This window comes from Emydura macquarii, unplaced genomic scaffold (assembly GCF_026122565.2).
Source record: "Emydura macquarii macquarii isolate MOO-44397 ecotype Brisbane River unplaced genomic scaffold, CSIRO-AGI_Emac_v2 contig_1390, whole genome shotgun sequence".
In the NCBI taxonomy this organism is placed as follows: Eukaryota; Metazoa; Chordata; order Testudines; family Chelidae; genus Emydura; species Emydura macquarii.
The window spans coordinates 13,249,667-13,538,024 of NW_027131527.1; the positions used below are offsets into that span (position 1 = coordinate 13,249,667).

At 44.2% G+C, this 288,358-nt stretch overlaps 2 protein-coding genes and 2 long non-coding RNA genes across 4 annotated transcripts; 1 reads left to right on the top strand and 3 right to left on the bottom strand.

Annotated features, from left to right (window-relative positions):
- Nucleotides 1-471: 471 nt before the first annotated feature.
- SLC29A3 (solute carrier family 29 member 3) lies at nt 472-29,434 on the bottom strand. The gene is made up of 6 exons (XM_067552670.1): nt 29,261-29,434; nt 26,941-27,239; nt 13,510-13,592; nt 9,700-9,926; nt 7,735-7,897; nt 472-6,292 (listed from the first exon to the last, which is right to left on the bottom strand). Coding segments are annotated over exons 1-6 (1,452 nt in total). The 5' UTR covers nt 29,262-29,434; the 3' UTR covers nt 472-5,613.
- Nucleotides 29,435-41,018: 11,584 nt separating this feature from the next.
- UNC5B (unc-5 netrin receptor B) lies at nt 41,019-186,249 on the bottom strand. The gene is made up of 17 exons (XM_067552672.1): nt 185,820-186,249; nt 84,793-85,014; nt 75,559-75,702; nt 72,010-72,113; nt 68,148-68,328; nt 66,928-67,095; nt 66,093-66,257; nt 61,811-61,843; nt 58,884-59,078; nt 56,791-57,180; nt 56,015-56,102; nt 54,710-54,878; nt 54,124-54,357; nt 51,469-51,618; nt 50,300-50,464; nt 48,246-48,424; nt 41,019-46,920 (listed from the first exon to the last, which is right to left on the bottom strand). The coding sequence occupies exons 1-17, from the start codon at nt 185,908-185,910 to the stop codon at nt 46,755-46,757; spliced, it is 2,844 nt and encodes a 947-aa protein (XP_067408773.1). The 5' UTR covers nt 185,911-186,249; the 3' UTR covers nt 41,019-46,754.
- A 737-nt stretch (nt 186,250-186,986) lies between these two features.
- LOC137156075 (uncharacterized) lies at nt 186,987-189,329 on the top strand. Its single transcript, XR_010920661.1, has 3 exons — nt 186,987-187,248; nt 187,760-187,867; nt 189,106-189,329. It is a non-coding gene; the product is annotated as an uncharacterized lncRNA (long non-coding RNA).
- Nucleotides 187,951-189,497, bottom strand: LOC137156076 (uncharacterized). Its single transcript, XR_010920662.1, has 3 exons — nt 189,385-189,497; nt 188,680-188,847; nt 187,951-188,071 (listed from the first exon to the last, which is right to left on the bottom strand). It is a non-coding gene; the product is annotated as an uncharacterized lncRNA (long non-coding RNA).
- Between the last annotated feature and the right edge of the window lie 98,861 nt (nt 189,498-288,358).

Here is a 288,358-nt window from a genome sequence, read left to right on the forward strand (position 1 = left end):
AACAACCAGGCAAATGATGTCAATTGCACTACCCATTAATTGCTGGCATAAAACCAGAGGCCAGATTTAAGCTTTTTATTTTTTTCCTCCATCTTTCTGTAATATATTGTTGGCTTAATACTGAACATGCTCATAAAGCTTACTGAATAATTGTAGAGCCTCTCATTCTTAAGAGATCCTTATATAAAAAGGTGCCATGGAAGTGGGAGGTATAAAGTCATTAACAATAAAACACAGGGAAGGATAAATTGTGAGTGGATACAGGAGAGAATCATGCTAACTGTAAGAGATTGCCAAGACTTTACTGAGATCAAGTCACATTTCAAAAGCTCTCTCAGGACAAAACAATTACAATACTAGGGTTCAAATCATAGTTCAGTATACATTTGGGCTGCCTATGTATATAAGCCCTAGTTCTTGGCTTCTCATCCTCTGGTTCAGTAAAGACATCACCAAAAGCTTAACCAGTAATGGGGGAAACCAATCACAAGATGTGGCTGAAAATGCATTGCTGTCGATCAGCCTTGGAAGTGGAAAGCTTGCTTGGACTCTGAATACGTCCAAGTAAAATTCAGGCACTCTTGACACCAACATTTATCCAGTACCAAATTAATTTTATTAGTAACGCAATGAGACAATTGGGGTTCTGTTTCAAGAGGTAATAACTTATTTCCCTTTGTAACTGTGAACAAAAGTCAGAGTAAGTGCAAAATAGTCAGTTCATCAACAATCCCTGTCAAGGATCATGTTGTCTCTTAATACTACGTACCCTACACACAATGAGGGAAATTTAAAAGGAAGAACAGAGCAGGGGGCTTCATATTTTAAAAATTCATTGAGAACACTTTTAGACACCCATAGCAAGTATAATAGGAAACTGCAGAGCAACCCATGAGCTGAAATCCTTCCAGTCTTAAGCATCTGAAATGGTATTTGTGAATATATTTACAAATAATATACCCAGAGCTATCAACAGGCCATATTTTAATAATGGTTCTAAATTTGCAGACAAGTGATTGTATTTAGGCATCTACCTGATTTGCAGTTGCAATCAGCTAATTAGAAGTGCTAATGCCACTGTGTGTGTCTGTACCACTGAGTGCAAGTATAAAATTGGGGGCTTGGTGTAAGCCTCTTTTTAAAAAATCTAGCCCCAAATGGAGATTGTGTACACATATATCCCAACATAATTCTATTCCAGGCTCAGGGTTTTCATGCAAAGAGACTGAAAATTATCCAATACTGCATGATACTTATGTGACAGACAAAAATTTTAGTGGGAACCGGTTAAGACCACAAATGTCACTTTTAATGTCTTTATCTGTGAAAGTGAATTTGAGCTCAGCTCTCTAGAGACAAGTGCAATACCCTGCTACACCACCCAAAGGCTCTTAAATCTTCATAACGTTGCAGAGCAGACCAAACCAAGTCATATTCTGGATTAAAACAGTATTATTACACTCCCACCCCTCCTTGGGTTGCTGCAGAATGGCTGGTAGTGGCAAAAGGTGTATATAAAACTGTACCACCTAGTCATTTAGCTACCCTTTACAATCTACACATAAATAGAATTTAACACATATCAACCTTAGCCAGGTTGCACTATATTTCCATGCAATGAAGGCCAATGGATTAGTTCCTAGTGAAAGGACAGCATTCATTTCAGTTTTTTAAAGTCTATGCCATGCAAAGTCACATACTGTAAAGCTTCTGCTTCTGCATCACATGCCCTGTAAATTTTCCATTCATGTCTGGACTTTATATTTTAAAATGACCTAGAAAGCCGAACTGTGTGTGTGTGTTATCAATGATCCCAGACTAAATACTGAAAAAACACTTAGTGTAGTCTCAATAACTGCTGTCAATCATGTTAGGTTATATGCTAGCCATGTATTATTCTCTTTAAAAAGTAATGAAAGCCAGCAGTGGGCAGAACTTTGTGAAACTCACAGCTATCAAAACTGAACTCCAATTTTTAAAACCTGACCATCTTCTGTTATTGTCCCTACAGACCACAGAAAGGAAGAGACTCCAAAACACACAGCACTGGCTTCAGCAACTAGGCCATCTGACTTTCCAATTAATATTCTTTGAAGTGTTAAACAGTACAAAATTAAATATATTATTCCAGTTTTAATTCCTAATGGTCCACACCAAAGCCTTTAAATAACCATGACAGAAATGGCACTGCATTGGCAGCAGCATGGCATCTGGTCACACCGCCCTGACAACATCCTTTGACTTGCTGGCACTAACTCTAGGTAAATTCTGATTCCCAAGACTATTCATCCCTTAACATCTCTGCCATGAATACTAGTTGTGGTGGTCTTTTTTTTTGGCACATGACTACCAGCACATTAGGAACTCAATGGAGATACTCAAACTATGGAAGTTACCAGTCGAGGGTGAATTTGAAACCATGACCTAGAAGCAAAAGGTTTGATATTCCTCTTTCAATTCTTTGAGACATTAAATCCCAAAGGAAACATCTTTCATGGTTATTTTCCACAGAGGCATTCAATTGTAATGACAAATTATAAAATTAGGCCCTTACCTGCTAGTTCATCTCCTTTTACAACATAAATCCATCCAATTTTACAGTAAAAATATAATCAGAAATATATTTAGTTTAGTTTGTGCTTCATTAAATTTCATATATAAATTAAAAAGGCCACCTCATTTGGAGACAATCTTTATATTTTATAACATCTTATTCAGATAACAATATAGGCCACATTTATCTGATGCCAGATTACAAGTGTAAGCTTTCCCTTCCCTCACAGTTGATCTACTTGAATTAACCAGGGTCTCAATGTTTTTCATACAGTGAATTTAGTCAACATAAAAAGTGCTCTCTCTAATAAATCTATTTTTAATAGAATTTCTCTCAACACACAATGTAGCACTTTTTAAAAGATCAGCAAAATGTATTATCGCTGGCTCCTTGTCAGTTTAAAATTTAAGTGGGTCACCATTTGGTAGGTTTAAAAAAAATTGTTAGTGTCCTTTCACTCACATGAATTTGTGAAAGTTACCATTACATGAACCAGTCTAGAGTTCAAAAATGCAGGTAAGAACAGCAGCACAGGATGTTTAACAAACTAACCAACCAACAGTGAAGCCATTCATCATTCTACTGTGCTAGTCACAGTAAAGGGATGTTGTCAAGTCTAGTAAAGCACAGAGCATGACCCACTCTCTAGCAGTTAGAGTGATGAGACCTATGACATGCCCCCTGCTAATGCTTTGTCCAGTCTAATTTGGAATGACACAGGCAGTGGTGCTCCCACTCCATCCCTAACAAAACTATTGCAGTCTGATCTCATTGTTAGGAAGTTTTGCCCAGTATTCAGGGTTTTCCCTGGTCTTAGAATAAGTGTATAACATCCTAGTATTGTACTTTTCTGTGGTTTTCCCCCAAGGAGTAACACTTCAGTGCTCCATTCCATATCATACATATACAAACAATATTAAAAGCTATACATATGCCCAATGTCAACTCTTATAAGCAATCCTGAACCAACAAATCAGTGTATATATATATCATCTGAGGGAAGTATTTCACAGGAAAACAGATCTCAGTTTCAAAGTAACACAGCATTAATTCAGTAATAAAACAATTATAAATCCTCCAAGAGTGTCCTTTTAAATTGCTCAGCAGAAAATAGTGGGGCTTACTGAAGCATCTGAAAATGTTCGATCCCGCAACTCTGTGGATTACTGACCAAAGGCAAAAGAACCAACTCCTAGTTCAGCAGATATAAGAAAAAAGGCGCAATTGTCTGTGGATGGAAAATATCAACATTTGGTGCACATTCACCTGACCTAACAAGTCATTCCTCAAGATGAAGCTTTCACTCCATCAAAATTGGAATTTTGGACTAGTCCCATTTTGCAGGCCCTGCATCCACTCTAGGAACTTCCCCACAAAGCACTGCTGGTGGTTGTTGTGTTTTTTTAATGTAAATAAAACTCATTATTAGTTCACCTCAAGCATTATCAGTAACTTGAACCAGTTTAGTCGGCTTCCATGCTTGGGAGACCAGCAAATAAGTTAATATAAGAGCAAAACGATAACAAACATGGTTACAGCAATGAATAGGGTACATATTAAGCTCATTTTTAACCCAGAGAATCTCTGCAGATGCTTTGTTTCTCTCCATTCTAGAAAGACACCCCTCTTATAAGCTTCTTAATGAGGGACATGTCACCTGCCTTTCAGGTTCAGCAAGTAACTCTGCTGCTTTCACTCAGCTTTCCTGTCCGCCTGCTTTTCAGGAGCTCGACTTCAGAGCCCCACCAGACCTGATGGACTAGATGACCTCCTGAGTCCCTTCCACCCCTAATATTCTATTACCAGGATCAGCGGTTCAGGAATTTAACTTCATAGATTCCCCAGGGAAAGGACCTGGTTTTTAAATCAACTGCTGATGGCCTGAACCTGGTGCTTCCCAAAACGATGGTAATACCTGAATCCTAAAAGGAAAACCGGTTAGAGTCCCAAGGGACCTGTACAGCCCTTCACTCATTCCTTTACTCTGCCATCAGCTACAATTTAAAAGGTACATTAGAGGAGCACTGAAACATACAATGGAAGTCTAAAACACTGACATTCACATTCCACAATACTGTGTAGCATGGACCTTCCAGCAATGAAGAGTCCATGCCCTGATGTGGTAGATACTGGCTGCGTGGTGCTATTGTACGGCCCTTGGCAGCTGACAAAAGGAACATATTTTAACATACCCCCGAGTTAATTCCTTAGATCCCGACAAGAAAAGCTAATATTAAATGGCTCCAGGACACTAGACACTGACTGAATACGACTAGACCCCTAGAAATACACCAGCATGGCTATTCCCTTCCTCCCTCCCAACCCCAGTATTCTAATTCATAACATATGACACACAACTAGCTTTTTACTTTTTGGTATCTGAGGTCCCTTGGGTCTTCAGCCTTATAATTTACCTAAGGCAATCCCGAAAAATGTATCCCACATTGAGATTTATTGCTTAAAAGGACACTCAATATTTAATTACTTTTTGCGCTGCAAACTTTTTAGAAGCTTGAAAATAATTCCTTGCCCACTGATAATAAGCAAACATTAATTTTCACCCTCTTTTTAGGGAGTTTGGATTTGAACACGAGTTATTTTTTTACTTCCTTGTTTGTATACCCTCAGTTATGGCAGCACAGCTCTAGAAATGCAATTAGTAACTGTTCCTTCAGAGTGTCCATCTAAAACAATGACTATTTCTTACATTCCAGCAATGGACGGATGAACTAAAGAAACATTTGGAATCTAGGACTTCCCTCTCCAAGTGACGAAGCAAAATTGGGTGTCTACTCTGCCATTATCCCGGGGGTGGGTGTGTGTTGGGGGTGGGGCTTTTAGCATGTACCCAGACACAGAGCAGCCAGACAGCACCAGGACACTACAAATGAAAGCAAGACATTCCCCTGCACCTAAACAATGCATCAAACAAGTGTCAAATCCTTGGGCAGTGGCCACAGAAGCATTTCCTCAGGTGCTGGATAGGGCTCACCTGCCCTTTGAAGGAACGTCGGTGCTAGTCACACAACTGTGCTCTGCCCTTTGGAAACTCCCCTTTTCTATATGAGATGGACAACAAAAATTGTGCAGACAGATCCCAGCGCCAACCCTAATGTCAGGTAAAATGTCATCACCACCCCTGTTGCCTCTGCCAACTCTTTTGGCATGATCTTGGGGCCATAGATGATAGCTAAGGTACCTAGGTAACCATTGCTGAGTCCTAAGAGTACAATGAAGAGAGCTGGGTAGACATCTTTGTTGAAGACCACCATTTTGATATGGGTCCGAGGCTGATAGTTACATAACATGAATAGGGGTAGTGACAAAGTCCTCAGGAGGACCAGCCCAGGGAGCAGTTTGCTCTTTGGGCCAGGGGCCTGGATCCAGGCAGTGATTTGCCGTCCACACCAGTCAGCAAAATTGTACAAAAGGAAACTGGTGAGGGGAATGAAGTATTTATTGGTCCACATGCTCCCCGAGTCCTTGTTGACAGATTCTATGCTGGAGGAAATGGAAGGAAATATGATGATGGAGATGAAAAAGACATAGAAGACACAGAAGCCCAGGACAGCAGTCTTCTTCAGGATGGGACGTAGGGGCGGGATGTTTTGGTCACTGGTCCCTTTTGCTGGAAATGAGCTGTTGATGATGCCTTGTGACTCATACACGTCCTCTAAATAACTGCTAGGCAATACGCCTTCTGGGTGCGTGCTGCCCTTATGGCTTCTCATGTAGTATCTGAAAGAAGAGGGGAAGGAAAACTATCATAAACCAAAAGAAATCAAGATGGACAGGTGCAATGAGAACAGAATTTGCTGGCACTCAACAAATAAGGAATTCAGGATTTAGATTGTACAGCTTGTACTGCCCATCTTGTCAGAAACTGATCCCCTCCCAACCCAGAATCCAGAGAGAAGATTGATGTCCACACACTCCCCGAACCCTTGTCGACAGACTGGAAGGGAAAAGGAGAACAGAAATTCAGCACAAGCTGTGGCAATCCCCACAGTTTCTGTCTGTGGCTTCTATTTTAATAAAGGGTTATACACACGGATTACTTCAAGGACCTCAGGATTTAATAGATACATAACGTTACATTCCTCTTCTGTGCCAAGATCCCACTCCCTACAAAATATGGGCCCATGTTAATCATATCATGGGGCAGTGTACAAAATACTTCAGTTTTCTGCATTCTCCATTGCACAAGAAAAGAGGGCTGTGAGAGTTAACCAAATAAATATCTCCTGCTTCCATATGAACCTACCTAGATCACCACAAACACACTCTACCTACTGCTCTCATTTAGGATTTACTCATATCCCATGGACTTGCAAACTCCCTTCTCCCAACATGAATGCGTTATAATTAAACAAGAAATGCCACTGCTGTGCAGAGATGCCCAGCTATTCACAGGAGGGCCCGAAAGACATTGCAAAACCAATCAGGCTTACAGAATCCAGATGTTTGGAGGTCCAAAATACTGGTATGTCTCATTGGTTACTGCATGAGCCAGTGGGACCTATTTGGTTGTTATCTGCATGCTTTAGGGGTTAATGTGAATAAAAGTTAGTTTTACCACTTCTGATTAAGCAGTTCTAGAGCTGCTTATGTGGTTTCTGTCACCCTCTCCTCCCCCACAAAGGTAGCTTTTCAGAAACTCAACACAAGATGCAAATCCCACAGTTTCTGTCTGTGGTTTCTGTCAAATTGGGAAGTTCAGATGAAAGAGACCCAGCAAAAGAGCTGAACACAAGCAGCAGGACAGCAAAGCAAAGGGTATGCTGTAGCACACAGCAAAGCATGGCCCTCTGAGCATGGTAGGAAGGGCGGGAGACTTTTGCAACAGACAAGCATGTGAGCAAATAACATAAAAGGAACGATTGCCAAATAGCAGGAGACAGGAGAAATGGGCATCACATACAGACTCTGATTTTCCTGACCCTTCCCCTGCACAATAAAAGAAAAAGAAGGTCACCAGCTACCCATTTGCCCTGCTGTTCTTAATGCTGGCTTTTCACACCTCAGCATATTACTATCATGTGCTTTGTAGCTCTTATTATGCAGAAAACTACCTCTCTGCCTGCACCTGAGGCATAGTCACCACAGCCAAGATCTGTATCAGACGAACCCTGCTTATGCTATCTGCATAATCCATGACCTGGTGGCTTGATGGGCTTTACCTGGAATATTCCAGTCTGAGAAGGATCAGGTACACCATGATGCAGACAATGATGAAGACATCTGCTGTCAGGAAGTAGGCCAGAGCACTATCTGTAATATCAGCCGCTGCTGCCAGGTCCACCACTGACGCCACAGCAGTGACTGTGCCCCCCATGGCCTGACCTACAAGGGGGGAGAAAAAGCAAGAATTCAGAATCAAAGCAGCATGTAATAATGCCCAGCTTATGCTGGGTCAGCCGGACCCGGACACTTGGGTAGGCAGCAGCACCAAAGCTGTAACAGAGGGGAGGAATGAGAGGGGGAGGGTAAAAGGCTTGCACCTAGGAATTTCAGAAACCATTTTTAAGTGAAATGTGTGGACAAGTTTCAGTGCTCTTGGGACAGAGCCATTGATAGCTTTGGCCAGAACCAGACACAGGTCAGGGCAGGCAGATGCTGCGCAAGTGCTCACACACAGCTTGGCCAATCACTTCAATCCTACCCTATGAATACTGCTGAATTCCAGTTCCAGCTCTCCCAACACAAGGGAAGCCAGTTGCTGCAAGCGGTATAATAGTTTTGGGATTGGGGGTGTGGGGGGAATCGAATATTTTGCTAGGTGGAAATCTGTAAACTTACCTCTTGTCTGACCCCAGCCTCATTGTAGTCTAGGCCTCCAAAAATGCCAGTGCATTAACATGTTGGATCACCTCGTTACCCCAGACGCAAGGCTTCAAAGCCAGCAGACTCAAAAAAGAAAAAGCCCATCTGCATGTTCAGTATTGCCTACGCTTCCATGTTGTTCTACAGATCAGTTATTTATTGGATCACGACCCCTGTTGTGCACGAGTTGTGCAGTGAACTAGGAACCCTGATTTCCATCTAGCCTTCTCCCTGCTCCAGCAAGGGTTAACAAATACATTACACTGCAGGGAACCAGGTGGGTCTGACATGCTGGGCTTTAACGAGGATTTCCTATGCCTAGTTTCAGAGGACAGAGGGTTAAGTTACCAGATCAGAAACCCAAGCTTGGTTTTCTAAAATTGGGACTCGATGGTCTCTCTCTCTTTTACCATCCCAAATGTGAATCACATTGCCAATACCACGTACACACTTTTTTTTTTTTTTTACAAAAGAAACAGTCACCTCTGAGACAAGCTGATTTCCCTCACTGGATTAAAATCACTAAAACCAGTTTAGTCAGCCTTGGCCCAAGGAAGTATTTCTGAAGTCACTGTCTTGATTTTTCCCCCCATCTCTCTCTTACCTACCCTGAAGTACATTCAGAATGTTATTAACAATATCAAAACCTCCAGGGACCTCATCACTTATGACTCTCAATGTGTCCCTCATCAGTTATGGAAATGAGTGTAAATGTGGAATATAAAGAGAGAGACAATGCATAGTTTAATGTTTCTTGAGATAGAAACAAATGTGGAATTAAGGGATGTTCTTCCCCTTATAGAAAAAATCAACTCTGTGGTCCTTTCTCTCCAATTGCTTTAGGGGAAATTCATCCACAGGTGAATTTGAACAACAAAAAAGTCTAGGATTTTCCTTGTCTCTTTTGAGACAATGCTGTATTATACAGTGAAGTATGACAGTCTACAAAACATTTACAGAAACTAGAGAGACAGCTCACATGACTGGTTGCGTTTCTTACTTGGCAACTTCCCTTTATCTCAGTCTACATCAGCTTTTTTTTTTTTTTTTTTTTTTTAAATAAAAGAAAAATCGTGTTACTTCAGCTAATAGGCAGAACTCATCATCACATGTCTAAAGGCAAGATGCAGCAAAACCTCCACCGAGATGGAGGATGTGCTGCAGAACCCAAAGCATGGGTCACAAAACTAAAACTCATGAGTCTAAGCAGTTTCTAAGCTCTCATCAGCCTGATGCTCAGCGGGTGAGTAGTTTTCCATTGCCAAAGCTAATCATTTACTTGCTCCCACCAATTCCATTTTGGATAGCAGAAGGAGATTAACCTGAAATCAATGCTTGTGAATTCTTCATGGGGAAACAGCCTGTCAGGCCAAAGATGCTGCTGGTTAAGATGGTCGAGGCGCTGCTGACTATAACCACACAAATTATGGTTACGACAAAAAAATGCTGTGTCCATGTGGATGTGTCCATTTTCACTAGCACGGTGATCACCACGAAGACAGCCAGCATGACAGCCAAGGAGGACAGAATGCGGATGCTGGCAGACACCCTACAGAAGAAATGCAATGGTTTGGTTTTTTTTTAAATGAGACCCTGCTATCTATTTTAGCCACAAAACCTATTATTATTCAGTACTTCTAGGACATTGGTGCCTAGATGCCTAGCTGAGATCAGGATCCCATTTGCTAGGTGCTATATACACACATTGTAAGAGATAGTCCTTGAGCTCACAATCTAAACAGACAAACGGAAAGTGGGAGTGGAAACAGAGACAGTGGAAGATTCAGTGATTTGCTCCAGTTGGCAAATTGGCAGTAGAACCCAGGTCTCCTGGCTCCCAATATAGTGCTCTATCCACTACTAGACCATACCGTCTCTCCTTACACATGACTCATGTTCAAATGCCTACAGGCTGGCAATGATCTACCCTATTCTACATATTTCATTTTTAAAGACCCTATAGCCACTGAAAAATTTCCAGACAAATTCAATAACGGCGATTATTTTGTAACTTTGCATTTCTGTGCCCTTTTCCATTCAAGAGTTCCAAAGTACTTTACAAACTAAGTAATATTCACAAGCTGAGCTAAGGACCTTTGCTTTAAGGCAGCAAGAAGTGCCATGTGCTAGTAATACTGACTGCTGCCAAAATGCAGTGTGCAAGTGGGTAGCTGCCATCCTACCCCACTTTTTAGAGCACACACTCAAGATACCACATCACAACATGGGAACTTGGGGACTGACAATGCAGTTGCTTTGGAAGCAAGGGCAACAACCTAGCAATGTGTACTCTGGCTAAGGCAGGCTGCTGATGTGCCAGTCAACTGGGAAATAACACACGAGTGCAAAGAAAGCCAGGTGGCTAGAGAAATGGAGCCAGTGTAGAAGTAGCTATGAACTAATTTCTCAGAGGTGGGAAGAACAAAGGAAAAGAGGGGAAATAAAAAGTCATTATTTTAAAGTGTTTTGATATCAAGTTTGTGACTTCCACATCTTCCATCAGTGCTTATTCAACTCAGTGAGTCTATAAACCCAACCAAGCTGTAAATATCTATTTCTAGCAGAAACAGGAAATATTCCCATCAGAAGAGCAACACGTAGCAGCAACAGCAGCAATAAAGTCTGCTTGGGGAATACTGCAGGCTGGGGGAAAGCAATCACATGCTTGTCACTACAAGATAATTAGTTGCCTGAACAGGAAGGTTACTTATTATAGACACACAAGACTTTATCAGCTCACCTTCAGGGCAGAAAAGGGATGAAGGAAAAAGGAGAAAAAAAAAGAAAAGAAAAGAAAAGCTAAGCTAGCAACCAAGATCTAGAGATGAAGTGTTGAAATATATTCCCTTCATCCTCAGATACAAGGTCTCCTGTACGAAACGTTATTCTCCTGGGCACATATAGCAAGGATCACAATATGGTGCATCATGCAACACAGTTACTCAAACTAGAAATACTGTAGTCTGACTGGCCCAATTCTAGCAGGAGAATGGACTCCTGACAAATACACCTTTTGTGCACAGAGCCCCTTTTTAAAAAGTAATTAACACACAAAAATGATCTCTGCTCAAACAGGGGCACCAATATGAACAAGTGTTTTCATGCACCCCGAAGGAGTCAGCACTACCTGGTTTTGTTGTTCTCTCACAAACAATGTAGAAGACAAACTTTCATGATCTCATTCATATTGCTATCCACAGATAGTGCCACTACTTTAAAACAGTCATAATGGCTAGCTCTCAAAGATGCTGTTATACTGAGGATGGAGCATGTGCTAGCCAGATATCCGGCATAATAGTTGAACCCCAGGGAACCGATTTGCTCAGAATTCTTCATAATGTTAATCTGCCTCATGAGTATTTATGATGTTGAAAATTTAACATAATAAAACACTTATTGGTTATAGATGCACCAGTCAGAAGAATCTGTGATATGTAGGAGATAGATGCTACATTTAAATGTAATGCATTAAATACATAATAGTTTAGTGAAATGGATATATTAGCAGTCTGGAGAATATGCAAGAAAAACAGGAGCTATTTTCTGAAGCTCTCCTTCACTTTCTTTCCCTTTCCTGTTTGCATGCCATATGCAAAGATAGGGAACTACTGAGCACTTATTTTAGGAATTTATCACTCGGTTAATAATTACTATGGTATTAATGGTGAACATTAAAGTACCTACTCAATATGCATGAAGTATATACGGTACACATATACACTCACTTCCTGCCATTGTGCATGGATATGGCTCTTCAAACTAATTTCCATTCTTACTTCAGTGATTAGAACTTACAGAACAAGGCAGATAAAAGGGACTGGCACATAAGCAAACACTGCAGGTACAGAAAATAGAACTACAGTTGACAGTCAGCAGGAAGTCAAGACGAGTACAGTGCTATAGCTCCCTCTAAAAGACTTTCTCCTAGTAAATGGGGAAACCTTCCCAGTGTATCTCAGATTCTCCTGGCAGGGGGTAAACTGGTCAATGGCTACACGAGGAGTATTCCTCCCTACTCCCTGCCCTCAGTTTACCTGACAAACAAAATATAGCCATGTACAGGGTGATCTTACTATTCAGGCAGATGCCTAGGAAAGCACAATCTTAGTGGCTGTGAGTTCAAGTAGCTCCAGGTTGTGAGAAAGGTCATTTTCAAGACTGCCTAGAGTGGCAAAAATCCTTGACTCCACTATTTGTATATATGCCAATTTATGTCACGGCCCCATTGTAATATGTATTGCATATCTGTCCTCTCATTACTACTGTGATGGGGAGTTTCTAAAGCACAAAGATAGACAGGTTATTCATACATGGTAAGCATAATAGGAATGCACTATGTATCTAACAATCACTGATTCCAGGTTTTTACGTTTTTTAACCACAGTAGCTAATACGTTTTTAACCACAGTAGCATTCAGAACATAGATTTAGTAAAAACAGAGTACGAAGGAACAGGGTTTCCGACTCAGGCCATGCGGCGGTAAGATGGAATGGAAAGGGATTGACTTGAATGGCCTATTATACCCTCGGCTGCGAGCATGAGGGGACCAACGATGCACAAATGGGTCAACGGACACTGCTAAGAAAACCATCCAGCTCCAGTGCACAGCACATATGTTCACCCCATGTTTGGAAAACATGTAGGGACCATCACTTGAAGAAAAATCACTGATTTAGGGGATCTCTACTACATTACAAACTACAGTAACATTCAGAACACAGATTTAACAGGGAAACGTAACAAGGAACTTAATATTGTATTTGACCTTTCACGACACTAGGCTGTTATTTCTCTGAAAAACTATCACCACCACACAACAGAATATATAAAAGAGTTTGTGCACAGAAGTGTATTTGTGCCTGGTCTAATCTCTAAGAGGTGTCTTGAGTGGGCTTCACTGTGAAGACAGAAGAGCAGAGTAAATTTCTTCCTTAAGCAGTTTAAGCTAACATTTTTTTTTCTGGTTAAATGTAGTTCCCCATTAGATGTTCCAGCTTGACTTCAAGTCCACTGCTGTGCTAACACTAAAGACTAGGGAAAAGGGTGGAGTGATTGGACTGCAGAGGCAGCAGGCAAGCCTGGAAATAGTGGTTCTTAATGCATCCTGGACTGGAGATTTAACTGCACTTACCTGTTGACTACCATGAAGTTTCCAATCAGGCAGAGCACTGAAGGCACAGATGAGGCAATGGAAATGTAACTTTCAACGAAGTCCTGCAAAAAGCATCCAGAGTTTAAAACCAAAATTAGAAACAAATCTAGATAGGCACTACCTCAGAAATCTCCTATATAAGTAGTAGTAAGCAAATCAAGAACACCAAGACAAAGCTCTGACATACCAACATAAGCAGGGCCCTACCAATTTCAAAGCCGTGAAAAATACATCATGGACCGTGAAATTGGCCCTTCCCCGTGAAATCTGATCTCTCTGTGCTGCTGGGAGTTCCCCAGTTGAGAGCCCCTGCTGCCCCTCCTGGCTGAGCTGGGGCACTCCTAACAGCACAGGGGAGATCAGAAGCCTCTTCTGCAGGAACCTCTGGGGCTACTACTCAGCTCCGGAGCTTCCTGCAACAGGGGGAGGTACAGGAGGTAGGTCTCATCTCTCCTGTGCTGATGAGAACACCCCAACTGGGGGCCCCTAGCTACTTGTCCCAGGCAGGCTGGGGCACTCCCAGCAGCACAGAGGAGATCAGTCTCACCAAACCTCCCCCACCCCGCACAACCCTATTTTGGGATGAGACCTCCACTGTGAAATTTCATATGAAAACATCTGAAATCGTGAAACTGACCAATTTTCAAATCCTATGCCCGTGAAATTGGATATGAATTCGGTGGGACCCTAATCATAAGGTTTTAACGTCTGTGGGTCTACAGACTTTGAGAAGTAATTTACCAAACTTATTTCTAGTACACTTGTCTTAATCTTCTAGCTAGTTACTATGTTATCTACAGTAAATTAGCTATGGGCTACTAAAACATTAACTGCATTAGTATCCCTCTTGAATGTGTATCGCATGGTGATTTGTTCAACCCTGTCAGGGTAGAGTAAACATGTGATCTGGGGAAGTAAAACAACAGGTCAAGTCCACCAAATCTAACATGACTTTAATCAATTTCTGAAAGAGAGCACAAGCAACTAAAACTATTCATATTCTTTAAGACAGAGTGGCAGAATGGATCAACAGTGTTTAAGGCCAGCCTTGTCTAGTCTAGTCTAGTCTATTTCCACATCCATGAGAATTAGCAACTATTAATCTGGGATTGTATTATTTGCCAGAGAGAGAGAGAGAGACACACACACACACACACACACACACACACGCACGGGCAAGGGGGCTAGAAAAGAAAATGAAGCTTTTAACTGGAGACCTTCGAACTTCCACTGCAAGAATTCTCAAGGAAGAATGAAGAGTATTTGGAAATAGACACCAAACCCCAATTAATTTTCCTTTTCCCTTCCTTCTCCTCCCTCTCCTAATGTAAGTGGAAGCCTTTTGTTAGGATTCCTTCATTTTTTAAAACCTTGGCTGTTTAAGAAGTGTCTTCACCCAAAACTAAGGCATATCACAGTCTCATATATATATATCCCTTTGGTTCCATCCTCAAAAGAATTTTGGTTGCCATCTTATCAAAAGATTGTCTCTTTCAACAGCACCGCACCTATTCCATGGAGAGCACACATGCCAAGCTCAGAACTAATCTGGCATCTAAGATACCTATGTGGCCCCCATTACTCTAGTATCCGAACACCTCTCCATCTTTAATGTATTTATCCTCACGATATCCCTGTGAGTTAGGGAATTGCTATTATCCATATTTTATAGATGGGGAACTGAGGCACAGAGAGACTTAGTGATTTCCCCAAGATGACAAAAGAAGTCTGTGGAGGCATAAGGAACTGAATCTGAGTATCTTTAGTCTTAGACTAACCCTTGGACTTCTCTTCATGGACACTGATGCAAATGAGGAAATATATGGTCTTCTGTCAGGAGCATAAGACTGGTAGTCACAATTTGCAGTTTCTAATCCTCTGATGTTTATTTTCTCTTTGGCCTTGGGCAAATCCTTTAACCACTATGCCTCAGTTTCCCTACCTATCAAATGGGAATAATGAAGCTTACTTGGCTTATAGGTATGTTGGAGGATCAGTTTATATGGAAGTGCCATACAAAATCATCATCATTAAATAACTAAGCTGAAAGTTTGCAATGATTAATCAAATCTGTTTCTTCCTTCTCTACCCACATATTTGGGCCCTGTAGAGGACACACACCAAGTGTATGTAATACAAAGTATTTGCAGCTAGAAAGAAGGCATGTAGAACACCCAACACACACATGCACTTTATGTGAAAGGGACAAAGATTCAGATTCAAAGGTATATTTACTGTATATGCTCATGTCTCATCTGAGAAACTTGACTGATGTGTTTCGGTCAATATTTGCAAGTCTGACATACAGAGGTCAGACCAGGCAATAATATCAATGAGAAGAGAGACAGAAAGCAAGGACTACAATGAAAGCAATGATTATTGTGCCATGATTACAGATCAGCATTTATATTTTGAATTCATTTTATGTGTTATGCCATTAAAACACTCAGACCTTTACTTTTCCCTTTTTAGGGTGCAGAATGATTGGTTGTTTTTTGTTTTTTTTTGATAGCTTTGCTATCTCAGCTAATGTTAGGCTTACATGTAGGTCATCATATGGAGAAGTATATACAGGAAATGGAAATAGTTATACAATTCTTTGTTACTTATGTACAGAGATGTGCCATACTGTGGCCAAGAATTTGAAGGTACTTGGCATATTTTCTCTTTACCTGAAAAATTCCTTACATCTGTGATTTTGAATCACAGTCTTTTACTCAATTTATGTGCATGCTAATTTACTTTTTCCCCATAAAGAGTTTTACTGTAAGCAGCCAAGAATCTAATAATCACTACTTACGATTTCACAGAGCGAGAGAAACACAAATACATGCATCTACTATTGCTGTAATGTGAATGAACAGACTCAAAACACAAAGCTGTGGGAAATGGGGTGTAGTACAGGACAGTACAATTACAAGAAAAATGTAAACTTAATTGTTAAAACTTAGCTTTGTGTATGGATTTATTTTTAAAGGCATGCTCTCACCATAAATATCACTCTCATACTCAATTTTGTGAAAACAAGCCTTTATTACACTTTAGACCAATAGAAATGTTTCCACAGTTTAGAAAATCCAATTAAAGTAGTTGGGTTTCAACATTGCAGGGAAGTGCTCTTTTGTTTTACACACACACTAACATTTTTTAAGTCCCTAAGTGACTTGGGATCTTAAGTGCCATTGACTTAGATGTTTTTGAAAATTTTATTCCACAGCACTAAGGGACAGATCCTGCTGTTTAAAGCCCTAAGAACGTGAACATTAGAGAGACTTGACTGCTATTGTCCATGCCAACTTACATTATTCAAAGTGAAAGGATTTAAAGAATCCAATTCACAGTACTTGGAATAAAGCAAACAGAGGATAAGCACCCAGTATTGTGAATTAGATTCTTCAAATTCTTTCACTTTGAATAATCTAAGACGTTATTAACATAATTATGATAGTTAAGTTGACTATGTTATATTAAAACATAATATACTATAGTAAACTGTAGCATATACACACTATATACATATATATACACACTATAGTAAACTGTAGCAGAAGTTAGACATAGAAAAGATCTACAGCATTGTGTCATCAAGTCCATGCTCCAAGGACAAGGATGGCACCTCACAGAACATGTGCCAGCACCCTGACCAACCTAGTGTTAAATATCTTTTAGGGATGGATATTCCATGACTTTCCATAGAAGACTATTTCTCAGACTATTAAATTTTGCTATTGGGAAATTACCATCCTCTATGCCCCAAAATTCAACCTAATATTTTCCTTTTCTGAATGTCATCATGGCTTCTTGTCATAAACCCTTATTCCATCTTAAATAATAAACCTGCCCCATCCTTGGTGTTTATACCTTTTACGTATCTCTATACTTTTATTCTGTCCCTCCATCCCTCCCTAGCTTGGTAGTAGTTTAGTTACACTGTACACATTTAGTTCTTACTGTTTCTCCCTTAGCTCCATATATATATATATATTATATATATATATATATAGCTTCCCTCAGTTTGTCCACATCAGAGATGAATACAATATTCCAGCCATGGTGTCACCAGAATGAGAGGGGAGGGGTGCCTGTCACCTCTCCACTCTGTGATGCAATGACTACGTATGCAGCACAAAACAAGCTTTTTCCTCTTCAAAGCAAAATGAGAACGCCAAGCAGCCAGCTGGGCTGATTTCAATCATATTTACAAAAGGAAAAAACTTTTCTCCAATCTCCTATATAGGTACACATCAATCCAGAAGGAATTCAATCACCAGCATTCTAAAATCTGTGAGAACTGAGGTTTATAACGGAGATGACAACCCAATATTAACTACAGCATCTTCAAACACAATACTGTGATCTCTGCATATACGTGCTGTTACTCAAGCAGCATATCTGGGTACTTTAAAACAAAACAAAACAAAACACCACAATAGCAAATTAGTCACTAGCTTCAGCAGGACTCTGCTCTGTGCTGCCAAAACGCTTCTGCAAACTAGTTTTTATTCAGCTGCAGCCTAAACTCGGCAGCAGAGGCAGCTGGCTCCTGCTGGGCTAGAAAAGCAATTCAGGCTGAGGGTGGCGGCTCAAGGCACTAGAGCGTTACCTGGATCACAGGGCATGAAATTAGCAGCAGCAAGCAGGTTGGAGCCAAAAATAGTTTGCAGTTGTAAACTCATTTTTTGATAGCAGAATTCTGCTTCTGATGACTGTGCAGGGGTGGCACACTACCTCTACACCCAAAAGCCTGGTGGGTATCAACGCCAAAGCTGGCAACACTGAAACACGCTGCAGCATGGGAGTCAACACCATGCCCCTTGCCTCACAGGATTGATGCCCCTAGTGACCAGAACCAGACTCCTTTCAAATATGACACACAGAAATGAGCATCCTAATAAAAAGCAATAATGGTCCTCAGGCTAACGGACAGGACTGGGAGTCAAGGAAACTTGGGTTCTCCTCCCAGCTTTGCCAGTCAGTTCCTGAGCAAGTTAGTTAACTTCTCTTGTGCCGCAGTCTCTCCCTCTCTCTCAGGCATGTTGTAAGGCTTATTTTAGGCTTCTACGCTGCTTTGAAATTCTCAGATGGAAGTCACTGTAATTACTGAAATTTTACAGTAAATACCATACAGAGCCTTATCTCTCTGGATTAAAGGTTTGTCTCCAACCCATAATCCTGTGCCTTAAAATTCAATGGCCAAGGTTTTCTTACCTGTGCCCGAATGACAACTACAGGAATTGTTGGGTTATCAGTGCTTTTGAAAATCAACCCATTTGTTTACGTGTCTACATACAAATTTAGCAACCTAACTTTAGATACACAAGTTTTGAAAATTTTGGCCCACATGTGCAGAAGGGTGATTCCTCCCTGACAGTTGTAAAAAGGCACATCCTTCCTGCAAGAGAGATGGGATTTTAAGGCTCCAGGGCTGTAGATTGGTAGTAAACAAAGGTTAGTACCATCTGAAGATGGTTGGTGGTTTAGGTGGGGCAGATTTTGTGGTCTCAATCTATTTCCATAGTCAACAAGGGCTGGCAACCACATTTTGCACCATTTAGTCTCAGCAGACACACAAGAACAGAATGGGCACAGAGACTGGGCTACCTCTTCAATCCCGAGAGATATCTTCTCCATATCATGAGGACAGCACAAGGTGGGACACTGGGGGAAGGTACTGCTGCCAACTATGTTGTATCTATTCTGTAGATAGAGGATTCATCCTTCAGGTCTGGCAAACCACCACCTTTCAGTCAACAAAACGCACTCAGAATGGGATTTTCAAAAGTGACTAAGGAGCACAAATCCAGCTGCTTCTCAATGGGGCCAATGATATAGGTGCATGAGTAAATGGGACCTATTCACTTAGGAGGTTTTAAAAATCCCCCTGTTCAAAAAGAAAATCCATTTCCTTGTTCGAATTAAACCCTCCTGCAATCTGGTGTGGTTGCGTGCAGTGGAGAGGAAGGCTTTCCATGTAAATATCAGCCCATCAGCAACTATATTGCAACCGCCTGACTAATTATTTCTGTTTGCTTAAACATCCATAGAAACCTCACTCACATGAATGAGTTAGTCACCCATGAGCTTCTAATAAACCATGAAGTAGGCCTTCACTGTGATCCCCAGGGTTTGTTGTTTCAGTACCTAAAGCTCCTTTAATATTTACCACCCAAGGAGTCTATTAAAATCAAAATTAAATTTGTCAAACTGATTTCCATGAGACCTGGCTGGAATCTTTTCTGCTATTTTCAAAGCCATTTCTCAGCACATAGACTGTAACACCCAAGAGGTTGCTAGCCATCACTGGGGAGTGGCAAACCTGCTTCCATTCCTTTTGCATAGGCATATGCTGAGATGGATTTGCTCAGCCTCTTTGTAGCTGGTCCTCCTCAGAAGCCGAAAGAACTCCCCATAAATTGCTGCACTACTTCCTGAAGTACTGCAAGGACTAGTGCAAAGTATTCTGGGATGAATCTGAGGCAAGCCAGCTGCAAATGACCGAACATTAATTTATTTACTTATAGGCATATCTATAGCACTAATCCTGTAGTGTCCAAGCACCTACAGGTTCACAGTATGAAAAGGAGGAAAACGTTGCTATTCTGGTGTGAATATGTTACGTCATTTCATCATAATGGCTGAATGGAACTAAAAGAAGGTGTTTGCTTTTCTGGAAATCAAATGCAGATTATATACTTAAATACTCAAATTAATTTGGAGGATGAAGACATAAGAGCTGACTCTCATCAAAATTTTCAAAGTCAGTTTCATGCTCCACAAGGGGGAGAATGAGGAATGAGTACAAAATTCATTTTTAATGGATTCAATTTCTATCCCATGAAGAAGCAGCAGCACAACTTTATGATGTGAAGTCTTGGAAGCCCATCTCTCCACTGCAAAGAAGTTACACAAATTTACTTTTTTTTGTGTGTGTTCTTGTGAATCCCACTGGCATTAAGCATCCCACTGCTTCTGCAGCATGTTAAACCTCTGTCTCTCACAATGTATGATATAAGTTCTGATACTGATGCATCACCAAGGAAGTAAACAAAATCAAAGTCAAGTTCATTTCCGTGCCAGTGAACACACAGGAATGAGGAAGGAATCCAGTATTTCTAATATGGAGAAAAACAAAAAACCACCACCAAGCTAAGTAACGGACTGTACCCCTTCAATTAAGAATACTCTGGAATTAAGAATTAAAAATGCTGGGTATCAGTTTTCAGGAAGAAGAAAACATAAGGCCATTTCCTCATTCTGACTGATTACTTTCTTTACATTTCCAATGAATCAGCACCTACAAGGTAGCCAAAGGTGATTATACTTCCTCTCTCAGCTTTTCCTTCCATGCCCTGCCTGCTCTCCATGAGAATGCCTTGCCATAAGAGGTCATTACATCAGCATCTTCTGATGGCAAGAAGACATCAGCAGAGAACTCTATTAGAGAAGCTGAGAGTTGCACTGAGATAACTACTGGATAAACAAGTAGATTGGATCTGAAAAGCACTAATTCAATTTCCCTTTCCCCAAGCCACCTAGGGAAGAATGACCAGACTCCACTTACGGATTTTTAGAGGCCTGGGTGATAAGTTGATGATTTCAGTGCATTTCCTAGCAGACACAGATCCACTTCAGAAAAAACACAACTGCCCTTTCATTGGCAGAGAGATCAAAGATCAGATGGACATGGTAACTGCATTACCCTCTCATCCCTAGAAGAGTGGCCCTCCAAATCAGGGGTAAAGATATGATATTATGGGTGGGGCACAGACTAGGGAAACTTCCACTGCTCCTGCCTTTGCTATACTTGTGTGGATAAGTAGAGGTTTCAGGCTTGGCCAGATAGCATTTTCATGAGTACTAAAGTATTTATAAGAGAGAGAGAGATAATTCCAATTAAGACGAAAAGACACTAGTTAATTAATGGTGCTCTAGGGATGAGCCTGGCCTTAAAAGTAGTGAAGAAGATCAAATTGTTTGAGAGAAATCCTAGCCCACCCAGAATGAGAAGATAGGCAGTAAAGAGGGATGTGTACCCCAAAATGAACTCACAATGTTCAGCTGAAAAGTACTGGACCATGCTACAAATACAGAGTGCATTTTTTCTCCTTTGGAGAAGTCCTGACATCTACTTTCTGAAATGCCTCACCTACTCAATCCATTTCCTCTCTCTCACAATGATCAGTGTGTGCTAGGGCCTAATGTGGCAGCACAATATTAAACTCTGGAGCAAAGAAGGGAAGGTAGAAGCTACATGTAGCTAAATGTTTTTACTTGAAAAAATTAATTAAAATCAGCTTGGATAGGAACTCTCATGTGGAATGAAAATTGGCTAACTGACCATAATTAAAGATTAATAATAAATGGCAATGTGACAAGCTGGGGGGAGGCATATAGTGTGACACCTGAATGATCATATTAGATCAGATCTTTTTTTAACATCTTGATTAATGCACTGAAAGATAGTAAACAGTTGTTAATGAAATTCAAAGATAACAGCAAGTTGGGAGATGTTGCAAAAACTACAGAGGACAGACATTAGAAAGCAGGCTTTAGATTAGAAACATGGGCAGAAGATAAAGGATATTTATTTGGGCTAATGCAGGCTAATATATCTGCCAGTTGTTGCCCCGTTGTGCTAGATGCTGTGCAACCACACAGGAAGGCCCAGCCCCTGCCCGTGCCTCAGCGAGTTTACAATCCAAGCCCCTGATTCTGCAATCTGATTCACAGGCATCCCCTGATCTTCCTATGTATTTGGATACTTCTATGGCCCTCACAAACACTGTAACCAAATGCCTCTCATTACTTAAATATCAGAGTTCTCTCTCTCTCCCTGCACTTCTCTGCCACTAAGAAGCAAGTTTAGGGTATTTTAAAATGAAAAGATGGGGATATTACTGTGGGAAAATCATGACAAAGAGGTAGATTCTTTTTTTTTTTTTTTTCGTATCTGAATGCAGTAAACTTATGCCTACACAGAATCACAGTCAAGTCAATGGGGCTGTGGCCAGACAGACCAGATTGCAGAATCAGGACATAACTGGAAACAAGTGCAACAAGCAATAAGAGGAGGGGAGGAATGATTTGGGTAATAGCAATTACACCCTGCACATTTACACAGATCAGTTACATGTACAATGGCATGGCTACAAATCATCTGAATACGTTTGCTTGTTCTGTTCCCTATAAACAAATCAGCTATCACCAACTGTCCCGCAGCCAACCCAGGGTTAGTCCTCATGGGAGAAGTGAGTTTTCAGGAGAGTAGGGAGCTCATTAGCAACTCAATGAGAACTGTCCCCACATGGCAGATGGCATATAAGAAGCCCCAGAAACAGAGGAAGAAATGGACAAATGGGTGTCAAGACATTGGAGGAGCAAAAGGCAACGGGATACTAGAACAGATTAGTAGGGAGAAGCAGCTTTGTGAAGGGCCTCCAAAGGTGAAAATAAGAAGCTTGAATTTGAGATGGTGGAAAACAGGAAGCCAGTGGAGGGATTAGAAGAAAAAAGTGATACATTCAGAGTGATGAATAAGGAAGAGGATCTCAGCAGCTGTGTTTTGTAAGAATTAGAATGGAGTCATGTGGGTGCCACAAAGGGCAAAGAGGAGGAGTTTGCAGTATTCAAGATGGGACATGAGCAAGGCCGGGATGAAAATTTTAGTTTCTAGGACAGACTGAAAGAGGCTGGCTGAAGTGGAATATGCTTATTTAAAATGTAATCTGAAATAACATACATCATATCTGTGTCAAAATTTATACATTCAAATTTTCCCTAAGGATACTGGAGAGGGAATGTTGCCCAGTGGTTATAGCATGGTTGGGAGTCATGTCTGTAATCCTGTCTGACCTTGGGCAAGTCACTTAATTTCTGTGATGATAGGGAGCTGTGAGGATCACAGGTAAAATGCTTTGAAAATCACACTCAAAAGAGTTTCACAATTGAAACAGTAGAAGTCTAAGCACTTTGAGAAACAGCAAAAGCCTGGTCAGACAGTATAGAGAACCATAAGGAACAATCTTGCACTGGTGGGGAAGTGGACTGGAAAACCTAATAGCAGGGCCCCAGGTACTATTTGGAACGGTGGACCCAATTGCTCTCTAGAATTTGTGATATTCTGGTGTAGTTGCTTGAAATTCTGTGTCAGATTCAGTTAAAGAAGGGTTTTAAATGAGTTCAATATAAAAATGAGTAATACAATCAATACAACAGATCTCTATGCTATTTAAATTGATATTAGATTCAATTTCAAATGTACTTTGTCCCCAGTTTTAGTTTTTGATATGCCACAGGCTTTTTTATTGACAACCCATACTACAGACAGTTAAAAGCCATGCAGATGTTAACCTCAACCATTAAATTAACTTCAAATTTCAGGCTCAAGCTACATTCTACCCAGTTAAATTCCTTAGGAAGGTAATATACACTTCCTGCTCTGAACCCTTTCAGAGAGTTCCTGTGCACTGCTAAATAATTATGTTTCAAACTAGAGGTTGCTCCTTTGAGCAATTAGTGAGGTGATCCACATATATAATTTTTACATCAGTTTGCTACATTTAGGCAGTGGTTTGTGACCCTTCAGGATAGAAAACATCAATCTTTATGATTAAAAGACATTTAGTGATTGTTGGAAATGCTAAAGAAAGTTGACAGAAATGTGTTTTCTACTTGAAGAAACCAAGGAGTAGAGTACATCCAACCTAAGAGATCCCAAACCATTACAAACAGTACTACTTAGATGGGTTACAAAGACCTTCAGATTGTGTCAGGATTGCTCTGTCTCAGGGAAGCTTCTCTTGCCAATATTAACTTTAGAAAGCAACACTCAAAAACAGAATTGGCATGCATTCTTTTTAGTGTAAAGAAATGATCTGACTGCAGGTGCTCGTGTTCACCCAAAGGAGCCTTCAGATAGGGCATCAGAGTAGCACTTCTCAAAGGGAACTCAAGAATCCAGCAGCAATGAGAAGTGAAGAAACAAGGAATTAAGAAGAAAAATACAATGAACAACACAAAACCACTGAGCATTCTTCCTCCAATGGCAAGTTTGCTTCTGAAGGTTTGGAAAATGAATTGAGAGGTGACAAGTTTCTCATCTTGCATGCCAAAAGCCAGGGGCTCAATGCTGTAGCAGGTACTACAGTCACACCTGCCAGCACTTGGAAAAAAGCTATACTGCCTCATAAGGTGGCCTGCAGAATTGTAAACAACAGGACCTGGAACAGGCTTAGCTTCATAGAAGTTCAGCTATAATTGGCATTTGCAAAGTCCTGCTGTCATGATTCCCTTTGCCTCTAATGCACATGCTTCATCACTAGATGCAAAGGGAGAAGATGCCAAAAACAGCACAATGCTTCTTTAGAGGGCCATGCTAGTACTTTTCTTGTCTCCGGCAATGCAGACAGACACTGTGCGCCTCCTGTTTTCCCTGTGCATGGTGAAACATCTGATATAGCCAAACTGACTATAAAATGTCTATTCCAAATACAGCCAGAAGCTATATAATGCCCCAGCAATCCACCTGTTAATTTTATCTGAGGAAGACCAGCTGGCCTTGGATTTCTCAAGGTATGGAAACCCTGAACAACAAGATTTTGCTACACTGAACAGAAACTGTGCAGCACAAAGGAATCCCTCCTCCACCATCAGTGAATCTGAGAGGTATACTCCCAACCTGAAGTGCCATTATTTTGTGGTGACATCTTAATCAGGAATGAGATTGTCACCAGGATTCCTAACTCTGGAATTTCAGAAGAGCAGGAAGTTTAATCCATATTCCATCATGTCACTTTTCACAGAATTATTTTTACTTTTTTTGTTACAGTCCTCCAACTGCAAGTTATCTTTCCACGCCCTCCCATTCTGAATCATATTTTACTTCTACCTATAGTATTTGGTAACCTAACAGACTGGCCAGCAAACTTCTATTTTAGATTTTGATACCATTTATGAAAATTGGTTTCTTGGACAGAAAAAGTGTATATATCTGTCTGTCTGTCTCCATAAGGCAACTGTCTACAGCCACAACCACCATTCACTAGGGCCCAGGTATAGCAACAAATACTGGTAGCTGAACATTGCATTATTAGGTCTATCTGACCTATGCACTAACTTTGAACGTAGCTATTGCTGATGTAGTCTCCTCCAGTTCTATATTTAATGGTTTCTGTGCTGAACTGTCTTTTGGAAAGCAAGACACAGTGAAATTACAGAAGTGAAATGAAAGTTCACTTTTAGGAGGAAATGGAGCAATGTAGTAAATAACTCCAGATCCAACAACAATCACTGGCTCTCAGAATTTATGATTTGAGCTTTTGCACTGAAGCTGAAGCACTCAATTAAATAGAGTTGATTAAGACGTATTTGTGAATGAAAGACATAACTATCCAAGATTAAAATACAGTTTCAGCCTTATTTGAATCCAGCTAAAATCCCAGAATAATATTAGACTGTCTACACTGTACCACTGCAGCTGTGCCACTGTAAGGTCTCCCATGTAGCCACTCTGTGCTGACGGGAGAGAACTCTCCTGTCAGAATAATTAAACCACCTCCAATGAGTGGCAGTAGCTATGTCTACAGAAGAGCATCTCTCACTGATGTAGCACTGTACACACAGGCGCTTTTGTCAGTGAAACTTATATCGGTCAAGAGTGTGACAGACAAAGGTGCTAATGTAGATACAGCCTAAGCCTCACTTTATAAAAAAAATCCTACACCTTAAAAAAAAAAAAAAAGGAATACTTATGAGACTTTTTCAATGTCATATAATCTCTCTCATTAACTCTTTTCCTCATCAGAATTACACCACACCCCAATCTTAACTTCACTTTAACATTTGCAAAAATATATGCAAAAGTCAAAACATATTAAATTCACAGACTTGTATTGGAGATGGATTCTTTGCATAAAAAAAGATTTTACTTTTAAAATAGGAAAAAAAATCATAAGTGAACTTCAGGTAGAAGTTCAAAACATAACTTTTAAAATGTCTTTTTATGTTTTGAGCAAACTTTTCAAAACAAAACAATCCTCTATCCCAAGAGTTGCAGCATGCAAAACTCCAGGGGAATTTATTTGTTGGTTTTTTTGTTTTTTTTTAAGCAGTGTTTAGAGGATACAAGGGAAGAAATCAAGTTTATATTCTTAACAGCTAGTCTCAACCTTTAAATTATAGAGCAGCTATTGCCACTCCCTAGTTCTGAGTGACTGACAGGCCCATTTTAGAGAACCCCACTGCAGTTTAAACAATATGAAAGCAGAAGTCAGCTACCTCGACCCCAGTATCTAGTATTTCTGTTAATCATTACTATGATTAAAATATAATCAGAGAACCCAGTCAAGTTGGGCTTAGTGGCTGAAGCAAGCGCTAGGACACTGACATTAAGTGGGAACCCATCATACTCACACGGAGATCAGAGGCTCCTTGTCCCTCTGGATTCTGCTGATTGGAGCAGTTCTGAAGTTTATATAGCCAGTACTGTTTTGCTGTAATGAAAAAGTTCCAAGGCAATAGTGAGCCAATACCCAGGATGAAGAAAATAACATAGACGCCATTTAAGTAATCCTTAGGCTTGTGAAGATTGTATCTGTTCCCCACTGCCTCAATCAGAGGCTCTTCTTCTTGGAAGGAAATATTCACTGGTTTATATGTGGAGTTAGCACTGTGCTGAAATCTGTCATCTCCATCTTCCAAATCAACAGCCACTTGCAGAGGAAAGCAAAAAAGAGAGAGAGATTATTGTGTATGATAAAAGCAATAATAAATTATATACCAGCTGGATGAAATATCTCAGGAAGCCAAGAAAAACAAGGCACATGTTTATTGTCCTCTTGAAGAGGAAGATATCCCACTGTTCTCCCCCAGCCCAAAGAAAAAGCATGATGAGACTGGGAATTGGGAACACCTGAGTACTAATCCCAGGTGAGCCAACAATTAATTCACTGGGTGGTCTTGGGCAGGACACTTGGTTTCTGTGCTCACTTCCCCCCGCCCCCCCTCCAGTACAATGGGGAAACATACCTCACAGGGATGTTGAGGGTTAATGAGTTAGTTTGCACACTGCTTACAAAGAACTGAGATGTTATCCCAGCATCAAGTAGCACAAGAGATGTGATCACCAACCACACACAGTGACCAGGGGATTCAACGAAAGATGGAGGCACCACATCTGAGAAGGGTTTAACTTAAGGAGGGATTATGATGGAAACAATGGAACAAAGAACCAGATGAGATGCTGAGGTATATGATAAAATGCATCAGGGACTCCAGGCAGGATGCTGTGCTCACTGGCACAATAGCAGGTGGATCCCTTCTAGGGCAAAAGGACATCACAAGAAGCATTAGGCCAACTACACTAACCTCAAACAGAAGTATCTAAAGAAATATCATCCAGTTAGACAGGTCTATCCACTGAAGTATGTGGGATGTGGATAATTGTACAATATCACTGTGCTTGGTCTAACAGCGGGTGGGAACAGCTCTGTTTCTGGGCCACAGTAAATAAGGCTATGTCTACATGACAGCCTATGGGGGGTAATTTATGTCATTCAGGAGTGTAAATATTCCACCCTCTGAGTGACGTAAGTTATACTGACATTAGAGCTCGTGTGCACAGTGCTATGTCAGCAGGACAGCTTCTCCCCCAGACATAGCTTCTGCTGCTTGCAGAGGTGATTTTTTTATGCCAACAGGAGAGCTCTCTCTTGTTGGCACAGAGGGTCTTCACCAGACACACTGCAGCAGCGCAGCTGTATTGGTACAACTATGCTGCTCCTGCGCTGTAGGTATAGACATGGCTTAAGGCACATCATGTTAATGTGAATATAAACCTTCATCTTACAAAATAGTAACTCCAACATCTTCCATGTTCGATCCAAGGCTGTGTCAGTCTTTCTACTCTTAAATCAAGTTAAAAATGAAATCTGATGGGCCATTTTATGTTATAAGACAGCAAAGAAAGTAGCTTAGGGCAGGTCTACACTTAAAACACTGCACTAGTAACGCTGTACTGATGCAGCAGCATCGCTGTAGTGCTTTAATGAAGCTGCTCCTATGCCAATGGGGTGGTTAATCCATTTTCCCCAGAGGTGGTAGCTATGTCAATGGCAGACGCCCTCCCGCCAACCCTAGCGCTGTCTACACGGGGGAAGTTAGGCTGGTACAACTGCATCACTTAGGATTTTTCGCACCCCAGTGAGGTAGTTGTACCAATGTAAACATGCAGTGTAGACCAGACATTAGAGTTTCCCTTGTCTTTGTGTGGCAGAGCGCTTAAATCCCAACCCTGGGCAAACCCTCAACACATCTAGGCCTCGCTCAGCGCTGCTCATTTGCCACCATGAGCTCCACACCGGGCAAATGGCCCCTTGAGGTGTCCCCCCACCAGCTCCTTCAGCCTTGCGTGGGGCAGGAGCCGGCTCAGCGACAGCTCGGCCCCTGGGGCTCGCTCCCAAGGCAGCTGGACGAACTTTGCTTTCGGCCCGGACGCTGTTAGCCAAACTTGTGCCCGCTCCCCGAGCTCAGCCCCGCCACCGCCCAGGCTAGCGGCGGCCAGGGCCAGGGGAAGCGGGGGGAGAGGCAGCCTCCGGCCCGGCACCGGCACCGGCACCGGCAGCCCGGGGGCCGTTCGCGGGAAGGGAGCCGGGGCTGGGGGAGGAGAGCGGGGCGGGGAGGCGCGGTAGAGTCCCCGGCGGCCCCAGGGAAACCACCGGCAGTAGCCACTCACTGTTGCCGCTGTGAGGCTCCGGCCCCGCGCGGGGCAGCAACGACTCCGAGCCCGGGGATCGCAGCGGGGCCTGGCCGGGCAGGGATCCGCCGTGCCGGGTAGACGCCACGCACGGGCTCGCCTCGCTCGGTCGCACAGCCCCGCCGACCCCAGCCTCTCCAGGCCCGGGCTCCAGCCCCGCCCCGGCCGGACGGGGGTGGGGGTGGGGATGTGGCGCTAGGCCCCGCCCGGGGGCGGGTTCAGGCTAGAACCGGGCTGGCTCGGCACGAGTCGGCCACCGGCCTCCCTCCTCATGTTCTGAGCCGTGCCCGGTTGTGGCATCCCCGGCCCCGCAGGTCACCGCAGCCAGTGTCTGGCCCGCCGGCCGGCCGCAGGAGGGGAGGCGGGGTCAGTGTCGGTCTGTCCCTGAAAGGCCATTCGGATTAAGGCAGATTGTGACTCTAGAAGACAGTGGTTAATCCTGAATAAACTCCCTGTGTGGACGGGCTCGTGGCAGCCCGAGCACTTTGTGCAGTTCAGCACAATCGACTGGATTAAAGCCCATGGAACACGGCCTTCTCAGGCTGCAATAAGAGCCTCCACCTGGAGTTATTCTGGGATAGTTATTCCAGAAAAGCAATAACTGGCCATGTAATGAGCCCCACATGACACGTCCCTCAGCGCCCACCTTGGATTTTAATGTTTGGATCTGGGGCCGGACATCCCACTCTCCACTGAAAAGCCATTCACAAGCATGTGATCAGATTCCTTGTTTGCAGAGATTCTACCGTAGGGCACACATGCTTATGTGCCACGAATAAAACATGCTGTGGTGCTGGCCTTGAAAACTAAGCATGATCTCATGTTTTTCATAGTGGTCCTCCATACCCATGAAAAGTAGATAAGTACCTTGGTACTGAACCAGTGTTAGGGGCCACCCAAAGCATCATTTTACAGGTGAAATGGGAAATCAGAATTTTGATTGCTTGTGGTCATCAAAAAGCCTGGGATACCTTGTGCAAAAAGAGTGGTGTTCACCTTCCTGGACAAATTCCAGTGCATGTAATTACATTCTGCCTTTCTGAATACTGTGCAATTTCAGTTAGATAGGGTATTAGTCACTTCCTATCCAAACCAACTGTGCAGTCTTGCTTATTCACAACTGTTGAAATGCTAGATTCCAGCCCTGGGCCGTGGACAAAGTGATCCCTTTCTATAGTTTATAATCACTGCAATGCTCTTTAGAATCCTTTAAGAGAAAAGGCACAAGAGACATGTAAAAACATTATTTGTCAAACAAATTCCCATTTTCTTCTATTACTTTCTTCCCTATTTCCACTTGTTTACTTCTGCTACTCTTTTTTTTTTTATATACTTCCTCTTTCAGTGTAAGTATCTAATTTCTTTCAAATTTCACTTGCTGTCCACCCAGCTGGGAACTGCAGAAAGATAATTGTCCACTGAAGAATTCTCCCCTTGCTTGTGCAATGGAGCATTATTATTTATTTACTTTACAGTATACTCAGAGGCCCCGTATATGCTAAGCACAATACAGGCAGAGCATCAGAAAATCCTTCCCAAAGAGCTTACACTCTAAAGAGCTGAGATTGCAAAGATTTACACACATGCTTGTTTTACTCGTTGTGATTACTCATGCACAAGACCGACAAAAGATAGGAAAGGAAACAGAAGCATAGAGGTGTGAAGCAAAGCTGATCTTAATTTCTTTACAGGTTGTGACCAATATAGGGTGAAATACTGGCTCCAATGAAGACAGTGGAAATTTTGCCACTAGGGACAGGATTTCACCTATAATGTTAGAGGTCAGAATTTAAATTCTAAAGCCCTGAATCTCTAAACTGCATGTGTTTAACTTTGCACATGTAGGTATTTGCACTGAAGTCACATTTAAGCATGTGCCTCAGTATTTGTAGGATTGAAGTCTAAAGTTTTAAGTCACAGTTTCTCTTTAAAATAATCCCTTACTAAAACTCAAATAATTTAACAAACCTCACACACTTTTCACTATTGTTTTATTTTGATTGACGTAGGCAGGCAATTGGTAGGATTAACATGAAAGAGGAAGTTACTTACCTGTAACCAGAAGTTCAGATGTGTTGTCCCTATCTGTATTCCGACTCCAGGCACCTGGCACGCATGTGTAACCCACAGTAGAATACAATAGGGACTATTACTCAAAGAAAAATCTTTATTTAATATAACTCATTCATGTGAAACTCTCCCATTTTGCTCCCCCTTTTCTGAAATTTTTGTTTTTAAACTCTTTTGGCAGTTTCAGCTAGTCTCTACTCACTCCTGGTCTGTTAAGCTAGAGCGGGACATAATGAATATTTGTTAACAAGGGAACTTGTGTATATGCAAGAGTAGTCTCTAGTCATTAACTACTTTTTGCCATTTGTTGTTGCTCTTCTATTTAAAGTTTCAGCAATCCAACCAGGAATCAGTACAGAAAAAAATATCATGAGATTAAGTGACCCTGTACTATGAAGAGTCAAAATGAAGTTTGCAAACAACACATGGACAAAAATAAATAAATAAATAAAAATAAATATCAGCCTAACCTTTTGGTGAATATTTATGGACACATTTGCAGAAAGGAACATTGGCTCTCAAACAAATCAAGAACAGGGGAAAAAAGAAGAAAAAAAAAGCCTCAGTTTGTCAGCTGTTTTATTTGCAATTAATAAGCTCTAGGAGAAGAATAGCCACAAAAATCAGTGTTGTAGTTTCCAAAAAAGCCATGTTCAGAGTCATTGTCAGTCTATGGGACCAAACACTTGTGAGCTGAAAAGATATTCTGTTCTGTATTAGGAGGTTGCCCATTTCAGGATGCCCATTATTCAGTTCACTTCCTTGAACACATAATGGAGTTGAATTTCTTTGTAAAGATATTGATTTACTAAGTTAAATTTAAGGCAGTCACCTTTAAGGCGATCTGAAATTATTATAAAAGCATAATTTATCTTTCTTATTCCTCATCTCTCTTCTCTTTTTATATGGAGCTTTTCATCTTCATCTTTGGAATGCATATTTACCTGAAAAATCAATAAATACATCTAAGTCATAACTTTGTAACTTGGTAGCCGTGACATACTGGGGGCACAATCCAGACTAGCAGGGAGCTGGTTCACCCCTGCACTGTAACCTGGAATGCTGTTTACAATGCCTTGCTGCTGAGGCTCCAACCTGGACTGCTCACAAACAGCATCCAAGTTACTCCCAGCTATGTATGTGTGCGCTGCAGCCAGCCAGCCAGCCACACCTTTCCTCTTATCAGCCTTAGTTATGCTGTAGGGTGACCCCAACACCACCCTGTCCCAGATCTTCCCACAGAAATGTATGTTCTGTACTGCCCATCCCTGGCCTGGACAGTACAAATATATTAAGTCCATTGGTCCTTTAAGGGAATAATATGCTATTTCATTATTTCAAATAGCTATCCAGACATTTCAATTTAAACACACTCGATTAGATAAAATGGTAAAACTAGTTTATTAAACTACAAAGAGATAGATTTTAAGCGAGTACAAGTGAAGCGTAAATGTCAAAGGGTTACAAGAAAAATAAAGATAAAACGGTTACTGGTGCCTAACTTAACAAACTATATTAGATTCAAAGCGAAGTTCTCACCACATGCTTTCAGCAGTCTTATTGACCAAACTCTTTAGGTCAGGACTCCTTCCCTAGAGTCCAACAACTGCTTCCTTTGTCTTTTCAGGTGCAGATAATGTCATGGGCCAGGAGACGGAGAGGGGAGTCCTGGGGTGTCTCCCCCTTCTTTTTGTAGTCTTGTTCCCCTTTTGAGAAGCATTCCCAGCTGGGAGCAAGGCAACAGGCAGTGTGTGTGGAAGGAAACTCCATGCTGTTTCTTGACTAAGATGGAGATTTTTGCCCTTGCCCCCTTTTCATGCCAAAGAATGGCCACTTAGCTGGTAATGGTCCATCAGCCTTGATTATACCTGTCTGAGGCATTAGCTTGCCCTTTGTGAGAAACTGGCTTAGCCACACCCCAGACTTGTCTGGAAAACCTACGTTTAGTCATGAGCTCAGTTTATGTTTATAACTTCACACATAGCACTGCTATGTGCATTTTTGCCATGATATTATTGATCAGCAAATTATGAGTTTTTCAATGATACCTCACAAGGCATACCTTATACAAACATCATTACAGTAGTGTATAGGGTGTGAACACAGGTAGATTCTGTCACAGTGTCATTATCACATTGGTTTTTCATGCTTCACCAGAAAAATGAGTTGTGATTTTTATGAGATCGCCCACTGCTGTAAAAAAAAAAAAAAAAGGTTGAAGACTTTATTTATTTATTATTAGTTTTTGTTGTGATAGTGTTCAAAAGCCCCAATAGGACTGAGGTCACATTGTGCAAGATGCTGAAAAAAACACATAAGAAAAGGTTCCTGCTTCAAAAAGCTTATAGTCTAGAGGGGCAATTTTGCAAAAATTTAAGCACATGAATGACTTTGCCCACATGACATCAGTGGAACTGCTCAGATCCCTGATTCTTCAGAGCTCTTACATATATACTTAATTTTAAGCATGAGTATCCCTACTGAAGTTAATGGGACTACAGAGGTGAGTAACTTTACTAATGGTTGTAAATGTTTGCAATATTGGGCCCAAAGTGATCAGGCACACATCTTATTTGTTCCCTTTTTTCTGTTTAGGTATTAATATTTATCATTTCCTATAGTTTAATCTTTAAAATAACTTTAACCTTTGATATTTACTGAATATTGTGTGTTAATTTTAGTCCTTCTATTTTTGTTTATAGGTAACATTACCTTTTTCAGGTTTGGCTTAACCTTTGCCTTTTATATATAAATGCATAGTTTAAAATATATGTTTTAAACACTGGCCTCTTTCTATTTTTTATATCCTAGCCTTTTAAAAATATTTGAGATTAAAAGCTTGCCATCCTTTAAAAAACAAAACAAAAAAGACCTATGCTCAAATGCTTCTCTACCTCATTGTTGTTAGCTTCATTTTTTAAAAATTGGATTAATTTAAATACAGACCACGCCCAACTATCATTCCAGCTGTTCATGCTAATCTATGTTAATTCGCTGTCCCTTCATCCTGTGCATTCCTTCTCTCCCACTGCTCCCTTTCTTACCAGAGACCTAGCCTGAAAATAAAAATGGCAGCCAATCACCTGTAACCTTTACGGTTCTAAAGTGCTTGGTTTTCAGAGGAACCTACAGTTCTTACTGACTTCACTGAGTGACTTGTGGGTGCTCAGCAGCACGTCTGAACATCCTCAGAGCCAGATCCTCACTGACTTCAATAAAGCTACATCAGTTTATGCCAGCTGAGGATCTGGCTCTATGTCCTCTGGTTCAGGCTTGGGCAGAACGAGTGTCTCTGGTTCAGGTTTGGGGGGAAGGGAGGATGCAGGGAAAGACTTTGCTTCCTTTCCCTGGTGGCAGGGAGTATCTCTGTATGGAAACAGGTAAAGATGGAGGGGAACACAGGAGTTATTCTATTGGATCAGGCCTATTGTCCATCGTGTTAAGTATCCTGTCTCTGGAGGAGCACAGGCACCAGCACGACTGCCTTGTCTCTAGGTCCAAGTGGCTCTTGCCATTGCCTACCTGTCTACAGAGTTTGAAAGTCACCATCCACATCAAAACTGGCAAAGAACCAGCAGAGCTCTCCACTGGGACTGCATACATGCAGAAAGATTTGAGAACTTTTTTTTTTTTTTTTTTTTACAGAGATAAAACAATTGCTGTAAAATACTTACTATGCAAACACCTCAGCTACCCACAGCAGCACTGCATGCATACATAAAACCACCAACAGCCATCTGGAAACAAAAGTGTTGTCCTTAACACATCTGCACCACCTTCGTCTTAGCCTTTTAGCCAAACAAATCTGACTGGCTTGGTTATCCAGATGTAAAATTAACCCTGGACTCTTATGTTTTTCAGCAAACAAAAAGGAAACATGGCCATCCCTGAAGTACAATACCAAATGGGAAAGTACCTAAGACTGAATGACTCTGTATGACTGTTCTTTCACTCCCGAGGTTGCCTTGGGATTTTCATCTGCATTGACAAATCAGACCATGAAAGCACCCGAGGAGATTTTATAGCCTATCCGGGTCTGTAATCCATCAGCTCAGAAGGATTTGCCTGATATTTCTGAGCTGCTATGGTCTGTCATGTCAAAAAATCCACAATTTAAAAAGTGCCTCTGATCAGATTAGCACAAGAGACCGTGACAGCCTACCAGGGTAAACAATACAATTAGTATTGGTAACAAAATCTGTATTTAGCTGAAGCCGTCATGGTCTATCAAGTGAACAGCACCCATTAAAAATGTTTAAAAAGCCAAAAGCTGGCTGTAATAATACAGTTACATGTTGGACCAGAGCAGATTCTCATTCTCCTGTGACATGTTTATTCTAGTGATATTTTCTCCTCTAACCTCCCAGCTAAGTACAGCCCCATTCCAAAACTTAATGGAGAAGGTTGCCTTTCCATTTCCTTCAGTGGACTTTGGATCAGGACCTATATGAGAAGGTTCTGTTGGATTTTCTACCAGACCTGCCCAAGTCTATTTTCTTCTTCTCCTCATTTCTTTTGCCATCTCCAATAAGGAAGATACTGAAGGGAATGGCGGAATAAACTTTGCTCAGCTCTAAGCAAAGAAAAAAAGGGAAGGACAGTTAAAAGTTTCTTGGGGGCATAAGTACATTTTTTGGTTCTCTGTTTGTACAGCACCTGGTGCAATAGGGTCCTGATCCATGACTAGGTGCTACCCCAAAACCAATAAAAAGTAAAATAATAATAATAATGAATAGAAACTACACTGCTCTGTGAGGTGGTATAAAGGTTTCCTTGGGATTTCTGAAGGATAACCTCCATAACTGACTTACCATTTGTAATGCAGCCATCCCAAACTCATGCTGGTAAAACCTTTTTATTACACTGTTGGCTAATCTGTATATGCTATACATGTCGCAGAAAAATATAAATAATTTTTAAGCAATTGAAATAAGTTTACTGGGACTTTTTTTTTTTTTAAATCCCTGCTCTTACACAGACAGTGCCTTAGTACCGTGAGTCTAATTGTCCAGGCTTCTGAGGGAGAAGAAAACAATAACCCATCCATTTAAAACATCTAGAACTGTCCTAAAACACTTTTTCTAAACCTAAGAATGGCTTGCTCAAAGGTGTAGTGTCCTGGGGTCTTCCAGGGCTAGTACAGTTATCCCATTGGAAGTCTAGGAATCTCCTCTTTCCAGCAGGGTAAAACTCTTGCTTTTAGCACTTAAGGCTCATAAAATGGGCAACTTAACCTGATGATGTTTGAATTCTGTGTATTGCCTGTCTGGAGTCTTGAGTCAGTGCAATTTTGAGGCTGAAGAAGGAAACATTTATTTAGTAGGTTCATTTCATTTTATTTGGTACTAAAGTAACAGTCAGCCATTGGAAGCCGCTTAGAATTTGGGAATTTAGGCTGAGCTCTGAAGAAGATGGATTAGTGTGGCAGAAGGCAGGTGAAGTGGTCAAAGGTGCATGATAAAAGAATTTAGCATGTGGATCTCACCACCATACGTATGGTATACTCAGATTACATGCTCAACTCCGGCAACTGTTGCTCTAGCACAGGGTTAAAGTGATTTGGGAATTGGGAAGGAATATTGGAAGGGGCAGCAACCATTGGGCGTGTGCATATGGCCCCCAGTGGTAGGTCTCATCTTGTGCTCCAGAAGCTATGCTTTCATACACCTCTTCTCCAATCCTGTTCTTTGTTGTTGTGAAGAAAACCTTGAAAACATGCATCAACTTATATGTGGTTCAGTGATTTCTACCTGAGTTTGTAGATATCTTGAAATAATACCACTGAGAAGAATGAACAGCCTTGTTCATCTCAATGGGGTGTAAACTCAGCTGTCCAATTATGATAATATCAACACTAAATATTTCAGTGCTGAACAAAGCATGTAAGGAAGAAAGGAGGAGGATCATATTATGGAGATCTGCATGAGATACTGAATGATTCATCTTGATGCCAGGAGTGGGTGGCATTTGGAAGAGTACCACCAATTTCCCCTCATTTCCTCATTCCCCAATCTGATCCATGGAGCCAAGAAAACAGGAGGAGAGGAGTGGACCCCAGGGAGGCTTCTAGATTCCACCAAGAGAAAGCCAAACCCAAGTTACCCATGGGTGTGTCTGACCCCACTGAAAAGGAGCCAGGTATGAGAAGGCCAGCAGAGCAGCTGGAGCCATAGTTTGTAACCTGCACATCTGCTATGATTGGTGTCTCATTTTGGCATCTCCAGTAGGTGGAGCTTGGTTTGTGGGTGGAGCTCAGAAGAGTCCCACTCTTTTGGTTTTTCATTTGGAGCCCTGGCACCAGACTCAGAAATGTCATTTGGGCAGCTAAGGAGCCAATGTTGAGCAGACTGCCTGTGTCATGGGCAGGTTGTTCCGTGGCAGGAGGACCCAGCTGAGCAGGTGCTCAGGTTAGCACTTGGGGCCGAGGGAGACTTGCTGGTTGCCACTGTCATTCTCCACCTGTGGTCAGGGAAGGAGGGGGGCCAGGAGCTACCACTTATCTGGCAGCTGGGGAGGAGGTCATCAACCCAACTCCTGGAACAACAGTTCCCAAGGGATGCACCTTGATTCCCTGGAGTAGGGATCCACACAGGACTCTCTATGGTGGGAGCCAGGAGAATCCTCAGCTGGTGTGCTGGGAGGCACCCAATCACAATCCTCTGCTCAGGAGTGTGGGAGTGGAAGCAAGTACCCATCTCCCCCGAGAGACCCTCCCAGCCCATCTAAAGGCAGGGAATAGTGGGCTGGGGAGAAAGGAAGGCACCACGTGTGCGTCTGTTAATCCTTCAACATAGTTAGCATAACTTTAGGTCATGTTGGTGACACTCAGTCACCTCTCCCAGGTCAGGTGTCTATCAAAAAACAAAACAAAACAAAACACTGTCTCAAAGCCTTGCACAGGCAACACACAGAACTCAAACAGCATCAAGTTTCAGTTGGACTTTTTATGAGCCTTACGGGCTAAAAGCAAGAGCTTTACACTGCTGAAAAAAAAGGCGATTACCAGACTTCCACTGGGCTAAATGTACTAGCCCTGGAAGACCCCAGGACATTAGACCTTTGAGCAAAGCACTCAAGTTTAGAAAATGTGTTTTAGGTCACTTCTAGAGGTTTTTAAATGTATGAGTTATTGTTTTCCTCTCCGTCAGAAGCCCGGACAATTAGACTCATGGAACTAAGGCACCTGCCTGTATATGAGCAAATCTCTCACTCAGTCCCAGGCCATCTGGGGTTGTTTGGGTTGATGTAAAAGAAGAAAAAAAGATCACCATTCTCAGTGTCTGCCTTTGCAACGACAACGTGCAGCAGCTGCCCGCTCAGGTGCTAACAGTGATCAATTCATCACGTTACTGACTATATTAGGCGGCAGTTTTGTCCTATTTAATACATTTTTCATAGACATGTTTTAATTATTACAGTGGCATTTCATCAAACATAAGAGTGATGGAAAATAGATGCATCCCTCTAACCAAACAATCAGACTTGCTGTTTCAGACGCTTGCTGCAGGGTGGAGGAGCAATGTTGCCATCTAATGGCACACTTGCGTCACTGCAAGCAGGGCACCTGTGCCTTTCCAGATAACCGATGCCCTTTAGAACATTCTGTTCATTCACATGCAGGCTTTTCGATGAAGCATCACAAGATGCTGCAAAGAAAACAATAGAGGTGAAGTTTAGAAGAAGCAGGTATGCACTTAAATTGTCTTGAAGGCTAGTGACAGTGAGGAGCTAGGGAAAGGAGGAAGCTCTGGAGAGAGAAAAGGGGGAGTGGATTTTTAACTGTCACAGGCTAAAGTGAACAGGAAGACTTTGAGGCCAGGAGCAGAATTGGCCTCATTATCATAGTATGAAAAGAATAAAATGATGCATGTTGAAAACAGGTTTGAACAGTGCATTGTATTTCTTCACTCTGAAAGGTTTTGTGATCCAGCCTTTTTTCTTGTAAATAGTAATAAAAAAGTTAGCATAAGCACTCCAGGCACCAGCAGCCACCACTCTGAACCTTTCGCAGTTCTATTAGCAAAAGGGATCCTTGCAGGATAGACATGATAAAGATAACGGGGGTGGGGCGGGTCACCTGTCCCCAGTTCTCTCTTTCTTTGGCAGTTGGGATCTTTCAAACTGAAAAGTACACTTTACATATTTGCTTATGGCCAGTGCACCCAGCACAATCAATGGGCTCCCTGCACACTACCACCCAGACTGGTTTAATAAGAGCATGGATGACACGCACACAATTCTTACCTCAGGTGGAGAGGAAAGCAAAAGATCCAGTCTCTGATGTACCTACCTAGACAAAGCCCGGGATGCAACATGCTTTTTTAGCCAACTGAGGAATTCTCCTCTTCCCAACAGCATCCTGGAGAAAACAAGGCTACTTATCAGTAACTGATGTTCTTCGAGATGTGTTGCTCATGTCTATTCCACTATAGGTGTGTGCACACCACCATGCATGGTTCCCGGAACTTTTTTCCCTTAGCAGATCCCATAGGGCCGGCTCTGATGTCCCCCTGGAGTCCCGCGTGCACGCCACAGTATATGAGGCACTGCCGGCCCTATGCCCCTAGTTCCTTCTTTCCGCCCGTGACAGTTGCTGAAACTAGCCTTGCTCTCTGCAAGTACTATTCCCCTTCTTTGGGCTCTTTGTTATTCCAAGTACTTTAGTTAGTTTTAAGTAGTTGTTAAGTAGTGTTAAGTGTTAGATAGGAAGTCCCTGAGGGACTTAGAGTGGCCAAGGCCATGCCCCGGTCGCCTGGGTTTAAGCCGTGTGCCTTCTGCGGGAAGGCTTTCCCGCTCAGCGACCCCACGATCAATGCCTCAAGTACTTGGGGGAAGAGCACAGGAAAGACAAGTGTAAGATCTGCAGGGCTTTTAAACCGCGGACTCAGAAGGACCGAGAGATCTGATTAAAACCCCTGCTCATGGAGGCAGCGCTCTGCCCGGCGTCCAAGCCGTCCCGCTCCACTCGGTGTGGAGTGCACCGTCGGCACTGGGATTGACTCGGCACCAAGCAGCAGCCCCGCTGCCAAAGAAGAAGAAACAGCGCGTGGAGCACGGACACTCCCCTGCGCCGTCGGTACGGGCAGGGTCGAGTGCGGAGATGCACCAGCCACGCATGGCCTGTCGAGTCTTCTCTGGACCTTTCACTGCCTCAGTAAAAGGTGAGCAGGGATGCACCTGGGTGTCAGATGGTTGGTAAGGTGGCCAGGATCTGGTTATGGTGCATGATGGCAAGGGGGATCGATAGAACCAGAGTTGAGAGAAGTCAGTTTGCCCATCTGTGAGAGCAAGGAGATTGATGAAGCCAACCCCGCAGAGCTTCAGCCACAAGGGTAAGGTGAGTGAGGGAGTTGGACTGATATTGGAGTGGTAAGCTCTCAGCAGCCCACAATGGCACCCACAGTTAAGCTCCAGTCCAACTCTCCCTTCCATGTAATGGCTGGAACAGCGCTGAGGAGGTCTTCCCCCAGCAATGACCGACAAGTGCTGATGGGGATCGGTGGGAGCACTGGAAAAGCCATTGCCAAATAGCGGGCTGGAAATGGCGTATAGAGATGGCAGACAGTGAGTGCCAAGCAGTGAAATCAAGATTAAAGTTTCCTAGAAATAAAACCTGCTGGAGCCAAATCCACCTGGAACTGCAACCTGAATAAAGAAGCAGATCACATTTCATTTTATTTTTTTTTATTAGACTAGGAAATATAATTTATTGCATAAAAATTACTTTGTTACAATAGGAATGCTAAACTTTATTTACAGTTCTTAGTTTACAGAATAAACAGATGTGTGTTTAGAGGATGCTGCCAGACTCATCCCCTGGACATATAAATATGGAAACAGAATGCAGAGCAAGAGAATGGATGCGCTCAACAAGAGAAACAACAACTGATTTTTTCAATGAAACTATGAAATGCCTGCCCAGTACCACAAAGCTGCTACCCTGCTTTGTGTGACCATAGCATAGTGCATCTCCAAGAGACAGAGGATACACACACAAGATCAAAGAAGGTGGCAGCATGTACAGTACTTGGACACTCTGACCCAGTAATCTGAGTGTCATGTACACTTTAATCCCATGATCCGAGAGAGAGAATCAGAGCGGGGAAGCACAACACACACACACACACACGCACACTCACACACAGATCAGAAAGAAGCAAATACCTTCCTTCTGAAAGATTCTCACACACACACAGTGATCTGAGAGAGAGAAGCACATACGCAGACATTCTGGTCCTGTACTCAGAGGAAAGGGGACACAAACACGCATTGATCTCCTGATCTCACCTACACGCTGATCTGAGAGTGAGACAGACTGACAGTGGTCCTTTAACCAGGCATAGTGAGAGAGAGAGAGGGAGAAGTTCATACACACGGACAATCTACACCTGTGTCCCAGAGTAAAGCATTTAAGATAAATTTAATGGATATCACTGAATTTGTAAGAAAACAAATGGCAGGTTATTTACTGTACCTTTGAAAATGTTAAAATGTCTGTTTATTAGTTTAGTGCTTTATCTCTTCCTACATTCCTTCCCATATTTGCTTATTTTGTTCAAATTACAAGCAAGATTTCAACAAATCAGATTGTAAAATGGAGTCACACAGACTAGTAAAACTCTCCCTATAGTACAGCCATATTCGCTCCCACCAAAATCAACGGAAGTCTGTCTATTGACTTCAAGGGGAACTGGATCAGGCTCTTCGTTTCTAGCCAAGTATACACAGCACCACACTGAAAACCTAGTTGATGTAATAACACAATGAAATGTCAGAGATGCTTGGCGCTCTCTTCCCAACACAGTCCCCAGCATTATGAAATGGGACTGTGATGGAGAAAGGTCATATTTGTCAAACTTCCTGTATACCGTGCAGTCATAATGTTTGCTTTAAAAGAGTCTTTTTTTTTTTTTTTTAAACATCCATACAAAAATATTAGCTATATTGAAGTATTTGATCTACCCAAGTAGTTAATTTTGAGTCTTAGATGATTTAAAAGTTTGATTAAGATATACATCTCAAACTTCAAATATTTATCAAGATCTGTATATTACCTACAGATATATAGGAATATTCCAGGCTTTAATAGCTTTTTGCTATTAAAGAAAGAGGGGAAAGTGAAATTTAATATATAGGTACATAGGAATTTATGCACATTTTGGGTGTGAAACAAAAGATGTGAGTTTCTGTGTTTGTGAATAACACTGACACTGAAATTCACAACACAAGTGCACAGAAAATGGCTGAAGCATTGGCAAAGAAACTCTTTATATAATGACAAAGACTTTGAAGAAAACAGATGATGTTTTTCACCATAAAAATGGTCCCAGTATTTGAAAAAAAAATCAAAACCAAGACCAACCAGAATTGCTTCCATCTGACTAATCAGGCAAGAAGGTACAGCCTCTCCCACACGTAGACCAGACTCCAAGCTCTGAGACTGTCCTTTTCAATTAAGTTTCAAGACTGGGGCTGATTTGTTCTGCCACTGTATGGTACCTCTGTCAACCATCCTTTCCCAGTGTTGTTGTTTAAGTAGATGAACAAGCGCTGCCAGTATTCTCCCCTATGGGTCCCTTTTCCTACTCTCTGCTGTCAATTTAGGAGCATTTGAGATGGAAACAGGCTTTCAGGTACTTGTGTGCCAAAGAATTAAGCAACTGGAGGTTTTAGATCCTGAGGAAATACCAAACTACCCTGTAAAGGCAATGTCTTCTTGCATCATGTGCTGGCTCCCTGAGTTTGTGTGTACTTTTTCTTTAGCTATATAACCATTACCACAGATGGTGGACTGGAGGAAGGAGAATGGGGTAATGCACAATGGGAAGCTCAATGTATTCTGTAATGTTTAAAATTATTGGCCACAAAGGTCTTGTGGTAAGCACACTGGGTGTTTAAGAGCAGATGTAATATCATCATATGATGCCGTGTTGCTGTTTGTGTCATGAGATGTTTATCCTGGAAGACAAACTTTTAAGAGGTAGCAACTGTAGTAAAATATTTCCATTTGTGGCTATTCAAAGTACTCTTCAGAATATTTTTCCTTCATTAAAATACCACATCCTGGAGATGAAATGTATGTTGTGTTCATGGATACCCCTTAATTAAAATCAGCTTTGTTATGTAAGCAACCTTCACTTCAACAAAGCACTATTAATGTAGAAAAGAAGGAAAAAAAGGAACTGCTAAGATGGAAAAGGGAGAACCACTAAGCTCCATGCCATCCTTCACTGACAAATTAGGTCACCCAGACAGATCAGTGCAGGACTATTCTCAACTATATATATATTGTAATATTTGTCCAGTCTAATTTTAAATGGTCCACAAATTCCCCAACCTAATATATCTCACTGTCAGGAATTCTCACCCACTCCAATTTTCTCAATTTCTCCATTACTCTTATTTATATCCACTTGTGCCACCCTCAATAGTTCATCTTCCTCTCGTTAGTGTTTATACCTTTCAAATATGTGTAGACTTATATACCACTTCAGTCAAGTTTTACGTATTATGGGCCAGATCCTCAATTGGTGTAGCTCCACTGAAGTCAATGGAGTTATGTTAATTTACATCAGCTTGTCTACACATGGAGTTATTCAGGAATAGTTACTGCACTTTAAATTCACACCCTAGTTTAATCCAAATTAATTTTTAAAGTATAGACAAGCCCTGAGGAGTTGGCCCTTAGTTCTCAATCTTTTCTCATTAGTTAGTCCCTCCATCAAACACCTAATCATTTTTATTGCCCTTCTCTTATCTCCTTACAGTTGGTTCATGTATTTCTGGTGCTGTTGTGCTTAGGACTGCATGCAATATGCCACAGTGCTTTCTATGGCTACTACTATGACCTCCATTCTCATGACTGAATGCTGGCTGCATATGCAGTTGTGTTGCATTGATCCTTTTTGCTGCTGCATGGTGCTGCAAATGTCTCATTTGCAGTGTTCTCTCATCACCCACAATTCCATTCTGCATTAGTGCCTGCCAGGTCTCTCTTTCCCAATGAGTTTGTGTTTGGGATTATTTTTTTCTCCAGATATAACAGTTGCATTTTCCAATTTTAATCTCATTTAGCTATCTTCTGACAGTGTTCTATTAGTTCTCTTTCTTCACTAGTATTTGCAACAGCTTCCAGTTGGGTATCACCTGTGAATTTCATTAATGTGCTGTTGACTCTCTCTAACAGATCATTGACCACTGCACTGCCATGCCAAACAACTCTCCCACTTGATGCACCTCTGTTTATGGTCTCTTGGCCAGTACAAGAATATTTCAATTTATCAAGGAAAGATTTTGTGCAACACTGTATCAAAAGTTGGGTTTGATTATCTGGACTTTAAAATGATGTGGTCTTCAAACTAACCTTTTATATCCCAGGCCATAGGATCTTTCTTTGTAAAACTAACCCCTTCTTATTCAATAGATCTCCAAGTGGGAACCATTATGTGCTCAGCATTTCTGAAATCTGTCCACTTGTTTAAAATACCAAAATATAGATTTAGGAGTTTAACTTGAGGCTCCCATTTTTTACAGTCTTGGTTTATGTGTGGTAATATGTCGCTGTGTGTTAGGGTTATCTCAGTGTGTGTATTTACATTGTTGATATGAAGGTGCATTTATTCTAACAAGTTTCTTTTCTTTCTTTCTTTTTTTCCCAAATGCCCTAAAAGAATTTCCCCTAAAAATACCAATCTTAAATACTTTGGGCTCCAGAATCTGACCCTCCCCAAATTGTAATAATCTGGTGGAGGCTGTCGCATAGATCTTAAATAGTTTTCACTTAATTCATCACTGTGTTAAAGAATTAACCTTCCCTCCTAAACAACCCATATAAACCATAGGTTGGTTTAATTCAGGGAAAAAAACAAAAAACCCCAAGCCACTACTGTAACCTCTTGTCCTCCCCTTGCTGCTTGTACCATCAGTTTTCTAACAAAGGAAACTCCCAGACTGCATAGGAGCTAGTTCTGGAAAAGACCAATTAACAGTGGCGCTCATCTTGTCCAGTTTCCTGCAAGTGCAGAAATATTCCCTTGAGTCTAGTTTTAAACATCTTACATTTGAGGATGGCTATTGCTTCTGCTGTGAGAGATTTCCACACTCCAACAATGAATGCGTTTTTCCCTGATATGCAGCCTAGTTTCCTTTCTTCGGTATCATTCCATTGAAACGACAACACTGGTGCACACAAAAACAAGCGAACGCTATGAAGCTACATTCTTCTCTCTGATGCAGACATGGGATGGGAGTGGGAGGGAATGATCACTGAAAAGCAGGTGGAGAAGGCCGGGTGAGGTTTAAGCTTCTGTAACAGTCCTGGAAACAATGCTGAGGACTTCTGTTGCAATTTGAAGAAAACCATAAAAAGAGCCACAATGTCCCTTTAACCTTGTTTCCAGAAATGGGTTTGTTCTTCTGTGAACTGGTTGCGTAAGTGGCCCCCTGTGCATTGTGCTGCAGCCATAAGAGAGAATTTGCAAACAAGATGTTACAGATGGAACTCAGCTTGCCCTTTCTGTGCCATGTGGGTCTCTAGGCACTTAACCAATCTGACTTCAGCAAGGGTCCAAAAACATGGAAACAAGTTGTTGACTTTGTGTGTGTGTGTGTGTGTGTGTGTGTGTGTGGTGTTTTCATTATTAATTCTCACTACAAAAGTATTTTAACTTTAAAGCTCTCTCTCTCTCTCTCTCTCTCATTCTCATGCAAAGCGGATTGATGCTCTTGCTCACACAAAAAAGACAATTTTTATGTTTGTTTTTTTAAAAAGGACTCATCCAAAGATCTGGATAATAAATTATTTGCGTTTCCTAAGAAACTGGTTTTTTTTCCTTTTTTTTCCCCTTAATAAGCTGTCTGAAGCTTTTGACAGAAGTAAGCAGTTTGTCTAGATTGTACTTGAGTCTTCTAAGCATAAATGCCATTAAAGAAGAAGAACAAAGGGGGGAGAAAACCCAAATAAGCAAAACGAAAGTAAAACCCAACCCAGACTCTAGAAGCCCTAACTCCTGCATGCTGTGGCGGGAGCAGCTGCCCACTTCCACCAATGGCTGTCATCACGGTCATCAAAGTTGCATTGCTCTTGCGCCTCACTCCCGAGGATGGCCAGGAGGAGGAGGGAGCCTGTTTAACACTTGAATTGCTTGTAAACGGTGCGGTTGGATCTCTAAGGCTGATAGTGACTTGGTGAGGGAGGAGTAGGAGAAGGAATCTGCCTTTACCCCTCATTGTTAGCTACAGATCAGCAGCCCATCAGACACAAAGTAGAAGCTGGCCCCATCCCCACAATCCTTCCCCACCAGTTCAGGAAAGGCTGTGCCCTATTTTCTTCCTCCTCCTCCCCCACTTCCACTTTGTCCTCCTCATCCATTGCCTGAAGACTACCAGTTACTTGCAAGTAACATCAGCAGTCCCCCTCTGTTGCCATGACAACCAGCATCTCGCTCTTGCCCATCTCTTCCAAGGCACTAGCCAGGGTATTGAGATCACCATCATCTTGATGCTGGGCTTCCCATAAGTCCAGGATCACCCCTGTTGGGCTGGCTTTGGTGGCAAAGTAGTTCAGATACCTGTGAAGGAGGAGAGAGAAAGTGAGAGTTGTTGTCTAACTTTACACATTTACCTGCTAGGAGGGTCTCCTTATTGGTACGGTCTGAGGGCAGCAGAATAGGAGGCCAGGGTATTAGACTCTGGAGCAAATCTGGGTAATTCTGTCCGATGTGAACTGGGATGGAAATGCCATAATTGAAATGCAGGGCCCCTCAGGGCACCATCTGTATTTATTATACAGCACTGATGCAGAAAACCTTCATGGAAAAGCAAGACACATTTTATTTTATTAAAATTACAAATGCTCTCTGTGCCCCTGCCCCCGAAGCAAGATCCTAAAACAGAATAGCTCAAGCGCTGAACCTCAGCAGTATAAGAGCCGTCGAGGTCCCTGGCCTGAGGCACTTGCTAGGCACAATCATGGCGGACGGTTAGGAATGCTCAGCCAGTCCAGGGATCTAACTGGATGCACATCTCTCAGAGCTCTATAATATGAATCAAAGGGAACCCCACAGGGAATAGCAACTTCCCCACCCTCCAGGTCTTAAGGCATTGTGGCTTAGAGGAATGAGCACAGGGCTGTGAATCAGAAACTCCCGAGCATTAATGCTCTCTCAAGCACTGAATCACTGCATGTGACATTATAGAAATCATTTCACCCTCTCTGTGCCTCAGCTCCTGTCTGTAAAACGGGGATAACAGCACAGCCCTACCTCACAATGGGGTTGCGAGGATAAAGTAGTCCATGACTGTACATCTAGTGCTACACAGTGTTATTTCTGAGTCACCAGTGCTTCATTTTTGCATCTTCTTTCACACTCTGTTCCCTCCCTCTCCCTCCCCTTCCCTTCTAAGCCCACTATCATTCTCAACGCTTGCTGGTTTTGTGTCATCAGCGAAACAGAGCTGGATTCCCAAAGTGCTGCACTTGGGGGTTGCAAAGTCCTGAGAGGTTTCTGCATTGGTGATCAGATACTCTCCTCATGGCTTTGCAAAGCAAACCTTTGCAGTATGTGCAAGCTGATAACTTTCCAAGGCTGGCACTGAGAGTCAGTAAGCGCCCCTTATGGCTTAGCAATGCTGCAAGAGCACCTTCTGGTGGCTAGGGCAAATCCGCTCTCAAGCTGTGTCTGTTAAATTTAAGACAATGGACACTAAATGGCCAGCACATAAGCATGTCGCACCTGGGTCACACTAGCCCCCCACCCCCACTCTGTCTCAGAGGCGAATGTGAGGAGAGTGCAGGGTGACAAGGAAACACAAAATTCAGTTATCCCAAATGACATGTTTGAGGCAGGGAGATGAGAACAGAGCATCTAGTGCCATACAGTGAACTGTAACCCACCGATCCATGCAAAGTTTCTGAGCAAGAAGTCTCCAGTCATTTCCTCTTGAATTGGGAGCATCAAGGCTGTTGCAGATTTTCTGCCGGATGGATAGCGGGATCTTGAAGGCATAGGGTCCCAGCTGGGTAGTCACAGCACTGCCATGGTGCAAGGAGAAGGCATCAAAGGAGCTGGCATTCTGGGAGAAAAAACATTCCAGAATGCCTTAAGAAGAAAGATTTCAATGGAGAACTCCTCCCTCATGAGCCTGTATTGGTGTCTCCCCCTATCACCTTACCCTGCCCACAATTCAGGGTCTGTGCTTTTCTGCCCAGGAGCAGGGATGCATGTGTTTCTTTATGTAGAATTTCATCAGTGTTTTCACAAACTAACCAGACCAACCCCCCCCCCCCCCAAAAAAAAAAACAAAAACAAAAAAAAAAAAAAAAAAAAAACAGAGATCAAGACGGGGGAGAGAGATATAAGATGGTAGAATTCACTAAAATGCACTAGGCATGGATGTCTAAGAACAGAAACAAAAAGAGAGAGGTGGATAACATGCCAAAAAGAATAACAGTGAAGCAGCTAGTTCTTAGTGACACCAAGCACTTCCCCCAAGGGTCCCTTTAGTGAATCCAGTCGGAAGCAACCTCCAAATATCAGTGCGTGTGGTTAAACAATTTGGAGTAGAGCCAGTAGCATCAGAGCACATTTTCAAGGCTGCACAAATATTAAAGCCCTGAAATTCTCAGTGACTCTTCCAAGTGGACTGGTTACCAAAGCCCAGCCCTCAGCCTCTTCATTCACTCCCAGCTCATTGTTTAGTGCACATTTTCACCTGGCTGGGAGAGGGGAAAGTGCTGACTGGCATTTTATAGTGCCATCCCCAAAATAGGCTCTGGGAAACAGAACTCTTACACAGCAGAGGTTATGTGCTACTATTTAGTGACTCGCAGGTGGAGTGTCTCAGGGACTGTTCATGTACCAAAAAATCAATGTCTCATCAATATTTTCGAAAGCAGGGCTCTGAATCTCTCTGGTAACAAATTCTTATCACAACTTAACCCCTTTGCTGCGCCTGCCAGAGTCTGCTGGTGTCTCAGCAACAGCTGTAACTGGATGGTCATTCAATTCAATAGGCTTTTCTCTGTACATCTCTCGGTCTTTAAGTAATGCAGTGCTGGTGACAGGTCGACAGAGCGAGACACTGCAGATTCACTCTTTATTATCTAGTCATGGCAGGGAGAGCAACACTGCTTTGCCATTCCACAAACTGGATCTAGAGGGGCCACCGCTGAGGGTAGTTCAGTTTACAGGTGTTGGTCATTGTCCTGAGAATCATAGGGGGAGCTAGTTACTGCCAACTGAGAGACTATTTCTTCAAATCTCTGACTGAACCACAGGCTTAAGAAAGATGAGGCCATGGCCAACACAGGTGTTAATGTAGCTTGACACCCAAAGTGGTAAACACTGGGGGGTACTGAGAGGGGCTCAGATACCACAGTGACGGGCAACCTCTACACTAGATAAAAATAGGGATCATAATTAGACACATTAGATAGAGAAAAGCTCCCTTCTCTAAACACATCTGAGGACCATTTCTAGTCTTCTCTGTTACTAGAGCGGATGGGGGACTTCCTCCTTTGTAACTAGCCTAGTGGACACATTCACAGATGGCTATAGCTGAGTCTCAGTGATTCCCCAAGCTAGTATCTATGACAACAGCTGCGACATGGCAATGGACATTTAAAGAAGTAGGGGGCTGTTATGCTATTATTCTTCTATTTAACAAGAGTTGCAAGAGGAATTGTACCTGAGACAACAGCACCAGCTTTCTTTGAGCTAGCTGAGAGCCTGATTCCAGTCCCACTTACGCCACACATATCATGACTCACTCTATTGATGTCAACAGAATTACAGTGGAGTAAAACTGAGATCAGAATCAGGCCCTGGGAGTTCAGGTCAATACCCTCAGAAGAGAGGTCATCAGAAAGATAACCTGCTCCTTCTTCCCTCCCAGCTATAAGTATGAGTGGCACGTCCTCTCTGCTCTCTTCCCCTTCTCTTTGCTCACCTCTCCGAGTGTAGTGTGCAGCTGGAATATCTGCCCTTCTCCTTCCACCTGCCGGACGCAGATCTTGCAGGTGAGCTCTGTGGAAGCCAGGCTGTATCTCTCCAGGGTAAAGGTGCAGTGCAGAGCTCTCTGGCTGCCACTCCAGATGTGATAAAAGGGGATTTCCTGTAGCAGCGGGTTAGTGCAGTACAACGTTACACAAATCTCAGCAGCCCTTGGTAAATGCAGAAAGGGCTTCCTGACTAAAACCTTTTTTTTTCATATTTGAAATTATTTATTTGTATTATTTCTTTAGATTTACTTGGTATTTTTTTAAAATGGTTCCCAGAATGACTCTAGTTGCCTGCCAATTAATTGTACGATAACCATAACAACGACCACACAGCCCAGTAAATACATCACAGATTTGCTTTTCAGTCATTTTCTAGGTTTCCCAGCTTCTGCTTCTACTGGCAGGAGAAGGGGATCATTTTATGCTGACCGCTGGCAGAGTGGGACAGAGAAAGCTGACAGACAGTGACTCAGCAGCCATGTTGGGACACTGAATCAAATATGGTAAGTGAAAATTCCCCTGCTGCCTTCTCCTTCCCTTAGAACACAGCCTTTGAGAGCAAAGAGCTATATCACTCTCTTAGCAGATAATTGCAGGTCGGTGGGTCAGTGAGCCCTAAATCTTGAGTAGGTGAGTAAGTAGGTAGGCAAGGTGCTGGATTACTGGATCTCAATAGCACGAACATTGCTTACTTATCACCGTCAAAGGCATGATCACAGATCAATATCAGAACACTTAAAGCATAAGCCAGACATATTGTAGCCCCTAGATTGCTGCTGGCATTCACATGTTGATATGATATTATAAACCAGAAATACATGGTCATTCATGTGTTATTGCTTAATTATGTATGAGTGAGCATGCCACATGTGCCTCTATGCAAATGTGCGCACACGTGCATGTTTTGGGGAACAGGAATGAATGGGTGTTCTTTTCTATGAACGGATGAATAATTATTTCTTAGTGGTTGTTTCTATAGGGACCATTTTAGTCCCCCCTTTTGGGGGTGCCTCTGGATCTCTCCCCCTCCTCCAATCTTTATGCCAGTAGGTAAAGTTCCAGTGCACTGCTACAAATGAAAATCCCATCTGACTCATATTACCACTGGGCCACTCACCTGGTATTTAGCCAGCAGCTTGCTTCTCCAAAGTGAGTGGGGGATATCATGGATGGAGAGGCGTAGGTTGTGATAACTGTCCTTAAAGAGTAGTGGCTTGGGTTCCTCTATCAGGTAGCCACCCAGAGTCTTTTCCAGTTCGAGCACTTCCTATGGGGCAGACAGAGGAGGAGGAGCCATGACATCAAAGGTCACTGCTATCGAGTGGAGAATATGGGTTTTTAAAGCAGCACTATATCAATGCAGGGTCCACACTTTTCAATGAACTCTGCCAAAACACTTTACAAAATACAAAAAACAACAACCAAAACTACATTCAAGTTTAGTATGTTCTGCAGATATTTCCATAATGGCTGGTGGCTGGTGTGGCAATGCAAGCCGACCAATCGGAGATAAAATGACATCAAGTCAATGACATGGGGAAATTCAAATCCACAGTGCAAGCATGTCTCCAAAGAATTACAACAGTTACACAGATGCAGTGATAAAGCAAGAGGACAGCATCCTGCATTAAAGTGATACTTTAACATGCATCACACTAGGCAATGCTTCCAGCTCTTGCAGTGCTTCCACAGGGCCTTCTTCAAGGTCAGTTACTTGCCTAGTAAAGGGCTCATCACTGGAAGGTTACTCTGATTCTACAGAATGCACTCTCTCTAAGCTAGACCCTAATGAATGTGTATTTTTTAAAAATGAATTCTTTGCTCGTGAAATGTGCCATATTGACAGCCATGGAGAACAAATTCTTCCCCTTTTCCAAAGAAGAGATACAACAGTGCAAGCTTCCCGATACCGCCTGGGCAACGAAACTAAAACCTGACTCAAGGGATCACCTCTAGGGGGGAGATGGGAATTCCATTCTTGGCATCCCTGCTAAGGACCTATGATAGTGGATTGTGTGATGTGGACACCTGTTCATGAGTTCACCAATTTCACAGAGGCCATCAAACAGTCATCAGAGGGGAACGACTTTCAGTCACTACCATGATGTGAAAGTCTGCGTATCCTCATAAGTCATCACACGCATATTTTAGAATCTGAGAACAGAATGATGCTGATTGTAAGATAAGAATTAAAGAGACAGCACACAACACAGTGAGGCCAGAAACACTGTTTTGGCTTTGGACATTAGAACCTGCCATATTTTGCAGGTCATCTGAAGTCTGTATTTTCTTAATATGTACAGATGGGGCACTTTCACAAGTGTGGGTGCCCTTCAGTGTTAATACCACTGCTGTGCTTCAGTAACAACCCAAATCACAATAGTTCTTTATGGTTCAAGAGGCACCTGCTGGTTCCGAGCATGTTCTTTTTTCATCACCACTTTAAACTTTATTTTACCAGTGTAAGACAATGTTGTTTTATAAAAAAATATATATATATATATAAGACCCAGCAAGCATAGCATTGCAAAGCATGGAACTCCATCTAGAGGTTCTAAAGAGATCATAACACGGGCAAGAAAGTTACAAAGGAAATAAATGGAACAGGCACAAAGGTCCCAAGGCATTTGCAATGAGAGGTGGTTTATAAGAACAAAGTTTAATATTATTATTATTATACCACAGAGAGACAGACAAGGAATCCTCAAGTAGGAATAGGGAAATGTATCCAAGGCAGGGACAACGGGAGCTGTGCTGAACTGAGTATTATCATGGTATATCAATTTAGGATTGATTAGCACAAGAAGGAGAGAAAAATCTTCCAGCAGTGACAACAACAAAAGCCCTTGTGTAATCTCTGCAGAAAGAAGGTACACAATGCAGGCTATGAGACTCCCTCCCTTCCCCTTGATATTTCCTCCAAGGACCATGGAAAATGTAATGGCTGATCTCTGGGGAACACAGTAAACATCCTTATTATTTAACTTTGGTCATTTTTCACAGGGTTGCATCAGGTTGTTTGCTCCCTGGAGACAGACCTTTCCAAGAGACATCAAACAGCACCTTGCATGCCAGCGTGAGCACATTTGGAAGCAAAGGCAGGAACAGGCTGAAGCGATTTGTAGCCCAAACACAGAGACTGAGGCAGCTGGAAGAGCAGTATTCATAAGCCACCTTATATGCACTGTGAGCACTGGCTACTGTGAGCCAGATTCACAACTGGTGTAAATGACCAGAGTCAATTGAGCTGTGTTGATTTATACCAACTGGTGATCAGACCCTATGTATTTAGAAATGCACAAGGACAAACAAACCTGGGGGCTGGTGACCTACTCAAAACATAGTTCAGGTTACAAATCACGTCATGAAAAGGTTCCAAAGCCCTCAGGATTATACCAGATCAGGATCAAGGGCAGTAGAAAAACTTCCCTGAAAATCTCTGCTAACAGTGCTGGGCTAACAAAAACTGATTTATGTCTGTAGCCCATTGAGACTGCCAGGCTCAAAGCTATCTGCTTTCCTCCGTCACGGAGCAGAACACTCTTACAGTTAATCAGTGTTTTTTCCTGCAGTTTTAGGATGAGAGAGAACTGGAGAGTGACAAGATGTTCAACGTTCAAAAAGAAAAATTTCTGTAGCTTAGTGATTATTCATTATTTGATCTTTGGTGAAAGGTTTTGTGAATCCACAGGTACTAAAAGGGGGCAGGAGATAGGAAAATGTGACAGTGGGAGTGGCTTACTCATGATCCCAAATTTTTAGGCAGTGTTACCTTCAGTGCATCTGGTGTGTCCTCCACGCAGTAGACTTTGAGGCTGTATTCTAGTGAGGTGCAGATGGCAGGTGCAAAGATAGCCAGCTGGAGTCTCTTGATGGCTGACCTGGAGTAGGACTCTCCCACAAAAGCATAGGTGCCAAGCTGGTCTAGTAAAACATGGCAAGACTTAGACTCAAGCTGGCAGTAACAGGGAGTGTTCAGGGTCTCTTCATCCAGGGTCACAACTTCCTAAAAGGAGGAATTCAAAATGAAGGCTCCTTGTTCCAAAGTAATTTGTTCAGGCATATGCACTGAAAAGTTTCTGCTCATCATTCACACTGACACATGTGAGCTTTCCACCCAAGTATCAGTGCTCCTACACCACTCCATCCCTGCAGTAAACCTGCTGAGAGCTGCCCACCCCCCACCTGAACTCCTATCCTTTCCCTGACAGAGAAGGTACCTCAAAGAGACTATAACTGGAATTGCTGTGACCTACTCCGTAGCCTGCATTCCCACATATCCTACAGCGTCTCCTGCTGACTGAGCTGAGCTCCGTGGTGGTGGTTTGTTTACATTCCATTATTGAAGTGCATATTACCTCCCAGTTTCCTTGGTGGGATTGCGTTTTCAGCTGGAAAATCCAGTCTGAGAAGCTGATGTCCGCACAATGAGGGATGGTGAGAATGACTGGGCGACACAAGAGCAACCCAGTGGGTCCGCAAGTCACCATGGGACTCAATACTGTCTGTGTGCCTTCTGAAGGTAAGCTGGAGGGGATGAATAAACACATATAGAAAATAATTAGCCTCTGTCAGCCAAGTGGTGTACCTGAAGAAAGAAGGAAAACCTGCACAGGGGTGACGTGCTGCCCATAATTTAGGAGAGGGGCAGCCTGGCATCCTCTAAAAAACTTAAGGGGCCCATGAAATCAGTGGTGTTACAACCACATATTATGGTGTGGAGAATCAGCTCTACCATGTTTAAAAGCAGTGGGCTTCCTCTGCAGAGTATAATGAGCACTTACTGGCGATCAGAACTACTATATTTATTATCACTGTAGACAAGCTAGCCAAGGAGTTGTTTGGCAGAGGAATAGACATATTGAACGGTGTACACACAAGTGGTCAAAAGAATCCAAGTTTTAGTGTAACTGCTCCTTCTGGAATCTTTACTGCCTTCACGAGAGACCTGGTTCTGCACAGAAATCCCTTGACAATGAGTCACAAAACAAATACAAGTGGCAAAAGATCTCATTCTGCACCATATTAGCAAGCTGCGCAGCAAGACACATTGCTTTCTCTCCTCTTCCTTATGTCGTCAGCATTAATCTCTGTATCTTTGGGTGCAGGAGGCAAAGCCCCCTATATTATTTGTCATTTACGGAGCACCAGAGAAAAAGCTCGATGATGGATAAAGCAAAGAGGAAGATATAGCAACTGACTGAAAGTGCTCACAATCACATACACAAAGCAATTCAATTCAGACACAGGATGCACCAGGTGAAATTTACCACAAGAAAGCACAGTTTTTTTATTTTTAATGATGGATAACATAAATGCTTCTGTGCTCGGCAGGCTGGAATTGAGAAGCTTTAGAGGAAGAAACGTTTTAAGGATAGATTTGAATAAAGCAAAGACAGCTGCTTCTCCCAGAAAGGAGGGAAGAGCTTTCCAGGTGTAAATGGCATAGCTGAAGGAGCCATGAAGAGAGAAGACAGGAAAAGATACAGATGGAGTGTGGTTAGGCATGAGGCCTGGTTCAAGTAAAGAAGCAAGGGAGAGAGTAGCAGGAAATGAGAGCTGAGATGCAGGATGGTGCAGAGGAAATTAAGATATACTATCTCCTTCAGGTGATAGTTAAGGTGATGGCAGATCGGAGTAGGCTGTACAGTACATCTACTTACAGAGTGTTTTCTGCCTTGTTGATCATCAGGTACATTTCGTAGAACTTCCCCTGAGGGATTGCTCCGTGAGGCACCAGCAGACTCACTCCTAGTGGAAAGAAAATAAAAGGGGGAGGGATTCTTCACAGAAAAGAAATGATGAATGAAACCCCCCCCAGGACAGCCAGTTTCCTCCTGAGTTAATTTCAAATGGTGGGAACACTGTGCAAACTGAACTGCGGGCCTCACTTGGGTGCAGACAATGGTGTGAGAGCTTGAGACCGCCTGCTGTTTTAACCCAAAGCTTCCCAGAATCTGGGATTGCTGCTGCAAGTCAGATATCACGGTGTTGAACATTTATCAGAAGCGGGTACCTTCTTAGGGACCAGCAGTTGGGTAAGACCCGTGAGCTGTAAACTGGCACTTGTGGTAAAATGATCACATGTTGGGTTTATTTCAGCTACTGGCACAGAAGTGCAGGGGGGAACGGACTCTCTTTCTCCATTGCTCTCCAACAGTTTACAGGTGGAGTAACAAAAATTCAAATGATGGTCACCTCACAGTGGAGACCAGTTCCCATCCATTCTATCTTAGGCAGACACTCAGGTCGGCAGCGTAATGGAATTCTCAGTAGACAGGGATATTCGGATGCATCTTTCATTCCTAATCAGCACCACACTGTCATTAAAACCAGAGGCAAACATCACAAGGCCTCATCATTCAGCTATAAGTAGCTGACGTTAGAGAGCATTTGGGACAGCAGCAATGACAGCTGCTCCGCCCAACCTGGCGCTTACCTGTGTCCGGGATAGTGAGCTTTCCTCCCAAACAGCCAAACGTCCCAGTGGTACTGTTCCCAGGCTCCTGGGGCAAGGTAAGGAGATGCTGAGAGCCCACCGTCTTGTTCCTTATGTTCATAAAATGATTGTCCCTGGCACTGTCCCCTGGGTAGGTGCCCACGGGCACTGCCCCAAGCAGGTCTGCTCCATCATTCAGCCTGGGGGAGGAGGACGCTGTGGAGGAGTTGTACACTTTGATCTTTAGGTTTGGCAGTGGGTCAAGTAATGGGGAGTTGGTCATTGGGATCTTGTCAGAGGAATCCTGCAAGGCGTACATCGGGCCCCGGTACACACCGGCATTGGCTGTTAGGTCAGGCTGCACTGAAGGGTGCAACAACTGGGGATTATCTGCGAGACAAAGAAAGATGAAAAAGGCAAAAACTTCAGTAACGTGAATTTGAACATAACTCAATTTAATCAAAAGAGATCTATAGAGAAACCCCCAGTGAAACAATGGTCTCAGGATTATAAAGCAGGAGGCCGGAGCACGGACTTTGAACACATCTGTCTCCCGTTTATCAATTACTTGAAAGAAATCTGCTTGTACTGAGAACCAGGATCAACAGAATGAAGGAGAAACTGCATTATAGTGGATGTACAGAACGTTTAACAAGAAGAATCTGAACGTAATCTGCTCTCCTGTAACTCATGCAAAGGAGTTGGTACTGTGCTGAACAGTTGAAATACATTGTGTTCTCTATACTTTCTATCTGTTCTCTTTCCTTATTATGTATTATTTGTATTCCTGTTGTGCCTACAAGCTCCAATCAAGATCGAGGCCCCACTGTACGAGGTACTGTATAAACATGAGTTCATATTATCTTACTTGATTTCTTTCCTTATTTACAAACTCAGTTTAAAAATAAAATGACGTGAGTAGAGCTGGGCAAAGAATGGTAATTCCATTTTGTAAGGATTTCCATATTTTGAATCCCCCCCGATTTAGAATTAAACCCCAAACTTTCAAAGTTCTTCATAAAAGGGCACGCGTTGGGGTCCCAGAGCCAGGACTGGTGGGGCTACCCTGGAAGCCCTGGGGTCACCAACTCGGGGGCAGTCTACCTGGCTGGCTGCCCTGAGGCTGCAGGTGGGGCTGGGGAGCTGGTAAGAAATCAGGCAGATTTCAAAGACTGCCTGGTTTCTGGAGGAACTTCATTGAAATGAAACGTTTCATCAAGATGGTTCTGATTTTGACAAATCAGCACATTCCAACAAAGAACTGTTTTGTCAGAATTTTTTCCAACCAGCTCTACCTGCGAACTTGTCTATTCCTTCAGTTCACGGCCTACGGGATCCTGAAGACTTGATGCACCCTCTGTCTCCCTTGAGATTTAGTGGGCAGGAATCAAATGGAATCTCATTTTTCAGGTCAGTGTGCAGGGCAGACAGAAATCTCTCTCTCATGGGTACTGTTGTATTTATAGATAAAGAATTGAATGGACGAAGAAAATGCTTCCAACAGCTCAGAGTTAGTGGGACCTATTGCCTATTTCAGATAGTTTTGGGGGCAATTTCATGCCAATGAAAGGTGCCAGATTGATAGGCATGAAGACTGAAGTTCTCTGTTTGCCCACAAAGCTGGTACAGTGCAGGAAGTGGAAATGCAAGTTTCCCCACACTGCCCTGGGGGATAATCTGGTCTCTGGAAATTTCTGCAGAGACTTCCAATAAAGGTGCAGTGGTGGCTTTGGTGAAGTGGGCAATGGAACCCCTTACACACGGCTTCGCTCTCTTTTGTTTTATGAAGAACACACACAAAACAAACTTCTATATACAAAGGTTTTTGGCATCATGGATTCTTTAGTACTGGGAGCACTGACTGTGGCTCTCACACAGGAAGGCAATGGGAAGATGAGAAGTTTAACTCACCTCTCCAAGCTGGGTAATAACTGAACTCCCCTCACACTAGATGATAGAAGTGGCCTATTCTTCCCCTAACTCTGAGTCCCTTTACTTTGGTTTCCCCTTCCTCCCTCACACTCCTTCCTCAGGGGAATCAAAGATACTGCTGGATGTGCAATAAAGGAGCAGGCCAGCTGCTTTCTTCTTACCGTGCCTGGATGTCTTGAAGTTCACTGGGTGAAAGCCCCCAGTCAGGGCAGCTGAGGAGTCTGTGATGTCAGTGTCGAAATCCCGGCAGCTGCGTCGGTACACAACTATCCCGATGGCCATCAGGATGACGATGAAAACAAAGATGGCCACAACTAGGCCAGCATACAGGGCCACATCTCCCGTGGTTTCCAGCACTAGGGGAGAGAAATGAGAAAAGGAAACCTGAAGAAATGGGGGCTTTGTATGAATCTGCAGTCAGAACTGTACCACCCACAGTTGGATCCCTGCATGATCAACCTGCTGTCTTTGCACAAAAGACACCACTAATTCTAGGATTAACCCAAGCTTTAAGGAAATGCTGATTGGGAGGCAGAGGTGGCACAACAAGGTAACAGATGGGTTCAAAGTGTAGTCCAAAAGTGAGAGCAACGTGTTGGATATACATATACGTATGTCAAAAATCAAGAGAGTCACAGTTTGTGTGTATATATAGACACAAACACACACTCACATGCAGTGTGACTCGATCTTTGGGTTCCCCTGGTCCCTGGTCCAGGGAGAAGGAAGAAATCTGCCTTGAAAGAAGATACATATGTACATGGAAGATGATGGTGAGTTAATAGGTTAGTGCATGGAGAGATGCCATAAAGTGATTACTGGGCATTCTTCCATCTGTTCCCATCTCAAACCAGTAGATGTGTCAGCTCAGAGAAGGAAAGTACAAACTGCTCCAGAATGGTTTCTCTGGTGATTTGACACCTAAGCCAATCCGTGTCAGGTGAGCCTGGGAATGTAGGTTGTTAGGATTGGGGAAACTTGAATCAGGCCTCTGTCACTGCCTGCTGTTAAACTTCCTTCCTTTCATTCTTCAATAGCAAATTAAACCCTATTTTATCCAGGGTATTTGCTCCCTTGATTTCAAATGAGTGGGGACCCTTTACATAGCTCCGATTCCACCCCCTGCCAAGGGAAGGAATTCAAACTCCCCAAGGATTCTGCTGCATCAGTGTCTTGCCTCCAGCATATTTTAGTGTCAAAGCCAGGATCTGCACCCACCACTGACTGGTGTCATGTGCTTGGCATCAGGCCATATTACAGAATCAGATGCTGCTGTCTCTGAAACATACACACGTGTCTTATTTGAACATTGCCTCCAGGAAAATTACTCCAGAAACATCAAACATCTTGGCCTGAACACTCATGCTCTCTAGCTTACCCCCCTTTTCTTTTGTTTTCTTTCCTGATGTCCAGGGTGCTCTTAGATTATGTTTAGTTTAACTTTGTGGTTTCTAACCTGTACAGGGCCTGGGCCAGCTAGATGGATCAGAACCAACATCAGTTTGTTAGGATTATTTTTATTTTTGGGGCCGATTTGTCTGTGTGTATGGGGATGAGGGTGCTCTCAGGAGAATTCCTTCTGCCGGGGGTTTACAGGAACATTCCAGTTTGATGGCAGGGGAATAGCTGGGAACTTACAGTCACAAAAAACCAGAAAGACCCAAAGTGTTTGCAACTCCACCTTTTGTAGAAGGATGTTTGCACAGAGATTGCCAAGAGAGATAGGACACCCTCCATCCTAGGCTCCCACCCAGCACTAGCTACAGTTGAAATGAACTGCATCTGTCTCCCAGCTGAAAAATGTTAATATACCACAAGGATTTCAGAACTGCAGTGTATTCCAAAATCCTTCCAATCTGTGGGAAGAATCTATTTACATGTGTTAAATTAATTATCTTCATGGAATGCTAATCAATGTTTTATGTTCTGCACCTTTTGAAGGATCACACACTATCAAACCTCACAATGCTGACATGACTGGGGGAGGTAGTGGCATAAGAGGGAAGTAAACAAAACAGCCACATTAGAGTCTGTTTTACTGAAATCCTGGGAGAGAAAACAAATCATTGGTCAAATGGAAAAGGACAAAACTGGCAAGGAAAGAAGTTTGCAGTGTGGTTGTTGTTGTGTTGGCCCCAGGATATGAGACAGACAAGACAGGTGAGGTAATATCTTTTATTGGACCAACTTCTGCTGGTGGAGGGTAAAGTTTTTGAGCTACAGAGTTCTTCTTCAGGAAAGAAGTTATTTCCTAAGCTGCTATGGCTACATTACTCACAACAGGGCTAGGAAATCAAACTGTTGGAACAGGTTTTAATTGGGGGGGTAGGGAAGCAGGGGGGGGGGGGAGGAGAAGAGAAATCTAGACACTTATTCTGAAACAAAAAACAAACAAAAAAATCCAACATTTTTAATATGTATACATGTGCATGCACACGTATCCATACATACATATACATACTACGGGCAGGCCTACTTTAGAAGCGCTGCATCAGTGCAGCTGCTCCGCTGTAGCACATCTGATGGAGGTGCGCTATGCTGACAGGAAAGCGTGCTCCTGTCGGCATAATTACTGGAAGCTATGTCGACAGGAGACAGCCGACATAGCGCTGATCTGGACAGCACTTAGGTCACTGTAACTTACGTCACTCAAGGGAGTGTCTTTTTCACACCCCTGCGCAATGTATGTTAAATTGACTTAAGCGGTAGTGTAGATCTGCCCGAGGACATGCAGCCAAATTCTGTTCTCATTCATTTTGGAGTAACTTCATTGACTTCAGTTACTTTGGAGTTATTCTGTTGTAACTGAGAATAAAGTTTAGCCCATGTAAATAGAGAAATGGGTGGGTGGAATATAAGTTAAATTTCAGTCTCTCCAGCTTGATGGACTATCTGTCCCTTTAACATCTGCCGGCCCTTTGTGGCGAATTTCAATTTCTCCATCCTCCCTTGCTCATTGGAGCAACTCCACAGAGAAGCCCTTGGAGCATTCTAGTTCTAGCCTGACACCAGAGTGCTCATGGTGCACGAAAGAAAAACAAATTAATGCATCACAATGAAATAAAATGGCCATGAAATGAGGACTTACAGTGACTTTTGGGTTCGCTTAGAACTCTTTTATCTGTTAGGAAAAACAAAGTTAAAAAACAAAAGGTGAAAATGATGATGGTGATGAGGCTAATGGAAGGAAACAAAGGACAGTCATCAGCCCCAGCACACCAAGGGAAAGGGCTCCATGAAATGCAAAAACCAGGGAGTGGTTTAGAGAGAAGGGGGCGCCTTGGGCTCTTTGGAGCACCGTTAAGCCATGCAGAAGACTTGCCCATGTGGTAGCTTTAGGGAAGCAGGCTTGTAACCCCTGTAACTCCCCACCCCTGCCAGCCTGGCTGGGCTTGTTGCCCGTCCAAAGAGGCCTAAGCTGCACAACTAGAATGGCAAATTTTGATCTACATTTCCAATTGCTTCAAAGGGATGAGGGGGAGTTAGCTTCCCAAGCCCCTCCCCTCACTGCTCACCAGGGGCTTTAGGGGAGTAGAATATGCTTCTCTTGTGCCTAGCTTCCTGGTCTGACAATGGAATTCACTCCCCTCACAAGGGGTTCAACCTACAGAAGGCTCAGGCAGATTAGGCCCATGACAAAGCAGCGCCCAGTTCTCAGGTCCAGCCTCTGTCTCTTCTAGGTTGTGGTGGAGAGAGTGAGGGGTTCCCTTAGGCTCAGCCCAGCCCTGAGAAAGTCCCACTGAATTTCACTGCTGTTTTAATGAGTCCAGTTCCCCAGGGAGAACCATTAATTTGGTTAAAACCAGTGATTCCCTCCCTTTGGTTGTTCTTTTAGTTGGCACTCCCTTGTGATGATCTGAGAGAAGAGTACTCCGGTTCTTTACCCATCTCCCCACTTGCCATGCCCTAGCACAGTTATGCCACCTTCTCCTCCTCTCTCCATTCTTCTTCTTTCCCATCTCTCATCCCATTTTTTCCCCCTTTGCTTGTTTTCCACTCTAATTCTTCTGCTTATTCCCTTGGGTTTCTTTCCCCCCCCGTCTATCCCCTTCTCCTGCTCATCAGATGGCTACATGCTCCTGCAGTGCGGAGGAGCCTCCGTGTGAACTTTCAGGGCTGAGTTGAGTATTGTGTGTGCAGAAGAGAGAAGCTTGGTTGTCAGGCTACTGTCTGAGCCTGTACACGTGAGCTTGTCTCGTGGAATCTGTATTAGGGACCACCAAAGGAGTGTGTGGGAGGGGGAAGCAACTTGCAGGACATTCATAATGGGGAGGATCTGGGTTCTTGAAACCTCTCTCCTTCCTACCCCCGCTTTGTTTCTCTCCCTTCCCTCCTCGCCCACACTGGGCTTGTGCCCACCTCCTGAGGCTGGAAATCAGTGGTTGAAACATAAAATCATTGGCCTTTCACATGTTAGGCTTTGTCAAAATTATCCTTTGTCTGGTTTGCTGATTATCAAAGCTATTAGCCTTATGTAACAATAGCTTTTTCTCTCAGGGCTCATCCTCATTTAACTCCAGCTTGGACTGAAGCTTTAAGACATGAGATGAGACAGCACGATAGTTTCAGCAGCTGCAGTTGGCAATGGCCGCAATCAAACTGGCTTCTGTCAGGACGAAGGGCTCTTACTCAGACACTAGGCTGGCAAATAATGGGACAGATTCACATGGGAACCTCCCAGAGACTTTTCCTTCACACTTTTACTTCACGTTTGGACTGTCCAAGTCTGATCCAGGACGGAAGCCCCTTTTTAAGGTCACTCCTTTGATTCTGGTCTAAAGCTTGAAATTCCCAGAATAGGAACAAGTATTTGTAGCTGTTGATACATAAAAACCCTCCCCACACCTGGCAAATCCGCTATTGCAAGCTGGAGGAGTGCCCTGTCTCAATATTCCACGAATTTCTTTTCCTCTTTGAGGTGCTTTTTGCCTGTTAAGTGTTAACAGCCAGCACCAGGTTGGCACCACGCATAGCCTGATTCTGCCTGAGAGCTGGACCCGACCTCTACTGTCATGATGCCTTAATTTTCCCAGCAATGAGCTTCTACCAGGCCCAGAGGGCACCGGCTTGCAAGATGCTTCTTTGAAACCACTTCTGTGGTTCAGCCCATCCCCCTTGCTCACGGCCAACATGGATCAACACGGTGAGTTTATTTAAGATGACATGAAGACAGTCATACAGGAGGGTAGGGGTTATCATGCGCTCCTAACTCCTTCTTTAAAGCAGATTACAGCATAGGGGGCATTCAGGGTTATGCTAAGCAAACGAGCTGCAAGGCACCAAGGCAGATATTGCCATAGAACAAGCAGGTGGCAGCACTGGCACTATTCCTGGCTGTTAAGCAGACAAAAGAGGAAACATTAATACTCTCTAAAGCGGGTTTTTCTTGTAGTACTTTCCCCAGGTTTCTAACTGGGACCATTCCATGGCTGCTGGTTAGGAGTGAGGTGAGTCCAAGGAATTCCACCTGGATTGTCCCATGAAATGGATCAGACTCATTTCCACACAGACACCTAGAATAGGCTTGTATTTCAGATTATTCAATTTAGATCCCAAATGGGGATTTAGATGCCAAATGGGGTAAATGTCCAAGCCCTTTTCCACTCTATCTGAATTCTAGAGGTTTAAAGCAGAGGCGTTTTAAAGACGTCAGGTTTTCTGCTTCATGCCAGGCCCTGGGACATAGACTTTTTAATAACAATTGATTTAAAGAAAAAACTAAACAATAATTTAAAAAAACCCAATCTTTCCTCGCTGGGGATTTAGGTCATAAATGAAATGAGTTTGCTGAGTCTTGCTCATCACCACGACACAAACATTGCATGAAGCCTGATCCCGCTAGGTCCTGAGCACTTTCAACTCTCACTGAAATCCGAAGAGAGATGCGGGCGCTCAGCACTCCGCACCTTGCGGAACTGCATCAGCTTTGGGAGTGGGTGACAATTTCTGTTAGAGCAAGAGCCAGGTTCAGGATGGGAACACCCAAGAGTTCTGCCACCACCTGTCACGTCAGTGAAGTACAATGATCAGAGGTGAAACCTGCACTGTTGAATAAATGAGCCTCTCGTCACTGCCAAATGGTCCCCTTTTCTGTGGCGCTAAATGGAACTTTCCTCCCATGGAAAGTCAAGCTGCATATTCAACCCTTCCCGGGCCTGTGGGTGACAGGCAGCACCTGGTCTGCTCAGGAGAGGCCTGTGTTTCAATACTTATGACTCAAGAAGCTCGTGTGTGGACATGCAGAGTGGAAAAATTATACAGAGGAGCCACAAAGAAAATCTAGGATTGTAACTACCCCTTCATCTCTTCTACCACAGGCAACATTCACTGATTTTTTTTTCATGAGAGCCCTCGTGCTTTTTTTAAGGTGAATGGACCCAGTAGTGATGGAAACTGATGTCTTGCGTTTATACGCACGGGCCTGGAAGCTGCAGTGTACACTCCCCTGCCAGGGAGAGGTTACCTGGGCCAGGGATGACAGGCATTTTGCTTTCTTTTAGCAGCTCATTCCTAGGTCCTTCCATAGCAGGGAGCACACTGCCAAATGTTCTTAATGAGAATGTCTCCAGTGAGGTTTAGGATGCCTGAGCTAAGACCCACTGCACTCGTGTCAACTAGATTTGAAGCCAGGTGCCACAGGTAAAAGGCTGGTGCTTCATCTAGTGACCCTTGCAGTCCACTTGCCATCAGTGTTTTGGAGCTGTATTGACTGGCCCATTCTAACAGTATCGAACCTTCAGGTTTGCAAGTAGCCTAGCGAGGCTCCCGCTGGGCTGTGGGGGGAGAAGGGGACTGGTCAACAGGTGGGGAGTCCAGTAATGGGTCTTAAGAACATAACCCACATCCACCTAAATGAGCATGTCTAACGCCGTGAATAACCTTCATTTCCTTTGAGTTAAAGGGCATTGTGCATCTTGCTGTCACTGCCTCTCTCTGTCAGCTGTGTGCTGTGCAGCACTGCAATCAGAATCCATTCCAGATGGGCTTGGACAGCCAGTCTGGAATTTCCTAGTGGTTGTCAGATGTAAAAAGCGTATGAGGTCGGCTATACCGTCAGACAGGCAGAGAGCAACCCTGATCTATTATTTCACTTGCAGTAAGAGGGCCTATAATGAGTTTGGGTTTCTGGGGCCACCGGGAATGAACTCTAGGGGCATCCCCTGGGAAGAGATGAACTTGCGCTGGAGTTCTGTGTCCACCCGTAATGGGAGACCTGGTATAACGCCTGCTGCCTAGACAAAGCAGAACAAACCCTTCAGTTTGCAATGTCTTCCCTTCTAATCAACCCTTTTAGCATTTTTTCTTGTGGTTGTCCCTTTCCTCCCTCTCCCTCCCTACTATGTCATCCCCCAACTGGCTCACTCACTCACTTTGCATGCACAGGCCATCGGTGCAGTTTTTGGAATCCAGCAATACCCCACTGCAGTCCTTGCCTCCATTTTTCGGGGAGGGGGCAGTGCATTCCCGGCTCCTCCAGTGCGTGCACTCTGTGCTGCAGGCTGACCACTTGCTCCACTCTGTCCAGGCTCCATCTACTGCGTTCCAGGAAAGAAAGAGAGAGAGAGAGACAATTAATTAGAGGACTTGGAGGAAGGAGCAGTGAGATTTGAAGGAGTATATACAGGAGCCACTTGGCTTTTCTAACCCTAACAGATAACAACCCAAAGGAACCCTAGGATGAGGCAGCTGCTGCTCAACCTCAGAACTGGGAGGTTAAGCCATTACAGAAATGCAGGTCTGAATTGGCTTTAACTGCTTGAACAGCTGAGAACTGGAAGTTCATCTCACTGGTGACTTGTTCTCTAGATAGCAGGGCAGGCAAAAAAAGGCTTTGGTAGGTCATTTGGGAGAAGGGCAATCTAGAAACAGAGTGGGTGCACCAGCCTAGGTACTCCAGGGAGTCCCATGGCAAGCCCAGTCCTGCAGTGGCCTCGGCAATGTACGATGCATGGCTGCTCTCACTTCTTGGACCTTCCGTTTTCACAGCCCATAACAAGCATTTTCACCAGGGCCAAAGTCACTTTGGAAGGAGGCTGCTCTGAGACACATGCCCCTTGACCCCTTGCAGATGCCCCTCCACAACACACCCCGCCTTCCCTAGCCCTTGGGCAGCACTAGAGACGTTGCTGAACTGTACAATCCAAAGAGGGGAGCACACACCCATGTTTCTAGCTGGCCTCAGGCTCTTGCATGAATTGCCCTTACCTGGGCACATCGTGGTACAGGCGATTTTCTGGAAGGGCTGCCCCTCACAGAAGGCGCCGCCATTGAGAGGTGCTGGGTTGGTGCAGCTCCGAGTGCGCTTCTGCCAGCCCCGGCCACAGCGGTTGTTGCATGGAGACCATTCTGACCAGGTGGACCAGCCGCCATTCACTGAGCACAGAGAAGGAAATAGGAACGAACATGCTGCTTAAAACCCAGAGCCCAGGAGTAACACTCATACTTGTGCCACAGAACCAGTCCAGCCACTTTCATCCTCTCCCTCCCTGGCAGTCACTACAGCCAACAGGGAAGGCTGCAGGTGGCACTAACACTACAGTTCCATGGACCTGCCAGGAGGGGTCACTAAACAAGATTAGAGTGGTACCTACTCTTTTCCAGCGCTCTAGACTGATCGACACCAGCCAATCACCAAGCTCCTTTAATCTTGCACACACCATTCATAATGCTCTCCAGCGAATAAGCATGCGCCTTCTATCTGAGGGCCTCCCAACACCACATGGTTGAAAAAGCAGAACATTTTTTAAATGATCATGGTTTCTCATCTGGCTGGAGCTGCTCTGATCTAACTCAGCTGAGCTGGCCCAGGAGTTTTAACTTCACAAATATTTTTGACTTGGAGAGCTTTTCAGTGGGATAGAGCAGAAAATGGCAAGTACTTCACTCCAGAAATTGAATGGTGACAGATTTATGGGTTTTGCTTGGACTTTTACCCTTTCGTTGTGGTTCACCATGGTTTACACCCTCCGAGTTTTGCTTTTGGTTTCTGATATCTGAAACTCAAAGCAAAACTCAGCCGAATCCAGCATTTCATCTGGTTCCCTGAAAAACTTGTTCAGGTTTGCTTATAGGATGCAGCCCAGCTCCACTTGAAACTGACAGGTTTGTACCAAAACTAGCAACTAAGCAACTAAGCAACCAAGCAAGTTTTTCTCCCCACCCCCTCGTAATTTCAGATTTGCTTTCAAAAGCCTAATAAACTTTAGTACTAGTGTATTCCAATTCAAGAGCCTCCTTCAGTTCAAGAGGTCTGTGTTTCTGGTGCAGAATGGCATGAGTTTTACACTTTATGTCATGCGTGTGCTTTAGCTGACGACTCTGGTACTTTTACAAATGCAGCCACAGATAATCACATTAGGTTCCCCTTGGCTTGTGGACCCCCACTATCGCTAATGCCTGCATTCACAAGAACAAATGATCAGTACCATAGACGATGACAGTGGCTGTGGTGCTCCGGCGTTTAGCCACAATGTTCTTGGCCACGCAGGTATAGTTGGCGGTGTCTGAAAGCCTGGCCTGCTTGATTATTAGATTATAATCTATGGTTATCAGGAAGTTGGTGTCTTGGGTGGTGTCAATTATATCCTCGTTCCTCAGCCACTCCACCTAGAAAGGCAGACAAAAAGGGAGAAAGAAGGAGAGGAAAGAAAAGATAGAGAAGAAAAAGGGAGATGGAAGGGTTGGGAAAGTTAGAAAAAGAAAACAAAGGAGAAAAAAGAGAGAGGCAATTAGTTATCATCATGAGAAAGCAAGATTACAGTGTTGAATATCCAGAAATCACATGGCAAAATCTCTGAGAACACCACTCAAAATCCATCCTTGCGCCTGCAGGAAAAGAATTGTAAATAGCTGGGTGAGTGAGTGAGGGAGTGAGTGAAAAGGTGGCCTCAACAGTCCCACTCATTGCACAGGATGAGAGACGGGGCAGGTGTACTAACAGGTGGCCAAAGAGATGTGAAGCACACTGGCTCTTTCCCCTAGCACATAATGAATTCTGGCCAGTGGGTGCAGGGATGAACAGACAATGAACATGGGATGTGGCTAACAGGAGTGGGGGCAAAGGCTAGGAAAGAAAACATAACACCATATTCCCTCTACAGTGCTTGCTTACAAATGGTGTAAGCAGGGTGTAAACCAAATCAGGGCGCAGCTACTTTAATTACACAAGAAGAACCTTGCACGGGTGTGATAAGGAAAACTACAGAGAAGGCAATTTGATTGACACACAGAAGGAGATGAGCAGGAATAGGATTCAAAGGGGGTAGGGGCGGGATGGCCTTTGAAGTTGAAGCTAGACAAATTCAGACTGGAAATATGGTCTACATTTTTAACAGTGAGGGTGATTAACCACAGGAACCATTTACCAAGGGTCGTGGTGGATTCTCCATCACTGGCAACTTTTAAATCAAGACTGGATGTGTCTCTAAAAGCTCTGCTCTAGGAATCATTTATGGCCTGTGTTCTACAGGAGGTCAGAGTGGATGATCACAATGGTCCCTTCTGGCTTTAGAATCTATGAATCAGAACTAGGAGTGAGCAAGGTATAGCCCCATGCAGCGTGATGTCATCATGCAGCGCCTCAGTGTGTCCATTGCAGGGACTGGTTTCCCCTGGTGGTCACACTGAGTATGAGCTGGCACATCTCCTTGCAAAGCACTCAGAAGTCCTGCCAATCAGGGGAGGGGAAGTTGCTCCATGAGATGCAGCAATCAGGCCCTGCTAACCACGGATGCCTTTGCTCACTTTGCCCAGTTGTTGCCTTTACCTTTGTCTGCTTTAGCATTTGCAGCATCACGTCTAGGCAGTCTGCACTCTAGCTCTTCCCCACACTGGTGGAGTTGGGGTAATATATCCACCTTCAGAGGAGACAACTGAGTGCACACTGCATATCCCACTTGGCTTGTAGTGTTGTTGATTTGTTTCTGCTGTAAACTAGTGGAGGCTACTTGGGAGGGCTGTGTGTAAACTGTGTGTGACTAAGAGCATGTGTGCTTTTTTCTGAGAGAATTCTATATGTAGGAGTGTGAGATCCCAGTGTTGTTGTTGCCACAGTCAACAAATTCCATGCAAGAATGAGGCTTGAGTTGCCTGGAGAGATGCTGACAGTATGAGGCATATCAGTTTTGTTTTCCCACTCAAGAACAGGGACAGAATCCCACCGCACCCACTACCTCCTCTACAAGATGGACTGGTTGGACCACTTTATTGCTGTTTCTACCAGAGATGACAGGTCATAGCTTATCACACACAAAGAGCGCTGATGGCGATGCTAATGGTACTGCACTGAGATACTGGGACAAGGAGGGAAAGGTGACTGGCCTTGTGCAAGGCCCTGCCATGCTAGGAGACTCCATGAACTTTGCAGGCCCCACTCACTCATTTTTACCCACAGTGTTTAAACAAGTCATTCTGTGCTTTCCTTTCTTCCAGATCAGTCCTGCAAGTGGTTAATGGCAGATGAGGTATACAGGAGGGAGGCATGGGCTGAACAGGTGTTGAGGTTAAGTGTGTTATTAGATGTCAGAATAACAGATCCACTGCCCAAAATAAACAATTTTGCTGAATAATGGAAGCTGACGGCCTATGTGAGGCCATCCATCATGGCCCCAATCCATCTGCAAAGATCTGTCTAGTCTGTCTCATATGCCCTCTCCCTTGCTCCGCACTGGAACTTAATTGGCAAATGACTGAGGTGTGAGCAATCCCAGCTGGAACGGTAAAGGTGTTGCAAGGAACAACAGGGAAGTTGTGAGTGCTGGGGGTTGAACAGAGTTTGGGGGAGGCCACATCTCCAAAAGTGCTTAGAAGATGCTTGTGCTGTTTTATTAATGGATCACGATGGTAAATGTAGCAAGCTAGCTAGCTAGCAATTTTTCACCTTCGTGATCAGACCTCATTGAAACCACAGCTGCATCCAACTGAGGGAAACAGGGAAGGCAGCTGGGATGGGCTGGTTACAAATTGCCAGTAAATTCCTCGACTCTTTGATTAAAGATAAACAAAAACCACAGCAGGAAAAGGGGCTGGACAGTAAAATCCATAACAGAAAGCTGTGTGCCTGCTAAAACTGGCAAGATACAAGCTATGCCAGGAGCTTTATAAAAGCTATTCCACCATCTGCCTCCAGAAAGTGGAAAGATGTTTCCAGCACCTACAGGTGCTCTCAGAAACAAACCAGCAGCTCTCACAAATCTAAGAGGGTGGAGTTTCTCCATATTAGCACCCACCAGGACCGCCATAAACAGGGACTGCAGGTAGGAAAGGAAATGTGCTGGGGACTGCAGGAGTGCTTTCATGACTCAGCCTGTATTTTGTGTGTGTGTTTTGTGCTGGGGGGGCTGGGAACTGGGCACTGAAACGGTGTCACTCTTGCTGGGGCAGGGAAGTCTGCCTTACTGGGCCAGTCTAGCCCATTACGTCCCGGGGTAACAGCCAAGTGAGGGCAGGCATTCCCCAGGGTTTTCTGCCAAGGGAGGGCAGCTCTAGTAAACTGCCGAGGCGTGTCTCAGAGCCAGATGGCCACAGGCTCCTCAGAGGATGCGGTAAATCAGCACATCCCTTTGCTGATCGAACCATGCTCCATCCCCTGCCAGTGCTGCCCATTTTGGCCCATTTGCTGCTGATTGACTGAAGGGCCCCAGTGGAGAGGAGATGGTACCGCTTTTCCTGTAGTAATTCCCCGCTAGGAAGAGGGCTGTGTGCTGCTGAGGGTCATCCGCCAGGATCAGCGTCAATGGAAAATCTGGTCTATTTAGGCACAGACACCAGGGGAAATAGCTGTTCTAAAAGGTATGAGCATCAGTGGTGTTCTGAGAGGAGTTGGAGGGGACCATGCCCCTGGGCGCTGGCCTGGGGAGGGGCGCCAGCCAGGCCCTTCTCAGAGGAGCCGCCCCCTGTCGCAGGCAGCCAGGGTGTCCTTCCAGCCCCTCCATCCCGCACTGGGTGCAAGGAGAGAGCCGCGGGGACCAGAACCCATCACAGCCACCCTCCCCCCGCTACCAGGCAGCTCCCACCATCCTCACAATGGGGGGAGAGCAGGACACAGGCCCGCAGACAACCACTCCCCCACATGGGGTGTTGTTGCCGCTGCCGACGGAGGGTGTGGGAGCACTGCTGACTGGAGGGGGAAGGGGGTGCCAATGTAAGTATGGCCCGGTGCTGGAGACCCACAGTACGCCACTGATGAGCACTCAGGTGAGTAGAGTTTTTCTTGTGGGAGTAAAGCACATCCTGGCACCTCGGGCCAGCTCTGCTGTTGGGTGGTGTGAGAGAGAGTGTGCAGCCTACCTCTGCCGTTGGCACCCCCTCCGGCGGGCGGCACTGCAGTAACACCTCATGTTCCAGTGGAACCTCTTTCCCTAGAGGCTCCTGGTCAAAGTTCTTCCTCAGGTCTGGGAAAGAAAAATGAGCCCAAGTGTTATCAGCCAGTGACAGGAATGGAGCAACCTACAAACTTTGGGGTACCAGGGAAATAAATCTATCAAGAGTTCATTGTAACTTAGCCTGCTGACCAGCCCACTCAGAATTCCCAGGGATTTCCTGTCTACCACCTCCACCCCCACTCTTCTTTCCGGTTATCACTACTATCTGCCCCACCCCAACTAGCTGGGCTCTTTCTATCCCAGATGATCCTTGGCAATGTCAGAACTGTTGTTTCCCAGGTGCTTACTTGTCTTCTGGATGGAATCATATTCCAGCAAAAAGAGGCCAAGTCTGCCAAAGGATGTCTCAGAACAAGGGCTGCCATCCCCTTGCTCACAGACAAAACATGTTTTTGAGTGCTTTCCCATCCCTGAAATGCAATTCACTCTCCTTCCCTGAATGAACTGTTCAGAGTATGCAGCACGGGGAACATACTGGTCCGCTATTGCTGGAGCGACATGTTCCTGCCTGGAAACTTCACATTCTTTAATCAAAATCATCCAAAATAAAGAAGTCTGTGTTTCAGAAGGGGAACCATTGAAATATGGGCTTGCTGCTTTGCTGCACTAGTGAAAAGAGGGACCGAGCATATGGCAGTGCATGCCGGAGCAGCTTGATCCTGGGGAGTGAGGTACAATTAGGAACTGGAACTCAGGGTGACTCTCTCTTAGCCGTGCGGTTCCAGGCTGCGTCTCAGCACGATGCATTTTGAGGAAACCCATGGGCCAGATTCTCGAAAGAGCTCAGCCCCAAAAGGCTCCAGCTGAAGCACCGAAATGGGACACAACATTTTCAAAAGGGCTCCCAGTTAAGCCCCTAAGTGAAGTGGTCAGATTTTCTAAAGGGCCCATCTCCCAGGAACTCCCAGAAAATCTGGCCCTGTGGCTTTTCCATTCATCACATGTAAGATGCATTTTTTTCCTAAGTGAATTATACATAAATATTGTACGTGTTAACATTTGGAGTGATAGAATATGCAATCACACAGAAGGACGTATGGGACCTAATATGAAAGAGGTCATATATTACAGAGCTCATACATATGTACTATAAGTAACATGCTATCCGTGGGCCTAATTCTGCCATCCTTACATTAAGTAGCACCTTACTTCAGGAATAACCCCACTGACATGACTGGCACCACTTGCATAGCAAAGAACTACTCATCGTGAGGGAGGACAGCAGAACTGGGCCTTATGTATATGGAACGCATATGTACTTACTCATGATCATATGGGATGTTAAAAGAGAGAGGACAAGCAGCCCAATATAGCACCATGTGAAGGCATACTGTACACTCCTGGGCCAAGCTCAGCACAGCAGTGAAAAAGGAGCAACAGATACTAGTCCTTCCCTTCCTCACTAGATGGCACTGCAATCCATGGGAATTGCTTCCCACAAACATTGCTCCAACTAGAGCTAAATGAGGTTGGGCACCAATTTTTTTTGTCGCTCTCCTCCTTCCCTCCCCCCAACGTTTTTATGGGGTGTAGGACGAGCACAGGCTGACCGCCACAGGGCTACTTCATGAAAAGCAGAGGTACATTAGCAGATGTCACTGAGCTGGGATCCAATCTGGAAAGGAGATAAGAGAAGGCTTTTCATGCAGCCTCAAAGCAGGCAAGTTAAAGAAAATGTACTGCATGTTCCTAAGGAAGAGCCAGCTTCTTTGTCTTCTCTCTTTTTTTTTTTTTTTTGCAGCTGTGGCCTTGCTCTGTCAACTGAGAGCAGGAACCATCACTTTGTATCAAAACTGACTTGAAGGCTGAGAACATTTTAGTTACTGTAGCAGGAGAGGAAGCAACTGCTACAGTAAAAGCAGCAGAACAGTTTTCATCCTAAATAGCCCTGTTTTCCATCCCTCCCAGTCTTCTGGAAGAAAGGCAGCACTGCACATGTGCGCACAGCTCATGCAGCTGCCTCATGGAAAGGTACAAAGGGGCTACAGTATCCTCTGTAAAGTCTGCAGGAGGGAAGCCCACTAAGGCCTGGTCTGCACTTAAAACTTTGGCTGATCTATGGCACTCAGGAGTGTGAGACAGCCACACCACCAAGCAACGTAGCTATGCCTACCTAACCCACAGTGTAGATGCAGCTAGGTCCATGGAAGAATTCTTCCACCATTGGTCGGGGAGGTGATGTACCTACAGCGACAGAAAAACCTCTTCCGTCAGCGTAGGCTGCGTCTACATGATGGTGTGGGTGCTGGCAGTTCTACAGCACTATAGCTATGGCATTATAGTTCTCATAGTGTAGATATGGTCTAAGATGCACCTAGGAGCTCTGCAGATGGGGAAAGGTGCATATTGCCTTCCTCAGCTGCGTAGCTCCTAGGGCATGCAGGGAAGGAGCTCCCTCACACAAGCTGTACAGAGTGCAACTGTAAAACATTCTTTAAGTAGGTTTCCATATGGACTTTCAATATTCAGCACAACACATCTATAGTGAAGCATCTTTAATCACAGAACAACTTCCCCGTTGGCAGAACAGAAATTTCCACATTGCAATGCATTGTTTCCTTGTCAAGAGAATCACCTCTTACAGCCTTTGGGTGGCAGAACAGGCCAATTGTAGAGTTCTCCCACCCTAAGAATGCATGAGCTATTCACTTGGTAAAGGAACCAACACAGGAGGACAACAAGGGATGTAGGATTTAAAGTTGCTGAATCAGGCAAATCACCTCTGTGGCTGAAGTGCTAACTTGTCAGGCTGCTAAAAATAATGAAGCACCATGTAAGTACTGAGCATGTTGAAAGTGCTAAACAAACATTAACTCGTTAATTACCACAACTTTCCTGTGACACAGGTGAGTTTATTCCAATGTACGGGTGAGAACACAGGCACAGAGAGAAGGTGTCACACAGTGAGTCGATGGTAGAGCTGGGAACAATGCTCAGGAGTTCCTGGCCTTAATGCTGTACTGTAACCACTAGACAACACTGACCCCTCTCCACTAAATCCAACAGGTGTGGCTGGGGTGGAGTGATGGGGGAATATGGCTCTGCCACGCTGAGTGCATCCCACTAACTAGCTCATAAAATGGGAGTGAAGTTAGCATCAACCTCAGTGGTCATCATAGATAAACTTGATCATGCTGGCAGCCACTGGGAAAGGAGGAGACATGGGACTATACAGGGAGGAAACCATCCGGCTCCAGAATGAGTGAGGAGAGATTCTGTCCCTGCTTTGATGCCTGGAATGGGGGAGGGAACCTCTAGAAGTTTAAGCAATAATAAAAAAACCCTACAGACTGTCAAATGCATAAACCTGTTAGCCCTTCTGCCAAGAAATCCCCACAAGGGTAGATGAGAAGGATTTCCCATGCAGGGTGTGGGGACAGGCTGGCAAGAAAGGAACAAGTGTCAGAGACAGGGGCAGGGGCGGTGATGAATGAGAAGTGTGTGTTACACTTACACGCTATCCGGACGTAGGCCCTTCGGCTTTTCGTGGTCCCAGCAGAGCTCCAGGCCACACACTGACACCAGTAATCTTCTAAACCAAAGAGCTCCTCAACCTGCTGCCGGGAGACCTCGATCTGGACCTCCCGCACCAGCATCCCTGGAAGGAGAGAAAAAACCCGAGGGTTAATGTGGCCAGAGTGCTGAACTTTATGAAATAAACTGTATGTGGAAGTGTAATGTGTGTGCACATGTATTCACACACACATACACTGATTGAAGAGGGAGGAAAATTATGGTCCTGCAGCTCAAAAAAGGAGCTTGATGGTGGGATGTAAAGCTTCAGAATAAAAGCCTTATCACCCTCTGGAGGTCACTTTTTTGCTATTTTTCACTACCAAATATAAACGCAGACAATATACATTTTATGGTACCCTTAATAACAATGATGCATTTGACAGGGCAGAAACAACCCCTTCTTCATGAGGCAGTCCCCTCCTCTATTCCTCTGCAACCAATTCTTCTCTTGTGCCATCTTCTTTTTAAGGGCTTAATCCAGATTCTGGTCCATGCCAGGATTCCCTCCACACATACAGTGTTTTAAAGGTGATAGACACCATGTTTCTGGATGTGCTGGTGGTTCTGCCGCATTGCCATTAGAGGGTTTTAAAAAACTCATCTAAAAAACAAATAAGTTGAATATCTGGAGTTCTTACCACCACCATACACTATTAAAACTGAAAGATTTTAAAACATCTCATTTGCTTTTTACTGATTCTTGCTTGTTTACTTTTTACATTTCACCCAGGCAGGGCAATGAAAGTGAAGTAGTCAATTTCACTTTTGTTTCTAGCCAGGTTCTTGCCAAGTTACCTTCCAGGGTTTTATGCACTGCCACAATACTGAAAAGGATGGGTTCCAAAACAAAGCAGGGAATGTTTAAATCCAAACAAAGAAACCTCTTTCCATTGGAATTTTTTTTTTTTTTTTAATTCCACACACACATTTCTATTGATCTTGCTTTAGGTACCGTTAAACCTTATTTCTACACAGACTGAACATTATGTCTCAATCAGCCTGACAATGTCCCTTTAAAGTGCCTGTCTGCAGCTGAGAAGGACACTTGGACTTATTAAAGCTCCGATGATGCACATGGTGCCATCACACCCAGCAAAGAGGCCGTGAAGGCACAATGTGGTTTGGAAATAAATCACGTGACTGTTGATGTTTGGTAGTGAAGTGAGGTGGCAAGAACAATATGTCATCCCCTCAAAGTCTGAGGGAGAGAAATGGCCACTGAGAGAAGGAGATGAAAGAGGGAGGCGAGGGCTCTGTCTCTTAGGCTGAGAAACACAATCTAGTTGAATCAAACAGGGTCATGGCAAGTAGGTCAACTTCAGAGACTAGTCTGGTCACGTGAACATGCCTTAGCCAGGTGGACTGTGTTTAGCCATTCTAGGACGTGAAAACTTATATGGAGAGTCACTATCAGGCTCAAACTTGTTTAAAATAAAGCACCAGTTACTATCTGTATGGACTAAGGGATCTATTGCCCCAACAATACCAGACATCAATACTTTATCATTTCTGTTTTTTCGTACAAACCTAAATCACATCTACATCACAGTAAACAATAAAGGGAAAACTTATTTTAGTAGGTGTCCCACCCCTGGAGAAATACATAGAACACTCTCCTCCTCATATCTATTGTTGAAGAAAAAACCATCAAGGAATGATTTCCGATTTTCACAACATATTCTATACATGTATCCTTCTCTTAGTCTGAACTGAGGAAGATGCTTTGTTCAAAATTTGTAGTGCCCTTTTTATAATTCTTTCCTAATATATTTCTAATTAAAATTTTGATTAAATTATTTCCATCAATGCAATTTCAAATTATTTTTACCACTTTTCTATAGAAAAAAAATGAGGCACTTGAAACAAAGATTTCCCATGGGAAAAAAATTTTAGGGAAGAAGGGAAAAAAAGCCAAGATGTTCATAAGTGACTAATATTTTGGATGCCAAGATTCTTGAATGCTCCCACCTTTACACACTTTAAAGAATCTGATTTTCAGAGGGTGGTGCTCAGCACTTTCTGAAAATCAGACTCTTTAAAGTCACTCCATCAGGCACTTGAGAAGTGAGATATTTCCAAATTACTAGTTACCTTTCAAAAATCTTGGCCATATTGTTTAAAACCACATAAAAGAGGGGTTATAGCTTTAAACTGCCATGTTAGAACTTGAAACAATCAAGCTGAACAAGACAACTAGAACTAAGACTTTATGCATATTAGTAGTGTCAAGTTAACACTTATATGTCCTGTTCCCCATGACCATTTAAATGGTGAGCAACTTTCTAACATAGCTGCTAACACAGATGTTACCTATTTTTCTGTCTCAATTATTATTGTCTGGTTTGGCTTATTTTAGCTTTTTCCACATAAAACGTATTAAGATACATACGAAACATTATAAAGTATGTTTAGTTCAACTAAATTCATCATAAAAGTTATTATTCAAAGCCCATATTTCTGATCTTTAGCTAAGGACATTGTGTTGCAGTTGTTCTATCAATGCATAGTGGACAACTAATATGTATGCTGTTAGCATGACTGGCCATCTTGATTCCAGCTTCTTTTCTCAGGATGGACAGGTAAGCCAGCTGCACTTATTTTTATTACAGAGGTGCAGCATTATTTCTATATTAAAGTTGGATCCAGTTTTTCACCTATAGCTGCAATTCAATCTCAAAGTCAAGAACAAAGTATTTCTTCTCCACATTTATAGCACATAATTTGTCAGTGAATATTGGATTTTCTGTGAACTGTCAACTAAATCTGTTACTTCATTCACGAGTTCAAATTAATTACAATTGGAACCTTTAAGAATTTTTTCCCCAATGTCAGAAAGTTTTCCAGACCCCTTTTTCTCATAAAATGACAGATTTTTATCCTTCAGACTTTTCATATAGTTAAAACTCAATGCCAGACACCTTCAAATATGCTTCTGAAGAAATTAGGTTCTTCTAATTAAGCAAAATTATTAGCAGTTTTTCCTATGTTTTCCATTATATCAACAGCATTCCCTTACCCAAAATGGTAGCCACTTCCCATGTTATGAATATTGAGATGTAACAATTTTATGAAAACTGTAGGTAACCAGTCAGTAGGGGGGCAGTTATTGTATATTGGGGTTCTTAGAATTTCCTATGTAACAGATTGATCTAATTTATATTGGGGGCAGTGGAATGTTTATTATATGTCCATAATGCTCAAATATCATAGGATCAGTGCATGAAGGCCATGTAATGGTTTCCCAGATAAGAATGCCTAAGCACACAATGGGGCAAAGTGTTAGCTCCAATGATCCAATCTCAATCAGTTGCAAACTTTGTTTTGCCACTGCATGGAATTACCAGATCAAAGGGCTTTAATGAGTTAAAAAATGACTTGATTCCTATGAAGTGGGGACAGGGGATGAGTTACCAGGGGCTGCCCAGGAAGTTGTCAGTGAGCTCTGACTGGGCACAAAGCTGAAAGAGAGAGAGGCTCTGGGGAGAAGTCTGCATGGAGTTAGTCCAGCCAAGGTCCCCCTGTGGATGATGGTTATACACCTGGTAAGCTTAGGACTTGCATATAGTCTAGTTTGTCATTTTTAAGATATGTTTTCTCAAAAATGCTTTTATTCTAAATAAATACTTGGATTTAAGGAGGCTGTTTGGTCACTGCTGTCACTTCCCCAGAGGGAATACAGCTGCAGGGTCTGGACGTCAGTCAGACTTGCTGAGACAACTCATGGTTGATGCTCAGGGGAATGTAATCCAGGGTCCCGTCAAGAGCGGGAGAATTATAGAAATACAGGGGTGGCCGGGAACTCAAGAGGTCTAGTCCAGCCCCCTGTGCTGATTCCATCCTGAGATAGGTGACTGCTACAGACATGACATTTAGAGGGAGTGCACTCAGAGAGACCAGGAGCAGTCAAAGGTGCAGTCTGACCAGTAACTGAGGAGAGCTGCTCATGTCCTCAGTAAAGGTAGCCACTACTTCAGCGGTATGTGGGGAGTAACCCTGTTAAATGCAGCCACCGTGCGTCATTGCTTCCAATAGGATTGAAGCCACAGGAAGTCACCACCTTACTACAATGAAATAACTCAGTGGGCTTGTTAGCTGTAATTTTCTCTCTGAGGTAACCACTCACATTCTGAACTAAAGACCCTGCACATTTCCACTTGCAAAAACGAAGCCCTGGTAATGATGGTGCACATATCTTCTTGGCTACATTGTATGAATAGATTTTGATTTAAGGTTGTTCTGGGCCAAAAGATATGGAGGATTCTTCTGAAGCAGGTTGTCTGAAATGAGGACAACGTGGACATGACATACTTTCCACTCCCCAGCATTCTGCACTATAAAGTAAGTGCTGAAAGTACACAACTCTAGTAAATCTTAAGTTTAGTTTTGATGTTATATTTTGATGATTTCCAGACTGTATGTAAGCTCCTAAAGGTGTTCCTGGCTTTACTGATTCTGTTCCGAATGTCCTGACTTGTTCCACCATCCGGGCTGATGGTACTGTCCAGGTATGTGAATGTTTCTACATTAGTGAAAACAAAATCCTCTATTTGTACTAGTGATGGTGAGGCAATGTTAAAAAAAGTCATGATATCTGTCTTATTGTGATAGATTTTCAGTCCAATTTGCTGGCTGAATATGTTGAGTTGGGTTGTTTTCTCTTGTAAATGGTGATGGGTATGTGTATGTGATAAGAGAGCAAGATCATCTGCGAAGTCTTCCAGGCCTTCAAGGGATGAAAAGGGTGCCCCTCTAATACCTGTTGACATGTCCTCTATTGTATGCCACATCACTCAATCAATGGCAATGTTAAAGAGGATTGCAGACATAACACACCTCTGCAGTACTCCTGTTTTGACTTCAAACCTGAGCTACAGGGAAGTGGCAAAGGGAATTTGAAGCAGCACTGGTGAGAGGCAGTGGGGGGCTGCTAGCTATAGGATCCCTGGGTTGGGCCGGGACCCGAAGTAATGGGTGGGCCTGGGTCCCCCTCATTTGCTACTGTGGAAGTGGCTAAACTCTAGAACTGAGATACCCCGAGATAAGCCTCCCCGAGATGGGAGGAACATGAACAGTGACACCACTGGAGGGCTGTCATGAAGAGGATGCTGCGGTTCCTGACAGCTGTGGGAAGGGCTACAGGCAAACTAGGGGGAAAGGGTGATGGTGTGTAGACCGCGGACGTGGGCCTCGGCCTGGAGCTAATCCCCAGAAAGGACCATCAGGAGGCACCACTTTGGCAGTGAGTGGTGCCAACCCGTTGCAATGAGGAACTGCTCAAATCTCAGGTTAAAATAAAACACTCTTCCCTTTACAGAGTAGTTGTAGAAAGGCAATCAAGCAAGAAGTCACAGAGTGGAGAGAACTCACAGTTAAAACTTGAGGACAGAAGTTTAGGGCAGCAAAAAAAGATAAAAGATTTTAATAAAAGTACCGGGGGGAAGTAATACTAGCATAGAAGACCTACGAATTACAGAGCGTGTTTACCAAGGAATGCTGCTACATGACTGGTGATCACATGAGCACCAAATATTTGGGTGGCATGATGAGATCAGCAGTGGTGGACTGAGACCAGCCACACCATTGTTAGGACACAGCTAGTGATCAATCTAGGTGGTGTTCAATCTTCAAGGAGGCTACATCCCTGCAGGATTTGCCAGGATGGTGATGATATGAGGAGGATGGGACAAGAAAAAGCTGAGATAATTAGGAAGCTTTTAGTAACCAGCAGGTGAATGAACACTTGGAAAATGATAACATACACAAATATCCAGGCCCAGATGCCATGTAACACTAACATTTGATTTTGAAAACTGATGGAAATCTTGGGAGAGGAGAAAGAATAATGCTTATATTTTAAAAATCAAAGAAGAGTGACCCTGGTAATTACTGTGCTGTTAGTAAAGAACTGGTAAAAATATTGGACAAAAAAATCATTATCTAGGGGTTAACCAGATCATGAACAATAGGCATTATTCATAGATTTTACAGCCAGAAGGAACTATTATGGTCATCTAGTCCATAACATAACACAGGCCAAAGAACCCCAACCTATACTTTCTGCATCAAGCCCATAACTTCTGTTTGAGCTAGAGCATATCTTTTTAAAGATATTCCATCTTGATTTAAAGACTTCAAATGATGGACAGTTCACCACATCCATGGGCTTTTAAAGAACACATCTTTCAGGATGCAGTTACAAAATTAGTGATGAAGGGAGGGGTAGAGGTAAAATATTTAAATTTTAGCAAGCCATTTAATTGCATCAGACCAATGATTCATCCAGTCCATTACCCTGTCTCTGATAGTGATCAGAACCACTTGGTAAGAGGAAGGTGCAAGAAATCTTGTAATGGACAATTACGGCATAATATGCCCATAAAATGCATTTTTCCTAGTCCAGACAGCTACTCATTGACTTATGTTCTGAAGCATGAGAGCATTTATATCACTTATATACATTTAAATTCTATCTGTGAACGTTCTCACTATCCATTAAATACCTAATCTTTTTTTAATCTGACTAAGTTCTTGGCCTCTAACACCCTTATCAATCTAACCCTTTATCAATGAGTCCTATGGATTGATTATGTGTTGTGTATTTTCTTTTTATCGGTTTTAAATGCCTTTCAATTTAATTAAATGTCCCCTCATTCCTGGATTATGAGAAAGAGTAAATGCCAGTGCCTGATATACCTTCTTTATGCCCATCATTTATTTCTCGTTTGTTTTCTTTCTAAACAAGTGTCTCGATCTTTTCAATCTCTCCTCATTTAGAAGTTTTTTCCTGCCTGTAATCATTTTCATTGCCACCCGCTGAACCTCTTTGTATTTCTGCTTTACCTTTTTTGATATAAAGTTGGCACAACTGAATAGAATGCTCCAGGTAAGAGTAATATCAAGGGTTTATATAATGACAATATAAAGGTTTCAATATTCTTTTCTATCCTATTCTCTAGATATCCTGTTTGCTTTTTTGGTTGTCACTGCGCAATGAACAGGGCTTTTCACTGAGCTGACCCCCCAGCTTTTTTTCCTGTGTGATTCCACTTAATTTAGAACTCAGCAAGATATGTGAGTAATTCATGTTGTTGCTTCCAATGTGTATTACCTTGTCTTTGTCAACAGTGAATTTCATCTGACATTGTGCCATCCATTCACCCAGCTCTGTTAGGTCCCTCTGAAGTTCCTCAGAGCTCTCTAGACTTGACTATCACAAATAAAGTTGTGTCATCTGCAAACTTTGCCATCTACACGCTCAGTCTTTTCCAGACCATTAGTGAATATATTCCATTAGAGAGGAAGACTGTCCGGTGGTTAGGGTACTAGGTGGTGGACTTGGGATTCCTTGCTCTGCCACAGACTTTCTGGGACTTTAGGCAAGTACCTCAGTTCCTCATCTAACAAATGGGGTTAACAGCACTTCCCTAACTTGGAGGGTACTGTGAAGATAAATACATTAAAGAGTGTGTGGCACTCAGATACCACAGAAAGGGGGAGATACAAGTACATAAAAATTTGAATAGAGCTGGACAAAAAAAGATGAGCCGTTTCTCAAATGTTTGTGCTGAAAAATTTTCACTATTTTTCTATCAGAAAAGCATTTTGCACATGGTTGAAATTTTCAAAAGAGCCTAAGGGAGTTAGGCACCCAAATCCCACTGAAACTGAATGGGAATTGCAGACCTTCCTATGGCTCCTTGAAAAATCCCAACCCAAACAACACTTCCAACCTTCTCTGATCAAACAGAACAGGTCCTAGCATGGATACTTGGGGCACCCTACTGTTAACCTTTAGCCATGTTAAAAGCTGACCATTTATTCGTGCTCTTGGTTTTCTGTCTCAGCCACTTTCTAATCCATGTCAGTATTTTACGTCTTACCCCGACTACTTAGTTTTCTCAACCACCTCCTGTGAAGTGCTTTTTGAAAGTCCAACTAAATTATAATTTAGTTCTCTTTTACCAACACTATTTGGTAGCTCGGAGAAGAAATTTTTTTTGTCTACAAAAGCTATGCTTGTATGATTTCTCTCACAAGGGTACTGAACTTAATTACATGGTGATCACTATTAAGTGGCTCAACTACAGTTACTTCTTGACTGACCTCCTGTTGGTTACTTAGGACTAAGTCGGGAACACTGTCTCCTTTTGCGTTCTCTAGAACCAGCTGTTCCAAGAAGCAACAGTTTTAATGTGACGATAAATTGCTTCTCAGCATGTACAGCAAGGGAGTTTGATAGGTCCAGTCTTATTTAATATCTTCATCAACAATGTTGGAGGGACAGCTTTTCTACTGAAAGTCACAAATACAAAATTCAGAAGAGCTGTGAATAGCAATGAGGATGGAGATCTCACACAAAGTTACTTAGAGATCTTGGACACATGGGCAGGAAATGATCAAATGAATTGGAAAAATACAAGCTAATATCTGGGGGGAAATAATCTCAAACATAGATACACAATGGAAGGAAGAAAGCTAGAAAGTGGTAAATGCTGAGACAGACTTCTGGGTGATAGAGGACAGCAAATCAGCTACGAGTTTGCAGGAAGATATGGCAGCAGAAAAGATCAATGAAATTTTGGGTGGCACATACAGACACTTCACAACACACTCTTGTTCTCTTTGGCTCTGGCATGAATGCTCCTCCAATATTTGCATATGGGCACTTCAGTCTCAGACTTTACTAAAGATGAACAAAAATCATCGGAAGGAAAATTAAACAACGTTAAATGCACATAGCTGGACCATGCATAGACTACTGGGGAGGCATTACACCAGTCTACAAATATTTGGATGGGGTAGGCAATAAGGAGGGAGAAGAAATTCATTCTTAGATCATGGGAATTTCTTCTTTGTACTTCCGAAATCTGACTGTGGAGTCAGAGAAGGGGTTTACAAAACACTTTTAAAGGGGACCATCCTGTGAGGCATGCTGAAGGTGGCAGTACTGTTCCTCATCCAAAGTGGAAAGTGAAAAGAATGCTCTTTTCAAGCATTCCTGCAAAGTAATGTGCTCTAAATACTGCTGGGTTGCACACTACAGAGCCTTAAAAAGAGAGAGGGAGTAGATAGATGAAGCAGTAGAGGAGATAGGAAATCAGAAAGGAAAGAGGAAGGAAGAGAGGGGGAGGAAAGAGGTAAAAAGAAACTTGGGTCTGCAATGGTTTCTTACCAGTCACCTCATCCAGGCTTTCCTTAGTGAGATGGTCGTTCTGATTGACCCACTCCCCATTGCACTTGAAGTAAATCTGCGTGGCTGGGTTGGCTTTGCAGATCAGCTCCACAGGCTTGTTCTTTACGATGTATGCATCTTGTGGCTCCAGTAGGAAATGGGGAAGGGTCTCTGCAGGGGCTGATGGGAAGGAATCTGGAAGCACATCGCTGTACTCAATTCCTGCAAGGAAAGGAAGAGAAACAGAAAATAGTTACTCCTACTGAGCATTAAAGATTGTGCTTCTACAAGTGTAACCAGAGTCTAAACCAATTAGCTCTTTATTTAAGAATCATCAGATACATACATGAATGCAATATGTTGGGGAAGAGTTAACTCGGCTTTTGTAAAGGGAAATCATGCCTCACCAATCAATTAGAATTTTTTGAGGGTGTCAACGAGCACGTGGGGAAGGGTGATCCAGTGGATATAGTGTACTTGGACTTTCAGAAAGCCTTTGACAAGATCCCACACCGAAGGCTCTTTCGCAAAGAAGGCAGTCATGGGATAAGAGGGAAGGTCCTCTCATGGATCATTAACTGGTTAAAAGATAGGAAACAAAGGGTAGGAATATATGGTCAGTTTTCACAACGGAGAGAGGTAAATAGTGGGGTCCCCCAAGGGTCTGTAGTGGGACCTATGCTGTTCATAAATGATCTGGAAAAAAGGGTAAACAGTAAAGTGGCAAAATTTGCAGATGATACAAAATTATTCAAGATAGTTAAGCAAAAAGCAGATTGGAAACAGTTATAAAAGGATTCACAAAACTGGGTCATTTGGCAACAAAATGGCAGATGAAATTTAATGTTCATAAATGCAAAGTAATGCATATTGGAAAACAATCTCAACTGTACACACAAAATGATGGGATCTAAATTATCTGTTTCCACTCAAGAAAGATCTTGAAGTCATTGTGGATACTTCTCTGAAAACATCTGCTCAATGTGCAGCGGTAGTCAAAAAAGGTAATAGACTATTAGGACCCATTAGGAAAGGGATTGATGATAAGAGAGAAAATATCATAAAGCCACTCTATAAATTCATGATATGCCCACATCTTGACTACAGCATGCACTTCTCATTGCCCCATCTAAAAAGAGATGCATTCGAACTGGAAAAAGTATAGAGAAGGGCAACAAAAATGATTTGGGGTATGGATTGGCTTCCATACGAGAAGAGATTAAAAAGATTGGGATAGTTTGGTTTAGAAAAGGGATGACTAAGGAGGGATATGATAGAGGTCTATAAAATCATGAATGGTGTGGAACAAGTGCTTCTTTGCCTAATGCACAGTTAACTTGTGGAACTCATTGCCAGGGGGATGCTGAGAAAGCAAAAAGAATTAGATAGGTTCATAGTGGTTATTAGCCAAGATAGTCAGGGATGCAACCCCATGCTATGGGTGTCCCTAAGCCTCTGACTGCCAGAAGCTGGGACTGGATGACAGGAGACGGATCACTCGATAATTGCCCTGTTCTGTTCATTCCCTCTGAAGCATGTGGCATCAACCACTGTCAGAAGACAGGATACTGGGCTAGATGGACCATTAGTCTGACCCAGCATGGCCGTTTTAATGTAAAATATCACTGTCAACTACTTCACAACCATTACTTTTGCTCCACCTAGTTTAAAACCCTCTTAGAAGCCTGAAAATGATTATTTTCTTCTAGATGTTGTCCTTCCCATTTATCCCTCATGCTTCACTGCTCTATGGCAGCCTTTTCCATCCTTCTCATACATCTGCACCCATAATGATACAAGCAGGAAGGTGATCCTTTTACTGTTGAGAACAGGGACAGCTCTCAGTAACTTTCAGTGTGTCACGTACAAATGGTGGAAACAGAATCCAACAAGGGCCAGCCTATCAGCCTGGAGACAACGCAGGACACCCACGTTTGGGTGCCTCACTCCTGGACAGTTCAAGGCTGTGAACCCTATAGAGGGTGAGTGCTCAGCCTGTAGGGGAAGGGAGCCCCTTTCCTCACTCTACAGTGACATCCCTTGGCTAATACACAGAGGTGCATTTATGGGCTCAGGAGAAGTTGTATATATTGACCTCATCCACTGGAAGGAAGGCTGCTACAGCATGGGACCTCAAGGGAAGAGGAGAGAAAACCTCTGTTGGGTTATGAAAGAGATTAGAGGCCCCCAGAGGAAAAAAAAAATATTTATAATCCAGAGAATATTCTTCAATAGATGATAATTTAACATGCACTTGTGACATGTTCTGTGTTCTAACAGAACCCTACTCATCCACCCTTCACTGGAGCAACCTATGCCTCAGCCACATGCCTTTGACATCCAGCCATGCTGCTAACCAGATCCATGGCATCCAACGTGTCACTGGCACCTTAGCACTCCAAAGTCATGCTAATCCTGCAGCTCTCACTGGGTAGAGGTACTTGCAATAGGGAAAACAAACGATAAATCCAGGAGTTAGGGCAGGAACTTCATGTCAGAGCTACCTCATCACTGCCCCAAAAAGCAATGTGAACGCATTATCAGGACACGTGATGCACTTGAGGCTGCTCCGAAGGGGGATGCTGGGAAGATGTACCTATAAATCATGGATCAGAACCAAAGGGGTTAAAGAAAATCAAGAAGCTGAAATGGAAAGGAGGCTGTTCACACCATCTTCCTCCCAGTCTCCTGTTCCATGTCAGCTCTTTTCACAGGTTCCCTTCTATGAGAATGAGCAGAGAGGGTCTGGCACTGCCCCAGGGCCTCCCATCCCACAGGCTAAAGGAATGCATTGGTATGATCCAAACAAAACCCCAGCAGGGCTTGCACTGGGAAAGCTGACTACGGCCACAACATAAATCACACAGACCTGTCTTTTCCAGTTTTAGGCACAGCTCCTTTTTGGATTCCAGTGGCCCCAACATCAGCCAACTCTCCCGCTTCTTTTGCGTAACACTTGCATTCCACTATCCCTGCCCATGCCCTGCTCACCCCCTCAGAAGACTGTACACTCCAACACAGAGGTCCCAATATTTCATGAATGACCAACAATAGAGGTTTTGCAGCTGCTGCAAATGTAATCTAAAGTACCAATGACTTTTTTCCATGCCTATAACCATTGACTTGATAACACTTGAACGCCACACTCACAATCTCCATGGCGCATAAACGTTACTACTTCTATTCCAGCCATACCATTTGCTTTAGGAATCAAAACTTATATACAGAGAAAGATCCTAGAAGAGCACTTGACAGTGGAGCAAGGATTTAATAAACTAGTCTCCTCTCTAGAACCCTGAGTTCCGATACGAGGTTTTGGTCACAAATTTAGTGAGTTTGGCAGGTTTGATTTCTTAGTGAATATTTCTACACACATACCATTTGAAAAGTCGCCACAAATGGACAATTGGTAGTTTGTGTCCAGGCAAGGCCAAGGAGTGAAATGGAACAGAGGATGTGGGTGAGCACTAAGCACTGAGCTACCGCAGCAGAGCTGTATGTGTCCAGGAAATAGCAGAGGACATTGCAGGTCTGGCTTGAGATGTTTGAGCAGAATTGCATGTGGGAAGTTTGCCTCAAGCCAGTGTGTCCCATGTCCGGCTCTAAACAATGCTGTCTACTCCATCACCTTTATGAGCCTTAACACTTAAACTAAGAGGGATCACTTAACCCCAAGCATTCATGAGTCATGAAATTATTAGTCAGGCCCTGCAAAAATCATGAATTTTTTTTTTAAAAGACACATTTGAGGATTGTTTTACTGGACTTGGTTTCAGAGCCTTTAGGTATCACTCAGATCAAGTTTTCAGGCTGTTCTCGGCAACCTTGTTACCCTTTTTTAACTGGTCAGTGAAAGTTGCGATTCTCAGCTCCGGTCTCTAGGGCTTTCACTGTAAATGTTACCAGACTGGTGATAAAAACTGGAGAGCTGGCAATGCTGAAGTGAGCCCACTTCCCAGTCACCCTTGGCAAAAAGAGGACCACAAAACACTGAAAGTGTTACAGGAAGTAAAACCAAAACCAAAACCAGGCCGACCAAGAAAGCAAAATGACCAGCTGCCTCCTGAGTGAAAATCAGTGAGTGAAAAAACACCGAGGTCAGTCATTTAAAATCCATTTAGGAAAACTGACCTTCCATTTCCATTTTAACACAACACTAAGGGAGAACAGTAGGACATTTGTCATAATCCATTAACTGCTCTTTTGGAAACAATGAATTAAACTCCAGGCTAGTTTTTCTCTCTCTATTTCTGGCTCTTCCCCTCTTTGCTGCTGTCACTGGCCATTCCCTCCCTGATTTCATTTGCAGGTCTGTAATTTTCTCAGCACCCTACCAATTGCAATGAGACACACGATAATTAGGATGTACAATGCCCTCCTGGTGAGCTATTGCGAGCTGCTGTCCAACTCAAACACCAGGCTGCCGGCTGGAGCCCCAAGACATCACAAGGTAGGAGGGGAAGACACAGGCAGGGGAGTATTATGTTTTTGTGAAGAACAGAACACATCGCAGTGAAAATTCAAATACTTGAGGATTGAAGGATTTAATGAGCAAGTGTCTTTTAGTGTAGATCCCACAGATAAACAGAGAGGAGTGATGACGAAAGAACAAGCATTTTTGCAGCTCTTTGTTTTGGCCTTTAAAAAGAGGATGTTAGACAAGGCTTAGCAGGATCCCTGAGCAGACAACCAGCCCTGAGGGATGACAAAAGCACCCCATCAGTTACAAAATAAGAAGCAAGGGGTGGGGATAGCCTATCAGAACTTGGCAAAATAGGTATGGGGAAGATTCACAGTCAAAACCACTGACCATGATAAAGTTGCAGGTGACACTGTCAATGGAGTGCATGATTTCACTGCTGGGGCCTGACATTATAAGCATGGTCTTTTGCTAACAACAACAAACCCTGGGTAACTCACAAGTGACAGGCATAGCAAGGTTCCGGCCAAATATGGAGCATGAAAGACAGGAGCAAGATGAAAATGGTTTCTGCCCTGCAGTGAGTTGAGACCAGCTGATACAGGAGCAGCACAGGAGAAGCCTTCACCCGGCAGACATCATCTTATAACTCTCACCACTGAAATGCTGCTACCTCTGGGGTGAAACAAAACAACTATGAAACAGCAACACAACACAACAGCAGACCCTGTTAGAGTTTAAATTTAGCCAAGACACCAGGGCAAAAACTGTTCATATCGCAAAAAGTGTCATGGGATTTTTTAAAGAACATTAGATCAACAGAAACAAGGTGAAATGGAACATACACTGCACATAAAATACATGTTCAAGATAAGAAATAGAAGACCATGTTACAATCCATTTACTTGAATATAATCACTCTCCCTTGTCACCATATTCAATGCACTCCAGACCAGCTGCTTCAGGGAACACGCTATGCTCTCACAATCTGAGCTTGAGACTTTGAGGAGTGGAATCCAAAACAGCTATAAGTGGTCAAGACCTCTATTTTATTTCACATCTGAAAACCACAGCACACCTAGCGCCACACTGTGGTATTGATTCAGCACTGTCCCGGGGGAGGAGCATCACTTTCTCGCTGAATCGCCAGCACTACCTATTGCAGGACCCATATGTTTCCGGGAGATCTCCCATCTAGACATTGGCCTGACCACATTCTGCCTCTCTAACCAGGCCTGATGAGGCTCATGAAACAAGGTGATATGGCTAAAAGCAACAGAGTGGGTAGATGGATTAACACAGTGCTGGAGAGGCTTTTACCCTGCATTTGGCTGAGCCTGGCTGATTCAGAGGGATGGCCAGGTGCAGTACTACAGAGACCTTTGCAAAGCAGCAGGTAAGAGCAGCTGATATGAACAGATGTGAAGTGCCATGTTACTCGTGACTGAATTTCCAGTGACTCCTGGGTGCTTTCAGGATGTGCCATAAATCAGCACGTTCTTAACCACATGTGCATGCATAAAAAGCCAATGGGTGTTTCAAAAATGCCATTGAGAATCACTGCGACACCCACCGCCTTACATAGGCGCCATTGCCACTAATGAGCAGATGTGAAGCTCTCCCAGGCCTAAGTGCTGAGCCTCTATTGTCTCTAGTTACACTTTCCTCCTACACTCCTGGGGGGCAGCAGTCCAGTGGCTGTCATATTATTACGTCATCTCCTCTTAAATGTCATACACACTAGGTGGTCCTGGATCACAGAGACTCCCACCTATTGTTACCCATAGCTCGAGCTCATGTTCCCCAGGCTTTTTGTGTGTGTGTGTGTGTGGACAAAATAATGTCACCTCTTTGATTCCACAAGTCTAGATTTTCTGGCAAAGGGGGCTGAGTGGTAAGAGATGCTGGAATGAAGCTAATTGGGTTGATGGTGTGAAAACCTCTCTCAAAATCATAATATTTTGCATTCCTACAGCACCTTTCTTACCAGGATTCCAAACTGTCTTACCAATGATTAACAAAATCTCTATCTCTGTGACATTAACTTGTTGTTATCCCCTCCTTACACAGATGGGGAAACTGAGGTGCACAGTAGGAGAGTGACTTGGCCTTGGTGTCAGAGCAGCTGGCTTGTGGACAGAGGAAGGAATAGAACCCAGGTCTCTAGACTCCCCGTCTCCTCTTCTAACTCATCTATTCTCAAAGAAGAGGGTGATATCAGGACTGATGTGATGCCCTGGCTGTTCACTCAGAAACCTAACAAGCAGTCTTGATCACAGGTGTAATGAATTTGGTGTCCTCAATCAAGTGCCTACAGGACATCTGCTGATATCTCAAAATATTATGAAGTGTGGCACAATTCATCCCCATTAGCAGCCACTGCCTAGGAAAAGCAAAGGACTGGAGTGACTGGATGTGTTACCGGTCAGGAATGAGAGGCACTGGTGGATCTGGACCAACACCGGAACAGGTGGGGGCAGGAAAAGGAGACTGAAGGTCACGTGGATGAGTACTTGAAAAGCGTGGTGGGAGAAGCTTGCATAGCACCTCACTGGTTCTACCCACAGCATTTCTGTCCCTTATTTTCCTGGAGACCCAACATTCACCTGGAAAAAAAAAAATCCCAACGCCCCACCACAATAGCTTGTAGTGTATATCGTGCATATGCTCCACCTCCTTCCTGTAACTGCAGAAACACAGATACACCCATAAATATTGTTTGCGACATGCTCTGCTACGTGCTCTGCTTCCCCCTCATCTGCCTGCGGAAAGAGCCATTTATGCTCTATGCCTGAGCTGCAGGCTGTTTTTATGACTTTGTTTTACAACTATAATGCTGGGATCATTTATAAAGTAGGTTTGTATATATCAAATGTAAACATTAGAAATCCATTAGTCTCTTAAAGTGTGTCTGGCAGAGTTCTCCCCCACCCTAACCCTCCCGGTAATCTCCAGTCCTCTCCCAGGCATGGCTGAAGGGAATTTCAAAGGATTACAAGTACTTAAAGATATATTATCCCTGGCCAGAGTTGTAATGCAGGCCTGAAGCTACCGATTAAGTTTCTCTCCACTGTGTATGTGCCAGTTAGTTTTTTATTTCACTTTTTTTTTTGAAGTCAGGTTTAAAACTCTGTGCCATGGGCTAACTGTACATGCACAAACTTCCTCCAAGGACGGCACTGACTTGCAGAATGAAAGGGACCTTTGCCCTCTAGTTTACAACATTCTTTCAACATGAGCTTACACACAGGATCACCTCCCACCCAAAATTCATGCCAGTTTCCTGATACTCATCAACCGGTCCCCACGTCATATAAACCCAGTATAAACCATATAAACTCAGTGACCAGAGAGACATGAATTGACTTCAAGTGCCGTGGCGCTGAGACACATCACAGCTCTGAAACCTTTCATCTTCCCACTGGGACACTGTGTCATGACAGGATGCTGCTACATCACATCACCACATGCCAAGGCAACACCCCAAATGCAAACATCTCTATGTCCTGGTCTGACATTGCTATGTGGTCGCTTTGTCACAAAACCTAGGCTAGGTAAGACAAGTGGCAGGCCCACTTCCATACTTGATACTTCTGGTGTACGTGAGAGGGCTCATCATTAACCAAAACAAAATCAAGACATTTTCCTTAACGCAGTAGACACTTGACTTCTCTATTGATTATAATTGGGGCTTTGGGTCATCAGAGAGGATTCTGGAGGGGGTGGGGGAAGCAAATTACAGATGAGTCATGACAAAAGTGGATAAAAATCACAGATTTGACTCATCCTTAATTATTTGCACAATGATCTGTACTATCCCAGCCAAGGAGCAGAGCCAAATAGCCCATCAGCCCCCTGCATGGGGCTCAGCCGCAAGAAGGGCCCACAAAACTAGATAGTCAGAGTCTGTGACTCCCAGGAACTCCTGTGACAAAACAACTGCCCTACTCCCAGTCCAAAACATGTTACCCTTTGTAATGTACTTACGGAAGTCTGCTAGTGCCTAATGCACTATGTGAGAGGAAAAGGGGAGGCTCCTGATGTCGGAAGCATGGATAGCAGCATATTATCTCATATCCCTCTTTCTTACCCACACTAATTTTCTATGGAATAAGCTGCCCCATGGAGCTGCCAGTGAAATCCAAGGTGCTATTGTCACCAGGCATCATGAAGAAAGGGGCAAAAGCTTCCTGCATGTCCAACCCCTGGCATCTGCTGAGGACAGGCCAATGGGAAGGCAGCCGACTCCAGTGCTCACCCTTCAGTTACTTTCCCTCATCCCTCCTGGCCTATTTTCCCATACATTTGATTCATTTCAATAGATACCTGAAGAGTGCTCAACCCAGCAAACTAACTATTCACCCCAGAGACCACCCACGTGTGGCACCAGCGAAGCACAGCCTCACTGCCGTCTGTGCCTGCTTACGCCAGGGCTGAACTTAGCCCAAAGAGACTGCTCCTCTCCTTTCTCTGAAAACGGAGACGGGATGAGAAAAAATAACCCAACAGCCCAGCTCCCAGGCAGACAGCTCCTTTTTCCTCTTTCACTTGCAGCTGTTGCTCGCAGCCAGTAGGGAAGAGACTGAATACACGAAGTGGCAGCTCAAGCCAGGCACCCTGGCCCCTGTAATGTGCCTCTTATTTCCCTACGCTTCAAGTGAGTGACGAAGGGGGGCAGGCAGGGAAGAGAGGAAAAGAAATAACCGCTAGCAATCTTTATTGCCAGCAAGCAACAGAGTGCTCCAGCACCCAGCCAGCCCACAACTCACGGGAAGGGAGAGCGTGTATTATTAACCTCCGCCCTCCTCCTTTCACCGCCTCAAATCTCACAGGCTGTCCCTGCCTGGGCACAGACACAAGGCTTCCAGTTCTCTCTCATTTCATTACAGCACCAAAGAGGAGAAACAACAAGCCTCAGCTGGGAGAAGGAGATTCTTTGGTGCCTTGCTTTCCCACCGATCACGGCTGGGTTGTTACCACAGACTGTGAGATCCCGGTTAAAGTTTAGTGAGTCTCTGCTCGGGAAGGGATGGCTCAGGGCCCCTTCTGGAGCACTAAGAATCTTTTTTTTTTTTTTTTTTTTTTTGACTCAGATCACTGACACCATTCTGATCAAGGAAACTCCATTATTAAGGAGGGGAAACCTCCCGAGAGAGCTAAACGTGCTTCTTGCGTAGAACTGAATCCCTCCAGGTGGGAGGAAGAAGTCAAAGCCAGGTCCCTCACACAGCAGCACAGAGCACCGAGATGCCGGGGCTTCCCCCCACTTCCGTTTCATAGCTTGCTCTACAGGTTCAAAGCTTCAGGAACACAATTCACTTGGCGGAGGAGGGCTCCAGCTCCTGGGTGTGTTTTCCGCTCCATGACCACACTGAGAAGCAGTCCAGGTTTCAAATCCAGTTTGGTTTTAAATTAGACTTGAAAGAGATTTTAAAAAAACCTTTTAAAATGTGAAAATCAAGACCAGTAACATCTGCCACTGGCTCAGGTGGGCAGGCTTCAAGCCTGGAAGTTTGCGCCAGCAGTGGAGATGGCCGGAAGCTTTCCTATGTAGGCCAGGGAGAGCTGTGGGGACGGGGCTCAGAAATGCAGCCCTAATAAGCAGCTCAGGATCTGGGGGGCATATTCACATTAGGACTGGTCTGTTGAAACCAGTCCCCACAGTGCTCCCTGCTTCCTGCGCCAGCCTGTTGCAGCACTCCAGCAGAGCAAACAGGCGATAAAGCTGCTCTAAGGCCACCCCCACGCAGCACAGGGGAATGGCTGAAGTGAACTGCACTCCACTGATGCTCAGCCTGTTGCAGCCCCTTGGACGCCACTGCAGCTGGTAAAGTTTAGCAGCCCTGATTTACACCAGAGGTCAAACTGGTGCCCGTCAGCCCCAGCTACTGGGGAAGCGCTTTAGGCCACCTTTCCCATCCCTGCCCGCACAGCTCTGAATGAAAGAGAAGAAAGCCGTAACTAAAGAAAGGAGTCCACAGCTGGGCAGAACACATTTACTTCCTCAGCAGGTTATGAAAGTTGGTGTTTCAGTGAGCTATGAGGAGGGGGAGAATGGGAGCTTGGGATGTGTGTACGCAGAGGGGAGCGGAGCACAGTGTTGTGTTGGGAAGAAGAGAAGAGTAGCATGCTGGGCACATTTATCATAAGCAATCAAAACAGCCTTTCATACCCCCTTCTAACACTTGCTAATTCCAGCCAGCCCTGACCACCTACTGCATGGGAAATCTCTTGCATTCTCTCCATGGGGAAAAAATCCATTTAGTATTGGGGAGCGAGTGGAACCACACACACACAAAACAACCCCTTTTCTTTTTATACCAGCTTCATTGTGGATGAATAGATTGATGATCCTGGCTCTTAATATAAAAAGGGAAATACTAAGAGCATTAATTTAAAAACAAAACAAAACAAAACAACAAAAACCCACCTTGTGTCAAATGGAAGCTGACTGGTATGGGAAAAGCAAGGTTACTTGCAACGGAAAAGCACCCTCTTCCTGGTACAGGAAGATCCCCCTAGGAGAAGTTCTCTCTATCCCCATTACGTGATCTGTCACTTCCACCTGGCATAGCAAGAAGTAGTCACTTCCATAGTCTTTCAAGAATTGTCAAATAAAAAGGAAGTGTTGGATGGCTAGTGGGTAAAGGATAAAGAGTCAGGAAGGACTACAGAGGGAACAGACAGCTTGGAAGGGGAACAAGAACCTAGCCACAGATGCAAGCAGAGCAGCTACAGGATTATAAGAAATGTAGGGCTGGAAGGGACCTCAGGAGGCCATCAAATCCAGTCCCTTGTGTTGAAGCAGGACACAATAAACTGAGACTATCCTTGACAGGTGTTTGTCCAACCTGTTTTTTAAAAACCTCCAGTGATGGGGATTCCACAACATGCCTTGGAAGCCATGATTACTCGGGGGGGGGGGGGGGGGGGGGAGAGAGGAAAGTGCACCTGAAGAACAAGAGAGTAAAAGTCAGAGATCAGTGACTTCCCCCGCTGGCCCATCCAGGGGTCCCACGAAAGGCTGTTTGGCAGAATACTGAAGCAGAATCAAGGACAGAACCTTTCCCTCTGCTTGGAGACAGCCCGGGGGCGGGGGAAATCACTCTCCTGAATGATGGCTGAAGAAGCTGGTGAAGAATGAAAGAGGATAATGCCTGGGACTCCTCTGTCCGTATCTGAACTGCTGTGGATTCCTGACTCCCTCTTTTCCATCTCTAGAGAAGAAATGTTTGCTGTGAACACAGGTCCAAATTCACCCCTAATGTAATTACATTAAAGTAAAAGGTGTTACACCAAGGAAACATCTAGCCCCCGAAGTCCAGAGATACAAGGCAATGAATGTGGCTATTAGAGAGCCAGGCCAGTCAACCCCACGCCCCACTCACCTGGTAAGCTTACTGAACCCATTCAAAGACAGCCTAAAAATTGCTATCAAACCATGGCAGAGACAACACAGGCTGTGATGCCAACACACCTAGGTCTGGATCTGCAATATCCCTGCTTTTTCAACCTTCCAGCCTCCCGAGGTTACATAAAACTACATGCTGGTCTTTTAAATAAACATCTGCCATACTTAGACCAGACAGGTACCTTTTAGCTACATTGAAACCCAAGCCTTTGGAAGAGAGCGGACTTGTCCCTTGTCAAATAGGTCCCCCCAGAAGTACTGGGAGTTTTTAAGATCCTGTTTATGTTGTTTTAAATCTGTGGAGGGACCTGGTTACGACACGGTAGCTCCAACCATGGTTAAAATATGGGTGAGTCTTGCACTATGGAAGGGAAGAACTGTAGTTTAACAGTGTTCCTTAAACTATATGAAAACTCCACTACAATCCAAAGTCATTTCCATTCAGGTCCTAAACATTTGTGGAAGTAAAGAAAGACGGAAAACATCCCAGCAAAAGGTGGGCTTGGTTACCTACGAGAAACACGTTGTTTTCTGCACTGAGGGATTTAGGATGTTTTCAGGTTGACACACGCAAGCACTTCTATCTCTCACTCACTCGCTTTCTCCAAGTTTTTTTAATGCTATTAGCAGATAAAAAGTAATTGTAATAAACCTAACAAAGGAAGGGACTATTGATTTTTCAAAGCGAATTTTGCTACCAAGTCATTTAGATACTTAAACACCCCACCCCAAATTCTGCTCTCAGTTAATCTTTTGTATACCTCACTCATTTCAGCTGGATTGCAGTAATGTAACTGAGAACAGATTTTGGCCGGAAGTCTAGAAGGAGAGAGACACATTCTCTTATGGAACACACGTACACCCACAAGGGAGAGATACACACACGTATGTCAGAATGAGAAAGATTCTCATACACATGCATGCTGTGTTTTACTATACTGTTCATACAAACAACAAAACTTTAACCAACAAATCAATATGTATTTGAGAGTGCAGTGCACTGATGGTGATCACACTATTTTCTTCACACACTCACAGGAGGTCCATTTCTCTGTCTCAGGCTGAGACCTTTAAAGGGGTCATTCTTCGGATGTGGATGACTTTCAATGGGAGTTTGGTGCCTAATTCCCTCAATCCCTTTTGAAAAATCCCACCCCTAAGAAACAACTGTGACACTCTATACTATAATTTTCCACTTACATAGGCAGTTACATTTGTTCAAAATGAGTGCACACCTCTAAGTGAGGGTATTTTACACATCCTCCCTCTGTTCCCGTTCCACAGAGGATGAGAGTCAGTTACAGTGCAGGATGCAGAGCCTGGCTCTTCAAATTGTGGCGATTCCTCCTTTCAGCTCTGGAGGTCCTTGATTCAACCGCCAGTGTGCTGACAGCCATCACACAAGGCAGTGGAAGACCAAGGCCTTTGTTGATAGTTACCATTGGAACACAGGCATAATGTGAAAGGGTTACATTTGCAGTGGTTTCTGAAAGGAAGGAGAGACAGGTTTTTAAATGATCCTTCTGACTCTCTCCGCCAAATGTTTTGTCAGGTTGAATTTAGCATTGAGCGTGAAGAACCAGGGTTCTTCATTTGTACAAAGTGCTTTAGGATCTTTCTTGATTAAAGGTACTATATAAATGTTAGTTATCGTAAATCAAACTAAATCCGGCATGTATGAAAAAGGTTGCATTTCAGACACATGCATTTGCTGCTTCAGCAGCTAATTTTTTATTTTAGGAGGGGTGAGGGCAGGACCACTTTGAAGGCTGCATTTTTCCAGCTATGAGTACATGATGGAGACTGCCTTGAAGCAGTTCCAGAAAATGCGGCTAGAAAGAAGAAATGGCCCTTTCCTTCCTTGTTTGGACAAAAAATTCCCACTAAATCCTGACTTTAATGACAGTAAATCTTTTACCAGCAAAAATCAGTATAAGGAATCAATCAAAAGGCTGCATCTTGTACTGCAAAGGGGTTTCTTCCTGTGTCTGTGCTGATTAAGGCACCACCTTATGTCAGGGTTAACAATCGTGGCTGACAAGACAATAAAGTGTTAAACTAAATCAAAGGGAGAGTATTCTCTCACCATGTCCTCCTTCAAGAGCAGAACAATGACAGTCTCCCTTGACCAGGACTTAATAACATATAGGACGTGATGCCCTGCTCCAGAGACACCCTGCAACCATACCATTAGGAGTCAGTTTGCAGGAGTGATAAGAACCTGGATCCAAGTGATTTCCTTTTTCTAAATTTGCAAATAGTGCAGTAATTTAACCTCCATCCCATTTCAAATTTATTTATTTAGTAAAGGGGTAGTGGGGTTTAGGAAAAAGCTCTTCACCCCCCTTTGTGAAAGAGAAAGAACAGAACACACACAAGCTATTGAACTAGGACTAAAGATTACAAAAGTCCTCTGTATTGGCAAAGTTTTGATTGTTTTGCCCTACACTGTGTTTTTGCTTTGCTAGTACCAGCAGGTCAAGGCCTCCTTCCCCCTTTGCCTGCCATCAGCCTATTCAAACCACAGGACAATCCCCTCAGCAAGGGGCATTGAGAAAAGGAGGGATGGGGTTTGTCTTGTCATGGGACTTTTTTGAGGAGAGGGGAGGAGAAAGGCCAAAATAAAGGAAAGAAAAGAAGGGGAAGGCAGGGAGTGAAGGAAGAAGAAAAGGCTTCAGAACGTGACATGTATCAATAGACACCACTCAGCACTTTCTGCTACATTTGGCAATTTGGGGTCTTTTTCTGAGTGGCAACAAAAGACCGGCTGGCTTCTGTAAACAAAGTCCTTTTTCCCTTGCTGACCTCGCTTGAGCAAGCGAGTGCTAGATGGGCAGCATGAAAGAGTGAGAGACACAAAACCCCACATACCCCAACAATTTCTCCTGTACTCCCGTCCCAACCGACGCACGATATGTCTACACCATGATTCGATTCAGAGCCATGCCACACGACCTCTGGAGCGGAAAGGAACATCACTGCACATTACATCCAGTAGCATCAACAACTTGCTCCAGCCAATGGCTTGATCAGGAGCAAGCGGTGACTGAGGTCCCTTCCAACTCTGATTCTATGATAAATGTTTCACTGCACTGGTTTACACGATTCATTAAACGTCCTTATTTGGCAGTAATGAAAGTGAGAAACTGATGTCAGGCAGCCAGGCACAGTGTCAGCAGGCAGTGTACAAGCTCCTCTGCACTGCTCTGTCCAGGCACCTTAATACTCAACAATGGCACCCAACGCTACACCAGCCATGGTCCTGCACACCACTCTGCTCATGCTGCTCAATATATGGACAGACACAGTTTGGAATATGTATCTATAACTACAGCCTGGCACCAGGCCACCTGGAAACTAATGCGGAAACAGAGCAGGGTAAACACAAACGCATCCCAGAGCTAATATCATTCAATGTGGGACATGGGAAGAGCACTCTGTCATCGATGGACTGGGGACAACCACAACTAACATACCAGGCACAACATGGCTTGTGTGCAGGCAGCCTCACCCTGTCCAGCCCTGCAATGTCAGAGAGCTGCACAGCAGTCATGGTTGGCACATGGCAGCCACAAACACTCCAACACAGACCCACACTAGCAAACGTGCTTCTCCTGCACCAGGACTTGCTTACTTCTCTCCAGTCGCCAGGTGCACAGGAGGTGTTCTCTTCTCTCCACTGTATATCAGCACCCTTGACCATATTCGTATGTGGGTTTGCTTATCTATTGAAACTGGTGCCTTAATGTGCACCAACACCATACTATGCTCTGACTGCTCCTTGAGGAAGAAACTGCACCTCTAGCCACATGCTCTCTCTCACTCTTTGCCCAGTTTGCCATGGGCAGCCTTTATTCTTCCTGTCAATTTCAGGCCCACTGCTGCATTTCCCATGGCCCTTGCACCCATTAGATTGCTATTACCTGTCAGGAACATGGTGTGAAGAGACTCCGCCCTTTACTTAATGTGTCCTGCTTTGCTATGCGTGGATCAATGGGAGGCAATCCCAAGCAGGAGACACTACCTCTTTCTCATGCATTTTACTGTCATCTTGTCAAAAGAAATTATTGCATGCAAAAGGATGATCAGGGAGTGGAATTTTAAGACAAAAGTGGCTGCGTGCTGAGTGTATGAGACAGAAAACCACAGCCCAGAGAAGGAGTAAACTGAATCAAAGAAATTGAGAGGGGGAGGGGCATGGACTTCTCCTTTAGCCAGGAAGATTTCTTTTGTCTCTGTCTGACAGTAGCAAAATGTTGGCACACAGCATATTTGACGGGCTGCATGTCACACATTTTAATCTGATGGATTTGATCCGGATTACCCACAACATCTGTTCCTCAGTGACTTATTTGCAGATGTTTGCAGCCAGCTCTCTCAACTTGTAAAAGATTGACAACCTCAAACAACAATATCCTCCATGAAAGACTCATTGTGGTATGTGGCATTTTGGGGGAGGCGCTGAAGAGAAAGCCATTTAAAAAAACGAAAAACAAGAGATTCGGAAAACAACTTCCCCATTCCTGTCTGCTTGTTGTCACTCAGTTCATGGCAATTGTCTCCCCATCACATGCAAGCATCAGCAGGAAAGCGTTATAATCCTCTCTCCTGCAATTGTTATCCTTCAAAATGTTTGGGAGATTATGGAAGCATTAGTGGCTGAGAAACCCAGAAGCCCATCCCCCCACTTCTTCTCTTCCCCTCCCCAACTACACCACACGCAGACATACAGGGAGAAAGGGAACATAGTCTAAGGATTAAGCACAGAGCCAGGAGTCAGGAAATCTTGGTTCTATGACCAGCTCTGCTAAATTGCCTATGCGGCCGTGGCCATGTAACCTCTGTGCCTCAGTTTCCCCACATGTACCTAACAATATTCCCAGTGAGGCAATGGGCAGCGAGTACCCAATGAGACAATGGCTAAACTCACTCCTGGTTGTAAAGCACTTTGAGATTCTCTCACAGAATTTATACAGAAATTTACAGTATTATTATAGTTTATCTCACTTGAATATGGCCACAGAGACAGGATGCACCTTGCTCTCAAAACCCTCTGTTCCCTCTGACAGAGCCACTCTCTCTTTAAGGCCAGACTTCCAGGGCTGTTCCAGCTATTGGTTTTATTTCAGAAGGCACTTCAAGGCGCCTGTGGAAAATCTGGAGCAGGACTCTCTCTCTCTCTAGCACTAATTTCTCTCTCCCCCTTACCCTCCTCTTGCCTGTGGGGAAACGTATAAACAGACTCGTTTAGGGATTAGTACTGTTGCCATTTCAGCTTGAGCAAATTGCAGTGCAAAAACAACACATCTTACATTCCCACTCCCTCTCCAAGCAAGAATCACTGTTACCAGAGGACAGAGGAGAGAGATTCTTCCTCCCCAGCCAACATATCAACTGGGGAGGCTGTCTCCATTCTGTGCATGAGATAAATGTACTGTTGGGGGGAGAGGAAGCAGCAAAACCCATCAGTTATGCTGGGGTTACAGCACCAGGCCAGCATTAAGCTCACAGATCAGAGACCGGTCTTTGGAGCAGAGGAACGAGAGACACTGTCCCTTCTCCTGCCCATGACTTCCAGGTACGGTTTAATAGTTGAGATAAGTGATTAAAATAAATTACTGGACCTCAATTCACTCCTGGGTTACACCTAGCTCTGCAAGCGGCCCACAACTCCCCTTTCTAAGACTTAGCTGTCACAGCCAGAACGGTGGGTGATGCAAGGCAAAGGGGTGGCTAGGGTGGCTGGGTATGTGCTGATCAAGCATACCTTCAATGCAGCATTCAGTGGCTGAGCTCTTATGGCCCAACGACTGCCATTTGAAGTGGGGCTCCAGCAGAACCCCTGAAGGAGAGAAGCAATTTGCACCTTCCTATGCAAATCAGGGTGAATCAAACCTGTTAACTTTAAAAACAGATGGCGGACAGTGGATACAGATGAGTGCTAGGGGAGGATTGCATGATGGACACACACAGCATACCGACAAAACAGTCACTGACATCAAGCTCTGCATCACACCAGGCTTTGTTACATGTCATGGGCAGCCATCGGATGCTCTGATTGACACATCTATACTGCAAACTCCCAGGAAGCTTTAGATCTCCCTGACTTGTAGGTGTTTGGAGGCTGGTGCTCTGACATGTTTCAGATCCAATGCATCAGTGCACAATCTTTTTTTGAATCATTTCACCTGAGCAACGGACATGTACTAAACTCGGTGGCCCTTTCTGGAAAGCTCCATTCTACTCTCCCATTCCAGTGACTCTCGGCCTGCTGCCACACTGCCTTCTGCCATGATCCCATCAGCTCTCACACACTAAGCAAACTCCGCCCAGGCCAGCACTCCTGAAACATTTGGGCACCTCCAAGGGCCAGCTAGGTGCAGTGGGAAGAGCTGCTAAGGCTCTGTTTTCTGGGATTCAGTATTCGACCGATGCTCCACTTTATTTTAGACATATCTTCTGGATAGAAGGTCTGGATCCCTTGTGCCTATTTAAAATCTCATGGTACTCTTTACAAGAGCAGAGATTTAGTTCTGGCCAAATTCAAATTCAGATAAATTACCCACACACATTTGGCCACCTAAATTTTCCCTGAAGTTTTATTTGAGACAGTATCCTTCACTTCCTGCCCAATATTGCGCTATAGTATTACCGTGCACTATTATGAGCAAATACCACATTCCGCCTGAATGATAGATGAATTTCAGTGAGGAGTGAAACAACAATAATCTTGTTTAATACTAAAAGAAGGCCCTGCAACACAAAGTTTGGCTTCAAATTCCCCTGGGGGTGTTGTTGGGCTCTTGGGTTTTGATTTGGCCCACATTCTAAAAGGTAGGTAGGCACCCAACTCATATTGAGAGATAGGCACCTAAATATCTTTGAGGATCTGAGCCTTAGAAGCTATCCGTTAAGATCAAATCCAGATACGAACTTACCCACAGTGGGATGATGTTTACATCTGAAGCTCTGGTTCCAGCCCATCTCTATTTAGCATTCATATTTTCATCTTTACAGTGCTTTCCAAACAGTAACTAATTAATGAAGCATCCCCCTTTATCTCTTACCTAGCTCACAGGGGTGTTGAGAGTCTTAATTAGTAAGAACGTGCTTTGAAATCCTCACATGAAAGGCCTTATAGAATTGCAAAGTGTTCTTATTTGACGATGCCACTCAAAATGCTCCCTGCCCTGTGGGTGGTACCTACTGTCATGCCACAACACAGTGTAGTTCCTGGGGGACTGGTTGTTTCAGAATCCCCACTACAGAGATTTCCTGGCTTTAAATGGAGAGATAAAGAAGAGGCAATAGGGAAAGGGTAGCAGCTTTTGGAAGTACATCAACTGTTCTCCCTCCCCTGTGCTGGGCTGCTGGACCACCTTTGCCCTCCCTTTGCTATTTCTGTAGCATATCACGAGCTGAAACTGATCTAGTTTACCTGCAGAACTTTGAAAATGAAGCAAACACATAGAACACCCCCATATCATACCTCTGTCATCAACAGGAGAGGCCTGGACAATGCAGAACACGTTTTGGGGGGGAAAATCAGGACTGGGAATGTGTTGGGGTCACCTTGCAGGTGGTAACTAAGGCTGCTTAAAGCCAGAGTGTGGCTGGTGTGTTGCTGACAGGCTGCTGGGGTGGTTGCTGAACCACGGCTGTAGCTATACACAGACACTCGGGGTATGACCTGCAGGCTGGCAGGCTGTTTGTGAGCAGTCCAGTTTGGGAGCTACAAGAGCAAAGCATTGTGGGGTACCCAAGATCGGAGAGCAGGTGGTGACACTGCCACTCACTGGTCTGGATTGCACCCCAGAACGTGACACCTGATACATGCAAAAAGGAGATTTAAAACTGGCACAGTTCTGAAATACTCCAGGCCGTAATGTTCTCTCTGTGTAAGGTTTCACTGTTACAGGATCATCAATTACGAGTTTGGTTTTATGAAACTATTATATTTGTAATGATTCCATTACTTTTCATTCTTTTAGATCTGGTTGCCCTCAACTGTCCTCTCCTCCTTGAGCTGACTGAATGGCAAGGGAAATCTTATCCCCAGCAGGTAGTGTTTTATAACCCACAAGCAGACAGCACAGTAGATATTCTAGCGCTGATTACTTTTCTTTCTGAGGAATCACAAGCCTCTGCTAGCAAATGAGGCAGATGTCCAGGAACTCTCAACTTGCAAATACAGAGAAGAAGAAAGGGGAGGAAAAGAGGATGCAAGATAATGGCGTTGCAGGTCAGCATTAAAGTAACCGGTATGGGAACGTGAGCTAATTAATGTCTTGTATTGCACTGATCCAGTGGGGCAAACAGAAAACTTCTGTGCCACAAATCCTTAACATATATACCTACAATATCAGCCTGGCAAACTCTACTCATCCACTTACTGGGACCATTTTTTTCATTACCATCAATATCCAATCTTATGGGAAAAAGGGTTGGATTTTGTTCTTAGGCTGGTAAATTTTCATGACAATTTTGCAAGGCTGATTAAAGAGAGAGAGAGAGAGAGAGAGAGAGAGAGATGTTACCTGATGATGTGGCATGGTAAAAAGATTTTACCAGCATGAGTTTGGGATGGTCACATTACTCCTAGGTGGCAAAGTTACAGGTAAGTTATGCAGGTCTCCCAAGTAAGTGTAATTAGAACTTTCATACCATATGGCGCCACCATGAACAATGTATATGCCACATGTGCTACAGTAAAACCTCTTACAAATGAGTTAGAGAATTATTCAAAATTAGTTGGACTATTTTTGTATCTCTCTGCCTGTGAATCCAGCTGCCTTGGTTACCAGGAGTCCAACTGTGTATCTCAGAGAGGAATTAAAATTAAAACTAATGAATGTAAAATGTTTCCAAAAGATACACTAAAAATAGCTTTTCCATGTATGCCATGACTTGAACACCTGATGCCTCTGGACCTTCCAGAACTAGATGTGAATGCTGGATCCCATCTGGATACTGGAACTCTCCCCTTCCCAACAGTATGAAACGCCTGTTTCTAGCTGTGCAGGACTATACGGTATTGGTCCATAAATGCATCATGGTATAGGAATGAATCCTGATGGTTCTTGACCTTGATGGTCGTTCTAGGGAGAAAGTTGCACACTCGGTGGGATGGTGGGGAAGGATAGGGAGCTGGTCAGATTTGGGATGTCAGAGAAGTTCTGGGGGAAAATGGATTAATGGGCAGAAGGCAGGAGAAGTGCTCAAAGGTGCATGATAAAATCTGTTTATTACATGGCTTTCCAATTTATCACCTGGCTATCATCTCCACATTGGTGGAGGTCTTGTGGATCCCAGATAGGTCTCATTAGTCACCTGCGGACCCACCAGCGATAACTGGTGGTGTATATAATTATAAGTAATAATCAGAGAAACGTATGCACGATGCTGCTCTGACGATCTCCACATTATACCACAATGCTTTACCTAAACAAGCAGGGAGTCGGCAGCAGCACCGAGTCTCTCTCCTTTTGGTTTCTCTGTGTAAGGCATGTGGTTATTTTGGATACCTGCAGTGTCAGCACCTGAGTCAGCTAAAGTAATTCCTCCTTCAATGCCCATTTCCAATGCTGCTTTGATGATCAATTGATTCCTTAAACTCTCCATAAGGCAAGAATCTCTGATTTGTCCATGGCAGAATTCAGAGAGGATCTCCCCACTTTATACAGTCTGTGCTGTATGTCACAGCCTCACCTCAGGAACCACTTGTCTAGTCCATGACCACTATACAACAAACTGCAAGGCTCTGGCCTTGCAATTCGCATGGCTCCAAACAAGAGGGGAAGAATGGCCTGGACTTTGTCTCCTTCTGTAGTCCCACTACCCTGAGGTTCAGGGAAAGTGTGTGGGGAGTCGCCTCACATTGGTCTCACAGCCAGAGTGGTCTGTGAGCTGAGTTGGGCAGGATTAGGGAGCCACCCAAGAGCGAAGCCTCAACTGATTGCTAGGCCTGCATACTAAGAAATCCTGCTTGGCAAAGTGAAGGGTCTGTGAATGGGCAAAACTTCCAGGACATGGCTGCATGACCGTTCGTGAGCCATGTGCTTGACCCTATCCACTGACGACAAGGAGCTGCAAAAGGCTGATGCAAGTTGGAAACAGTCGATGAAATAGAGATACAGAGGGTATAATGGGGCCTTGTCACCACCCTCCTGGGAGAGTTGCTGTTCCCTTCTAGCCCTTGTTTGCAGTTTGCTGATGTAATCCCTAGTCCTCATTAACTCAGTGCTGAGTACATTAACCTCTCCTTCTAAGTGAGGAGTGGGAGGGCATGGAGGACTGACAGTGCAACAGCATAAACAAATGTGTCTGTGTGACGGGGGAAAAAGGAATGTGATTACAAGAGGGGGATACTATACTGTGTCTGAAGAAAAGAGCTGAGAGAAAGAGAATCTCGGGAGGAGAAACAGATCCCTAGGCATGCGGAGTTAGAGAAGGAAGGGCAGCTGGGAAAGAGGAAACGTTTATACCTTACACGCAATTTCAGTCTGTAGAGGAGATGTAAGAGACCTGGAGGCATGGTGCTTATCTACCCACCCATGTATTTATACAATACTCCTGTCCCCTTGGCACCCAACATCTCATGCTGGTACATACAATATAGTACCAAGCAAATTCCCAACGCTCAAAAGACCTCCACAGTGACAGCTAGGCCACAGAGAGGCGGTTCAGTGGAGACTGGAACAGGAATGCATTCCCCAAGACAGTTCTCTCTCTCTCTCTCTCTCTCTCTCTCTCTCTCTCTCTCTCTCTCTCTCAAAGGCGCACAGGCTTTGTAATGGGGTTCAGTAGAGAAGGAAATAAGTACTGTACTGAGAGGAAGGAAATCAGAGACATTATACTCTGGGTGTATTAGGGAGATAATAAGATGATTCAGTTATTTCAGTGGCAACAAAGAAATGGTACACTAGTCATTAAAGATCAGATTCTGATCTCAGATACTCGCGTGTACATATAGAGTAATGCTCCCCATTGCAGTAGAGTTACTGGGGACTTACCCTATAGGTGTAATCATAACCTAGACCCTCTATATGTAATCATAATCTGCTCCTAAAATTGAAAATTCCATTCTTGTTGCCAATTTTCCAAATATTTGGTGTTTCACTTGACGCACCAACTTCTGCTGTCATCTAATCATACGGGAATCTCCACTTTCAGTTAACATCCCCACTCCCTCCAAAAAAACACCAAAAGTTTCTAGCCCTCATGGCTGCAAGCACCTTAAAGGCTCAAAAACCAAAGGGAAATAAAGAGTATCCCCCTAAATTCATTATTTTTAAAATTCTCATGGATTTCTGGGGGCTGACTCATGATTTTTGGCTACCTGGGTGTGGCTGTACTGCATTTCTTCCTGTAAAAAGGATCAGTCTATATAGAGCAACAGTTTCTGCTGTTTTAATGTTAGCATGTATGTATGGGCACCAAGGGAGAACAGTGTCTCTCAAGCCACTGAGCTGGGAGCCAATGACCCACTGGTCTGGCAAAGGGAGACGGGGGATTCATTCTCTGGCTCAGCTTGCTGCCAAATTGAATTTTCTAAGGGATCCTTTGGGTGATTTGCACAGAGCCCTGTGCAGGGAGTGGTGCAGAGCTACTCTGCCCTGGAGGAGCACCAGTAAAATCATGGGTGAGCAATCTGTGGCATCCACACCCATCTCTGGGAGCAATGACTGGGCAGTCTCTGCTCAGTCAGGAGCAGCTAGTGTGGTCAGACTTTGATTAGCTGGGCAGGGTGCAGGAAGCTTTTCCTGGAGACCCCTTTCCTCCTGAGCACCCATGCAAACGCTGATCACAACCAAGCCCTATAAACGCAAGGAACCCACTACATCCACACACCCTTGTACCTTTGCTCTCAGACTGCCAGAGGCCCAGGGAGGGGAACATCACTGGAGTGAGGTCTTATGCCTTGAAGCGGGGAGAGAAAAAGTGACAGTCTTGTGGATCTCTCCAAGCTCCCCCAGAGATAGGTGTTTCTAACACAACCAGGCAGACAGACAGAAACCCCCCAAGGCCATGCGGCACACCAATTGCCCCAGAAAGCCAAACAGATTTAAATGCCCTGAAAATGCTTTAGCAGCCTAGACTGATGGGAGAGAGAGAGAGAGAGAGAAAGGGGGAAAATTTAGTGCTTCTGAAATCAAAGATTAGTAACATTGGGCAGGCACACTCCTAATGCAGAAGGGTGATGCGTACAGCACTGCCAACACACCTCCTGCAGCACTCTTTACCCTGGAGGCTCTCGGCCAGCCTAGACCAAAGCATTTCTGTGAGGATGAATTGTCTGTAAAGCCTTGAGAGCCGTAGATGAAAGGGGCTATACAGATGCAAGACTGTTATAATTATTATTAGTTTCATTTTCACCTGCAGCTCCCCACCACCCACAGCGCTCTGCCAGCACACCTCCCTCTTTGCCAGAAACGATCCTCGCTATTCAAGCCTTAGGCCTCCAACCCAGCTCTGGCAATGCTGGCCTATGGCACGCTCTGTTAGGACAGCACTCAAACCCCCTCAGCATTACCAATGCCCCGCCAGCCGTACCCAAAATAGAATGCAGTTTGCATCACTACTCCTGTGAGTGTGTGCATAGTAAATATGGTAAAAGAAAGCTAGTCCTGTGGAAGGTGATTCTAACCAGAAGCATGACTAGAGCCATATAATACACTTGTGTGCATGCATTGTGGTCTCAGCCACTGTTACACTAAGTGCACTTTCCAAAAATATCACTTTCCCCTCCTCCCTAGGGTTAGCTCATGCAAAACAATGGACAACATTTTCTAGTCTACATAATCTTTTATTTAATAACTAATTTTAGAAAAACACTTAACCTTCTCCCAGAAGGATTTCTGTCTGACTAACAGGCTCATTTTCCTCCATCTATTGCACTTTTCTGGGAGTTTCATGGTCCTTTTTGTGTCCCTTGCTGTCAAACTTGCAATCACTTGCTGGGATGAAAACCCTCCGCATGTGACCTAGTCTCTGTCTTCTTTAATCAAGGAGGCACAGTGTCTCTCTCATGTTAACGGGGCCTGGTAGATTCCGTTTCCAGAGACTTCAATGGGGCCAGGATTTCACCCCAGATTCATGGGGCAACAAGGGCCCCCCCACTAGCCCGAACCTGTGAACACACTTCCCTAGTATTAGGCATAGGCTAGCTGAGCCTCTCCCTTTGACCTCTTGGATCCAATTGGCTGAGAATGGAGTGTGCTCTCACACACTTTTCATACATGAATTGTCTCCAGCTTCTGAGATCTGTTAGCAGATCCCTTCCTCTCCCCTCCCTTCCTCCCTCCCTGCAGTAGACCGAATGCTGTAATTACAGAGCATTCCTTCCAGACTCCGGTAATGAGGGGGTGCTTTAAGCCAGCAGTAATTATACAGTTTTAAAATAAGCAGATTCTTCTCCAAGCAAAATTAAAAGTCTGCAGATGAACTCCCTTGCTGTGCACTTTTATTAAATGGGGATTGGACACCAAGAAAAAAGGAGAGGGATGTCTACACAAAGAAAAAGGAAAAAAAAGTTTGTCAACCAGATAGGGAGGGGCTGGTGTTCCGGAGCACTGGCTGAAAAAGCCTCTTGTTTTATTGGATGGAGTTCTTTCCCCAACTATTCCCTTTCACTTTAAAAGTTTAAAGCAGAGCTAAAGAGGGGTCTAATTGATATTTGCTGCAATTCCTCTCTCCCACTTTACCAATCCTTGTCCTTCCCCTGGCTCAGCTTCAGCTGCCCAATGCCCGCTGCAAAAATAAACCCTACAGTGATTTGCCCACTCCTTCTTGCCTCTCTGTCTCCTCTTCTCTCTCTTCCACATTCAGTGTGTCAGTTTGATTGGCAGGGCTCATGATTTCTTCCCCAGTAACTGCCTCCAGCATGTCACTTTCGCCCTGTTAATGAGAAGAGCCAATAAATACTGCCCTCACCCCAACATCCTACTCATTTGCCTTGGGCCCACACTTTCCCCTTTATGTTCTCTGCAACCTTCATCCTGGGCTCCTCCGCTATGTATGCTCTACTATGCATCTCTGGGCACAGAAAATAAAATGGTTTACACTTTGGGAGGAATTCTGCTTCCTACTGTACCTTCTCCCAAGATGCTGCACGTCTGGAGGTAAAGGATGGAAATAAGGATAATAGAACCATTTGATGGGGCAGGGGAAATTATCTTTCTACAGGAAATAATCATAGTGTCATAGAAAAGACCACAGGATCATCTTGTCTGACCTCCTGTATATCACAGGCCACCAACACCACCCAGCACATACACACTAAACCCAGCAACAAAATTAGATCAAAAAGTATTACAACCCACAGGAGAGCAGACTTATTGTGTTATTAAGTATTTCTATAGCACTGTAAATGTACATGATGCTTTAAAAAAATTAATAAGACAGTCTCTGCTCTGAACAGCTTAAAATCTAACACTGTCAAGATAAAGCAGAAAACAAAAACCACTGCATCTCCAGTGCTCTATCTGCAATTTTCAGGCACTAGGTTAAGTGGAGATTCCATGCAAAGTCTCCTGCTTCTTTGGCTGGCTGAATCATAGCTTTGTTATTGCCTCTGGAAGGACAGTTACAGCAATGGTCATTCGCCTTTGGATGCCTGGATGCAAATCATGCCTCCAGGCGCAAATAAAATTGTTTTGGTGGCCATCAGTACCGTTAACAAACATCATCCTCTTAATCAAGAATGATGATTTTGTGGCTAAGGCACTGGACAGGGACTCAGGAGATCTGGGTCAATTAATGGCTCTGGTATGGACTTCCTGTGTGACTTTGGACCTTGTGCCATCTGTGAAAGGGGGTTCACAATAATTCCTCTTTGCCACCTTTCACCTGTCATCTACAGACCGTAATCCCTTCAGGAAAGGACTGCCTCTTGCTATGTTTGTACATCACACAGCACAATAAGAGACTGATTTCAGCTGGGGCCTAGGTGCTACTGTTACACAAATATCATAAACCACCACAAAATTTGGCATCCGCACCGTTCTGCTTGGAAGAAACCTGGACCAAAAGCAGCCCAGCATGAGGTAACTGTAGAGTAAAGAGCACAAGCAGAGTTAAGAGTGGGTCCCAGGACTGGATGAACTGAACGTGCTGTGGGTTGGAGGGGAGTTGTGTGCCTGGGAAGCTGGCAAGGAGTGTGTTGATATTCTCTCACTTTCATGAGTTCTAAATTCACCATAAAATATAAAACTAAAATAAAATAGGTGAACTGTGTCTGCTGCAACTGACCTTGTGTTGCTCTCCTAGGCTGGACGAATGAGTACAAATTGTCTGAGACCTCTGTGTTAATGAACGGTGTATATTGATTAGATATCATCCACCATGCCCTTTCCTCTCACCTTCCCCCTCCCACCTCAAGTCATTAGCTGTTAACCTCTCTAGTAAGGGATCTAACTACTCATCCTGACACCAATGGGGATGCGTGCCAACCCCATCTATCTGACAATTTGAGTACAGGCTCCAGTCTGGTCTCACCATCCTCTTTAAACAACACACCATCTCTGCGGGGGGAGCACTATAGGAATGGGACCGTCTAAATTCATTTTATTCTGTCTTTTAAAGATTCGAGTTGGCACCATCCATCACACTGGAGCTGTGTTTCAATATATCGCACTGACAGATGGACAACATGTGGCTCATTAACCTTTGGCGTGGTCCACAAACATTCATCTGCAGCAGGAATGACAAGTTGGCCACCATCAGAAAGGAGCTCACCATTCACCACATGCACTATATTGCCATGCACAGATCACATGGGCCGGTACAGCAATGGGCGCTGGGTGGACAGGTCAGAGGAATCTGCTCCAGGATGAAGTTTAGCGCGCATGCACCCCATAAACATACACACACAGAGGAGCAAATCCTGCGAGGAGCTGAGCACCCACGACTCTCATAGAAAATCAACTGGAGTTGCAGGTGCCCAGCTCCCCTGAAGGCTCAGGACCACCAGGATGCTCTAGGGTGGTTTTCAGATGTTCGGGGATTCTGCTGGCACACATTACAAGAGATACGGGACTTGCTAATAGGCTTGTCCTAGAAATTCGCTTGCTCTCATTGCAAAAAATGGCATCCAAGTGCCTCAGGCTATTCTGGGGCCCCATTCCAACATCCTGACATGAAAAACTGGGTTCTGAGGGGACGTGAGCGTTAGCTGCGCAACAGCACCCTTAGCCAGTTCTTTAGGAGGGATCCTAGCAAGAATTCAAACACTATCTCAGGACTCAGACACTCAGAGGGTCCCACTGATATATCTAACACTATCTCCTCCGAAGGCTGAACAAAGCCACCTGGAATTTATTTCTGCTTCGAAATGTCTGTGACTGGCTTTCCTGCCCTCTCGGCATGGCCCAAGTAAGAAGCCACATTAACCAACAGAATCGCCTCTGTGGGTAACCCTTTACCTTCCCTGGGTTTGCAGCTTCCGGTTCTGGGACTTGCAAACCACAAAGGACAATACCAAGGGTATAACTAAAATGATTAATCATGTGCTCTCCAAAGGAGTTGGGGTTGGGAAGGAAGGGGAGAAACAGTCTCAGTGAGAACCTTTCAGTGGCATCTTCTGCATATAATCCAAAACCTCCCAGTACCCAAGTCAAAACCTGAACAATGAAAAAGGGAACAACTCTAGACAGCCACAACTACAAAGTGCCTCCCAAAAGGATATAAATCAGGACAATCAACACCCATTGAGGACAAAATACCAGATAGTTCCAGAGCTATTCAGAGTTAGAAGAAGACTGATTTATACCGTTTATTACGTATTATGTCTTAGTATTTAAGGAACTATTAGTACTATTCTTTGGTTTATCTTTTATGATTATGATAATCAAAGGGGAAACCGACAGAGAAATGTAAACAGATGGTATGAACCTGCTCATTTTTCATCCCACAGATTTATAACACAAACACATCACAGGCAGATTGGAGCAAATTATTCCTTATTTCTGGTTTTAACAGGGCATATCTGTGAGCCTTGTGAATCTCCATAAATACCAAAGGAAGGGAGACTAAAAATTTGTAGCAATCCATATTATACTTGGCTATTGTGCTAGATTCTTTTATACTATTTTACAGAGTTCCTTCAGGGAGGCAGTTATGTTTGAAAACTACCTCAAAATTTCTTCTAGCACTGGTTCTTATTATGGGCAAAGAAACTTCTCTTTGTGCTGTTTTAATTCCACCGTCATGTTACTAGTGTATATTTTGTTCTGTTTATTGAGCCCTAACATTATTTTAATGGATACAGTAATTATGTGGGCTTTATGCCATAAAAAAAAAGTTCAGCAGTAGCTAATGTAGTAGTATTCTCTTTTCTTCACATGCATCATTGGTATTACACTTCTGTTGTGAAATGCATGACAATCTTAAAAGAAAAAAAGGAATTGACCATTCCAGTTAATGTCAGAAAGACCAAAGCATTATTAATTATCATCCAACATTCAGTAAATTAAGCACAAGATGAAATCTTGTTGAAACACATGATTCAAACAAAAGAAAGGGGTTTCTTTTAAAAGAGCAACATTTTTAAAATACTAAGAAAGAAATAAAGGAGCCATTTTTCACACAAAAGTGGTCTCACATTCATGGAAATAACACATTTAAAAATTTAAATTTGCAAACATTCAGTTGAGTTTACAATTTAAATCAATTATTTTGCAATGCATTATCTTAACATTGAAATCAGGCAGCAAAGTGACTTAAAAAGCTGTAACCAATGCTTTTAAAGCACCTGAGACAAAAATGATCAACGTATAAAGGGGATGGATACCATAGTATAGATCTCGCTACTAACTGAGGCAAACCTCAGTTGTAAAACTAGGGAGATCTAAGTTAGCAATACTTCTCCAGGAACCTCAATGCAGCATCCTGCCTTGCCCACTGCTCCAAGTTTTGTCAGGGTTCTGAATCCCTCTGAAAGCAGCACAGGATCCAAATGGTCAGGGATCAGGTTGCATTGCTGTGCCACAGAGACAGCAAAGTGTGCTGAGCCTTATCCAACATCAAATGAAGCTGCTGACACACACAAATCAGGGACAACCTGGAATCCACAATTCAGAGCTCTCTGAGCTCTAGAATCCCACTTAGGAAGAAGGGGGAAGGGGAAATGGGAGAGATTTTTTTTTACTTTTGAGATCTCCAGATCTATTCTAAAAGTTCTGGGGAACCAAAAACAACCTGGAATCTTTCTGAATTTTATGCAACCGCTAGAACTTTCTAGAAAGCTATCACCATAAAACTTTCTAGAAAGCTATCACAAGCATAGTATCTGACCAGCCCTAGTAATAAGCCTGGTTGAACTGCTACCTCTATAAAAGATTTGCCATTAGCCTGCTCCCTTTTAAATGCCCTTTTTGCCCCATCACCATATGAATTCAGCTGACTAGTGCTATGCTAAAGAAGTTTTGTATTTCCCCTTAAAGAGGTACCTTGATATTCCTGGAGATCCTTACTCTTTATTTGTAGCATACAAGCATATAGAATGTACTATTAACACACTTTGATATACTGTGGCTATGATCAACCCTGAAGATCTACCTTGTCCTAATCCTACAAAGTGATCTAAGCCAGCAGACCCCGCCCCCAACTCTCCCCCCCATGCAGAACCTTACTGACTTTAGTGTGATTTGGTGCAGCTGTCAGGGTCTGCCTAAACAGATCGCTTTTCAGTAATGGGCCTCAATCTCTACCTCTCTTCCTGATTCTGCTTATTTGCATGACATTTAGCATGTACCAATAACTACTGAGACATGGACGCTGCTGCTGTACAGTACAACACACAGGCACTGAGTAATTGCTCTCCTTGCCATACAAGTCTTGCAGTTCTATCATCCCCTCTGACGCAGGACGACTTGCTGTACCTCAGCTTCCAATCACATCATTCAGCCCCGTTAAAATCACTTTTTATAAAACTCTTGCAGTGCTTGTCTGTTAGCTCCCCAGGGACAGTGTTATACTAAGGAGGAGGAGGAGGATCATTCATATTTAGAAAGTGGGGCACAGAGACAATCTGCATTTGAGTATTCAGAAATCAATCTTTCTCTTAAATGATATTTAGAGAGATAGGAGGCAGAATAACTGTGCTCTCCATACCATATACAGCATACATAACTTTAAATCTGTGCATTTTCTCTAGCCCAAGAGCTGGAACCGTAGTTTTATAATCTTCACCAAAGAAAGTCAATCCATGCTCTTTGCCACCTGATCAACATATCAGTTATCGCCCTCTCCCCATTCTCTGCTCACACTGCCAACATGTCATCAGTGACCTGGTCCATAAAATCTATGCATGGCTTCTGATACCAGCCCCCAGCTCTGCGATGGTTTCTTATCCATGGAGAATATTGCCGAAATATAACACAGCAACCATTTTAATTTGGAATGCTGGTGATGAAACTCTCCCTCTCAATACACCCACAACTTCTCAGTCTCCTTTTTCTACCTCTCATGATTTCTGCTGTCACCAGAACTCCTTGATAGAATTATCTTCTTGTAGCTCAGTGCAGCCTGTCCATTATAGCATAAATATACATCTAAACAGCACCAGCGGGGAATAAAAGCTATCAATAAATCACAGCAATTCTACATTTCTATGAGCAACTATATTGATAACATGAACAACTGTACTGATAGCAAAAGGCTTATCCCTGGTGCTGCTCTGCAGCCCATCTCTCTGGTGTGGTATAAACAGAACATGTGGCCGTGGGCAGCCACTCCACCATTGCTTGAGATTTATACAGCCATTCCTCAAATGTGGAAATAAAACACACATACACTAGCCAGGGTCATTCCCTCCCCCAATATGGAAACATTAGAACTACAGATTGGTAAACAACTAGCTGCAATATTCTCACATAAACTAAACTGTTTGGTGCCCAAAATCGATTAGCAGATAAGTCATTGCCAGAGACAGGGGTACAAGATCCTTAATCTCTCAAGGAGAAACATCACAGCTGGAGCTGGTTAGACAATGCCAATTATTTTTTGCAAAAAATTTGAAACTTTAAAAAAAAAAAAAACACGCTTGTGAGAAACTAAAAATGAAAGCTGAAAACATTTAGTTTTACATTGTCAGTTTTCTGTTGTCTGTTTTCTCCCGTCCGTTCTCCCTCTTTTTCCAATGATAAAATGGAAAGAAAAAAAGAGCAAGAATGGGGCAAGGGGCTGTGGGAGAGGAGAAGAAAGAGGAAAAAGTTAAAAAACCCTAAAACCCCCAAAATATTTCAACGTTTTCGTTTTTGAAAACCAAAACACTTTTGTTTGTTTTTTCCCCTACTTCAGTTTTTTGTTAAAAATTTCACTGTGACTGTAAGGAAAACAAACTAAAAATGGCTAACAGTTTCCTTTGAGTGTATCTAAGATGGCTGCAACTACTATTGCTGGAGGAATGACAGCACGTGTAGAGAATGAAGGTTTTAGACTATAAAGAACACTATGGACTTTTGGGTTGAAAACATGACCACAGTTGCACACTGACATCCTCGGCTTTTGGATATTTTGTATATGTATGTGCTATTACTACTTATATTGCAGTAGCCCCTATGAGCTCAGTCATAAACTAGAGCTCCACTGCGCTAGGTGCTGTACAAACACACAGCAAAAAGATGGTTCCTGCTTCAAAGAGTTTACAGTCAAAGTAATGTAAGGATATATCATCACCATGTGGCTCTGGGCATTTTGTCCTACTGTCAGTTACTCATTCCATTTGTGGGGGGAACAGTTTTCCAAATATAAACCTCAACTTCAGTCAATAGCGTACCCACCTTTATGATGTATAGAAAAGGAATTTTAGGCCATTTTCAGAGGTATTTAATTATTAGTTTGATTCTTTCCTTTACCTTGAAGCCCTGCACATTTGATCCATGGAAATTTGCACTTGGCTTTACAGGATATATGAGATAGAGTAGTTTAAAACAATTGTTTTCAAGGAGCCTAAGCAATTTGTGTGCCTAGTACCCTTTTGCACCTTTGAAAATAGCTCTTCTGTCACATCTGTGGGCTATATAGAATGTGAGGTGCTATACAGATGCTATCACCACTCCTTTGGGAGGAAATGCCTAGTGCACTTGTGGCATTTCCAGCTATGAGTAACAGGACCATCCCAAAGTCAGACTGATCAATCCTTCCCTCCACCCCATCATTCCATAGGCACTTGTGTGTCTGTTATAAATAACTCAACCTCTCTGTTGCTCTATAACTCTATCTGATGATATAAAACAGAAGAGTGATGTGTCCTTTTGTTACACTCCCCATTGCTCTCTCTCTATAGGCTCCCAGACTTCTCCTCTGAGTGCAGATACATCATTGCAGCAGTCCCCCTAATTGCACCTGCTACTGAAAGCTCATTCCTTGATCTTATTGATGTTATTGTTTGTTGGCCAGACAGGCAAGAGGGGGGAGGAGGGGAAGAAAAACAAAAAAATATTGAAAGAAAGGAAATCTATATTGAAAACAAAGTCCTTTCCTTGACTTCCATTCCCACTGTTTGTAAGCCAGTCTTTCAGCGAGCCGTTTATTCTCACCATTGGTGGAAAGCCTCTCCATTCACAGTTAGTGCCTCACGCTCTGTGCCTGCAGCCTGTTGGTTTCCTTTGGGAGTTTCCTTGAATTGTTCAGGTTTGCATCTTGCAATCAGGCGCAGCTGGTTCCCTCCCTCCCAGCTCCGCATTCGCACAAGAAGCAGCTGGGCAATATGTGGCATCTATGCTTTCACCATGTATTATTAACATTTACAAACAGGAACTGGCTCCAGGCACTTCTTTTGCCACTGGATTACTTCCTAATCAGAGCTATAAAGAGACACTCTCCCTGCTTGCATGCCTGGCCTTTATTGTTTTTGAAACAGGGAGCCGGTAAGATTTAACTGGTGATTTTCCAAATGATTACCTCCGTTCTGAAGCACAGATCAAAACCTGCTACTAAAGAACCACTGTTTAAAAATATGTATATTCAAAACACAGATCCAGCTGCCAGACATAATGTCATCCCCCCCCGATTTTCACTATTGGGAATTTCCACCTTGTGGCAGTTTGTGTTACTTTCAGGGGGGAAGGCTTTCACTGCAGGAAAAAAAAAATTCCCTCCCATAGTCTCTTTCTCAGTATTCCCTAGGCTCACGCAACGTTGCCGTAGATTAAGAAACCTATTTCCCCTCCCCCCACTTCCCAAACACTCCATCGTTTTTCAAAATGCACCGTCACTTTTGCAAAATGTTGTAGATGATTTTGCCCAAAGGTGAAATGGCAAAGAGCACCTCCCTGAGGTGGAATGTGGTGGCGGTGCTCCAAGATTCCTGGGATAAATTAACTGAGCACTAACAAGGCAGTTAGCCGCCCCCCCACTGGAAAGAGAGACGCTGAGTCAATAGAGATATATTAAAAGCAGGAGGCACCATCAGAGTCCAACACCAAGTGAGCAGAGTCTTCTCGCCCTGTAACTCTGAGATTGCACCAAGGGCTGCTCGGCCCAGGATAGCAGGATGACTATAAATGAGGGCTGCGGTGCTTTGGCAGAGCGTGCAGCAGAAGTCTGCACAGCACCTGCTTGTCTCTAACTAGAGCCACCAGTCCCTCCCTTCCATGAGTGCCAAATTCAAGTCCCACCAAACAGAATCAATATGGAGAAGACAGAAAACAGGTGGCTGATTTGCTGAAGAAGATCCAGCCTCTGTGGGTACCTGGTGTAGCCACACAGCCCTGGACTCCTTAGGCAATGGTGACAAGGGCATACGCTGCACCCCAGCACTCCACCCACGACTGAAAGTTCTGGGGTTTTGACCTCACAGCTCAAAACACAGTCAAAGCAGCTGAGCCCTGTTCTAACTGCATGGCTTTGTTATGTGTTAGCGTTGACGCTGTCAGCACCACAGGACCCACACAGGCCTTGGAAGAACTGATGGGCAATAGCAGAGAGCTACCTGCACCTCATCTGAAAAAAATCACTCCAGCTTGGTACTGCGTGCACACAATGCCCCTCCCCCTCCCCGTGCCACTCAGGAATAAAAGGCCTTTATTTTATGGAACACACTGTACATGAAACAACAGGGCCTGTAGGTAATGAAGCTTTTAGCACATAATGCCTGCTGGGCCCAAGCTACTTTGCAGGCAGTCATTATAGAGGATGGCACTCCTGAGAATGAGCGCGAGCTGGAAATACAGACTCTGGCTCTTCCCCATATCAATACAAAGAGTATCTTGTGGTACAACAGCTCCCATTTGTGCACCAAGGCTACTCAGGGCCCTTCATTTCCCTGAGAACATCTTCATTTTCATGATGTTTGGTGACATCCCGGGTGCTAAAGATATGAAAGTCTATGTCCTGTACAAGCAGAATTACACCACCACCCAACTCTGTCAGGGAATCTCAGTAATGTTAGGTGAGAGCCCACTGAGGCAAATTACTTATAAAATTATTGCTGGTCTGTATGATACCATGCAGCAGCGTGCAAATTCACATCAATCTGCATGAATCTGTGATATGTACGCATGCCAGCATGAACTGACTAAGGAAACCCTCTGAAGTGCTCTAGGAGCACTAGAGCCCTTCCTATTCTTCTCTATGTGCTAGAGACTCTCAAGTCATCAGTTAAAACTTCAGGAGGAAATGAGGAGACCTACCTGCTAGGCGAAAAGAGGAGAAAGTGAAATTAAAGTTTGATACTAAGAATCCAGAAACTTTCATCGCTTTATTATTAGAACTATACAGCATTCGCTTTGTGCCTTTCAGTTTGTTACTGACAGAGATATCCACAAGTAAGCTTTGGGCCAGGAGGCCCACGGCTACAGCTGAGGGGTGTTCAGCATAGCTGAGCAGGAAGATGCAAAAGTTGCCTCAAGATCCCCTCATGCTCCCCCAGTCTTGGGGCCATTTGGATGCTAGTACAGTCCTCAGTGTTGATTACAACAATCCCCAAGCTGTGAAGTTGTCATGGATAGGCCATGCTTCTCTGTCTCCCACCCGCTAGTCGTAAGCTCATCTAAGGCTGATAATATCATTGAGTGTACCTGTCAGGAAGCCCTCATCATATGTCCGGGTAGCCTGGAATTAGTAATATTGTCATTTTGCTGGCACTCTGGAAATCGACAGGCATTGCAGCCAGCTGAAATAAAGCCAAGCATTTGGCAACAGACTAAAGATAACAAGGCTAGGGGGAAACATTTGTGTGTCGTATAGGCAGCAGAGACTGAACATGCTGTAACCAAAACAAAAAGAAAGCAAGGTGCCAGTTACATCAGGTTCCAGGCTCCTGACAACTGCGTCTGAAACCTTACATTACTGGCACAGGTATCCCCGTGCAGAGGAGAGAAAGCTTCCAGGCTGCTTTCTCTCACCATTACTGCACATTGCATCAGTGTCAGCATCAGCATCTCCCAGAAGGGACCTTTCTGCTCTGCCAAAGCCTTGCAAGACTGATGTGGGGGATTTTCCAAGGGGTGCTATGTCTACTTTCAAAAATCAAAGCTAAAGCACAGACAGGGGAGGGATGGAGGAGCTGCAGTTCACAACTGTTATGCACTAGCAGAGATTTGCTAGAACTCTGGGTTAGACCAGTAGAAAACAGCTTTACTCAAAACAGAGGGGCATTAGCATAGCTGTGCTGCCCCCATCACCACCCCCAGACAAGTGGAAGAGCACAGTGTGCTGCAGGGCAGTGCTGAGAGATGCAATTTCCAATGCATTTCTGTGGCAGAAGCTTGCTTAGTGCCTAATCTATGTATTCCTGACTCTCTCTGCTGCCATCGGCCTCTAACTTCCAAGTACACTAGAATGCACCCAAAAGTATTTCAGGAAAGAGAAAGGACAGAGGACCCACAATTCTGAACCGCAAGAGCTTTCAGCACAGTAGAAGCAGCAGCAATTCGAACAACCTTAAATAAGGCCATGCTGCAGGTAACTGGAGTCATGAAATGACCTCTGAGCTGGGCGGACCCTGAGGCTGCGGAGAGCATTCTTCATGCAGTGCTGTGAGAGGGAGCGGTTTCCTCGTCAATTCTCCCCCAGAGAGGGATCCTTGCTCCTCTCTGTTCCTTCGCATGGTTTCAGTGACTGTGTTACTGGATCAGTTCATTTTTATTTAACTGGGATTTTAAGTAATAACTATTTATGTTGCTTTAAATCTTCAAAGCATGGTGTCCATGCTAACTAATTAACAGTCAATGCTGACAAAAGCAGTGGCGTACCGAAAGGGGGTAGGGAGGCCACCCCCCAGGTGCCGTCCTGTGGTGGGATGCTGGGCCGGCCCTTCATGACGTGCAGGGGACGGGCCTCCTGCACCCCCTGTGTGTCCCAGCCCACCCCCCATTTGAGCCGGTGCTGGATTGTGAGGCTGGAACGACGGGTAAGTGCGGGGCGCTGGGCCAGTCCTTCATGACAGGCAGGAGGCTGAAGGGCGGCAGCTCCCACCCCCGCACGTCATGAAGGGCCACCCCCAACCCCTCCCACGCTGGGGGATGAGTCTGCCTCTGTCCGAGCCAGTGCCAGGCTGCGGGGCTGGAGCAGGAGAGGTGGGCGCCGTGCAGCGGGTAAGTGTGTGTGGGGGGTGTGATCAGCCTGCATTTGCACACCCCCCCGCCAGGCTTCACACCCCCCCATAGGTACAGACCCTCATCCCCGGGGCAGCTGGAGAGGCAGTGCTGGGACCCTTCCTGCCCTGTGGGGCAGGGAGGGGGTGCGCATGAGGCGGGGGAGCACACGTGTAGGCTTGGGCCCCAGGCACCGGAGACTCATGGTATGCCACTGGACAAAAGGCAAATAATCTACCTCCAGCCAAGCCTAGCCCAGCACTTGCATTCCAGATGCTTACCAAGAAACAGTATGATCCTGTTTTCTACTTTTTTCGCCCACCAATTCCAATGTGTCACCATGATAGAATTGTGAGGTCACAGGCACTAGACTACGACATCAGTGAAGCAGTCAGCGAGCAGACTAAATAGCAAGGACAGCACTTCTCTGCTTCTAGCAGACTAGCAAATTATGCCCCCCTCATCTGTCCTCTTTAGCATTCCCCCTCTTCATCTGTAGAGCCCTGAGCAGATACAAAATTTGTATCCACATTCAATCCGCAATCCGCAAACATGGTCCTCAGATATCCGGGGATTTGCAGGGCTCTACTCATCTGTCTGTTCAGCTTGCTTAGGAGAGTCAAAATGAGAACTGGTAAGCATCCCAGAAAGAAGGAATCTAATGACAAACTCATCCTGACACATGAGCCATGATTACTGCTCTTACCCCCTGACGGATCATTCTATGTCCTTCCCATCAGCACTTAATAGCACAGTAAATTTGAAAATCAGGATGGGAGGAGGTGCCTTGGCATAGTAGAGAGTAGAAGGAGATGCTTTGTTTTCCCATAATGCATCATGACGGACACTTGGCAAAACTCTCCACCGAACGTACAGAGAAAGACATGTGTGAACCTGACCACAACCGAACCACCATATTCATAATGCTGAGTTTCCACCACCTTCTCGGGTATGTCTGCACTGCAATCAGATGCAGCTGCAGCACCTGTGAACATACCCGAGTTATCTCTGATCTGGTTAGCTCAAACAACAGTCACAAGGAAGCCGCAGCAGCATGGGATAGCAGCTTGAGTACATAACCAGTGTCCCCAGTGGGGCTGTACAGCCATACTGCCATGGTTCTACTACTATTCTTCAAGCTAACTAGATCAAAGCTAGCTCAAGTCTATCTAGGTGTGCTGCAGCCACACCTCTGATTGCAGGGTAATCATGCCCTAGTTATTTTCCTGCCTCTTCTCGTGATTTATTCTGTTGGGTATCTTAGACAAAAGAGTTGGAATTGGTGAACTTCAGCAATGCCCAACACCAACTTCCCTGCACCAGAACACACACAATTGTTCATGTTACCTTTCGGAGTGCAACTCCCCCATAATAGAATCGTAGGACTGGAAGGGACCTCAAGATGTCATCTAATCCATTTCCCTGAATTTATGGCAAGACCAAGGATTATCTAGATCATCCTTCACAGGTATTTGTCTAACCTGCTCTTAAAAATCTCCAATGATGGAGATTCCACAACCTCCCTAGGCAATTTATTCCAGTGCTTAACTACCCTGACAGTTAGGAAGTTTTTCCTAATGTCCAACCTAAACCGCATCGTATCCAAATTTAAGCCCATTGCCTCTTGTCCTATCTGCAGAGGTTAAGGAGAACAATTTTTCTCCCTCCTCCTGGTAACAAGCTTTTATGTACTTGAAAACTGTTATGTTCCCCCTCACCCCGTCTTCTCTTCTTCAGACTAAACAAACCCAGTTTTTTCAATCTTCCCTAATAGATCATGTTTTCTAGACCTTTAATCATTTTTGTTGCTCTTCTCTGGACTTTCTTCAATTTGTCTACATCTTTTCTGAAATGTGGCACGCAGAACTGGACACAATACTCCAGCTGATACCTAATCAGCACGTTGAAAAGCAAAAGAATTAATCTCGTGTCTTGCTTACAACACTCCTGCTAATGCACCCCAGAATAACGTTTGCCTTTTTTTGAAACAGTATTACACTGTTGATTCATATTTAGCTTGTGACCCCCAGATCTTTTTCTGCAGTACTCCTTCCTAGGCAGTTATTTCCCATTTTGTATGCATACAACTGATTGTTCCTTCCTAAGTGGAGTACTTTGCATTTGTCCTTATTAAATTTCATCCTACTTACTTCAGATCATTACTCCAGTTTGTTCATATCATTTTGAATTTTAATCCTATCCTCCAAAGCACTTGCAATCCCCCCCAGTTTAGTATCCACAAACTTTGTAAGTGTACTTACTCTCTATGCCATAAATCACTGAAGAAGATATTGAACAGAACCAGACCAGAACTGATCCCTGCGGGACCCCACTCAATATGCCCTTCCAATTTGTGACTGTGAACCACTGATGATTACTCTCTGGGAATGGTTTTCCAATTAGTTATGCACCCACCTTATAGTAGCTCCATCTAGGTTGTATTTCCCTAGTTTCTTTATGAGAAGGTCATGTGAGACAGTATCAAAAGCCTAACTAAAATCAAGATATATCGCATCTAGAGCTTTCCCCCATCCACAAGGCTTGTTACCCTGTCAAAGAAAGCTATCAGGTTGGTTTGACGTGATTTGTTCCTGAGAAATCCATGCTGATTGTTACTTATCACCTTCTTACCATCGGAAGATTCAGGAATTGGCTACTAACATTGTCTACTAAGTCTGGGGCAGCATTGTGATTTTTTTGTGGTTATGGGAAATGGCTGTCCTCAGCCAAGGCTCCTGGAGTCTGTGCTCTACCAAAATCGATTTGCTTACTGTGGCCACTTCTGTGGATAACCTGAGAGCTGGTACTCACTGAGGGCATGAGCAACCTAGCTGGTATGAGACCTAAGGGTGTGAACAAACCACCAATGACTAATCAGCAGATGGAGTCTAAAACCTTTAGTCTGATGCCTTTAGAGTTGAGAGGCACTACTATAATGACTGGTGTAATGACAGCAAGATTGTACAAATGGAAATAATTACAACAAACCAGCAAGAGTGTTAGCTAACACCTTCTGAGATTTGTAGAGGTTCGGTTTGGTATGTCCAAGGCCAACTGGTTGTCCAGATACCAGGGGTACTGTTCACTCCCACCCAAGGGTTGATTCTCCCACATTAGCCCATCCCCATTGACACCGGGTCTACTAATTTAAGGGATTTTGCTCCACCACTGTCTTTCATGTCCACCTGCTGGTCTCACTCTTGCTCATCTGGCCCATAAAAGTACTTCCCCCATTCCTTACCTTCCCTTGGTTTACTCTGCTAGTTCCAGAAGCAGCTCCAAAATCCATTCCAGAAAGTCATCAAAATTCAGTCCACAATTTCGCTTGGTGGGTCCCCATTTGAAAAGCAAAAACAGTTACTGATAGACCATGTCTGATGCAGTTTCTCTGAGAACGGCAAGAACCTGAACTGGCTTCCATTAGCCACTACATGACCTGGATTTCTGTGCCCATCTGGTGTGGAATCTGTATACCACCTCTAGGAAGAAGCCTGAACTGGATTTCTCTGCCCTCTCAGAATTGAGTCTGGATGTGGTGCTTGAGACACACTGAACTAGATGTCTATGCCAGTAAAGAAGAGCAATGGCTGTCATTTTCCAGTGGACATTAGCCATTAAGATTTAAAATGCAAAGCGATTTGCCACCTTGAATCTGCCTCATCAGAAACATGCATCTCTGTGACAATGAAATAATGGGTGACTGGCAGTTCATGTAATCTGATATTAGTCTATGACAAGGAGGGGGTCTGACATCTCTGAATTTCATCTCAGACATTCTGCAGTGGAGAAGCCTGCTGAGAAGGTAAGAAACTCAGCAATGCTTTACTTATCCTAGAAAGTTAACTAATTCCCTGCCACAGCACAAGGAGTAAAAGACACTGGCCTTTCATTTCTGTGGACCAGAGTTGAAATCTGGTGTACTTTAGAAAGGGTTTGGTCAGCACACAGATCACTGTATGTATTTGTCTGCATTATATCGCCACCTGACAGAATTTGCACACAACTCTGCTCAGGAAATCTGAGTCAAAGCTGTATCCTCCACAAATTAGGACAGGATAGCCAGCAATTAGTGTGATGGTTGCTCAGAGTAGGTCTGTACTGCAATAAAACACCTGTGCCTGGCCCAGGTCAGCTGACATGGACTCTTGGAGCTCAGGCTGTGGGGCTATAAAATTGCAGTGTCAACATTCGGGCTCAGGCTGAAGCCTGGGCTCTGGGGCCCAAACATCTACGCTACAATTTTATAGCCCCGCTGACCCAGGCCAGCCCTGGGTATTTTACTGAAGTATAGACAGACCCTCAGAGATTCTCCAACAGACAGAGTAACCTCGGTTATCTGACTGGAACTGGGGACATGAAGTTCATCTAGATAATTAAAGATTTGTCTAAAAGGGTTTAGTGGAGCCAGGTGCCTAGCGAGTTTAGAAAAACCCTGAAGAAGAAAGGCAGCTGCATTTACATATTTCTCAGGGGAAAGCGTTTTTGCTGTGGACTTCATAAACTGCAGGTTTAAGTGCTTAAGGAATTTTGTGAACAAAGTTTCCCATAGAAGATGATATCACAACTTGGGGGTCAAGTCTGACCTTCAGATAACAGACTGTCTAATTGGGGTTCAGGTTATCCAGATTCCATTGTACACACAGCTTCGAGGTTTCTATGCTTCCTATCATCTTTATCCTCCAGGTTTTTCCCTATCCACACAGAATCACATAGAACGGTTTCAGCATCAATGTTTAATGTAAATATTTTCTTATTAGTTGGTTCCTTCCTACCTGTGAGCGCATTCACGGTACATTAGAGATATTTAGCATTGGCAGGTGCTAGAGCTGACTGCAAGGACATTGTTAGTTTCCATGTGGCTCAGTGGGCAGCATGCTAGCTTCTGGGCTGGAAGTCTGGGCAATGCATTTTCCCAGGCTAACCCATGCTGATGGTGGCGTGCAGTTCTGAGGAGAAGGGAGTGTTGCAGTGTAAGAGGTGTTAGTATCTGGACAGGAGAGTAAACAGGATCCTTCTGCCTGTCTGTGGTATAAGCTATGCCACCTTTCCACAACAGAGAATATAAAATGCTGTTCACAACACCTGGGTTCTCTCTCCCTTTGAAGCCGATTTATAAGGCTATGTGTAAGCTGTCACTCAACTCATGATGGCTGTCATATTTGTCTATCCAGCCACCGAACTGTCTACAACTCATCAGTCTGTGAAGCAGTTTCTAGATACCTCATGCAAAAGGCACTGAGGAAATCTATTCTGTGAGAATACTCTCCATTCTGCTCTAGTACTCTCACAAGCCGATGTAGGCTCTATTTCCTAAGCTAGTACTAATAAATACAGCTATGTCTGCACTGAAAAAAAGGAAAAGGTGTGTTCTTCACTCAGGTTAGCTAACCCATATTAACTAACCTGGAGTAAAACAGCAGTGAAGACACAGCAACTCTGCTTTCAACCTCCGTTAGAAGAGTGAGTTCAGCCCCGGGCTGCCTTATAAGCTTGAACTCAAGCTGCTAACCCAAGTTAAGAGCAGAGTTACTGTGTCTTTACTGCCATTTTAAGCTGATTTAGCTAACCTGAGTTAAGATTTTTTTTCTTTTTGCAGCATAGACATACCTTATGTAACAGTATTCAAAGCTCCTGTCTGAATCCAGAATGCTGGGTTTCATTGAAAGTATAACTTCTTAATGGCTAGAGATGAGTTTTATAGTGGAGAACAATTACAACAAAGAAGGTTGAAAATATGGCCAACAGCATGATTAACTACTCAAAGACGCAGATCATGTATGCATTATAAAATAGGCACACAAAGATCCTATCGAAGGCCTCTCAGTGCTGAATGCCCTAAGTATCAATCCGATCAGTGTCATCAAAGGTGCTGCTGTAAGTAGGATGACCAGTTAGCAAGTGTGGAAAATTGGGACAGGGGATGGGGGGTAATAGGCACCTACATAAGAAAAAGCCCTGAATATCAGGACTGTCCCTATAGAATCAGGACATCTGGTTACCCTAGCCATAACATACAGAAGGAGTTTGTTTCTTCTCCCCATTGTTGCAGTGTGCTCCTGAAATTCCCACTCCTTAATATCAAAGGGCTGAGGATAAACAGGAACAAAGCATAAAGAAAGATGACATGTATGCAAAATAAATGCATAAGTGAATATATACGTAGATCCTTGTTGGTAAATTGGAAGAGTGGAGCCTTGAAGAGCCAAAGGCCTCATGTGCTTGCCCCAGCCAATGGGATGTCACAGCGGAGGGGTTTTGTCTGTGAGAGGGGCTTATCAGAATAATCTCTCTGTCCACCCGTCTCAGACATTGAATGGCTGCCACTGTTTCAGAGCTACAAAGCCTGGCGCAGAAGTGGAGACAGAGTCCAAGCTCTCTGCCAACATTAGATAATGCTCACAAGGCCTTTGCTTTTTATTACATTGTTTTTTTGTGACGCTCACTAGGAAAGGCCATTGGTGTTTATCCAGCAAAGAAGCTCTGAGTTCTGTGCTGGGGACAGGCACCTGAGAAGATTTCTGCTCAGGCCCAGCCACCCTGCTACAGTACACCCATGTTCTTCTTTTCACCAGATCACAATCAAGGAGCCCTGAGGGTATGTCTTCATTGCTGAGTTAACTCAGGCTCATACTCGGGTGTTGCCTCTAGCCTCATCCTCACACACAAAACCCTCTGACCCAAGTGCGGCCGTGCTTTAAACTCAGGCTAGCCGCGTCACACAGAATCACTAGTCACTTCTGAAAATGTTGGCCTTAGGATATAAAGCGCTTATCAGATGCTGTCTTCACTGCCACCTTCAAGGGCACCCAAGGCTATAGGTTAAGTGAGGCTTTCACTTGGGCTAGTAACCCACACACTTTGCAGTGAGAACATAGGTTAAACCACCAGAGCACTGATAATCTTCCAATACCTTCCCACAGTTCCCTTCTCCCATGTGCCCAGAAGGACAGACAAGTCTTCCCACAATTAACTGGGAAGGAGGTCACTGAATGGTTACATTTACCTAGACTCTTGCTCTTTCGGGCAAGGATCATCTTTTTGTTCTGCGTTTGTGTAGCATCTAGCACAATGGGGTCCTGCTGTAGGGCTCCTAGGTGCTACCACAATACAAACAACGCTGTAGCACAAAGAACCATGGGATACGCCCCCAGAAGTCCTAGTGACACACTCGGGGGAGCATAGCATCAGGAAGGACAGAAAAACTCAAGCGTGACTTTGCAGTGTGGCTGTTGACATCTGGGCAAGGCTAACCCAGTCACTCAGACCCAGCTGCTGATCATCTGTGCAGTGAAGACATAACCTATATGATAAAGAGTCATTGGGGAGGGGTGACAAATATCTGTGACAGCATGTGATACACTGAATGAGCTATGCGAATCATGCAGAGATTTCATTCCTACTACCCTAGTGCGGAAGGTAAATTGAACAATTAAGGTACAGAGGGAAGGATTCTTTATCTCTATATTATCCTCCCCCCTAATCTCTCCACAGCTACAATGGGAAACTCCGTATCCAAATGCAGACTCAGATCTTCAACAGCTAATCTGGCTGGCTTTAGAGCCTGGCTTTGCTATCAGAACCAATGCTAAGATCAAGCTTCTGCCTTCAAAACCTGATTGCTCTTTGCTGTGGAGATGGGCACGGGGGGGGGGGGGGAGAGGAGGAGTCTCTGACCAACTGCCTTCTCCATACAGTACTGCAGGGGCACTGGAAGATACTGGCCTAATTCTACAGCTGTGAATTGTAAGAGCTTACAGAAAGGAGTGTCAGGGCAGGCAAACTGCAACCAAGTTACAGCTGTACAGTCACTCGGGTGGGGACAGGCAGGTGTCACCCAGAACACTGGGGAGGGCTGAATGAATGGCAGGAAAGATGTTGCTCAAAGAGAATTCATGGAAGAACTGAATAGAACGCATGGGTGCCCTAGAAGGAGGCAGTGAAGACAGCATCTGATGAGAATGTTGTCTTCCTAAATCCTAAAGCCACCATTTTTCAGAAATGCCTCATGATTCTGGGTGCTTCAGGTTCTGGGGACCCAACTTGACATGTCTTAAGCCTGATTCTCAGAGAAAAACTAAGAACCCACAGCTCTCACTAACTTCTGGAGTTGGGCATGCTCAGCACCTCTGAGAACTGAAATATCTCAAGCCAGGCACTCAAATGAACAATCACTTCTTAAAGTTTTAACCAGAAAAATTCAGAGGCAGGAAGTGTGCTGGTGATAGCATGCTCAGCCTTAGTGAGGGTGGAGGACCAAATACCTTACACTGCACTACAGCAACCCCCCGCCCCAGCTGATAAAGGAATGGCACAAACAAGCTCTGACATACTGCCCAATGTAGCCCTCCTTAATCAAAAGGAGGGTGGTCACGATGTGTGGACTCCCAGGGTGGAACTGCAAGCAGCAGTGAAAGGAGGGGAGGGAGAAAGGGTGTGTGTGGAATCCTCACAGCTGTCAGAAGCACAGTGGACCACTCAAGGATAAAAAATACCCTCCCTCACTATGATTTAGGTCCCCTTTAATATTAAATAGACAATAAATATTCTCTTCTTTGCTATCCTACTGCCAAGAGAGTGATCTCAGGCCTGTGAGATGCTGATTAACAGGACACAGAGGCAAATCTGCACAAATTACACAGGTCAGGAAACCACCAGCTCTCAGGAAAAGATGGGCTGGAATTGCTCAACAGATGTAGGGAAGGAGATTCTGTATTCTAAAGCAAGTGGATATGTGTTTGTGTTAAAAAAGGGTATAGGTACAAGTGAGCTACCTGTACCTCTATGTGTGTGTGTGCAAATGCAAACCTCTGTATTTCTGTGTGTGCGCGGGAGGGTGGGGTAGAGGGAATGTTCACACTCTTGTGTATGTGTATACATATGAGGTATGCAGATGCATACAGGTGTGTGTGTGTAAGCATGCAGCCAAATACATGTGCTCACATGTGTTTAAAATAAAGGCCTGGAGGTGTAAAGAAATGGATCATATTCCAGGAAAATGCATTGCAGTGTGGATTCTGCCAGTCCACTGGGGCCCATTACACTAACAGTGTGTCCATTCAGCCTGATATATAAATTACTAATGTAAATTAATGGATAATTGAAGCCCTTCAGTCCTAAATATTTAAATTATTTAACAGGCAATTAAGAGAGGGAGAGGGAGGGGATAAAAGAGAGAGAGAGAGAGACTAACTCCCCATAAGTAGAAAAGGCCAACTTGGGAACAAAAATAAACTGACAATCAGGGACTCTGATTAAAGGGACATTGTCAACTTGATTTTGTTTTCACCAGTTTCTGCCAGAGCATATTTGAAGCAACATGTCCTGAAAATTAAAAATAAATAAATGAATAAAAGGTTAAAAGACTTTCCCCCCTTTTTGTTGATCTTTATAAGAGTGTTTTCAGCAAGGAAAATAATGACTAATTAGCTGAGGTATACAGGGGAGCAGTGAAACTGAATATATACCAAAGGCTGACAAACTAAAAAAAGAGAAATTTTATATTATATATATATGCTAATTACTTTCAGTTATAGTAATCTTAGGGACTACTTGTAATGATTGTAGATATACTAAGTATACTATTTTCAGACAGAAAAAAAGGTTTTTTCAAGATGATGGTGCCCCCTTTAATATTTCCATCTCTCTCTTCCTTAGCTATTTGGTATCTTATTCAGCAGTTTATTTATTCACATGAACAAATAAATCAAAATACTTGGGCTACAGATCCTAGGTAAAATGGTCTAAAGTGCTATTCTTCGCATTCACTCCCCGCTCCAGGACTGTCTTATTTCTCTGTCTCACTGTGCTCTCTAAATGTACTGCATATGGTAAGGGTTGCAAGCACCATTAATTATCCTATTTACCTAACTATTTTTGATGTCACTGAAGCATTTCAGGTAAAAGGGGTTGTGCTGAATACTGCATATACTCATTCATAATTGCACACATGCAAGCACAAAATATGCTGTATATTGAGAACACCAAAATATACTCCTGATGCATTTTGATAGAGCTTTCCCTACTCACAGGGAAGAAGAGGCCTACCCAGAAGTATTATAAGTGTATGTTTAATAATCCACATTTCCTGTATGACAACCAGAATCAGGTTATTTAAGTGTTCAACCTATACGGGAAACGTGTACTGAAAAACACAGACTTCCCTCTTCCACAGCACTCCTACTTCATTCCCAACCTCTTCAAGATATTCCCACCATTTCCCTGATGGCTGGAAGAGATAAAAGAAAAAGCCCAGTGGCCCAGTGAGAAAAGATGTCATGTGGAGAAAAAAAAAAAACCTTTAACAAAAGAAGTATGTATGACAGGGGGGAGGGTGAAACACCCCAAGACAATAGTGAATAGATTTCACATTATATCCTAAACTTGTACCCTGCATGGGAACAGGGTTATAAAAGCCTTTTGTGATTTTGTTTGTCGTCCAAAACAAACACATACATAAAAAAGCTAAATGCGGAGGAGCCAGACAGGAAGTGAAAAACATCTGGGAAACATCTGGCTGTTGTTATACTGCAAGCCTACAGTGGCGTGGGTTCTTGGGGTATCTGGTGCCAGGCCTAAAAAACAATTAAAGCCTCAATAGGGCTGTTGCCTCTCATCCCTTCTTCCCCCTTGTGATTCTGAACGGCACTACGTGCATGAGGCTCTCATTGCTGACAGGGTCTGGTTCAATCCTTCTCATCAGCTACACAATGCAGCAATTCCTAAGGATTTGATCAGGCTTCTCCTTCTCTCTCCATGCCCCCTACCCATCCTTAAATCCCTCTCTTTGCCTAGTTAAATAGGTAAGTCCACTATCCTATAAATACACACACACACATCTGCATAAACGTTTATCTCACACACACACACACACACACACACCAGGACAGAGAGAGTTGTGTAGCAGTGACATCTCTTTTTGCAGCATCCGCATTGCTAAGCCAGTCAGTGACAATATATCTGAGTCTAAAATAACTTATTGTGATTACAGCCCACAGGAGAGTGAGATGAAGGCTCATGGTGTATCTGTGGCAGCCAGACTGACCCCATGGAATAACGGAAGGTGCAATGTGTATTTCAAACAATTGCAACAGCTTTGCTATGGCCCAACAGAGACAGCAAGGGAACTAATGACACACTGCATTGGCAGCAGCTCTGACAGCCCTGCTATAGCATGGCACTGAGATGGAGGGAGCATATGATGCATCCCTGATAACCAGGAAAGCTCTGCTATAGCCTCCAGAGATTGGGAGGGGGAGGGGGAGAGAAACAGACCACTCTGGTTTAGCAAACGCCACCCCTATGGATTAATTCTTGATGAGCGACACAGCAGCTCCTGCACATTCAGTTTTTTCTGCTGTCCCAACAACTCCTGAGGTGCGGCACACAAGGCTCAGAACTCAAAAGCAAGCTAAGGAGGCTGGAAGAAATCAGTCAAAAATGGGGGATCCTCTCTTGTGGTGGTACAGCATCTCTGAGCTTCCCAGAGCTCTCTCCCACTCCAAGCACATATGTCATTGCCAGCAAAGCTGACATTTGGGAGCAACACATGCTGCCTTGATGTTCAAATCTCCTTTCATTGCCCCTGCTTCCTCCTATGGACAATTGAAACGATCCAGCCCAGAAGTTATAGGAGCTGTGGGTATTTTCTTTCTTAATCTCAGTGGCCATTTAACAGAACTTTAGACACATGATCAGAAATTTCTGGATGCTGTGGAGATTATGTGCCTTATACCCGGATCCACTCGAGTAGAGCAAAGCAGTCAGAAAGTAAGCTTAATCAGCTCCCTGGGGATTCCCTTTGAATAAGAGGGAGCCCTGGATGGTAGAGAGCCAGTGTAGCAACTTCTCCCAGCCCCTTCTCCTTGTCCCAGACAAAAACAGCATCCTTGGGAGAAGAGGGGTGTGGACAGGCGCCTTCATACCCCAGCAACCCCCCAATACCTAGGAGGTTGCAGGTAGATGTGTAATGTAGAGCAGCCCTAAGGCTGCTCTAAATTATGCTATGGACCCCAAGGTCACGTCTCCCTCAAACCCCAATCCAACTGTGTTAAATATATTTCAGCTACAGCTGAGGTCCTAAACCTTTTTCTCTGTTTAGAGACATTTATCTCTCAAGGAAATCTCATTTAACAATTGTTTTACAACAGTGTAACTCCACTGATTTACAGTTCACTGATAACTGAGAAGAAAACCAAGTCCACCATGTGTGGAGCTGCTGTATAAAACAGCAGGAGTTTGGCCAAAGGTGTGGGAGAAAGAGGTAGAACTTTCAGTGAACTCTGCTTCATTTAGTACAAGGTCAGATCAGAAGTGAGTCAGCAGCTAACATAAGGGCAGGATATTTTTTTATTTTTTATTTTTTTTTGTAGATCAACAGGGAACAAACCTGCCAAAGGTGTTTAGAGCAAGTCATAGTTCTCATGTTTGCAGTGAGCATCTGTATTTTCTAAGCAGGGAGAGAAGGTTTCCACTCGTTCTATGAAAAGTCCCAGGATTAGTGGTTTGCATTTTCTAACAGTGAGGATTAAAGACAGCTCCCTGATTTTACAGCCAAAGCTCTGTTGGACCAAACAGGTGTCAAACTGACAGACACGCTCCTGAGTTGCAGAACATCTGGTGTCCTCTTGTTCATTTGCTAATGCTATACATAAGCATGCAGGCAGTAGCTAATTTGAGTTTGTGTACACAATGCTCATTGTGACAATCGCATGCACACCCTCAGGACCTACAATACAAGTGAGGCAAGTTCTAAACCATTCAGGGCTGAGGCTCCTCAGAACACTACAGCTGACACCCCTGGGAATATGGTGACTGAGTTGCATGCTATCCTCTGGATGAGATGTTAAACTTAGGTCCCTTCAGCTGAGCTCTCAGATGGTTGCTGTGAGTGCAGAGCAATAACCCCAGTGTCCTACCTAACATTCCTTCTCTTAATGACCCAGCTTCTACAGTCCAAGTCTGCCTACAAAAACTTTTGCCAAGTGCATAATGGCTACACAGTCACTGTACTAACTCACCAGATCTAATTGCTCTGTAAAGCACTCTGTAAAGTACCACAGGTACAGAAGGTGCTACAAAGAAGGAAACACCATTGTATTTGCTTGAATCACTACAAGCTCAGGGCCAATAGCTTGCCTGTACTAGAGTGGCACTGTCCAATCTACCTGCCAAAACGCTCTAGTTTGGAGGGCAAGTAGGACCCCAGGCTCTGCCTCAAGAGGACCAGGAGAGAGAAAGAGGAAGGGAAGAGATTAGAGCTAAGAGGAGAATAAGGTAAAAACATGGAGGGGTGGAAAAAAAATCTCAAAAAGGAGAGAGATGTTTTGGGAGGAAACAGAACTGAAATAAAGGTAAGAATTATGGATTAGTCTTGGGGGAGTGGGACACAGGCAGGGGAGAAAATAGAGATACAGTTAAAGAAGAAGGAGGAGACGGAGAAATTAGAAAGGCAGGGAACACACCCATGGGCAATGTAAATTATTTAATTTATTTTAAACATAGAAAGTTTGCTTTACACATGATTTTGAACACATGATTTAATGGTGTTTGGGCTGTGGCTGGGAGCCCTCCCACCACCCTAAAAAGGAGCTCCTCAAAACAGTGGTTAGCTGTACAAAGGACAACTCCCTCTCTACTCTAATATTAGAATAGCACCTAGAGGTCTCTTCCAAGATTAGAGCTCCATTATGCCACGCACAGTCACAGTCCTCTGGCCCAAAAACATTTCAGTGTAAACAGACCAGAGAGACTAAAGGTGGGAAGGGAAAGTATGGCCCAGGGAGGTGAAGTGATTTGCCCAAGGATACACAGAAAGTGAAAGGCAGAGCCGGAAACACAAGGACATAGCTATTACTGTACTGGATCAGCATCCAGTCCCTTTCTGAATCTCTTTTAATCTTGCTACGTTAGTAGATCCAGGCCTTTTGGCATCCAGTGTAACACCCATTCCACTGGACTGTACTCACTCTCTCTACAGACCCAATAACCTTTTCATGCTATTAAATCACATTTTCTTTTTCAGAGAAATCCGACAAGCCAAATTCAGCCCTGGCACAAGGAGATAAAACATCCCTGAAGAAGTTACATGCACTTGACACCACAGATACATTTGGCTAGACAAGCAGGCAGACTGTCTCTTGAAGACATTTGAACACATACAGCAGGAGGGCAAATAGACTATTTCAATTAAGAAAAATAGCAGAAGGTGTTGGATTCTGGCAGACTGTTTGGAACGGCTCTATTTCAGCAGTCAATAGTTAATAGTTTTGCCTTCCTCTGCAGCGTGGGGCATGGGTCACCAGCTGGTGGATTCTCTGTACTTGAAGTCTTTAAACCATTATTTGAGGACTTCAGTAACTCAGTCATAAGTTAGGGGTCTACTGGGTGAGGTTCTGCGGCCTGCGATGTGCAGGAGGTCAGACTAGATGATCATAATGGCCCCTTCTGACCTTATAGTCTGTGAAAATTGTTCATCTTCCTTGATCCTTATGCCACTCACTCATCCTCTGACCAGTGCAAAATCTCAGGCCCCCCACCCCAAAACCCACACTGAGGTAAGTACAACATCTAGACAGCCAGGGTCCAGAGTCACTTCAAAAGGTGATGAATTCACAGAACCCAAACAATACTCGTGACCAGATGGTGAGACAAACTGACTACCAAGAAACACTTATGGTGGGATTTCTTCGCATAGCCACTCTCTTTGCCCAGCAGTGCTGACCTCAGGAGCTTCTCAAGAAGGGCTATCCAAGAGTGCCATCCTAGCACACCAACTGGGGGCCTAGAGCAGGGTGGGAGAACAGGGGGACGGACGGGGGGACGGACGGACGGACGGACGCGCGCGCGCGCGCACACACACACACTCTCTCTCTCTCTCTCTCTCCTTTGAAATGCTGCGAGATCATAGCAGAACTGACAGCGTGAGGGGGAGCACCTTTCCCCACACTGCTCAGCTTAATTTAAAGGCTTGTTTATGAGGACCAGAAGTCAGAATATCGTTTGCCAGCATGTGCTCCAAGCCTGCAGCCCAGCAGTGAGAATACAGCCCCGGCTGCTGCCTTTGAGTTCCACAGTCTGGAGATAATTCTGTATGACCTCATGCAGAAACTTTCTGCCTTTGCAAAGACTGGCTTCGTATTCGCTTCTAATATAAGCCCCTTGGTGGTCAGACAGGACCCCACAACAATGGCCACTGGCCTCCGGATAACTTTGCATCAATTCTGCACTTCCATTAAAAGCCCAGGTCAGTGAATGAAGGATAGAGGCTTCCAAACAACTACACTTCAAGTTAAATAAAACAACCACCCTATCTATGCAAAGCCTCATGCAGTTTGGGGTTCATTGGACTCAGCAGGGAGCAGGATTCCAAGCTAATAGCATCTTTTATCCACTATACATGCTCATCCTTTACTACAATTTACAATACCAGACAAGGCATAGCTTTCCTTTTCCTTGTTCTCAACGCACCCAACACTCAGAGAGACATGGAAGCCCCTAATAAAGTGTCATTCACAGCTTGAGTGATTGTCTGGTGTATTGTAGTAATGCTGCTGATAAAGATGTAAGGCTAGGGGGTTCAAAGAAGCCTAAGGGAGTTGGGTGCCCTGTTCCCACAGAATTTCGATGGGAACAGGATGTCTAACTTCCTCAGCCTCCTTTGAAAATCCCAGCTAAATAGGTTTGAAAAAAGTGAAAAGCAAAGCTGATTACAAAAAACAATGCAATAGTAGTGACACATGCCGTTTCTTTTAACTCTATTGTGCAAAGCTTTTAAATTTATCAGGGTTCACGTCTTTCAATACACAATGAAATAGTCTCCAAGGGAAGTGGTGAAAGCCCATGGGACATTTAAAACAAAACTGGACAAAGCAATAGAAATAATCCTAGAACAGGGCCCAGATGATCTAATAGGTTTTTTCCATCTCCAATTTTTCACCCCTTTCCTTCTACTCCTATTTTAAACATGGCTTTGTAGCTGCTGATAAATACAGTCACTAATGTGAGAGGAGTTTTGTTTTTCGGTATGTGGCATGTAACCAACCAATCACTGAGGCCTTTGCAACCACAGAAGAAAATCAGAGGAATAAGTGACAAAAACCATTACAGGGATAGAGTTCTTATTTGTAGCCTAAAGTACCCATCTTAATGGACAGATTGTCTGTCAGGCACCTCTCCTCCTACTCCCAACTATGGGCACTGTCTCCCCTCTCATTCACAATTGCATTTCATCCCTGAGCCAAGAGAAACTGCTTACATGGGAAAGTAGCATTAGGAAAATGTTTATGTATTTTTAGATGTCCATACATGTTTTGGGAAAAAAGAATGAAGAAATGACAGTGTTTATTTTTTATTTACTCTCTCCCGCCCCTCTGTTCTGTCCCTTTCTTTTCCCCAGCACATTTTTCTGCAGCCTGGTCCCATTTCTCATCTCAACTGTTCCCCTTTGTCATCATGGCACATCCTTCAAGGTTCAAGGACATCAATCTTACTTACAACAGATCCATGTTTGTCTATTAATAAAAACAACACTTTCTGCCTAGAGCAGCATGCTGGGATAGCAACAGGTGAACCTGTTGACTAGCTAGGACTCAGTTGAATGTGAAACCAGCTAGCTTGAGACCAGAGTTAGGGTTTGTGAGTACGTTCTCCGTGATGTCCCTCTTTTGTCTCTCATGCTTCAAGGTTACTCTTTAGACCATGGCCAGTCAAGAGAGAAGGAGACAGAGGGGAAAGGAAGAGGAAAAAGAAATGAGGGGGAGGGTCCCTGAGCCTGGGCTCTGGCCCGAGCTCGAACATCAATTAGTCAATTAATCAGCCTCGTAGCCCAAGCCCTGCGAGCCCAAGTCAGCTGACACAGGCCCACTGTGGGTGTTTAATTGCTGTGTAGACATGCCCCAACATAGAGGCAGCAGGAGGCTTCTTGGCCAAGTGGCATTGTTGCACAGACTAATTTGCAGGGCAAGTTGCAGCTCTGGTGGGATCAATGAAATACCTGTGCCTGGGGGTCATCGGACCCAGGCACTGCCCAGGGATAGGTTGCTGCAGCCTGAGGGCTAAGTCACTGCAGATTCTGCTTACACAGGATGAGTCAGTGCAGCATGTGGGAGCCATGAGCCACCCCAGGCTCTGTTGGAGAAGTGAGTGAGTGAGCGAGCAAGTCCTGATCTGGCTGCAGGTTTGCCTCACAGTGGCCTGTAAGTCTGGGAGCCCTGAACCAGAGGCCTGATGAACCACTTGTTGTTAGGATTCCTGGCCTGAAATCTGATTAAAAGGAGATGGTATTTTGTTAACGTCTTGGCTTCTCCTGTCCCCCTGCTCTGTTAAACTGGTCTACTACTCTTCCACTTGAGGAAATTCAGGTGGGACACATCTGCAGCACCGCACCAGGCTGCAAGCGGGGACTCAGGGACACACTAATTAAGATCTACTGTGTCACCAACACCACTTTCTTCAGAAGCTGGGCTTTTCAAACATCCCATCCAAGTAATGACCAGATCACAGCCTGAGGCTGCATGGCAAAGCTGGAATTAAAAAGGTCACTCTCTCTGGATGCAGGAAGACATGGCATAGCCTTAGGAAGTCCAAGACTTCCTTCCCAAGCCACAGACCCTGCTGTTGGATACAAGGGGTTGCAGTGTTCTTCTTCTCTCTGTGTTGTGAACTTCCTCTCTCGTAGTCATTCAAGAATATCTTGCAAAATGGCTGCATGCTTGTCTGTCCTGCCCCACTACCACTCATCCCCTGCCAGCCCTTTGGGTGGAGGAGGCTTGTGTCTGCCACTCCTTTGCAGGTAATAGCAGCTATGGGAGAGGGAGCTATGGGGTAATTGTGCAGTGCAGTCATTTCTGACCTTCCCTAAGGGGACTGCCAGAAACTCAATCTCCACTTCCTTAATGAAGTCAATTTACCTTTTCATTGTCTTGCACAAAACCTGGGTTCTTTTAGACAGCAGGCTCCCTTATAAACAGGGTTTGTCTCCTTAGTTAATTATTTTAATGCCGTAAATACGATGTTTGCTTGAGTAAGTGAAGCATAGGAACTGACTGGGTACCTAGGTAGCAAACTGCTCCAAGCTTCAAGGTGATAGGGATTCGCAGGTCACTCCATCAAAAGAAAACTCTGAGAAACCAAGAATTTGACAATCGTAGAATCAATCCATTTGGCGGTGCGAGTTCATCAGGAGACATTTTGTGCCAATTATAAAACCCTTCACAAAAATGCAAGAGAGGCCCATTTCCAGAGTGCTCCCAGAGGCTGATTCATGGGAAATCACATCAATTAGGTCAAGAGGACGCTTGGATTCCAGCCCTCCTTCAGGGAACCTACCGTCAGAGTCCATTTTGGAGGCCAATAACACTAAATCCATTACTGGAGAATTTACATGTGACAAGAATGGATTACAATCCTGCTTTTAGGCAGGTCAATTCCTAGTCTGGGAGTAATAGAGATAAGGGTTATTTTAGAATGAGTTTGGAAACTAGAGATGGGCCTGCACCAAATCTTCATTCAGGCAGATTGGTGCGGTTTGGCAGAAGATGGTGGAAATCTTGCAAGAACAGCTGACTTAATGAGATTATCTCTATTCAGAATGGAAACAACTTGTCAGAGCCATTGATGTCAAGGAGATTTCCACCATTTGGGGTAAAAAAATCTCATGAGCACAATTCAGATTTTTTGGTGCCAAACTTGAATATTGGTCTGGGTTCAACTTTGAAGTCTGGTCCAAATCTAGAGCCAGATTCTGCCACTTTTACTGGCACTGGGTAACATCTGACTCCATAAGTGGTCTCAGTGGAGGTACCTGCAAAGCAAGGTGCCACTCACTATGGGTAAATGAGGCCAAATCTGGCCCAACAATCTGAGTCCATACATCTCATGTCTGTTAATTACTGATGCTTTTCACCTGTTAGCTCAGATTTACCTGCAAGACTAAAGTTGGTCACCCCTGGGCATAGTTTGGGGAAGCACTGTCCCCGCCAAACGTCAAGCCTCAGGCAGGCATGGAATTTGCCCCCCCCCCCCCACCATGAATGGCCCCATTGGCCTGGCTGGAGCTGCCCTCCCGCAAATATAGAAGTCAGACTATGCCTATGTAGTCACCTCTCCCTTAAGACAGGGCTCTGACAGGCCTGTTCTTTTTGCTTCACACCTTCCTTGATGCTAGCAACTTTCACCAGTAGGGGGGCAGTGGGAGCTCCTGAGGCAGTACCACATCTCAGCTTTCCCACCCATTAGTAAGTGGGGCTTTGTTATTAGCCCCACACCTTCTCTCACTCCTACCGCGCCCTCTGCCACAAGCTCTTCCCTCTCATTGGTTTCATCATGTTATTTATTTATTTGAATTGTCCCTAATCCCCGCCTCAGCAAGTAATAAGCCGCAGAGTCAAGTTATTTGTAATTAACTTAATGAGGTGGTACAGTGCCAGGATTTTTGTGCCCTTGCTTCGCTCCCCTCCCCCCTACACACACAAGAAAGAAAATGAAGGCTCCCTGTTGTAATTACCTGCAAGGCTGTAAACTCAAACAGGCTCAGAAATCAGGTTCCCATTAACATTCCATCTTTCCCTCCTCTCCCTTTTCTACCCCTACTCCCCTATTCCACACACACACACACACACACACACACACACACTTCCCAATTCATTATAATTAGGAAAAGCTAATCTAATTTCGGATTTTATTATCCTTTATCAACCTAACACAGGTATTAAAAACTTTATTAAGAAAGCCATCATTGCGCAGTCCAAGGAGACAGCAGCCACAGAAAATACTGAAACGGCCCTGAGAAGAGCAGCTGTGGACAGGAGACGCTTTAAAGATGCATGTTGTATGGATGCATAAAGTACATGGGCAGCCCTTATGTGCAGGACCCACTACGTGTGTTTCTTTAGCATAAAGAAACAGGAGTGGGTGCTGTACCATCCTGCTCAGAGCTCTGCCTGGTTCTGGGTTGGCACAGGGGTAGCAAATGCCTTGCATCATTCAGCAGCAATTCCTCAGGGCAATAAAGATGCAGCACCGAGGAAAGACCCATCCAGCCACTGAAACCCAGCTTGTATGCAGATTAGACAGTTTCACTTTCATTTAAAGTCTCACCCTGCATTGATGGTGAGTCTTCACTTCATGGTGGGGTCTCAATGGGGAAGGATGCTGTATCAGTGCCTGAAGATGTTGTATTATATAGAGCGAAGATGCAAGCACCACAGGACAAGTATAAATAGGAGACAGTCTACTTGTGGTCAAGGGAAGTAAGCTGGGGGAAATGATGGAAGCACTCCTTAGAATTCATTCCTGTAGACAGAGGACCCTTATCTCTCCCTTTCCCCTCCATCTCCTCAGAGAAGTTGGGGGAAGAGAGGTTGAACTTAGGAACCATATGAATGGGATCCGAGTCCTCCTCCCTCACTTATTCAAGCAACTCAGCATCCTACAGCTTCTTCAGGAGACAGAGGGTACCTAAGCTCTCAGCTGAGACAGGAGTGAGATGCACTGCTAAAAGAAACATTTACGACCTCCTAAGAGGGAGCCACTGACAGTTTAATGACCTTTTTGCTTTTCAAGCAGTGGTTTTATATTTATGACCTGAAAGGGAAAGATGCAAGGAGGCAGACAATCAGGGGGCTATCAGGCCTTCTGTTCCTGACCTACTGCCATCCAGTCCACATCCAAACAGCTCCAGGAAGCCATAAAAAACGATTTCAGCTGGTTTATTCCCCCCCAAATTTTTTTTTTTGGTGGCCATTTCTTTTTAATGTTTGCCCCAAGGAACGGCATCAAATATTAATGCCAGGAAGCTTCAGAGAAACCACACCGGAAACGAGAGATGTGTGCATTCCAGGCCATCCCAAATTCATAGTGGAGCAGATCTCTCTTCCATTGTATCTCAGAGTAGTTATTTTATGGTTGATTGGCTAAAAAGAGTGGGTTAGGAGGAGGTTACTGATGGAATGAGGCTACAGGCTGGAGATAAGCATTAACATGAAGGCTATGATGCCAGGTTCGGTGCTACAAAGAAAGATAACCTCTTTTAAAAACTACAAACAAAATCAATAGAGTTATTTTTGTTCTCAAGTGTGCAACAAAATTGCATGTGGGTTCTCACAATAGCTACCTTCCTCTTTATACTGCCAGACAGGAGACCTTGGAAAAAGTGCTTTGACCCTCACTCCAGTCCTCTCACAGTTTCAAAAGAGGTCAGCTCCCAATTAGGTACCAAATTACTTGGTCAGAGTCTAAGGAGAGCTCAGCACCCATGGCCAGAATTTCATAAGTGTTCTGCTCCCAATGGGTCACAATGGGAGCTAAGTATCTGAAAATCTGGCTTTTAGCGCAGAAGCGTATTTATATACGTGTTGTGCTTGAGAGAAGGTGTCTACCACACCATAAACCTGTACACCCCTACAGGGATACAGTATTATTTTCAGAAGGTCTTCCCACAGGGAATAGGTATTGTCACAGTGGGATGCCCCCTCTCCTACATCTCCACTGAGGCATTGGGTTCCCAATACCACATGAAAGTGACAGGCAGTATGCATGGGAAACGTTGCTTTGTCACAACCACAGTGTAACAGTTATTTATGTATAAAGATACATCTTAGACGATCATATAGGTATTTTTGAAGTATCCAAAGACGTTGTTGAATGAAGCAGTACAGCAAGTTAAAGGACATCTTCAGGTTTTTTTCTCCTAAAGTGCTGTAGAGATAAATATTTATCAACATAAAATATCAAGATTAACCAATATTAAAGGAATGCCTATGGAAGACTCAGCATTGCTCTGTGACAGGGAAGGGCACAGAGCTTATTTCATGGAAGCTGCTGTCTCCCTTGGGAACAGATTAACTAGGATGAGAGAACTTTCTTTTTAGCTTAGTATATGCCACAGGCAGACGGGTCCATGAGATGGAGAGAGACAGACAGTCTAATGCCTATTACTTCCTCAAGAACCAGTATTTCTATGAAGAGCTCCCTTCCTTATCCGTGATCATACACACTACTGCCAAATCCAAGCATTCAAAAATCATAAGACTAGCTTAAATGTAACAAGAATTTTTGAAAATAATGCATTTTTGGTTTCCTTTTATTTGCCTTCTGGCATTTGAGCCACTAAGGGTCATGTTTTCAAGCTTTTCTTCTCAACAATGAGGGCTTGAAATTTTCTTTCCTTAAATGAAAGCTGAGATCACCTGCTTCCTGGAGCTAGGGCTTTAAGGAAAACACCAAATATTGCAAGACTCATGATGAAATCAGGAGCGTCGTAGACAAGGCACAGACACACACAGACACAGCATGGGGGATCCAAGCTGAATTTCTTCCTCCTGCCACAGCGGGAATGGGAAGCACTGTTCACTCCTTGAATGGGAGAACATCTCACCACACTCCAGCAACCTCAACAGGCTGACGTAAGAAAGAAAGTTCCGTCTCCAGCTGCAGCAGCACCCCGCTTTCAGAAAAAGTATTTAAAAAACGTGAGAGAACTGGAGGTGTGGGGAATTTCTGGGTGTGGAGAATACCACTGAGAGGGGAAATCATAATAAACAAACACTGGAATGTTATACTAACTATTTAAAAATTCTATTAGAGTGGGAGGAAATAACTCTTTGGTTCATTCCCAGAGCTCAGATCTTACCACAGTTATGAAATAACTTTGAACTGAAAAAGTGTTCCAGTTATCAGCAAATGAGCAGAGCAAGAGTCTTCCTTTGCTGCTGAAATCCTGAGCAGAGCAGAGCAGAGAGAAAGGACACCTGGGTTTTTAATGAAACAGTAGAAATAGCAGATCAGGTGCCCAAACAGGACAAAGTGTTTCTTCCCAGCTAAGGGCTCATCTGCCTGGTACAGCTAAGGGCTGAAGCAGGACACATCCAGAACGCTGTCAGTCTGTAAGACTGAACAACCTCGTGGCAATGTCAGGGAGCTGCATCACAATGCGCCCATACACAGGTCACTGCGTGAGACTCTTGTGGCTTCATACTGTTAAGGTCATGCCACTGCACGCTGACCCCCAAGATTCAACCGTGGATCACTGCATTTCAGTGTCACTAGGCCCAGAATAAAGCAGGGCACTTTAAACTGTCCTGTAAGGTAGATGACAGAAATTTATGATTAGGGTAAAGAGGATAGGAAGCAGGTTAAAAGAACCCCTAAGAAACACACCACTAGCACATTTGCTGTTTTCTCTGAGAAGGGATGAGAGAAATCCTAAAGCTCCATAAGGCCCTTTTGCATCTTCCTTGGTTTGGCTTCAAGAAAACAAAATTCCACTTCCTGCACGATGCCAACCGTATAACTGTAGGTTTCACTGCATCTCCTCTGCTCTTTCTGGATCCTAGTGGTGGTGATTAACTAATGCAATGACCACAAAATCTCTCCTCTCTGCCTCCCCCTGCTCAAAATGTGTGGGCCATCCCATTTCTCCCTCTTTCTTTCCCAAGCTGCTTGTCAGGAGAAATACACTCTCCCTCCAGCCCCTGGTTAGCCGTCTCTCAGTCTGGCAGGTAGACAGACCGTGCTTAATTTGTAATGAAAGAGGTGCTGGGGCTCAAGCAATTTTTTTTTTTTTTTTTTTTTTTTTAAAACATTCATAACTGATGCAGCAAGGCCAGAGGTGCTGGGGCTATGAACTGCCAAGGCTAGAGGTGCCGGGGCTCAGCACTGGCAAGCCCCGGCACAAATTAAACACTGCAGGTAAGGATCAAATCCCTATGTCAAATGCCAAGAATTCTAACAGCTGCCTTTCATTAAGGCTTTGGTTTCCTCACTTCCATCTGTGGAAGGAGTTGCTCAGCAGGGGGAGCTGGACAGCATAATAGTTTTTCTTCTCTTTGATTTCATCTCATTATTTATTTGGCTTGGTGGTGATGGCTTTCAGCCTTTTCATTCCCAACATCGCATTCAGCCACCTGGTATCTCACTGCCATCCCGGTGCTTTAACTAGCGGGAAGTAGCTCCAGTCAAACTCTTCCTCCTGGATTCATTTTATTTTTTTGGTTTTCCTCCCATTGCCTCTGATGAAGCAAGTCAGCAAAAATACCATTTTTACCAGGGTAAACAATTTCCTCAGCACAATGGTGGCATTAAGCAATAGCCCAGTGGGGTTTTGTTTTGCTGGAGCGAACAGAGCAGACAGGCCAGGGAAGAGACTGCTGCTGTGGTCTGAAGAATTCCTTCCCTTCTCTCTATCTGTTGCCTGGGGCTCTCATACCAGGGTGTCTGCAGATAATCAGGGAGCAGATTTGAAACCCAGGCGCCAGACAGGATCCTTATCTCCTTGTAAATAGGAATGTTGGATCAGGGGGAGTACAACATTTTCAGAGAGGGGAAAAACCACACACACACACACACACACACACACACACAATCAAAAGGAGGGGAGAGGACGGAGGAAGGGAGCTGCCATTCAGTAGAAGAAGCAGGCAAGAGGCTCAGGACTTTTACACATGGGAAAGTTTACTGGCACAACCATAGCTGTGTAATTATACTAGCATAGTTATACCAGTATAACCCCTCCTGTTTCTGATTTAGCCATTCCTGCTTCTAAAGCCACATAAACTGGAAAAAGGCACTCTAATTTTGGAATAAGAGTGTCCGCAGAGGAAGTTTTACCAGTACAGCAACTATAGTAGTATAATGACACTAGTATAATTATTCTGCTAAATTTTCCTATGTAGTCAAGCCCTCAGTCTCTGATCTCCAAAACTGCTGGAGCTGGCCAAGACACAAGAGGAAGGAAATGTGGTGATACCTGCTAAGGTGCCTAATGTACCAGTATGATAGAAAAGTTTAATTCTCCTGGAAAAGCAGGGGCACATTTGGCTCCATTTTTTGTTGGTAGCATTAGCAAGAGAGTATGGGGTGACAGTCAAAGCAGCACAGATTTCCAGCTCAGACTTCTGAGTGGCGTTTCCCCAGCTCCACCCAAAAAGAGGGCACATTGAGGAAGCGTGGGGAAGTGGCACTTATACTTAGGAGCATGCCACGTACCTTGCTTGCTTTATAAAGGATTGGTTTAACACCCAGAGAATAAAAAGCGGTTCCAAGAGGTGCGGGTTATTAGAGTCATCATGGCAGCAGCCACCACTGAACAGAGGTTAACTCCTTCACTCCTGGATGGTGGGTGTCTTGGCCCCGGAGCAAGTTTTTCATAGAAGAACAGCAGCCATTAGGATGTACTCTGCATCTGGCAGCTCTGCAGTCCCAAGCTGGACAGTCTGTGCTGCTTCAGTGGTTCAACGGGGCCATAATATCTGACCACCAAGTTTACGCGAGATAGGGAAAATGTAGGGGGTCAAGGCCAGGGGAGGCGGGGCCTCGCCAAAAAGCCGCTGTGCATCAGCTATGCCTGAGAACAGCCCTGAGAGCTATTGACATTTGGCACAAGCTCAAGCTGCCTTGAAGCTGATCTAACGTATGCCAGCAGCTGGACAGACATCCGCCTGTCTGATAATAGGGAAAGTGAAATAATGTCAATTTTGCCTCCTGCACCCCCCTGTTCCTTTAATGATCATAGTGCAGCCAGAACAGAGAATTAGGATCTTGAATAGCAACAGAGTCCATCCCTGACTACACAAATGCCTCCATGTGCACCAGCACACATGAGTTCTTTGTAGGATAGTAAATAACTCTCCTCCTGAAACCAGGGGACATCATTTATCCCTCTTTCTCCCCACACCCCTAAAAGTGGAGAGAGTCACTCTGAGCCACAGCTGAGCTCAGCATGTAAAGGTAATGATTATAATTTTGAAATAGCATCACTCATACAGACGCCTACAAAATGTCTGACAGAGCCCAACTGTGATTTAGAGAGAAAGCGATAAGAGTGGCTTGGGCAAGAAAGTTCCCAGCAGCCTAAACGGAAGACAGACCCCGCCGAGAGTGGCAGGAGTCAGAGAATAGACCCAAAAGTGGAGTGAGCTGGCTGGGGAGTAGGTGGATATGAGGTCAGAGGTACAGCTGGATAAGTCCATGTAGAGTTTTACAAGCCAGCGCAAGTCCAACGAGCGTGAAACAGGAGGCAGAATGCTTTGGACTCACACACAAGACACAGAGACTCGGAACCAGTATGAGGAACTCCCAAATGCCTGACTGACAATGTGATTAAGACTCTGGGGGGGAGTAAAGTTACAAACAGTTTCTTGAGAACAGCCTCATCTTAACCTCCATTCTGTCCAGTCCTTCTGGTGCCACATTTTAACAAACTTGAAAATGCTAAACCATTGTTCTTGTAATTAGAGACCTAAGCCATTACCCCTGTTTTCCAGAACTCACTGCTCCAGCACAGACAATATATTCATGCCAGTGATGAATTCATTTCCAGCACTGTGCATGGCCGTTTAGATATGCTGCTCCCATTAACAGTATTTGCCGCTGTGTCCCAATCTGTGGTAACAACCGGCTGCTTAATCTTTGCAAGAGTCTGTAGAAGCGCTGGATGGTTTCATGTGCATCTATCTACAAAGGGCTCTGTTTATGCTAGCAGGCCCCAAGGAATTTGAATCCAATTAAAAGGGGCATTTAAAAAAATAATAGGGGGCTGATGAAGTTTGGTAGCGATAGACATCAACCATATGCCTCCGATATGCACAGTACAACTGGTGCCTAGGTAGTGCATCTGCAGGTAGGAGCTTGTCTAATTAACCAACAGAAGAAAAGAGTCTAATTTAAAACAAAGCTTTTATTTTATTTATGTGAAGACAGTAGCAGTGCAGTTCCCTCCAGCATGATCTGAAAGCAAACTCAAATTGATGTTCTCAATACAAACTGCCATGGGCTTCCTTTAATTTTTATACTTCAACAAGGGTTCCATAGTTCACCTTCAAAGAAAGTAAGTTAAAAGCAACCTGCAGCTTCCCATTAGTGTTACAGGGAGGGGCAAAGGCTTCTCTACTTTTGCAGTACAGCCCACTTGAGAGGTCACCCCAATGCCCCAAAGATTTGATCACTTTATTACAAAAAAAAAAAAAAAGTACAGCAAGTAAACTACTTTTAACCTCCATCACACTTTGGGGAGGGAAGGGAAAATGCCTTTTATAAATTGTTCCTAAGAAAATCTTCCCCTGCTGTCATTATTGGGGCTGATTAAAGGAGCCCTGATCTGTCCAGCCCTTTCACCACCCCACTAGTCGCCTGCAAGAAGGGACTGGTTCTCATTAGAGGCTCCAGTGGGGGCACAACCTGGGCCTGGCTCTGGAGCGTTAGCCACCATCAGGTATCTTGGAGCATCTCACCCGAACACAAAGAGGTTTTTGATAGTTTCCATTTCTTCCCATTCTTTGTGTTAAGGTGCATTTAAAAGCAAATGAAAACCAAGAGCCAGAGGGAGATATCAGGGACATAGTGATTTTATTTTTGTACCTTTATTTACTAACGTACTTTAGATACAGATTGCCTTTCTTTGCTCTGTATTTATTATAGTTTCACCGACCTTGAAATGGGAGCTACAGGCACTTTAATTAAGGAAATGAAAGTTTGCTTTGTTTCACGGTAGCTATCTTGGCATTCAATGGTATTTTGTACCTTCTCGTAGGAACACTTAGGGAATCACAACAGGTATCTCCTACACCTCCTATAGCAACAGGACACTTGGTCATGTGGCAGTCTTACATAGGCCATGACTCCCATGACATACTCTTTTAATTCTCCTGGGGGCATTGTTTCATATTGTCACAGGCAGTGGTTGTGTAAACACACAGCTAGATCTCTTAGGAAGGATTCTTTTTATTATTTTCTCACAAACTTGGTCTGTCTTGCCCACTAGGACCTGATCCAAAGTCCACCCAACATTAAGACTCCCCTTAACATCAGTGGGCTTTGGCCAGCCCCTTACACTGTAAGCTCTTTGTGGCAGGGACTTTCTCATACCATGTCTTGAGTTTGTGCAGTGCACAACACAAGGGATTCTACCTTGATTGGGGCCTTTAGATGCTACCTTAATAGTACTAACAGCTTACATTTTCTATGGTGCCTTCCTCTCCAAGAACTGGGTGCTATGGGCAGTATACATGAAAGTCACTTCAGCCACCTCTGTGGTGGAGTCTGGCAGCTGTTTAACAGTGTAACATACTGCAACACTTTTAGGCAAGAAGGGAAGCATAACTTCCTCAGCTGAAACTGTGGTGGTGGTATCGGGGGGCAGGTGACAAAACTAAAACTCGGACAGGCCACCAGAGCTAGCCTTTCCTTGCCTTGTGAAAAGTGCCTTCGGATCCTTGAAATGGCCATAATTGGTCAGAACTTCGATTTTACATCTCCTCTGAAAGCATGACACCTCCTGCAGTACCGAGTGCTCCCTAGCACCAAACCGGGGCCCTAGTTCAAACACTAACACACAAGAATCCCACCTACTAAATCATCATCTCCAATTCCTGAAAGTACAGCTCAAGAGCAGGAGGGAGGCATGCCAGCCCTGCTGTTCCATCACCGCAATGTACTGCCACATGAAAGGAACTTCAGAACCCTCCTTATCTGAGCCAGTGGCACAAAGTATGTCAGGGACATGTGACGCTGACTACAATGGAGAGAATGGGAACCCTAGGGAAGCATGGCACAGCGAGGATCAGGAGAGCTGGAACACATTTGCAAAGGGGAATTCTCCCTTTTCTCTTGCTGTACTTTCCCTTTTGTAGTGATACGGTTTCCTTTGAGATACCGCTATTAGAGCCCTCCATGCAAAGCAAAGCAGAGTTCCCAGGCTGACAGAAGCACAAGGCCATTCAAATTTGAGGTTTTATAGCCCTAGTCTTGATGTTAAAAAAAATAATATCAAGTTGCTGATGTCACTGCTTCCTGTCCACAAACCTACAGGGCCCTTACTAAACGTCAACACCTAGTGCTCCTGCCCAAGAAACTGCCTGCACCCTTTCTAAGCCAAGATATTCCATTGGTTAGTTTTGGAGCTGGCAGAACTGGAAGACACATCTCTGGAAATTCTGCCCCATCCACAACACCACGATCTTCTGCTTTGCTCACACAACACACAAATAATTCTCCATGACCCATTCAGGCTTCACCAACTGCCAGAAAAACCTTTCTGACCTGGCCCAACTTACTTATTGCTGGTCTCCACTTTCCCAGCTGGAGTTTAATGCACATGTATGTAAAAACCACACCTCTCAACCCTGCCCTTTTCAATTATCTCCTTTGGGAAAGTCAATATACACTAACAGGGACAATGATGCCTCAGTTCATAAAGGCAAATCTTCCATCATTACGCTGTGGGTGTTTAATTGTCACAGGGTAATGCTGATACATGTTTAGAGGCGTACACTGTAATAACAGCATGCAAACATATACACATATATCCCCGCTCCCCTCTGCCAAAAAAGACTATGCAATCAATTCATGAACATTTAAAACACAATAAAACACCATAAGCCTTTAAGTACAGTGTCATCTAGAATGTATATTTACATTAGTGAGGCTCCCTGTCTGAGGAACAAGATCATAGTATGTTCAGGTAGTTAGAGAGAGAAAAATGTACTAATCTAACTCCATACAAAGGCTGGATATAGATTCTGTGGCAGAGGACCTATCAGATACTATATTGACAGCACACTTCAGCTTAGTCAAAATGTTCAACGTGTATGTAAAATGCGTTAAGAAATTCTACTGATTGAGTTTATCTTTGTAGAATGTAAAAAACAACTCTGAGAAATGTCAGCTGGGGGGGCCTGCAGACTAGAGATCCCTCCGGACCACTGGTTGGTCTTAATGGTAGGGCAAGCTTGCACTGCCACTGTCCATGCAGCACCTGTTTTTAAGTGGTTAGATACAGGATTCAAGGCTCCAGGGCTGTCAATTTCCCATCTTCCACCAATGCAAAGTTCACACAGCTTAAAGAAAGAATTATAAATAGGACGTTTTCCTGTTTTTAGGAGAGTGGAGGAGAGGAAGATGGCAGACTTGTGCTCCCACTTCACTCCTAATTTCTTCAGCTCAGGCTGTCCAATCCTCTCCCCACTACTGGATCTCAGTAGGTAGCTAATCTGACCTCACTAGCCTCCTCTCTTCCCTTAGGTACAGCCAGCCAGTGAGGCTACCTCACCTCACCAAGGCCATGGTACACTAAGGCTCTTCTAAGGCCTTATCTACACAGAGAATATTTTTGACATAACTTAAGGAGTGAATTTAAGCAGATATACTGGTACAAATGCATGTGCACACATCACCCACCCCATGCAGATAAACTTATTCTGGTGTAAAAATGTCTTTTTCAGTTTAGTTTCTGTCGCTTGGGAAGGAGTTTAAGTTACGCCACAAAAAACCATGCTCGTGCAGGAAAAAGTGACCACGCAAGGTGGGGGTAATGCCTGTGTACAATATCTGTATAATTGGTAAAATCTTCCCATGTAGATATGGCCTAAAAGATGTCTTGCTTGCTCACAACCCTTACTCACCATGTCATTAATTTAACTATGAGGATTTTTACTTATTTTCTTGTTCTGATTCAGCCAGTTAGTCCAGCAAAAGAGCCATTGCTTGTAAACTGCATCCCTCCTTGCTTCAGTCTTGGGTTTGGTTTCCAACCAACTCTCACTGCAATTGCTTCCAAATGACAAGACTCTTGTTTTGAACTCTGCATCCAGAATGTTCCAGTTCTTAAAGGTGCAGTAACCACAGTTCTTTCTTAAAGCTTCACATACCACTCTCCTCCCTCAGCATTTTTAAATTATAGGTTTAGGCTTTTGGAAGGCTTACGATTCTGTTTTGGTTGGAACGGCATGTCAGGAAGAGCAGCGGTCACTTACTTTTCCTGTCCCTCACTAACATTTTCAGATTCATGCTCCACAGTAACATTTGCATTTTTAGATTCATTTTCTGCATTAATATGGACATTGATACCATCATCAGGCCAATGAAAAGGAGAACAATTTTCTTTCATAGTAATTACATGGGAAGCATTCATTTAAATTCCTCTTCTATTTTCTGAACCTTCAGTAATAATACACTTTTTCATCATGGCTCCATTTACCACAACCAGGTATGTCACTGATCTCAATACCTTTCTTACAACACCTTTCTGACCCTCCCCCCCACACTTTCTTCCTCCCTTGTAATTAAAAATCAATACTTTTTGTTCTAGACAAAAATCTAGAGACTTATGTTGTAGGTTCCTTGCTCTGCGCTGTTTTTCATTTAGCTCTTTTGCTATGTCTGATCTAAGCAAACTGAATCTGATTCAGAACTGATGTTTAAGAAATAGCTCTGCTGGAGTTTTCTGCATAGTGGTCTGTCCTGCTGACCTATACAATAAAAGACAGTCTGCCGTACAGGTTGGGAGGGTTCTACCCTTGTTTTTCTCCAATGACTCTAAGTGTCTACACAAAGCTTCCTGTTAACCCATATGATGCTAAATGAGAGGTAGATGATCTAAGTGTGTTTTACTACATTCGTCTTGAGGAAAATCTGAAATTCCTTGAATAATCTGAACTGTTATCCAAAACTATTTCTTCAGGCAAATCATGTGCAGCAGACATAGTTGATAATGCTTCCATAGTCTCAGTAGCAGAAGTGTGTTGTCATATACAAACTGCCATACTGGATCAGAGCAGTGATCCATCTAGTCCTAGTCCAGTTTTAGAGGAGATGCAAGAAACCCTGAAGTAGGCAGTTATGAAACAACCTGCCCCCCAAGACAAGTTTCCTCTAACCCCCAATAGAGATTGACGTGTACCAGTTCTAGTCACCTTGTATGAGTAGCAACTACCATCAGATACATTTGGTTATTCTTCTCTACCAAAATCAGTATGTATTCTTTGCCAAGGCTTATTGGCCCATTTACACAGATTACATGAAATGTTTTGTGATACGTTAGAGTGATGACTAGAGAGTTCACATCGCTTAATTTTTCCTTCAATATCTTGATCTTAGTTCACCATCAAAAATAAGTTCTAGCCAACCTTCTTCTTTTCAGCATCTAATTTAAACAGCATCCTATCATTAAAGCTTTCTAGTATCAAACAACTTGTACCCCATTACAAACAACTGTTCTCTGAACACTCCATTTTTCCTAGAAGAGCAAAGATAAAATTTCTCATTCATTATATGGTTTCTCCAATCAGAAAGAGTATACTGCATTATTTAAACAGGAAATTCCTTAGTTTCTATTATTTACTCTTTTGCAGTTATGGGAAGATCCTCTAAGAAAGAACGGTTTATTATACAATGATTCTATTTCTAGCTGTGTTTCTACTTTGACAGACAACTGGGTTAATGAATCATTGTTTTCAAGTTGCACTGAACACTTATACTCCACACTGTACTGATATGCCACTACCATTTTTGCATGCGTGGGAAATCAGAGTTCCTACTCTACTGGAGAAGTACTGCAGTTAACAGGCAGGGAAGTCTGGATTAAAGTTCACCAAAAACATTGCAATTACTCTGTTTTGCTGTTGCTTTCCTCAAAAATCTTATTTTACTGTTTGGTCCAAACCCATTCTGCATTTTTCTATAAAAATTAAAACTTTAAGCTTACTAATGCAGACAGTTTCAGTATAAATCCTCCAGAATAGTTTAACAGCCAAAAATGATCTCAATTCTGAAACAATATGAGGTACAGCCACATTCTCAGAAATTTCTGGGTTTTTTTTTAAGAGAGGTAGCCCCCCTATAGCATCTATGCTGTACCTAAATAATCAACTTGCTTCTGGAAGAAGGCACATTTTATTTGCTTAATTCTAAACGCATATTTTTGTGACTTTTTTTAGAACCTCTTCAATGTTTCTCAAATGATCTTTTGTATAGCTAATTATTATTAATGTAATCTCAATAAACAACACAGTTCAAAGATTGAGGAACTTGATCCATTATTCTTTCAAATATGGCTAGGCCCCAGCTACACTGCCTGAGAGACTTTCATATCTGACTAACTTTTGTGTGTGTGTTCACTATAAGATTTTTTAAAAATCTGGCTCTACAGCCACTTGTCAATATGCTTGAGACAGGTCAAGTTTTACAAGCGTCACCTCTTCTGCCAGTGTATTATCATTAATTATTTTTAACCTAGGGACCAACCAAGATCAAGGACTAATAAAGATAGTTAAGTCCAAAGCAGACTGTGAAGAGTTACAAAGGGATTTCATAAAACTGGGTGACTGGGCAACAAAAGGGCAGATGAAATTCAATGTTGATAAATGAAAAGTTGGAAAACATAATCCCAACTATATCTATATATTTAAAAATGATGGGATCTCAATTAGCTGTTACCACTCAAGAAAGATCTTGGAGTCATTGTGGGTAGTTCTCTGAAAATATCCACTCAATGTGCAGCGGCAGTCAAAAAAGCTAACACAATGTTGGGAATCATTAGGAAAGGGATTAATAAGAAGACAGAAAATGTCATATTGCCTCTTTATAAATCCATGGTATACCCACATCTTGAATACTGTGTGCTGATCTGGTCACCCCACCTCAAAAAAGATTTATTGGAACTGAAAAAGGTACAGAAAAGAACAACTAAAATGATTAGGGGTATGGAAAAGCTTCCATATGAGGAGAGATTAATAAGACTGGGACTTTTCAGTTTGGAAAAGGGACAGCTAAGGGGGGGGATATGATAGAGATATATAAAACCTTGATTGTTGTGGAGAAAGTAAATAAGGAAGTGTTATTTACTCCTTTACATAACACAAGAACTAGGGGTCACCAAATGAAATTAAGAGGTAGCCAATTTAAAACAAACAAAAGGAAGCATTCTTCACGCAACACAGTCAACCTGTGAAACACTTTGCCAGATGATGTTGTAAAGGCCAAGACTATAACAAGGTTCAAAAAAGAAATAGATAAGTTCACAGAAGATAGGCCCATCAATGGCTATTAGCCAGGATAGGCAGGGATGCAAAACCATGCTCTGAAGTGCCCCTAGCCTTTGTTTGCCAGAAGCTGAGAATGGGTGACGGGATGGACCATTGGATAATTACCCGTTCTGTTCATTCCCTCTGAGGCATGTGGCTTTGGCCACTGTCAGAAGACAGAATACTGGGCTAGATGGACCATTGGTCTGACCCAGTATGGCCGTTCTTATGTTCTTAAGGACCCACTGAACTAGATACTGTACAAAACAGAGTAGTGGACAACTCTGCCCCCAAGAGTTTATGATCTAAACCAAATACATCACGTGGTTTTGGACCTGGAAACTGATCTGCTCCCACCCAGGAATACAGAATGCCTTTCTATTACCCACACGTACTTGCACTTCCATTAGTAACAGAAACACTCAACCAGTGTAACCCATTCCCTGAATTATAGGTGTAATTTTCCCATGGTTCTCCAGTTCTAATGGCCTTTTTACATGTCCTCACATACCCTAAGGCTCAAGAAGAGCCTTACGTAGTTTTGAAATGGCAATGTAACATGTAGTTTCTTTCTTATGTCTTTTACTAAACCCATGTCTATATAAAAAACATTCACATTTTTCTTTTAATTTCTTTACTAGATCTAATGAGATGCATATGGGGCTCCAATTCAGATTCATCTTGTGAAGCCAATTTCTGCTAATTAGTGAAAGATCATTGCTTCTGTAACAATTAATGGGATCAAACAAAAAACAAGTATCCTTGTATTTCATGGAGACCTGGAAGGCATCCTACAGTGTTCATCTCACCTTGGCTATAGTTTTTCAATATATCTTCAATTCTTAGTTTAACATTAGCAAATTTTGGCTTATGCATTTCTTTAGAAATTACAGCTATTCCAGCACCTGTATCAATATCCATCCTCATATTTACATTATTTATATTTACATTAACCCAACATGGAACATTAGCATCCCATTGATCCTGTACCACAAACAATTCTCAGCAGTGGTATAAATCACAGCTCAGCCCATTATGCACAGGTGCAGTTTTTGCCTTCAGATTCCCATAGCTGGGGTGATGTTTTATTCACGTACACAAAAATAATTCCCTTCGGTTTAATTCCTGTCCCTGTATAAATTGTATGTCCTCTTACTGCAGGACCTGCACTTTAGCTTATTGAAAAATCATTGCTCTGGATGATGTGCTATACCCAAACAATAGAAAAATAGATCCCTCCAGCTTGCCGATGTCTTCCTGGGTGTAGTAACTCTGGTCACCTTCCTTACCCATGGGTTTCATGCCTTTATGTGATGTGCTGACAGGGGTGCTCTCTTGATCTGCACTGCAGTATATTTCTCTGCGGGACTCAACCACCAAGGCAATATCCACCACTGCTACCAGGTTCAGTTTCTTTCAGTGAACAATACTCAGCAGCCTCGCTCTTGATTCTGGACTCTGATCCATTCCTGAGGGCTTCTAATAGATGGTTACCAAGATGACAGGTTGTGAATAGCCTTTCAGAACTAGCCAAGAAAATCAGATATTTTTTCCATCCCTTTGTTTTTTTTAAATGAAAGATCTCTCACAGTTAGGAAGTTTGCTTAGGGAACCTAGGTTTTTTTAAATTTTTTTTTAGGCGGGGGAGACGGAAGGGTTTAAGCACTTTAGTCAAGTTCTCAACATTCACAACACTCAGGGAAACCTATACATATTTCAGGACTGCAAATCTCTCTTTTTCAACCAAAGTTAGGATAAGAGATGTTTTTGTGTGACTATCTCCTACATTGTTGGCATAAGAACCCTATGACAGCTTTTGTGGGAAAAACAAGACAACCTCACTTTTTCACAAAAGTGGAAGCCATACATTTCCCCCCATATATAATCACTTTTTACTATTATTTTACTTTCTTCTTCTTCTTCTTCTTCAATGCTGCATCTCAGAACAGCTTGCTGGTTCCAAAAAGGACTCCCATCTTTGCCATCAATTTTTCTTATGTCTCTCAAAAACCAACCAACCACCCACACCCTTAATTTAACTGCAAGGATTTTAACTGGATCAGAACAAGAAAATAAATGAACAGCAAAATAATCAAGAAAGGAGTGGCGGTATCCTTGTTCATAAGTGACATCGAGCCCCACTACATTCTAGGGTTCAGTCCCCAACCAATTCCAGCTGGAACTGCTATCTACTGACTATTCTCTTTGAGCTCTGCCAGCTCAGAAAATACCAGAGCTTAAAGGGGCAGTGTTGAGGGACACCACACGATGCATCATCCATCTCAATGGGGGACCATCAGTTTACTTTATATGGACAACTCTCTCTCCTTTAAGAAAAACAGGATGACTTATCAGTAACTGTCGTTCTTCGAGATGTGTTGCTCATATCCATTCCAATATAGGTGAGTGCACGCCCTGTGCACTGGTTCCCAGAACTTTTTTTGCACTTAGCAAGCCCCGTAGGGCTGGCTCAGGCGCCCCCTGGAGTGCCGTGCTCACGCCGTGGTATATCAGGCGCCGCCGGCTCTAAGGACCCTCAGTCCCTTCTTTCTGCTGACTCCAACAGTGGGGACGGAGGGTGGGTGTGGAATGGATATGAGCAACACATCTCGAAGAACAACAGTTTCTAGTAAGTAACCCTGTTTTCTACTTCGAGTGATTGCTCATATCTATTCCAATATAGGTGATTAAATAGCCATACCTTGGAGGTGCGTAGGAGTCAGCGTCGAGCTACTCTCATGAGCACGGCCCTGCCGAAGCCCGCGTCCTCTCTCGCCTGCTGCACGATGGCGTAGTGGGACGTGAAGGTGTGGACTGATGACCAAGTTGCTGCCTTGCAGATGTCTTGAAGGGGTACTCTCTCCAGGAAGGCCGACGACAAGGCCTGGGCTCTGGTTGAGTGCGCTGACACAGCTCCTGGAAGCGGCAGCTTCGCCCACTCGTAGCAGGCCCTGATGCAGGCGGTGATCCAGGCGGAGATGCACTGGGTGGAGACAGGTGAGCCCTTCATCCGGTCCGCCACTGCCACGAACAGCTGTGTCGATTTCCGGAATGGCCTTGTCCGCTCAGTGTAGTAGGCCAACGCACATCTCACATCCAGCGAGTGCCATCTCCGCTCCTCCTCCGAACCGTGCGGTTTAGGAAAGAACACAGGGAGGAAGATATCCTGGTTATAATGAAACTAGGACACCACTTTAGTCAGGAAGGCCGGGTGGGGTCTCAGTCGCACCTTGTCTTTATAAAAGACAGCGTAGGGGGCTCCGAGGTCAAAGCCCTTATCTCAGAGACCCTCCTAGCCGATGTAATGGCCACCAGAAAGGTTACCTTCCAAGAGAAGACGAACAGTGGGCATGTAGTCCATCAGAGCGGCGAGGACCAGATTCAAATCCCAGGGAGGCACCGGGTCACGGACCTGCGGATACAGCCTCTCCACACCTTTAAGGAACCTGACTGACATGGGGTGCGAGAATACTGACCTCCCTTCCATCGGCTGGTGGAAGGCCGAGATGGCTGCCAGGTGCACCTTCAGGGAGGCCAGAGCTAGACCCTGAAGCTTCTGGTGGAGCAGGTATTCCAAAATCGCCTGTATGTGCGAACAGCTCGGTGGGATACCCCGGGATTCCGCCCAACAGGTAAAGCGCTTCCACTTTGCTCGGTATACCACCTGAGTGGAAGGTTTTCTGCTACCCAGCAGAACCTGTTGGACCTGCACTGAGCAGGCTCTCTCTCCCTCCATCAGCTAGAGAGTCTCCATGCCGTCAGGTGAAGGGAGTCCAGGTCCAGGTGCAGTAGGCGACCCTGGTCCTGGGACAGCAGGTCGTAACACCTCGGGAGCGGCATCGGCGTGGCGATGGACAGATCCAGCAACATGCTGAACCAGTGCTGTCTCGGCCAGGCCAGAGCGATCAGAATGATGTCCGCTTTGTCCTTCTTGATCTTCAAGAGGACTTTGGGCAGCAGCAGAATGGGGGCAAACGCATACATGAGGGTCCCCATCCCATCTATAAGGAACGTGTTGGAGATGGAGCCCGGCTCGTGACCCCGGAGCGAGCAGAACCTCGGGCACTTCTTGTTCCAGGACGATGCGAACAAGTTCAATTGGGGAACACCCCACTTGCGGAAAATGGAAGTCACCACCTCCGAGTGTAGTGACCAGTTGTGGCGGGGTAGAAATGACCTGCTGAGGCAGTCTGCCTCGTCGTTCCTGACCCCTGGGAGGTGAGAGGCAGATATGTGGAAGTCGTGCCTCACTGCAAGGTCCCAAAGTCGAATGCCCTCCTGGCAAAGGGCTGAGGCGCACACCCCCCCCTTGCCTGTTTATATAAAACATGGCCACTGTGTTGTTCATGAAGACCTGCACCATCCTGCCCCTCAGGAATCTGAGGAACACCTTGCAGACCAAGTGGACTGCCCTGAGCTCCCGGACATTGATGTGGAGATACCTCTCCTGTGCCGACCAGAACCCCTGGGTGCTGAGGTCACTGCTGCCGTGGGCCCCCCAGCCCACACCCGAGGCATCCGTGATAAGAGTTATTGATGGTGCCAAGTCTCTGAAGGGAACACCCCTCAATACCTCACCTGGGTCCCTCCACCAATCCAGGGAGGTTAGTGCCTGAGTGGGAATCATAACCACTCTGTTCAAAGAGTGCCTGGCTGGTGCATACACCAAGGCCAGCCACGCCTGGAAAGGCCTGAGTTTGAGGCGAGTCAGCCTCACCACATACGTACAGGCTGCTATGTGTTCCAACAGCTGAAGGCAATGCCTGGCTGTCGTCGTGGGGGACCTGTGGAGGTTGTCTATTATGGCAGCCATCGCCTTGAAGCGAGGCCGTGGGAGGAAGGCTCCGGCCTGGGTAGTATCCAGGGTGGCTCCGATGAAGTCTATGCACTGCACCGGGGTGAGAGTAGACTTCTGCTCGTTGATGAGCAGCCCCAGTCTGGTGCATGTCGCGTAGGTGAGTTCCAGGCTGTTCCTCACGTGGGACCTGGACTTGCCCCTGATCAGCCAGTCATCCAGGTAGGGGAAGATCTGAACCCCTCTGCGGCACATGTGAGCCACGACCACCGCCATGCTCTTCTTGAATACCCTGGGGGCGGATGAGAGGCCGAAGGAGAGGGCCGAGAACTGATAGTGGCAGCCAGCTACCACAAACTGGAGGAACCGTTTGTAATCGGGAAGGATAGTAATATGAAAATAAGCATCCCTTACGTCGAGGGCAGAGTACCAGTCCCCTGGATCTAGAGTGGGAATGATGGAGGCTAGGGAAACCATATGGAACCTGAGGCGCCTGATGAATTTGTTTAGACAGGGGAGGACTAATACAGGCCTCAGGCCTCCTTTTGCCTTGGGAATGAGGAAATATCGTGAGTAGAACCCATTTCCCCTTTGCTATGGAGGAACCTCTTCCACAGCTCTGAGGAGGAAAGTTCACCTCCTGTAGGAGGAGTTGCTTGTGAGAGGGGTCCCTGAAGAGGGATGGGGTAGGGGGAGAGTCCGGGGGGAAGACCGTGAGTTGGAGGGCGTAACCCCTGCGGACTACACCAAGGACCCAGCGGTCTGAGGTGATATTTTGCCACTCGGTGTAGCATGGCCTGAGTCTATGGGTAAACGGTAGGGTCAGATCCAGTGGGACGGGGAAAGTGCCACCCTCGGGGGCACCATCAAAACTGCCGCTTGTTATTATGCCCCTTGGGTGGGCCTTGTTGGGGGCCCGCCAAGGACCCTTGGTAGTCGCGGTGGTTAGGCAGCCTGTATCTGTCCCAACCCCTCCGGGGTTGAGCGGGTTTGGGAGGCAGCCTTAGGGCGGGCTGGGGCTGGCGTTGGGCTTGCGGCTGAGACTGACGCCTCGAGGCCTGAGGGGTGGATAGCCCTAACGATTTCAATGTAGCCCTGGAGTCTTTCAGGGAGTGCAGTTTGTCATCGGTCTCTTCAGAGAAGAGGCCAGCGCCATTGAAAGGCAGATCCTGGATGGACTGCTGGACCTCTTGTGAAAGTCCCGATGACGGTAGCCAGGAACACCGCCGCATCACAATGCCCGAAGCCAGGGCTCTGCTAGCAGCGTCCACTGCATCGCTGGCCATTTGTAAGACCGCCCCTGCCACTGCAGTACCTTCCTCAATGACCATGGCGAAGTCCACTGCTTGGTCCTGTGGCAATCCCTGCACGAACCTCTGAAAGGAGGACGAGAGGTTCAGGTTGTAACGGTCGAGGAGCACCTGGTGGGTGGCGATCCTCAGCTGCAAGGCCCCCATGGAGTAGACCTTGCAGCCGAAAAGGTCCAGCTTTTTATTATCTTTGATTTTGGGGGTATTGCCCTGGGCCTCCTGCCCATCTGGTTGGTTGGCGGCATCAACCACGAGAGTCCCCGGAGCAGGGTGGTTGTATAGGTATTCAAACCCCTCTGCGGGAACATAATATTTCCTCTCGGCACCCTTGGACGTAGGGGCAACCGAGGCAGGAGTTTGCCAGAGGGCCTTGGCCAGCTTCAAAACCCTCTCGTGCACCAGCAGGGCGACTCTGGATGGTCCCGCTGACCCTGACACACCAAAGAGGGGGTCCTCCTCCTCAGAGAGCTCCTTGAGCTCGAGATTCAAGTTGCTTGCCACCCTCTTAAGCAGTGCCTGGTGTCAGGCAGGCGTGCCCTATGGTCCCTGGCGGCCGCATCGTCAGGGAAGGACGAGGAGGATTGTGGGAGGGGCCCCGTGGAGGGACCCTCCTGAGGGTCCGATTCCTCCTCCGAGGAATGGCCCTAGTCCGGCTGGCTCGGAGAGGGGGCGCTGGTTGGGCCATTGAGGACTGAATCGAAACCATACCCTGGCCCATCTGGGTCCCCAAGGGGCCCCAGTAGGGCCACTTCCATGGTCCTTGAGACCACGTCGGTGCCGGCAATGGTGCCGACTGGGAAGCATCCAGATGGGCACGGGACCCTGAGCCGCTGGAATGGTGCCAACGATACTTGTGGCCCTGGCCAGCCCTCGTCGACGACCTGCTCCGAGATGACGAGGAGGAGCGTCGGTGCCAATGCCAGCGGTGCTGGCGGGGGGCGAGCGGCTGGAGGAGCTGGAATGGGATCTCCGCCTGGGTGCCGAGGTCTTGCGAGGGCACTTGCCCCTAGGAGATCAGGAGCAGTGCTGGCCGTGACGTCTCCGCCCCAGCTCCAACTCCAAGGATCTCGACCGGTGGCGCGGTGCTGGAAGCGCTGTCAGTGCCGAGTCTTTCGGTACCGGGATCTTCGCCAGGCTATGGCCCGGGGATTGGGACCGGTGCCGATGAGTTTTTGCCAGTGCCGATGATCACTCCAGGGATCTGGATTGGCATCGCCTGTCCGTGTCGTCGGGCACCAAGATCCACGCCGGGCTGCAAGCCGGGGATCTGGACCGATGCCAAGCGCGTTTGGTTTCCACAGGTGACGGGATTCGCGCCAGGCTGCGTGCCGGGGATCTGGACCGGTGCCGTGCTGGACTTGGTGCCGGGGTGCGAGATCCAGAAGTGTGATCCCCATGTGAGGCGGAACTGTAGCGATGTCGCCTCTCGCGTAAGTCTCTAGACCGCCCTCAATGCCGCGGTGTCGAGGAGCTCGACGACTTAGAGTCGGAGCTGGGAGGGGAGCCCGCACTCTCTACCTCCGCGACCGTCTGGGGGGAGACCTGGATTCCTGCCTCGACCACCCACCGGGGCAAGCCAGCACGGGTTTACCCCGAGACACCGGTCCCTGTGCCCTCGGCCGAGCAGGGGAAGGAGACATGGGCATGCCCATTAGGGTGCGTGCCGTAGCAAACACTTCTGGTGTCAACGGCCCTTGCAGGGACACTCCCCCACCCCCAGGAGTCGGGGGAGGCTCCCTGCGGGGAGATGCCGGTGCCGGAATACTCTCCACGGCACATGGCTGGGGCATCTCCTGACTGGCCCCCTGCCCGGCAGGCGGCATGGGAGAGTCTTTGTGGGCAGCTTCCTGCGCTTCTTCTTCCTTGGCACCGAAGGTTGCTGACGAGACGATTCCGGTGCTGGTGGTGCGCTCCGCACCAAAGAGACGCTCGGTGCCGCGGGGTATCGCACTGGTTCGGAGTCCGGGCGGTGTGCGGAATCTATCAGTATGGCCTTCAAGCAGGCGTCTCTCTCCTTCTGAGTCCGTGGCTTGAAGGCCTTGCAAATTTTACACTTATCTTTGCGGTGCTGCTCCCCGAGACAACAGAGGCAGCGGTCGTGAGGGTCGCTCACTGGAAAAGCCTTGCCGCAAGCGGCACAGGCCTTAAAACCAGTTAAGCCAGGCATGGCCCAACCTTAAGCCCCTGAGGGCTAACTATCTATTGTCTAACACTAACACTTAACTATTCAAACTAAACTGCTATCCTAAACAACTATCTACTAATCAACAACGAACAATGAAGAACGAGGAAGCTACTTGCTGTTAGCAAGAGGCAGATGTTCCAGCAACTGTCAATGGGTGGAAAGAACGGACTGAGGGCCCTCAGGGCCAGTGGTGCCTGATATACCGCGGCATGAGTGCAGCACTTCAGGGGGCGCCCTACGGGGCTTGCTAAGGGCAAAAAAGTTCCAGGAACCAGTGCACAGGGTGCGTGCTCACCTATATTGGAATGGATATGAGCAATCACTTGAAGTAGAAAAAGTGTTTTCCAGCTTAAAGAAATGCCCTTGGTCCTCAGCTTCCTCTTTGGAAGTAGGTTCCCACTTAGAAAGGTGTTTTCCGTACCCCAGTCAGCTTCAGCATCTGTCACCAGGACTCTCTAAAGGAGATTCTGCAGCCATGCAAAGAGTCCTGAAACACATTCCAGTCTGGGAACAAATGGCTTAGCAGTTCAATGAAAACCCACTTGGAAAAGGCAGATAAGCAATGGATCAGGAAAGGGAATACAAACGTAACTTAAAAAATCTGGCAGGAGGCCTTGGAGAAGGGCTAGCAGCCAGGTAACTCAGCAGAGGGAGGGAAGCAAGCAGTTGAAGTAGGCAGGCACAAAGGGAAGGGGAGAGACTGGATTATTTTGCTCTTCATCATTTAAAGGAGTGCAATAAGGCACAGACTGACAGAGATCTTAATTTGTAGCAAAAAGTCTGGCCAATTGGGTTTAAAAAGTAACCACCCAGGGACAATAACGCTTGCAACCTTCCTACTGTGGATCACTTTGCAACCAGCAAAACAACTGATTCTCTCTCCCTCCCTCCCTGAACTTCAATCAATGATCACATCACTCAGCAGATTGTACTAAATGCAGTGCAGCAGCCAACATGATATTATGCACTTTTTTGGAAAGCCAGAAAACAGATCTTACGTTTCTGTGCAAAGGCCTACTACTGGTCCCTTCTAAGTGGATGATAAAGGGGACCCTGAAAAGACTATGCCCCCTCAATAATGCTGTGAGCTAACGTAAACACCATTAATAGAATTACAGGGTAGTAAGGACAAGCTCATCTCTGATAGTATAAAAAACGTTAATATTACCAGGGATATAACAAGAAGCTAGGATATATATGAACACAGATCCACACGCTAGAACACACATTCAGTTCAAACTTCCCTGGCCCTTCAACACTGTTCCTCAGAATGTCTAACACCCCTAGACATTCTCTAGGGAAATATGAGATGAATGGCTGGAGACCTGGAATGAAATTTTGGACCCACTGAAGTCACTGGGAATTTTGCCATTGACTTCAACAGAGCCAGGATTTTATCCATGGTTTCTATGGCTGCTCCCTAGCATCTCTTGGCCCCTCCAGTCCCAGATTAGCAAGGAGACCCTGATTAGCAAGGGATCCACATACACCTTTGCTGCAGTCTCTTTTTGCATGAATACAGAGACTTGTAAATGCTGCTTTCGTGGGTATGTTAAGCACACACTTCTTAAATTTAGAGCAGGTTGAAACTTTGTTGTCAAAACATTGTTTTGCTTTGAGGAAAAATGACTTTTTGCCAAAACAAAATTTTTTTGCAGAAAACATTCATTGTGGTTGAAGTTTTAGTACTTTTAAAAAGATATTAAAGTTTTCAGTTTTGATTTTTAATTGGAATAACCAAAAATGTTCACTGGAAATTTTAGGGGAAAAATACAAGAAAAACAACCCAAAATATTTAAAACAATCCCCCTAAGATAACTAGGAAAAGCATGTGTACAAATGGTGAGGTTAAAGGAGCGTATATTTCAAAGACATATTAGTAGAGGACTTAGAAGGAATGTACCTGTGCTTCCAACAAGTCCACATTAGGATAGTTTATTCATGGCTCCCTATCACCAACACCCTTTATTCTCCCCCCCCCCTTTTTTTTGGGGGGGGGGGAGGGTAAGCCTAGGAAGTTAAATAAAAGCAATTATGTTCCTGTGATATTAAGGCTACGCAATTAACATTGTAAAGAATCAGGATAATTCAGTGTCATTTCTATTCCTGTTTTCTTTAAGGGTCCAATTTTGCAACTTTCATTCACACTCAGTACCATTTAGTCACACACGTAGTGCCATTTATATTCAGTGGGACCCTTGCATGGGCAAATGCTACACAACATATTAAGCTGCATAATTAGGGCCCAGTTCTGCAGCCCACATTTCACTGTGGCTAAATGCATAATTCAATGTACACAGAACATACAGTATAGCTACACGGTAGGAACCATACCTTTTTCCATTTTCTGATTTTTAGTTTTAACTATACAACTTAACCCTTGTAGGAGCATATTTTGCATTCTCTCTCTCTCTCTCTCTCTCTCTCTCTCAGTACGTACACACACACACACACACACACACACACACACACACACACACTTTATGTGAAAATCACGGACATTTTTGTATCACTCTCTAAAGGAATAAGACAGACATAGGCAGAATGAGATGGACAGGCTGGCAGTAAAACTCTTCAACTGAGTCAGCTAAGTGGTCTTTGCTATTGCATGAAGGAGTCATTAACAGTCAGCTGGAGCTGCTGCATTCCCTTATAGCTAGTACATAAATACTAATGAAAATACATCCAATAAGTCATTTGTGTATGGAGACAGAAAGAGAGAGAGGCAATAAGTGAGTGCTGAATAGAAAATCTGCTCTGTAAGTAGAACTCCAGCATGTTTTGCTTTTCCAAGTGAGTAAAAGGCCACTGAAAAACTCTGTGCTTTAAATGCCTGACCCAATACTCACTGAAGTGAAAGGGAGCCTACCCACTGACTTCAGGGGGCTTTAGACCAGGCCTTAAATCACTGCCTTTGAAGTTGGCAAACAGTTTGAGGAAAACTCAGCAAAGGGAGCCTCAGAGTATTCCTTCAGGCTATGTAAAGGGGGTGATTCCACACACAACATCTGCCACAGAACCTGCTGAACACCCTTTAAAAATTATGAGTAGCTGAAAGATTTTATCTAAGCTGAATATGAAAACTGGGCCATCTGCACTGGCTTCCTTGCAAACGCACTGTACAGCAAAAAAACCGGATGATTTGCTCACTAAGCCTACTATTTTGCTCAATCTCCCCCCTGGCTTGCACAGTTGCAATTGAGGAAGCATGCACATGACTAATTCCAGGATTCACAAAAAATTGTGACAACCATAATTTTTTGATGGACAACCAAGTCTGAGATCAGCCTTGTCCTTGGATAAATCACCTTCAAAATACTTCTCTCAGTCTGCTTCACATTTGCCACCTGGTCTAACCCAGCGCTGGGTTAAGTACTTGTTCTATGTCTGCACTGCAGCTTCCACCTGAAGAACAAAAATAGGTGTGCAGTTGTCCTAGCGGAGACACGCCCCTAATGTCCGAAGTCAGTATTCTAACTGGGGTCTAACACTGCATTCTCCTGATCAGACAATTGAGTGAACTGTCCCAAAGAGGCAACAGGGGAGCTAAATATTGTGACATCCATTCAGTAAAATCCCATGGTTTGAAACAAATCCTTCTGTTATCATTATTATTAAAATCTAGCGTATGCAAGGAGGAATCTGATTGGCTAATGAAGGTTCTGACCATGCGAGTATTCAGGATAGCCATCCAGGGTTGCTATGATAGTGTAGTAAGAACAACTTTTATAAATGCTTCAAGAACACCCACATTCACACACAAAAGAAGGGGGGAAAAGTCTTGCCTAAGCCTGTAATTGAGGGTCAGCATGTTACAGCCACTTGCTAAGCTGCAATTAAAGCCACCAGTTAAGACAGACAAAGAAAGCTGGTGCTTATCAAAGTTATAGGTGTGTAGTCTAATGGCGCCAGCTGATGGCAGGCTCTTCCTAGCCTGTAAACAGATGGATTTTCACTCTCAACCCATTAGAGGCGACTGCTGGTTCCATGAATTCTAACTATGGGCTTGTCTACACTTGCAGCTGCATCGCTGTAGCACTGAGTGAAGACATTACCTACGCCGATAGGAGAGCTTCTCTCATCTGTGTAAGTACCCCACCTCCCTGAGAGGCGGTAGCTACGTTGACAGGAGAAGACCTCCAATCAACACAGTGCTCTCTATGCTGGGAGTTCGGTCAGTATAACTGACATAGTTATACCAATATAAGTTTGTAGTGTAGACCAGGGCTCAGTGTCAAGACCCAAATACAGCACAAGTCATTTCCAAACTCCAACCAGTTTCCATTTTCATTTTACTCAGAGACACTTTAGAGATGGGGTTTTAAGAAGGTGGGACCAACTCACATGGGATTCCTCAGCAAAAAAGGGAAGATCCAAAATGGTGGAATTTGAGGAGAGACAGTCATTTATATGCCACACAGCAACAGATCCTATATAACAACCAGGAATTTCCTTCTAGAACACAGGGTTCAGACCTCACTTGTATTAAAGGGTCAGAGGAATCCGATAATGCCTAGTGCCCCTTTGTCCCCATCAGAATACACTACACAAGTCTGTGCTCCAAAGAGAACCGAGACTGAACCTGCAGGGCTCTAGGACTGGAAAGCCCTGGGTATCACAGGCGAGGACTAAGGGGGACTGACAGTGTGTTGGATGCTCACACATTGCTTGCTTGGGCTATGTTTGGCTCTAGGCAGTGTAAACGGCCCCTTGTTTTCATAAATACTGAAAGGAAAGCTGGAACACATGAACATTCAAAACAGCAATACTTGCTAGCTTGTTATGTATATGCTTATCTCTGAACTTAAACTTACAGTAAAAGCCAGCAGGCCAAGGAAGGAGTTCTATGGGGGCTGTATCCCATGTAACAATGTGATCACTCAGAGGCACATTGGGAAGAATCTGCCAGCAGAACACAATACGTTTCCCTCACTCCTGTCCCCTGAATCTACCGGAACACTCAATGTACTGCAAGATTATGCAACTTCTGGGGGGAACAGCAGATGGTGGGTTTGTTCTCATGGCACTAAGCCCATCACTTACACTAACTGTTCTTGACATAATGCTCAGAGTCAGACTATTCTGACCTTCTTCAGTTCAGAATGGGGAGGAAGAAGGATGAACTGTCCGGGAATTTTGGGGGGAAAAAATTAAAAAACCCAAAAACAAAACGAAGAAAAAGAAATGACACTACGTTAACTCTAGCTTTGCTTAAGATCCCTCCCCATCTCACTCTCATCTTCCTCTTCCCCCCGCTACCACCATTAACAGTAAGTCTGGCAGTACATTACAAGCAATTTCAATTGCAGTGAAATAGGGACCAAGGACAGACTCCTTCCCCCATACAGGTAAAATTTCTGGAAAGAGCTCCATAAAATGATGGCAGGTACAGGCCTCCACAGCCTAGAATCCGTCTCACCTGACCTACGATCAAAGGACAAAGCACTTTTTATATATGGTGTAACAGAAACAGCTACACACATGCAGTTTCCAGTCATTTCCTAGGTGGGTCTAATGAGATTTCAGCAGTCCTGAAAAGCAAATATTAGGCACAGTACTCCTGGGGTCTCCTACCTCATGTTCTCTCATATAGCTAGTGACCTTAAAGTCCTCTTTCTCTCTGGCTGAAGGCAAGAAAGAAGTGACAATATGCAGCAGCATGAGAGGCTTAAATACAGCTCTTAGTCTCTTCCTAACTAACCTGTGACTTCCCCAACTAACTCATTTTAGTTGTTACTCATTTTAGTTGTTACTTTGTTGTTACTCATTTTAGTTGTTACTTTGTAATATCTGGTTTAAAAATGTTTTCCCAAGAAGGCCCCTCAAGCAAGATAAAATGTGGGATTCCTGATGGAACCATAGCAGACTCAGTACTCTGGTTAGAAGACACCTCACAGCAGTGACAAGACGGCTTGTTTGTGGTAGATTCAGATTTTGTATCATTCAGACCAATCCATTACAGGACACTGCTCCCTGGTTTGATTTTAAGATTGAAAAGAGAGGAAGTGTAGGTGAGCCTTGCTGAGACTGGGCTTAGGGGAGCAAACTCACGGGAGGAAATACTGACGGCAGAGCCTACATAGTATGATTATGCAACCACGTAACTGCTGCATAATTGTACTTGGAGAGTCTAAGCTTTCATTTAAAGAGAAGTCTCTAACCCTCACATTTGCAGAAGAAAAACCTCTTCAAAATCTGACTCAAATGCAAAATGCTGCAGCATTGTCTGGCGGGAGTTAAAAATAAATCAGCCAGATCAGAAACTTTATGGTTTGTGCTGCATTCATAGTTCTTACTGTTTATTTAGGGTAAACAAAGGGTGGAGGAAACAACTCTCAAAGTGGCTCGTATCTATGGCTGAGTAGTGGCCTGTGGAAAATGAGCTGGTGGCCTCAGGCCAGGTCCCAAAGGACAGAATGTCCACATTACAGGAACCACCACCATAATTGGTGCTAATTAGCAGCCTAATTGGTAGTCTCTGCATAGGATGGTCTACCTCCTTGCCCTAGAGGTTGTCCCTTCAGGTCAGGGTGGGAAAGTTTGCCATAACATTTTTCTGTGCTGTACACGCTCTATGGATAAATAGAAGGCTTCGCTCTGCAATTTTATGGATAAACCAATCTCTAGTTGGCTGAAGGACAGTCTGTTCTCTAAGCCAATGAAAATATAGCAAGCCAATGATACAGCAAAACACAGCACGTCAATAATACAGCAGAGTTCACTGTTTTGCTAACAATCATCCCATACAATGGGCAAGTCTCCATCAGTATAACAAACAGAGTCCTGGAATAGAACAATACCACAGGTTGAATGTCTCCTGCTCGGACAATAGAATTCTCTTGGCATCACCTCAATGTTTGTTTTTGATTACCCGTATTTCAAAGTTATTATAATGTACGACAATCAAACCCTGAAAAAAATGACATCCCTTCAACAAGTCTGGGAATTTTGCTCATTTGCTGCTTGGCCAGGATAGCAAGTTAAATGAAAGGGATTGGTAAGAATAGAAATTAACCAAGCAGAGGAAAACATCACAAGCAGATTTCTTCCCTTTTGGCCCCCATGCCTCCAGAGCACCTAATGGAGGATCTCCAGAAGACACAAGACTGAGTCCAGGTAGATCCAGAGAAGCTGGTACAGAGAGAAAAGTATGTGTCAGGGAGAGAAACAGAGAATCCAAAGTGCTCAAGTTGGATGTGGAAAAGATGTTCCATCTCCTCCCTTTCCCCAGCATCCTACAAACTCCATGCAGTGTTCAAATGTTCTCTTTCCAACATCCAGCCTGCCTTAAGTCTCTTCCTTATTGACATCACCATCATTTCAACAAAGGATTAGGTAGGACTCCATAAATGCATCTCTGCATGAGACAGACAGACAGAGTAGCTGTTCAGTAATGCAGGGATTCTCTCTCCAGAGATTGAATGTGCTGTCTACATAATACTTCCACCTACTGCCAATGCTGATGTTAGCTTGTATGTGCCATATCCCACTCAGTCAATAAGCTAGATTAAAAAGCTGTAAGGCTAACCAAATCATGGTTTCAGGGCATCAGCTGACATCATCTTGAGTCACAAATGAAATTACATATCCCACTCCCCTAGAGTACTCTATTTGCCCAATGCATATTATGGGGTTTTTAAGATGTACTAAGACGTATCCAGTCTACCCTACTGTCAGAGGACAATATACCAAGCCAAATGAATCAATGGGTCTGTTCCTATGTGGCAAGGCTTATTTTAGTGCCTTGGTTGTCAGCCAACAGATGAGAAGCAAAGCCCAGCTCTAAGTTTTGTGGGCTCTGTGAAAGTTTTCATGGACAGCCCTATCTAGCAGCCTCCCCATTTATATCCAGGTGCTCCTGCCTTCATGGACTCATGTCACCTTCACTGGCCACCTCCTACTATCCAAACTACCACCTGGTTGTGAAATCCAGGATCTCCAAGGAACTGATACATGGGCTAGGAAACCAGGAGGTGGAAGTGAAGTGCAGCTTTTGAAGGAGGAGTTGGGGAAGGATGGTTAGGGAGGTCAGCCTCTGCTACTACCCATTGGTAAGGGAATCAGGCGGGAGCACAAACAGCTTATTGAGGACTGCATTCTGGCTGGCACATGCCGGTGAGCACAGTGTCCCTAGAAGAGCTAAGAATGACGAGGCTAGCCATTTGGGTCGCACAGGCCAGTGAACAACAAAATGCTAAGATGTGTAATACAAAGTCGGGGTGGAAAGAAGCCCAGGCAGCAGCATCTGTTCTCCGCTGCTAGTGCGTTCCTTCCTCTAGCACGGATCTGAACGTTGAACAACGGCAGCAGCTGCACCTTAAGCAAAGTCACATAACTTTAGTGGGAAAAGATACAACTTTAAGAGCAGCCCAGTGCCTACAATGCGTACAAGGAAATTCTAGTCAGTGGGGCTAATCGTGCAGTCCTCACTTTGGAAAATCTCCCACAAAACTCAGTGGAAATTTTGCTTGTGTAATTGCTGCATGATTTGGCCCCAACATATTGAGGTGACCTAAATAGAGTAGCCAAGTTTACCCGGAAAGTGTTGGATGGTGTTGGTGTGTGTTTATTTCATGTACATGTGTTTAGCAACACCTGTAATAGGAGCATTTCTGTACATTTCCAAATACAAACGTATCTGTGCAGAAGACAGATCTCTCCTTCTGATATCTACACCCTAACCCTCTAGCTACCTGCATGAATGTCCATTAACTGCTGATGGATGCTTCTAACAGGTTTTGCCCACAGTACTTCTTCCTAGAAAAGATAAAGGCCTCCCCATCTCAGCACTGTGCATCTGTCTGTATATTATGCTAAAGGGTCTCTGGCTCTTCTCTTTTGGTGGCCTCCAAGTGAAAGAAAGGGAGCTCACCCCAGAGGCAGATGGATCTAATAAGCATTAAACTTCTCAAAATGAGATTTTCCACGCTCTTTCAAAGGAAAACCATCCCTTCGCTTTGGAGCTCAATGCATGCATGTGAGGAAGGGGAATTGGGGAAAAGAAAGGTCACTCAAAGGACCCTTAAAGAAACCACACTAGTGAGACCCCCTGGGAGCATCAGCAATGCTGGAATCTGGTTTTTGTTTCTGGATCGATGAAGATTTTGTAATGATTAGGAAGGCAATCCATCCCTTCGGTGGACTGCACTTACACCCCACCCCCTCATCTCCAGCTGGAGGAGAGCTCACTTGACTACAAACAAGTCTGTTTTAGAAAATAAACGGGGAACAAAAATGCGGGCAGGGAAATCTCCTTGTGAGTTCCTGCACTGGAGAGTGGGGCATGCTGGCTGCAGGAAACGGGTAATTTTCTTTATTTTAGCTGAAACTGCCATGATTTTCAAAACAGCACCCCTTCCCAACTCTTATTCTACTTCATTGAAAAGAAAATGGAAACATGTCTGGGTGGTTAGGGTTCATTAATTACGTCTCTCTCTTTTTTTTTGTGAATAACTCATGGGCTGCATCAGATCAGACTTGGAGGGAGAGAGACTGAGAAAGCAGCTTTACAATCTGTGGCATTGTTATTCACTAACAAAAGGAACCTTACTTGTCCAAAGAGAGGGAGAGTGTAGATGCTCAGTAAAACATCTTTCAATGCTTACAGATTCAGATGTGTTGGAGCCCTTCCAAGTTTACCTACTGTATAACCAGATACATGTCCTTTAGATGGGCTTCCATTCTCTTTGTCTTTATTTTCCAAGTCCCATCTCCTCATCAGATTTTACTTGTTTTCTTTCTGTACTTTTAACATGCAGTAGTAACTAAGCGGAGGGGTGGGGTGGGGTGGGGGGAAGAGGCAGGTACAGAAGGAAGAAGTGGATCCAAAATATTTGCTTTTCCAGTCATGGTGAAATTCTCATGGCTACGTGAACTGAGCCCCACATTTCAATGACAGTAAATGCTTCCCCACCAGCTCATTGGAAGTATTTCACCTGCAAAAACGAAGTTCCAAGAAGAAGTGTGGCCTTGTGGGTAAGGCACAGAAATAGCACTCTGGAGATGGGGGTTCTATTTCTGGCTCTGTCACAGGCTTCTTACCTGACTCTATAGATCTCTTTCCCCAGCTGTAAAATGGGAATGACCACATTTACTGAAGTGGAGTATTTATGAGATGGGAAAAGTGTTTTGAGAGCCTCAGGTGGAAAGTGCCGTACAAGAGCAAAGTATTATCCAAGCCTTCAGGTGTAGCCACAGATATTCTCTCTCACACAGACACACAGGAATGTGGCTGTGCGTCTCACATACACTTCAGGCAGTTTCAAAGATTTCTCACAGGGTCTTTGAGAACTGATATTCCCTCTTTTCTCCCACAAAACCACATTCATATTCAACTGATGGCAAGAAGCAAGGTCAGCAATTTATTATCACTTTTCCAGTTATTTTCCAGGGTCTAAAAAGGTGATTATGGGCCTACTGAAGAATCTTCAGCAAGGGATGTGTGGAATAAACATGGAAGCATTGCAAAGGGAGTTATAGTGATCAACGAGTAGCAAAGAGGCTGGGAGTCCTGCAGGGCATGCTGATCTGAGGAACAGAGCATACAGGATGTTTAAGTGACTTAATGAGAGGGTGTAGATCCTACAGAGCAGGATGGGAGGAGAAGCAAAATACACAGCAAACAAAATCTGCCCTTTCCTCACAGGCCCCTTCAACACCCTGCTCATGTCTTGCCTTGACCACCGCAGCTGTCTCCTCTCCCAGCTGTCTATCTAAAATCCCACTGTTAAAGTCACTTTTTTCCTCTTGTTTGAAATTCTCCATTGAATCTGATGCTCTAAGAGACAAGAAAGCAAATGTCTCATCTTCACCTGCAAGGCTCTAAATCATCTTGCCCTCACCTATAGCTCTGCTCTCATTTCCCCCCATCCTCTCGCTTCACCTACACTCTTCCCAATCTAGCCATACGCCTCCCTTTGTCTCCTCCTCTTACTCTTGGCTTCTTTCCATCTTAGATGTTGCCCTCTATACTTATGTCCTTGCCTGCCAAACTCCCCATTTTTTCTCCTCAAAACACAGCTCCTCCTTCAATCCCTCCTTCCTTCTTATCACTTGCAATTCCATCTCCTGAAGAGCTGTCCCCCTTATTTTATTTATACTCTAAGCCCTCTGGAGTAGGGAACATATCTTTATTCATGTTCGTAAAGTGTCCTGTATATTTACACCCTTATATGTTTTGTCATAAACAACAATAGGGAGCCAAAGAGACCTAACGAACAGGGGTGTGGGGTGAGTCCAAAGGACTCAAAACAACACAGGAAGTTTGAGTGACCTCGTGGGAGGGGGTGTGGGTCCTGAAGGACAGAATAGAATGCATTGCAAGAGCACGTTACAGGGAGCATCTAGTATTAGGGCTGAGAGCTGTGCATGATAGGCTGGAAGGAAGCACACACGGTGTAAGTGACCCACTGAAGGGTGTGAACCATGTGGGGCATCCTGGAGCAGGCCCTGCATTAAATACTTAGTTCATATTCCTTCTCCTTTTTAAGTGTTGCTCTGTATAGCCTTTCCCAGTTGACTTCTTGTTTGAACTTTTGAGTTTTGCGCTGGGTCTTCCCTTTCCTAAATCAGCTGACTCAACAGAATGGGCAAGTCCTCAGCGTCAGAGTTCATGCCCAATTCCCGCACTTCCTCCATTCATATTGGCAGAGAGGTGTACAGCATGTGGCTGAGGGGGATAAGGAGGTGTCTATGTGCAGCTTGCCACAGCCTATTTCATGGCCAGCCAACCTTCCCCATGACCCAAATTAACCGTAGCCTGCCACGAGCAGCACCCACACCAGCAGGATAGAAGACGCTACTAAGAGGGCTGTAACTCAGCAAACACACAAAGGGAACAAAGAAGTGGTTTCTGGCAACTGTCACTGCGTGACACACAGAACACAATAGCTGTGGTGCTTGCTCCCGGCCTGGCATTTTAAAAGGGGGAATTGATTTCAGAGCAAGAGAAGGCTGCTTTCTCCTGCCCATATGTAGAGCAGTACTGCCAACAGTATTGCCAACCACAGGCATTCCAAAGCCATGAGTCAGGCCCCCTCAAAGTCATGAGATTTGAAAAATAATATATTTTGGGTTCTTCTTTGCTTTCTGTTTTCTGACCCTTTAGAGTTACACTAATGTCATGTTTTCTAGCTTTTCTCCACAACTATGAGGGCTAGAAGCTTACTTCCAAAAAAAAAAAAAAAAAAAAAATGGTGAGATTCTCATGCAATAACTCCAGCAGCTAAGGCTTTAAGACAGATACCAAGTACCTTTATCTTCATGATAAAACTGGGAGGGTTGGCAACATTCAAGGCACCACATATGCCCGGGGGCGCAAACGTTATATTATTGGGAAGAAACATTTCTTTTGGCAACAGGCAAGTCTTTCATTCTTCAGCCAGCCATATACTGACTCTCTGCTAGGCCCACCCCCCCTGCCATGTTAGGGATCATTTTATGTCTACACTGCAAAACCAGATGACAATTCTTCCCTGCTGTGTAGTGTTAGGTGGACTGCAGATACATTTTGGTGCACGGGCATACAGCTCATATGGCGCATATACCAGTTCACCTATCTCTATAGCAGCAGTGCTATTAAGGGCCTGATCCAAAGCCCAGTGAATCAATGGAAAGACTTTCATTGGCTTTTATGGACTTTGGATAAGATCACCATGGAGCAAAACTCTGGTTCAAGGAGATGACAGCACACTTTGACTTCCCTTCTCTCTGGAGTGCTCCTGCAGGAATGATGCTTGGTGAGGAAGGGAACTAGAAGTCTACTGAGAAATATGCCCCACTAGTGAAAAACAAAACAAATAAAATCACATTCCGCTCAGTCACAGGCCTTCACGCTGCTGGGGCACAGCAGACCCATTCAAAGGAAATACAAAACATTCTCTTTCCTTCAGGAAGAGACCCAATTTTGTGTCCTAGGCTCTCGTTCCTCAAGCTCAAAGGACTAGAAATGCTCTGGAAACCACAAGTAAAATCCTGGGCCCATTGAAGTCAGTGGTAAAACTCCCACTGACTTCATCAAGGCCAGGATTTCACTCAGCATCAGCAGCTTCTATGTGGTATGGAAGAGAGTCCCATAGTTCAGTCAATAGCACTATCTACTCTGGTCAAGTAAACAGCATCACTGAAAGGAGTCCCAGCCAATCCTTCTTAGCAGGAAAGATAGCTAGGCTATGCCATGGGGCAAAGAGTTACTACACTTTATTTATGAAAAGTACTTAATTTTATGTAGAACAATTTCTAGAGTAGATTAAATTTTCCAGATTTTGATTTTATAGTGAAAGTTTGATTAAAAACAGGATGAATTTTTCACAACAGAATCATTCTACTTTCTGGTAAAGCTATAGCTGGGCAACATTTTCTGAATTTCAAAATTTTGATGAAGTTTGAGATTTTGACAAAAAAGGATGAATTTTCCACAATTTTTTCCCCCATTTTCAACCTGCTTAATAATGTCTAGTTGTTCTCTCCCCAGGTTCCGTCCCTTTTTCCACACAAACAAAAATAATCTTTCTAAACATAGCTACAATGGGAATGTAAGGTTTTAATTTCACTCAGAGGCAGATAAGCTGTCATATTTTAAAAATATAAATGTTCTTTCCATACACCCATAACACTACCTTTGATTACTAGGACAGAAGAGATTTTAGAAGTGCAATGGGTGCTGTTTACTTTATGCATGTCACTCAGCATAGGCAATCACAATGCACTTAGCCAACTTCACTTATTTGTACTGAGCCTCTTTCTAGTTCAAGCACTAACACAACACAGCTATTATGTCTGGATTCCCAACACGCCGTGAAGTGTCAAAATTCTACCTTACTCCAGACTGAAAAGCACAGTGCCTAAAAAATGATTAAACAAAACCAATTTAAGTGTACCTGAAAATGATACAAAACCTAAATTTTAGGCATAAGTGGTGGCCTAGAATCCAGCCCCTTGCTCACAGCAGATTCCAGAGTGGGAGCTCAAACCCACTGCAGATACCAAAAAAAGACAGGCATCACCAGGAATAACCACATGCAGGGTTTAAAACGTACTGTGGGTGAAAATATAACAGAGATCGGGGAAGGCAGAATAGAATCCTGATCCATCACAGCCCAGACTTCTTGAGGATCAGTAATCCCAGCTGCCATCAGTCAATTCCACAGTCTCTTTTTTTCACCCTTGTTTAAATAGGAATACATTTAATATCCAGTTGGGAAAGAAGGAAGTTACCCCTGCTGTTTCCTCTCGACTCTAACAGGTACTGTGGAGCGTGTGTGTATATCTGCCTCTCTTCCCAACCAGCCAACAGAGGGGAGTCAGTTCAATCACAATGGAACCTAGAAAAGCCCTCAGGGGAAAACAACCTTCTTTTGGGACCCATAAAGCAAGTTTTCATTAACAATCAAATCAGTGCAACAGCTCGGCTACAAACTAGCAAAACAAACCGAGATCAAGGTCACCGAGCAGGTCCGGGGCAGTCGCTCTCCCTCTAGCTCTCTGTGCAGCAATCCAATCCTAAATCCTGAGCACCTGGAAGAATGGCCAAAGGACTTTGGGGCCTTATCATCCTCTAATGGATATATCTCCGCAGATACAAAATTTGTATCCGCATCCGATCCACGATCCACAAAGATGGACCGCGGATATCCACAGATTTGCAGGACTCTACTTATGGAATGCCCACTCCGAAAACCAGCTACTGCTCTTGGAGTGTCACCCCTTCCTTACTTCAGCTCTCCCCCCGCCCACAGGGTAAAGCTTTATAGGAGTCAAACTCAACTGCTTGTTCTTTCAGGCACACAAACGCACCCCTCTCTTAATGAGCAGAGAAACAAATATCTCTGCAATGGAAGACACAGAGAGTTACAGTGCGATTAGATCACGAAAGGTGAGAATTATTTCCATGCCATGAATCATTATCAACATCACAGCTTCTTGGGTACATCATTTATAGAAGACTGGGAGAAGGCAAGTGAGGGGGTCATTGCAGGTAGGCTGGTGAAGATGGGTGTGCTGTTGTGTGCAGGATGCATGTGAATGGAGGGAGGGAGTGTAACAAAGTAGCAGTAACAGAGTAGTGTTTGCTGAACAGCACTGAATTAAACCCACATTGCTAATGAGATGCTAATATGTGTTCTTTGTTGCACAGGGGGGGGGGGGGAGGAGGAGGAATGTGCACGTTTCCACTGACTGCTGCTGTTATGTAAAAATGAAGGAAAGAGGCAAACAAAAAGAGAGAAAAAGATGAAGAGAAGGTAAAAAGACAAGACATGGGGGACTGGGGTGAGAAGAGGGAATAGATTTGTAATTTATGCCTCCACTTCAGCAAATGTTTTCAGTAACATTAGCACTGCTGAAGCTGAAAGGACATAAGCGAATAAGAAACAGCAGGAACCTGTGGCTTTATGGCACTAACATCTGCTGTAATGAACTCCTTACAGACGCCGCACAGCCCCTTCCATCATCACCTCAGTGCTCGCCTCTTCCTGCCTGCTCTCCAGACACACTGCCAGCAAATCCAGCGACCCCAAATATCAGCAGTGTGGGTGCCCTTTTGGTGATGGCATCAAGCCACTCAGCTAGCCAGTGGGTCTTTTTTTAAGACAGACAGACAGACAGAGAGCTCATAGTGTAGAGCTCCTATTCACTTAAGGGGATCACACTGCAGGCCGTGTTATGCCCTAACCGGCTCATGTCAAAATTCACTGCAAAGGAATTAGTGACTTTAAAATGTTATTACAATCAGAAAAGAAATTAAGTAAAGAGACCTTCTTACTCAATGCAGATCTGCTCCCTGGAGTCGTTCAGTCACATGAGCTCATTTTACTGAGAACATTTTTATTCCTGTTCACATCACACAGCTAATACAGTAAAGGGAAAGGGAGCTGGATTCCAGTCTGGTTGTACAGCATCAGCAGCACTGCCCTTCAGGGTCTAACTATAGACTCTTTCTGTCTCTTACATTATCACCAGTCATACAGGACACAACTTGACTTCTCAGGCTGCATTTGCAGGGTTGCTGGTTAGAAAAGTCTTTAGATTTGCACGCAGAGAAAATGGGACTTGGAATCCCAAACACAGAACCCCATGGTGTCATTTTCACAGATTCACCATTCTTAATAGAAACAGTATCATGAGAAGGCAAGAGGGGACCTGCTTTTTATTTTCGGAAAGGGACCCATTCCAAGAATTAGGGGGGAGGAAATAGACAACACAGGGGCTCTTCAAACACCTCTGATTTCAGCCAAGCAGGTCTCTTTCCTATGCAATTTCTGGCTTCACGGACTGGTCGTTCTAATGTCTCTCCCTTTGCCGTATGGATGCAATGACATCACTTGGAAGGAATTCCCCTGGGATTCACATGAACAGCAGTAGAATTATTCCATAGGCATCCACTTTCCAATTAGTTTGGGATAATGGGGCTAGCTTATTTTGTTACTGCGCTGTCTTCCCAATAGTTTGCCTGGGGCTCACATGAAAGGGCCAAATTGAAAACCAGAGATCCTCAATTAAGGCTTTCTAGCTCAGAGGATCCAAAGGTGCCCCAGCTGTATATTTGCAGCTATGCTGCCTGAAGAAGCCTACACATTAGTGTACCCATATCAGCTAGGCAAAGGCCTGCAATTCTGGATGGGGACGAGAAGTTTCCCCCCCTTTCCTGTTAACTTTTCTGTATATTGGTGGGCAAGAAACCCAGGGAAAGATCCCTTCAAAAGGTGATGAAAGGGCAAAACTGACAGGACTCAAGAAAATCCAGCATGGTGCAAGCAGTGCTGTGAAACTTTCATCATATAGCTCTGCTCATGCACCCCCTCAACGCTGAGCTGCAACATCCCCTACGACTGCTATTTTAATCTTAGGCTCCCAGAGATTCCATCTCTGTCAAGCAGGATGAACACTGGTATATTTATTTTTTAAAAGCCACCTTTGTGTTGTTCCATATCTTAGTCAAACAGAAGCAGTGGTGCTACCTTGTAATAAACAATCATAGGTTCACACTGTTTCTGGTATGGCATGATAGACAGTTTCACAGCATCACACTCCATTTTTTCACAGCCACTACACAGCCCACATGTAGTTGGCACCGAGGTGTGGGGGAAGGGAGAGGGAGATGTACCCTAGAGAGCATGTGATCCTTGTTCCAAGTTGTACATGCCACTCCTAATAAAAAACAAATGCACAATAAAGTCACCACCATATCAGAGAACTGCAATGAACATGCATCAAGCTAAACTTTATCTTCAGGGTCATTCTGGAGCACCAAAAGGAACAAATGCTCCTATGGTTTCGCTACTGAAAGTTCTTGAAAAATAAATAAAACGCAATAGAAAATATTAAAGTTCTCTGCTATTAAAAAGAAGAGAATTAATCTCTCCTGCCAGGCCTCATATTCAGCCTTCCCCCTCTTTTTAATTCCTTTTCTTCCTTTAGTTTTATGAGTACTAAATTTAGAATTAAAATATAATTAGAGGGCAGATAGCATCGGACAGACAGACAGAGCAGGACAGGAGCTGTACAACCTTCCCACGCATATATATCTAATCCAATGCTTTTCTTTCAAAGCCTGCTATTCCAGTCTTGAGCCCCCGCACGACTCTGTTGATGCTTCAATCCTGACCTGCAGCACCCCGTTCTAATCCCCACCTTGAGCCCTGCAACTCTGCCAATGCACCTAAATCCTGACCTGCAGCAGCCTTGCTAATCCAGTTCTCCTTGCCTCTGTTCGACTTTGCCAATGCACTGAAATGCTGACTTGCACCACCCCTGTTATATTCCAATATGTTGAGCCTCCCTAGAGCACACAATGCTAACTGTGTAAAAATATTTGTGCACTCTTTTCCTTTCCTCCCCCGCCCCCCAAATGGACAAACATTCCCCATTATGGGCCACCTTGCAAACAACAAAATCATTTTCACTTATCCTGATCCAGGACTGAAATCTAATGTCAGTCTCTAGAAGCAAGGCTCCAATGCATTAAGACTAGTCCCACCACACCCTCCTTCCCCCCAACTCCATTTTAAACAGTACCTTTATAAAAGATAAATCTTCCCAAATGAAGCATGCTGCTGCAGCAACTAGGGGTGAGGTTGGGGAGGGGGGAAGTTAAATCTTCTAGTTGAGAAGCACTCTCAAAATTCCTACTCATCTTTAATTACCCTTTAAATGAAGGCTTGGTTCATTTTCCTGTAAGATCACATTGTCAAAACTGCTTTTAACAAGACAACGACAAATCTGTGCAACATCCAATTCTGGTGACACACACCTACGACATTCCACAGCCATCCCTCTTTCTTCACCATATGGGAGGAAAATGACCAGTTATGTTAGTTAGGCTTTAAAGTTTTAACAAAGATTACAAGCTGAATGCTTGTCACAGGCTCACAGGCCACTCCAAAGGTCTGACATTTATAGTTATGGTCTCTTCCAAACTCAACAGCCATCAAACTTTATAGATCCTCACTTCTGAGATCTACAGCTGAAGACATCTTTTTATATCTGTACTTAAAGGGAAAACACTAGCATCTTTAATTTCCTATTGCTAGAGGGTGACAAAGGATAAATGGTGCAAAAATCAAGAGCTAAAGAGAGGTGAGGCATCAAAACTAAAGTCATTCTGGAAAACACGCAGCTGAATTTTATCATAGGAATCAGGGGTGGATGTAGGCAGCAGAATGCTTGCTCCTTAGTTATTTGGGGGTTGGGGAGGGAAATCACAAACACACACACGCAAACAACTTGAAAGGCTGACTTTAAATGACTCATGGTCATCAGATATGTTTGCTCACAGAAAATTTTGGAAGATGTTGGAAAAGGCTTAGATAACTTAGTCTGACCATGGCAGCCTGGCTTACAAAATTAAGATGGAATTGAATCTTATTTTTCTCATACTCTATGTTTGAATCAATAAGAAATCAGAGTCCATAATTAAAAGATAATTCTTCGAGTTCAGTGGTCGCAATTATTATTACCTTGGCCTTTTTTTATTCCCACAGTATGAAGCCCCTCTGTCCATAATTCAAACTGCACTTCTAGGTATCAGGATTATTAAGTAGAATGAAACTGCAAGAAGGGATGTATTTTTCTCTGGCAAGAAAACAAATCATCAGTAAGAACCAAATGAATCACAAAGTTGGAAACAACAGCCAGGGCAGCTTGCAAGTCACTCACTCAGCTCGGCTTCCTTGTCTCCCTTCTTCACCCTCATCGGTGGCCCCCAAATTATAATTTCAAAGGAATGCATCTTTATTATTAATATTAATTTTAAACAGGCCCACTCTCTACATTCAGTGTTCTCCATATTGTGCTGGTGCCCAATACCATGCTCCTCGCACACCCAAGTTTCCCATTGATTTCAGTGGGCGTTGTGGATGGACAAAGAATCCAGAATTGGGCTGTTGATTTGGAATAGCTGCTCCACTGCTTTAGTCATTAATTTTGTAGTACTGCACATTCATAAACACACTCTGAATGTTCTTAAACCAATGCTCCTATTTCACATTCCTGAATCCCTTTAAACAATGTTCTCCATTCAGTACTGAACCTTCCCCCTATTATTAACTGCAACTTCAAAATACATCTTTAAATAGTAGACTCTGGACAAATTATAATTAGCTAGGATCAAATTATAAGTGTTGCAACTTTTTAGAATTGTATCAAACACTGCACTAAAAAAGAAAGGCACTCAGACTATGAGACTAGAAAAGCATTAGTTGCTGCAGTGTAGCAACCATTGTCAATTACAAAATATTTAACCAGACACAAATTGTCACCAAATAATCTTTTCACGTTTGGCCTTTGATTTAGCCTTACATTTCAAAATTGTCTGACATCAAAAAATTCCATCTGTTGTTCTAAAGCTCTGCAAAAAAGCACATCTTGTATACACAGAACAGCTTAAAGATGGGCCAGTGCTTTCACAGGCAGATCAGGCATGGACCTGAGAGAGAAGCCTTTTTCTTTTGAACCAGTAAAACCTAGATGCTGTAGGAAAGTGTAACAGACAAGGATACAAAAGGATTATGAAGCACAAAAATATGTGGAGTACCTACCTAACTAGATAATGTACTATCTTCTTCCCTTCCGCCACAGAAACTTCTCTTTAATATACACAGAGAATATAACATACACAGCACCAGCAATCAGACAGGCAAAAACATCAACAAGCCACAGAAAGACTCACCCTCCTGACATCAGAGAGTCAAAACTCCTACACTGTTTCTTACTGCAAAAGTGTAATCTGACAGTCTGAAAGGTCCAAACTCTGGTCCCCTCTTTCCCCAGGAAAGAGAGGCCTTCAGCAGTAAATATTGCATTTAAAAGGCAAAACTAATACTGCTCATTCATTCTCCAATCAACTCATTTCTAGTTTAATCCAAGACATCTATTTTCTCCCTTCCCTAGACCTCTTAATTCTTTCCATTGTAACTGATTATTTACCTTAGAGGAAAGCATCTGAGTTTGTGTGGTTCATATGAAAGATACTATACAAACAAGGGCCTTTGAGTATCTTATTCCATGAGTAAACATGAAACTAATCCTGAAGTAAGGTGCTACTCTACAAAAGTAAGGGGTGGCAGAGTCAGCTTCTAAAGTTGCATTGTATTACTGCAAACAGGAGCATGCTCCTCTTTTCCTTTCATGAGACATTTTTATTAGCTGGGCTCACCATGAATAGCCTTTTACTCAGGTGAGTAGCCTCAAGGACTTTTATGAGACTATTGGCAACCTAGGCAAAGGTGGAAGAACAGGGCCCGTAGTTTGATGGTTTGAAAATGTAATGGCAAGACAGGCCTCTATTCCCACCTCGCCACTCACCGTCTTACAAGTAACTGACCGGCTGAACAACATTTTTAAAGCCTCTTTTAGATGGTATTTACCTGTGTCATTCTCTCTCTGTGCCACCATTTAACATTTATATTCAAGTTGCTTTCCTCGTCTACCAACAGCTTCCAACTTCATAAAAACAACAAAAAGAATGGGAAAAAAAAACCCACCTCTCAAATGCTACAGCATAGAAAAGAAGCCCGAATCCAAAGTAACCCCCAGCCCGGGGCTACCAAAGCATTTTCACTTGTGCAAGATGAATCAAAGAGGGAACAAAAAGTACGGTAAGAGTTAGTGAATAACCTCCCCCCCTCCCGAAAAATAGCTAGGTTTCTTCCAACTCGCCCTAAATCGCTAGTTAGGGAGCAGCAGGGAACTAGTTTGGTGCAGATGTGGCATAATTTGCTCCAGTTTCCTTCCCAGACAGAATGTTCACGTTTCCCCGGGTTTCAATGACTTAAAAACTGCTCAGCCTTGGAAGACGCCACGGGTCCGGCCCAGCCCAGCAGCTCTTTCCCCGGACTGCCTGCGCCTGTTGTTAGAGCCCGGCTCGCAGTCCTGCCGCCCGCGGCAGAACCGCTCGGACCCGTCTAGAGACAGCGCGCTCCGAAAACCAGAAGGAGCCAGGGCGGGCAAACTTTGGAGGGGCTCCGGGGCCGCCTTTCCCCACGGTGCGCCCCCGGCCCGCCCAGCCCCAGATGCAAGCCAGAGGCCGGCGGTGGCCGGGCGCGGAGGCGCCGCGGCTGGTTGGTTGGTTGGTTTCCCTTACCTGCTCCGCAGAGCCCGAAGTTGCAATGCGCCACCAGAGCCAGGAGGAGCACCGCGGGCGCCGAGCCGGCCCGGCGCCGAGCCGAAGGCATAGCTCCCCGGCGGAGCGCCTGCGTCCGTCCCCTCGGGGCTGGCTCCTGCTCCTCGGCTGCCGGCGGCTTCGCACCCCACGGCTCGGAGCCCCCCGGCTCCCCGGCACTTTCCCAGCCCGGGACCGCCGTCTCCCGAGGCGCTTGGGGGACGCGGGTCTCTGCGCCGCAAGGCGCGGGAGGCGAGCCCCGGGGAAGGGTCCCGCCTCTGCCGCTGGATCCCGCCGGTGCCAGGCTGGGCAGCTCCCCTCCCAAGTTGGGTGCCCAGGAGAGCGGGTCAGCGGAGCAGCCGCGGGCGCCGGGTGCGCATCACTGCAGGCTCCTCCTGCTGCTGCTGCTGCTGCTGCCGCCGCCGCCGCCGCCGCCCGCTCCTCGCCTGCCTGCCCGGGCGCTGCGCTTAGCAGGGCACTTGCATCCTGCCCGCAGCCTGCCTCCTGCCACACTGCCCACGCGCCCGCCTCGCCAAGGTGTCCCGCCGCCCGCAAGCCGGAGCCCAGGCGCTGGGCGGGTGGGGGGCCACGAGGGGGAGCCGACAGCCGCAGGAGCGGCGAGTGGGCAGGGCGCAGGGGGGCGGCAGGGAGTTCCGAACGGCCCACGCAGCTCAGGCAGGAACGCGCAGCGCCTGACCCGGCGGAAAACCCGGATGGCCGGATCCTCAGGGCGAGCCGGAGCTGGAGCCGCGCAGCACTTCTCTCCGCTTGGAGTCTATTCGCCCGTGAATTTATTTTCTGCCTCCCGCCTTTTCCTTTCCTTAATGTCCCACATCCCCCCCCATGCCGCTTCTCTCAGATCCCCTCCCTTCCTTCACTTGCCCTCGTCTTTAGACATTATTACGTGCAATGACCTGCCATCAGCCTGAACTCTAGCTCCTTTCCCCAGTACATTGGATGGTTGTTTTCTGGTTCTCGCCAGACACACACCTGCCTCCTGCTTAGATTTGGTGGTGGAGGTTACTGGATCGGAGGGCTGGGGGTTGGAGGTATGTACATACTTATTCCAGAGCTGCAGTTTCCTCGGATATTTGAGGAGGAGCCAGCATGAACTTCACACCTGAAAAGCACAACCAAGCATCACTGCCTAATAACACGCTGATTTCTTTCGTCCTTTTTTCTCCTGCCAACCTCTTAATGTGGCCCTTTCTTGTTGTTATCCCCTGTTTCCTGCACCCTTTCTTTTCTTTAGTTAGTCTATAACTTCATTTTTCATTTGACTCCGCCCATTTAAAAAGCAGTTCAGCTGTTTCTAAAACCATCCTCAGTTCCCAGTTTGCCTCCTGCTGCTTTCACATGACCCGTGTCTATGGAGGAGAAGAGGGCTGTAGTGGGGGAGGCAAGAAAGAGGGTGAGTCCAGCACCTGTAAGTGACATACATTCTTTGTCTCTAGGAGGAGACTTCCAACAGCGAGAAGGAGAAAAAAGGGGGTGAAACATCCCTGTGTGGGTGGGGGAACTAAGGTTGTCTGTCAGTTTTAGGTGCCCTTCATGCGGTGGTGCTGGAACAATTTTTATAGTGGAGGTGCTGAGGGAGGAAACCATGTATTTGGGTTATTACAACTACTTCAAACCAGGGGCCGCACCCCTAGGTCCGGCACCTATGCCTTCATGTGATCCTGAACCAAATTTCCTTTGCAATGAAATTTGGGAGCAGAATGGAGGAAATCCCGAAATGGATTGGCCTTCATGATCTCCCTCCCTTTTCTTGTGGGTCTGATGAGCCTTGAAACAAGCTGCACGGTTTTTTAGATTAAAAAAAAAGTCACTGGGTTTTCAAAGTATTAGGATACACACTTCACTTTCCTGATGTGTGTGTGTGTGTTTGTTTTGTTTTATCTTTGTTTTTTCCCCTGCAACAGAAAGTAAAATAGATGAACAGTACTACAGGCTGGAGAAATCCATACCAGAGAAAAGCCACCCCCGTCCCCCCCCCAAAATCTGAAAAATATAAGAAAAGGACAATGAAGGTGAGTTGATGGGCTGCTTGCGCTCTACTGATCGCTTTGTGTAACCTTATTCCAGCCTAGAGTAGAATTATTGCCTTTTGTGAAGGGATTTGGGGAGGGGAGAGGTAGCTGGACTGACCAGAGCAAGAAGAAACCACACAGTGCTGTGCTGAACCTTCTTTCGAAGCTCTCCAGTTATCTGTTACTTTTAATTCTTCCAGTTCCCTAGGCAAAGAGAATGCAGCAGGTATGGTACTTCTCGTACTGTTTATTGCTTAGGGGGAACGTGATCTGGATCTCTATACAAAAGAGTCAAAGACTCAACGCCGAGCAAAGCCTCTAGTGTTTTATTAAAAGGGGGCGTGGAGGGAGGGCTACTTTTGTTTGTCTCCCCTTGGCATCTATTTCTCTTTAATAATTCTCCTGAGCTGGAACACAAGGAGACTTGTGAGCAGGCTTCCTTTCCTCTCCTCCCCTGCGCACCACAATCTCTCTGATCAAGCCCCAGACTAGGGGCCAGCAAAAGGACAGGAGTTGGCCTGATTCTTTTCTGGGGGTAACTCTAGGCAATTTACAGCAGCCTAGTTAGTGGTAGGAGAATCATCAGGCCCACTATCTATACATTCCCAGACACCCTGTCCCTCTCCACCTCATCCAGATTAGATAGCCCCGTTTCCCTTTGTAAAGGTGCTTGCGTTATCAGCGATCTGATGCCCGCCCTTGATGGTGTTGTTCTAGTGCAGAATGAAGTGATTGTGCTGGCGCCATGCAGGGCAGGTTAGGACTGAAGAAGCTCGACAGTCACTTGTACCGTCCCATTCACATCCACCTACCTAGCAAATGGGTTCTCTAGGGCTTGCTCCAACAGAAGAGCCCGTGCCAGACCAGGGACAGGAGTCTGCGGCTTGCTTAGGGCGAATATCTTTAGTCACATGTCGGTTCATGGGGAGTTTAGCTGCAACGGTGAGTGTAAAAATACAATCCGCAACTGCAAACAATCACTTCGGGAAGAGAAACAACAAATGCATTTATAATCCTGGCACCAGACTCCCCCACCCCCTTCCGCAAACACATTTCCTCCCAAAACTTTTTGCAAAGTTACAACATCCAGAGAGGTATTCAGACAGCAGGCAGCAATTACACCAAACGTTTCTCCAGGGTTCCAGTGTCAGGTTTCATTCACTCTTTTGCTTAATTCTTGGGACTGAGGCCATGATGCGCGATTTACCTGGCTCTCTTTATTTATTTACTTCCTACAGCCCTCCACAGAACCGCGGAGACCGGGCTTGCCATTCGGAAAACAAGGGGCAAGACCTGCCAAACTTGCTGGAGAGAAGCGTGGCACGAATCTGCATGTTGTGGCTGTGCCTTTTTCTCAGATAAGAAAAAGCCTGTTTAACACAGCCCACCCGTGTATGTCCTAGCTTCGAATAATAATAATAATAATCCTGGACGTATTTATTGCAGAACCACGTTCTCCCCAGTTGTTTTTAATTTCTCTCCCTTCGCCTCCCCTCTCAATTATTAAAGCAACTAACTTGGTTCCATATTTTTCACCGAGTCTGGCGGTATCCTTACAACATCGCCAGCGGGACTGAGCGTGGATCAGGTTTTTAAATACTTTGTGAAGAGGCAGCTGTTTCTTTTCTCCTCCCCCCCCAACAACACAGACACGCCGTGGATCCCCTTCATAATCTGACGCTGAGTGAAAAGCTAATGGGATATTACTGCGGCAGAACTACTTGAAGTGGTGATTTAGCATCCGCTAACGATAATGACAAGTTGTGACTTGTAATTTGAATGCTTTGCGCTGTTGCAAAGTCAAATGGAGAGAAAGCAGTTCTCAAGTTCCACGGGGTTTTTCCTGACAGTTATTAATGAAACACAGAAAACAATGCTAGACCCTGAACGATCAATGGGACGTCTGGTGCCCGCCGCTCTATTGTTTTCTGTGCTGCCCCATCTCTGTTTGGGCTAAAAGAAGCGGTTGTTATTTATTTCAGAAAGAACCTCAACACAAAAAAGAAGAAGGAAGAGCAGCTCGATTAAAACCTCCCCCTCCTGCAGCTGTTCTGCAATAGGAAACAATCAGCACAAGGGGGAGCTCTGCAACTTTAACCACTTCCCGGCACTCTCCGGATAGAGGGGAAGTTACTGCTCTGCTGCAATGCTCTCCTCCCATCCAGTCCCTAGATCTGCTGTTGCGAGGCATCTGGTTTCTCTCAATCTCCTCTCCGGGAAGAGGCTGTGGCCCTCAGGTATTGTTTTACCAAAGAAGATCAAACAACACAACCAACTTTCGAACAGGCACCGACGCGGCTGTGTCGAAAACAGCAGCGTCCGTTTCTCGGGCTGTGTGTAAAAAACTCCAGCCAGGCGTCAGTGTGAATGCGATCCTTGGACGTTGACGATGGGGAATTGTTAACGCCGCACCTCCCACCTGTCAGCTTGACATGTAAAAGATTGTCTTTTCCCTCACAAGTTCTTCTTTCCCCAGTTACTGCAGCTGGGCCAGAGAGCACCCTGGAGATGGGAGATGCTTTTCCCGCTGAACATTCATTTATTGTGCCTGCAGAAGGGCTTACCGAGGGAGAAAACACTTAGAAAATAATATTTTAACACATTAAGACAATGTGTGACTCTTGGGGTACGTCTGTTGTTGTGTGCTTGCTTGCTTGCCCTGTGCCTGCTTGATTGAAGTGTATCCTGTGGTCTGTGTGCTGAGTCTAGCCATCCATTCCCTGATCCCTTTAGGATCCCATGACAAGGGGGCAGAGCTAGCCCAGGAAGAACAGAGGTTTAAAAAGCCAGCTCCTTGGCTACCACAGGAGTGAGCAAGCAGGAGCAGCAAGAGGAGAGTTTTGTGTGGGAGCTTCAGAGCCAGATACACCTAACAAACATTCTCTAAACTTAGGCAAATAACACCTCACTCCTAAACAACCAACCAAAAACCCTTCACATGTCAAAATAATGCTGGCAGAAGTCCGAGGGAGGGGGAAGCTATCCAGTTTATTGCACTGACTGCAACGTTTATGATGGCCTGCCTTGTGCGGAGGTGGTGTTTGTGTGCATTTGGTGCAAGCAACTCATGGCTCTCAGAGACCAAGTGTGGACTCTTGAGACCGGAGGAGCGAAAGGAGATAGAAAGGTACATGGAGCAGAACAGTCCCACCCCAGCCTGACAGCTACTTTGTTATTGAGTCAAAGTCTCAGGGAAGAAGAACATAGAGCTGGAGTAGATGAAAGGATCCCATAGGAAGGACCCTCCTTCCAAATGATGTCATGGTAACCTCTCATACTGAGGATGCCTCTCTGGGTGACGGGAACCTAGTTATTAGGAAGAGACAGGTAATAGTAATGTGGGCTTCAATTATTAGAAATAGTGATAGTTGGGTTTGTGATGAGGAGAACCACAAGGTGAATTGCTTTCTGGGTGTGAAGGTTATAGACCTTTTGAGATATCTAGATAGACGGATGTGTAATGGTGGGGAGGAGCCAAAGGTAGTGGTACATGGGGGTACCAAAAACATTCAGATAAGCAAAAACAGATAAACAAGCACACACAGAACATGTAAGTGCGACCGTGTAGATTCTGAGATGTAGTATTACTGGTGGAGCTGGAAGCATCTCCTACTATTAAGCTTTCCTGACATTTACCATTCTTTAAGATACTGTTTTCAGTTGTTTATAACTTCATCAAACTTTAACTGTTTGGACTGAAATTTTCTATTCTGAGTGTGTGCCACAAGCTAAATCTTTTTGGACAATTTCAGCTGAAAATGATGAATCCGTTTCTAAGATAAGGACTAGGGACAAACAGTTTGCCCTTGTAAAAAAAAATTCTTGGCCTCCTTTCTTTTAAATGTTCTCATGCTACCCATGCTTTGGAGTAGAAAAATGCATGTGCTCTGCACATGGTCAGTGCACATGCTCAGTAGAGACTAGAGCTTGACAACTGCTAAGATTCTGTCCTCAGTGAGCATGCTAGAACCTCTCACAGCTCCTAGCGCTGACCAGACTGTGCATGCATTGAGCTTGCGCCAGCCCAGGACTATAGTGGCTTAGAAGGACTTTCTCTGTGGTGACTGCTCAGGCTGGGGTGGGGCTAGGTAGTGGAACTATTAGCAGGATCCTGTCTCTCCTGTACTCTCAGACTTCTTGCTGTTACCCTGTCAGTATAGAAGACACATTCCTTTGATTCAAATGCAGAGGGGACAAACCTGGACTGGGAGGAGAGAAAAGAGTAGATTGGGAGAACAAGTCTGATGAGATGAAGATTGGATGGGTGGGTGACACTGTGATTTGGAGTTGGAAGAGAAGAGGCTTGGACTGGCTGGGCAAGGAGACTGGGACAAGAAGGCTGAGGAATGGTGATTGGGACTGGGTATGCAAAGAAAATGGGACTGAGACAAGGAGCTACAGGTGGGGAGGAGACAGGACTGGGACAGGTTCGATGCTTTTCACCTTAATTTTTCTGTGCCTCAGTTCTTCATCTGTAAAATGGGTATAATACCATCCCCTGACCTCACAGATATTTTGTGAAATTACATTAATTAATGATTGTGAAGCACTCAGATACTACAGTGATAAGCACCATAGAAACATGCATGAGGAAATTAGTAATTCTGTCTTCATAGCAGGAATTGTGTGCAACAAATAAGGCTTGAGCCACTCATTGAACAAGGAGGAGAAAACAAAACATCCAATAGCTGCTCATCAGGTGAGCACTGTCCATCCTGTGCACTGAATGAGGCATGGATCTGGTAGGAAAAAATAGTATGTGATCATCTAATTAAATAAAGTATCATAATGCACACACACAAGGGGGCTGAATTAAGGTTACACAGGCCATCTTAATTATTGCATAACTAAAGTTTGAGTGCTTGACTTTGCAACCTTAATGTTCTTTTAACATAGTTTTTGTGTGTATTCTTATTTAAAATAAGGATGATAGCTATCTGTGTAAAGTACTTTTAGACACCCTGAGAAAAGTGCCTATATAAGTGCCTATTTATTAATTATGTTAATTAATTATATTATATTATATTGTTATTAATGAAAATGATGTGCTTTCAAAGTGTTTGCTTCTGGAACCAAATAATGTGTACATTACAGAAGAAGGTGTATCTTGTACTGAGGGCTTTACAGATCAATTATGGTGAAAATTAGGTTGAATTTGAGTGGAGTCTTTCCTTCTGTGTTGAACATAAAAATTAAAATAATAAAATCTATGAATATACCATATTTAGCAATATTTTTTAAAAGTATGGGATAAACTGTCATTGTGATGTCCTTCCTATCCCCACAGTATTTACACATCACAGCTGTTTTCTTTAAAGTCTTTTTTAGCAATGGCCCAACTCAGTAAAGAGATGTACAGTGAACCACCGGTAGGGAGGTGCCAGTGAAGATTTGATCATAGCAACCAATCAGAAAATGCACTGAAGTGCATAGGGCTCTGTCTCCCAAGAGCTGCAGGACAGGAGGGACTAATTTAGCAACTGTAGGCATGAACATATTCTGCCAGTTCTGTCAATGACAGCGGTGGAGTAAGGGTACACTCATTCCCTGCCATGGGCAATGTGTCTATCCACAGAAGTAGGAAGTGGGGCTGCTGCTGCTCAATTGAGCTTAGGGTATCCCTTCCTAGAGTGCATTCCTGAACTGTCTCTGGTGCTGTGCTGCTTGAGGCCATGCTGGTTGTGGTTCCTGGCCACTGTCAAGTGGCTAATTACCAATCTGGAGATAAGCCTGGCTCAGCTGGCATTACCAACACTCTTGCCACTAGGGTTAGTTTGTGCAGGAGCCAGCTGCCAGCAGAATCAAGGAAAATCCACCTGATTGTTTCAGCATAACATGCAGTGGCAGATGGCCACTCCCACTTGTCATAGATCTCCCCACTGCAGCTTCCTTCCAACCTCACTGTCACCAACCCCATCTGAGTAGCTTACCAGGACTGTGCTTCTCAGTGCAGAAGAAGATTTATTCTGACTCTCACGCCTAGCTGAATCATTGCACAGCAGAGCTACTATGCTGACTGAGTTCCAATCCTCCTTACTCAGAGACTGTTCAAACACTGAACATTTTGTGTAAAAAGAAATGAAACCCACTTAGTTCAAACCCCTTTCCAGGGGAGATGGAAAAAGGAGGTAATTATTGGTTATACGTAACATCTATTTCTGCAAGTGTTTTGCATAAAGGGCCAAATCCTGGTCCTTTGAAATCCCTGCCAAAACTCCCATTGCCCTCCATGGGACTTGGATTTGGCTCAGAGGATGGTATTAGTAATGGAAAGAGACCCTGTTTCAGGTAGCAGAAATGGCATTGTAGTGCAGGCAGAGATACAGCACTCCTTAAAGGAAGATGCTCAATAGCAAAGCAATTCCTTGTCCAACAATTTCTTATGGCCTTTACCTTTTCAGCTGCAATTCTCTCCTTGGCTGGAAGCAGAGTTGGCCCTAGACCTGATGTCAGCAGGTCAGAAGCCAGAATTACATCCTGTTGGCTAGTCCATTATCTCGCTGATGACATAAATATTATCTAAACTGAGGAGCTTTATTCTGCCCTTAATGTGTATTCTGCCCTTAATCTCTGACTTCTATGCATGTTTGGGGAACTATGAACGTAAACAGGGAGAGAACACAAATCCCCTGCTTCACCCCTACCATTTACACTGGAGGCAATGAGGCTCATTCAGGTGGACTATCATGAAACATTTCAGTGTAACAGGAAAGGTCTGGATTTGATACTAACCCCCACTAGGGACTGAATGAAGGAACGGGTTGTGACACAGAGACCCACTAGTACCAACTGGCATAGGTTTCACTGCTCTTTATGAACAACTCCTGCCTGAGACCTGACAAACTCACTACATCTAATACACCACTTTCATGGTATTTATCCATAGAGGATAGCATGCAATGTCTCTAATGAAAGCTTATAACTTACTGATACTCAGTTGTTGTGAGATGTGTGTACAGGTGATATTTAAGGAAAGTATAACTATATTGAAAATTATGGCCCTATGATCTTGGAGTTACTGAGTCACCAGGGAATCATAAATCTCAGTGATGGCCCATTCAAGCAGGAGGGAGTTGTCACTCTTCCCTGGCTAGCCATTACATACTGTACTGCTCAGTTGTCTACCTTTGCACTAACCCAGAAAAGTAAATGGAAGACCATCAAAGACAAACTACAAACATCAAAACCCCTTAGAAGTGAAAAGGAGCATTATAACAAACAGGGGATGGCCCTGTCTGTGAATAAAGACAAAAAACTGATTCATTATGGAGAGACAACATGGATTGATTTTGCATTCACAAAACTGGGTGACTGGGCAACAATATGGCAGATGAAATTCGATGTTGATAAATGCAAAGAAATGCACGTTGGAAAATACAATCCCAATTATACATATAAAATGATAGGGTCTAAATTATCTGTTACCACTCAAGAAAGAGATCTTGGAGTCATTATGATAGTTCTCTGAAAACATCCACTCAATGTGCAGCAGCAGTCAAAAAAGCTAATAGAATATTGGGAATCATTAGGAAAGGGATAGATAATAAGACAGAAAATTTAATATTACCTCTATTTAATACCATGATACACCCACATCTTGTGAATACTGCATGCAGATCTGGTAGTCCCTTGTCAAAAGAGATATATTGGAATTGGAAAAGGTACAAAAAAGGGCAACAAAAATTATTAGGGGTGTGGAACAGCTTCTATATGAGGAGACATTAATAAGATAGGGACTTTTCAGCTTGGAAGAGAGATGTCTAAAGGGGGATATGATAGAAGTCTATAAAATCATGACTGGTGTGGGGAAAGTAAATAAGAAAGTGTTATATACTTCTTCTCACAACACAAGAACTAGGGGTCACCAAATGAGATTAATAGGCAGCAGATTTAAAACAAATAAAAGGAAGTATTTCTTCACATAATGCAGAGTCAACTTGTGGAGCTCTTTGCTAGAGGATGTTGTGAAGGCCAAGACTATAACGGGGTTAAAAAAAGAACTAGGTAAATTCATGGAGGATAAGTCCATCAATGGCTATTAGCTGAGATGGGCAGGGATGCAAAACTATGCTCTGACATGTCCCTAGCCTCAATGAGTGGGGGTGATTGATGAGAGACCAGGTCCTAGCTCTTTGGGTCTAACAAATGCTGCAAAAGACTGAATTTTGGGGAACAAGTATCTATTTTATTAGATAGAAATAGTAACTATTAATAAGTGTAGGCCCTAGTTCACATTTTATGACTTTGTTTTATATGTAACTGTAATGGGTTCAGTATCCCCCTTCTGGCTGATACATGCCAGTAATCTTGTAGTTTTGAACAGGGCAGCACTCAGATCTTGTGGGTACCCCCTTTCTGGTTGGGTGTGAGCCTGTTTATATTTCTGTTCATACAACAGGGTGGTACCCACCCCTCACGTGCACACCCCACCCCCAGCTGATGGTTCTTGCAGCAGGTCTTCAGAGATTCAATTCTCTGGCCCAGTCACACATGCTGTCACCCCTTCCAGGGTATACAGTCACTATTTCTTTCGCACAGTCCTGGTATGGATCCTTAGCACCATGGCTTCCTTCCTGGAGGCACCACCTTCTTTAACAGCACAAGAGGAGCCCATCTTGATACCCCCAGTTGGTGTCCTTTTGGCAGCCCTCTCCCTGGGCTCAGTTTTCCACCAGACCAGCAGGGTCCACCATGGGACCCTTGGGTTGTCTGGTTAGGCTCAGTCACCTAGGTTCAGCCTGCTAGCACTGATGTAGCCAGGGTCCTGCTGCCCTTTCAGCCAGCCAAATATCCAGGCCTCCCTGTTCAAGCTCAAAGCAGTAACTGAATTGACTGGTTTGTTTTGCCTGCTGCTCTCTTTTTATATGGCCCTTCTGGCCTCTCACTGGCTGCTCCAGCGGCCTTCTGATTGGCTGCTTCTTCTGCAGCCACTCTAGGCTGCCTGGAGGACTTCTGCTTTACTCTTTTCTGGGACAGGGCGAGGCCTTCAGCAGGGGACCTCTGGGCCAAGTACATCCAGTTACAGTAACAATTTGTTTCCACCACTCACATGTGCTTCTCATTGAATCTCTATTCTTTCTTAAATCAATCTCTTTTTGTTTTAGCATAATTGAGCTCAAATGCTGTATGTCATACAGGAGCAGTGGGCTAAGGGAAAACTGGTAAACTGAGGTACACTGTTCCTTTGGGAATGAAGGATCTGGGATTTCTGTGGGTGTCCAGTTATTAGGGGCAGGATAACACAGGGGGACAGTTTGAAGGAACTCAGAGGGTTGGGGTGCATCTGCTATCAACCTGCAGGATAGGCAGTAGCCTAGAAGAGACCGCTTGAATGGCTGACAGGCTGAGAGTGTTAGGGAACTAGCACCCAGCTGGCAGAGGCAGGACACTCTCACGCTAGAGAAAGGTGGCAACAAGGTGACTCACACCCCAAGAAGCATGACAGGTGTCTTCCAGGTACCTGGATTTTCCCAGTGTTCATCAATTTGATTTCTTTACTGGGCACAGCCCTCCAATGAGGAAAACATATAAGCGCCTTTAAAATATTGTCTTGGCCACCCTCGGGCTTCTCTGGCTTTGCTCACTGCCACCTGAGACCTGCTATTTACTCCACATCCTATACTAGGCCTTCCTCTTATGGGCCAGTATCAACTGATGTAACCTGCTTCTCTCCCTCTTCCATGACCTCCCTCTGTCTCCCTACCAATCTATCAAAAAAATCCTGTCTTTCCCCTTCTTGAATCTCTTTACTCACTCCATATCTTATTGCATATACACACACTCCCTAACGTAATCCCTGCCTGTATCGCCAACCTCATCTTCCCTTGTACTCCTTCTCTCTCTCTATGGTCAGGCCAACCTTCTCTTCTGACTGCTTTGTTTTTCCACTTCTGAGTTTGTTCCTTTTTTCATACTAACCCATACACTTGGAACAGCCTTATTTAATGTCTCTTATTTTTCCTCTTTCCAAAAATATCTGAAATCCCATCTATCCTGTGATGCACTCACATTATAAAAACCACACGACACTTTGTGCTGCTCCATTACATTGTATTGCGCCTTAGACTGTAAGTTTTTAGGGTCAGCTATTTTGTTCCTTATTCCATATATGTTAGCTATTGAAAGGGCCATGTGCACTTACAATAGTATTTTAAAAATCAAAATAATATAAATTATAGAAGTAGAACACCCTAAGGCATAACCTTTAGGAGAACCAAAGCTTTACTCAGTCTTGCATGAAGATCATTTTTACCATGGAGGTTCTTTCCCAACCCCAGTTAAGTGATCACAGCATTGCATCCCTGAAGAAACTAGTTTATCTTCTCCCATCCTAACTGCAAGAGTGGCTTGCCATATGTACTTATGTGCATGTGGGTGTACACACACACATCCCACCCTGCCTGTCAGGAGAGCAGGATCAGCAATCACTTGGAAATAAATGCTTTACAGCTGTTGGACTGCAACATTAACACAACTGATCTTCCCTCCTGGAAATTAAGTCTGTTCAGCAACAAGTGCCCTGAGACACCAGGAGAGGCCTGCTAAGGATATTTAGGATACAGCTAGGATTACAATGGAGAGATAATTTTTTTTTTTAAATATACTTTTCCATTTCTCTTTTAAACCATTGCTTCTTTTTGGCAGTCTCCTTGTCTTAATTGAATTTATCAATTCAAGATGCAGTTGATGGTTCGTAGGCAGATTAATGCACACTCATGCTTGTTGTTTTCAGGGTTGATCAGCTGAAAAGACCCTTTAACAGGTATGCATTGGGCTAGCTGGAGGCCCTTGTCCATTCTATTTCAGGGCTTCTCAGGACTTCAAGACAATTTGCATACATTATCTGTAACTACACTATCATGTCTGACAGTCACTCCAACCTAATTAGGCATTTGTAAGGTGAAGGAATATAGAGAAATTAGCACAGAGAAAAAGAAAAAGGAGTGTGAGGCAAAGATATTGATAATGCTGGATACAGGTTTGTCCTTTTTCATATACATAAACCCAAGCTATGTTGGAGATTGCCTAGATAAGGGAAATAATCCACAGCAACTCAGGAGGTGGCTTCCCTTACAAAAATACTTGGCTTGTTTTTCCTCCCTATTTTTGAGGCTGAATTATAGCAATGGGGAAAAGCTGACAAAAAAAATACAGAAAAAATACAGCATGAGCAACACCAGGTCAGTCTTCCATCCATTGCCCTGCCCATGTGACTGATGCCTGAGTTGGGGGAGCTGCCTTCTGATGTGGGAAGGGAGCACAGCTCTTCATGCCACTCTTTCTTTAGCCTCTACTGAGGTTGCCAGCTAGGATGTTGGTTGTGCGTTGTGACTGTTGTGATATGGAGAGGTATCCAATTGTGGACTGAATCCCACAATTCATTTCACCTAAGCAACTGATCTGCCTAATGTCCTGGGACCAGCATAGCTACAACAACACTGCATACATGAAACACAATGACTTTAAATCACTACCAACCAGAGCCAGGCTCAAACCAGTCAACTAGAACGTGAAAAGCTCCATTATCTTGTTCTCATTTTCCCAAGTCATCCACTGCCTCAACAGAAATAATGTGAAAGAAACAATTGTGTGTGTGTCAGCTGGGATGGAGTAAACTAAAGGCAGTCATGGTTTGCAATGTTAGGGTAGTTGGAAAGGTATGTGTGTGTCTCACAGCTATGCTGGGAAATGGCTCTTGGTATGTGTGCATATGCATGTGTGTTTCACAGCTATGTCTGGAAGGCTGATGAGGAAATGTGTTAAAACTCTGCATGATGAATGGCAGGATTGGGGGTGTGAGTGTGAAGCATTCATTGTACTTCCCAGGGTCAAGCCTGACAACAAGCCATTTTCTCGCTGTTGGTAATGTATTATTTTAGCAAGGGGGAATGATGATTCAGGAAAATGGTACTGGGATCAACCCAGGTCAGTAATGACCAGGAAGTATTATCATCTGGTGGTTGTCTGGTGGCCAGTGTAAAATTTTTTGTGGTCTCATTCTAGTTCTTGATTCCTAGTTGTCCGCACTGTAAAATCATGTGCACCCTTACCTTCAGTTTCACCAGAAAAGCCAAGGACTGAATGGGCCTGGAGACCTTTCACACCTAAAAGTGGCCCCCTCCAGAACAGGTTGAGGGCTCATTGATCGGCCCACGCGAGGAGGCTTACCTTGTCAGAGCCTTTGCTATCTTTGTTCAGTAGATAGAGGATTTCAGTCTCCAAGGTTTGGTAAGTGCTGAAGTGGCTTTTGTTTTTGTAGAGAGGAGTTATAAAAAGGATGTTACAGACAAATCCAAACACAAAATAAATGCAAAAATAAATATGACATTCACATTTTAGTAATGTTTTTTCCCCTATGTTGCAGTCTGCAGGCACCTAGTGGTAGCAACACCTCCTCCGCCTCTTCTTTCCCATAGCTGTGCTGCTGTCAGGGAACTGGCTAATGGAACAGAAGGAATTATATCCCTGGCTGATTGATGGGACAGGAGCTGGAGGCACATGGTGGGCTGCTGTTTTCAACCAGACTGAAAAGAGACTGATGGAAAGGCAGGGCAGTCAGTTTCAGCCAATTTTCTGTCCGCACATCCCCTCTTTTGGCGTGTCAGCCATTGACAGACCCGATGAAATGATGCTGTTTATTGTCTTTGAGAAGCCACAGAGATTTTGTGTGGGATGGACACTCGATAGGATGGCTGGTTATCTTAAGTTTATTATCCTTCCTATCCTTGAGCAGAGAAGATTAGGATGAAGAAATGGTTTGAAGATGAGAGGAAGGGGGAAATCAGTGAGATCCATTTTCCTAAGTAAAGCTCTAAGACAGATATAGCTTCCCTCATTTGGACATTGAGACATGCAAATGGTACATAATCAAGAAGAGTTTAATAAGAAAGCAAAGTAGCCTGTGTGACATGAGTTAGTTGGTGCGTCAGTCCAGTCCTGATAGACAAATTCCATGTCACAAAAATCAGTACCCCAGGAATCCTTATTAGCAGAGAAGCTGAGCAGTGAGTGAGCCTGGAGACTTAACCACTTCTCATCCCAAGTACCTGGGTATAGCTGTCTCCAGAACATGGTTGATTCATCTATCTTCCCAATTCCCTCACTGAGACTCCTCTACAGAGCAGCCTCACCTGGCAGCTGAGCGTCACAGCAGCAGTGGTGGCAGGCGGAGCACTCTAGTGGTAAGAGGCAGGCAGCTGACCCATCTAAATCAGCAGGGACACTTTGGCCCAGATTCTCTGCACTCCTTGAGAAGCTCTCAGTACAAGTCCATGGGAATGAGGCCAGGGGGGCAAAAGTGGCTTATAGCTGACCCCAGGGAAGTGCCGCACCGACCTAACCACAGTCCCCAGGGCTGAGTATAGGGATGCACCATCCATGCCTCCCCTTACCTGGACACATCCCTCTGGGGACTCAGAAGAAGAGTGCCATAGGAACTACTACAGCAGTTCTTCACCACTGCAGGATTCCATAGTGCTGAAGGAATCCTTTTGGGACCAGTTCAACTGGGGTTATGGTTGCTCTGCATTCCCCAGATAGAGCAAAGGGGCCAGAGGGCACTAGAGAATCAGGCCTTCTGCCATGCACTACAGAAGTGCTAGTTTGGGGACCCATGATTTCCTTTGGTCCATGGCTGGTGCAGGTGATGTATCACTCTTAGATCCTATTCTGTCGGCTTCTCACCTCCAAACGGATTGTTAACACATCTTCTTCACTGGTGGACATGTGACAGGAGCAAGCTCATCCTGTGCAATGGTTGGCAGATGCCTGGAAATGAGTGGGTGCGTGACAGGAGATGAGAGGAAGCATAGAAGGCTGCGACAGAAAAGGCCCATTAGGAAAGCAAGTCCATCTCTGTGATCAGGACCTGATCCTGAGAGACACTCAGCACTACACAGGATTGGGCTGAAATTCCTCATAGAGCAAGGCACCATCACATATTAAACCAGTGTCAGCAGAGCAGGATAGATTATCAAAAAACAGTATTTCTATCTCCTGAAATCTGCAATCCATTCACTCCCCAAAAGTCCCGGGGCCCAATCTTTCTTACACACGTTCTTATGCCGTGGGAGTCTGTTGTCGTCAACAGAATCACTCCTGCTTTACAGTGGTGCGTGATCAAACTCAGGCCCACTGCTTTACAGGATGTGCCTAAAAATGTAATGTAAAGGAGATGCGACATCCCAACAGGAGCAATAAAAAGGGAATCTACTCCAGCCACAGTGGCATTTTCAGCCTCTCACTTTCCCTCAGCTTTGGGTGAGTGAGCGGGGAGGAAGGGGGGCAAGAAGCAGAGGCACAGAGGAGGGAAGGGCATGGAGTGAGGCAGGGTCTCTAACATAGCATTCCTCCTCTTCCCCCGCTCCCCTCCACCCCCCCCCCCACCCCCCCCATCCTCCAAAGCTTGTTCATGGCCAAAAAAAAAAAAAGAGAGAGAGAAAAGAAAAAGAAAAGAACAATTTGATAAAGTGGAGGGGGAGGTGTTTGCGGTTCAGTGGCTCCAGAGTTCTTTCTGCTTTGCAGAGCTTCACAAGTGACACTAGCGTGTGATTCGATTAGGGAAAGCGCTTCACTTTCTACTGATTCCAGAGTCTACTTGGCTTTAGTTTGAGGTTATGATGTAAATCCACTTCAACAGCTAGCAGCAATGGAGGAGGAGGAAGGCCCCAGCGCTTGTGTTCACTCTCTCCCTACATCATTTCCTCCCTCCCCAGCCCCATTCATTTGCTGCCGTCACTTCTCCAATGCAGCTTGTCCCTAGGTAGGGAGACGAGGAAGGGGAACACATGCACTTTGAGAGGCACGTGTCAGGGAAAAGACAGAGGTAAGAGCAACTGCATGTGATGTAACGCACCACTACCCTGGTGGAACTCTAACTTAGCAGCTTGCAGGGGCAGAGTGATTTGTGTTATTTAAGTGGAATTTGGGGGCTAATGAAAGTCAGTCTGATAATGCTGTTTAGAGCCAAATAGATGCACAGCTCATATCCCTTAGATCTGTGCATGGAAAGGGCCTGCCACATGCAGGTTTCCCCTGCCCTGTGTGGAAGGGAGAGGGTCAGCCAACTCCCAGGCACTCCCCCCATTTCTGACTATCCTTAATGTAGAGTCCTCCATGCTGAGGAAGCCCCTTTTAACAAGGAGCTCAGGCCATCTGTACCCTGAGGAAGCCCAGATAGCGACTAGAACCATGGAGACAGGTGGTGCTGGTAGTTCTACAGCCAGCGCAGAGCCAGAGCCTTCACAAGGATGGTCCAGTGCCCCAAGCAGACCTCTGGGCTTGGGAGCAGAACCACATCTTATTGCCTGGCAGCTCGGCAAATCCCATCTCCTCCCACAGAATGACTTGAGTGAAATCTTGCCAGGAGAGCCTCACAGACATTCTTGGGACTCACAGACATTCTTCTGTGGCTATTTCCAGAGGGGGAGGTAATCCAGTCCGTAGGATGGAACACATACCTTTGCAAGGTTCCCCCATGCAATGCTGCCCAAGCATCTTGAAGCCTGATCTGCAATATTCCCTGCTACATCAGTGCTAGCCTCACACCACCGCTCCACAGATGCACTTCAATCCTTTTGCAGTTCTAACCTCTACACTCTTCTGCCAATGCAACACAATCCTGACCAGCTCAGGTAACACAGCCATGTTATTCTTTAGCATCAGCATGCTACAATTGATTCCTATTATCTATTAAATGCCACCTAGGTTCTCATTTCTTAATTTCAGAATTCCCTATTCTTTTCCTCTCCCTCTCCTCACCCCTTCACATCTCTGTCAGCTGGGGTAGTTAAGAGATACTCAGTGGCTTGGGTAGTTTAGTGATGCCAGGATAATCCATGAGAACTACACTGCTGAAATCATGGTGACTGTACACATTCCCGAGTTACCATCACAACACCTCTTTGTAAATAACTCCGCAAGTGTGGACAGGGCTTGAGCAGACACTCAGGGTGGTTGTGCCAGCGTTGGGTTGAAGGTATGACAAACAGCAAACACCCAGAGAGGACTAAACTGAGAGCACTAAATTAATTTCATTGTAACCTAAGAACAGCCCAAGGGACTAGTCTATGTGCATGCACGCCTGGGTACACACTGGTGTGTAAGGGTGTCAGTGCAGATGTGTGTCCAGCAATAAGAGGAGAGGAGGATCAGGTTTTCTGACACTGATCAGTGATCCTTCCTAACTGATCAAGGACTTGATGGGCTCCAGAGGGAGCACTTGAACCATCCACAGTTCATAGTGCTTGTAGAGCTTCTATCCCCTTACTTATAAACAATAAAGAAGTAGCAAGGAGAATGGAGATAAATAGAAGAATGTAACAAGTCAAAGAACCTTCTGACTCATGCATCCATTTGATACAGGTCAGGCTTGTAGGAGGAGAGTGGGAAATGGCAAATATGGATAAAGGAAGAAGAAAAGAAAAGAGAAGGTAGAGAAGATATTAAAGTGATGGCACAAGCTATTTACAGAGCTGCATTAGTACAGGCGTAACTAGGGAGTGTAACCATTTATCATGTAGTTACCATTGTTTCCCACGGCTTAACTGTATAGTTCTTGAGGATTATTCCATGTGACATCAGTGTATCTCTTAGCAATCTATGGAAAAAACATGTTTTGTTACTAGACTTCGCTTAGTGTATGTGATGAGTCCTATTTTGCTCACAGATGGTGATGTTCAAGTGGTGTACTCATGTGTAAAGCTCATCTTAATATCTGACACATCCCCATACAAAAGAGCTACATTTTGCTGTGGCAGGGAAATAGAATCTATGAACTAATAGGGTTTCCCCCCCACACACCATTTCTCACTATAATGATCCTATGAGTCAACTCCTAGTACCTTGTTTAGAAGAGGATACCACCTCTGTCATGTGAATAAACTGCTCCCCAAATCCTCCAAGGAAAGGGGATGGAAATTCTCCAAGCACAGAGAGGTCCAGAATGATGCTGCAAGCTCACTAAAGCTAGATGCATGCTGCCAAGGACAGTACTTCAGCTGCAGAGAGGGCAAAGTGTGTAATGTGGGCTTAATTCTCCACTGGCTTGTGCCTTGAACTGTTAATGGCACCTGTGTGAAGTTGAGTGAAAATGCTACCTAATCAGAATGAAATCATTTTACATGCATTTTGCACAGGTGAAAATGACTTCATATGAAGAAAGGCACTGGAGAGTCAGGGCAAATATATTTGTATCAACAGCATCCCGTACCTCATTCTCCACCTCCAGTACCTGTCCTAGATCTCCTGAATACTGTGAATGGAGTTAGACTCAGAAAAGAAAGTGATGGTGTGCCTAAGCCTGGCTATTCCTAAAAATGGGGAGGCCGAACTGCAAGTGGATGTCACAGATGATTAATTGTCATCTCGGTGGTGTGCCAAATCTCTACTATAGACAAGCCTCTCAGCAAGCTGCAGTGGAAAGATATGGCAGGAGTGTAAAAACAAGCTACAGACAAAGCTTTGGGTGTGGAGACAGACTGGATATTCACCTTAACTCTATCCTTCAGGGCTATATAGAGAGAATACAGAAATCAGGGGTATTTTGTGCTGCAGTGATTGCATGATTGCAGTAGACCAGAAAGCAGAAAGATCATTTACAAGTAGGATATAGACCGAGGAGGAATGGAACCAGCTTTATTAACCCCATATCACAAACATCACGTTGCAGTTGATGAGTGTGGCCAGGTCCATACCACAAAATTTTACTGGGATAGCCATGTTGGAGTGTGAAAAAAATCAACTCCCTAACCAATGTGGCTATGCTGGCAAAAACCCTAGTGTAGACGCAGGCTTATAACAGCAAAAGAGTCTTAGTGCTGGCAATAACTTATGTCGTTTGGGAAGGAGGTTTAACTGTACTGGCAAAATAACTTATTTTGCTGGTATATGCTATGTCTCCAGTAGGGGGCTTTGCTGGTACAGCTATCCTGGCAAAGCCTTTGTAGTGTAGACTAGCCCAAAAGGGCAACAAATCTGACAGAAAAGAAACACTGCAGGGGCTAAGTCCCAGTGGTTAGTTTAAGGACAGTGTGAAGAACATCACCCTTTTGTCAATCCCAACCTGACCAAGCACAATGAGCTTCCCATCCAAATCTTTCTTGATGTCTGATAAAACTTTGCTCTATCTAAAAGTATAGATATGTATATCTATGCATACAAGAATATTTAAAATGCACCTTCATGTTAGCAGAATTGGTCAGTTTTTATCATTATTACACAGCACAAAGTATTTAAGTATTTTGTATAAGTCTGGCTGCATACAAAACTATGCAAAGGGTGAGATCCTTCCCTGGAAGTGAGAACAGCTTCTAATGATAGAGATAAGGGAATCAGGACACCAGGGTTCTACTTCCATCTCTGACACGGGTTCACTGTATGACTTTAGGAAAGTCACATGGTTGCTTTGTGCTTCAGTTTAACAATCCATAAAATGAGTGTAAAACCACCTATCTTATGCAGGTATTGTAGGATTCATGTTTATGATATAATTTCAGAATCTCAGCTGAAAGCACTAGCCCATGCTTTCATCAGAACCTGGCACGGCAGGGAATCCTTGCTGCACATAGCTGTGTGATACTGACATGAAAACCTCTCTCTTTCTGCAACATCAACCCCAACACTGGTGCAGTCTCCAAACAACTATCGTTTTGGGGGTGGGGGGGGAGGTTAAAACACAGGAAGTGTCTGTTGTTTCCTGTCAATAAATGAACCACAAAGTTAACTCCCCCACCCCAAAACAAACAAACAAACAAAAACCCCAGCCATCATTAACCCTTTCACTGAAAATGCACATACTTCTGTCTGGGCAACAGTTCTAAGGAACATCAAGTGCTTTGAGATCCTCAGACGAAAGATGTGCAAAATATCATGTGACTGCAACATCCTCTGGTACATGCACAAAGAAGATGAAGGTGTTAGCAGGGCTGACCTGGTCATGTCGTTCAGCACTAACAAAGGGAAGAAGTAGTTATTAACAAGAGTGTCTCAAATCTCTGTTTCATTTCTAAACTCCCCAGAAGTAGCATTCTAGACGTTCCAATATGGACTTTAGTTGCTGTGAGCCAAGAGTGCAGCAACTACTATGAAGATGAGCTGCAGAGCTGGGATGTGGCATCTGACACTGCACCTCCACCTCTTGACCCCAAAACCAGAATTCCTCTGGAGATTCCTACATACGAGCGACTGTCTGTCTCAGTGACATTCATCATTCACTGTGATGAGAGATCTGGCATTTATCAAACTTCAGTTAGGAACAATCCTACTCAGAAGGAAAGGGAAGGAGGAAAAAACAACCCAGCCCTGCTATGCTGTAAACAGAACACAAGCCTCTCATTCTCCATTCAGTGTGTAACCTCAATAATTTATTGTCCACAGGGTACAATAACTATCAATAATTAATGGGCAATAATGTTCTACAAGTTCAAACTGACAATTTTGTTATTTTGAACGCAGGCAGCCTTCATGGGTGCCCCAGGAGTCAGGCTGACAGTTCACTACTGCACTCCCTGCATCAAGAGGCAGATTGACAGCTTGGTCTGGTGGAGGAATCAAGAACACCTGAATTCTAATCTCAGCTCTGCCACTGACTTGCCAGGTGGTCAAGACAAGTCATGTAAGCTCCCCGTGCCTCAATTTCCCCAGCTGTCAAATAATAATAATAATGCTTCACCATTGTACTTTGCATGGGTTCTGTGCGTCTGAATTCCTGAATGCTTGCAAAGCTCAAAGTGTTCTCACACTGGCAGCTTTAATCTCCCACAAGAAGGTGTTTTTACTAAGGAGTGACTCTAATAAAGCATCATAGACAACCCATTACAGTAAACATTATAGGAGTCAATTTCTGGGCAATTATAGCATGCCCCATTTGGGGCATTTCAAGGCACAAAGCCAAATAACTTTATACCCTCCAAGAAATATCATAATCACACTGAAATGCATGTTCCTGGAGTATCTTATCGTTGCTTTGAAATAGAATCTATATATAAAGTTAAGCAAGGCAATCAAAACTGTACATTTACCGGACATTACACAGTACTGAAACCCCTTCGACCAATCACAGGGTAGCACATACCAACAGTCTAGGCATCTCCCCCGCCAAGAGATGTTACCTTGCACTGTAGATTCTTCATATGCCAATTGGGAAGAGGGTGCTGCAACCACAGACACAGCACTGAAAAGAAGCACCCGGGAAAAAAAGAGAGGACCTGTGACATTTTTTTACAGCAGCATCTTTGTTTGTGTGTGTAACCGATTTACAAGGGCTCCCCTGCAGAAATTATAAAGAGTTCTTGCTTCTTGTTTGAGCAGTTCAAAGAACTGATGGACTGCAGTTCATGGTACTTACTATCACTCAACAGATGAGCAAAGGCACTTGATCATTTCAGAAAGAGAAAAGTAGAGGAGCTTATTTGCTATAGGTGTGACATCGCTGACAGTCGATCAAAGGGTTTCAGTTGTGTCTGGTGTTCTAACGCCATCTCATAAGCGTTGTATGTCAGCATAGTGTGACTGCAGTTATAAAGCATATCGCACAGTGGAGTGTATGCCAGGAGTGTATGTACAGGAAGTATGCATTTATGAGATATATGTTGTGAAACAGGGTGTATATTAGTAGTTCTATGTCAGAGACTGAACAACCTATCTAACGAGGAACTTTATAATAAGGGCAGATGGTATCTGATAAAACAGTTTATGATGGGGAAGATAAGCTATGGGAGGTGTATAGAGGAGGGGAAGGAGGCGGTCTAGATTTAGAAGTTAGTTGAATGGAATTACTGTGTCCATGCTCCTTAATACCATAACCTGGAAGTATGTGGTAACATATGAGAAAAGTCCAGAATGGGAGACATCACCTTTTCAATGCTTGTAAAATGCTATCTCGCTTCACAAACTACACAAGTCAGACGCAGAACATGGAAAAATCTCTGAGGGCTGTAGCTACAAAACTCCCAAGGAGGATGCTCATTAACTGATCATAACACAGTGGATTCTGTTGTCAGTAACGTAGCAAGAAGCAATAATAGCAAAAAGGATCATTTGCTTCCCCACACTTTGCTGAAAGCTGGAAATCATTCATCTAAGGTGTATATTTGATCCTGGAACTGTGTCATGCAACTCCACAAACCAGTAGGTGACTATGACAATCCCTTCCAGTCAGTGATGTGAAGGGTTTGCTGGGAAGAGGCTGATGCTCGCTCAGAAGTAGTTGCATGCTGTTTGCAGTAGGTGCTCCTTGACCTTTGCATAATTGGGACATTTGGAGTACCTGGCCTGACATCAATTTAAAAATCTAGACTTAATAAAGTGTTGTCTTGAAATAAGATATTAAATTAATGTTGAAATAATAAAGGTCCAGGCTGCTTTAGTCATTACATTTCAGTGACACTCATACAAGAGATGGGAGAGGCAACGAGTCTGCAATGGTTATTTTAAACATATTTGTTTAAGTGCTTCGGACCACAGATTAACTTCCTTTGCTCAGTATTTTCTATTGTTTCACTAACCTTGAAATGGACACTACAAATGCACTGGGCAGTGGACTGGAAGGTTGTCTAGTTTCACTGTGTTTTCGTAAGTGCATCTGTGCTGTCTTTTCCCGAAATGACATTGTAACTTCTTACAGCAATACTCAGCAAATCACACATGTCACAGCTGATATACCTAGCTTTCCTTCAGCACAAGACACCAGAGGTACTAGATTTCCTCTTTTCCCAGCAATGGTACCACTTTATCATCACAAAAGATTTTGCTGTGTCACAGCCTGGAGCCTGGTACCTATGAGCAGGGTGATTAAGGCCCTGGCTTAGCAAACCACTTAAGCATGTGCTTAAATGAATCCCTATTAAAAAAGCTACTTAAGTGTGTGCTTAATTTTAAGCATATGCTGAAGTCCCATTTGGGATTGAAACACAAGCTTAAAGTTAAGAAGGTGCTTACATGCTTTGCTGAATCAGGGTCTAGACCAGTGGTTCTTAACCTTTCCAAACTACTGTACCCCTGAAGCCTGAGTCCCACCCCCACGGGGCTGAGGCATGTAACTTAGTTTCATGGCGCCCCTGTGGCTCCAGGCAATTGCCTTTCTTGCCACCCCCAATACCAGCTCTGCACTTGTGACCCCTCTAAAACCCCAGGTTAAGAAACACTGGTCTAGACTCTATATGCTCATACTCACATGCAACCTGAACAAGAACCTGAACAGGAGAGTTAATATAGCCACATACTGGAGCACTTTGTCTTTTGCTAAACATTTGACAACCAGGTGAGAAATGAAACATCTGCATTCTACCGGAGAACGTCATTGTCACAAATTAAGAAATCCTGCTTCAATTCACTGATAAGTGGTCTTTTGAAATCAGTGTAGGATGTTCTCAACTAGTGAGTTATTGTGGAAATGTGCAAATGCCCCACTCTTCTGTTCCCTGTTTTTACCTGTGGGAAGGTGGTTCCACAGAGGTGTTTTCTGGAATTGTCTGCACCTCGTCTTACACTGGAATTCCTACTGCATTATCTGGGAGTTCAGCAGTGCCATGGGAAATTCCAATGGCTGCTGCCATAGAAATCTGCCTGATGTTATCTCTGGGGAGAACCATGTATAGAAGAATAGAAATGAGACATGAAAAGAAATATTAGATAATCTTGATGACTAGTGAAGTCTAGTTCCCTATAGGGACTCAGAAATCACAGTGATGGGCACAGTGTAGATACACAGATAAACAGACAGAATACATTTGCTAATGTGTTACCTAGTTTTATTAAAAAAAGAAAAAAAAAATCAAATGATGGGACTTCCATTACTTCCCTTAGGAAAGAATCTAACCACTGTATTATCTTCTACAGATAGTGATCCCAGAAAATTCAACAAAATCTCATGGTGAATGATAGCAGAGGCTGCTGATAGATTTAAAAGAATCAGCATTGATGGACACCTGACCTTTATCCATCATTAGATCAACAGCCAGTGAGACTAGCGCATTCTCTGGAACTATATTCTGGCCAAAAGGCAGATTGAAAGGGACTGAAGAAATGTGAAGATTCCAGACATCTCCTAAATTGCTGCCTGACCATCTTCTGAACTGAGCTCATCCTGATTTTTTATTGCTATAAACTTAGTAATTACTGGGGAAAAAGAGAAATTTAAGTTACTAGGATACAATTCCATCTTGGGGTTCTGGTATCATCATAACAGTGAGAGTAAAGATGTCAGTGTCCTCCTTTGATGGAACTATAACTCTTTAATTTACAATTACGTATGTATAGGATAGTGGACCTAGCACAGTAGGGTCCTTCTCCATGAGTGCGTCTCCTAGGCACTACCACGATACAAATAAATAATAATAATGATATAATAATGTTTGGATGTTTCATGAACACAAAACACTTGAGAATCTCCTATATTCTCCAAAAAACCCCTCATCTGAGGGGAAAACTTTCTTAAAGGTTTTATTAAAACAAAAAATTTCAGGCAATGCAAATTTCCAAATAAACAAGCAAACCTATGGAGCAGCAAATACAGAGGGCCCCTTAGGCTCTTTCTAAATGTCACTGAAGAGAATTAGGCCTAATGCCTGCATGGGCACATTGTACGGTATGTTAGAGCTTAACTTGGGTTACATGCAAACGCTGGTGCCTTGTATATTAGGCTGACTACTTCTAAAATTAATGAATTCAGCCCAAATAAGTACCACAAACTTAGGGTCTGCTTCTGCTCCCACTGACATTAATGTAAATTCTGAATCCAATGGTATAAAAATCAGGTCTATAATTATTATAAACTTTCACCCCGAGCAATAACATTTCAACAGCTTCAGTTTCTGGGACAGCTTTATTGTTTTCTCTTTAATCCTAAATTAATTCTTTACCTCAAAATAGCTACAAACTAGCAAGACGTTTCCACTCACCAGAGTCTAGGAAGCCAGAGTTGTCTCCAATGCCCCAAATTTCCCAAGTTACTATTAATTTCTTCACTCATACTTTCTGTCTGTTTTGGGGGTTGCTGGAAAACTCTTCCTTAAATCCTTCAGTAATACTTTCCTCAATTCTAACTGGGATAAACAGAACCAGAGTTTCCCTCTTGCAGCCCCATGCCTTCCTCTCCTTTTCTCTGATTGGCCTGTCCTTCTGTGACCTAACATCCTCTTCCTGTCTCCAAGCTGAGTTTAAAAGAATTTTAATTCAGTCATTCCACACTTTAGGAGTGGGAGTTTGAAAAGCAATCAGCATGGTCCTAACTTTGTTCCATTGATGTCCAGGGGAGTTTTACCATTGGGTTCAATGGGAGCGGAGTTAGCCCCACGTGGAAGAATTTTGATAATAATCCCACCCTAGCTCTGTTACTGTTTTTTAGTTGTTAGTAGCCTTTATTTCCCCAAGGGGGTACATCTATATTAGTATTTTGAGATAAGTCCAACAGGAAAACCATCAACACTGCGTCTGAGATTTTCAAACCTGCCAAAGGGATTTGAAGACCCAATTTCCATTAAAACTAACGGGAAATGGGCATCCAAACGCGTTTTAAACATCTCATCTTATGCCCCCCAGCCATTTTAATTTGACATTTTCCACTAGTAAATAGAAAAATAACCAACTAGAATCTCTCACCAAACAATACCCTGAATACACCGCAAATACCAGCTATTCTCAGATTACCCCCTACCCCAAACCTAGGCTACAGAGATGGTCCTTGTAGAATGTCCTAAAAGTCATCAAGGGGGAAGAGTGTGGATTCTACAGTAGAAGCGACTTCATGGAAAATGATTTGCTCTCTTTTATATCAGGAGGCTGTGGTTTGAGTGCTCCTACTGACCGCAGCTGCATTAGTATGGGAGTTGGAGAGAGACGATTACTCAGATATGCAGGTCCCAAGCTATTTAGAGGTTTGCAGGTCAAAATCAACACCCAAAACTCCACCCAGACACCTGTAAGTACATAGTCAGTGTCAGTCTCAAAGGAGAAAGGATGAGTTGAAAGGAGGTGAGACAAGAGAGAACCCTGCACAACTCTGTTTATGAGAACTCACAGGGCAGACGAGCAATTGCCCAAAACATCCTTCTGGGATTTTCTCAATAATTTTAAGTAAACTTGAAAGATTAAATACTGGACAGTCGATTGTCAGTGTATGGTCTGTCTCTCACAGTTACTTTAACAGATGGGTTTGGTCTGTGTCCATAACCCCATAAAGTATTGGGGGTTTCAGGCCCATTTCCACATAGGGGCCAAATTGTGACACACCCTGACCAGGACAGACAGTGGAGGAACATGCAAGGAGCAATCATTCATGCAAATAGTTCAAGAGCTCGTCACAGCTGCAATCCCCTGCATTTCCATGAGCCTACTTTACAGACATTACTCCCCTGGTGTGCTCCAAGGAGTTCATGGATGGAGTCCAAATGGATAAGGAGGAAGGGAAATGGAGATGGAGACGGAGACAGGCCCTGATACCAGCTTTCTGCACGTGCCTCTGGAATAGGCCAGCTGCACTGAAAGGGGCAGTGTGTACCATCAAAACAGATTTGTGTTGCAATGCTAGCTAATCAGTAGCTCTTTCTGCAAACTACCAAATCTCTTCTTCACCAATAGGACTTCCCCAGTGGGATAACAAGAGTGCCTAAATCGTCCCTGGTTACTATTCTCTAAACACCCATTCCTGTCTTGCCACAAATAAATAAGAACTTATGAATGCATCTCTCAAGGTTATCCAACATTGGCTAAAGATTTACCGAGGGAGCCACACAATGCATATGACCCCTCCTGAAATATTAATCCTCTGTCATCAATGTTTTATCAATTTTCTGTCATGTATCATCCTTGCCACTGACTTCAATCATTTTGGTGCAGACGATGAAAAATAGATATGTTTACCAACTCACCCATCTACAATTTCTTCTTTCCTATGTAATTTAATATCAATTATCCTGTTCAAATATAACCTTCCCCACACTCCCTAACCCGATTGCACCACTGCTCCAGAAGGGCACCATAGATTCCTGATGCAGGCTCTGATTTCGTAAGTGGTGGAACCAGCGCCCACTCCATTTTCACTTGGAGATTGTACAAGGAGGGCAGGCAGGAGCTGCAGGGATGGAGATTAGTCCAGACCACTTCCTAAGGGCAATGTGTCCAGAAGAGACTAAAGGGAACTAGAATTTCTCTCTCCTTGTAAATCAGTACAAGCTGTTTTCAAATGAGAACAGCTCATCGCATAGCTGCGACTTCCTGAGCTGGAGCAGAGCTGCTAGCAGATCAGCTATGCAGAAGGACACCTGCGCCCCCCACCCCCCTGCCCTTTAGCTTATCTGCTAGAGCTACCACTTACCAGATCAAATTTGTGGCAGTTCAAGTCGTGCCTGCATGCTCACTGTAATAAGGGTTATTCACACAGTAGTGCTGGCAAACGCAGGGAAGAAACTGAAGGCCAGGAACTCAGCCCTGCTATGGGCCATAAAGACAGCATAACTGTCTTCCTGAGGATTTCCTGGGTGGCAGAGACCCAGTGCAGTAGCTTTGTGCCAGTCCTTCCATGGTGGCCAGCGTAGGGGGCATGAATGGAAAAAGTGTGTGGCCAGACCACCCCTACACTTTGCCCATTCTTGGCTTCTGGCTCAGCTTCCTTCTCGTCCCTCAGGAGTCAATTTTAAAATAGTTAGGATCAACGGGGGTGCTGCCAGGAGGGCCATAATAGCCCAGGCTGTGTTTCCAGATGCTAATGCATACGAAGAAGTTCAAGAGAAAGAAATCCACATACCATTTTCTTTGTCCTCATTCTAAATGAGTTCACAAGCCTATACATAGAATCATAGAATATTAGGGTTGGAAGGAAACTCAGGAAGTCACCTACTCCAACCCACTGCTCAAAGTAGGACCAGTTCCAACTAAATCATCCCAGCCAGGGCTTTGTTAAGCCAGGCCTTAAAAACCTCTAAGGATGGAGATTCCAACATCTCCCTAGATAACCCATTCTAGTGCTTCACCACCCTCCTAGTGAAATTTTTTTTCCTAATATCCAACCTAGACCTCCCCCCACTGCAATTTGAGACCATTGCTCCTTGTTCTGTCATCTGCTACCACTGAGAACAGCCTAGCTCCACCCTCCCAGGAACCCCCCCTTTTGGTAGTTGAAGACTACTATCAGATCCCTCCTTACTCTTCTCTTCTGTAGACTAATCAAGCCCAGTTACCTCAGCCACTCCTTATAAGTCATGTGCTCCAGCCCCCTAATCATTTTTGTTGCCCTCCGTTGGACTCTCTCCATTTTGTCCACATCACTCTTATAGTGGGGGCCCAAAACTGGACACAATACTCAAAATGTGGCCTCAACAATGCCAAATAGAGGGGAATAATCACTTCCCTCGATCTGTTGGCAATGCTCCTACTAATGCAATCCAATATGCCGTTAGCCTTCTTGGCAACCAGGGTACACTGATGACTCATATCCAACCAGGAAGATATCAACTCCCACTTTGTAGCACAACAGAAAAGAATGAAGACACAGCATAAGAGGGGACAGATACTGCTCCACCAGTTTTAAGAAAATAAGGAAAGATAAGGCAAAGGAAGTAGAAAGAAAATGTACTAGATGGGGCAGGAGTGGGGAAGGAGGACTACAGTGAACAAGAAGACTGGTGGAGGCTCCATTAGGTGTCACTTGTCACTTCTGACAGCCACACAGAAATGCCAGGTTGGTCTTTGAGCCCTCTTGGAATGGATTTCAGATATGACCCACTAGCTGAAATATACACAAACAGGGCTTCTGGCTCATTTATACCCAGAACTGCTGTTAATATCAATGAGTTTAACCCATGTAAATAGCCTGATTACATCTTGCTTGTGGCCATTCAAAGAAGAACAGATTTCCTGAGCCTACAATTTAAATTCAACTACCTATTTACAAGGACAATTGAGAAAAAAGAACTCTCTAACCACAGACGTCTCCAAAATGTAAAGTCTCAACAAGTCTTATGACTAATAAGGTTTGGAAGACTTTTTTCCCCCTTCAACACAGAAGAATCCATGCCACTGAAAAGCAATATCAGACCTTAGCCTTCACACAATCTGATTTTGTGATAGGGAAGGGGGTGGGGGGGGGGGAGGAAAAACCCAGAACACCATAGGCTTCTTTTCATTTTTAATTGAAGCACATAAATGCCAATCTTGTTTCCCTTCTCTCTGAAATTCCCTCTGTTGGTTCAGAGCTCCCTCTTGTTCAGGACAAAAAAGGACTTCGTGTCATAAATGAAGTAATTATTTCTTTCTATAAATGAATACAGCAATTATTTTCTTTTTTTGAGAAACAAGAGCTGTCTAAAAGTAGTTAGAAAGTGTTGGTTTGGGTTTTTTTAAATTGGTGCTAATCAGCAAAACTGTTCTCTCCATCATCAGAAACAGATCTGCTTCAAATCCTTGCTGTCAGGCCAGCAGAAGCTGGAAGCACTGGGGAGGCATAATGATCATAAGGGAGAAGCTTTAACCACATCTAGGCATTAAACTTTCACCTTGCTCCAAACTCAGCCTGTGTGTAGAAACTAGTTCCTTATTGGTCACTGCATGACGTGACGTGTGGCCACATAGCCTTTGTCTGCTGGAGGAAGGGTCACTGTGATGCACTTGGGACTCAGGAGCCTTGGGCAGAATGAATGGCAAAGTCAAATAGAAAAAATCGGGTATATTCATGATTACTGATATGCTTCTCGCTCAGGAAATAATTGCTTTTAAGATTGACTGAGCTGCAGTCCTCCATGCAGTTCCAGTCCTGGCTCCTGCCCAGCTCTGCCAATGCAACTGTGTCACAATTGTAAACTATAGCTCCATTCCCTTCCACTCCTCCAAGCCTGGACCTCCCCAGAAGCTAGTCAGTACACCACAGCCCTGATCTGTTATATCTCCAATATTCCAGTCCTGAGTTTCTCCTGAGCAGAAAGTAATAATTGTGCCCATTTAGCCATGGTTTTACCCTGGGAGCCTACATCCACTAGGAAATAGGCTGAGAAATTGATCTCATTTTCATTTGTAACCTTGCAGGATTGGACGCCATGTCTCTAGAGGTGAGAGGCAAGTGTGTTAACCCCTAATGTTTCTGCACCTCCTAATTACTGCTTTTTAACTAAACCGTCATCCATCATTCCCATGCTAGTTTTTCTGGCTTGTTTCTCTCCATCCTTTTTCCCCCTTCGCTTTACGTGAAGTTGAGAGTCCACTGCAAGGCATAACCAGGGCTCTTAGCTGAATAAAGCAAGGCACACAAGTCTATGATTACGAGGGCTTTTGCTCTTGTTCTCAGTTCTGATGTTAGCCTAAGGCAATCACCTTAAGCCCAAAGCAACTTTCCCCTCACTGCTATTTTGTCTGGGATCAAGACCAAAGGACATTTTATAATGTGCCTGTTTGTTGAGGATAATGGGGAAGGGAGGACGGTATAACTCTCTAAAATGTGTTGAAGGCTAGGATGGGGTATTTTCTGTTCCCTGATGAAAGGATGTAGGAATGGACAATTGGTCAGCTTGTGGAAAATGACACATGTATTCACCAATACCCCAGCCACTGCATGGAGCAATGTGAGACAGCTCCAGAAGGAGCCAGCAGATGACTGGAAAATCATTGTCACCCTGGGTGTGTGAAAATTCCTCCCTAGGCATAGGCTGAAAGAGTTCAGTGCCCAGTGAGGATTAAGTCTGCCACCTGAAAACTCAATCAGTCCGCTCTCCAGGGGTGGGCTGGTCTCAGGCTGCCAGCTCAGCAATGCAGAAGAGCCTTGCTTGCAATCCCACCCCAACCTGATAGGACCAAATTTCAAGTGTCAGGTTTAGGTAGGTAGAGTCTGAAAACAGCCTGACCCTCTTGGGCTCAGGTCAGGTCAGGTCATCTCTGATCACCTCACCAGGGGTCGGCATGCTCTGCTCCTGCCAGCCAGCACAACCACTGTGCTGCACTCTGGGTGTGCCGTGCCAGGAGTGTGCCAAGGAGCAGAAGCACCTCTTCCTTTGCAGCGCACACAGTGCAAAGAGGCAGCGGTGGCCGGCAGCAGCGGCATTCAGGGGCGAGTTGGTAGCGCTGCATCACTCTGATCTGCAAAGGAACGACTGTGGATCACCAGCGGAACTTTCTGGATATGCTGGAATTTCACGGCGGGGCTGCGACTGACCTTGAAGGGAGCTGCACAATGCCCTGTAAGCCACTGAAATAGAAATGTGGACATGGATTGCAGTCCTTCAGCATCTTTCAGGTCTCATTTAAACTGTTAATCAGAGAGGGGAGAGGGTAAAGTTGCATTTCCCTCAAGCCTGCCTGTAAAAATCTGAAGTACTGAAAGAAGCCGTCAGGACATAGGCTCTCCTTGGTGCAGAAGGAAAAGCATTGATCCAATAGAGAACCACTCCAGAGAATGAAAAGTGTCCAGGTCCCTTATTGTGGTTATGTACTTCCCAGACTGAGTTACATTGTAGTTGACTTTCCCAAGGAACGTTTAACTGCTTAGGAGTTTATAATTGTGACAGGTTGAGTTTACCGGTGGTATTTCCTAGTGGTTAGATACCCAGGTCAAAACTGTCCCCATCTCTAGAGTCCCTTGCTGGTAGTCTCTCTTGCACCGTAGTGGTCGCCTTTCCTGTAGAGCATGACTCCACCCTCCAGCCAGATCACCAGTTGAGGGATTAACAGAGTCCAACAATAAAATGTATATGCAAGTCCAACATTCTCCATGAACGAAAGAGTTTTCAGCCCACGTCCAGACCTCAGCTCCCAGGGGGAAGGGGAAGGAGGGCTTGTGCCTCCTTAATAGGAAGGTGGCTGGTAGGGGAGCCCAGGTCTTCCTCCTGCACCAGGCTCCAACCCAGGGTCCTATGAGAGGCAGCAATATCAAACACTCAGGAGTGCTTCGGAACTGCATTTCTGGGCCACTTCCTACCATATGCCCACTCATTCAAGGCCATGGACAGAAAGCCTCACAAATGATCCACCAGACCATGGAGTGAAAGCTTTCCTCAGGCTAGGGAGAGGCTGGGCCCTCCTCTAGGAACTGGGGTAACTGCTGCTTGCAGACTTCTCGCCATCAGCCAGGTCTCCAGCTGGGACCCTGCTCAGTCTGACCCATATTAGCATCTCCCCACTTCAAAGCTGCCAGAGTTAGAACTATCTGCATGAGATCCCCCAGGAATGGAGAAACAGGTGCTAGATATAGTCTTGGTAGGCTTATGTCACAGGTCCACTCAAACACCCTATTTTGGCTACTCACCAGACTGCTGTGAGCAGATCTAGACATTGGATCCTATGTATTTTAAGCCTCCTCCAGAGCCTGAACAGAATCCAGGCCCCATCCCTATTCTAGGGTCTTGGAGCATATTGTTGGGGTGCAGATCTTCAACTCTTGAGAGTTGCAACCATGTAGCCCATTGCCCAGTCCTTGGAACCAGTGCTGACCTTCAGACCCCGCCCCCCAGATTAACCACACCCTTCCCTAGAACTCCACCTGAACATTTACCTCTTCAAAAGGCCCATGTGCTAAGGTGTACCACATAACACATATAGACTTTGCACAGGACTCAAACATGGCATTGTTCTTTCTTATATAACATGAGAAACACACTGATCTCTTTTTTAAAAAAAAAACCTATAAACATTTCACTACCTTGGTTTCCTCACCACCCCTGAACATTCTTTGGGGGTTAGGGTCCTTGGGGGACATCCAATGTCCTTCTGTTGCAATGTCTGGCTTGTCTTCTGCAACATGTAGCCTTCTTCCCCTGGTTCACCTCCTCTGGCCTTGGCCATTCATTTCCTTCCTTCCTCTTGCCCAAAACTTCCTGTGTGACTCTGTCTTATCATAAACTCCTGTTTTATCAGCTCAGTCTCTGGCCTTGGGGAATTTCTATTCTCTCCTTCAGACAACGGTAGGAAATATCTTCTCCCAGTTCAAGCAAATCCATTATCTCATGATGCTTCATTCGGAATATTCAGTAGTTGAAGTCTAATGACCCACTGTTGTCTCAGGTCTGGGAGGTACATGCTTAAAAGCTTGTCGGCAATGAAGGGTACATAGAGAGGGGCACTCACAATACAGCAGTTTTCACAGTAACAGCTTCATATCAACTAGAATTCATAGGTCATACATAAATCATCCTGGCTTAATCTTAGAATTTATCTCACATCACACGTGCATTCCATATGCCATTGTGAGGAGAGGGAAGGACAGTGGGATTTCTACTCAGCTCAACATCAGAGGCAACTCACAGCTTTTAGATTTGGGTCCAGAGCCCTGATCTCCAGATTTGCAGAGCATAAGAGAGAAAGTGAGAAGGAGCTGAAAAGCTTGAAGTTGTTTTAGTGCATTGGTGAGTTTGTAATCAGTGAAGTATGGTACACATGCTGGTTTGCAGTTTCTCCACAGGGGTGGAAGATAGAATTTTGTGATAAGTAGATTTGATGGGGGTATATAGGTACAAAGGATGTTTCCTCCAATAACTTGTTTTCTCTGGCAGGCAAGATACAGCTTTTACTGCATCTCAGGTAATGTTAAAGCCTGAAGTTTATGAGACTTGATGACTTCCAAAGATTTTTCTCTACGTTTTTTGTGTAAGCTAATTGTCCTAATTTCTTTCACCACATCCAAGTATCTCTCACAAGGTTAAAGAGCCATCATTTACTCCTGGAAGAAATTACTCTCCCTCCTTCTCCTTAAGAGAGATGGGGCTGGGATAAGAAGGGCAAGAGATACCTTTGGTCCTAGATGTATGAAAATGTTTTTTTGCCTGTGATTCTTCAGCTTAAAGTTATGCTGACAGGTATGGGTCAAAAAGAGTTTGAGAGAAACACAAAAAGGAATGCAAGAGAAGTAGCAGCCTCATTTCTCACTAAGTTTCTCCAGCTCTGCAAAGGTTAAAATGAGTCTATTACTGTTTTCTTGTCGCTTTGTCACTGATCTAACGACCGTCGATAATAGTTGAATAAGAATTGATGGAGAGATAGATTTAATTAACCCTGGTGTCAGCAGCTAGCATTGCTGCCTGTTTGTGTGTTAATGGAGCGGCTCAGAAAAAAAACTCTCCTGAGCTTTGCGTGGTTCAGCCCAAGGCAAGTAAAACAGTTCTATTAATCAGATACGCCTTCCAGGTACACTCAGATAGTGCTGCATACAAACTGTCAAACCCCTTCTCCCAAGGTACAAAGCAATCACCTAACCAGCACAATCACATTCCATTTTCTGTGCTTTCCACAACTCAGCCACAAGAGAGATCCATGCAGCGTTCTTCACATACACCTTCAACTCCTAGGAGGAAAGCATTAGCAAAACAACAGGAGAGACAGAGGGAACTGTCAGACAGAGAGAGAGAAGACAGGAAAAGGAAATGTGAGGCTTGTAAAATGTGCCAGTCTTGGAGACTAAAAACTTTTATGTATTTGCAGAATGGGAGAGAAACATGGAGAACTTTTTTTGGGCAGTTCATTCTCCATGCCCAGTTGGTCCTAGGCCTTTCTGCATAGTCTGTCAATAAGGATGCCAAAGTGATTGTTTGGTGACTTGGCCTCCTTGACTGTCTCATTTCACATAGCTGGACAAGCTGGGTGAGGTAATATCTTTTATTGGGCCAACTTCTGTTAGTGAGAAAGGTAAATTTTTGAGCTTACACAGAGCTCTTCTTCAGGCCTATATATTCTGGAAAGCTTGTCTTTCTCACCAACAGAAGTTGGTCCAATAAAAGATGTGACATCAGCCAACTTGTATCTCTAATATCTTAGAAGCAATATAGCTACATCATCATTTCACGTATGCTGCCAAAACATCAATGACTTTTTATTCACCACCGAATTGCTCTGCATTCTCTCTATAACTAGGTACTTCTATGGCCCTCATCACCACAGTATCGGGGCATGTCACATTAATGGATTTTATCCTCACAACACCTCCGTGAAGTAGGGAAATATTATCCCCATTGTACAGATGGAAACTGAGGCACAAGACAGACTAAGTGACTTGCCCAAATCACTCGTGAATGCTGTGTCTAAGACGAGAATTAAACCCACGTCTTCTGAATCCCTAGTCAGTGCCCTATTCACTAAACCATCCTTCCAGCTTCTTTAAGACTTGTGAACTTGAGGTGAAAAGCTGCCTGGGCAGCTCTCAGAGACATCTGGTCCCCTTTGTTTTGTTTTCTACTTTGAATTAATCCAGAGGTATATCACATGACAGAATGTATTAGTTCCAATAGCTGCTGTGCCTCCAGGCTCCCTCCTGCTCCTTTTATAAGCCAGCCTAAAGGGAATGCATCAGAATAGCTAGCATCACCTATTGTATGTGCTATAAGGTAAGGAGTGTAGGTGTAAACAGAATTTCAGAAACATCAGTCTTTCTAGAAGAAAGAATGATAGTTACAACAACATGAAGCTTTTCACCAAACCAATGGTGTATAAACAGAAACACAGCACTCAAGTCAGTAGGCAGCTGAGCAGCCAAAGTCGCATCGGTGGCTGTTGTTTAACAGAATGCCATATTCAGGGCATATCACACAATAGAATTCAGGTCTTCTGAGAAAGCATGTCTTGACAGGGTGCTTTTACAGACCCCACATTAATTTAATGGAACAGGTGGCAGCAGGCTACATGAGAATGGAAATGCGGCATACATAATAGATCAGCCTCTCAACATGCTTGGTTCTAAGTCTTCACAGTGCAGCACCTCAGGAAAGGAGATATGGAGACTGAAAAACAAGAATAAGAACTCATTGTAGTCAGAATCAGTGGAACTAGTCTGACACCCTTGAATCCTTCTTCACACCTTCCTTGCCTTTCATTTGCAGCTGTGATTGGTTTTCTTGTTTTCACACGTGCCTCACTCATCTGTCCTTGACCTGCATGATGAGTTCTCTGCCAGTCAAGGTAGCTCTGGCTGACATGCAAGCTCAGATCTGTTTGCAGCATTGGCAGCAGAAGGAACAATGGATAGTCTCTGTGCATTTTTAGCCTGTGCGAGGATGGGCAGTTTTCCTACTCATTGTAGATGGATGTGGCTGGAATGAGAGAGAGAGAGAGAGAGAGAGAGAGAATGAAAACTCTCGAAAGGGCTGAGACAGTTGCACCTGGGGCAATAAGCTCTGAATTCTGCAGTGCGAGTCCAGAATCTTTTCATCCTGTGTAGTGCTGGCAGCTGGTACTAGCACATCACCACTCAACCTGTCTGCAGCTGAAAGACACCATGATAGCTTTCCAGTTGGAATCCTGGTGCTTTGAGTTGAATAGGAAACCAATATATCATAGCAATGAGATCAATGGATCTAACGTGCTAAGTGCAAAGAAAAGGCAAGGGGTCTGGAAGTTACTTTTGGAAGCTAACAGACTCAGAACCTTCAGGCTGGTTCCTCTCTTGGTTATCTTGCTTCAGCCTTTACAGGGTACTCCACTAGAAAATCTTGGAGTGGATCACCGTGTGATGAAAGCAGGGGAACTCTTAGGAAATTAAGTCCCTGTTATTAATACAAATGTACCTACATTTAAAAAGCCATGTAGGGACTGTTGCTCTGGAGGCGGAAGCATGGTCTTGTCTGCAAAGCACAAATTCAGGAAATCTTGATTCTATTCCTGCCACAACCATGCTTCATGGCCTTAAGATCACTGACCGAGCTGCTCTGGACCATAGTTTCCCCATATGCAAAATGAGGATACCATCTCCTATCTCAGAGAAGAGTTGCAAGTTTTATTAACTGATGTTTGTAAAGTGCTTTGGAATTCTTGGATGGAAGGTGGTATAGAAGTGCAAAACATTCAGAGCAGGTGACTGTGAATACAGAAAGTACATAGGCAGTAAACAGTCTCTGAATTACTGAACCCCAAAATGTTCAGAGGTACAGTTCTGATGAGCATCTAAAATTTCAATTGTTTATGCAAGTCTCTCACAGTTACTCTCCCCTTGCATAACACCCCCAGATGTCATCCTGACACCCTGAGAAACCTTCCAGTAGGCACCTCAGTTCCCTCTATTTTTGCAGATCCCATAGTGAAGTCTGGCAAGTCTAAACAGCCTTTACACTGAGCCCATGCCATTGCATTCATATATTTTTTCCTCAAGGGGGCTTCCCTTGCTCAAAGACATCTCAAAGAGCAGATGTGAGATTTGAATTCAGTAGCACCTAAAACCAAGCATAAAAGCTGCTGACAGGCTTCTCAAAGGGAAGATGGCCCACATACATGTTGGAGAGTTGCAGGTATGGCATGGGATTTTCAAAAAGACCAAGTGTTGGCTTAACTCTGTTCCCATTGAAGTCAATGGGATTTTTATCATTAACTTCAATCAGAACACAAGTTGTGTGCTTCTGAAAATCCCATCCAGGGGTGTCTGAGGTTGTACAGGCTGGGCAACAGGCCTTGCAGGGTAAAGGGTTTTCTGAGATGAACTACTCTGAGACTTATGAAAGATTCTGGCTTGGAACTGGGTTAGGGAGAAGGATGGTTCCAGCTCACTCTAAAGAGAATGTTTCTCCCCATTTGCCAGGTGGGTCTTTAAATCCCTGTTTATAATCTGCAGCCCCCAGATGCGCAAGGCTGGGAAACAAAATAGAATTTTACTTTGAAGAACCAGCTACACTCACAGCTTTTGAACTTCAGGAGCAGGTGAGCCAATAATAAAACAAACTGCCCAGACAGGAAATGAATATTGGGTTTTGTTCCAAATGGATGAGTTCAGCCAGAGTCTGTAAAGGAAAAAAAAAAAAGCTAGGAATTGTTCTGTGACAAACATATTTTGACAATCCTGCTGAAAAGGTTGACAGAGTTATGAGCGAGGAGGAGGAACAACTGATCAGTGATTGTCATTTCACTTGTTTTCCTTGATTCAGACCTGTTCTGTTAACAATGTGTGTCACTGCCCAGTGCTGGGAAACATCCTTTGTTCAATGTCACAGGACGCTCTCCAAAGTAAAGTCAAGCTTCCTGCTGCAATATACCTGCCAACAGCAGAGACCCAAAGCCGCTCAGTGTACTGACTGGGTGAGGGATATCAACCAGAGATGCAATCCCATGAATCATAAAGAGAGGGAGGGGAAAGGGTAAGTGCTCAGACAGCCCACCTGAGTGCATTTCTATCTCCAGAGAGCCCCACATCAGATTTTCCTTTGTTCCAGCTGACGATGACTGGTTGACGCCATTCAAAGCTCATCAATGATGTTTTATGATCAGCCGTAATGATTACTGTTGCCTGACATGATGCACTTCTTCCCTCCAGGGCCTGAACATGCTGTCTCAATGCACTCCCAGCCTTTGCAGGATGAGGGAGCATGACAACAGAATTGGGAATTTCAGCCTGGCTGTGTAGCTTAGTGTAATTTTTAACCTCATTCGGGGCCTGATTCAAAGCCTACTTAAGTCAATGGAAGCCTTTCAGCTGACTTCACTGTGCTTTGGATCAGGCCTTTGGTGACTGGGTTTTATGGAGTCAAGGTTGCACATTAGCTATTAATTATTATTGCTTTTGTCTATTATTCATTTGTGCTACAATAGTGCCAAAGGTCCCAATCAAGACTGGAGCCCCATTGTGCTATACAAACATAGAGGAAGACATGGTCTCTGCCTGAAAAGCTTTCAATTTAATTTGAAACAAGACACAATGAACAATAGGAGGGAAGGGCAGGGAGAATGGAGGATGATACTAATAAGTTCATGCAATTATCAATAAATAATACAGGGCATCCTTAACCTGACCATAATTACTTGACGTACAGAATGTAGGTATCACAGCAAGAGTGGGGCTGAAAGAGCGATTTGATGGAAGGGAGGGTAGCGACCCTATGGATCAGTTCAAAGAGTGTGTTTTGTATGTGAAGCTGTTTGTGGGTGAAGGGTGGCATTTTAGTTTGGTATCATAAGTGGAGTGGAGGGGGAGAGGGAGGAAGTGATAAGAGACAATAATGGTTAAGTAGGGAATGGGAGGTGTAGAGTTGTGAAAGGCCTGGAAGGTGAGTGTGCCCCTGGTGTGGACAAAAATCTATCGTACCTGAAACTGCAAGGAGAGTTCTATCACTTCCCTTGATATGCCGTGTCTAGGGTTGCTGAAGCAGGACATCAAAGACACGTGTTGTGAGGATACTGGAAATGTGTACTGTTGTAGGATGGGTGGCTCTGTGCTTTCCAGGAGACTCAGAGTCAGGTCTCATTTTTAACTTCTTCCTGAATTGCTGTTTAAGTGAGTGAGTAAGATGTTGCATATTTGATGTTTGTATAGAACCACCTCTTTCCCCCTCCTTGAAAATCAGAATGGAATATCTTTAACAAGGAGTTGTCAGCGAGCAGAAGTGTGCATGAGGGACTGGGGATGGCATTGGTCGGAGTGGGGAAATTGCTATTATTATCATCCGTCTTCAGATTATTTATTGATATTAAAACTTTTATTATCTGTTTTCATGGCAGATTTCCTACTTGCACTGACTTAATAGCATCTTACAGTTGGGATCAGCCCTAAATTCCAATCTGAAACTCGTTGAACTTTGGAGGTTGCCAGAATCCAAACCCATGTCTGGATCGCTGACTTTGGGGAGTCTGAAAGCTATTTCTAGATTCAAATTCTGTGGATAAAAAGCTCATTTCTAGGAAACATCTGGTGCACTAACCAGTCACCTCCATGGCACAACTGACATCAGCAAACCTAACTGCCACTCTATGCTGTATGCCATAGATAAATAATTAAGTCCTGTTCTCCTGCCTGGAGTTAGAATCTGATAGAACTGCAATGCAACAGGACATGATGTTAGCATTGAAACTATTTGAGGCTGGGCATGGCTGGGACACCTGGATGGGGTAGGAAGGAAGGAGGCAGGATGTATGAGATATAAAGATGAGGAAATGAAAGTGGAATGGATTCTTTGCCAGTCACACTGACCCTGAATTTGAACAGAAGTTTTCAAAGGGATACTGAGAAAGTGGTGTGAATTAGCCAAACTTCACGGAGAGAGAGCAAGGTAGGGAAAGCCAAATGCACTTCAGAAGTGTTTAGATTTTCAAAATTGATCTTTAGTTCAGTGCTAAATTAAATAAGAAAATCCATAAAAGCTTAGATCTATTACAGAAACCACCAGTGAACACACTGCTACATCTACTATACAGGCACCTGGCTGATTAAACCTTTCAGGGCATATATGCAACTAGCAGTTTATTTATCAGTATCAGGACATGTGTCTGGGACTGGCTTGTATACCTTTGTCCCGGTGCATAATCCCACCTGCCCCCACTGCAGGACACATAGGTGAGATCTGATTTATTGGCATCTTTCCTGGGGAATGGGCATGAAGTAGTCTGATTATTTCACTCAGGACATAGAGGTGGGCACTCTTTTACTTACATTAGGAACAGTGGAATTTGCTTTTTGAGGTGAGGGTAGCTGGTCATTTTAGCACGGAAGCAACGGGTGTGTGGGAAAAGTAACACACACCTTTCATTGAGACCTACAAAATGGGGCCAATTTCCTTGGAGGGTCATTTTAATAAGTGGTATTCCTATGAAGCAGAAATGGACATCGTGGCCAATGCCATCTCTGGTGTAATTCCACGGGTTTCGGGGGAGTGCACCCTTGGAAAGACTTGGCAGATCAAAATCTCACTGAAACCTTTTTGACAGAATCAGTCTCCTTCTGTGTGATATTAGACAGCATTGTAATCCACTGACAAAGGTGCTTTATACAGAATGTCTTATAGAATAGGGCCAGCAGGTTAATCATCTGGCCACTAAAATTGTTGCTATCCTAGAAGAGTGACTATTCATCTTTGTACGAATGGTCATCATGGTCAGAGCTCCGCGCAGGGCTTTTGGTGTGTTTGGGGCCCCACACAAGGTTAGTGAGTCTTATGGGAGAGTGCGAGTCGCCCTTACATCTTCCTGATGTTTATTTCCCTCAGATTGGCTTTGCCATTATCAATATAAAATATTTAGCCATTTGCTTCCCTAGGAGTGACATCACGGAGGCCATGTTGTCTAGCGGTCAGAGCAAAAGGCAGCCGGCTGGAAACCTCCCTGAAAACCAAATGTTGCTTCTGAGATAAATAAAATCACTCAGAACAAAACCCACCATTTGAGACAATGTAAGAGTCATATTGACTTCCTGCCTGCTTCAAGCTGGAAACCAGCTTGGTGCCGACTCATTTGAATCATGAGTTATGTCACCAAAAATAAAAGATACATTGACTACAAGAGGAAAAACTCCAGATGCTGATGGTGACATTTCTTAGCATCTGCCCATTACTGCCACCTGGAGATTGTCACCCACCCAGCTGAGTGTTTATTCTGCTCCTGAGTCCATGGAGAAGAGAATGCCATGCATCAAATTAATTTTGGCTGACAATTAGGAAAATAAACAAAATCAGACATTTGAAGGTGTCCAGGTGTCCTACTTGCATTCACCCAATTTCGACGTGTTCCAGCATTTTCTGCTCCATTACTCCGCTTTCTAGTTTTAGAACTCCTGAGCATCTTGATTACCTTTTCCTTCAGAGAGGGGTGTGTGTTTTTTTGTTTTGTTTAACATTGAGTAAATAAAAGATCACCCTTCCCATTCTTAGAAAGTTCAATGCAGGGTACAATGCAGAATGTAGTGGTGCCTCCTGCTTTCTCACTCCAGTGCAGGGACAGATAAGGGTACATGGATCCTCTCAGTCACACTTCTTCCCGCTCTCATACTGGAGCAGGGGCACAGAAGTAGAGGATGCCCAGTCATGAAGACACTAATGCCCTATCCATGCTGGGATTGAAAATTTGCTACTACAAATGCTTTTTAATCATGGCTAGGTGCTAGTCAGAGTCTAGCACCATTTCCCTGATCAATATAGCCAGGATTTTGTTTCTGCATATCTTGCTACCAAATTGTGTTACAGACTATCCACTCAGGCAATCTATAGCATTCTTTTCAAACGTGGGCATAGTACAGTTGTGAGTATTGCTGGTAAGGGAAGTTGAACTAGAATCTTGCTAGTAACAAGTGTGTTTAAAGTTGAGGCAACATGATTACAGCAAGGAAGATTTAGATTGGATAACAGGAAAAACTTTCTAACTACAAGGACGGTTAAGTACTGGAATAAGTTACTTAGAGAGGTTGTGGAATCCCCATAATTGGAGGTTTTTAAGAACAGGTTAGACAAACTCCTGCCAGGGATGGTCTAGGTGTATTTGGTCCTACCTCAGTACAGGGTATGGGTGGACTAATTGACCTCTTGAGGTGCCTTCCAGTGCTACATTTCTGTGAGTCAAACTATAGTGTAGACAGGACTTTAGACTGAGACATGAAGCTGTCTGCCAGTTATAAGATGGAGGGGAGCCTATACTAGGGGGCTGGAATGAGGAGTTGGTAACTTCAATATTTTTGTGCCTCATAAATTTCAGCCTTGGAAAGGAGGTCACCCCCAGCAGGTCAGAATAACTGTTGGATCCAGCCCCATAGATATGTGACACTAAAGAAAGGTACAACAACGAAGAGGTGTGCTTGGGTCTCAGTGGATGCTGACTGAGAGGAGAGGAGCACACACATGCACTTATAGATGGGTGCAGCTGTGGGGTTTCAAGCTGCCCTAGCATAGGGTTAACACAACTTTTTAATTACCCTGGAGGATGTGTCACCAGTTCTAATAACCCCTCACTCCACACCAGCCGCTCTGCAGAATACAGACCCTGTTAACATGCAAAGTAATGTAAAGATGCAGGTGGGGTTCTGGCTGGTTAAACAGGGGATGCTTCAGCGAGAATTATCCAATTAAATCCCCATCTCTTCCTCGCTCTTGCATTTTCCCCATTGCACCAGGAGTTATCAACAAAGCCAATAAAAGCCAGCTCTAATCAAATGACTACCAAATTAGGCAATCACCAAGTGCATCACGCTTCCCTTCCTGTGCATACAGTGCTGTGCAATGGTCTCTTGGGTACCATCTCCAGACTGACAGGAGACAGAAAAAGAGAACTAAATATATATGCTGGCATATACAGTATATTTTAGTAAGGATGCATAGAGATTTTAAGGTTTTTGCCTTTCTTGTAACTTTGTTCCCTGTTTTTGCAATTCTTTAATTCATTCTGCTGCCAGGAATAACAGCTGAAGCTGGAAGAAGAGACCAGCTAAATAACACACACACACACACACACACACACACACACATATGGGCCAAAAGCAGCTTTGTATGGAATTTTCCCCCTGTGGTACATACAGGTTATAACAGAATTATGACCCTCTAGGGATTCCACCTTTTTCACTATAGGGTCACTTGGAACTTCCCATAGATCCAGCTCTGAAAGCACAGGCTCCTTCCATGAGAATCACTATTGGCCATTAACAACATGGGTCCTATAGCAAACAGTGGCACACTTTCGATTCCAGTTAGCAGATGGAAGTGATAGACATACATGCTACCCCGTTCATTGTCATGTTTTAGTTTGAGAATACTGTGAAAGAGCTGGCATGGAAGTGGCTTGATTTAGTGCTTCACAATCTTTTCAAGCAGCTGTCCCATTTGTGCGGTGCCCTCTGCATGCTGCAACCTGTAATGGAGCTTGGGGATTGAGCTGGTAAAGCTCCATTGCCAATTAGAGCACTTGTAAATGACTGGGAAGCAAACAGCAACAGCATGTTTGGGCCCAGCACAGAGGCTCATTATTAAGGTAGAGACGGAGGAGCAAAGAGCGCCAGTCATCAAGCCTGAAGTACTTGTTGGGAGCCACTGTTGACTGCCCTAATGTATTCTTTTATTGACTGTTGCCATAGTGGTGCCTGGGGAGGGTACTGGTATCATGAGGATTGGCAAGCTGCCCATCGACAGCCATGAAGTGGCTGCCTCAGCTGACACTTTGCCCTTACAGCAGCTGCATTTTACTGGACTTCATGCTGTGGTGAGTGGCACTGCATGGGAAGCTGCAGACACACCACCTGAAAGACAGCATTGGTCCTTCTGCATGTGGAGCAGGAGCCCATAGGCAGGCATAAGCATCACAGCCACAAACAGACCCAAGTGATGAAGCCTGGAGATCCACACTAAGATCCAAACTTTCTCAATGGATTGAGGTTGTTTGGATTTCAGGAATGAGGCTGAGCTGTGAAACATGATCTGGACCTAGATCCAAACTTTGGGAAAGTTCATGAGGAGTCTCGTTAGGGCCTTTCTCTAATTGCAGGCATTTCAGAATAAAATAGAAGGTGAGGGGCTGAAGGAGGAAGAAAGTTACAAAAGAAAGTAGATAAACTTACTGCAGGTGTGTGATTGTACACCTGCAGGTGGAGTAGAATCAAAGAATTCCCCTGAAAAATTGATCTAATCTTTCTCCATCAGTTCCACTGCTTGAATCAGCAGCTTTCATTGCCTGAATAACAAGAGGTGATTCACAGATTCTAAAGCTAGTGATGTTTCTGACTGGGTACATTTTTTCCCTCTTACTCTATTTCACTGAGGTTTACTTCTCTTTTTTCTCTTTCCCTCATCCCCTTGTCTCACTTTCACTGGGCAAGATTCTGATCTCAGGCAGCAGAATTATTCCAGATTTTCACTGCTGCAGCTGACAGGAGAATTTGGTCCAGTTTTGCTGACTTATCACCTTGTAACTTTTATACCATTCTTCTAAATCTGGCCCCAAATATTTGTGATAACAACATGCCTTTGCAACTACTTTCCTACAAATGTTTTCCACTATATTTTACTGGGGGTTTCTATTGAAATAAAAGCAAAAGAAATAAGAGCAAAGCTGCAGTTACTGGAACCCCTGGAGCTAAAAAATACAGCTTTGGAGTACAGTTTAGGTTTATTTTATTAGACATAATATGTGGCTACTAACATAAACAGAGACATCAAGTGAAAAGTTTTTCAATTTGATCAATTTAGCTGAAACTTTTTTTTCCAGATAAAATAATAAATCCAGGGACTTATCTGGATTTACACTGGAATTACATTTAAATAATGGAGTTCAGTGAGACATCATGTCTTGTAAGGGATTGTAGGATATGATTTTGTATGATATAATGGTCTGTTAACAATATACTGCATAGTTTACAGGATATAGCCACACAAAATGCATAGATATATCTCGTCGTATTTTATCATGCTCTGAGTGTATTCTCTCTGTTTCCAGCTAGGTGCTAATAGTTTCTTTCTTTTTGGCTTTTGGGTTTTTTTGGCTTTGACTTGTGGATGCTATCTAATGCCTTACAATGTTGCATAATACCTAGGCTTTGAGATGCAGAGCAGTTATGTATGTATATATGACAAGGTCTGGGTATGATATTTACTGGATATGAAAGGTATGGAAGGCTGGGTATGTTTATGTATTTTATCTGTGCACTATACTGTGTGGGTGTGTGAAGGCAACTGCATACGTGTATATTTGTGAATGTGTGACTGGGTGCATGTGTGTGTGCGTTATGTGATACATTTGTGGTGTATATGCAAGGCAAACATGCACATCTAGGCTCTTAGGTACTAAGTACCTTACAAATGCCATAGAGACTGTCTGTAAAGGCTAAGTGAAGTGTGTAAGATATGTATGTGCACATTTCTCCATGGGGATGAAATGAAACTACAAAGTCCAGCCTGATTTTCCTTTTGCCATGTTAAATACTTACTTCTTTTAAATGCTTTTGCATTTGAGTGACTCTTGGACTATCAGGCCAGTACTAAGGGGTGAAATATCAACAAATTGGAGTTGCATTGAATAATAAGTCCAATGACTTCTCTTCCGGGGCTGAGTTGGAAACTGGCTCCCTCTGGCCTCTCATGGAAACCCTACCAGTCTGATTACAGTATTCTCCATTTGAAAAGTGAGCCTGTGCCTAGGGCTTTGCTTTTGTTGTGTGTTATTAAGGCAAATCCCTCTTCACAGAAGCCATGCTGTCTGGGTTAGTAAACTTAAGCTCTCTGTGAGGGCTTCCCTCTCTCATCTTGGCTTACTGTCCCCCAGCATCCACTCTGCACCACTGCCTGGCTCCCTCTGTGCACAGAGTGCACTGTTAAAAAACACAACACATGAAATCACATTAACCTCACAAGCCAAGGTGATAATTTGTTTCCACAAGGCCATCTGACACCCACAAGAGCCCATTCAGCTCCCCCTGAGTGGCAGGCAGGACCTGTGGGGAAGGAGATTCTCCTCATTCTGAAAGTTTTTCCTCTTTCTTCTCTTCTTTATCCTATGAGTCTGGCTTTCCAAAACAGATTTCCAGACACATCTCACTTTGGGAGGGAGGGCTGGTAAAGGGCAGGTGATACCTCATGTCAGCCCATGGGCAGGATTGCTCTAAAAGCATGGAGCAATGATTTGTTTATAGCTGTCTGGTAGAAACGATCCTTGGAAAGAATGGATGGAGAGAGAGAGAGATGCTGGTTTTGTGAAGTAAATATACTAAGCTGACCTTCTGAAGGGCAGGATTTCATAGGCTGCCTAGGCCAGGCTTCTTTCTTTAGAATTTCCCATCTTTGTTACCACTGATTCAGCTTCACCCACAATAGCAACAGTGGGAATATTAGTGTAGATCGGGCACTGCCAGCAATCAGTGTTTTAAGCACTGCGTGGTACAGATCTGCTCTGAACAAGTTAGACGATGATTAAAACCCTGTTGTTTAGCCTTTAGCTCTTGTGGATGCAGGGAGAATGGATGATCTTGTGATTACAGTATATACTTAAAGGCACTGGATCAATTCCTCACTCTACTAGGCTTCCTGTGTGACCGTGGGCGAGTAACATGTTGCACATTAACTGGTCCATGTCCATCCTGCTGGTGCACACTGAAGATTCCCTAGTGTGCGCTAACATAGTACTATTTCAAACAGTACCATGTTAAAGCACACTGGCAGGGTCTAATAAGACCAATTAATGTGCAATACATTAGAGTGTTTTAGAGATCACACCTCCCTGTAGCGCGCATTACCCCATTGTGTAGAAAAGCCTGTAGTTTCTCTGTGCCCCTTCTGTAATAGAAAAAAATAATACTGCCCTACCTCACAGATGTATTGTGAGAATAAAGTCTTTAACGTACGTGAGAAGCTGGGATAGCTCACTGATGGGAGCCAGAGAAGAACCTAGGTAGGCTGACAAAGGCCCATCTTTACTTGCTGCTCAGGCATGTTTGGGATCCCCTTTTAAATACAGTTCATAAATGTGGTACTCTCGGAATGGGCAAACTCATGGTCAAGCTCACTCAATCACTACGGGTTCTGAAGTTCATCTGCAGCTCACCCTCAGCCATGACTGGATTCGCATTATGATGGGAAAAAAAACTGAGCAGAGATGGGCCAGAGAAATCCAAGAAGAAAACAGGATGAAAAGAGGGCAGAGAAGAGGCAAAGTGAAAAGCAAATACACGGAGAGTGTGAACAAAGAGGTGGGGAAGGGAGCAAGGGGGAAGAGAGACAATCCAATGAAAAATACAGTATAACACTTGGCAAGGAACCAAACCCTCCAGAACATTGGGGCAGCCCTGTGCTGCTCTGACGGTGCAAAGCTGCCATAAAGCCAGCTTACCTTGGTGTAGTGGCCCTCTCACTCATCCTGCTGCTAGTGCAGGAGGTATGACCAGGGGCAAGGCTCCTGTGCCCCAAACAGTCTCTAGTGACCATCACAGCCCTTTGTGGCCATCAGCAGTCAGAGAACCCACACCTGGTAAAGGCTGCTCGAACTTGTGCCTCATCAGCAGGGCAGTGGAGTGTGGTTCCAGGACTGGGAGAGCATAAGCATGGCTTAAGGCCACCATAGCACCCCCCCTTCTCTGCTGCCCAGTGCGCTCCCTTAACCCCAGCTGAAAATCTGGGTCACTAAGGGCAGGTCTACAGTTAAAATGCGGCGGCGGAGGCATAGCTGCAGTAGTGCCACTGTAGCGCTTCAGCAAAGACCCCACTATGCTGATGGGAGAACTTCTCCTGTCGGCGTAGTCAATCCACCTCTGAGAAAGGCACTGGCCATGTTGACAGGAGAAGCCCTGTCTACACCAGGATTGACTTGGTATGGGTGCGTTGTTCGTGGGTGTAATTTTTCGCACCCTTGAGTGACATAGTTATACCGGTGTATGTTTATAGTGTACACCTGGCCTAAGTTGACAAGACCCTTGCCCCAAAGTCCTAACAATTAAACAGACAATGTACCGAAGATAAATGGGATGCAACATAAATCCCTATAAATGAGAGATAAAGTTTAGCATCATTTTTGTGAGTTCTACTATATCTGTTATATTTACAAACACACAGTGTATATCATAGAAATGAATGTTATACACAAGTCTTTTGATTCTCCCAGCACTGGCTGTTTCCCTGTTTCTTCTCCCTAGGCAGGTGAGCTCAGAAAATGTCACCTTCCCACTCCCGCTATTAAACGCTGTATGCATTTGTGGTTTTGGTTTTTTTTTTACTTCAATTTTGTTCCAAACTGTTGATGTGATTTTGCTTCTTGCAGCTGTACAGTTGGTATGGCAACAGAGTTGGTCCCCCTCAAAACAAAACCAAGAAAATATATTAAAAATAAACAATTTTAATAATGTCATGAAAAGCAGAGCGGGATCTAAAAATCCATTAAGAGCTGGGGTGATCTTCACCATGGGAAGTGCTCCAACTCTCTTTCCCTTTCTGTCTTCACCCCCCTGAAAGGTAACCTTTAAAACACACTCTGCAGTGTGGTACTTAAACCTCTGGCATTTACCTTCATTTCATTCTGACTTTTATTTCCTGCAGAGGGAGGAGGGCTTTTATGTTGTAAGAGGACACTGGTATGTTCCCCCCCTCCTTAGCCTGATTATTTTCCCCTCTTGTGCTCTAGTTTCACATTGCTGCTACCCTCAGTAATGCTCCACAAACATATTAGCCACTGGCACCCTAGCTGGATTTCAGAATTTGTTCCCCCACCCACCAAGGGAAGTGCAATGCCCAGCGGGACTTTGAGGAAGCAGCAGGACAATGCCTGATAACATTTTGATCTCCTTGTAGCGGAGGTTCCTCCAGTGCTTTAGGTTTAATGAATTACACCGCACAATACTGTTGTGTGTTTGTGTGGCAGGTCGGGTTGGGGGTGTATTATGAGGCAAAGGGAGGCTAAGTGTTTTGTCTTAGGTCACAAAAGAAATCTGAGGCAGAACCAGGGTGTATAGCCAAGGTTTGCTGACTCCTAGTTGTGGGCGTGAATGACAGAACTAGAGAGTTCCTCTTGCCAATATTTCTTCCTTTAGTACCCTTTTAACAGCCCATTAGATGACACCCCCGCCCCTGGCAATATAAGTAGCATATATTTTATCTAAATATCTTAGGTACTTATCTGTCCCCCATTACCATGGTATCCACAGTCTACTGCATTTATCCTCACAACACTCCTGTGAGGCAGGGCAGTGGTAGGTCCCTATGCAGATGGGGAACTGAGGCACAGTGAGACTAAGTGACTTGTGCAAGGCCACACAGGAAGTCTTCAGTGAAGCAGGGAACTGAACCTCATTCTCCTATGTCCCAGGCAAGTACCCGAACTACTGAGCCATCCCCTGTGCCATCTTAATGTGTGTCATTTCAGCAGCTGGTGATTGCTGGGGTCTATGGATGCTCTGACTGTGGTCCCATTTTTCTGGACATCCCCTCTACACAGAGAGGCTGCAGATGGCATAAGAGATATTCCCACAGCTCTGCAGCACCTCAGGGAAAAATCCCCACAAGCTGATCAGCCCAGCACTACTGCCGCCTCACAAAGTAACTGTAGTTGGGCCAAGGATCAGGTCCACTGTTTCTGAGCTCCATTTTCACGTGCGGTTGGACGGCTTGCCCTCTGTCCCCCAGTAGATGGTGTGCCTGAAAAGGGGACTCTTCTGAAGGCTGCACTAGTTCCAGAGAAGTCTTCAGCCTGTGAGTCCCTTCCTATTTATTAAACCCTATTCATCAACTCCGTCCTCATTAAGTCTCGAAATTGGCTTAAATATTTAAATGAGATGAAATGAAAAGTTTTCAGAACAGACAGGAATCTCTGGCAGAAACTGAGGAAAAATCTCCAAAGATTAAAACAATCTCACTCTCTCTCACTGGGTAATCCCTGGAGAAAGGGACTTTGGCATTTAACCATTCACTTGTATAAACTAAGGAAACCTACTGCTCATGAAAGGGCAGAACTTTGGGCTTGTTTCCCAACTTCTCAGCATTTGTGTAACCACTCCTGACTGTTCAAAATAAGTGTAACATGCTATCAGTTGAACATGGCAATGTTTTGTACCCACTTTGCACAGATGTAAATGACAGCATAAGGTGCAAGACAGTGGAGAATCAGACCCTCATTCTGAGGCAGAGCATGGAAAAAGCACTGGACAAGCATCCCTCTACTGTTCTACCAATGCAATTTATTCTTGTCCTGGCACATCATCTGCTATTTCAATCATGAGTTCCCACTCGGAGCTTTGCCAGTGCACCCTTGTCTAGAACTTGCTACCCTCTGCTGTTCCAGTTCTGAGTTTTTCCCCGGACCTTTCCCAATACATGTAAATTCTGATCTGCAGTAACCATGCTTTTTCCCCTTGTAGCCTTTCAAAATGCACCTGACAGCACCTCCTACACCAGTCCTGAGCTGAGACAATGTGGGATTGAGTGAGGATACAGCTTTCATTTTAATATTTGAACTACACTTCCAGATAGGGTAACCTATTCTGCTGCCCTGCGAGGTCCCCAAAAGGAGAAAATTTGTAGACCTCCACTACTTCGGCACCACCGACCAGAAATGATCTTTCCTGACAAAGCACTACCCTGCTCTCAAAGAAACATTGCCTCTCGTCTTCCTCTCATCCACTTGTAACAAAATCTAAGCGCCCAGCCAGGGTGTTTAACTACTTTTACGGTACCCCCTTTGCAATCAATTAATTTGCTGTAGACTCACCTTAGAGGCTACAACACACCTCGGAGACCTCCCTCCTCTTTTGGCCAAGTCTAGGGCTTCTGAAGAGCTAGACTCAGGAAGCCTTTTGCAGTGCATAACAGGGATAACTTCACTGCATCTGTTATCTTGGGAACAGCACTATGTATTCTTATGTGCCAACATGGAGCTTTTTCCTGTTAAATAGCAACACATACCAGTGCTGCCAACTCTCAGCATTTTATCACAAGTGTGGTTGTATTTGATATTTTTTCATAAACCCTCAGCTCCTGGAGGCAAGTGGTCATCTGAGAACTTCAACTTCCATTTAAGAAAAAAGGCGTCTAGCTCTCATGGCTGCAGAGATCAAACTAAAACAGAAAACCAAACAAAAAGAGCCTGAAATGTATTATTTTAAAAAAGGCATGATTCTGGGGCCTGACTGATGAGTTTCAAATGATTAGGTACATATACATACACAATTCTCTCTATTATTATTATTTGTATTACAGTAGTACCTAGAAGCCTCTACTGAGATCAGGACCCTCACTGTGTTAGATAAACGTAGAAAGAGGCCATTCTTGCTCCAGAAAGCTTACATTCTAATTGTCAGATTGGGGGAGGAGAGAAAACCCTGAACTCTTTCAAAGCTAAGGGCTTAGTTGTACGTGGAATGGTTCCTGATTAACTGCTCCTCATTAACATCATGTGTAGACACTTATTCCAGAAGAAGAATGTCCACACCATGTTAATCAAGAACAATTACCCAGGAACCACTCCATCTGCAGACAAGTCTTAAGACTTCAAGAACTCCCAATGAAAGCCCCATCAAACGGTAAACCTTGGATGTGGAACGAGGCTGTCAACATTTTATTACTCTGATTCTCCCTCCTGCTGTTTCAAAAAGCCTGTTGGAAAGGTTCAGTCAAAGAACAGCCCTTTGGTGCTAAGGAGTTTTATTCCCTCCTCCATCTCTCTAGCACTAGGAACTCTAAAACATGAAAAAAAATATTCCTAAAGCAATCAAAGAGCTGAGTAGCTCCAGCTGCAGCTCAGAAAAGCTTGACGCTCTCAGCTCGCTGAGAAATATAAATCAGGTGTGACAGTTGAGACAAAAGCAAAGAATAGAACAAGCAGGTATGAAAATACCTGAGATATACATAAATAACACTGTCAACACTTATGCTTTGTCCATCTCATCCTCGCTCTTGGAGTTCTTTTGTATCCTATCCCAGGTGGTTCCTGATCACCCTTAGAGTCAATGGCAGATACAAGTTTCTCATGTGGAAAAAGGAAAAGCTATTCAGAAGGGCCTAGTTTTCCATTCCAGCTGCACTAGTCTCAGAGCAGGAATAGAAGAGTGAAACAAATGTAGCTTTATACCATCTTTGTGCCTCCCCATGCTCTGCACCTGCCTTCTCTGCTATGTATATTAGCACAGTCCAAGACCCCTGACTGAAGCTATGCTAGGGGGAAAACAGTGTCTGGCCACACCCACTTCCCCTGACCACGCCCCTAGCATGACCCCTACACTAGGAATATACCTATGTGGACAGATCAGCCTGGGGACTGGATTCAAGTGTGAAGGTCTGATTGCGGAACCAGGCTTGGACACTGTCTGAGTGGCAGGGGCAGGGGCAGGTATTTAGGTAAACAATCATAGAAGCTCCAGGAAAAACTGTATGACTAAAATATACATGGATTTTCTCCAAAGAGTGCAGGGAGCTTCTCACATGATGTATCATGATTCTGACACTGTATTAAATCAGAGATTTACGAAAAAACAAAGAAAATTGCAAAACAAAATAATTTGTGAAATGACAGTTCCACCTAGGAAGTATAGTCCAAAAGAGCACAAAACATATCTGTAAAACAACAGCTATCGCAAGCTAAGGTTACAATCCGTCATACCAACTCATGTGCACAGGGTATTAAACAGAGATTTTCTCTGACCAACCACTTATTAAAGACCATAAAGCACACCCAGAAGGATCTTCATTCTAGGACCTCTCAAAACACAAACCATGTGTGAAAGTTGGGGTCTCAGGAGAGAGAGGGCTGGAGGGCAAGAAAACATGGGAGACAAAATATGAGGTTTCTCATTCACACTGCCAAATTGGCTCCTAGTTATCAGATGTCACTGACAGGCTTAATGACTCTTTCAAGGGGGGTTCCTGCCTGACAATTGTGTTGGTGCAAATCGAATGGAAGGAAGTGAAAGGAAAAAAGAGGCCCTTAGGTCAGCCTGAGAGGAAGGTGGGAAAAACCATCTCTCCACCAGTCCTTTAAATGACAGAATCCCCGCAAGCTTTATTATTATGCTTCATGTCACTTTCTTCAAGTTAGAAGGCTCCACAGAGACGGTGCTCACATGAGACGAAGAATGGGAAGTATGAAAAGGGAGAAAAGAGCCAATGTGCAGAGAGAAAAAAATCAAGCCAAAACACACTAGTCAGAAACAGAAGTTTTTGGATGGACAGAACCAAAGGAGCCACCTAATCCAACCCTTCTACTTGGAGTCTATGCTCTATGTCTCAGTGGGTGTAGCCAGTTATAGGATTGCTGTACTTTATCGTCATAGCCCTGACGTAGAGTTTTCTCTGAATAATGGTTTGGTGGGGCATTATCCAGTCGACTGCAGCTCACACACTTGCATGTCAAATTTGCTCAGTAAAAAAATTGTTTCGTCAGCTGCCAGCCCTGCCGTCTGAGGCCTTATCTATAGTACAAAAAGAGCCACATTTCAGCACAATTGTGGGCAAATTATATTACTAGTATTGTTCATCCTTGCCTGTTTGGACAGAAAATCCATGTTTTGAATCTGGTAGAAACCTTGGCTGAAATATAGTTCGTTAATGGGTTTTCTCTCCACAAAGGCAAAAACAACGTGGTTTGGTCACAACTGTGTTTCACAATCCTATTTAAACATAGTTATTTTTGTAACGTTTCAACCTGGAATCTGGAGATCCAGCTGGCTTAAAGATTCTGTAGGCCAAAGAAGACATGCAGTGTCACCAACACTATCCTATAGTCATTGAATTATGCCATCAGTGACAATTGTGAAAACCCATTGACTTCAAATGATTCTCTGACTTACACCAGTGCCACTCCATTGAAGGTTAATGGGGAGTCACAGGTAACTGGCCTTCCGACCATAATATCCCATAGCGTTTTTGTGAACACTGAACTACATTCCAATTCAGCCATATCCACGCCCTTTTCTGTTTGTTTGCCACTAATATTTTTGTGAAGAATGTTTTGATCTCACAGGAACTGGCAGGGTTTAGGGGCTGAACTGCTGCTTATTCTGCTGGATGCTTTCTCCTACAGCCACACTCAACTAGGTGGTACAATATGGGGAGTTTCCCCCATAAAGGATCCCCTCCCTTTGGATTTTGCACCGGAAAAGGTGGTCCCCTTTTACAGCCCAATCATGATTAGCCTTGTGAAGGTGTGCTGGGGAGGAGAAGGGTGCAAAGAGTTTCTCCTATCCCTCCCACAACAGCAGTCCTTGATTAGTGAGAGTAGAAAGATTTCTCCCGCTGTGCATGCCAGGGACAGGAAGGAGCAGGCATGAGGTGGGACCATGGCCTTCTACAGAGAGCAGGCTGTACTATGATGTAGCCTGCACAGTCTCTCTGTACGCAAGGGATCGTGGGGAGGGGCTATGGTTCTGTAAAGTACAGACACCCCCTTTACTCTGGGCTGTGTTTAAATGGCACAATTTAGCCCTTAATATTCTTATGCTCAGGAAAGAGCAGACCCAGAAGCCTAACTGGCTAGCGTGTCTCTTTGTCCCTTTCCATCAATACCTTTTTCGAACGCAGCGAGCACACCAACTCTAGTTCTGAAGTGTTATAGATTTTTTTGGAGCTTATATTAGAAATGGTTGATCATTTTTTAAACACTGAAGTGCCCAGGTGGCTAATATTCCTGTACCTTAAATGTCTGGCTCTTCAGCTCTCGTAGGCTGGGATTTACCTGTGTCTGTGACAGGTGAAAAAAACGTAGCTGAGATTCTGTATTAGTGTTAACTGTCAAATAAGTAAAGGATATGTTGTCAGTGAGTGCATTGGGAATGAGAAGAACTGGGACTAGATTAATGCCTGTTTGGAATGGACTCTTGAGACAGTTCCCAAGGGAAGACTGTGAACTGGATTTCTGCATCCACTCTATTGTACAAGCCTTGGAGAAGAAAAACATGAAGTTACAAGTAAATCATTCCTCCCACTTCCACCTTCTTAATACAAGCTTGCTAATTTAACACAGCCGTTCTATCCCAAGGTAGAGCTGGGCAAATAACACAGAACACATAATTCAGACACATTTTGCCTCTTTTTCTGTTCCCAAATTTTCTGTGAAGAAATTCTCAGATACATTAGTCTGCAGATTGTTCACCAACTGTGAAGATTTAAAGTGTGGGCTCTGTAAGTTACATGGCATTGTTCCTATTTCCTAATTTGGATGGCATACATAACTAACCAACACCACACTGTATTTTGTAGTGCATTTTCAAGTGTAAAAGCTGCCATTCAGAATTCATAATCCACATTGTTGTTGACTAGTTCTGCCATTCAAAGTTGATGCCCTGTGAATATTCAAGCATTTGAGCTAGAGTCACTTTTTGTGTATTTCCATGCTAGTAAGTATCAAGCACCTACCTGTTCATGGCTAGAGAACATGAGAGTGTCATGAATATGATGAATATTCACAAATAGCCTTTGCACCAGTGCAGCACACTACCCAGATTTGTATCCCAGCTGGTTTCCAGAGTGCCATTTTCACCTGCTCAGCATCTAATTTAGATTCATAGACTATAAAGTCAGAAGGGACCATTATGATCATCTAGTCTGACCTCCTGCACAATGCAGGCCACAGAACTTCCCCCACCCATTCCTGTAACAGACCCCTAACCTAAGACTGCGTTACTGAAGTCCTCAAATAATGATTTAAAGACTTCAAGGTACAGAGAATTATGCACTAGCTGAAGTTTCCAAATGGTCTCCAAGTGCAGCCCTAAATAGAGTACATTGCAGTAATCCAGACTTGAGGTGACAAAGGGATGGATAACTCTAGAGAGGTCCAGCTCCAAAGAAAAAGGCCACAACCTTCCATCCAAATCATTCTTGATCATTGCTGCCAGGAGGGGCTAGGATACCTATAAAAATAGGGCTTAAGTGGAACTTAAATGGTGCATGAGCCTTGTGACAGTTCTGAGCATGGGAGTGAATTTCACTCACAGTGACAAAACCTACAAAGAAAGAACAAATGTAAAAAATTACCAAGTGTTTCTATCTCAGGGAGAGGGAATGGGGTTCTAGTGACACCTGCGCAAATCACAAGAAAAAATCCTGAGTCACCAAAGTCCCTAGAGATAAAAATCCAGCATAGGCACGCACACCTTGACTGTATATTATTTCTTTATATATCGTGTAGCAGCGAAAATCACTGACGTCATACACTGTACCACTTTTCAACCATTCCCCAGTTTGCATCATTTATCAGAGATGGTCTCACCAGAGGGTAGAAAACTCAAAGCAGTTCATGATGTTTACACAGACATTGGCTTGCCCAGAAGATTGAAGTCTATAGGATTTGACTGTAAAGACTAAGCTAGTAGTGGTTTTATGTCTCCTATAAATAAAACTATACAAAGTGTAACTGGATCTCGCTAATTTGTTGCTGTGTGTGATTTTGAAATACTTTGTTGTGGCTTTAGCTGTATGAAAGTGAACTCTCCAGGAAAACTGGGGCCAGCTTAATTCTGTTTTCATTTGAAAGACCCAACTCATCACATTCCCATAACTTCTCAGTGTACACATAACATAAGGCTGTATTCTTACTTCAGACAAGATATAGCAGCAATAGAAGGAGTTCAGAGATGGGTATCAGAAATGACTGAAGGCACAGAGAGACTGAAAAGATAGGCATTAGTTGGTTTAGAAAGAAGACAGAGATGAGGGGACATGATAAAAGAATACAAATTAATTAAAGGCAGACAAAAGGTAAGTCAGGTGCTTCTGTTAACCCTCTCATACAAGAATAAAGGGATATCCAATTAAATTTAAAAGGCAGAACATTTTAAACAGACCAAAACAAACCTTTTGTGAACAACATGTAATTTATTGGTGTAACTCACTGCCACAAGATGCCATTGATGCTAAGAACTTAGCTAAATTCAGAAAAGGAATGGACATATACATAGATAATGAGCACATTTATTGCATTAGATAGGATCATTTTTTAAAAGAAGGGATATGCATTCTCATCCTTCAGGGCATAATCCAGCTATTAACTGACGTGGATGAGAAAGAAATTTCCTCCCTTGGCTAGTTATTGCACAGTTGGTCATGATAGAATTTCTTGTAAATACTGTTAGAGACAGGATACTGAACTAGATTAACCACAAATCTGACTCAGTATGACAGTTCTTCTGTTCCTGTTCCTGTTTTTGAACAGGCAAAGAGCAAAGGAGTGATGAAAACCTTAAATTGGGGTGATCTGAGTGTGGCTTGTTGGTCAAAAGCAGCCTGTAAAGTATTAGAGTGTATCTAGAGTAGAGTGTGGTCTGCAGCTGCCTTCCTCTTTACATATAAGGCAGATTTCCAAAAGAGTTCAGCTCCCAGTCAGGCAAAACGTCATTTGAAAATCTGGTTAATAGAGTGCAAAGCAAAAGGCTGTCTGACTTAAAATGGAACATTAGGCTTATCTACACACACACTTGCATCAAAATAACTGTCAGTGAGTGACCACACACAGACTTCCATCGAAATAACCAATAGCATGAGTGGAAACCAACTTAGTTATTTTGTTAACAGAACAGCCCTTAGATGCTGTGGCCTATAGTTTCTTTAGGTTGCATCTCTGTATGAAAAATAAAGATTGCATTAAATGCAGCACATTTCAGCCAACTAGATGTGCCCTGAGATACTTAGCAAGCTGCAAATAAAGCTCTCACTTGCTTGCATCCTTCACCCCCAAAATCACATCCTTCACCTTGGCAAACTCTCTCAATGGGAACGGTTTTCCCCTCACTACAAATAATACAAATCTTCCACTGATACTTGAAGATGGTTTGGATTCATTTCATGCCTACCAGTCATTCCATATCCTCAGCTGCTTTGCTGGAATTTCTTAGTGGTATACTGACTTTAGCAGTTTCTTTCCAAGGCTTCCATCTCCTTTTGCAGAGAAACTCCTGAGTTAAAGCCAGCAGCTGTTTTCCCTCCTCCAGGACTGCAATATCACAGATGCAAAGAAGAAAGCAGAAGGTAGGCATTTTGTCACCTAGGGTGTCAAGCAAGGTGACAACAAGTGTCAGGACTATCCTCACAAATGCTGTTACAGGCATAATAATACCTAATTACTGGTTGTTGTTGTTTTTTAACAAAAACATTATCCAGTGTATAATATCCTCCACTATACTATGACAGTTATCAATGTTGAAGTCTTTGGAGGGCCACATAAAGTTCCAAGGAATTTCACAAATGAAACAAGCAGAGAGCAGTCATGACTATAGATTGATAAAGACCCCTCTTCTCAGATAACTTTTAAGAATATTCTTCTTTGTGGGTGAGAAGATTACTGGGAAGGTTGTACCAAGGCAGATGGGGAGCTATGTGGGATCATCAGTTAGTCACAACTCATTTCAGACTTCGGTATGAACTGCATTGTTTTAGTTCATTGACAAAGAGCAAGTGTCCATTTTGATTGCTCTAGATTTGCAAGGTGACTTTGCTATGGTTGTCCAGAAGGCATTTTCAATGCATCTGTGGACTCTAGCAAGGATAGAAAGCGTTGAATCAGGGTGTTCTGTTTGTTTTTCTCAGGGAGGCTAGTTCAAGCTCTTATTCTGCAGTGTGTATGTAAAACTACTAAGGGAAATAGTGAGAATTTGAAGGGGTTTTCTGCCACTAATATGCAGATGATACTCAACTCTATGTTTCCTTTAAATTGGAACTGGTCTGTATGGTTGCTCATCTTTTCTAAAGACTAGCTGAACTTGGGGCTTGGAAGAAGAGGTAGCCAGTGGAAGATCAACCCGTTAAGACAGAGGTGATATTGGTGACTTGGGGAAGCAATTGGAGCTGATACTGAAGGTGACATTAGCCCCTTCACTTGTACCCACCTTTTGTTACTGAGATCTACAGTCTAGCTTGCCTACTGAGATTCTGGTGGCTTTTTTCCATCTTCCAGATGTAGACTTTGCCACCATTATCCACACCTTTATCACCTCCAGACAGGATTCAATGGGGTTGTCCTTGAAGGCCAGTCAGAAACTCCAATTAGTGCAGAACATGGCTGCTTATTACACTTCGGTGGTAGGTGCAATTCAATATACTAGTTTTGACCTGTGAAGCTCTTTATTGTTTGGATACTATCTAACTATCTTAGGTATTTGCCTGCCCCCCATTATCATAGTATCTGAGCACCTCTCACTCTTTAATCTATATTTATCCTCACAACACTCAGTGAGGTAGAGAAGTTCCCATTTCACAGAACTGAGAACTGAGGCAAGAGAAAATAATGACTCACCTAAGCAAGCTGTAGTAGAACAAGTAATTGAACCTAGGTCTCTCAAGACTCGGAGTAGCACCCAAACCACTGGGTCATCCTTAGAGACCAGGCACCTTAGAAACTCTGTACTTGTATTTTCACAATTCACTCAACAGTTGAGATCAGCTAGGGTGCTTGTGATGACAGTCCCTGGAATGCCAGGGAGATCTTTCTGTCTGGAACACGCGTCTTCTCTGGGGCTGAGAGATCCCCAATTTATTGACCTTCAGGGCACATTGCAAAGCTATTTATTCACTCAGATCTCTTCTGAGGGGGCAGATTAAATGGGTATAGGTCTCTTCTCTTTGGACGAGAGGGGAGTTCTACTAGTATCATTGTCATTATGTCAACTTGGATGTTTTATGGCCTATTCCATTTCATTGTTACTGTTAGTGCACCTAAACAAATGCCTTAGACATACCATATAAACAGAAACCTAAATAAACAGGAACTCCTTTCTTACATGAAACGACTGTTATGAAAGTAGCCTATCCTATGCTCATGCCCTAGACACCAGCAGATAATGCCAGCTGCTAGAGTGAAACCATGTGCTCTGCCATCTAGCATTTGGGTCTACATGCAGTAACGTAAGACAGGTCATGTGGTTTGTGGCACAGAACAAGTGGCCCCAGGACTTAGTCACATGTTGTACACTCCCCAGCCCAGGCTGGACACTGTAATATACTAACTATGCCAGGCAGAAGCAGCTTCACTTAGATGGTAGCTAATACAGCTACCAGTTTTGGAAACTAAAGCCTCATTAGCTGTTTCGAGGTCTATACTCCCTGATAGTGATTCTAGCACATCTCTGTCTCAACAGAAGGAGGTTCACACTTTGTCCCTCTAATTTATGTTGGATTTTTCATTTTTTTTAAATTTTATTTTCACAACCTCCTAGCACAGTCATGGGCAAGTGGACTCAGCCTCATCAATTTGTGCTTGCTTCAGTCCCAAAGATGCCCCCAGAGGAAATCCCCTCTGATAAACAGCATCCGACAGCCAGATTAGCTACTTTCATCCTCTTTCCGAAGCAGGCTGGCACTGAGGAGGCAGGTCGGAGGGAGACTAAGCATCGGGTAGGGCTCGGTCAATACCAATTGTTTGTGCTCCTTGGAACGGTTTAAACGGATTACAGGCTGGAGGCCTCTGGGGGAATTTTCAGGGAGTGGGGGCTCAGGAGAAGATGAGATTCCTTTTTTCGTTTAGTCAAGCTTGTTCAGAAGGGCTGGGGAGTGCAAGATAGATAGAAAGGATAAGGGGGCATCCAATTAATTCCAGTTTAAGCCAAATTTCATTTGCTTTATAATTAGAACAGTGGGCATGTTTTAACAAATGATTATCTCTCCCGGACAGTCATTCGTATTCTTCTCGGTTACTTTTTCAGGCTTTCCAAGTGAGGTTAGCTTTAATTTTAACACTTTTTTCCCCTTTTAAATAGAGCCGTGGAGAGCTTTTCACCAGGGATTTGTACTGAAAAATAAAATAAGGCTGAGACATGGAGGTATTTGTCCAACTGTGCCAATGGCAGGCCCTGATGTGGGAAAGTGCCCACCTTCAGCATTCAGAATAGAGACTATGCCCTTCTGGACCAGGGGGTTTGTTTTTGTACATTTCCTTCCATTTTAGCAGAACTTGATAATCAGCTCTCTTTTACGGGGTTAATATAAGAAAATGAATTCTTGTAGGCCTTTACGCAATCCTGGACAGGCAGAAGTTAATTCTCAGTTCTTTTTAAACATGATCTCAGTTCCTTCAGTGTTCCCTGCTTAGCCCCCAGGACAGGTGGCCCTCTCCTCACTGAATATCCATCCAATGGTTCCTCTTTACGTTGTGCCTCAAATTTAAACTGCTCCTCCTGGCCTTCAAAGCCCTACACAACTTCATCCTTGGACCATGTCTCTTATCACAACTCCCCCCACCGTGCTGCTCTGCCAAAGATGCTATTCTTGACAACAGGGCCCAGATTTTAATCTTGTTTTTATCTTTGTAGTTCCATTGACACAGCTGAGGATCTGATCCACTGTTCATTTCTTTCCCCCACTCCTGTTTCCATGCTGTACCCTATAACTTCCCAAAACCAATTAGCCAAGCCAGTCCCCTCACCTTAATCAAATTCCTTCTTAAAAAAACCCCTCTTCTTCTCTGACAACAAATTGCAAGTTCATTACAAAATAAAATAAAGCTTCTATGGGCAAAGACTGTCTTTATGTACAGCAGCACTAAGTACATTGTCACCCTTAAACAAATAACAAACACTAAATATATGTAAAATCCAGTGACGGGTGTACAAGACTGGTTTGTACTCCTAAATCCCTGGCGTCACAGCAGACTAAGTCCTCCTGAAACCTAACCCTCTTTCTCCAGTTCTTCTTACCATACTACAGACAAGGTCTGGTTCTCCTCTGTCTCTCTCTGTGTATAGTCTTTACATCTGTTCTAAGTGGATGTAAAACACTATCATTCTGGTAAGATAGCAATTCTCACCCATTTATATAGGTGTAAGTGGTTACATGAAGTTCCTGACAGTGGAGAATCAGATCCAAAATCTCTGACTGTTGGGGGCTGCGGTACACATGAAGATATTATGAAGGGTTACATTAAATTTTTCATATTTAAATCTGGCTATCGGTAGTGTTTTTTGCTGCTGTTTTTCCGGGGTCCATCATGCTTTCATTTAGATCTCATGTATGTTAATTTTAACATGCTATTTCTGATGCATTGTAAAGACTTCCTGTTTTCATATGAGGGGCAATACTTGGGTGGGCTTACTTTTAAAGGGACAACAGACCTATCAACTTTGCTTCAATGTGTGTGTGTGTGTACATCACAATGCAGTCCCCACACATCATGCTTGCTCTGTTTTTGTGAGCAGAGAGGATGTTGGATGAGAGACTTGGTCTCTGAGTGCTTCCTGGTACAGGATTCTTGTATGTTTCAATACTCTGTCAACACACAAGAACCAAGCTGTTGGGCAGAATGGAGGGATGGTGCAAGTTGCACTTGTGTGTGCAAGATAGTTACAGATGCCCAGAACTTTAGACTTTTTGTTCCTAGGCCAGCCAACCAAAACCAGGATTTAATATATAGAAAAGGCCAGGAGATGCAAAATCAATTAAGATACATTTTTCTTTAAACATTTTAATTCTCTCTTTTTAGTTTAATTTAGCTTTGTTGTTAGTGGCAGTACTAGATTGACTGTCCAGGATCCTTCAGTCACAGACTCACAAGCAGCACAGATATCAGCAGTAGAAGCGGCCCTGCCAATAGGCCATCAATTCTGACCTGAAAGGAAAACTTCTATAGATACAAAGGTAGTTCATTTTCTGTGCTCATTCAATCCTTGGTCTCTCTCCAGAGGTTGCCAACAAGTGTGGCATTTAGTACTCATTGTGACGGTGCCTTTTGTAATGTTGATACACTCCCATTAGGAGCTGGAAGGAGTCCAATGATTCTTTTCACATAGATCCATACTGTGGTAATGACATTCTCTTATTAATAGCCATAATGTAGTAGTGGTGGAACATGGTAACAACCACAGTGTGGTAATATTTGGTTACTAAAAACCTGGGGTGGATTTGATTCAGGTGAAAGATTTCTTTAAGGGGGAAAATATGGGATCCATTATTAATCCTTTGGGGGTTCCTATAAAAACTTTTCTTGATAGTTTTTGAAGTACCACATTGTTCTGTCATGATATGTCATGACACAACATCACACTTTTTATCAAAGTTGTAAACAAACGACGGATAGACCAGGTAACTTTGCTACTGCACAAGCAGTGAAACTGAAGTCACCTTTTTAGGAGAGAGCCCTGAAATGGGTGTGCCCAGAGCCGTGCCTCTATTGCACAGAACATTGTGAAAACACCATTCAGGGTGCATGACAAAACCTACCATCAATTCATGGGTCCTCCCTTGTGACTAATGACTTCCACCAACTGCAGTTCTCGCTGTGTGTGTGTTAGACTTGAGCCTATAGTTAGCAGGCTAGATACTGCCACTGAGAGCTGATGGTCTTGGCATGCCAGGTACTTGGTATCTGAGATTTCATAAGAACCATTCTGCAAAGGCCTGCACTGCCTGGTTATTATCATAATTGATCAGTTTGGCACTACACTCAAGAGACAATCTACAAACATGGACCTCACACACATGCACACTCACGCAAACAAGACAAGCAGGACACACACACAAACAAGCAGGCAATATACACACAAGCACCTGGCAGCATACAAACGTGTAAATATATGATGAGGCAAATAACCATAGGGCTAGATCTCAGCTGTGGTAAATCAGCATAACTCCATTGAAGTCAATGAAACTACACTAATTAACACCAGCTGAGGAACTGGGCTGTCATATTTAATAAACACTCAGGAATCATGCTTTTGAGAAGAGAGGGCCAAGCATTTTTTATTTATTTCATGACCAGCCATTTCAAACTAAGCTTGTTCAGGCTTCTGGAAAGCACAGATTTTCAAAAGAGCTCAACATGTTGGGTGTGTCACTCTTGAAAATCTGGCCAAGTTTCACAATGGGAGCTGCTGGTTGCTGAAGCCTTTTGAAAATCTGGCCCTGAGTCCACAGTGAACATGCACAGAGAATTAACATAAGCACAGTCAGTGCCATCCTTGTAACATTAGACTTATCCATATGGTACCCATACAAAAAAGATACCATAAAATGGACATTTTATTATCTGTAATGCAGCAGCTGAGCATTTGGTATCTCTGGAATAGGGCTTCTTAGAGGGGTCATGCACAATATTGTTCAATAGCTATGATGTGTTGCTTTTTTTTTTTTTTTTAACACCCTGTAATGCCCAGGGATCCTGCTGCCAAGATGCATCTTTAAATATTACAGTCCTCATGGGCACACACAGGGTACATAGGCACTCACACATATAGTACATGCCGTCATCCATATAGGATCTCTCACAATCCCATATTCCCATATACATGCAGGCAATCCCTTCAGATTGCCCCACAAATCCCACAGAAAGATGTTTTCGTAATTAGGAGATTCTTCATTTGTTTATGACACTTTTCATTATCACTCGCCTGCGTCTTCCATGCAGCAAAGAACTGCGCCGTTCGTTATGTCTGCCGGAATTTATTATATCAGCTGGCCAGTGACTAATACTTGCTATACTCCCCCAAATCACAACCACAGTCAGGACCAGAGTCTGTTCATATGGTGATTCCAATCACAATAAATACAAATCAAAGCAGGGGGAAAAAAGAAAATACTAGAACAATTACAACCAGCAAAAATACCTCAGCTTCTTACAAATACATTTTCCTGAGAGTTTCAGGTCTCTGGTTTGGTTCTTAAATTTCCTGTACCCAGTAAAAATTTGTAAAATGGTTACAGTGTGACAAGAGTGGCCATTTTCATGACATTTACAATAAATGGGATGAGACAGTTTATAGTTAACAAGTCTAGAAGGAATATATTTAAAATATATGGTGTCACACTGTATCGTTTAAATATCAGGAGAGCAGGCCAATTTTGGGAGTTTAATGGTCCTACATTTTAAAAATATCTACACTACATTTCATGCCACGGATAACAAATCTATGGAAGCTATGGATCTTCCTGTTTGGTCACTGCGCCCCAATGGAGATTTCACAGGCAACGCGGAAACATTTTGGTTCCTCTGCATGTGGCCTTTAGTGCTGCATTTTATAGGAAGGCTGTTTGTGAGAGATGAGAGCTCTGGGTTACAGCAAAGGGTGTGTGTGTTTGTAAAGGGCTATTTATGACTGATTCCAGTGGAAACAGCTGCTAAGGCTGTCCCTTGAAGATCCCCATGTGAGCAGTCAGGGCTTGAAAATGTTGTGCGTGGTGTCAAGGGGAAGGTGACATTTTGTCAGGCTTGTCAGCTGAGAAACCGACTAAAACCATGGGAACCTTGAGAGCCTCAGACCCTCCTGATCCATTTGCAGCATGTGCGTGCCACGCTCCCCTGCTTCTCTGTGCTTGCCGCTCTCCTAAAGCTTAAAAGTCTCTCTTGAGCTCTGAGTGTTTGTGTTTTTCTAGGTGGTTAATTTTCTATTTTGACCACTTCTCCCACTCCCCGACTTCCTTTTTAAAAGCCACAAGAGTTGAAGTACTGGGAAGACCATTCGTGTGGCCTGAGCTAGCAGGCAAATACGAAGGTGCTTCAAACGTTAGATCCTACATTCTCAAGCACCTGGGGAATTCTCAGCAAGCTACTCTGAGGGATGTCTGAGTGAAAAGAGATCTTTAGTTAGGGCTGACAGAGATAAAAGGATGCAAGGGTCCTAGGAATAACAACACTGTAGTTTGTTACAGGGTGTTTGTACAAAGAATTTCTATTGCAGTGATCTCAAAAGCAGCCTAGCAGAAGGATTGTGCTTTGTGGGAAGGGAGACTAAGGACTGAAAGACAAGATTTTTAGAAGTTGTTGGTTATTTTCCTAGTTTTATAGTTAGCTGAAGGGATTATAAAATCACATTGTAAAGTTAAGGACAGGAAGGTCAGTGGGTTAAACTTTCAGAAGTGCCTACAATACAGATTTTTAAAGATACTCAGGTGTTGCTCCGCTCAGCATTGCAAGGGTTAAGTGACTTAGGTGCCTAGGTCAAAAATTACCATAGACACTTAGAAGCCTAAGTCCAATTGACTTTCATCAAGACTTAATCTTCTAGAGTCCAGATCCCCAAAGGTACTGAGGCATTACTTTGCTCCGTGTTGCAACACCTAACCCCTAAACTGAGTAGGGCGCTGCCTAAGCTAGACAGAAGTGAAATGCTAGGAATAGGGGAAGAGAGGGGCCTAGCTGCTTCAGGGTGTGTCTACACTGCAAAGAAAAACCTGCAGCACCGCGTCTCAGAGCCCAGGTTAATTGACTTGGGCTGAAGTGCTAAAAGTAGCAGTGTAGACATTCTGGCTCTGGCTGGAGCCTGGGCTTTGAGATCCTCCCTGCTTGCTGGAATTCAAAGCCTGGGTCCCGAAGCCTAAATGTCTACACTGCTGTTTTTAGCCCTGCAGCCCAAGCCCTGTGAGCCTGAGTCAATTGACTAGCCCCTGAGACTCAGTGCTGGCAGTTTTCTTTGCAGTGTGGACATACCCTCCGAGACTGATCTCATGCACCTGGCTGATGGGTCAGAGATAGATGCTTCCCTTTACTCAGGAGTCTTGGCCACGAACCCTCTCCTGGAATTAAGCAACTAAGCCAGCTCAGCCACTTAGCTAGCCCATACCCTAGCAACTGAAATGACCTCTCTGGCTGTTTCCTGCCCCCAATTCATACCTCTCTCATGGTCTCCCTGTGTCTCAGCTGTCTTTTGTGCAAGCGCTGTGCTGTCCCTCCATCTGTGGGCTGTCTGCATCCATCCTTCCAGCTGCAGGGTTCGACAGGGATCAGGTTGTAGGCATGCTCAGAGCATTCCTACAGGATCGGCCTGATCAGCGAGATACTCACTTCCCCACCTCGTTTGAATCTTACTTTGGGGCCTTTGAGGCTTTGACTTGACCTAGGGCTCTGGGCTGCTTGTTAGCTGTGGGGCAGTGTCAGGGCCAGGCAGCTTTGCGGATGCTGACTGGCACAAACATAGACATCTAGGGGGCGCAGGTGCCTACCGGGTTAGATGACAGCTAGGCAGTGCTAAAAATGTCAGTAGTGCCACATAGTGGACTTAGGCACCCAGAGCGGCAGGTCAGCACAATACCTTTGAGGATCTGGGCTTAAGTACCACCGGCTTTCCATGAGGCTGAGGCTCCTAAGTGCCTCTGTCACTTTTGAAAATGTCACTCAGGCACTTTTGAAAGTTGTGCCCTATATCAAGTCCTCTTTACCCAGATGTGGTTGAAGCTTGAAGGTCCTCAGTGTCACCCTTTTGTATCGCTGAATGCCTCACCCTGTTGTCACCTCCTTGCAGGTGAATGGCATTGTGGACCCATGAATCATTCTCCGTGGTTTCCTGAAGGGGAGGTATTTAGGCCTTACTTCAGCAAAGCACTTAAGCACAAAGTTAACATTAAGCACAGGAGTGGTCCCTCCAGGTTGATCTTACTTCAACCCTTACTTCAAGCCAGATCTTCCTCTGTGCCATTGGCAGCCATGGTTGCTATCTGGACCCCACTTCTTCTCCTGGACCAAACCTTTGGTGAGCTGGTAGCCAGGGAGGCTTATCTACTCCTGCCATGGTCTGCAGGAGAGAAAACAGATGTCTCCTGGCACTAGGGTCACCACCCATCCTGCATTTTAAGGGAAGCTTCTTATCGGGTGCCTAAATGTTCAGCAATCCAGATCCAAGGAACTACTAAGAACAAGTTGATCTGATAATAATTACATTTTCAAACAACATTCATACAAAGGATCATACACTGTGAACTGAATGTATGATTTTTTTGCCATGAAAACAACACTGTGGGGCAGTACCCTTTAAATACACTTTGCCCCTTCTCTCCCTTTTCTGCCAGTTCTCCCATCTCTCCTTGAAATTATTAAAGGCATCAGCACAGCTCTTCTCCTGTTTGGCAGGTGGATGGTCTTGCTTCCTTTTCTGATGAGCTGTCTAATCACAAAGTGTTCCCTGCTTACTCCCCTCTCTCTAATGCAGGGACAGGGGTGTCCCAATGCTCCAGTGTAGGGTTAGGTGGGTCTACCGCCTTCTGGTTCCAACACAGGGCCCTATAAGTGTTAGGGAGTGGTTGCCACAGCAATAAAGCTGTGCTTCTGGAGGTGAGTGAGTCAGGTTTTGGTGGGGGAGAAAATGACATGCTTATTGGGCATTGAAAAGTGAAGCCCTTGGTCCCTCTGGGACAATCTGATAACAAAGGTCTTTCAGCCACAGGGAATTGCATAATGGGTTTTGTTGGTGGTTGGTTCTTTTTTATTTTTTTAACTTTGTGATATTTGCAAGAACTTAACACACAGCATGAAATTTTAAAGCTGACGTGAAATTTTGTTAGCAGAGCTTTTATTATTCCCAATTTATTACTTTGCTGGAGAATTGTGCAGGCTTAAGGGCTGGAGGAAAGGAAGGGAAAAAAACCAACATCCAGGCTCTTGCTGAATTATGACTCACAATTTATAAACCATTACGTGCAATGGATTTCAACTATATTTATTGCAATATGACTGCTAGCAGTTCAAAAATCAATTTAGTAAATATGGAGGGAAAGGGTGAAATTATTAATGTGTTTTATATAAACGCCTTAGCTTATCCTTTCCCTGTAAATAAGTCAGAGCCCTCTGTTTGCTCAAGGCTCAGTGTCTGTACAAGGGGTTTGCCACACACAGCTTCTGTAACAAGGGCAGCCCTAGATTTTCCCCAAGATAGTTTTCTTCCAAACAAAACCTGCTGCTCAGCAGAGTAGGATCCTCTGTTCTTTTGTATGTTAGCACAAGGCATGACATCGCCAATGCCCTCAGAGGCAGTAAAACAACAAGTAAACCAGAGACAAGAAAATACATGAGGCAAAAGCTGTGCTTTAAGCAGGGTGTCTGCTGGTCATGATTCAACTGTCCTCCTCTGGTATTTATCACTTAAAACAAAGGTAACAGAAAGGAAGGTGCCATATGTAGACAGCTGAGGGATGCTGTGACTCGGAAAGATGCTGTGTTGAGAAAGCAGGACCAAGTTTACTGTAGCAGGGGTACGTTATTAACTAATATGAAGAGAACAGACATGGAAAATCTCAGCATGACAGGGCATTCAATACAGGTGGAGAGGGAATCCAACAGGCATGTCATGTAGAAGGATTTTGGAACATGGAATACAGGGGAAAGGGGAATAAGAATACATGCAACAGAGGAGGAGGATTATTTGGGGTATAACTGAGGCAAGTAATCAATAATGGCAGGAAAAGGATTACTGGGCACTTGGGATATCTGGGAGGATGGTGGGAAGGAAGGGTTACCTGGTACATGGAATGTATTGGGAGAGGAAGGGTGTATGGGCATGTGGGATATGGTGAGGGAAGGGTTACAGGGGATATGGTAGGGGAGCAAGGATTGCTCAGCACATATGTAAAATGTTTGCAGAGCAAAGGTTGCTGACGAGGGGGTTAGAGTTACAGAGGTGGAAGAAACACCTCAGAAATTACCATGGCTATGACAAAGTGACATGACCCTCAGATATTGGTGATCATCACCCCAAAGGAGACCCTGTGTGCTTTACACCAATTGATTAGAGCTAAATACATCTCACCTAACTCACCTGCCATGTGTTCAACCATCTCCCTCAGGTTCTGCCATGCTGCCTTCATGTGAAGATGCTGAGGCAAGGAGGAAACTGGTGTGAACATGGCCTGGCACGTTAGCAAGGCAGCAGCCATGCATCCAGCCAGACACTGTGCTCTGGAAGGCACTTGACCTGCAGTATTGAATCCAAGCGCACTCGAATGCGTGAGAAGCTTGTTGCCATGCTAATGCTTGCTGAAGGTTGGTTCAGACCAAGTTCATTTTTGTTCTGCCTGACCGAGATCCATGCTAGCACCATGAGCACAGATAGAAAACAGCATATGTTGTTAGGAATGAGTGTGCTGTGATAAGCTAATCATCTGAATAGGACCACAGAACAGGAGAGTGAGAGATAGATACACAGGGCGGAAAGAGGAGGATGTTTAAGTCACCGGCACTGGGGGGGAGGTGCAGGGACTCAGTGAAAACAAGCAACGTCTGGAGGTGCATCTGCAGGGAAATGACCTGTAAATCTGCAGGAGGGGCTTTTCTGGCATTGCAGGGTGAGGGGATTGTATTTGGCATATTACATACCATTATAACTAGTGTGTTAGAAGAGAGACCACACAGTGGCTGGAATGGTGCAACCAGTGAAAGGCATGGATTCAATTTATTTTTAGGGGAATGACTGATTATGGAAACTTCAGACCTCATCTGCATATTCAGTTCACCGAGTGGGGATAAAACTTGACATTTTCCATTTAAGGCACTTCTCACTTGAGACCTAACTGAAGAGAACATTTTGTACACATTGTACAAGTTGGAACCTTTGGGTTCTATCATGTGCCATACACATGACAGAAGAAAGTAAACCAGCTGATTGGGTCTCTGTTACTGAATGGGCCAACCCCAGGACACAGCACTAAGACCTTTTAAATAAATGTTTGGTGGCACAGGCCTTTCATTTCTGGAGATCTGAATCAGTACTGCAACCCCAGACTTTCAGCAATCATGAGTAAGGCCCCCTCCAAAAGCATGAGATTGGCTTTAGAATTATGAGATTTTAAAAAAAGAATAAATTTTGAATTATTTTTATTTGTCTTCTGAATTTTGAGATTTTAGGGTGCAGTTAAGTCACATTTTCAAGCTTTCCCCTGTAACGACAATAGCGAGAAACTTACTTTAAAAAAAAAACAAAAAACAAAGATTCTCATATATTCATATGACTCCAGGAGCTGGGGCTTTAAATAAAACATCACATGTTGCAAGACTACTGATAACTGTGAGCACTGGCAAGACCATGAATCCAAATCCTGATTTTGGAAATGAGGAGAATGGGGAAGATGCTGCAAACACAGTCTGCTGGTAGTCACACAAATTGAAACATTAATTTGTATAGCCATACTTGCCCCTTCTTGTTGTGTTCACTTTATACAAACATTTGAGTGACGAAGCAGGGTGACAGGGTTTTCAAAGCCCCTTTCCAGGGTTCCATCACAAACACAGACGAGCACTCCTCTCACAGCTAGGCCTGTGAGTACTTACCATGTGCAAATACAATGCAACAGAATTAAGTCTAAATTATATTTATGACCGCAGGCCATTTTTCCTGGGAATGATGCTTTGTGAAAAACCTGGTTGGCCCAGAAAGTAAAGATTTAAAAATGTTCTAAAATTCTCTAATCCTGTTTATCTTTTATCTCTCCCTGAGAGATTCAAAAATCTAGTAGCTTCTTCAAGCCCTTCTCTGGATTATAAATACTTTGGAACAGAAACAATTCCATTTGACTTATGTGACTAATCACGGCTAAGCAATACAATTCAAATTTTGAATAGTATACTGAACTACTAGTATTAATACTAATGATATAGTAACAAATTTTAAAATGTGAGTAATTTCCAATAACAAATAAATATGAGACCATCAAAGTCACTATCTCATTACAGAAAATCTATGTGCAGAAAAAGACTTTAAATTTACTTAGTAAATTATCAGGCTGAGTTATTTGCTCAGTTCTACTTATAAATCAAAGAGGTTTGGCGACCTTATCCTAGTTCTTAGTAGATTTTTGTCTACACCCAAAGTCACTCCATAGTTTGCCATGATTGTCCTTCTCTACTTAGGAGAGGGCCAACACAGGAAAAGCAAGAGCTGCTATTGGTCAGGATTGAGGTGCTTTGACACCACTGTGGGTGCCTAGAACTAGAATAGAAAGGATGCTGCAGGTAAAAATTGTAGTCTATTGGTAGAAGTTTGCTGAGGCTCAGGATTGGAAAAGAATGAGGTGCTACAAGCCAGGATTCTAATGCACTGGCAGATCATCACCTGCACAGGCTCCATCTCGTCCTTGAATATTGCCACTACTGTCTAGCTTTCATAAGAGCCAAAATTACCCCAACAAACTTAAAAAGGGAGGACAACTTGTGAAAGTTTTAATCATTCCCAGGTGGTATTTTGCTGTTGTGTGTATATATATAAATGAGGTCTCAGCTAGCAGCAGCACAACGCTATGGTGGTAGAACCGTAGAGACAAAGGAGGGATGGTGGAGTACTAAGGCCTGGTCTGCACTAGAGACTTTTGTAGACCAGAGTCAGCTTTTTGTGCCAAACCAGTGGTGGTGTACACCCTGCAATCCTTCCCCTGCCCACCTACCTCCTCTGATTTTGTGACAAAGTGAAATCACCTCCATGAGCAGCATAGAGCTTTTTGTGCCAAACTTTTAGCAACAAAGCATCAGTGTAGACACTGTGCTTGGTTATGCTGCAGTAAATGGCCTCCAGGAAATGTTCCACAACGCCCATCCTGACCACTCTGGCCATCAATTTGAACTCTGCTGCCTTGCAGCCATCCGCCTATCCCCCTTTAAAGTCCTGGGAATTTTTGAAATTCCAGTTCCTGCCTGTTTGACATGGAGAACTCATATCTCATCTTCCCAGCTGACCATGACGGCTCCACATACCAAACGCTCTCCCTCTTGGAGCACTCCGGAGCTTCTAAATCTGATCGGCGTTTGGGGAGAAGAGGCTGTGCAGTCCCAGCTCTGTTCCAGCCAAAAGAACTTTGATACATATGGTCAAATTTCTCGTTTAATGGCGGAAAAGGGCTATGAAGAAGATACGCTGCAGTGCGAAAATCAAGGAGCTGTGGCAAGGGTACCAAAAGGCTAGGGAGTCAAACTGTCACTTTGGTGCAGAGCCAAAGACCTGCCGCTTCTATAAGCCGCTGGAAGTCATTCTCAGCAGCAACTCCACCTCCACTGCCAAGAGACCCATGGATACATCTGCAGGCCTGGAGGCAATCGACACCGGACTCAACCCTGACGAAGAAATCGTGGATGAGGCAGTTGAATTGGAGGACAATGCACAGCAGGGGATTGGGTCATTTGCTGACATGGAAAGCCAAGACCTTTTCTCGACCCCAGAGGATCTGAGCCAGTCCCAGCCCTGACGTGCAGGATGCAGGAGAGGGGAGCTCAAGTAAGTGATTATTTTGAGTTGGTGCTGCTTGGTTACATGAAGTACAACTGTCCTTTGCTTTGTTGCATTGTACAGCTGGTTGAAGGGATAGAAATGCACAAGAGTATCTGTGTTTCCCATTCCCCTGTACAACTAGGCAGAAAAGTGTGTTAATGCACACCAAGATTTCACGGGAATTCTTCACAGAGATCTCTAGGAACCTTTCCTGGAGGTACTCGCCAATCCTCTGTCAGAGATTCCTCGGCAGAGCTCCTCTGTTTCTTCCTGAATTGTAGGAAACTTTCCTGTGCCAATCAGCAATCACTTGTGCAGGGACCAAAGCAGCATGCAGGCGAGCAACATAGGGACCCAGTTTGAAGCTGCCCGCATGGAAGAGATGCACCCTAGCATCCCTGCTTACCCTCAGGAGTGAGATACTGGCTTCTATGGCCTCTGCCTGGTGGCACAATTTGAAATTTTGTCTCTACCTGCCTGTATCAATACCCCAAACAATTACCCAGAACCTTTTTCCCAGCTTGAGTGCCGCTCCCCCGCCGGGCACAGCTCACCATGCCCTGGTTGATCATTGAGCTTTGCGCTTGCCAGGGGACAGTGAGAAAGAGGTGTATTTTACAGTAATTCATCAATGCTGTTATTGCACTTACAATCATGCTTCTGTTCATTGTTTATTGTGCTTCTACAGATGTGCCCTTGAGGGAAAACCCCTCCACACCTGCTGAGCGCCTGAGGCTGATAAGAAAACGACCACAGAGAAGCAAAGAGGGAATGTTCCAAGAACTCCTCCAGTCCTCTGAAGTGGAGGAAAAAGAAAAAAGGCCATGGAGACACACTGTGTCTCATAATCAGAAAACTGATAGGCAGGAGAGGAGTGAAAACCAGGAGAGAGTGATAGCAGGTCACGAGCACATGATAAAAGCCATAGAGGAGCAAATGGAGCTGCTGAAGTCACTTATAATGCTGCAGACTGAATTCATGCATGCTCGCTTCCCCCATGCCTCCAATACAGAACTGCTGTCCATGCCCTCCCCAAACTCCACTCACAAATTCCTACCAAACTCCCGGCCTGTCTCAGTACCCCATTCACTCCACCCCTTCAGACAACTTCCAGAATGACGGCTGGACTTACACCCAGCTGTCATAGCTCACACTGCCCCTCACTGCATTCTCCCCTCCAGCCCAGCTTTTTATGTGTGCTGTGAATAATTGTTATTTAAGAAAGACATACTCTGTGAAGAATAAGTAATCTTTATTTGTCTCTGGCTGCACCTCACACTAATACACAGTGCAAGCTGGATAGCAGTGGCAGCATGGCACAGTGCTGTTTACAAGGACACCTTATTGGTGTTATGGCAAACGGCCAGCTTCGTCCTAGTGGATCTCGTGCTTTTGCCTCTAGTAGTGGGCCAGGGCGCCACCAGTTACCTTGTTTTCCCAAGCGGAGGCAATGGTCCCTCTGGTGTGACCCAGTGGGAAGGGGAGGGGAGTAGGGACCTGGGCTTTTTGCTTCTCCACACAACACTGCACTCTTCCACCTCCAGCTCATGCCACGTCTGTCTGGAGCAGAGGGTTTTTAATAAAGCACTTGGCTGGGCCTTAATTGGCCTCAGATGCTCCTAACTGCCCTCTAATAACTCTGGCTAGTCTGCAGGGAACAGAGCCCTGAGCATTCTGGAGCTTACATGCCTCCCTTTGCCCACTCTCCTACTGCCCTCTGCCCTTGCTATATCACAGTGCTAATTGTCAAAATAGTTCGTCAAGGCCTCCCGGATTTGAATGGCCCCTTGTTGTTCTCCTCTAATAGCCCTGACATCTGGTTGTTCATAATCAGCAACAAGGCGATCCGCCTCTATGCTCCATCCAGAGGGAAACTTTTCACCCTTAGCATCACAAATATCATGGAGCACAGAGCAGGTGGCTATAATCATGAGAATATTTTCCTCTTTTTAAGTCTAACCTGCCATAAAGGCATCACCAGCGAGCTTTTAATCTGCCAAAACGCACATTCAGCGGTCATTCAGCACCTGCTCAGCCTGTTATTGAAGCACTCCTAGCTGCTACCAGGTTGCCCGTACAAGGCTTCACGAGCCATGGAATTAATGGGTAGGCTGGGTCTCCCAGGATCATTATGGGCATTTCAACATCCCCCATTGGGGATCTGCTGTGTATTAAGTTCTTGCAAATATCACAAAGTTAAAAAAATAAATAACCCACCAACAACATAAACCCATAAAGCTTTACGGGTTTTATTGTAGGTTGCTTGGAATCTTTTGGTCTGTTAAGAAACAAAAGCAGTAAGTCTTGCAGTTATAAGCTATTTTCCTGAGAGACCACTTCTCTTCTTGTGACATAGCACCATGTTGGGACCTGAGCTGAAATCCTGGGAGGAGATGGTGGCTGGGAGAGCGTTCTCTGAGAGCACCCACAGCTTTAGAATTCATTCCCCCATCCAGCTGAAATAATTCAAATCTGATGACCTTCAGAGCATGCTACACGCTCATTTTTTTTATCCTGGAATTTGAAAACAGAGAGGAGCCATAAGAGGTGGGGAATTATTGGAGGGGTGGGGAATTTGAGCTGCTGGTTTGCAGGTGGTTTGCAGAAATATTGAATTATCCTCCTACATTTGGTCAGTTTTTGAAGTTATGTCAAGGGCACCTCGGAGCGTATGTGCTGGTACACTTTTTAAGCTTGTATCTAAATCTAAATAAAAAAATAAGTGGTGAAATGGGGACAAGTGAGTACATGCCTTGTTGTGTGGCAGGCTGTCCCTTACAATATCAATTTGTCATGCCCCATCCTCATTTTGTTGTACAGAAGACAATAAATAGATAAATAAATAAATAAATAAATAAATTGAAAACTATAAACACCACCCCTTCTTCCTCCTGCTAAGAGCTTATGCAAAAGAATTGTCAAATCAAATCAGCAGCCGTATCTGCTTTGTCACTTTAAACCTCATAACTCAGGGTGTCCACGCAGAGTGCTCTGGCAAATTGTTCTCGTAAATTACAGTTATGTCCAGGGCGATGAGGAAAGGAAAAGCTTCAGTAAATGAAAAAGCAATATCCCCTCCTCTGACCTTAATTTGTTCACATGGAACTGGGCCAGCCTGCCAGGCACCCCGCCCGTAGAAAGTTGGGACTCAGGAATTTGGGAAGAGGACAGAGTTGTATCTGAAGCTAAGGAAGTGAAGGGGGAGTTTGGATCATCATTCAGCAAAAAAATGTGTGTTTTTAATAGTGATTGAACGTGGGAGACAGACAGCCCTGAATGCCAACCTTTTCTGTTTATCCACAGAAGATATGCACCCTGGGCAATAGCAGCCTGGCTAACTGCCCCACTCTGCTCCATCAGTGTGGCTTAGCAGTGATGTGGAGGGACCACTGCAAAGTAAATTGATTTTCCATTCCCTTTTAAACCATTGGCTTGTCTGCAGAGACTACCACCAACGTGGTCAATTGCTGTGGTGGTTTTTGTGATGTTAATACCTATTTACTGGTAATTGGACTGAGCCATCAAAGTCATGTCAATAGACCACCACACAGTGATGCAGTGGTGACAACTGCAAGTTGCTTCTGACCGGGGCAGGACTCAAGGGAGCACCCTAGAGGTGAAAGACATTGTCTTCCTCCCAAACTATCCTGTCAATCCCTAGTCAGGCAGTTTATTAAACCATGGAACTTTTCTCCCCTATATAGCCACACAGAACTTTATTTGCTATTATTTTCATACAAGGGGTTTTTCAGGGCTGGCTGACGATCAGGTTGCTGACATCATTGCATTGGGACACAACATGATGGTGTGGTGCCAGCTCAGATAATAATTTCAATGTCCCCCAAGCCCCGCAGGACAGGGGTCTGTCTCACAAAACTTGCCTCCTCCAGGGGATGGGAAAGCCACCGGTCTCAGGGAATGTCTTTTCCTGATTGTGCCAAAAACTGAAGGGAGTTGCTGGTCACCGAGGTCTTCTTAGCCAGGCGTCCTGCGAGACGGAAGAGCCACCTCAGGGGTCTCTTCTCTTCCTCCCTGCTGCAGCAGAAGAGGAGAGACCCTGAGGAAGAAGCTTGGCTCCCTTTGTGAAGAATGTGGTGCGAAGCGCAACAGGAGTTTTGTTCCCCTTTCTGAGAAAACTGTGAGACCCGGGTCAGTGGGTGCCGGAAGGAGCCCATATACATCTTGTTCTGCCTTCTGCTGTCAGCAGAATATTGCTGCTATATATGCTTTTCCTGTCTTGGTTCTCTCCTAAGTATTTAAGGACAACCCTGGCAAACTGTGGAGTGACTTTGGATTGTAGACAAAGATTGGATGTGTTGAATATTGGTCAAAATTACTGAGATGTCAGACCACGCTTGCTATTCATCAAATTAATTATTCAGTTTGTCCATCTCTAACGAACACCCTCGTGCCAACCTACTGCAGATACCTCCAAAGGTATTCCCCAAAGAGGAGAATTTAACACTGTGATTAATAGACAAGCCTCCACATCTGTGTATAGACACCCCTGATGTTTGTGAGCCCTGACACTTCCCTGAAGAACAAGGGGAAACCACAAGTAAGAATAGTCTCAAAGGTTACAGTGACTCCAGGAGGAGGTGTTCTTGTAGGGCCAGTCCCATAAGCAATAGTGACTCCAGGACAAAAGCTGACGCCCACCCCCAGTGCAGCCATTACTTTAAGTGGATTATTCTGCAGTTCCCTGAGAAACAGAAACTGCACCTTCTAAGATCTGGTAGTGGAGAGTCTACGCAAGGTTCCCAGGGTCTCCTAATTGAGGCCTCCTTGTTGCCTGGAAGATTGTACTTTTACCCAGAGGCCAGTGGTTGAAGCCTGTGAAGGGCTCATATGCAACTAATACTCCTCTTGGACTCATTAATCTCGCTTTGTGGTTTTCAGGCACTAACACAATGTTACTCTCGCTCATATATAAAAGAAGCCCAGGAAAATATTTCTGTTACAATTTGGTTTTGGAAAAATCCCTTTGATTTTCCAAGAAATAAATCTTGGTCTTAATGACCTGACAGTTTTTCTTTGACTGTAATGTTATAATAAACCTGTTACATATCTTTTTGACCATGGAGGCCAAAGTCTGCTCTCAGTTACACAGACGGGGCAGAACTTCATCTATGACAGTGTCCCTTTGATACTATAGTCAAAACATTAAAGGTGCAATGCAACTGGCATGACTCAGCAGAAAAGATGCTGTGATTTCAAGGTGCACTTGATATTAATCATACACTGGGAATTAACAGAGCTGCAAAAAAGTGTTCATTTGAAAACTCCCGCACATTCACTTTGATTTGAAAACATTCAGTATTTGCAACTGTTTTCATTCATTCGCTGCAAACATCTGTTTGATTTTTTGTTCAGGAGAATGGTCGCAGAAAGAGAGTCCTGTGAGGCTGTACTCTCACAGAAGAAATATTTGCATAGCCATCTGTGAGTATCTTTGATTTCCCTTTTCCCATTTACAAATGTTTCAGCCAACGCTAGATCTTCAAAAATCATGAACAGAAATTGGCCCAATAAAAGATATTACTTCATCCACCTTGTCTCTCTAATATCCTGGGACCAACATGGCTACACCAGTGCATACAAAAATCACGAGTCAGTCTCCAAAAAATCATGAGATTGGCTTAAAGATTTTGAGATTTAAAATAACACTCAGAATAATTTTGGGGTCCTTTGTGGTTTGCCTTGTGATTTTTGCACCTTTAGGGTACACTCTGATCATATTTTCAAGGTTCCCTCCACAACGAGGACTAAGAACTTGCTTTTTATTTTAAATGAAAGCTGAGATTTTCATGTTATTAGCTGACTCCAGGACCTGAGGCTTTAGGAAGAATATGAAGTAATGTGAGAACTGGTAATATTGCTACCAGGTATCAGAAATAATATCATATGTAATTTAGGTGACCAATCTCTCTCCATAAATAATGAACAATGATTCTTCAAAGAAGAATGCTGTCCACAAACAAACCCATAAGGCTGAAATATGTTCATATGAAGTGCTCAAACAATTTTGAATAATAAAGGAATTCGTAAAAATCAAAGTATTTTTGATTTGCAGCTGTAAGTAATGACACCACCCCATTTGCTGATAAACCTTAGTCCCTCAAGTGATACAATTTAGAATATAAGAATCACTTCTCCTAAGACTGATGAAGACGACACAGCAAAAATAAACAGCAGTTTCAGAGAAGAGATAAAGAAAACTGTCATATCATGTCCAGTTGAAACTACAGGGAAATCACTCCAATCAGAATTCAGATTGTAGGTAACACCACTGCATCTTGGAGTTAACTTCCTTCTTCCCTGTCCCCATGCATTCCTTGCAGCAGAACTTCGACTGATACTTTGAAATAAATAAGGGCAAATATTTTCTTGGCCTATCCAGTGTAAAATGACAGTGACATGAAATTAACATGTTTTTTCATCATTAAGTTTTAACTACCTGCAAGCTGAAAGGGAAAGTTCATTCCATACCACATTCCCTCCCCCGCTTCTAACCTCCTTCCTTCGTACAGCACATTGGCTTGTTGCTGCAGTATTGTCCATTAGTTCCTGGTTTTCTTTATTTTAGAAAAGAGATCACAGATGCATTTGTTCTGAGAATAAGAAACGCATGTAAAGGTTCTATTGATTTCACAAACAAAGTGTAAGGAAAGAAGGTAGGGCCTTTCGTAAGTGACAGTGTGCCTTCAATACATCCGCGTGCACTCATGCACATGTATACATTGCAGAGAATTACAAAACCGGGTCTGGTGTGGCTTTGCCAAAAAAATCATATGCTAGATTTTGGTTTTGCAGAGCCCAGAGGTAAACCATAGGTGGGTTGATTCCTGGGTAACATTGATTACAACCAAACTTCAGTGGGGAAAAAGAAGTTCGGATGAATGCTTCCAGCGCTGGCCCATCTCTGTTTCAAGAAGAAACGGTAGAATCCATGGATGCTTTAGAGTTTGCAATATCTTGTTGTATGGGCTTTTGTTCAGCAAAATCAACAGGGGACAGGAGTTCAGATTTGTGTCCCATTATCTTCACCCTCAAATTTTGGCTAGAAGAATCCGGTTTTGGCTCATTTTTATTGTAAAGATATTTTTGTGCTTTGTTTTCCTTTGTTTTATACCCACATTTTTATATCATTGCCAGAACAACTCGAAAGACGTTACAAGTTTAACAAGATTCAGAACCTTCTCTTTCACTTCTCATGTTCCCAGTACTTTTTATTCTCCATCCCTTTATCTAAAATGGTTTCAGTTCAGCACTGGAGAGAGAAAAATGTGCATTGAATAAACCACGATAGCTGATCTCCTATGACATTTTTCTTCACCCATGAGGAGAAATGGATACATCACTTGTGGCTGGTTTCACCTGGACTGTCAAGTTTTTCAATGTTATGTTTAGCCTCTGGGTGGCAATTGCATTTTCGCAGGCCAAGGCAGTGTTGTGCTGCCAATATTGTAAAACAAGAGGCTCCCTAAGATTCCACCCCACCCTTCTTTGCCTGCATTCCAAGGTCACCTGGATCAGCAGAGTGGATGGATGAGGCTCAAGGGAAACTACTCATTTGTTTTCCTACTAAAACAGAAATGCTTTCTCAAAACTTTAACAGAGGAAGGAGGCAGAGACGACTTGCGCCTGCCAATGGAGGAGGGGGCAGAATGAGGGCAGCGGCTTCAGCAATGTTACTGAGCATGCTCAGTCCATGTGGGTATACTCAGTACAAGTCAAGCAGCAAATCTGGAGGGGCACATGACCCCGCATGCCCCCCAAACACATCACTTCTGGAAGGAGGGAAACCCTTGGCAAACTTACGAAGCTGTGCTTTGCTGGAAATCTTCATATTCTGTTCCTGGAAAAACTTATGGAGTGTATTGAGATCATAGCATTGTATCCAACTCATACAATTTAAAGTGAGGAAAGATCTTCAGGAGATAAGAAAAGAGGGGAAACTCTTCCCCTGGGACATTTCTTTAAGTGTATGTGATTTGGTGCAATCTGATGCAGTCAAAATTTAACAACTTGTTTTTCCAGAGTACTTTGAATGTCCTCAAGTACCCAGAGTGGATCTACCTGGCTTCTAACAGGTCAGCCAGACCTCTGAAGCCTGCTTTCCCCTTTCACATTCCAACTCCTCTCCTGCTGTTCCCTACAGGAATGACATTTCTGGTAGGTATTGTGAGCTGTAGCTGACTGCAGCCCCTGAATGCAGGCCAGACCATTTTCCCCTTCCTGCCCTGGTCCAATTGCTATATCCCAGCAGAGGGAGATTTCAGGAGAAACATAAAGATCACCCCAAACTTAATTTCAGCATAACGGTTCCAGAATTTTAGCAAAGGGCTCCTAAGAGATCTGTACAATGGGCTGCGGGATGCTACTTTGGGGAACACGAAGAGTAAGCAAGACCAACAATTTGGGAGAAAAGATATTAACACACACACATTGCAATGGTAAGTAAAACAGAAAGCTCTTTCTGTCCCCTATATAAAGATGTAGTCTGAACATCTGTACTGTAGACCATAGTAAATGCACTTTTTGATAAGGAAGGCTCCAGAGTAGAAGGAAACTCGGTACGTTGTGCAGAATTCTTCTGTAATAGTAGAAAAATCAGTTAACTAGAAAGTTGAACAAACAGGTGGCTCATCTTCCCAAGTGCTCAAAAACAGCTCATAATCACTGGTGCACTAAAGCACCAGGGAGGACCACAGGCACACCAAATCAATGACTCCAAGTTCACGGTTTAAGCCAATTCACCCCAGCCAAGGGATAAAACAACAAAGAATCAAGCAAACAATTGACCCTCATCAGAGCTACAGCTCTGGTGGACAGAGGTAAAATGATCCTGTTTGAATTGCACCCGTGCTGAGGAATCGCCCTCTGCATCCCAGTCTGATGCTAGCCTGGCATTGTGTATTTGGTTAAACCAAAAGACCACTCATGTAAGTAAGACTAAAAGAAAAAAATGCTACATAAACTTCTTCTATACAGCCTTTCTCCTCAGAACCGTGGCGGGGGTACAGACACACAGCAGGAGGTAGGGAAAATAGCTAAGGCACTTCGCTTCGAGTCAAGGGATCTAGTGTCTATTCCCAGCTCTGCCACTGACCTGTTGGGGGACCTTAGGCAAGTCACTTCTCCTCTCTGTGCCTTTGTTGCCTCTCCCACCATTTGTCTGTCTTGTCACAAACTGTGAACTCTTTGGGGGCAGGAATTGTCTCTTACTATGTGTAGGAGGCCCTAATCTCAGTTCAGGTCTCAAGGTGTTAGTGTAATAGAAATAACAACAACAATAATATAGGGATCAATTTCTTCAACAATGCAAATCTGCCACCTCAGGAGCGAAACTTGACGGTTATTGAATAGTGCCCAGGAACTAGTCAGGAAATGAAGAATCCCCTAACATTTGAAACAGCACAGGAATTTAAGGCGGCTTATAATTCTCCTGAATGGAATTGAGGTAAGACATTGGAATGAACACCTCTACTTCATAGGAACAGTGCCATGGGGTCTTTAAGCAGCACCACTAGGGTGAGAATAAAAAGTATGCAACCTTGTTATACTACCACGATCCACTCAGGCAGCCATCAGAAAACAATGGTCTCTTGAAAATCGGCTCCAGATTCAGGGAGCAGAATTCAGTCCCACTAAGGTTTGCTGGAGGATCAGAGCAACAGCCACTTTTGTTCAACAAGACAGATGAGATGTCAGGCTCCTATGTCTTCCCTCTCTCTCTCTCCAGTCTGAAGTTGTGTGCTGGGAATGAATGCACAGGAGGAGGATGTCACAGGACTATCATTATAATTGTCATGTACATGGTGAAATTTTACTCCTTGAATAAATTGGGGGGGAGGAGAGTGGTTTGCAAAATTTTGAGGGAATATCAGTTTTCATCTGTAAATAGCAAGTGCAAAACCAAATGCTTTTGCTCTGTTCTGTTACTAATTTTTCCCCACCACAGAGATGCCCCTCCATCTGGTAGCACTCAGTGTTGTTATAAGCCCATTGGCTAGCTCCTGAAGTATCTGGAGATTTCTCCTGTTCCCTAAAATCTTCAAATAATTTGAGGTTTACTGAAAATTCATCAAACATTTCCCCAGGCATGCTAAAAACATGTCACTTACATGCTAGCACTGCGCCACAGACACATGCTTATCTGGATACAGGCTTTTCAGCAATTTCTGCTTCTCTAAAAGATGTGGATTATTATTTATTATTTCTCTTGCAGTGGTGCCTAGAAGCCCTGGTTGAGATCAGAGCCCCCTTGAGCCAGGCACTACACACACACATAGTGAGTTTGGAAAGGGCCTGCTCAGTGCGACAAAAATAAGTCTGCTCACAGGACTGCAGACTGGGAGCTTTCTGCTTTAATTAAGTGCATTGCTGCACAGTGGTAGAAAACTCCCACGGACTAAACAGGAAGTAAGGGACGAGTGGAGCGTGCCTCCGTCCCATAATAGTCTGGGCGATCCAGTTAGCCTTATCATGACCACTTTACTACAGTGAGAGACAGTCCCTGCCCCAAAGAGCTTACAATTTAGATAGACAAGACAGATGAAACGTAGGAAAGGAAACTGAGACACTGAAATGTGTAGGAACTCACTCACGATGCCACAGCAAGTCATTGGCAAAGTCAGGATTAGAACTCAGTTTTTTGATTCCCAATCCAATGCTTTGGCTACTATACCATACTGCCTTTAATTCCTGTGGCATTTGGGGGGGCTCTTCCAATTTTTCCTTTGAGCTGACCTCAGCTTTCCTCTTGAAGACATTGCAGATCCGAGGAAATGAGAAGGCCCAGCTGAGTTTATAACATGGGATAAGTGCACAATGTGTGAAACAATGTGTCTGCTGCAAGATTAGAATTTTTTTTTCGTTTCTGAAAACAATGGAGATTTAAAATAAACAAACAAACAAACCCTGTCTTGACTGATTTCTTTCTTGAAGCATGCACTTAAATAATTTCCTCCTGTCTTTCCATCAGTGAAACCGACAACTACCAGAAGTATTGATCGGGCGCTGAATCACTTCTGTGCTAGTATAGGCACTTGGAAAGAAAGAAAAGGTCTCCAAAGAAAAATCTATCTAAGTACAAGAAAATGAGGAATGAAAGGACTGCAAGCATCCACGTTAGATACAATACAAACCGGCTTTATACAGCATCCTTCATAGAGAGTCCCACGGTGCTTTACACAAATGTAAACGCTATTAAAGAGCAAACAAGCCCCCCAGAAAACTTGGAACAATCATTCAATTTAGGAACATTCTTTTCCCTTTTTTTTTGTTATTTATATTACTATAATGCTTAAGAGCCCCAGTCATAGACCAAGGCCCCATTGTACTAAAACAAGACGCCATGTGACAACAGGGAAATACAAAAAGAAAGGGAAAAAACCCCAGAATCTTGGTCATCGGGACAAGCAGTGGTCTCAGCACACAGTGGCCAAACTCTCAAGTTTTTTTTGTAGGCATTAAGGGAAAGGAGAGTTTTAAGGAGGCATTTGAAGGAGGATAATGAGATAGATTTGTGGATGTGTACGGGGAGCTCCTCCCAAGCAGGTGGGGCAGCATGGAAGAAAAAGCATGAAAGTGCTTGTTTGAAAATGTAACTAGTGGACACAAGGGGCTGGGATCATTGGCTGACTGGAAGTGGGAATTGACATCTCAGTAGTGCAGTCAATGGTAAGTTGGGTGGGGATGGGCCTGAAGGGCCTTGAAAGTGAATACAAGCAGCTTGTGCTTGACGTGACAAAAAAGGGAGAGTCAGGGCAGGGATGCAAAGAGAGGGGTGATGTGGTTATGAATCATTCCCTTTTGGAACAATTCTGCTTCTGCCACGTATTTTCTGTATTTCTCTTTCCTTACTGCTTCTCCATTTAAATGAGAACAGGACTGTACTTTTCTAAGAGTTTGTTTTTTTCTTGTTTTTATTCCCCACTGCTGTGTTGCTGTTCCCTTGTTCTTTGTTCATTGGGGACATGGCCAAATCCTCCAATACCTGTGCACCTACAGCCCCGATTGACGTAAGTGAGAGTTTTGGGCATGCAAGGAATGCAGGATCAAGTACTCTGAATCTTCTCTTTCCAACATCAGAGTAGAATCTGCACCAAGCAGAGGGTTATGGATTCAGGTGGGGGAATAAGCATTCAGAACAGGTGAACACTTAAAAACAGAAAGCTCATTTGCATATCAATGTCTCTAAGAAATGACAAACGAGGAAAGAGCAGTACAGAAATGACTTGAACTATTAGAAGGAGTATTGTCTCTAAACTGAATGTTTCAACACAAATTTTCCCATAAGGTGGCAATGGGGCTTTGAAATCAGGACCATACCAAAAAGCCAAGGTGCTATTCCTGGTATTTCTCGGCTTTCCTAACTATTGGGCTCCCCCTTCCTTGGGCTCAACAAAAGTGCCTGTAATAATGGGCCCGATTCACAGAACTTGACACAAGTAGGTGTAATTGTCATCTCCCTTTGCCCTCTGAATCCCCGGGTCCCAGGCATGACTCACCCTATGTATGAATAGATGGAATTCTCTGTAGGGAAGACACTTTAAGTATGGCCTGGTCTCCAAAGGGACCTGGTTAATGGAGGCTATGGAGATGTGTTGAATCAGTGCGTCATTCCCTTGATATACTGGCAATGACTCCTCTCTGACCAGTGCCACCCCTTTTTGAGCAGTGCTGGCTGCCAACACTCTTCTTTTGCTCCACAACTGTCTCATGTGTCTGTATCATGGTCAATGTTCACATTTTGTTGCTCTCGCTGTGCTCTAGGCACTGCTGCCCTGAGCTGTTCAGAGTCATCGTAGACCGACACTGAGCTGGAGGGGCGTGCTATTGCTCTTATTCCTTCTAGAGCTGCCAGGTACATTTACTACCTGTGGATGATGTTGCCCCTAGTCAAAGGGACAGATTCTCAGTTACTCCATGTTACTGTGCTTGGGACAGGAGTGCAAGGGTAGCAAGTGCACCAAATACGGAGAGGTATATGTATGGTGGTCTTACCCTGTACCATAATACTGAAAACACCACGTCAGTAACATCTGAAATACTTAGGGTAGGTTATGGGGGGGCAGTGATTCACTAGGCGGAGGAAGAATTAGAGGCTCTGTGGACTAAACTGTCAAAAGTTTCCCTAGTGATTTTGGGCATTGTACTTGAGACACCTTAAAGGGCCCTGATATTCAGAAAGTGCACAACACCCTCCCTCTGACAATCAGAGGCCTGGAGGGTGTCTCAAGGGGGGCACCCCAAATCACGAGTCACTTTTGATAGTTTTGGCCTGTGGGTAAAATTTTCACAAATGCCTAAGGCCTGGTCTACACTTAAAATTTAGGTCGACATAGCTATGATGTTCAGACGTGTGAAAAATCCACCCCCACCCCCCTGAGCGCCATAGCCATAGCTGTTGTCCTAACCCCCAGTACAGATGCAGCTAGGTCAACACAAGAAGGTTTCCATCGCTCCAGGAGAGCATGTTCCTACAGAGACAGAAAACCCCTTCCACCAGCGTAGACAGCGTCTAACAAGAGGGTTATGCTGGCAGAGCTACCATATTGTAGCTATGTTGCTGCTGTAGTCATTATAGTGTAGACATCACATAAGTGACTCAAGAACCTACGTCCCATTGACTTTTGCTGAGAATTAGGGTTAGTCTACACTTAAAACTTGCAGTGGCACAGTTATATTGGTACAGCTGTGCCGCTGTCAGAGCGCTTGTATAGCCGCGTTATCTCGATGGGAGAGATCTCTCCTGCCAACATAATAAAACTACCTAAATGAGTAGCAGTCACTATGTTGGCAGGAGACCGTCTCCTGCCGACATAGCGCTGTCCACACAAGCACTTATGCCGGCAAAACTTATGTTGCTCAGGGGGGTGTTTTTCACACTCGTAAGAGACAAACGTTTTGCTGGCATAAGTGCTAGTGTAGGCAAGGCCTTAGGCTCCTGAGTCACACAGGTGCTTTTGAAAATGTTACCCTGTATCTTTACAGTCTCATGTTTCTCTTGTCCTCTCCTCCTCACATGTGGGCATTGTAGCTTCTCCTCCCTGCTCTGTCAGCTACACAGAATGCTGCTGAGACTATCCTGGGTTCATCTTCTGTGAGGACATGCAGGTAGCCAAAAGCTCCTTTGGGCAATGAGTGTTAGACACAGCATTGGACAGGTGGAGTGAGCCATCACCCTTCATGGCTTGATTCTCCATTGCCTTGCACCTTGTGGAGTCATTTACACCTGGGTGGAGTGAGTGCAAAGTGGGTGTAAAACAATATTGAACCAGTGTTGATCAAAACTGTCTAAATAGAGTGGGTTTATGCAGAAGTGAGAAGTGGAAGCATTTTCCTAATTGAAGGGCGACAGCCCAATGTTGTGCTAAAAAAAAAGGTAAATAAAAGCTATATTTAGTTTGGAGCTAGAGGGCAATGTACCTTGGAAATGAGAACACAATTAGTGAACCATTAAATATTGCAGCTTCATAACTCTGTGTGTGTTTATCTCAGATGCCTGCAGTTTTTGCCCTCTCTGTTCTCTTAGTGAAAGCTTAATAGTAGGTTTCACATTTTATTACATGGTGCATCTGTTGACACTTTCACTCAAGTCTTCCACATAAATTATTTCCTTAAAATTGAAAGGATGCATCTTTCGTGTCCTTTATTCCTGTTTGTTGCCTTTATTTATTTATTATTTATTTATTTATTGTGGGTAAATTTGATTATAAGGAAAGAAAGGGAATAATAAAATGGGCTCGAGCCAGACATCATAGGGGTAGGCATTGCACACCAAGCTGAGCCAATGCCTCTTTAATTCTGCCCCATTACCACAAACTGCAGTTCTAGAGCCGGGTCCCACACACTTCGCTGCTGCCACCCTCTGCTGCCATCCCTCAGTCTGGATTTACAGTAACAACCTCTGCTATGTCGCATCTGGGACTGTCTGCAGCACAGCCTTCTTACTGCAAAAAACTGGGCAGTAGTTTTGCAAGGGGGACCAAAGTTTGTTAGGGGCTACAGGCTTCATCCAACTCCCAGTTAAGTTAATGTGAGTCTCTCTATTGGCTTAGGGGGAGATTGGGTCAAGCCCTAAACCAAGACCAACAGATTAATTTCACCTGAAGCTGAACCAGAATTTGGATTCAGATTTCTACATCTGAAACCTCCCTGTAGGTGCATGACTGAGACCTATACTAGTGGACTTTTCGGAAACTGAGCAACATAAGTGTTTATTAATGGTCCAATCACTGGACATGAGAAACTGATCTCCTCTTGGCCCTTCCCTACCCTTGCTGTCTACATGGTGTCCCTCTCGGTCTTGACCTTTGTGGGTGTTTGGAAATCGTGCTGACCAGCAGATAGGCAGCTACTGACCAGGAATGTGTGTTTGATAGCTGCAACCTCTCTCCTGTGAAATTCACTTAGTCCTTTCTCCTCAGGTGCTTCCCTTACCTGAACCCTCTCAGATCCTTTGTGGGGTGTCTGCCTTGGAGCACCACCAGCTATCTGGAAGGGATTTACCACTTTTTCTACCAGGAATGTTAATTCAAAGTCCCTTAATACTTCCCTCTCCCTCAGATAAAGCCCCCAGACCTCTGCAGTGCTCCCTGATGGCAGTAAATAGCAATAGACTGAACTGCATAATAATATGGATTATGCTAGAAACTGGGAAGTTGGTGGGACTGGCCAGTCTTGGGGGAAATTCTGTGTGTCCATGGACTGTTTCCAAGGCAGTGGAATGGGCCTGTCCATTCAGCCTAGGAATTAATTAAAATGTTCTTTTGCCAGTAAGCATCGTCAGGAGGGCAGGTGCTGAGGTAGCTAGTGAGATCTTTTCAGGATAGCACATGTTATCATGATGAGCAGGATCATGAGAAAATATTGTTGGGGTGCCAGCAAAATCTCCCACATTTGTTCAGTCTGCATTTTCTTTAATATCCTATTGAAATCAACATGATTTTTAGCTCTGGCATCAGGACAAAGCCTTTCTTTTCTGTAGATGAATCTAATTTTCCCTGACCCCCTTCACAGGGCTGGGGTGGCACAATACATTGCTACACTTTCACTTCCAGGGCTGTGGGTTCAGAGCCTGACTTAGGTCATAGGTGAAAAGAATTTGATGGCATTAAGTTCTGGGCATCTTTAATCCTGTCCTGCCACACTTCCTGCTCTCATAGTCCTGAGCCTCATACAGCACAGTCGATGCACCTCGGCCCTGACCTGTAGCAGCCTCTGCAATTGCTGTTCTCATGTCCAGCAGATATTTATCCATATCACAAAAGATACCATCGAGTTCAGAATAAGCTGCAGTTTCTACTGAGTAGAGATCTAGGACCAGAATGGCAGAGATTGCTGCAGGTCAGGAACAAGGTTAATTGCCAGAACTGTCTGGGGAGTTCCTCAACTGGAACGGCAGTGGCTGCTGTAGGACAAAATTGAAGAGCCTTGCAGATTGGTGGGTACAGTTCCAGCACTCACGCAACTATCACCACTTGCTGATTAAGAAGCAGCACTGGGCAGGGAGTCCCATCCAGTCCTCTTTGACTTGGAAAACGGGACCAGGAGGATGGGCTGCGTGGAGCTAGGGAAAATGAAGAGTGGGAGCATGCAGAGGAGACACTGGGGAGAAACAAATCAAACAGTTTCCAGTTTGTTTCTCTGTTGTCTCAAATTTCTGTTGTGAATAACAAAAGAGGAACAGATTGTAGGTTCCCCCGCACAGGAAGTCCTCCGGGTGTGCAATCCTCTGTTTTCTCTATTTTCTCCTGTTTTACACAATTGCATGATCATGGTTAAAGGAGACCCATGTATAGCCAAGATTTTCAGAAGTGACTGGTGATTTTGGATGTCTCAGTACTTGGGTGACAAGGTGGGTGTGGTGTTATCCTTTATTGGACCAACTGCTGTTGGTCAGAGAGACAAGCTTCTGAGCTACGCAGAGCTCTTGTTTAGGCCTGGGAAAGGTACTCAGAGAGTCACAGCTAAATACAAGCTAGAACACATAGTTTCATCGTAAGTAGTGAGCACATATTTTAAGGGACCAGTCAAGGTGAAGTGGCCCATTAAACCCTTCTAGTCATAGGACCTAAAGGGGGGTTATTGGGTTACAGCTTGTTGTAATAAGCCATAAATCCAGTGCCTTTATTAAGAGCATGATTGTTAGTGTCTAGCAAAGTTATGAATTTAAGCTCCCAGGCTTGTCTTTTGAAAATGTTGCGCAGCTGTCCTCTGAGGATGAGGACTGAGAGGTCAGATATGGCGGGATCGCTTTGTGAAAAGTGTGTACTCACAAGTGATAGGGTGTTTTTGTCTTTTATCATTTTCCTGAGTGCATTCATTTGAGAGCATAGTGATTGGTTTTCACACACATAGTTCTTATTGGGGTATTTAGTGCATTGGATGAGGTACACCCCATGTGGTAGCTTTGTGTAGGATCCATGGATCTTGAGAGGTGTGTTGTGGGGGGTGCTGATCATTGTAGCAGAGGAGAGATGTCTGCAGGGTTTGCATCTGTTGTTCTGGCAGGGTCTGGTGCCACTTTGAGTTGGTGTATCCTGGTCTGTGGAGAACTTGCTTCTGACGATGAGCGTGGCGAGATTGAGGGGTCATTTGAAGGCCAGATAGGGTTCAAGAAAGATTTCTTTCAGGATAGTGTCCCATCGAGTTTGGTTTGTAGTTGTTTGATGAAACAGCAGTGTGGGGTGGTAGGTGACAACTAGGGGTGAGTGGTCAGAGGGGGTGCCAACTCAAGAAACTTTAAAGGGGCTGATTGTCAGAAAGTGCTGAATACCCATTAAAGGTGTCTCATATTGGGCACACAAAGAGCGACGCACAGAAAATCACTAGTGTCTTTCAAAAATATTGGCCAGAGTTGTACTTTTGAAGGTCTTGCCACTTCTCTTCAATTCACAGACACAGAGAACAACATTACTGTATCCTTTAATACCAAAGCCAGAATGTGTGGTGGCTAAACTCACAGGTGCTCTTTCTTATTGAACTGAGGATGTCAGCTGTTGTGGGGCATTGGCACTAACAGAAATGGCTTTTCAATGAGACCCTGTGATACAAAATGAATGCATTGCAGTCGGTGCCTGTTTGCTACCTCTCTGGTTATATTATAATGATGATACTTAGAATTTAAATAGCACTTTCTATCTTCAAAGCAATGAACAAACATTAATTAATGAATCATCAGAGCAGCCAACACCCTTTTGAGATAGTAGTGGATAAGTATAGACAGGGAGACACTGAAGGCTTGACTGTCATAGGAGACTCAGCTTGGTCTCGTGCATGTGTATGCGCAGAGCTTTGTGTGCAAACCCTATGAATATGCACTTTTGAAGCACTAACACCTGCATGCACAGGCGATAGCTTTTAACATTTGCCAGAATTTCCCCTTAAGTGCCACCATCACCAGCACAAAACCAGCTACTCTGCTCATGCCCAGCGTTGCGGTAGTATTAGTTTATATTGCAGTAGTGCTCAGATGCCACAATCAGTTTTCAGGCCCCATTGTGCCAGGCTCTGTACACATGCAGTGAGAGACAGTCCCTGCCTCAAGGCGTTTACAGTCTAAATTAAGACAAAATTCAATAAATGTACTGAGAGATGGCTGAAAATTTTCCATTAATATTTTTTGACTGATAATTTGTTTTATGACAAAATGAACATTTTCAGAGTTTCCATTCCTTAAAATGTTTTGATTTATTTATTTATTTTTTGTCAGTAAATTGAAAAACCTGAACACCAACAATTTTTAGGTTTTTGGCAGTTTTTGGCTGAATTTTTTGTGGACAAAAAGTCAGAATTTTCTGTGGAACACTTCCTCACCCCTTTCCCACCACCACCATTTTATGACCAGGTCTAGGTGTAATAAACAAGTAGAGAAAGTGAGGGCGGGAGTATGAGGATAACACTGATACAAACAAACGATTACTTAGAGTAGCTATAGTTATACGCGCAATTCGCAGAGTTCAAATCAATTATAAGAATGTATATGTGTAAGAATGGAAATACAGACAGAAGATATTGGGTGTTTGGAAAATTCTGATAAGGTGTTGTCTGCATGTATGAAGCAGAAGAACACACCAGATAAGAACTGCTCACAGCTGCGGATGAGAGCATTAAAGATACTTATGAAAATTGACACAATGAATGGAGAAGCAAAACTGCTCCTTTTTTATTTCAACTGAGAGCTTGAACTTCTGGAATGGAGACACAGCAGGCAGGAAGATTCTACTTTGACTTCAAATGACATTGCACAGCCACATGCTCGAAAGTGTTTTTACTGCTCTATCACCCTTGTCCGGAGGCATTTCAAGGTCACTGCAACTTGCCTGCAGAAGGCCTTGTGTAAATATTATGAAGAAGGCATGTTATGCCTTGTCTACAGTAGCCATTTCTCCTCTCACATTTCTAACAGTAGTTCAGCTCCCCCACTTCTAGCATTGGTGGGAGCACTACAATAGACAAGATGCTACTGGCCACTGGTATTATTACCATATTGCCAACTTGACTTGCGCTAAGTGTGGTTAGATTATAGGGTGACAAAATCACTGGTAGAGGTCACTGCCTTGTGTATGCTGACGCTTTTACAGTTGCTCCTGATCTTTGGGAAATTTTAAGGAAAAAGGTTAGTGCAGACATAGTGATAGTTAACACAGACCACAGAATTTCACTCAGTGAATTCTACTACCTTTTAAGGCCGTTAACTGACATTCAGGGCATTAAGCACACCTGAGATTTGAACTCTAAATTTGTCCTTCATTGTCATTCACAAACCTTACTGCCAGTGGTAAGTGATCATTATTAACACACAACGGCTACTCAGGGGTCTATGAGAAATATGTTTGGTGGTTCCAGATCCCAGGGGACATGTATCTACATCACTAAAATCTTCCACTACATTTTCTTTTTCTCACAATATTCCTGGCAACCTCTCTGATGCCCAATAAAGCTGGTCAGGAAATGATTCCCCTCCACTCCCCTGAAATATTTCAGTGACAACAAACCTGAAAAATGTTTCATTTTTTATGACAACACCAACCTTTTTTTTACAAAATAGGGGGAAAAAGTGGTTAATGTTTCCATTTAGTCAAAAAGACATTTTTCTATCAAAACTCATTTTTGATAGAGTACCCAGATCTAATGCACACTCTATATTCCTTATCTCTCCTTTTCCCCAAATGCCTGAAAAGTTAACAAGTCTAGGCTCTGATGGACCAAGGGGAGTGAATACACCTTGAAGGTGTCCCTTCCCTCTTGAACTGATTGTAAGTGCAGCAGTATTGCACAAGGAGAGAGGCAGTGTCTCACATAACCAGATCGCCAAAGAGTTAGGGCATTATAGGTTCCATCCAGTCCCATTCAGAGACTGATGGACAGCCAGGGCACATAACAGAGCACTGGTGTCATGTGCTCCTGTTGGCACTGTTATTGACAGTCTGAGTGGACAGACCATGGCCACGGATACTAGACTATCCTCCTAGAGCTAGCCTCTCCAATTTTAGGAGTGAGGTCTATTGGAGCAGTGGATAGTAGTTTTATTGCTACACCCCTTGCTGTACTTGTTCTGTGGATAAACTGAGGGTTTCTGTTTCAAGAGCTGTGAATCTGGCATCTTCATCAGCTCTGAAATGAGACTAAAATACAAAAAAGGAGAGCGTGCAGGATCTTTTTCTTGTAAAATTTGTATGTATGTTAGCGCTCATGAAAATGTCAAATACAAAGCAGAGGGACTTAGTATATCATGTGTCAAAATTGCAGTAGGTTTTTAGAAGCTCAGCATAACATAACAGCACAATCCAGAAAAATAACCCTACAGCACAGTATGAAAATGCTAAAACAAAGTAGTCATTAGGATCACATCAGTGGTCATTAGGAATAAAGACCAACACTAAATGAGTACAATACTTTGTAGTTTTCTAGAAAAGGCTAAACTGCCTTAAAGGATACTTTTGTTATTTTATATACAACATCTCAGGGCATAACTGCCCTGTCTCCCACCCCATCCTGCTCCTGTGAATCCTCTCATCTGGTCTTTCCCTTTGTCTCCTTCTAAATAATCATAATTAATCCCAACATTGTGCTTTCCATTCATAGATTTCAAAGTGCTTCACCAATGTGGTTAAGTAGCATTATCTGCATTTTACAAGTATGGAAACCCAGGCACAGAAAAGGCGAATAATTTGTCCAGAGTCAAAAAGCAATTCCATAGCAGAGCTCAGAATAAATCATAGGTCTCCTGAGACCCAGGCCTTATCACTGGACTGGGCTGCTTCTTCAGCTTTCGGCTACCAACCTTTTTCAGCCTCTCACTTCTTGGCTGCTGAGCATATTCTCCCTTCTTGTTCCAAATCCCACCTCAGAATTCTTCCTACGCTGATCTCTTCACCCAGCACTGTCTCCACTCCCCACATTCTTCCGCAACCGAAATGCTCTTAAGATTTTATTTCTCTGCATGTTTGTAAGCTCTCGAGCGTCTTGTATTCTTACTATTTGTATGGCAAAGTGCTATGCAGTGACGTTATCAACAATTACCCTTACTAAAAACATCCCTAAACTCTAATGAAAGCCAGCAAAGTAATGAATTAAACACTCACTGGCAATCTTGAGTCCTACCAGTTACTGTTTTATTAAACATTTTAACAGGCCACTACATGCTATACATTTATATGGTTATCATCATTTTTGTCTGTCACTATTTATTCTCACCATTCCCAAGATACCGACACAGTCACACAGGCAGCAGGAGCCCGAGCCACATGCTGAGAATGGCTGATATGGACACTTATGCAGGAGCAATCTAAGGAGTGCTTGGATAACTTTGCCCAGCAATGAGCTGAGACTGGCTGGAGGGACAGGAATAGGAATGAGGAAGCCTTTTGCCCGCTGGTGGGCTGAAAATGGCTGGCTAGACAACTGTAGTACTGATGAGTCATTTGCTCTGTAGCGTTGGATGATATGGACGGACGGACAGAAGCAGTGCTGAGGGGACCTTTCTCCCAGCAGTGCCTTGAAACAGTTGATGTGAATGGGGAGCCAGTGACTACGTATTGTTTGTTTAAACAACTTACCTCTTAAATGGAACAATCTGATGTAGTTGTATGTGGATGCCCACAAGGCTGTCTTCAGCAAATGGGTAAGCAGTAAAAGAGCATTAGCATGGATCTCTCTTCTGCTGAAGGAGAGGACACTCCAGAAAGCTCTTTATCTTCTTTATACTGTCACGTTTCCTTTTTGAAAGTCCCTCATGTGATTTCTGTGCCTGGCGTGGAACAAAAAGCCCAGAGAAAGCGCAGGGAATGAGAAATATATACCACCCCTGTTTCCTGGGGTTTAGTTTTGTGGAGTGAGGGTGATTGGGTCCTTGTGCCTGCTTGGCTCTGTCTTGTAGCATGATTAAATTAATATAATAACATCTTCTGAAACAGGTGATGTTGCCAGATTGTGAGTGGGGGAGGGGAAATTAACAGCAAAGGCAAAGACAGCGCTGTTTAATGGCCCCATTAGAGGGCATTAGTTGATAATGACAGGACATTGCTAGCATTCTAAAAAAAAGAATACACAAGTGTCACCTGCACTATAAATTACAGGTATGTATCTGTATCTCCATCTGTCTTTCTGTCTCTGTCCAGCTGTCTGAGCAGTCTCTAAGAGAACTCCTTTTCCTCCAAGGGAATCTGAATTTTATGTGGTCTTTACAAACTGGCCTCATGTTGGGGGACTGGATGGCTCAGGGTGTGGAGAAAGAAATACATGTCTTTTCATCTCTAGGGTGCCAATTCCAACCCAAGCCAGCCCCAGCCACATCCACAGGGACTGGCTGGCTCAGGAAACTGGGATTTCAGATATGTGACACAGGGCTTTTAAGTCTAGGACACTGATTCCAATTTGTAGGTGGATTGACTGACTCAGTTTGGCACTACTAGAAGTAAAGATGTAGGACAATAGGTTCATGGGTATTTTTGTGAAGTACCTCAAATACCAGTGATTAAATGCTGTCTACAATGCAATGCCATGCAGTGGTATATATGTTGTGTGACTCTCTATATTTGGGCTTTAAGGGCTAATGGCATTAACCATGCGTGAGCAGTAGCAGCAAGATGCCAAGAAAGCACAGAACCAGGGATTTTCATCACAAAAGTATAGGCCTCTGCCAGTTGAGCTAAAAAAGGACTTAGCTCAAGCAGTGGAGGTCATAGGGTCTGTCTCTTCTCTTCTATCTCAAGATGGCTGCACACAACAGAATATTGACCTGGTAAGTAATGGAGGCCAAGACTGAAAGGGTGAAATCCAACAAGATTTGTTTAGACAGCAATCATGCAGCTCCAGAAGCAGCAGTTGCACCTTGGGCTCCAGTCGTCTCTCACACACACACACGCTCTGATACATCCTGGTTTCTTTTTCTAAACTCAAAGACTACAATTCGCAGCATGGACTATTGGATCTAGCAACGCCTCATGACCCCACTTCACAAACATCAGAGGCACACATAGGTAGATTTATGCACACATTCTCACACCCTTCCACAAACACATACAGATGTATGCATTCACTGAAGGACAGATGGACACTCATACATGGATGTTATCTTTTTAAAGATGCTTTCAAACTCCCAGTTTGAATGAGTAACAGTGAGTATTATTGGAATACCTGGTATTGTTTGTAGCAGTGAAACCAGCTTTGTAACTTCTCTATCCCTCAAACTCTAGTGTGTTCCACAACTGATTGATTTAGGGTGTCATTATTCTCAGATACTTAGCTTCAAACCTGTTCAGGAAATTAGTTTCTTCAGCGTAAAGTATCTCATGCAGTGGAGGCTTGTTACGAAGTGGTGGCCTGTATGGCGATTTAAATTCCTATGAATCCCTGAAGCCTGGGAGGAGCTTCCTCTGCCAGGACTAAGTTTGTTGTGTCTATATAAATAAATGCTGACAATGAGAATATGGCTTTCTCCACCCTATGTGTGCATAGAATTGAGCGTGTGTGCGCCTTTCTGTGTATATGCACACGACTGTGTGTGTGTGTCTGCCTTTATCCTTTAATCCTCTTATTGTTTTATATTGTCTCTGCATGCCGACACATTGTTACTGAAAACATTCTCACAAACTCCATGGCTTTACCTCTGGACCTGTGTGGACTTTTCCTAAATCCAGAGAGAAGCTCCCATTGCCCAGTGACTAATTAGCCAACTCACTCCATCTTTCCAGAGACCTGATTTGCAGGCTGAGAGGTGGGGTTGAGAGTATGGCTTGCATTGCACAAGGCAGCTCACAATAACCAGCATTACCTCTGACACATGGCAGACATTTCTGAAATGCTGAGAAATGTCAGTGACTCTGGGAATGTCACCCTCATCGCATTCTGCTTTCCCAGCTAATTTATCACACCCTCTTTCTGACACCTAGGATTCATCATCAGATGCAAGTGGTGGTGGGGAAAGGGGGTAGGGTGAAGAAAGGAAGGGGATAACGGTGCTGCTAAGACCCAGCTTTGCATTTTCCTTGCTCTATCCAGTTAAAGAATATCAACTTTTCAAATCAGCAAGACAGATACACCAAGAAAGGATCCAGATGGGGGAAATGACACCTAACGACCCCAGAAAAGCAGGGAGGGAGATGGGGACATAGACAAATCTGACTGGGTGGGGCTGGAAACAGTCATGACTATTTCTGGTGGAAACTACAGTCGGTCATGGTTGGTTATTTCCTGATGAGGAAGTGCAGCCCTGTGCTTTCTCCAGTGAGTGCTGGTCTGGGGAGGAAGCGAGTGCCTGTTTCTTCTCTCACCTGCGTTTTGAAGCCGAGGAACTCCAGTGTGCTCAGTGTGACTCGGGGCAGTGTGAGTGAGATTACTCAGGCCTGGTAATTTGATCTTGATTAGACTCAGAGAAAACACTGTCCTGAGATTATGCAGAGGACAAAGCCAGAGAGAGAAGGAGCAAGAGAGGGAGACTCAGTGAGAGTGAATTAGTTGAGACAGATGGGGACAATGAAAGGGAGAGGGAGACAGACAGGGAATGGGAGGGAGGATGGAGGGTAAATTTAATTTTCCTTCTTGCCCTATGTAAGTGGCAGCAGCGCATTGGCATGTGCCCCAGGAGCAATGTAGAGACAGAAGCGTGCCCAGAGAGGAATGAATCCTTGCTCCCCCTTACTCCAGAAATATAATAATTTGCCACTGGTCCACATCAGTAACAATTTACCACCTTCTGTGCCAGCTCAGCCGCACAGGCTGAGGTATTGGAGAGCGGAATCCAGGCTTCATCCCTGGGCACAGTCCAAGCTCAGGCAAACAGCCCAGCAGTGCTCTTTGAGAAGGGGCGTCATTCAGTGCGTCCCCACAGCATCGTCCCATACCAGGACTTCTACGAAGCTCTCTGACACTGTTCGTCCAGCAGAAAATCCAGAGGCCTAGCAATGGCAGTGTCACTACTTGCCCTCTCTCTAAGATGAACTTCTCCTGGGATGCAATGGGACAGGCTGGTTTAGGGAGATGTAGTCTACACTTCCATGTGCTGACTTTGGGAATTCCACATCACTGAAGTCTTCAGCCACACTGGTGTTTAAGACAGGGGAGAAGTTGCTGTGGTGACAGCTGCACAAGTCTGTGCTGGCCATTTAATTTGCTGGGGGTGATAGAAGGCAAGGAGGAAGCTCTGAAGAGAGAGAAAGAAACCACAGGATGGCCTAACTCCTTGTTTGAGGCAAACACTCATACCCTTATGAGCAGCAGACAGGGACCTTACACAGCAGGCTGCTTTGCTGATTGATGTCTTGTTCAAGGATGTGTTTCTTTCTTTCTTTCTTTCTTCTCCACACTGGGTCTTTTTGGTTGGTAATTACAATTGAAGTGGACAATCTGTCTTTTTATTTTTAGGCTTGATGCTCTGCCAGTGGCCTCTGGTTAGCAGGCCACTTAAAAACTCTGGCAGAGATGGAGTGAAGACCTATGTGTGCACACATGTCTATGCATCAGTGCCTGTGTGTCCCGGATGTGTATGCCAGAATGGGTTTGTGTGTGTTTGTAAGAATGCTTTATGTGCATTTAATTATGTGCAAGCATTTCTTGTGTGTGCATTAAGGTTTGGGAGCACAGACTGTAATAGCACTGGGTATAAGTACAGCGTTTCCTTCTTTTCTTGCTACAGAAAAAGAGAACGAGAATAAAGTTTTCAGATTTTATTTAACTGAAAAGGCACTGTGGCCAAAATCTTAGTGTTGCAGTCTATCCTGTCAGTTGCATATGCAGAGACACAAAGGAAGAATGACTTCAAGCTCTGGATAAATGGACCATGAACGGACTTTCAATTGATAAACCATATTACCCCACCCTTGGTAAATCCTCACCTGCAGTTACAAACACCAGCTGTTCAGGAAAACACTCCTTCCTTTCCCTCATTTGCTTTCTTCCTTTCATTATGTGTTAGTTGCTTTCTATTTCTACTCAGCGTCCTTTCCTCATACCTCAGGAGTTCATGTAATGACATCTGCTGCATTTGCTGGCACTCAAGGTCAAATCCTGTTTGGCTTCTCACACATCAGGTGTACTGCACCCTTGACAGACAGAAACCTGTCTTCACCTGAGAATATCTCCCTTTACAACTTCTCCAGAACCAAACAGAATCCCATTTTCATGGAGCCCAGACAAAATAACAACACAAATAAATAAAATAATAATAATAATACATATGAAGTGCTTATATGGTGCGCCTCATCTTCAAATGACTTTGCACACTTTCCCCGATCAAGGGCTGGGTAATTAAAACTTTGGCCTCCACTTTTTGAACTTGAAGAATACATTTGATCTCCTCCATGGGACATTCAGAACCAAAGGGTTTTTCAGTAGAAATATTTAGTTGTTCTCATCCCTTCTGGTTTTCTCTGTCTTGGTCTCTCTCTCATTTTTAAAAAAGCAAGGAACACAAAACTCCTCCACCTCCATCTTTCCCATCCTGCCACTAAAGCAGGGGAGAGAATAGAGTTTATTCCCTTCACTGCCCTTGTGTAAGGATTTTGGATATAAGCAACTGATCACTGATAGTTCAAATCCAGGGTTGAATTAAGGTAATTATGTCTCTGATCTTGTAAAAACTGTGGTTTTGACAGATGAAAAAGTGGGATCCTTACACAATAGTGCTTGGGATCTTCATGGCCTGTGGAGACATGGGATAATGAGATGCGGGAATCTCTGTCCAGCTATAATCCAAATTTTAACTTTCTTTGTGCCACGATCCAAAAAATACATTTTCTCTCCCAAGACCAAAAAACCCCAAAGCACAGTAATGTCAAGTTTTAGGAGAGGTAGAAGAGGACATGGATCCAGAGCAACCACAGAGATGGAACAAAGTAGGAGAGGCCAAATATGCAGAAATGTAACAGGCAGGGGCGTGCACGGGGGGGGGGGGGGGGTGTACAAACAGGGGCACAGCACCCCCAATAATAAGAGGCACAGAAATCTAAAGCACTGGCTTGGGGCCGGGGAGAGATGGAGGAGCAAACTCCTGCCAGAGCTGGGCAGGAGGGGAGAGTGAGCTCCTCCCAGGCCGAGCAGGGGGGACACAGAATGTGCCCCCTCCAAAAGGGGTCAAAGTTAAATTTCTGCACACTGAATTCACAGCAGCAGACTGAATTCAGGGACACCAATAAGAAGCAATTGGGCTCACGAGAGTGAGACAGGAGATGCTGAACACACAGAAATGAACTAAGAGGGGTTCTCAGCTCTCCAGAGGGCGGCTACCTCCGCACTCACACACTCGCATCCAATCACATGCTGCTAGAAATGGCTGAGAGCAGGGGACCTCGGTGGTTGTGTGGCCAAAGATAAAGCAGCATGATCCTCACTAAGGGATGAGCAAAAGCAGAAAAAGAAAGGAAAAGAGAAAAAATTAGGTTAGGGCTTGCTTGGATGCAAGAAATTCAAAGTGTTTCTCTTTCCCTCCTGGGCAGTTTTAATGTTTTATCTTCTTCCAGCTCAATAAGAAAACCAAAACAAACCAAAAATCAAAAGGTTATCCATAGGCACTGCTGAGAGAGGGAAATGCAAAGGGGAGCTGCAGAACAGCCCCTCCTCCACCTCCTCTGTCTGCAGAGTGTTGCTGCCTGATAGACGTGAGGCAGATGTCTCTTTTACCCCACTCTCAGGCAATGGATTTTATTATTCGGGTTTTTATCTCACTTTGCCCAAGCTTCCTCCCCCAGGCTGGAATTAAATCATAGTTCTGGTGGCTGGGATCAAATATCCTGGCACTCCAGTCTATTGCTGTGGGACGCCTTCCCAAGCCAGAGAGGAACCACACCAGGGAGGAGCTACAACTCATGAGGAAGAGCGGTGTGAAGAGCGGTGGGCAGGAGAGATTTGGAGGAGGAGAGCTCTCTTCCCTTGGAAAGTACTTCTGCTGTTTTATTTTGAAACAACTCCGTTTTGCTTAAGGAAAAACTAAAACACAGGAGTGACCTGTTAAAGCAGAGCTCAGCGGGGCAGAGCCTCCTGCACTCCCAGATTTCGCCTGCCCTCTAAACCCT

Excerpts from the sequence above, each read along its gene's own strand:
- UNC5B (XM_067552672.1), bottom strand. The coding sequence starts at position 185,910 with ATGCCTTCGGCTCGGCGCCGGGCCGGCTCGGCGCCCGCGGTGCTCCTC. Across the intron at positions 61,844-66,092 it reads CGATGGCCTGTGCATGCAAA|ATAAAAGAGTTCTAAGCGAA; the intron begins GTGAGTGAGTGA and ends TTTTCCTAACAG. Across the intron at positions 50,465-51,468 it reads AGCTGCTGGCTAAATACCAG|GAAATCCCCTTTTATCACAT; the intron begins GTGAGTGGCCCA and ends CCGCTGCTACAG.
- SLC29A3 (XM_067552670.1), bottom strand. Across the intron at positions 13,593-26,940 it reads AAGGAGCCTCTGATCTCCGT|GACTTCGTTGAAAGTTACAT; the intron begins GTGAGTATGATG and ends TGCTTTTTGCAG. Across the intron at positions 7,898-9,699 it reads TTCACAAGCATTGATTTCAG|GTCAGGCCATGGGGGGCACA; the intron begins GTTAATCTCCTT and ends CCCCCCTTGTAG.